Source organism: Argopecten irradians, chromosome 8 (assembly GCF_041381155.1).
Source record: "Argopecten irradians isolate NY chromosome 8, Ai_NY, whole genome shotgun sequence".
In the NCBI taxonomy this organism is placed as follows: domain Eukaryota; kingdom Metazoa; phylum Mollusca; class Bivalvia; order Pectinida; family Pectinidae; genus Argopecten; species Argopecten irradians.
The window spans coordinates 35,401,948-35,687,930 of NC_091141.1; the positions used below are offsets into that span (position 1 = coordinate 35,401,948).

Genomic DNA, 285,983 nt, shown 5'->3' on the forward strand with positions numbered 1-285,983 from the left:
CGTGCACCTTAACATACCGCAGTCATCCTGTCATATCCAATTAAGATCCCGCTGAGCTCTGTAAATACATAACTCTCCCCAAGTCTTTCTTTAACTACTTCTCCCCCAGATTGAGACATCCATATAATAAATAAGTATACGAGTTATTGCAATTCCGGGATGTTTTATGAGTGGACTATCAGATAAGCTTGATAAAATTGGAACTATTTTATGTGCGCGCAATAGGGTGTAAAACCAAAACGCCACGGTAGGTCGTCCATTTTCCTAAATTTACGGAACATTCCTTAGACATTTTGCTACTTAATACATGAAATTTGACCCCGAGAAATATGCATCTTGCTAAAATTAATCTAGATTAAATTTCCGAGATATGACTGATGTAGGCGTCTTGGTGGATGTCAAACGTTGACCAAGATAGACTATTTTTGCGAGATTTTCTTTTTCGTCTAATCATTTTTCAAAATCAGATCTTTAAGCGATCGTATTTACTTGATATATATCCAAGTCATATCTTATATCTTTTTACCAAATATAAAAAAATGAATTTTCCAAAAATTTTAATTTTACTACAATACTGACACTAATACATTACAGTAAAATTGGAATATATCGAAATATGTTAAAACGAATTTCAATGTTTAATGTATAAAAAAAGCTCGCCCTCGTCTTCTGCACTATACAATACTAGTAATATTATCTTGTATTTAACGAATTGGTTTAAACAAAATCGTTCCGTGGTAACTTCACCTCATTCTGTAGTAATATAAGATCTTCCGTCTTTGCATATTACAGAGTTAGCTTCCTTGCGGGTAGGTATCGATTGTTACGTCATTATTTTGTGAGCGCAATTCACGTCGTTTTCTCGGAAACGTATGACGTTACGCTCCCAAACGCATGACGTCACAATCAATACCTACCCGCAAGTGCAGATAACTTTGTAATATGCAAATTCGGAATAACGAACCGCTAGTGATATTTTCAGTAAAAATCTCTCAAATTTTTCATTCTTTCAATACCCTCTAGCTATGTGTCGTCGAAGTCGTAAAACAACTGAATTGAATAGAAGAAGAGAAAGTCCGTTGCAATTCGTTATAAACGAGTTTTACTGTACAACATAAGCAGTTACTGGTTTGATAAGTCTCTTGGCATTTTGCTGTATAAATAAAAGCCATGTAGAAATCAGAAGTCCACTTTATACAAGATATGAAGCCAGTTTCATCAAAGGTTAGGAAAGTTCCTTAACTTCACTTTTTTCGCTTAAAGATGCTCCATCGCCGACAGAGCAAAAACGATACTTATCATTTGAATAATAATTGGTATTTAATCGTGTATATACAGGGTGTCCCAAAAACATGTCCCAAGTTTGATGCTTTATAAAAATGTTTTGATTGGCGGAGGAATTTGATATATTTACCATTAGAAAGGTAGTGATCTGCTCTGTACAACGATTCATAACAACCCGGACAATTTTTTTTTTTAATCAAGAGAAAGTCATATTTCACTAATTTAACGATTTGTTCAGAAAATCAATAACTTTCAGTTGAAGAATTGGCGCAAGGTGTCCGCCTTTTTTCGATGACATGATGAATTCTGTCCCTGAAATTCCTCATCACCTCAAAATTCTGTAAATCTGCTTCCTGGAGGTGGAATGCATACCTGGATGACATTTTCATAATTTCATTTACTAAAGTAGGGGATTTTCTGACCGCATTGTAGAGTTCAATAACTTCAGCCTGAATCCTCATGGTGCTAGAAAGTCACCGAAATGTGACATCATCGATGATGTCATCATTTCTATTATGACGTCATCACACAAAATGATGTTGTTTTCCGTGCGTTTATACACAATTATCTTAAATTTGGATACTCCTGCTTTCCAAATCATTTTGAATTTTCAAAAATAAGTTTAGTATTGCAAAAGTTATTACCTGTCAAAGTTGGGACATGTTTTTTTTGGGACACCCTGTATATGTCTAATTTACACAAAAAATAATATAAGATAATTTATTTTGCTTTTAGTGATTACGCAATGAGTACTTCATACCATATAGGATATAGATGCAATTTATTATTTTTGATACTTTTATCTTGAAATAAAATAAGATGCTCAAACTTTTCAATGGTGGTAATGGTGTAAAGTAAATAACTTTTGTACTGAAGAAAAATGCTAATTCGACTGTTCTTGTTTTTGATAGAGAAAATTACTTTTTGTCAGCTGTGGGGCATCTTTAAAAATAATTAATTGCGTCCAGATAAAATTTCGTGGCACTATGTCCTATGAAAATATGGAATGGAGTATTGATTTCGCATTCACCAAAAGCAAAATTAACTATTTCATTTTTTTTTTTTATTTATTTATTTTTGTTAATTAGACATATACATAAACGATTAAACAACATTTATTGTTCAATTGGTGAGTATCGTTTATACTTTATCGTTGGTGGAGCATTTTTAAGTAATTAGCGAAAGTTAATGTTGTTGAAACTAGGCCAAGAGTACAAATGTAGACGAAGTTAGTAAATGTTAAAAAACCCAACTCATTCAATAAATGTCTTTGGTAATATGACATCTCTATTTGCCTATACTATTCATCTAGTACTCTCCTTTCTTTGTTTGTTACTCACATTTTCATCGCGCTTTCAACGCGATGCACTTCGCTAATAACGCATGCGATTCGTTTTTATATGTTTTCATAAAGCATTTAATGTCTTGGATATGAATATCCAACGATATAACGATAATAAGATAAGTGTCAAAATACAGTGTACTAAATAAATATTAAAAAAATCTTATCAGAACCATAATCACATATCGTAAACACCGAATAATTTGAGAAGTAAAATCCATGGCACAAAAACCTACTGTCTCCGATATGTTTTAATCTAATTCCCACCTCTACAAAACGTGCTTAACCACGGAATAAATTGAATGGTCAAATCCAAGTTTGTTCTCTATTATATTTAATTTCAATCACGAACTCGATTATGACCATTTAATTAACTGCCTGGTATGGCTGTAGTGTAGGAAACAAGTACAGGTTCGAATAATTATTTACTGTTATATATGTATATCGTCAAATTCAAACAGTTGTGTAATATGTACCAGGTTTCTGTTTTTCCGTCGACTTTGTCAATTTCCGTTTGCTTCGCAAATTTGGTTTGTGGATAGGCAACGAGAAACCAGAAATTTGCAGTATCCCTCAACTCATAACACAGTAATGGTGCCCCCTCGGCAAGCAAATAATAATATCAATAGGTAAATATTTTTAAATCAGTGTTTTATTACGTATTATTATGAACGAAATAATGATGAATGTGGAAATTTGATTATTCTCAATCATGATCTTTGATCAAGCAAAAGATTTTCGCTAGGTAGCACGAGGCTTGCCAACTGCTGAACAGCCAACATCTTTTTTGCGACGGTTGAAGCATTATTTCAATGAATATAATATTACTTAGTATGTTTCCGTTTTGATTTTGTTAGCAGAATGATAAATAGTGCTTAATTATCAGATTTCTACTATTCTATCCCTTGACAATACTACTAAGAAATATACATGTATTATACCAATAACCTGTCGCCGATGTCATTTTTCAATCGACTACTAGTTCTATTCCAACACATGTTGGATAAACAGGCGGAATATGTTATCATAAATTGTAATATTCTATACTATGGCATCCAATACATGACCTTTTTGTTCTAAAATCTATGAAAAAATGCTAAAATACCATTAAATTAATGGTGATGGAACTAAAATATATAAATGTATATTTCAAGATAACCGACAACCACGAGATTATGACGTTTCAAGGTCGATCATTAATTGACATGTCAAAGGCAACGTAGTATACACTATGGAAATAAATGGTTCTAAGTGTAAATATTTCCACAGTAAACTGGTTTAGACTACTCTCTCAGGTACGATCCGACAAAGCCTGGTTGACAATATGATAAATTTTATAGGACGCTAGGAACAAGAGCTCGAGGCTATGTTCTCCTTGATTTGGCGCGCGATTTATTACGTCACGTGCCGAGAGACCTGCAACTGACATCGGGATATATTGCAGCGCTTCTCTAGAAGGAAACAAATTGCCGTAATTTTGAAAAAGTTGGGGATTATTGCGTTAATCTTCCAATTAAACTGCTGGCTTGACGTACGCGTGGAGCTAGTAGCTCTATGATTGAACAGCGGTTCTCAGAGCAATCCAAGTAAGGTTCGATTTTATCTAATTATAAAAGTCACGTGCTAGGAAATTAACACGAAGGTTTGAAATTTGAAACTCATTCAACGATATTAAATTGGATGTCTGATATAAACTTAATAAATTTTGATAAAAAATATCTAATGTGTCATCGTTTTAAATGTTGGCTCCTACGTACAATGATAATGTGTTTTGGGTTTAGTTAATTATCTAACAGTCAAAGATTGGCAAGAACACGATGCACGCCAGATAAGGAATGAATTATCTCCCTTCTGCTTGTCACGATGTGCACCGTGTATGCTTCGAGTGCTTATACTTTATAAATAAGATTAATTTTCGGATTGAGTGAGCGAATGGGAAATTGGGGAAGCACATGACAGTGTTTCCTGTGGAGTTCTATAGTCGCGTAGCAGCTTACGACAACAGACTCCTACTGAGATACTATTAGCGTCGAACCTTACAGAGTAAACTGCGAGACTATTTGAGAGTTAATTCAACAAAATTTGCATTTCGTTCAGTATAAAATATTGAAAATTTTAATGGATATTTTTCGTTCCACTTCCCCACCGAAGATAGGATTGAAGGCTTCTCACCATGCAATGTCATTTGACAAACTGTTGTTTTCATGCAAGACCTAAAACGCACACCGAAGAAGGAAATATCGACATTTATAGTTCAAGACTGACATGTTTAGATGATACACGCTGAACGACGTACTGTGAAATCATTTATTTTCATTGGGCTCAATGTTCGTGGATTCTAACATTTTACAATTTCGTTAGCACTTAGGTAATAATCATCCTACAATGTATGAAAGCATAAACTTACATGACATTGGTATGGTATATATATTTTCGTGAGGATGTAAATTCGTTGATTTTGGTCAAAAAACGAAATCCACGAAAATTAAACCCCCACGAAAATTAATGATTTCACAGTATCAGAAATATGTACAGACCCAATCTCCCCTCATTACCGACTTTGTACAGAAACAGAAAACTTATTTGGTAAAATAGGGATATATTATGAAAGGCGCTATTTGTTTCTTACATTTTACGCGTTATTAAATATAATTAATAAGTAAAATATCAACAACAACGTGGTTCTGGCCAATTTCACAAACATTTCTTGAATTTAAAAATTCTAGATTTAAAGAAAGTATTACAAAAGTTAAGGAAAGTTACTTATCTTAAGATCCCCCTTAACTTCTTTAAGTTTAAGAATTTTTATATTGAGAAATGTTCGTTTAACTAGGGTCAGATCTTATAGAAGTGTCTTGAGTCCTTTATCTTAAGATTGTTTTTCCCTAAGTTTTATAATTTCAAAAACTTTAAGTTCGGGAATGTTTCGGGACCAGATCTCTTTTAAAAATGTCTTATGAACAATCCTTTCAAAGAGAAAACTTCAAAGAGTATTGGAACTATAAAGAAATGTCAACAGTTGTCCGTTTAGGACAGAATATATAAATTGAAGAAATTTTCAACATATTTGTTGATAAATGGCACTTGGTGAGATAGATATAGGATTATTTTAACCTTGTTGAATAACGAAAATCTCGATGTCTATATTTCAAATTCTATTTGGTCTATATAACACAAAATTGACCGAAGCAAAGGCTCTTAATTTTTACAGAATGTAAGGAGATTATTTTCAAAAGTATGGAATAACTTTATATTTACGTTAAGATATGTTTCCGCGATTAATGCAATAATGATTTTCGTTGGTTTTTTAAGAATAGAATCGCTGTGTTAATATAGGTTAAATTATTGATAATGGTCTAACTATAATTCAAAATGTTGAATTTGTTGAATCTCGGAGCATAATTGTTATTTCTGAAGAAAATACTCCTATGTGATATTTTCAAATGTACAAAATGTAGCGAAAATAAAAATAAAGAATAAAATACAACAATTAAATTGTTTATGATGAAATAGAGACCACAAATGAAAATGTAATACATCAAAAATATGTTTATCTTGAGTGTTTGTCAATGCGAACAAATTTATTACAAGATTATGTTAAAAAATAAGAGCTCTGATTTATACGATTAGATTTTCATATTTCAAATAACTGCAATTTATCCCAATTTCTAATGCATTTCCTTGTCTGTTTCCGTCATTGCCCTGCACTGGCTGATTCCCTATCGGTCCCCAGAAGCTCACCAAACCTAATTTGTCCGGATGTCAAACTTTTCCGATACTGTCCGTACATTAAATAACAAACAAAGATAAATATGTTTGATCATCAACTCGAATCATGCAATTTCATAACATTACGAACTTCTCTCGTTCTAGTTACTTTACGACCAGTATCAGATGTCTGCGATATTCATTTGGGATGTTATACCAACTCTAACCAGTCAACGTATCTTCCTGTATTTCGTTAAGGATGATATTAACATGGGTTCCAAATTCACTTTAGACATGTACTCGTGTAATTTTGGAAAGTTGAAGGGGTTGGTATATCATTATCAAACTTGATGGCATCCCAAGACACCGCAAGAACTGATGAGAACAACTCAACTACAGAAGAACAAAAGCGTTGCTTCTGTTGTCTTCAGTGGCATTTTCAATTAAGCTGTTAGAACATGACATCTTGGAACACTAGAGATTGAGGAACAAAGCCGAACTGTTGTAGATAGAAGTTTTTTTATTCTCATGGGAGATAGTTATCAGTGAAATGGATTCCAATTCATACTTTTCGGTTGTGCGATTTATGGAGCTAGTCAGAGTATATAAACAACAGATTTGATATTAAAAGACATTTTTACGACAAGAGTCATAAAATACAGAATGTTTTAAAAAGCCATCATAACGAGAAATACTCTACTGCCGCAATGGAAACAATTTCCATAATTTTATCCATTTAGCAGAAAAGGACGGTCGTAAAATGAACCAAATGCCATTTCTACATCGACATTTCTTTCACAAATCTTCTGCCATAAAATGTTAGCATGGATTATTATTAAGTGCCAAAATTTCCGAAAGGTTTGCACTAACTACCATCAGAAACTGTAAATATTGTCTTGATGTCACGTGTGCTTTTAGAGGCGTTAACGCGACGCGAGAAAGCTATAATTAAGCGATTACCAAGTTTGAAAAGTGCCCCGTTATAAACGGCTGCACATATTTGTACTCTTGAAATTATTATGATGGGGAACTTCAATAATCATAAAATTTTGAAATATTAATTATGGCATTAAAACACGGAATGAAGGAGTATGGTGTTCGCTGATGCCATGTATGAAAGCTTAATCCATATATTGTTCATCGGGAAAGTGCCACTATACCCAACCCTTGTACCAAACAACAACGTCTGTCTCTTGTGGGCGAGTGGGTTTACCGGACTTTAAAATGTACTTTAGACCAGAGCAGGCCTTTAAAGGGACAATTCACTCAGGATAATTCTTTCACATAACCAAGAAGCAAAATATGGCATAAATGTATTGTTCTACATTTCTTATGAAGCATGTAACATAAAATATTGAAAAATTCCACGTCATTGTTTAGTATTTTAATTGATACTGTTGTAATTATAAATCGTTGATCAATACGATTAAGCAGGTACAATAGTACGCTGTGCCCATATCCGAGCCAAAGTCATGCACGTTAAACAAATCAACTACATAACCACGGTGGAGGTGATTAAATGATTTTTTAGTCAAGACATTTCACCTAATAAGGTAAACACACTACTGTCAGGGCGATTTGAGCAGTTTTAAACAAAAGTAGCATTACTCTAAGAGCAAGGGACAGGGTTCGGCATACAAGATGTTCGACCACAACGGTAATGGCGGACAACGAGCGAGTTTGAACATTTCATACTCATTTTCACCACCATGGGCTTTTCTGGCATATCAAAGTAAAACCGACTGATCTGATTTCCATTAGAACTGGGGGTTTTCCGATATATGTATAAATTTCAATGTTCTCTTAGACTGAATTGTCCCTTTAAACAACACCAACAATGGGAAAAGGTTCATCCTTGATACTCCAGGGGTTTCTATCACTGAGGTAATATCCACCCCTGGACTATCTAGTAAAACTGGATGCAATTCAAGAGAAAAAACTCACCAATCACAGAGACTTCTTTCGAAGATTACAGAGATAGCATCACCCAACTTCAAGCCACACAGTCAACCACAGTGCACCGTTGAACAATTCCTTTGATGTCTATGAAAAGATCAAATAACCTGTATTTTCTATTGCACCTAGTTTTACTATGAGATAGACCCGAGGTGGATATAACATCAGTGATGGTAACCCTGAATATCGAGGATGGAAAAATGTGTGAAGAAAATTTAGATATGGCGGTTTGAGATTTTTTTTTAAATTTATTAAATGCAGTTTACAGTTACTTCTTTCTATGTCCTGTTATAGGTGAGAATGGAGAAGGCCTATAAGCCACTAACCTATACTACTAAGCTTCTCGTAACGGAAAGACACAGAGGTGGAGGGCCTGAAGTCTAGGATGAAGAAATGATGAAAGATTTTTTTTTTATTTCAGAATATTTTATTGTCAGATAATAAAGACAATGAGGATTTGGGCAGCAGGCAACATGCCTTTACACACCCTCTTACTCTTTCATAGAAAATAATGTAATTACTTTATCATGGAAAATAATGTAATTACTCTATCATGGAAAATAATGTAATTACTCTATCATGGAAAATAATGTAATTACTTTATCATGGAAAATAATGTAATTACTTTATCATGGAAAATAATGTAATTACTCTATCATGGAAAATAATGTCATAACTTTATCATAGAAAATAATGTAATTACTTTATCATGGAAAATAATGTATCATGGAAAATAATGTAATAACTTTATCATGGAAAATAATGTAATTACTTTATCATGGAAAATAATGTAATTACTCTATCATGGAAAATAATGTAATTACTCTATCATGGAAAATAATGTAATTAATTTATCATGGAAAATAATGTAATTACTTATCATGGAAAATAATGTAATTACTTATCATGAAAATAATGTAATTACTTATCATGGAAAATAATGTAATTACTCTATCATGGAAAATAATGTAATTACTCTATCATGGAAAATAATGTAATTACTTTATCATGGAAAATAATGTAATTACTCTATCATGGAAAATAATGTAATTACTCTATCATGGAAAATAATGTAATTACTCTATCATGGAAAATAATGTAATTACTCTATCATGGAAAATAATGTAATTACTCTATCATGGAAAATAATATGATATCTCTATATAGAAAGTAATGTAAATGAATGAAAGTGTTAAATATGCTCCACCGCCGACAGAGCATAAATGATAGTCATCATTTAAACAATGAGTGGTGTTTAATCGTGTAGGTATATGTCTAATTAACACAAAAATAATATAAAATAATTCACTTTACCTTTGGTGCATGCGCAATCAGTACTTCATTCTATATACGATATAGTGCCGCAGAATTTTTTCAGGATGCAATCAATTATTTTTTATATTTTTAACTTTAAGTTAAATTAGAAGCTCAAATTTTTCAACGGTGGTAATGGTGTAAAGTAAGTAACTTTTGTAACCGAAGAAAATACTAAATTGTTTGCTCCTTTTGTTAATAGTGAAAACATACTATTTGTCTGCGGTGGAGCATCTTTAAGTATCAACATAAAATAAACGTCCTATGGTGTCCGCGGTTTCCTAATGACCACAACAGCATCCTTTTTGTTTATAAACATTCTGAAAATCATAAACTTTATTGCACTATGGATTCTTGACACTTGATAAAACTAAATTACAATATAAATGTAACAGAAAAATAAAATACATTTTAGACCAAGAAGTGATATTTATATCTCCCCCGAAAAACTTTCCCTTGATACGCTTTTGAAGTGTACGACCTCAAGATCTTTTAGATAGTCGACCGTTTCATTACTCCATCTGGCGAGCGCTGCCGTGTACTTTAAGGGGGAATTAAGCAGTCGTCCTTTGGTCACCTTTCAAATAAAAAACCACTACAGAATACACGTAAAAACGGCGTTAAAATCAATAGATAATGGGGATGATGTTCAAATGTCGGGACTATCAGCGAGGATATCTAACTTAGAAGTAATGAAAAAAAACTACAGCAAATCCAGTAGGGAAAGGTCGGTACAAAAAATGCTCTTGTAGAATTTAAAACGCGACATTAACAATTTGGACTCCATTTACGGTTTTAACTCCAATGCCAAAGTTATCAGATAAGTTGTCAGACTTCAAATTCTCCGACAACTTGCACTTCACAAATCTGATGGTAATTTGGCACTATAAGTCGTACTGGAAATTTCAGTGACCTTTTTAGAAACAGGATATACCATCAAATGAAATCATTGGAAACTAAACTGCGTGTTTATACTGTAGACTTCGATTCGACTTTTTAGAAACAGGATATAAAATAAACCAGTAGACGTAATTAAAAAATTTGATTTTCCCCAGCCACTTATTGCTGAAATCAGCCATTTTCATGTTGTAAGCTAAAATTATTAATTACCTTAAATAATTTTTAAAAAAAATGTATTTCTTTTGGAAAGTTAAGTCATTATTGTCGGTTCAGATTTGATACACACACATCTTTAACCATTCATTTAGACGTGGTTGATGTGCTGCTTGTTTCGGAAGCTCTTTCGCTGCCTTTTTTTGGTAATAGTGATTGACACAGATGATGATGATGGTGGTGATGATGATGATGATGGTGATGATGATGATGATGATGATGATGATGATGATGATGATGATGATGATGATGATGGTGATGATGATGATGATGATGATGATGATGATGATGATGATGATGATGATGGTGATGATGATGATGATGATGATGATGATGATGATGATGATGATGATGATGATGATGATGGTGATGAACCCTCGCACGCTTTCATTTGAGTCATCGAAATTAATTATTTTGTATACCTTGTATAATTTGTTTTGCAATCGATGTAAAATAACAAAAAAATGTTTATATAATTTGATATGGTGGTAGTGGTGATAATGATTATGATGATGATGATTATGAGATGATGATGGTGAGGAAGAGGGAGACGGTGATGATGATTATTATGATTGTAATGGTAATGATGATGATGATGAGATGATGATGGTGAGGAGGAGGGTTAAGAGAGGAGGAGGGAGACGGTGATGATGATTATTATAATGAAAGTGATGATGACGACGATGATGGTGATGGTGATGGTCACAGAGAAGGGTGAGGATGATGATGAGAAGGAGGAACAGGCTTTGAAAATAAGATAAATATATCAATGTAAACAAATCTATCATTTTTCAAATATCTTTTTTCCAATCCAAACTACTGATAATTAATCATGTTTACTTTAGCAAAAATTTGATGATTTACTATACCACATTCCTGCATCCTATAGATAGTCAGTCTTTTACAAGGCATCTCCCATTTGTAATACAGCTCATGAGGATTTGATGATCTGATTGGTCAGATTGGCTGGCACGAAATTCTGTATCTTGACCTCAACTTCTTTACCATTTCCAATTTACCAACACTCTGTAATTTCCTATAAAGCCGCCAATTCTGTGGTGGAAAGCGGAAATGGTAACAAGAGAACATGGCATACGTCACATGACTTCCGGTAGAGATTGCCAGTCCGTGTCAAAGGTTAATTAATTGTTTCTATATCTAGAGTTGAGGAGGAAATTCGATTATTGAATTTTTTGTAAGAAAAGTAATAAACCTGATGGTATGTCAATTTCGTTTTTCATATTGAATCATCGTGCCTAAACGAAAACATCAAATTGAAATTACATGTCAAGTTCGAAGCCTCCCGTATTTCCGGTCGATTCTAATGAAACTGCCTGAAAGGATTGTTTGAGATATGCTGACGATTCTGTAAAGAGAAGGGGTCTACATTCATGTCAACAAAGAAATGGAATGTAGACGGTGATCTCGAAGGGAGGGGTACTGAGAAAAATAATACACAAGATTGATTCCGAACGGATAAAAAATGGCGACTCAGCCCAAATTGCTATACAGATCATTTCGTCGGCAACAGGCTTTGGACAAGACGGCCTTTCTCGGTCACGCAATCTCCAAATCAGTGTCTGGTATCACCTTATGACCAGAATCCTAAGGGAGCTAATTCGGCCCTTTCTCCTTTCCGCCATCGTCTTCCTACCCTTGTGGTACCCTATTTGTCAAATTCATTAGCCAGATAGTTTGAATTTCCGGTATAATCCGTCAGATTGACACATGCGAATGAGCGCGGTAAATCCTGCGGCTATGTCGTCTGCAAACGGCTGTCCTTTCATCTCGCATCATTCCATCATACTTCATCCATTTATAGGCGCAAATCCTTCAGATTGGGTGATTAAATTGGTTTTTGTGGGTGACGAGCCGAACGCCATCAACGTGGACGTAAATATAAAACGCTCCACGTTCAAAACGGATTTCAGAGATACCCAAGTCATCGCGAAGACTGTCAGCCGCTAACGAGGGGCTCAAGTTTACCTTCATTAAAAAGATAATATCGTGACAGTGAAGCCGCATCGCTGCGCCCCGAAATCAGTAAAAGTGTCTTTTAAATCTGAAGCAAAGAATATCGGAGGAAATTACATTTCTCTATAATCCTTCAGATACCCCGTAAATGACAATTGTGTTAATGAAAGCCCTATATGGCAAAATTATTTTACCAGACTTTCCTGTTCCATCATTTGTCAACGTCGAATGACTCTGCTTGGCTTCCGTGGATATCACAGTCGGTCCCATCCAAAGCTTGTAAACCTGTTACGGTATAGGATGTGTTAAAGACAGGTTGGGTACGTAGACAAGACAACAACACAGACATGGTAATCACTACATACGGTAGGCTAATTCAATCAGCTAATTATGTCAGTTAATACCAGTAGTACATGAGTCTCAAATTACTTTCCCTCCCATCGTAATAATACCCGGTCAGCAGATCTACGACTTCTTCTATTTATCATTTCCTTGACATGGAATTGAGATGTACAGACGAGACATAGGAGGCAATGAATTGGTTCCCTTTTCAAGAAAATATTACAAATAGTTATGATACAATGTACGCTTATATAAAGTTTCCTTTCCGAGAAATGCATTATGTAATCACAAAGAATTATATGCCTATCAATAATATCAAACCTCTTTTCCGAGAAATATTACAATGAATTAAATTCTGATTCAGAGATCTCCTTCCGCGAAATATCACAATGACCTGTTATTCAGCTATGTAAACCTCTCTTTCCGAGAAATATCGCAACAAGATACATGTATATGTTGGATGAATTTCTGTTTTCGCGAAATATCATGTCAAATTTCCGAGAAAATATCAAAAAAACGAATTAAATTCTTTTTACAATCATCAAGTTATCAGATATCTTGGCGATTTTTCCGGTGGATTTTTTTTCAGTGTCGTTTATCTTACCACATTATATGTATATGTATACCAAATTTGTAAATCTACAAATCATAATAGCACAGATGAATTCATACCTGTCTAACAAACTTCCGGATGGACTGGTGATCTTATATTTAGTTACCGAACACCGGAGCAAAGACGTCTGGAAACCCGAGTGTCCTCTTTACTTGATGACGTGGTATTATTGCAGCGATCGTAACTCCCCGTTAATTTGCCGATAATTTCAGGAGATCCAGACGCTAGTTATAAACGGATTTAGATTATATTTCATTTTGTTTTACGTTTTTTTAACATACAAAGTCAGTTAATGACTGGTTCTATAGAGCGTTAGAATTGTACTTGCTACCCCCATTAAAAGGCGACTAAATTGGGATCTTTTTGTTCTCTAACTTTCATCCTAATATATCCCTTCATACCGCATCACTTTTAGCTTCCTCTGTAAGGAAGGTTCTTAGTTCTCTCCCGTGGCCAAGTCACACATAAGTCTATAAAGGCTGTAGTGTCTGCTCCTGCTTAGCGTTCAGCAGTACTGGGACGACTGGTTCGCCCGTTGTCAGTATAATGTGATCGACTGGAATTTGCTGTTGGGCGTCCTGTGTGTCCTTGACGACATGTTTCAATAAAAAGGGCAAGATTCTCACAAATACAAGAAGACACAACACTAGTATACCGCAGTGTACCACTCTCTTGAGCGTTAAGCGGACTATTTGGTGAATTGGTTTTAGTACAGAACCCAGAGTCCTCACCATAGGGGCGAGCGCTCAACGCAATACCAAAAGTGTGGTAGTGTCAAGGGAGACGTTAGGAAGAAGGAATGAAGGGCTAGTGGTAGAAGTTAAGATTTCCTCAAACACTTTGCCACTCCATACATGATACAAATACAACGCTACATCAATAATATATACGACAAAGTGTCTCATAAAATTGTGTTACTTTTATAAATATTTCAACTTTTGACATAATCGGCTTTAAGGAGATATTTTGGAATAGGAAGCCATGCAGACAAAAGTTTAGTTGATAAAATTATTCCTCCGAATGTAGAAAGCAAATTTATTTGATTTAGATCAATTTTAATTAAGTTTAGGCTGCAAAGGGGACTGACTATACAATCCCATTGTTTTTCGTAGGTTTATGCTAACCTCGAAATAATACTTTTAGGGGTGTCGATGTCGATTATTTAATTAGTATTATTAACCAGTTTGCACTAAAGATCAGCAATAAAAACTATTCGGCCCCATCGTATTTTAATTCGGCCTTCTTACAACATAAATCTACACAACTATTGGTTAGGACTCTTGCATGCCGCCATTTTGCGGGCCAAGCCGACGTGACTAGTATCTCTGGACCAGCCTCGCACGTAATGCACGAGCTCTCACACAAATAAATACCAATAATGATACGGAAGAGCGGCCGTTCTGACAGGACAATCAATCCTTTACATCTTTGACATTAATCGCCAAAGTCTCCAAGACCGATGCCAAACCTTTCACACGTGGCCCGGACACCCTAGACAAACATGCAATTTTTTGCACGTTGCGTGCCAAGGATATCTCTGGATAAAGGGCTAAGACAATGCACTAGAAGCGCTAAATGGGTTCTGTTCTTAAAATGTCTCTAGTCCAAAAGCATTATCGTCGTTTAAAAAACACCTTTATAAGATAGTTATAGCATAAAACTGGATCCAGTGCTTTAAAACTTTAATTCTATTCCCCCGTGACGCCATCGCAGTTAAAACTAAAATCCCAACACTATATTTACATTTTCAGAAACGCACAAAAGAAACATAAATTGTACATTTATAATGTTTCACAGACAACTAGACGGGTGATTTGCGATAGAACCCCCTTCCCCCTCCTTCATTCTTTAACCTGCTCTCTCTTTCTGTGGTACTCTCGTCTGCTCAATACGATACTGCCATACTGATGTAAAAAATGAATAAAAAAGTGGACAAAAATCTTAACATTTTAAAACTTTAGAATCAATTTAAACTTCAAAACTAATGGATGTTTGACTAGTGGTGCGAGACATGTATGCATAAGCCTGACGTGTTGCCTAACTTGGCCACGCCTTCAACCATCCGTTTCAGACCTGGACGTTTTACTATCGTGGCTTTTATTCAATTTATCTGTCAAATAAATGACATTGTAAGCATGATTTTAAACAGCCTGCAGGAGATGTCATAGAATCCTTTTCGTGTGTTTTGCAATTACTGTAATAATTTGACTGGTGCGCCCCCACTATGAACGCGGTCGATGTCTGCTCGGCTTGACTTAAGATGTTTTCCTTCGCAGTCTTTCAGGCATCTTCCACCAACATCTTCCCAATATTTTTTCTCTATCTTTTCAATTAACCAAAAATAAAAGCTGCAAACGTTCACTCATGGAAACGATCATCCAAGTGAATGTCAGTACAGTTTACAATTACAATGAAATATTGAAGCAACCTCGGAAAAGTGATGTATTTAATTTTAGAAGTGAATTATTCCAGACTTTGGTTGAGCTCTACTGGGAACAAATGATCACCAGATCGAAATATCTAGCATTCTTGAAATTTGATAAGCGTTTCTCTAACGAGAGATTATGGAAGATGATCGCGTAAGCTGATTTGCTGTAATAACCCACTAACACGCCAGAAAAGTGAAAATTGGTGAAACGTTCGAAATTTGGAGTATCGTGAGTTGTTTTTAATCTAAGTTTACAGTTGAGATATATTTATATTATCTCAGTCAGCTCGTAGAATGACTACAGATGCTTTCAAAGCAACTGCAGTTACATTATTCTAACTTCAATTAGGAAACAGTGTCGTAAAACTAGGCAATTAAAATAGCTGAAATTCTATTAAAATTGAATATACCGTAATTCTTAAAAATGACTCCGTCTACTCTTATCGTGTAAGATATTATTCAAAGTCTTAATCGATTCAGTACATTTCTCCATGGAGTCATTTTTCCATAGTACTTAGTCCGACTTAGCACACGAGATATAAGCTGACAGAACAATGAGTTTAGAACAATATACATTTTTGTACATTTTAAAACTAAGGAAAACTTTACTTGGTCTACTAGTTAAAAAGCTAAGGCTTAAATTTCTTTATAAACACGGTACTCTGGTTCCAGTTTCAGTAACATTCCTTAACCTTCAGGAATTCCTTAATAACTGAATATTCTCCAAGGGATTACAGATTTTAAGGAAGGCTCATTTGCTTATTTTATTCTTAAGTTCTGTAATGATTTCCTATGGGAAATGTTAAGTTAAGAAATGCTCGTAAAACCGGGCCGTAATGCAGCGTGCTGACCTTATTGCGTTATTGCGTACCTAATCGACATTTGCAGGTAAAACCTAAAAGCACCTTTCACACCTCAAATCAACTTATAAAACAAAATTGTAATTCGTCTACCCTGATCAAACAAAGCATGGCATTTCCATTCCGTCTCCATTTGTATTGTACCATTAGCAGATACCATATCTATCCCCCGATACGCTTACTAGTTATACTGTAAATAATATGCAAAATAAGGTTTCAGACAACTGCTTGGCTTTTTGTTTTGACCGATTGTACATACTTTAGTGTCGAATAGACATTTATTCTCAAACTGAAAGTAACTTTTTGTGTCGAAAAAATATAATTTTCTCGTTTTAGTCAAAATTGTGAAAATATTGACCGACTATAACCGGCTATACGAAATTTTCTTTATTTTCTTTTTATGTTGTTTTCATGCTTAATTTAATATATTATAAAGACAAATGGGAATTTATGAAATAAAATTCAGTAGTATGGTTAAAATTAGGATGTAATTGTGTACTAGTATTTTAAACGTCAATTGAACAATAAAGTGAGTGCACTCGGTCAAACCAAGAGGTCAAGCAGTGGTCATAAACTTACATATTGGAAGTATTATCAGTAAAAAGGGGACTTTATTGGTATATGTTTCTATCTAAAGTTATGTAGAATATATAAAGGTTTTATTTAGTCTGGATTTTTACCTCAAGGTTATGATACATCATTGCATCTTCAATTTCTTGCATCAAAAACATATAGTTTTCAACACATTTATAAAGAAAAAAAACAGATCGTATAGTTACAACAGTTTAAACAACATATCACATAAATAAGTGTGTGTGTTTTATGGATTATTTTTTTATTTATTTATTTATTTATTTATTTACAAAAGAACTATGTGTGGTTTGTGCTCTTTTTTGAACCTTAAAGATAAAAAAAAAATCAAGTTCATTCATTCATTCATTTTATTCCGTAGGGCTTTCGAACCTATAGGTGAAACTTAACAATCATGTTATTTATCAATTGCAACGTACTCAAATCCATTAAGGGAGAGTGATTCAATCAAATATTGGAATTATTACATTGGTTCATAATAATTATTAATAATAATTCATGTAGTAAAATAAATATATTATGAATCAATGGCGAGACAAGTTGGACTGGATTCAAACTCAAATCTAATAAAATGTTAGATAATTAACAAGGACACTTTATATATTACATTTGTTATCTAAATATATATTACATTAGGCTTTTCAATTCATCCTTTTGCATGCTAAATATTGATTTTTACCCTTAGATTGGATAATTCTCCTTACATTTATTAAATATTAGGAAGCTGTATTAATTTGATACAACAGATGGTCTTTCTATAATAGTATTTTTTGTTGAGGTATTTTCAACCTTAAAAATCATTATAAAAAAGGGTCACATCAGAATAAAATGAAATTCGTCTTCTACATCTCTTAGGTTACTCACTTCAATACATCATATTCTATTTCTACGTTTAAATAAGTTTTTATGGTTTACATACCAACCTCAATATTTATGTTTTTGACATGATAATATAAATTTGGTTATTACATGTTTGTATTTGACCTCTTAGATTTACGTGATAAAATTGGACAAAATGATTGTTTATTCATGTGTTGGTATATATGAACCTTTTGGTGGAGGCAAGATTATTTTTGTAAGATGTTTTGCTTAGTGCCTATTCAACTTGGTCTATGTTTTATTATTTGAAAAGCAAACGTATGTCAGGAAATGAAGAGTGTCAAACCATATATACCGAGTCCTAATAATGCTAAATCACATTCTTTAATATTACTTATCCACTCGTCATTTTCGTTCACGCGATCATCGAAACAAGTTTTCACAATCAAGTTAATCCGTATTTCTGAGCTTTAACCAATATTCTTAAAAACTCTTAGTTTTCTAACTACATACATTGGTAAGCGACCTAGTTCACAATATACTAAATCATTACTTGTAGATTTTCTAACTTTTAGAATTCTCTTACAAAAATTCAAGTGTACCCTTTCTATATCTGGTGCTTTGTGTAGTCCCCAAATTTCGGCTGCATAACATAGAATACTACTTACCATGTGAATCAAAAAACTGAACAATATGTTTCAACATTCAAAACAATGATTTTTAAAGGAAGATGCTAATGCAAATAATGCCTTTTTACCTTGTTCTGCAAGATGTTTCTGTGTTTTTTGTAAATTTGCCGTTGTAATTAAAAAGCATACCTAAGTATTTGAACGTGTCAACAATTTCTACATTCATGTTGTCATATTTCCATGATTCATTACTTCGTAAGTGACCACCGTTTCTAAAAACAATAATTTTCGTTTTTTCGACATTAACCTCCAGGTTCCAGCGTATAGAATAATCTAATAATGAATTTAACATGCATTGCAAACCTTACTGGGACTATTGGCAAATAGGACCGTGTCGTCAGCATACATTAATAGGAACAAATTAAGCATTTGTAGTTCAATATTAGGACAATTATCATTAATAAAACTCATTTCAAAATCATTAACATACATTGAGTAAAGTACAGGTGACAATATTTCCCCTTGTAAGAGTCCGGTTCTGTTCGGAAGCATTGACTCAAATGGCCATCGAGTTTTACACAGGCTTTAACAATTTTCGTATAATGAAAATATGATTTTTAAAAAACTTTCCCCTAAATTCCATAATTAATCAGTTTTACTCCATAAACTTTCCTCTATCAATAAAATCGAATGCTTTTCGAAAATCTATATAAAACAACAATAAAGTCTTTCCTTATTTTTCTTAGTTTCTTATTAATTAAAGTTTGTAATACGAATATGGCGTCTAAAGTTGAAGACCCCCCCCCTTCTGAATCCATAAATTGTGCATCTGTTAAAATACTATTTTCTTTCTCCCATTTCATACATTCTATTACTTTCAAAAATAGTAGTAAATAATTTACCCGAAACAACTTACAATAGATATCCCTCGATAATTGTTTGTCTCGTTAACACATCCTTTCTTGAAAATCGGAACTATGCAAGTTATGTGATGACCAGGACTCGGGGAAAAAACCCAGATCTAAAATAGAATTGAACTATCTTTCCAAATATGGTAATAATATATCTATTTTCATGAATGAATATTTCATTCATTATTAAGTCTTCGCTACAACTTTTATTTAAACTTCAAATTATTAATAGCACTGATTATTCTTGGGCTGAGATATTGCAGTCAAGATTTTCGTACACAGGTTTCCATATCATCTTCAGGAAGGTCTGAGCATTCGCCATTGTTAGCATCCATTAGATTTTTTAAAATTGTAGATAAAAGTCGTCTATGTCGAGTGTAAGAGTTAAATTAACTCTGTTCGTTTTATTTTTCTTAATTAATTTGAAAAAACTGTCTCGGGTTTACTCTTTTTCAAAAGCTCCAACATATTTCCTTCATACCGTTTTATACTCCCGTTTTAGTTTATATTCTATTTTTTTATAATTACGCTTAGCAGTTAATAGTCTGAGGTGCGTTTCATCAGATTTGTCTTTATTAAAGCTTGACAAAGCTTTCCGGTATTCTTTATAAAGGTGTTTGCATTGAGGAGTAACCCATGGTTTGTCCTCTGTTGAATTAGAAAACTTTCTATCTACCGTATTACAGAACAGGGTTTTTTCTCTACACTCACAGAACGGTAAAGAACAATCATTGATTATGTGAACATAATGTTATTTACACATTCGTTCACCACATTTTGGTCTGTTAAAGTCAACATTAAGTTCTTCAATCTATCATCTCACTGCATTCATTTAATTTATCCTGAACTAAATGTATATTTTCTTCTTTCCATCTAACCGACATTGCATTGTCCTCTACTGTATTCGGCATTTGAATTTACATTGTCGGACATCTACAGCTTTTGTAGAAAACAGTCTGATTAAAATTTTTATACTAAAAGTAATGGGACAGTGATCAGAGAAAGTATTGAAATTACCGGAAATAAATTTGGTAATGTTTCTCCTTTTGGTATTATCAGTAATCAAATAATCAATGAGGACTATTTCGCCATTATTATTATAGAATGTAAAGTTACCTATAGCTTCATCTGAGGGTTGTCGTCCATTGACTATAACGTAATTCCCGATGATTTACTCATATATAGCATTTCTACGACCAAATGTTATTGACCACTTTATCCACTATTATTGCTGCTCACACTATCTGTTTCTTGCCCTGTAGTCAATTAAATTTATACTATCATATAAAGTATCATTTTCTATAAAAATCATTTCTCTCCCCAGTTCGAGCATTCATATCACCGACAACATATAACATTTCCGGTATCTTTATATTGCCCTATAGAATATTCTAAACACTGGAATAAAATCAAAATCGCAATGTTTCATAAAAAATGCTGTTTTCGGGGAGGTATATAACAAAATGCTAATAATATACTTTTGCGTTTAGAGTTACTAGATATATCAAAGGTTTGATCCATATGATGCTTTCATGTGTATGTTTTCGACAACCTTAAACATGGTTAAATAATGCTGTTTTGTAATATATTCACTATTCCACACTCCTCTACAAACTGATCTTGGAAAAGAAAAATAATCATAATTATCCAGTTTCAAAATATTCATTTGTTTTAATCCAACACTCAGAGAGGCTATACTATATATACTTAGAAATAATTTCACAAAACTCTTCACACGCAAGTTTGCTTCATCTAGTCCTCGACAAACATTCCATGTAAGTACCTGATAGTTCACTCTCCCCTTTGTCCTATTCTGGTGTTGTGGTTCGTAGTTATAACCACCATTGGATGTGCTGGAACGTTTATGCTTCCTCCTCTGTGAATTGGGCGGTTTCATATGTTGTAGCTTGACGTTCGCGTTCTAATGCCCGCGGATTCGCGTTCGTGAGTTCTCGCTTCGTGTCCCTGTGATCGCGATACGCGTCTTGGTGGGTCGGAGAGATAGTGGTAGTCGCTGTTGGACTATCGGCCTGGATCGACGGCCTGGGATGTCACTGCTGCGTGGGCACGATTACTTGCCTTGTATGTTCATCTCTTTTCTTAATATAGATGGTTGTAGATGTACCAAACTTGTCTCTTTTCCAGCCTGGTCTTCATCGCCTAACTGCTTGTGATGTTTTAGCACCGGGATACAAGCTGCCTTTCTTCTTCTGTACCTCGACCAACTGGCGGAAAATTGCTCTATGGAATTCCAAAAATAGATCCTTGAGCCTTGAAGGAGTTTCGCTTCTTAACTTGTTGCAGGTCTTGTTGGTATAAAGAAAATTCTCTGCCAAACAATTGGGCGATTTTTACCTCGAACACGTCGAGCCCGAATCTAATGGAAAACATTTCCAAACTTCATATCCTTTGGTCTATAACCTAGCTCTTGGAAAATGAAATCACGGAGTAGGGATTCCGTTTCTTCAATTCGCAGTTTTCCCTCCATGAACCTGTTAAGACTAAATTGTTTTGTTATGAACGGATCTACACTATTGTAAAATCGCACCACAGTATCGCGTAAGGTAGACCTATCTTCTCCCTCGCTTTTTTAACTTTACTGTTGCAGTTGTTCCACTAACAAATTTTTCAAGCTTTTCTATAGTCTGGGCTGTCTTGCTTACCGATAGAGCCCCTCTTATCGACATCAGTCGAGCCTTACTTGATTCGAATGATAAAACGACCCGTTCGAACTCTGTCTGTTTTCTTTTCTACAGCGGCAACTCTGGCTACTATTCATGATACTTTGGATGTTAAATTGTTCAGTTTATCGTCAAATTTTTTCTAATTTTCTCCAAAAAAAAAAACTTTTCGAGTATGAAAAGTTCTAATTTCCTGTTGATTTCAACAACGTCTTCATCCCACTGGGACACTTTTTTGTCTTTGGTGTTGAAGTTGGATATAGGATGTTCTTTCAGAATGACTACAATAAAAATGATTCCTTCAGGATGTATATTCTATGTAACACAAGTAGGATGGTTCTCTGACTCCAGTAGGACGATATCCTATGTAACACCAGTTGGGTGCTCCTCTGACGACAGTCGTATATTTCTTGGTCATCTGCCTCCTGTAGAAGTCTTTTGACAATCAGATGATTCTGTCAGTCCAATAGGTATCCTCGAACCCCAGACTAGCCATCAGACCCTAAGTTGTTGATAAGACTTTCTCAGCTTTACTATAATATCTCCCTAGATCTCGTATCTTTCAAGTCCACTTGATGATCCGTGTTCTCAAATCTTCTCTAAGCTATACTTTTGATAGCCATGATGATAGTGATTATCACAATATCAATTGTGATAATCACTTACCGCTGGTCTACATGGCCATCAAGCATAAAATCTTTCCTACAAATCACAGCATTTCAGCTGTCATAAAGACATATAGTATGCTTGGTTCCATACTGGGATCAAGGAGTTAGGCAATAGTACACCTCTGTCATTATCAATTCAAAATATTTATCCCTTGTCAAAGATATTTCCTTCCACTTCTCCATGACTCCACAGGGATTTGAAGGGTACAATGGAATATTGCGGTCATGACATTATGTTGACATGGATAACTGTTGTATTAAATACTTTACATTGACTGGTTATAGTTCATTCATCCCCGAAATTTCATTATAGACTGATCTAGTGTTTGATTTAGAAGAGTCTAATGTGCGTACAGGGGTGAACGAGTTAAAATCTGTTAAATAAAGGTGATGTGTACCTTTCACCCTGATGCTGGCCTAAAGTTACTATGGTAATGTCCAATCGCCATAAAATCAGTACCAACAAAATGAGGGTGATCTCCCCTGTGCTTAGTTTATAGGGGGCGCTAATTCTCTCGTTATCCAAACATTCAACATCAATCAGCTACAATGTTGGAGATAATTTAGCTGATTGGATTATTTGGGTCTTTCTGTGCCATAATTATCATGTTTAAATTGAGAGCTGTCACACATTAACAGTTAAAGTACATATTTGATATTTTAACTAAATCTTTAAGTGTTGTTTAAATACATGAGCAGCAATTGCAACCAGCAATTAAGATAAAAGACCTAATCATTAACCAAGTACCTGACTCAAAAATACATATTTTCTTCCTATTAGTGTCTATAATGCTCTCTAGTTCCATTGTAATCATGTTACCATCATTTTGTTACTGTATTTCTTGTTTTAATAGTCATGTTTCTCCCTTCTGATGTTAAAAGTACACTCTATACATTAACCATAGATTTGTCCATGGCAAGTCCTTTGTGTATTTGAAAACATTTATCCCAGATAATAGACATTGCTTTTTTATTTAGTTTATCTTGTGTATCCATTGAACAATTGTTTTTGTATTTCCCTTTGTGCATACAGTATTTAATGCATGTGAACATTATTTTTGCTCTTTGCTTACCCTTTTATTGATATATCAATAGTAAAATATTACACCTATTTTTATTTTTTTAGTTGAGATGTCCCTTTTGCAGTTATATATTTATGTGTATTGTTTTTAGATAAATCTTGAAATTTCTTTTCTTAGTTGCCATTATTGTTTCTTTTTGTGATCAGGATTTTTTTTGTGCTTTTATTTTCTTCCTATTGAATGTTGTGTTTTCTATCAGGCCATTATGTAAGTTTCTTTTTTTCATGGGATATATATATATGTTTTATTTTCTTCTTGGTTTGTCTTGTTTGGGGATTTGATTTTTCTCCTTTAGAGACTAATCAGATGGTGATTTCTATTTTTGGTATTGATGTTAGTCCATTCTAAGTGGTCAAAATGTCTAATTATGTTTTTTCATCTTAATTCACATTCCTCTCTGTACTCTGACTTGGTGTGTGTGATGTGAACATTTCATCTGTTTGTAAATGTCTGTCTTGCCTTGCTGCCACGATGATGACCGTACAGCCTTTGGCCTGTGATGTCACTGAAGGTCTCAATTTATCCATGTTTGATGAACAAAGGGACTGTTTAATGATGACAAAATAGAATTTGTTGTCAATTTAAAGTGAAACATATTAAAACATTTATAAAACTTGATCTGAAAACATGAGCAGGTCAGGCAATTCATCAGGCTCGTCGAAAAATGAAAAACCATTAATTGTTTTGTGAGTTGACAGTTTGATTAAAGGTACCGAGGCCTGACCAAGCTGATGCCAAGCGATTTCCCAATGGTCGAAGTGAAAATCAATTAACAACCAGTATTATTTAAGATGGCAGAATAATACACCTCACAAGTCCAAGGAAATGCTTCATGGCTAAGTGGTTCTTGATATTTCAAAGATATAACCAAAAACCCTCCACCCCTGGATCCAGAGTTCAGATCACATGTGAAACAGTTGCAAGGTACTGCGTGTTTGTCAATGGTTTTTCTCTGAGTACTCTGGCTTTCCTCTACCAATTATACCTTGCATGCACTTAAATTAGCCTGGTTGTTAACAGGATGTTAAACAATTTTAACCAAAAGCTGAAATTTCAAAAAATGGCTGCAGCTAATAATATGCAGACATTTTCAGACACAAACATTATTAGAAGGCATAAAACTAAATTGTATGTAGACATTTTAACAAATTCCAGAATTTAAACTAAGAAATGAAAATTTTAAAGCTAAAACGAATAGTCAGTTTAAATAGAGTTTCACCTACTTGGGGAGGAATTATAAACATTGGCCCTAAACCTACCACAGTGTAGCTACCAAACGCTTCAAAACGATGGCCCTAAATCTACCACAGTGTAGCTACCAAATGCTTCAAAACGATGGCCCTAAATCTACCACAGTGTAGCTACCAAACGCTTCAAAAAGATGGCCCTAAATCTACCACAGTGTAGCTACCAAATGCTTCAAAACGATGGCCCTAAATCTACCACAGTGTAGCTACCAAACGCTTCAAAAAGATGGCCCTAAATCTACCACAGTGTAGCTACCAAACGCTTCAAAACGATGGCCCTAAACCTACCACAGTGTAGCTACCAAACGCTTCAAAACGATGGCCCTAAACCTACCACAGTGTAGCTACCAAACGCTTCAAAACGATGGCCCTAAATCTACCACAGTGTAGCTAGCAAACGCTTCAAAACGATGGCCCTAAATCTACCACAGTGTAGCTACCAAACGCTTCAAAACGATGGCCGTAAACCTACCACAGTGTAGCTACCAAACGCTTCAAAACGATGGCCCTAAATCTACCACAGTGTAGCTACCAAACGCTTCAAAACGATGGCCCTAAACCTACCACAGTGTAGCTACCAAACGCTTCAAAACGATGGCCCTAAACCTACCACAGTGTAGCTACCAAACGCTTCAAAACGATGGCCGTAAATCTACCACAGTGTAGCTACCAAACGCTTCAAAACGATGGCCGTAAACCTACCACAGTGTAGCTACCAAACGCTTCAAAACGATGGCCCTAAATCTACCACAGTGTAGCTACCAAACGCTTCAAAACGATGGCCCTAAATCTACCACAGTGTAGCTACCAAACGCTTCAAAACGATGGCCCTAAATCTACTACACAGTGTAGCTACCAAACGCTTCAAAACGATGGCCCTAAACCTACCACAGTGTAGCTACCAAACGCTTCAAAACGATGGCCCTAAACCTACCCCAGTGTAGCTACCAAACGCTTCAAAACGATGGCCCTAAACCTACCACAGTGTAGCTACCAAACGCTTCAAAACGATGGCCCTAAATTTACCACAGTGTAGCTACCAAACGCTTCAAAACGATGGCCCTAAACCTACCACAGTGTAGCTACCAAACGCTTCAAAACGATGGCCCTAAATCTACCACAGTGTAGCTACCAAACGCTTCAAAACGATGGCCCTAAATCTACCATAGTGTTGTAGCCAAACAGTTCTGTTTCTATTCCTAGAGATATTAGTGGCTTGAAATACAGTATAGATAGCAAGAATGTTGTTAAGTCTGTCGGTTATAGACACCAACACTCTGGTGTGACGTCAGAATCATATTCTACAGAGAGTTGTAGGAGACGATAAATAATTACGTTAACAACAAATTATTGGTGCACATCCAGAAGTGATCTTTTTCTTCAGTTAAACAGGTGTTCAGCACAGTGTCACTTTAATGACATTAGCTATCAAGTTTGTCGACAGTAAAACCTGTCTTTAGAGACCACCTCTGTATAAAGACAACCTTCTTAATCAGACCACTTTCTTGGACCACTATATGGGTTATTCAACAAATTTGACCTGTGTTAAAAGACCACTTGGCTATATAGAGCATTTCTTCTTTGCCTCTAGGTGCTTATTATTATTAAAGGTTAATTTTGTTTAACGGTTAATTAACAGCCTGTGGTAAATAAAGTTTGGGCTTATCATTACCAAAGGTTAATTTTGTTTAACGGTTAATTAACAGCCTGTGGTAAATAAAGTTTGGGCTTATTATTATTAAAGGTTAATTTTGTTTAACGGTTAATTAACAGCCTGTGGTAAATAAAGTTTGGGATTATCATTATTAAAGGTTAATTTTGTTTAACGGTTAATTAACAGCCTGTGGTAAATAAAGTTTGGGCTTATCATTATTAAAGGTTAATTTTGTTTAACGGTTAATTAACAGCCTGCGGTAAATAAAGTTTGGGCTTATTATTATTAAAGGTTAATTTTGTTTAACGGTTAATTAACAGCCTGTGGTAAATAAAGTTTGGGATTATTATTATTAAAGGTTAATTTTGTTTAACGGTTAATTAACAGCCTGTGGTAAATAAAGTTTGGGCTTATCATTATTAAAGGTTAATTTTGTTTAACGGTTAATTAACAGCCTGTGGTAAATAAAGTTTGGGCTTATTATTATTAAAGGTTAATTTTGTTTAACGGTTAATTAAAAGCCTGTGGTAAATAAAGTTTGGGCTTATCATTATTAAAGGTTAATTTTGTTTAACGGTTAATTAACAGCGGTAATTAACAGCCTGTGGTAAATAAAGTTTGGGTTTATTATTATAAAGTTTGGTTATATATTGGTTAATTTTGTTTAACGGTTAATTAACAGCCTGTGGTAAATAAAGTTTGGGCTTATCATTATTAAAGGTTAATTTTGTTTAACGGTTAATTAACAGCCTGTGGTAAATAAAGTTTGGGCTTATTATTATTAAAGGTTAATTTTGTTTAACGGTTAATTAACAGCCTGTGGTAAATAAAGTTTGGGCTTATTATTATTAAAGGTTAATTTTGTTTAACGGTTAATTAACAGCCTGTGGTAAATAAAGTTTGGGCTTATCATTATTAAAGGTTAATTTTGTTTAACGGTTAATTAACAGCCTGTGGTAAATAAAGTTTGGGCTTATCATTATTAAAGGTTAATTTTGTTTAACGGTTAATTAACAGCCTGTGGTAAATAAAGTTTGGGCTTATTATTATTAAAGGTTAATTTTGTTTAACGGTTAATTAACAGCCTGTGGTAAATAAAGTTTGGGCTTATCATTATTAAAGGTTAATTTTGTTTAACGGTTAATTAACAGCCTGTGGTAAATAAAGTTTGGGTTTATTATTATTAAAGGTTAATTTTGTTTAACCGTTAATTAACAGCCAGGGTCATTTAATTTAAATAACATTTGTATGTATACCTAGATATAGAACATAAAGGAAATCCGGATCACCTCATTAAGCATTAACCACCAACCAATGGTCAGTCTCCCGCAACTGCCACACATGGTTCTCAAATGTTCAAGCCAGAGATGGAGGGGTAGTGGTTGGATATAGGAAAAGTCTCTAATCATTATGGTATTATAACTGTATCTCTGTACAAGTCTCTAATCACTATGGTATTTTAACTATATCTCTGTATAAATTATACCAAACAGGTTCTCTGAATTAGCACAAAGTAAAACTGTGAAGATAGTAAATAATATCCTGATTATAATGCCAAATAAGTAAGAGAGATGTACCATTTTAATTTCTGATAAATGAGTATGAAATGATAGAAATTAGATGAACACACACACAAAAAATAAAATATATATATATATATATCACAAATGTAAAATACCAAAATAGGTAAAATATGTAAATAAATTCTCAATCAATTAGAAATCTGCTATCAAAGAGTCAAAATGTGATTAACAAAAAATATTTCAATGTTAGAATTATTTTGAAATTTGAAATTAATTAATGACAATATGTTAATGATGAAAGATCAAAACAAAAAAGAGTGCCTATATCACATATAAGATAGAAGAAAACCAGAAGAAATTACCAAGCTGAAAACAAAAAATGTAAATATCACAGAAGCTATAAAGAAAAAAAAACTAAAATGACAAAGCTGTAACAAAAATAACAGTATATGTATCACACAGAAGATCATAAAAGAAAACCAAAAGAAATTACCGAGCTGAAACAAAAATATCTATAAAAAGCGAACAAAAAATACTCATCACAAGTGACCAGGACTATAAATAACAACAATGACCACATGCTACAATGTTTACCTTTTCTTCCTCTTATGTTTGTGAGAACCTCTCAGCTTTTTATAGTGTGAACTGAAACGAGGAGTTTGGTTTAGATATTAGTAATAAGGCAAACACAAGTTAGGAATGTAAGTTACTACACACATCCTCAATACTACAGGGTTTACTATCACTGTCGTTAGTAACATCCGTCTCATCCTCGATATTCCAGAGGTTACTATCACTGCTGTTATATCCATCACTACACTATGTCATAGTGAAACTGAAGGCTCTGTGTGACAACATTTTAGACTGGTAGTTTGGTCCTTTGATCAACATCTTTGTCTCTAGGTGCTTAGGTGTTCTCTGTAATTGTCAAAGAAAGCCTCCATACAGACCTGTCATTAGTCAGTTTTTTCTCTCTGAAATGCCTTCAGTTTCACTATGACATAGTCCACGGGTGAATATAACGGCAGTGATAGTAACTCCTAGAATATCAGGGATACAGCTAACAGTGATCTGCAGTAAGTCACCTTGTATGCTGTAAAAAAAATCATCATGCAGTGGTATTGTAAAGGCTGAATTTGTATAATAGCATATTAGTTATAATGTGGCTGCCTTAAAACCAGCATTTTAATATAGGGTCAAGCAAGTTATCCATTACCCCATGCAAAGTTAAACTACATTAAACTTAACTGAACTATTTATCTACTATAAATATTATAGTAATATATTCCACTTTTACAAAGTGCACATACATAAATGTAGATGACTACATGATTTCTTTTCCATTTTTAATTTAATGCAAGTTGTCTATAGTCACACTCAGATTATGGATCATTATCTTTTTTAAGGTGGATATTTTCATCTGTATTGCCAAACTGGCATCTATATTGCAAAGAAAAATAGTTCATATATCATGGTTAAAAGGTCAAGGCCAGATAATCATCTTATCTTAATTATAAGCCAAGGGCAGATAATCATTGAATATCAAAATTACAAACCAAGGGCAGATAATCATTGAATTTCTGAATTACAAACCAAGGGCAGATAATCATTGAATATCAAAATTACAAACCAAGGGCAGATAATCATTGAATATCAAAATTACAAACCAAGGGCAGATAATCATTGAATATCAAAATTACAAACCAAGGGCAGATAATCATTGAATATCAAAATTACAAACCAAGGGCAGATAATCATTTAATATCAAAATTACAAACCAAGGACAGATAATCATCTTATATCTAAATTACAAAACCAAGGGCAGATAATCATTTAATATCAAAATTTTTAGTCAAGGGCAGATAATTGTTCAAATTACGAGTCAAGGGCAGATAATAATTTAATATCAAATTACAAGTCAAGGGCAAATAATCATTGAATATCAAAATTACAAGTCAATATATTGTTCTTATTACTAGCCGAGGACAGATAAACATATTGTTTCTACAATCCTGTACATGTTTGATTGATTTATTCAAGGCAATTTATATATGCTCAATGTTATATTTTATGGAATCCTTGCAATTGTAAAGTAGGTTGTTGATTTAAAATCTTGTCATTATTCAGCAGGACTACTGGAAAAAATGATGATATGACACTTCCACTTTAACTGATACATTTCTTGAAGGGATTTATTAGTTGTTTTATTTTGAAATTTTGAATTAACAATTTTGCATAATTTGTTTCATTACTTTTTTAAAATTCTTTATTAAAGAAGCTAAATATTTATCTAAGTGTATTAAGCAGAGGTAAACTTTTAAAACTCAAGAAATGCATCTGTTTCTCAAATAACATTAATACCAACATATACCTGTACTTAATTTATAAATATAGTCATGACTCATGTTAAATACACTGAAAATGAAAGTAGAAATATGATGGGGTATATTGTCAGTAAGTTACAGGCTTACCTGTGGGTAGTCCTAGACATCAGGCCAAATGTTAGTAGTGAAAGGGATAGAAAATCTCATGCAATTATTTACATGTGTTATTAAAAAAAAATTCACCGTAATGGTAATATTTCTTTCACATAATTATACAGCAAGTATTGTTAAAAGCACTAAACACAGAAAATTTAAGATAATTTCTAAAATTAATTAAGAAAGAAAAGCATGAGAACATATTTTATTTTATTTTTTTTTATCATGGAGTCTAGGTACACATGATATTTACAACAAAATTACAATTATACTTTAAAAGTCCTCATGATATCATGGATCGGACAGACATCCAATTAGACAAAGATCAATTCAATAAAAGTCAAAAGCAGTTGAATTCATGCTATAATTCCATCCCACATCTTCACAACTTCACCAAATTCATTGCCAGGAAAACAAAATGTAGAAATCTCTGTTGACAGGAGATAATCAAGTCATCCCGCATATTCATTAAGTACAGCCACATTTTGGTCGCGACTACAAAATGTGAAGCTCTCTCCCCCGCAGTGCTATAAAACAAAGTATTGCAAATGCTATCAAGTATGTGATACTCCCGAAGGAATACTAAAGAAAATGTCAACTTTATTTTTTGGCACAAGATTCTGATGTGACATTAGATTGCATTGTGTTAAATGTTAACAGTTAACTTGCGGAGAGTTATTTTTTATTCCCAAATTCACCATAAATTATTGTGGATTGGTTTGCTGTGGCATTTATCAAATACTCACCATTGCCAATGCATGATAGGCCTATAATAACCAAGAGAACCATATTCTCATCATGTACTGATTAAAAAGTTCACATGTACTCCAATAGTGAGTCTTATATCATAATACACAAAAACTGATCAGTCGTTTTAAGTGGTTTGACCGCTCGCAGAGTAAGTTGTTTTATAGTTATTCCACTCTCAAACGAGTTGTCTTCATTTTACTTTCAAACTGAGTCAATATGTTTTATATAAATATACATTATACAAATGAGTAAATATCGTAAACTCACAAATGGAGTCAACATCTTAATTTTCCTCACAAATGTTGTATTTATTCTTGGTACACTAACACAAATTGTCTTGATTTTACTCTCAAAGTGAGTCAATGTATTCATATTAACAAATGAGTAAATATTTTATACTCACACATGGAGTCAATGTCTTAATTTTCCTCACACAATGGTGGCATTTATTCTTGTTACATTAAAACGAGTTCTCTTGATTTACTCTCAAAGTGAGTCGATGTATTTATATTTACAAATGAGTAAATATCTTATACTCACACATAGAGTCAAATAAATCAATGTTTTATATTTATAATTGAATATATTACACTCACACATTTGGTGTCTATAATTGAATATATTACACTCACACATTTGGTGTCTATAATTGAATATATTACACTCACACATTTGGTGTCTATAATTAATTTCACTCACAACGGAGTCAATTAGCTCTTGTCACATTCATATAGGAAGCCTGGATATCTAAAAATACTAAAAGAAAGTCATCTTGTATCCGGCTCTGAAAAAGTCACACTCTTGTTTTCTTAATCTTGCTTTCAAATAGAGTCAATGTCTTATCATGGGTACATATCTTAATATTGCTCACCTGCATAAGATTTTAGCCTTAGCTTCTTAATGGTTTTAAAATCTGCATTTCTTTAATTGATTGTCTAACCAATTAATTTTATTTTTGCATTAAAATATTTATTACAAAGCTAGATTCATTCGAAATATACATGTAATGGCAGTTTTCTATTAATGCAGCTTCAGTTGCCATTGCAATCATTCGAAATATACATAAAATTATTTAAGCAAATTGGAAAATTTGTACATTTTTGACCTATTTTTTTTCTCTACCTTTTTTTTCCCTTTTTGTTTTTCTATTTTTCTTTTGCACAGTAAGCATTGATGAAGTATCATTTCTGACCGGCTCAGGTCAGCAATTTTCAAATAATTGGCACTTAAATTGTCAGTTATTTTCTTCCTAGGTAAACAATACAAACCAATATGTGCCATAAAAAGTAAAAAAAAAAACAAAAAAAGAAAAAAAAACCTTTCAATAATGAATATCCAAATAAAAATAAAAGACAAAATAAATAGTTTCCTTCCAGTTCCAATTCCTAGATCTGTGACAGGAGTTATCTTGAGTGAATAGATCGTGACAGAAGACAATGGTATAGTAGACTATAGATTTCCCAAAGTTGTGACTGAGATGTAAATTTACATGTACATGCTTCCAATAACTGTCATATCCTCGCCCTCATTCCACGTTGTCAAGTGAACGTCACTGTAACTACACAGACACATGTGACATTTCTAGGCAGCAACGAACAGGTGTCACCTTGACTCCCATAAAAACACTTGACTTCATTCGACACCTGATTTACGACAACTGAAAAGGAGTTATGGGCACCCCGACCCCTGGGGATCTCCTCCAGATCGATACCACCATCAGATGTATTGTTCGCTGGTTAAATTGAGCAGAAGAGCACAGTTCACTTTGCTGTATTGGAGGGTTTCGCTAATATATCCTTCAGTTGTGTCACTGATGCTGAAACCTTTTGTGGTAGCCTAGTACATCACTGAAAATCAGGGGCCTCTACCACAGAATATATAACGGAGAAGATTCAGTATCATTAGACACATGATTTAAAGCCTCTGATTGTGCATCCATACCAGAATGGTGTACATTTATCCTTCCACAAAATAACAGTTGAAGTTTTTACAATAAAGTATTGGGACACATTGAGTATTATTTTTAGGGTGGTAGGGGGTGGGGTGAGTAAAGGCACAATGTCCTTATATGTGAAAATTAGTGAAAATCTTGGTGAAACATGCATATTGGGACACATGTACATATATCAGGTTGTCAGTATTCTGTCTTTGCATATTATAGAGTTATCTACCCTTGTGGGTACATATCTGTTGTCAATGATTTTGTGAGTTAAAGTTACAATGTTTTCACTGAAAAATATGACGTTACGATCACAAACACATGATGTCACAATCAATACCTACCAGCAAGGGTAGATAACTCTAATTTACAAATGCAGAATAATTGTATTCCGATAATATGAGATCATGCTAGGACTGTTACATTTTAGATTCAATTTTTTCAATCCTTTCATTGCATATTATAACCAGATCAATTTGTCAGGCATTATCATGATAATCTTGAAATATGAGGCAAATAAAAAACAGCCGATGAAATAATCAGGGATGATATCAATGAGGCATCTCACCATAACTCAAAGTTGAGACATCAAAGGGATAATTCACACAACTTCCAAACTTTCTAGAATATATAAAGGTTTTATTTAGTCTGATTTTTACTCAAGGTTATGATACATCATGCATCTACAATTTCTTGCATCAAAACATATAGTTTTCAACACATTTATAAAGAAAAAAACCCAGATCTATAGTTACAACCAGTTAAACACATATCACATAAATAAGTGTGTGTCTTTTATGGATTATTTTTATTTATTTATTTATTTATTTATTTACAAAAGAGCTATGTGTGGTTTGTCAAAAGAGCTATGTGTGGTTTGTGCTCTTTTTGACCCTTAAGATAAAAAAAAAAAATCAAGTTGTTGTATTTGTAATATTTGGTTCAGTGTTTTAGTTTTGCAGCTGTAATTGCCATGTTAACCATCAGTATTGTGCAAAAATATAGTGAATTTGATATGTTTGGGCTTTTTTTGTGAGAAACAATAGATCTATTAATAGAGCACAATCTTGAACAAACTTAATATTTACTGAGAATGCACTTTTAGGAGAAATATAAATTTGTTAAAGGATGCGCTCTATAATCTATATATATAAAACTGTCTGTTATTAGCATAATATATGCATATTCTCGGATGGTTACCATAGCAACTACAACTGCAATGATACACAACTATCATACTAGTTGTACCCAGGTTGTACTAGACATTTGAACTACAACAAGTTTTAAAATTTGATGGATTTATGGACAAAAAAGGCCCAAACCATACATAGTCCCCTATGAATTTTGGGGGCAACTAAAAAGGGCCCAAACCATACATAGTACTTTGTCCTGGCTTCCCCATACCTAATCAACAACACGTCGTAAGCGATTGTAAACAATAGACAGTAAGTAGACCCTCGAAAATCAGGACACATTGTAGAACAAAACAATCCTCCACGGAGAATCTGTTCTACAAGGTAAATATGGTCAGCAAAGGCATTATGTGACAGACTAAATTATGTCACACTAACCATCAAAACCAGAACTTATCCAATGTAGACTAATGGGGTCCTCCCACAGTTTCAAAAACTTTCCCTTGTAGGTTTTTGGACTAAAGTTGGTAATCAACCAAAGACTAACTTTGAGGAAGAATTCAAAACAAAATTTCATCAAAGCTCTTCTTTTTAGGACCCTCTTCACCTTCCCACAGATTCAGGTCAACCTAATTTACGTAAAACATGATTGCCCTCCCCCATAAGGTTTTAAAGCTTCTCGCCGTTTTGGTTATAATTTTACGTTAGGGACTCATAAGTGATGTTATGGTCCGCAGTGGCAGTGAGGTTAGTTAGCGACCGAAATGTGCTACCATCATAGAATCAATGGGAAACTTTGAACACCTCATAAGTCCAAAATCTGGTCCTTACTTCCAAATAAGTCAAAACAATGTTTGATAATTTTTCATACTTAAACTGAATGTTGACATTGAAATTGAATACAGTCAAACCAGACCACCCAAGGAAACACCAACAACAAACAACAAAAACAACACCAAAACAAATCAACAAAACTTGGCTGCTATAGACAAGTGCTTGTTACGCTTATGTCAAATTGTGTTGAAATTGGCTAATTGAGACCCACATAAGCAGTCTTTTTAAGTAAGCGGTCTGTATACAGAGGTGGTCTTTGATGCAGGTTTTAGAGACGACATGTCATATTTTAGTTGCATAAAGCCCAAAACTCCTGTTGGAAAATCAACTAATCGATTCAACGAACTGGCAACTTCTGCAAGTGAATCTCAAAATCGCAATCGTGTTGAGTAACATGAAATCTTAGTATGAGTATGCCTTGCCAAAATATATAGTGAGATGAAATTTAAAGACACGCTGAACGAGAAAAAAGTATGAATGTTTCTAATTGTCACCTGATCGTCACAAACGTCAATCTAGTAAAACGTGGATCGTCTTTTCTCCTTTTCCCTCACTAGGATGAAACAGGTATAGATGACACAACGATACCGTGATCATGTTCCATAACAATCCAAGGTCGAATTCCTCTGGGCGTTCAGACATATTAGATAGGCAAATGTCTTCTCCGTCTGTTTCTGACGAGAATCGGATTAATTACATAGTCAAATTTTTACTAAATTTAATTTGAATTTCTATAAATTGGTTTACCCCATTATTTTAATTTTATATGAATTCGACTATTACTTATTCAATCCCAGGACCAACCATAAAGCCATATGATTGGTCTGCGAGACCAGAAGCAGACGACAGTCAAATTGCCAATATTACGAATTGATTCCCGAAATTAATCCCTGACATATAAGCCATGCGGTATTAAATTCACTTGACATTTTGTACGGCGATAATAATGAGGTTTCGCGTGATCTCGTGAGTGCAGTATCCTCTCGTTTTTATCACAGTAATATTATCATTACGCTTGCTTCTTCATTTAAACAAAGGATTTTTCATTAGCGCCTGCTAGAACTTTAGCTTTTGAAAAGTGTGCGTCAAAATGGCGGCGTTTCTTTGTCTTTGTAAATCGTGATGGTGACTGATTGCTTTACAGGTATCATTCATGTCACGTTTTATGAAACTAGATCAACAAACAAACGTCATGCATGTGAAATGCACATATTTCTGAATGTGAATCGTTTTATTTTTCTTTCCATTTCAACAACTACATCAGGTAAAGCCTATACAAGCCATCTCCAAAAAAATCCGGTATGGAACAACTTGTCATATTTACATTTCTACTGCAACTCTATTAGATAAACTTACTAACCTCAGTTGACCTTGTTCTACACATAAATTGCCATTAACTTGTTTTGACGTCATTATCATTGTAACGTCCCAAATCCTGTTCAAGCGATCACGTCCTTAATGACGAAGTTTTTTTTTATCCATTATGTATGCAAAATCTCTAGAGATTGTACACTGTACATGTATTATGAAATGTTATCAATGTAAATATAAGCATTAAACTGCATTCCGTTGGCAATTACGGGAGTATGAATGTCAACTGAACAACAGCAAATTTGCCGTTGCCCAGTTGGCATCCATATTCTCCATAGTGCCGAATGAATACAGTGCGCTCTTCATGTTGAATTTGCCCTTGTCCAATTGACATTAACACTCATAATTGCCAACTGAATGGAGAAAAATGCTTGAATGAATTCATACAACATCACATATACATTCAAATGAAATAGTGTATCTCAATAACCTATACGACGCTGAAGGCCTTGGCTTATGCAAATCTATGAGTCGGTTTGATTTGTCTCGGCTGTTCGACCTAATCACTTAAAGTATAACCTCTGTAAACTGAAAATTGTCTAAAGAGGAAAGAGAATAATGTGGGTTGGTAGTTAAAAATCTCATCTGAAGGTGGCGATCATTTCTTTTGTATTAATCTACCCACCTTTCTGACTTGGTACTTGGGATAGGGTAGTTCACCTAAGCGAACCACCATATATGACAACCGGAAGCGGACCACCGCGTAATGGAGGGGCCGTCTTGATGATCACAGTATCCCCTTCATCTGTTTACCCTGACTATCCGTAGTCGCTTCAAAACCTCACAGGAATCAAAGTATAAAGACAGAAAATATAAAAGAAAAATACCGTCTAGTTTTAGTGATTTACTGAAATTCAAAAATTACTACCTGCGGTGTTACAGTGCGATAAACTTCCCATTTTAAAGGCGTTTCGCTTTGTTTAAAACAAATAAGATTTTAAGTTTTAATGATCCTGTTTTAGAAGGCGAGCGAGCAGATACAAATTACCAGGGCCGATTTATAGCAGCCAGATCGCCTTTTCTAATTACCCCGCTATCACATTATCCCCCTCATTATTCAATAATTTCTTCCGATGAAGTTAGATTGAGAATTAGAATCGCTAATTGTCTTAATCATCCTAATTGATTAAATAACTCAACGCCAAAATTGGCCGCCCCTTCTGTGCTCAGATTGCAATGCTTTCGAATTCTGCCTTATGCTGGTATTTTGTAGGACAAAAATCCCGAAAACTTTGACCTTTTTTTAAATTAAATTTGCACGCGGAAGCCTTTCCCATGCAGGCATACACATTTCAAACTTAATTCCCTAAAATCATGTCCCTATTGCCCCTAATTCCCAACATTTTCCTCGTTTTCAGAGCATTATGTTCTGTGGTGGGCGCCATTGTTCTTTGACAAAAGAGTCTTGCTCCGCCGAAACTGTTCTGTCAGAGCGGCTTCAAAGACTTCCTTAAGAACGGCTAAAGATGTCGTAATTCTTCGGTAGTTAAAATTCGTAAATTTCCAAGGTTACCCCCTTGGCAACACTTTTGCAATATTTCATTAACTTGAGAAATGTACGTTTGTTTCCCAGACGAAATCTTGCGGCTAATTTTGGAGTCCTATTCTGGATTAGGGCGCGCTGGGTGAAAAATTCTCTGGTTTCTGATACAAGGTTTCCGTCACACGATCTTTCATTTGTCTACTTAAACGAATTAAATTGAAAAATCATGGATGTATTTAGAATTTCGCGCTTTTAAAGAAATCCCTATTAAATTAATTGAAATTTTGAGGGTTTCTCTGCACGTGGCGTCTTAATCGAACATATTTATAGCCATGAATAATGAAACAACAAGATTAAATAATTAAATATATCAATCAAGATTTAAGGCCACTACCTTTACGAAACAGCTTTAACTTTTAAAATGGGAAATGTAAAACAAGATAGATTATTTTGTAGAGTCTAAAAATTATTAACTTACTGTTAATGCTACATTTATCATCACCTGTTTCTCAGATACTGTTTCTCATTTGTCATATTGTTTCTTCTTTCCTATATTTAATCCCATTTGATATAAATGTATAGCAAATACTTTAATTGTATTTCCCGTCCATGCATTGTAAATACATTAATCTAATTTAGTATTCTGTAAACCAGTTTTTTTTTTTTGCGTCCATCAAACTTCGCGATTTCCATTTCAAAACAGGTGTGCAAAATTAACATTAATTGATTATAGAAATGAATAAATGACTGGACATTTCTCTGAATATAAATCGTATAGATAGTAATTTGCGGACATAACTTTTGCGAATATACTTGAATCGAAAAATTCGCGAAATTTAATCGCACGCAAAAGAAAGTTGTTTTACAGCAATGTTGTAATATACAGCTTTTAAAACATGGAATTTGCCATGAGATAGATTAATCAATGGCATGGTCACTTTTCCATCCTATTTCTGCCAAGATGCGGTAACTCTCATTAGGTTGATCATACTGTCAAGTCGGTGCAAGTGCGGATAACACGTCAATGTGTTGTGTAATATATACAGTATCTGCACAGATGACATCATTGGTAAGCTAATGTTATCATGTGAAGATATGTCATAGCTTCTTCAGACAATATCATGATGTATTTCAACGCGTACTATGAACTTCCGGTTGCTTAAAAGAATATTAAACAGTTATTTCATTATTGTTGAAACCCTTTTCCGCTGATAGTGGATCAGATGAATGTATACGTTATTACTGACCCTCTTTACTTTGGACAATATTGACACAAATAAATATAATGCTGTGACTCCGATGCCTGGTTGATGGTTCCAATCCCTGATGGTTCTCGGGTAGAATGATGTCATTGTTTGTCATGGTCGGGCCAGGTTGAGGTATATATATTGCTGCATACAAATTGAAATACTTTTTGAGATTTGGTTTTAGAAGTTTGTTGTCATTTAAATAGTTCTAGTCATTTTAAGTTTTGACCTGCTAAAACAAAATGAGGATATGTAAAGTTGTAAACTTAGTAGCAATACAAAATCAATTTCACTGTAAAAGATTCATGTTCGTGCTGCTGTTTTTGCATGTAATGAGAAGACAAAATGCCATTGTTGAAATGTGATTGAGATCACTGCCCGCTTTATGGCTATTTTTTACTACAGTGTGGTATAAATATCATCATTTTTTTGTCAATACTGAAACTGGTAACGTTCATTTTTATTTTAAAGGTTTAAATCTATACATTACAAGTCTTTTTAGGAAAATTGTTCAGTGAAGGATATAAAATACCTTCTTGTGTCCTTAGTATGACCATTAAAATTCATGTCAAATGGAATTGTAACATGATTTCAGACCCGAGTACATTGACTCAGGTACTACGTAGTCAGAGTTGCTTCTACGGAGAGCAAGAATGAATATGAACTCTCTATAAAACGAATTTCTGGTTGGTACATTGACTCAGGTACTACATAGTCAGAGTTGCTTCTACGGAGAGCAAGAATGAATATGAACTCTCTATAAAACGAATTTCTGGTTGGTACATTGACTCAGGTACTACATAGTCAGAGTTGCTTCTACGGAGAGCAAGAATGAATATGAACTCTCTATAAAGCGAATTTCTGACGAGTACATTGACTCAGGTACTACATAGTCAGAGTTGCTTCTACGGAGAGTAAAAACGAATATGAACTCTCTATAAAACGAATTTCTGATGAGTACATTGACTCAGGTACTACATAGTCCGAGTTGCTTCTACGGAGAGCAAGAATGAATATGAACTCTTTATAAAGCGAATTTCTGATGAGTACATTGACTCAGGTACTACATAGTCAGAGTTGCTTCTACGGAGAGCAAGAATGAATATGAACTCTTCATAAAGCGAATTTCTGATGAGTACTTTGACTCAGGTACTACATAGTCAGAGTTTCTTCTACGGAGAGCAAGAATGAATATGAACTCTCTATAAAGTGAATTTCTGACGAGTACATTGACTCAGGTACAACATAGTCAGAGTTGCTTCTACGGAGAGCAAAAGCGAATATGAACTCTCTATAAAGTGAATTTCTGACGAGTACATTGACTCAGGTACTACATAGTCAGAGTTACTTCTACGGAGAGCAAAAACGAATATGAACCCTCTTAAACGAATTTCTGATGAGTACATTGACTCAGGTACCACATAGTCAGAGTTGCTTCTACGGAGAGCAAAAACGAATATGAACTCTCTATAAAGTGAATTTCTGATGAGTACATTGACTAAGGTACTACATAGTCAGAGTTGCTTCTACGGAGAGCAAAAACGAATATGAACTCTCTCTCTGATGTTCTTGGAACGAAATGACTTTCTCTATGTATTGAAAATATCTAGCTGGAATATTTCTTACTGGAATAGCCATGCTTTATTTACAAAATTGTAACCACGGTTGAAATAAAAAAAATATGTATTCAGCAATGAGTAATCAACGAATTTTAAATGTTTCAAGACCAACGTTGCAAAACGATTCAATTTTTTTAATTTGCAGAGTTAATTTTTTTTAAATAGTTGAATTTTCAACAACAGTACATATGAGGATAATGCTATCGTTTTCATAACAGTGGGGTAATGATATGGATGCACAGGTGTATGCATTAACCTTGTTCAAACTCATTATATATTATGTTACATTTTTCATTGCAATGTTTCACCAGATCGTTATCCTAGTCTGTCTCAAGCCCGTGTTGAAAACGTAGGATGCAAATTCAGTCTCCAGTAGATGTTATAAGCTTAATTTTGACATCCAACCAACCAAACCCAACGTGTGTGTAGTTCTGGTAAAACACTTGGTGATTTGATGAAAGTATTTGAGATAATTTTGGTTTGTTTTGATTAGTTTAACCTCGTATTATTAGTCAGGGTCATTAAAGGATTACCAGCTTTAGGTGGTAAAGTTGGTGTACCCGGGAAAAATCAACGACCTGCAGTCAGTACCTGGCAACAGCGTTCACCACACATGGTATTCGAAGATATCACCAAGAGATGGAGGACTAGTGGTATTATATCGAGACATATCTTAACCATTGACCATCTGATGATAATTTATGTGTCTCTACCCAAGCTAACATAAAACATTAAATGCACATAAATATGTATTTATTATGGCTTAATATAAATGCAAAATCGATTTTTGAAAGGTGATGCATTGATGAGCTTGTGCATTCACATTTATTACTATGTTAATTATATATAGAGAAATCAATTAGCAAATGTAATTCACTAGCAACATATTTGTGTAGGTAAAATAAGTTTCATCAGAAATGTATGTACATTTACTACATGAATTTAAAAGGTACGAGCTCGAGGATTATGAGTGAAGTTTAGAGACCCTTATGCCATTAAACAATAATAATTCAATAATAATATATAATAATACAATAATGTTATATAATAAGTATCTTTGGGTAATGATGCATTCATTCCCTTGTATCATTCAAGAAAACACAAACACAAAATGAGGTTTTTGTAAAATATTTATTCAACAGTTGAAAAGACTAGATGTTGTCACAAGCTCAAAATGTTTTATTTACAACTTAATATGTTATAATATTCAATTAAAATCTTTAATCTGTGACTAGTTTTCCAACATAAGAAAAAGTTTAAATACAATATATATTTCATATTATACCACAATTCATATTTTTAAAAAATCCTCAAAATCTTCTTTTTTCAAGATAATGAGGAAAAACAAGAATTAATTAAAACAAAAAAGAGAGAAAAAATGAATTCAAGAAATATAAGGACAGAAAATACCTGTAAATTGATTCCCATAAAATATGACACGAGAAATGTTGAAAAAATGAAACACTGTTCATTAAAGATCTGAAAAAATTGTGTTTAGCCAATGAAAAATGCTCTTACGAAATCATTTGGAATAATTTTCCTGCAAACTACAGCAATTTCCATTGGCTAAGCTGGTGACAGAAGTTGGGAGGTTAGTATGAATAATGATTCAGGGGTAACAAAAATGTTTGACTGTCAAAGAAAATTGGTAGAAATATGAGCACCGACAAGGAGAAAAACCTGACCATGTCATTTTCAGTAGATATTACATGTACTTATGGCCAAGATATTGGATGCAGATTAGAATTATATATCCATGCTTCGGTAGAGAATATATTATAAGGCAGCAAATTTCCTTATTCTGGAACATATATGCAGATTGTACATTAATTCCTTGGGTCTGATTCAGCGATTATTTTTTATGCACTTCAAAAGATGGGCTTTTTATGATCCAAAGAAAATATTTTGGTCAATTTTTTTTTTGAAATTCTTCTTTTTATTCCTAAATGAATTACCAGAAAAATGAAAAAAAAATTGATATAATTCTTCCAAAAATTGGCTGAATTTGTCTTTGTTTGTTACAATTATTGAGTTTCAGCTAGTTATGTTTATTTGAAAAGAACTAAGGTCAATTGATAGGCATTCACACACATAGTGTATTTACTAACAGTCAATTGATGCAATTTATTTTGATATTTACAAAGAAATTATTTATTAATTCAAATTAATAGTTTTGACATTTAAATTAGCAATGCAATTTGACCGCACACATAATTTAAACATTATAATGATATATCATCTACATAAACTTGAGTAATCTGTCATATTATGGAACACAAAATAATGAGTCTCCTAATTCTATCTTAACTCTTTCACCCCTGAAATTTCATAATGGACTGGTCTTGTCTTTGATTTAGGAAAGTCCAAATGTGTCTTCAAAGGTGAATGAGTTAAAATGACATGATGGCATAATAGACAGAGATCAGAATGCACGGGTTTCAGCACAGGGACCTGGCACTTTCTAACCAACAATACTGTAATATATAATATATAAATACTGTTGGTTAGAAATTACATTAAATTTGTGTCAGGTCCCTCTGGGTTTCAGTATAGTAATGAATTTTACTACAGATATTTTTATCAGAGTTAGGAATGCAAATAATAATATTTTTTTCTCTAAAAGAGTAACAAATAGTGAAGGGGTATAATAGAATTAGAAAACAAGAAACATTGAATTACATGTTTAAGGTATATATTCCTCATCCCGATCTCATATGATATTGTACAGTTGAAGTTTCTTACCTCAAACTTAAATTACTATAATTTTCACCATCTTATTTTCCTGTCGATTAAAGTTTGTGTATTTCAAAATTTGTGAAAATCAATAATTACAAAAACGCCTGTAATTGAAATCACAGGTACAGGTGTTGTATTATAGTAAAATGTGAGATGAAGTCGTTGTGAAAATGCAAATCTTACTCATAATGAAAACTTGTTAGGCTACACCTCCAAATGGAAATCTGCAGGTGCAAAGATGGAAAATTAATTATATTTATGGTGTTTAACCCATTGACCCTTGAAGACACATTTAGATTCATCTAGTTCAAAGAGTGGAATAGTCCATTTCAGAATTTCAGGGGTGAATGCATTAATATAAAGTACTCCAGTGTTCTCAATAAATACATTAAACACTTTTATTTAACTAGAATATGTAAATAATTAACTCAAAACATTAACCAAGATCTCCCTAACATTTAGTTACTGCAAACCAACTCTTTTTGTGGCTGTCATCATCTTAAGAATTGTTCTAAACATCTGTTTAAAATTTCAAGTATCTTCTGCTTTCTTATTTGTTCTTTCTGTATATGCCAAAAATTCTTGTAATAATTATTGTCATAGTTATTTCTTTTGATAATGATGTACATGCATCTTTATTTGCCTTTAAATTTGCAAAATTGTAAATTTTATTCTGAATTCACTTTGACCACAAAATATTCGAAATTAAATTGCACACAAAAATTAGTTGGTCTACAGTAACAAGTTTGAATATTTTCATCAAATAATCATTATAGGCATCAACTAGAAAAAAGAAAATTCAAAACAAATTCATCAATACTATAACCATGTCAAATTCATCAATTCATCATTATATATATTACATAAACTGTTAATTTTAACCCCATACTTTCATGCTAATAATTGTCTTCTTCTATTAAGTATATTTTTTCAACAACATATAGAGTTATTATCAATTTGAAAAAAAAATTCTGGAATAATATACTAGTCACTTTAGCCGTTTTTCTTTCTCAGAAAGATTCATTTTTGTGGGACAATGCTATGATCGTGAACATATGATCTGCAAAAAAGACTGAATCATTATATATAAGGTCTCAAAAATATAAAACTGCTTGAATTATATTTTTGTGGATTTCAGTTAAATTTATGAAAGTTTTGACCTCAATTTTCTAAAATAATTATTTGGAAATTCCAAATTTTTCATCTAGTCCTATTTTGTTTTTCATAATGTAACATAATTATGTTAAAACATTTGACTTAAAGATTTTTTTCGAGAAATCGGGGCCTAGTTTAAAGAAGTGTCACCCTTTTAATGGTATCCGATTGTTCAACTTGAAATAAATTGGCAAAATTTAATGACATCACAGAAACAGTATAAAATATAAATATATATAATTATATGTACATTACTTATCTTATGTTATCTATAACCTCCTTTTTCAAAAATTAATTAACTCACAATAACCACAGTTAAACTGTTGAAGGAAACACCAAGTATATATTCCGTCGGCAGAAACAATCATTACTATATATGATAGACATAAATATATACATATTTTAAATAATATAATTATGATGACCATAGTAAGTACCCCATCTATTAAAAACATATTTTCCTTTCTATAACAATGAAAAAATCCTTTTTGGAGGAAGAAGGGAAAGGGGGGCATACTGTGCTAATTATTGGAATACAATTCTACACTTACCATCTTTACATTTCTTTCAAATCCAATTATTCATTAAAGTAGAATTTTTTTTTGTATTTGATAACAACTTTATAAAATTGTCTTTTTACTACAGCATTACTAAAATTTGAAGAAATTTGAGTTACTAAATTTTGTGTGTTCAATTATTAAATACAGAAATCATTTTGGCAAGTCATATTCCTATTTTAGTATTCATTCTACCGTATTTGACCCAATAAGTGCCCCCATCCCTATAAACGCTCCTCCCCTTTTTTAGGCTTCAATTCACTGTCTTTGTTTTCTAACTGATTTCTTTACAAATTAATTTATGGCTTACATTGTAGAATAATTCTTTAAAAGATTAGTTAGTCTAAATATTTTTCCATAAAGCATCCCCTTATTTACTTCATTTTGTAAGCACCCTGTGTGTTTCTTGGGTCCAATACGGTAATCTACTTATCAATAAATGAAGAAAATTATTATATAACAAGAGGTCTATTGGCAAGATCTGTAAATAATTAAAAATAAATATAATTTAGATATCTCATAATCATTAATGATTACAAAATATTAAACATATTGTTTACATAATTTATGAAAAACTGCCTTTGAATTGAGTGTTCATACCCCTGAATAATTATTTCCTTGTGAGCTCAACATGAGATATTATAGACAATCAATCACAGTTGAGTTAGTTTTGATTGACATCCGAGCACAACATATTCAACAAGACAGAACTGGAAATAGTGCATTAAAAATAAGATAAAACAGATATCACATACACATGCGCACTCATACAAATGGTTGGAATGCTTCTCTCCTGGAACTCCTTTCCAAACGATGTGGATATGCTCCTTGGAAACCAGTCGTTTCCTTGGCAACAATATACCTTTTCTTCAATGGAATTTTAATGCATAGCAAGTTGTCACCCTTTTCTGTCTAAAAATGTAAAAACAGAAAAAATTGTTGCTACAGCAATGATAGCAAAGGTGATCCAAATATGGGTAAGGATGCAAATTTCCATGGCAACAAGTATAATATAAGTACAATTCATAAATTTGTTGTTGCCATGGAAACCAATCGTCACCATGGCATCATCACTCTTTGAAGCTTTTTCTCTGATGGTTTAATAAAATCCCAAAGAATTCCCGCAAAATGTTTCACTTTCAGATCAAGTTCCATCTTCCACATCGTATAACAACGCGAGTCTCCATGGCAAACCATGGCATCAACATAGTGTACCTGATAGAGGAATACTGTACATGGTCCATACCACAACAAAATAGAACCCTGTGGGGGGATGGTTTTCTACAGGGAACTGGGACTAGGGCTGCCATAACCGCTTGAGAGATCGTCACTGAGGCTTTGGGTCTGTCTCTTAATCTGGGACAAAGCACTGTAGTTATAAGACATATTTGCAAATAACATTCTTTCCTCATAGTCATATTCACACAGTATTTTGTTTTCACACAGGTAGAACTTATCTCCAACACAGAACCTGTTAACAGAAAAAAACAAAACAAAAAACAATTAAGCATAGATTACAATATTCTGTCTTTGCATATTACAGAGTTAGCTCCCTTGTGGGTAGGTATCAATTGTTACATTATTATTTTATATTTACATTTTCACTGCAGTCCAACTATGTAACCTTACCAAGCGCAGTTGGCAGTCATATAGACAATGAACTTCAAGCGCTTATTATGACGTCATTATCATTGTGATGTCACAATTTTCGTGCCAGCGATCATGGAAGACGGCTGTTCAAATGGCTGTTCCATCCATGACGATAATGAATGATTAATTCATTATATATGCAAAATTCCTTGGGATTTCATCATAAAATTGTAACCAAATGTAAATATAAGCATTGAACGTCTTTCAGTTGGCATTCATAACCAAACTGGACAGAGGCAAATTCAACATGAAGCGCTAGCTATGAATGCCAACTTAAAGACGTTCAATGCTTAAGTGAGCGCAATTCACATCGTTTTCTCCGAAAAGTATTACATTACACTTGTAATCACATATGACTTAACAATTGATACCTACCCGCAAGGGCAGATAACTCTGTTATATGCAAATACTGAAAATCAAAGATAAAGTTAATAAACATTACACGTAATTAGAGAAAAACATTACATCTTATTCAATGAAAATAAACTTTTAAAGGAGATTCTGAAATTGTATATTTCTCAAACTTAATCTTGTAATTGAATCCTCAACTCATGTATAATGTAAGCAATATCCCCTGAAATTTCATAATGCACTGGTCTAGTCTTTGATATAGACAAGCCTAAATATGACTTCAGGGGTGAATGAGTTATTGACAGATACGGAGGTGAATAAACCCCAGAGTACCTGGAGAAAAGCAGTCATTGTCCGACAACTTCCCAACATGGAATTTGAACTCGTTACACAGAGGTGGTAATATGTCAGGACATCTTTATTAAGAATTTGAGTCTAAACTCATAAGGATGCTACATATAAACTAGTTTCGATATTGACCTCCAGTGTGAGACTTATAACCGACAGTTTTTAGAGACTAATGATTATCCATTGTGAGACAGTATATGACGTGATTATTTATGACAATGTCCTACTGGACAAATGGTCACTCAGACACCTAAATGACCTCGTAGAGTCAAGCTCTTCAAGAAGCTTGTCTAAGACTCCGTAAGACATTAACGTTTTTCAAAGAGGTTTCAGGAGTATGGATCTGTAGGGTTGTGCTGACAGCTATGGTTTAGTAACAAGCATTATATACACACTGCCGCTAACAAGATTGTGAAGTTATGAAAACCTTAATTCCATAGACTGAAGACTGAGATGTGATTGAGTGGCTATGAACAAAAGCTAATGATATTCCACGCCGATGACGCCCCACGTTTTTGTTCCATAATTACATAACATTGTCCAGGGTCCAGTCTCTGGGGCCCACTTATCATCACCACAGACAATCGGCTCGTAAACAAGACACAATGGTCACTTGTAGAACAGGCATGAAATTACTTGGTTGTGTTTCCGCTACCAAACCGATTGACAAGTAATTTTCACGTCTCCTGCCCCAGAAATATATGTCTTCGTGATCTTCATGTGTCTACTAGGTCCTGACAGGCAACACATATATTTTGTACTCTAAAATGTGTTTAATTATCTATCAAATTTAGACCCATTACCAGGTAAGTAACGAACTAGCTAACAACAAAATATCTATCCACTGGATTCCGAGAATAATTTGGTATCTTTGTTTTAACTCATTAACCCCTGAAAATTCATAATGTACTTGTCTAGTCTTTGATTAAGAAGAGTCTAAATGTGTCTTCAGGGGTGAATGAGTTTAATGGCCTATTTTCATTGTCTCTTGCCTATAGATGTTTCCATTTCCTTAATGTTGACCTATTTTGAGCAATTGTGAAATTAAAAGTTAATTTAATTGTGATTCCAATTAGTGAACAGTTTTTTTTACATTTTTTTTATACCTATGTGCCCCTGTGATTATTTTACCTGTACCTCCTCCCCTTTATACCTGTTAATTCCACACCTGTGATTATTTTACCTGTACCTCCTCCCCTTTATACCTGTTAATTCCACACCTGTGATTATTTTACCTGTACCTCCTCCCCTTTATACCTGTTTATTCCACACCTGTGATTATTTTACCTGTACCTCCTCCCCTTTATACCTGTTTATTCCACACCTGTGATTATTTTACCTGTACCTCCTCCCCTTTATACCTGTTAATTCCACACCTGTGATTATTTTACCTATACCTCCTCCCCTTTATACCTTTTAATTCCACACCTGTGATTATTTTCCTTGTACCTGTGATTATTTTACCTGTACCTCCTCCCCTTTATACCTGTTTATTCCACACCTGTGATTATTTTACCTGTACCTCCTCCCCTTTATACCTGTGTTATTCCACACCTGTGATTATTTTACCTGTACCTCCTCCCCTTTATACCTGTTAATTCCACACCTGTGATTATTTTACCTGTACCTCCTCCCCTTTATACCTGTTAATTCCACACCTGTGATTATTTTACCTGTACCTCCTCCCCTTTATACCTGTTTATTCCACACCTGTGATTATTTTACCTGTACCTCCTCCCCTTTATACCTGTTTCATTCCACACCTGTGATTATTTTACCTGTACCTCCTCCACTTTATACCTGCATGTTCATTCCACACCTGTGATTATTTTACCTGTACCTCCTCCCCTTTATACCTGTTAATTCCACACCTGTGATTATTTTACCTGTACCTCCTCCCCTTATACCTGTTTATTCACACCTGTGATTATTTTACCTGTACCTCCTCCCCTTTATACCTGTTATTCCACACCTGTGATTATTTTACCTGTACCTCCTCCCCTTTATACCTGTTTATTCCACACCTGTGATTATTTTACCTGTACCTCCTCCCCTTTATACCTGTTTATTCCACACCTGTGATTATTTTACCTGTACCTCCTCCCCTTTATCACACCTGTGATTATATCTCCACATTCCACACCTGTGATTATTTTACCTGTACCTCCTCCCCTTTATACCTGTTATTCCACACCTGTGATTATTTTACCTGTACCTCCTCCCCTTTATACCTGTTTATTCCACACCTGTGATTATTTTACCTGTACCTCCTCCCCTTTATACCTGTTTATTCCACACCTGTGATTATTTTACCTGTACCTCCTCCCCTTTATACCTGTTTATTCCACACCTGTGATTATTTTACCTGTACCTCCTCCCCTTTATACCTGTTAATTCCACACCTGTGATTATTTTACCTGTACCTCCTCCCCTTTATACCTGTTTATTCCACACCTGTGATTATTTTACCTGTACCTCCTCCCCTTTATACCTGTTTATTCCACACCTGTGATTATTTTACCTGTACCTCCTCCCCTTTATACCTGTTTATTCCACACCTGTGATTATTTTACCTGTACCTCCTCCCCTTTATACCTGTTTATTCCACACCTGTGATTATTTTACCTGTACCTCCTCCCCTTTATACCTGTTTATTCCACACCTGTGATTATTTTACCTGTACCTCCTCCCCTTTATACCTGTTTATTCCACACCTGTGATTATTTTACCTGTACCTCCTCCCCTTTATACCTGTTTATTCCACACCTGTGATTATTTTACCTGTACCTCCTCCCCTTTATACCTGTTTATTCCACACCTGTGATTATTTTACCTGTACCTCCTCCCCCTTTATACCTGTTTATTCCACACCTGTGATTATTTTACCTGTACCTCCTCCCCTTTATACCTGTTTATTCCACACCTGTGATTATTTTACCTGTACCTCCTCCCCTTTATACCTGTTTATTCCACACCTGTGATTATTTTACCTGTACCTCCTCCCCTTTATACCTGTTTATTCCACACCTGTGATTATTTTACCTGTACCTCCTCCCCTTTATACCTGTTTATTCCACACCTGTGATTATTTTACCTGTACCTCCTCCTCCCCTTTATACCTGTTTTATTCCACACCTGTGATTATTTTACCTGTACCTCCTCCCCTTTATACCTGTTTATTCCCATTCCACCTGTGATTATTTTACCTACCTCCCTTTTATCCTCTTTATACCTGTTATTCCACACCTGTGATTATTTTACCTGTACCTCCTCCCCTTTATACCTGTTTAATTCCACACCTGTGATTATTTTACCTGTACCTCCTCCCCTTTATACCTGTTAATTCCACACCTGTGATTATTTTACCTGTACCTCCTCCCCTTTATACCTGTTTAATTCCACACCTGTGATTATTTTACCTGTACCTCCTCCCTTTATACCTGTTTATTCCACACCTGTGATTATTTTACCTGTACCTCCTCCCCTTTATACCTGTTTATTCCACACCTGTGATTATTTTACCTGTACCTCCTCCCCTTTATACCTGTTAATTCCACACCTGTGATTATTTTACCTGTACCTCCTCCCCTTTTATACCTGTTTAATTCCACACCTGTGATTATTTTACCTGTACCTCCTCCCCTTTATACCTGTTTATTCCACACCTGTGATTATTTTACCTGTACCTCCTCCCCTTTATACCTGTTAATTCCACACCTGTGATTATTTTACCTGTACCTCCTCCCCTTTATACCTGTTTATTCCACACCTGTGATTATTTTACCTGTACCTCCTCCCCTTTATACCTGTTTATTCCACACCTGTGATTATTTTACCTGTACCTCCTCCCCTTTATACCTGTTTAATTCCACACCTGTGATTATTTTACCTGTACCTCCTCCCCTTTATACCTGTTTATTCCACACCTGTGATTATTTTACCTGTACCTCCTCCCCTTTATACCTGTTTATTCCACACCTGTGATTATTTTACCTGTACCTCCTCCCCTTTATACCTGTTAATTCCACACACCTGTGATTATTTTACCTGTACCTCCTCCCCTTTATACCTGTTTATTCCACACCTGTGATTATTTTACCTGTACCTCCTCCCCTTTATACCTGTTTAATTCCACACCTGTGATTATTTTACCTGTACCTCCTCCCCTTTATACCTGTTTATTCCACACCTGTGATTATTTTACCTGTACCTCCTCCCCTTTATACCTGTTAATTCCACACCTGTGATTATTTTACCTGTACCTCCTCCCCTTTATACCTGTTTATTCCACACCTGTGATTATTTTACCTGTACCTCCTCCCCTTTATACCTGTTTATTCCACACCTGTGATTATTTTACCTGTACCTCCTCCCCTTTATACCTGTTAATTCCACACCTGTGATTATTTTACCTGTACCTCCTCCCCTTTATACCTGTTTATTCCACACCTGTGATTATTTTACCTGTACCTCCTCCCCTTTATACCTGTGTTATTCCACACCTGTGATTATTTTACCTGTACCTCCTCCCCTTTATACCTGTTATTCCACACCTGTGATTATTTTACCTGTACCTCCTCCCCTTTATACCTGTTTATTCCACACCTGTGATTATTTTACCTGTACCTCCTCCCCTTTATACCTGTTTATTCCACACCTGTGATTATTTTACCTGTACCTCCTCCCCTTTATACCTGTTTATTCCACACCTGTGATTATTTTACCTGTACCTCCTCCCCTTTATACCTGTTTATTCCACACCTGTGATTATTTTACCTGTACCTCCTCCCCTTTATACCTGTTTATTCCACACCTGTGATTATTTTACCTGTACCTCCTCCCCTTTATACCTGTTAATTCCACACCTGTGATTATTTTACCTGTACCTCCTCCCCTTTATACCTGTTTATTCCACACCTGTGATTATTTTACCTGTACCTCCTCCCCTTTATACCTGTTTATTCCACACCTGTGATTATTTTACCTGTACCTCCTCCCCTTTATACTGTTTATTCCACACCTGTGATTATTTTACCTGTACCTCCTCCCCTTTATACCTGTTTATTCCACACCTGTGATTATTTTACCTGTACCTCCTCCCCTTTATACCTGTTTAATTCCACACCTGTGATTATTTTACCTGTACCTCCTCCCCTTTATACCTGTTTATTCCACACCTGTGATTATTTTACCTGTACCTCCTCCCCTTTATACCTGTTTATTCCACACCTGTGATTATTTTACCTGTACCTCCTCCCCTTTATACCTGTTAATTCCACACCTGTGATTATTTTACCTGTACCTCCTCCCCTTTATACCTGTTAATTCCACACCTGTGATTATTTTACCTGTACCTCCTCCCCTTTATACCTGTTTATTCCACACCTGTGATTATTTTACCTGTACCTCCTCCCCTTTATACCTGTTATTCCACACCTGTGATTATTTTACCTGTACCTCCTCCCTCCCCTTTATACCTGTTAATTCCACACCTGTGATTATTTTACCTGTACCTCCTCCCCTTTATACCTGTTAATTCCACACCTGTGATTATTTTACCTGTACCTCCTCCCCTTTATACCTGTTTATTCCACACCTGTGATTATTTTACCTGTACCTCCTCCCCTTTATACCTGTTAATTCCACACCTGTGATTATTTTACCTGTACTTCCTCCCCTTTTTACCTTTTATTCCTCTTAATTCCACACCTGTGATTATTTTACCTGTACCTCCTCCCCTTTATACCTGTTTATTCCACACCTGTGATTATTTTACCTGTACCTCCTCCCCTTTATACCTGTTAATTCCACACCTGTGATTATTTTACCTGTACCTCCTCCCCTTTATACCTGTTTATTCCACCCCTGTGATTATTTTACCTGTACCTCCTCCCCTTTATACCTGTTTATTCCACACCTGTGATTATTTTACCTGTACCTCCTCCCCTTTATACCTGTTAATTCCACACCTGTGATTATTTTACCTGTACCTCCTCCCCTTTATACCTGTTTATTCCACACCTGTGATTATTTTACCTGTACCTCCTCCCCTTTATACCTGTTAATTCCACACCTGTGATTATTTTACCTGTACCTCCTCCCCTTTATACCTGTTAATTCCACACCTGTGATTATTTTACCTGTACCTCCTCCCCTTTATACCTGTTAATTCCACACCTGTGATTATTTTACCTGTACCTCCTCCCCTTTATACCTGTTAATTCCACACCTGTGATTATTTTACCTGTACCTCCTCCCCTTTATACCTGTTAATTCCACACCTGTGATTATTTTACCTGTACCTCCTCCCCTTTATACCTGTTAATTCCACACCTGTGATTATTTTACCTGTACCTCCTCCCCTTTATACCTGTTTATTCCACACCTGTGATTATTTTACCTGTACCTTCTCCCCTTTATACCTGTTTATTCCACACCTGTGATTATTTTACCTGTACCTCCTCCCCTTTATACCTGTTTATTCCACACCTGTGATTATTTTACCTGTACCTCCTCCCCTTTATACCTGTTAATTCCACACCTGTGATTATTTTACCTGTACCTCCTCCCCTTTATACCTGTTAATTCCACACCTGTGATTATTTTACCTGTACCTCCTCCCCTTTATACCTGTTAATTCCACACCTGTGATTATTTTACCTGTACCTCCTCCCCTTTATACCTGTTAATTCCACACCTGTGATTATTTTACCTGTACCTCCTCCCCTTTATACCTGTTAATTCCACACCTGTGATTATTTTACTGACCTCTCCCTTTACTGTTAATTCCACACCTGTGATTATTTTACCTGTACCTCCTCCCCTTTATACCTGTTAATTCCACACCTGTGATTATTTTACCTGTACCTCCTCCCCTTTATACCTGTTAATTCCACACCTGTGATTATTTTACCTGTACCTCCTCCCCTTTATACCTGTTAATTCCACACCTGTGATTATTTTACCTGTACCTCCTCCCCTTTATACCTGTTAATTCCACACCTGTGATTATTTTACCTGTACCTCCTCCCCTTTATACCTGTTTTATTCCACACCTGTGATTATTTTACCTGTACCTCCTCCCCTTTATACCTGTTAATTCCACACCTGTGATTATTTTACCTGTACCTCCTCCCCTTTATACCTGTTTATTCCACACCTGTGATTATTTTACCTGTACCTCCTCCCCTTTATACCTGTTTATTCCACACCTGTGATTATTTTACCTGTACCTCCTCCCCTTTATACCTGTTAATTCCACACCTGTGATTATTTTACCTGTACCTCCTCCCCTTTATACCTGTTTATTCCACACCTGTGATTATTTTACCTGTACCTTCCTCCCCTTTATACCTGTTAATTCCACACCTGTGATTATTTTACCTGTACCTCCTCCCCTTTATACCTGTTTATTCCACACCTGAGATATTTATTTTGTTTTTACCTGTGATTGCATTGTTGGCAAGCAAAGCATTCCAGGTGATAGACATTACTTTTAGCCCTCATCACCATCTCGAAGGCGGGGATCATTTTGGAACATGCTGAACAGTAGCCTGTGGTACCAAATAGTCTGAAAAACACAAAAGTTTCCATCGTTAATACAAGTTATAACTCAATATTCTTATTGTTTGTTATTTGAATAATATCAATCTTCCTCTAGTTTGTTGTTTGAATCATTTCAGTATCATTATACAACATTAACATGCCCAAGAGTAGTGTAGGGCTCAAACTGGGAGTGTTTAACCCATGATCATGGGCTCCGACTAGAATCAACCCATGATCCTGGGTTAAAACTAGAATCGACCAATGACTCTGGGCTCAATATAGAATCGGACCCTTGATCCTGGGTTCAAAATAGAATTGGCCCCATGATCCTGGGCTCAAAATAGATTCGGCCCATGACCCTGGGCTCAAACTAGAATCAGACCCGTGATTCTGAGCTCAGACTAGAATCAGCCATGATCCTTGGCTCAAAATAGAATAACACCAATGATCCTGGGCTCAAACTAGAATCGGCCCCATGACCCTCTCCAGGGCTCAAACTGGGATCAAACCTATGATCCTCATGGCTCAAAGTGGGATCAAACCCATGACCCTGGGGTAAAACTTTGATCAAACCCATGACCCCGGGCTCAAACTGGGATCAATTTTGTTTGTTTGTTTGATTATTTTAACGTCCTATTAACAGCCAGGGTCATGTAGGGACGGCCTCCCATGTATGCAGTGTGTAGTGTGTGTGAAGTGGGAGGTGCGAGTTTTGGGAGACAGCGGTATGTTTGTGTTGTGTGTTCTTGTATAGAAGAACTGTTGCCCTCTTTAAAGTGCTATATCACTGAAGTATGCTGCCGAAGACACCAAGCAACATACCCCGCCCGGTCAAATTATACTGACAAAGTGTGAACCAGTCGTCCTACTCCCTGTATGCTGAGCACTAAGCAGGAGCAGAAACTACCATTATTATAGACTTTGGTATATCTCGGCCAGGGGACAGCACCCAAAGCCTTCCTCAGAGTGGCGAACGCTCAACTCAGGGCCAAAAGTGAGGCAGTGCCAAGGGAGGCATCAGGAAAATTAAAGTCAATTAGGAAGAAGAGAAAAGATAAGATCCTAAATTTAGTCGCCTTTTACGATCATGCAATAGGGGCAGTCACTACAATTCTAGTGTCCTACCTGCAGGGCTAAACTGCAATCAAACCTATAACCCTGGACTAAAACTGGGATTGGACCAATGATCCTCATGGCTCCAACTGGGATCAAACCCATGACCTTGGGCTCAAACCCATGACCTTGGGCTCCAACTGGGATCAAATCCATGACCTTGGGCTCCAACTGGGATCAAACCCATGACCTTGGGCCCCAACTGGGATCAAACCCATGATCTTGGGCTCAAATTGGGATCAAAACTCATGACCTTGGGCTCCAATTGGGATCAGACCCATGACCCTGCAGGGCTCACAATTGGGATCAGACCCATGACCCTGCAGGGCTCACCGGTCCGACACTCTACTGACTAAAGTAAGGGAAATTCCCACTAGCAAATGAAGCTGTAAGTTTATCATACTTATACTTAGTCACATTAACGACTTTGTACCTGTGAGTTTATTATGGGTATTTACAATAAACACTAAAAGTATAAACATATACCAGGGAGTTTATTGTGCTGTACATTCATGCCCTTTTACATTTAATGTTTGCTTGATTTTAATTTATGCATTAAAACATATCATACACAGTTTTAACTCAAATACTAAAAACAAACACACTACTTAAACACATTTTCAACATTTACAGCATAATGCTATCATGGACATTAACAAACTGGTGTTTGTATAACTATATTTCACACGTTGATAACATTTTTGTTTAAATGTACAGAACTAATGCATTGTTTCCATGTAAGCTGCACTGTGGATGAGAGCTAATGTGGTGTTGTTGTGCGTGTTTAATCATTTAAGTTTGAAATCAGATCAGATAATTGGTAAGGATGTTTTCAGAAAGTGTACAGTGTGTTAGGGATATTACTACTTCCACAGGCAAACACTGGTACATATAACAGGGTACCGCATGTCACGAATTCACCATTAACAACAAGTAGAAACTTACAACAAATACCTTAGCCGCACACATTTAAGTTTTATAACGACCACTAATGGCATTTTTTGGACACAACATTGAACAAGAATACATAATGTGTTTTAATTCTTTCTTGAGAATGAGTGTCTCCTGAAGTTCCCATGAGAATGATTGCATTAAGACCTGCTAAAATGCCCCACAAGTTTCCGTCAAACCGAGCCGTCGTGTTAAATTCAACTTTACCTTTTAGCTCTGTTGATGGATTTTGCATTCTCTGTATATGTTTCAGTTAATTAGCTTGAATGATTTATTTATCGGCCATTTAAATCTCTAATGCACTTCTACAGCATCTTGGGTTACATTGTCAGTGTTTTACCAGACATTACTGGTCTTGTGGATTCTCAATGATTTTGGCTCAAGTCAGAAGAATATTTCCTATAAAAATTTTTTGAACTCAATCATTCACCCCTGCAGACAAATTTGAACTCGTCTAAATCAAAGATTACAACAGTTCATTACAAATTTTCAGGGGTGATCGAATGAGTTAATCCTTTCTTTAACCTTATTTTAAGCTAACCTTCATCCTTAAACATTAACTCTAAAACCAAAACTAATCTTAACCCTAACCTTTTCTAAACTAGGAACTACTCTCAAGACTTGACCCACATTACGATCTTGGCTGATCAGAAATAATGACTTGGTTCATTTGGTTGTAGCGCCCTATTGACAGCCAGGGTCATTTTGAACCTGCAAGGTTAAGAAGGTACATGAAAGTACCTGGAGTAAAACCACCAACCTATGCTCAGTACTTGGCAACTGCTCCACATCTTAACCACTCTGTTTCGATCAGCACCACCCCAAAAAATTTAATTAAAGGTAATTTTTCTTTTGTCCCCTGGGTGGAGTAACAGTTACATTCCAATTTAAAAAATATTTTTTTTCTAGAAACTTTTACTCTAGAACTTATTGAAATGCTTACCTGAGATAGTCCCTGCGACATAGTAGTAGGTTTGCCTTTGTGAAGAGAGTGGACCCCACCTCACCTAGTCGACAATCACAACACGAGCACTTTAGACAGTCCTCGTGCCAGAACTGTTCCAGAGCCTTCAGCATGAAGCGGTCCCCGATCTCCTTTTTACAGCCAGCACACTCCTGCTTGGCAGCCATGTTGGCTGGCTCTTGAGAAATCTGCATTGGTCCTGAAAAAACAACAAATGTACATAAATAGAATATTCCACACATGCAACATTGTCAAAGGGAAATCTAAATATTGTTCTATGAAAATCTGCAATTCTCTGTTGATCTGCATCTGAAACTTTTGTCAAGAGAACGGTAATTGTTAAAAGATCAAATGAAGAAGCTCTTTCCATGGACGAAAGCATGAAAAATAAACCTGAAAACCAACCACATTCTGGAGCTGTTGTGATTGTCGTCATCTTTTGAAGATCATATGAATATACCTGTACAGTGTAGTCCCTCTATATATATGGTCACTCTTATAAATAAAACATCTTTTTCTCAGGCATGGACGTTATTCAACAGTCAACTACCCCTTGTGATCAACCACCTCCATAACCTGACCAACAACTGCCAAAAATGAATATACCTCTACTTATATTGCAACTAAATTTTAGATACCTAAGCGTCAAAGACAAACCAGAGACTCATGTGGAATGATACATGCTGAGACAAAATCATCCATATAACTTTTTCAAAGAATCACCACCAGCCTGTATGGAGATGTAATTGGCTGTCATGCTAACACTAGGTGGTAATACCGTGTGTACGATGCAGCTTTAGGCGAATTAACGATATATATCGCCAGGTAAGATGGATAAGGTGTAACATTCAAATCCAGTAAAATGATTGACTGATAGCTGAATTATCTGGTCATTATCCATTAGTGTGTTTACAACAACAAAGCTTTTAATTAGCACTTAGAGGTATCAGATTTTCAGGACATCTTCTTATCTTAATTATTAAAACTGTTTTATACTGTTTTTGTGGTATAACTTGTATAAACCGGATGTCATCTAGCCCAAGTTATTTTGACAGATATATTGACATGGTTCAGATTATACCGGTTTATTTACACAAGGAGAAAGACAGGAAATGCCATGCAATCTAACCGTATAGCAGTTAAATTTTGAGGGTGGTTATTTTCGCTACACAAACATTTTTTTTTTAAACCGCCGATTTCGAAGCACCAGTGAAATATTAATAATTTCTGTAATGTACCTAAGAACAATAGAATTGTATAGATTCATGAATTGTAGGGATCAGAGAATTTAACCACTGTGAATAATTGTCCCTTAAAGGAAACTGCATAAAATATTGACCATCCTCTAAACAGTATGTCAGTATAAACAGGAATCCAGTTTAGACAAGGTCTGGTTTTGACAGGTAGGTTGTACTGTATTGTTTTCAAACATTTTATTCCCCTGAAGATTTCATTTTCTAAATGAAATATCAGTACAACTGAATGCTTGATCGGTAGTATTTTTTTTCAATTTTGCGTGGGCCTCATTTTGACACAAGACAGAACACATTTAGCGAAAGGAGAGGATGTCGAGCTCTTTATGATAGAGACAGGGGGAACACAGAATGTGTAAATTTTTAATAGGCAGGCAAGGATTAATGTCAGTTATAATTGATTAGTGAAAATATCACCATGAAACAATGTCATCCTTGTTGGACGCGATCCAACGTAATCGCAAGGATCTAAGTTCATCTATCAAATTCCTAAATCAGTCATTAATCATTTAATCGTTCATAACAGAAGTGAAAATATCGACATTGTCCCACTGTCAGCATCAGTAATGTAAAATTTGCCGTCGGCCATTCATTGGGACATCAGGTGAGTGGCCGTTCATTATTACGAGGGTTGTAACAGAAATGGTCGGATCACTGCAATTATAGCCAAATGTTTTCCTGTCAATGTCCACTGAAAAATATCTGAAAGTTTGATTCAAGCATCAAAGTAAAGCTTAACAAAAGTGACGATATTACACATTATGGAAAATAGTACCCTCCCAAAATATATATGTCAAATTAAAGCTAGATGGATCTTGAGATAGAGTTAATTCCCTTTAATAGATTTGTGAAGAATATCACTTTTTTCTAATCAACTGATGTTATGTGTTTCAGAAAAGGAGAAATTTTGTGAAATTATATATTCCCATCAATTGATACTCTAGAGATTTTACGTTTTATATCACAAATTGTTTTGTTTCCATCGCATAAAAATCTTGGTTTTTCTGATGATAAGTAACAAGTATATAAGGGGGTTTACATATATATAGGCCTATAAGCTGCCTCAAGATAATATCAATACAATGAAACCTGTATAATCTGATCACTGAATCTTCCGACCCCTGTCAAATCTGACAGTCATTGTGTTTTCCCATATAAAAACTGTAGTCAACAACAATATCCAACTTTTCTGAAAAACTGTCTAATCTGACCAAAATTGGCAATCTCCATGATGCCATATTATACAGGTTTCACTGTACTGATTAAGTGATCCAATATGAAGTGATACATGTGAATGTCACTGCTCTCAAGACTGATTGAGGCTAATCGCATGTGTAGTGTGTATCCCAGCGGGTGGGAGAGATAAATGACAGTGATGTTGATCATCTGTCTATAAAGTAAAGAGTGGGAGGGGGCAAATTCCTCTAATATAAACAACATTCTCATTAGCAGATCTTAATGTGATAGCCTAATGTAATATTTCTCACAATATACGTGTGATACACTTATGTATTATATCTTACAATAAATTTGATACTCTAAATTAATATTTCTCCCAATATTTACGAAGATCTCCCAAGATTTTAGCTGGTCAAACCCAGGTTTGTCAAATTTTGGCTGGTCAAACCCAGGTTTGCCAGATTTTGGCTGGTCAAACCCAGGTTTGCCAGATTTTGGCTGGTCAAACCCAGGTTTGCCGAGTGTCGAGATATTCCTATCCATTTGATAGAGTCATGTTTGATCCTTTTTCTCCCATACTTCACGAAACATTATTAAATGCAGTTTTTAGAAACAATTCTAAAGCGCCACCATCATAGGAACGTCGTAAAACGTCAAAATTAATGACGTCGTTGACAATAGTCGTCGCATGTATATATGGGGGTCACATCATTCTAGTGCGTATGAGCTTTCTTTTCCCTACCCAGGTAAAAGACAGAGTTATCTTCTCCGAACAACATGGAAGAAACACTTAAGTAATATTTCTTGCAATAATCCTGATACTCTAAATTAAATATTTTTCTAAATATTGTGTGTTTCACCATAATGTAATAGCTTAAATCCTGCAGATGCTGGGATGATATTTAATCTCTTTAACTGCAGTATCAAACAATTTTCTACTGGATGGCAAGAACTGATAACATTCATGTTTTTTCCCCCTCCCAACACCATGCAAAACTTCCTCTATTATAAATCTAACCATAAAATACTCCAACTGTCCTAATTGTTTTCTGTGTGTTTTTGTTAGTAGCAGGGTTACTCCGATAGCTATCAATACCATCTGTAGCCCAAGGCAGAGTCACACAATTATGACAATATGGAGTCTGGTTAAAATTCAAGATCTTGTGAAGATATACTAATAATTTAGACCTAATTCCATACTGAAATCTATAAATCAAGCATAGAGATTAGCATCTTTAATTAACACCGGGATAACACTATAATACAGAGTCATAAAGATTGATTTTCATTTCTAAAGGCGGGGAATTTTTTGTTTAGAACAGTATTATACAACTCTAGTAGAATTAACACCAGGATTGCTGTATTGTAACTGGATGATCTAAATTACTAATTTTATTGAAATTGTTTTAAATATATGGAAAAGATTGTCTTTGGGATGAGAGCATGAACGTTTTATAGTTTTTGGTGATATCTGTACAGGACCACTTCTAATTCTAATCATTATAACGTCTTTCTAATTAAATCAATCACAATTGCAGAATGTACTATTTTCCTGTTTTATAATGGAAGAGGAAAATTCGGAGATCATTTGGTTTTTTTTTTGAGTAACATCCTTTTAACAGCAAGTATCATTTCAGGATGTGCCAGGCTTACAAGTCCGGAGTACCCAGAGTAAAAAAAGTGGCCACGCAGTAGATGGCAACTGCACAACACATAGGATTTGAACTCAGAAGTGTCAAACTATTCACTCTGGCCCCAAGAAATTGAACTTATTTAACAGTTGGTCTTTATACAGAGGTGGTTGCAAAAGGCAGGTAATGGTAAAAAACAAGTTCTACAGATCACCTTTGATAGCACAGATGTTACAAAGCTTGGAGGGATCTTAGAGCAGGAGGAAACCAGAGTTCTCTGAGAAAACTCTTGTGATCTGTCAGGTGACCTCTGGCTTTTTCACCTGGATTCTCAGCACTAGAGAAAATTATTACTTTCTGTAATGATTTATCTATAATTATTAAACTTTTTTCTACATACAGGGAAACCTGTGTTCAAGTGACCACCTCTGTATAAAGACCACCTGCTTAATAAGACCACTTTCTTTTAGTCTATATTGGCTAATTTCAACACAATTTGACCTGTGTATAAAGATCACTTATCTAAAAAGACATTTCCCCCCTTTCGTTTTCTGGGTGGTCTTAATACACAGGATTGACTATACAGTATGTAAAACTTCATTGCAGGGCACCCAAAGACAGAGACAGTTCCATTCTTCTGAAAATAATTATATCTCGACGAAAATATATTAATTTTCTCTGTTCACCATCATATGATTATTAATTAAGAACAGTGTTATGTGGGTGTACCATCAGATAATTGTGGAGTATATGAGATTTCATTAACGCAGTGTATGTGCCAATGAACACAAAATTAACTAATATGTATTTTCATTAGCGAGACACGCTAAGACGCTACGTCACGGGGACAGCTATCTCAACACAGGTAATATAATATACTTGTAATATGGAGAAGCCAATTGGATATACTCGCAGTAAAAGGAAGCGTCGATAAGAAATCAGGCGGGTCACTTTTCAATATATAACCATATTTGCCATATATTTTCTCACTCAGCGGAGATTTGATTAAAGGTTGATTTAATTAACAACTTATATTAATTAAGCAGCAATATACAAGGGAAAAAGTAAAATTACAGATATTGAAGGCTGGAGACTGCCTGCAATAATGTCGTGTATGTCGTGTAATTATTAAATTTTTGAGAATCAAAATTTTGAGAATTATTAAATTTTTGAGAATCAAAATTTTGAGATTAAGTCGATGGCCTTGCAAAATCTCGAAAATATCATCTCACTGAAAATAACTGGCTAAACGGTATGGCAATCAAATCAGAGTAGTTGTTGCTCTTTGCCATAAATATGTTTTGTCACAGAGGTCTGAGAGACTACATGATTATAAAGGTTGACTTAATTAACAAACTAATTAACCATCAATTATATACAGTTAAGTAAACTGCAGACTCATAAGGCTAGTAATCAACTTCAACAGCAAATATAGCAAATCAGGGAAGTTCAAATTGCAATACATATAACTATATTTGCTGTATTAATTTTCTCACCGAATGGAGAATGTGATTAAAGATCGACTTAATTAACAATCAATTTAACCATAGGTTATACAAGTACTAAGACTTGCAAGGTTGGGGATACATCGCTTAATGAATCATTCATCCTTACTTATCAGTCTTGGATAACCTAATACATAGAAATACCAATAAGAAAGGTGTGTTCATGAATTCGTAAATGCAATTCTGTCAAGGATTATTATAATGAAGGCAAGATCAGTAATCTTTGTAAACCTACTAAGTATACATGTGGAAATCCTGAGTATTATTAATCAAGTTTGGTCGATACCGAGAAAGGCATTTCTCCAACGACATTCCAGATTCCGTACCGTTAATTAACGACCCATGTCCTGTGGCCCTGCGATTGTAATTAACTGTAATTACCGACATCAAAAATACAAGTATCTTTGACAATAGTAATCGAACTGTATAGTAATTATACAATCAAGTCGCCACAGGAACTCAGGTCAGAAAAATTCACGCTTTAATTAGAAATCAGATTTTCCTTCCACAGTTCACAACAACCTGTCCCATTCACCAAGACATTAAAACATAAGACTTGTGTGCTTTTTATCATACAAAGTAACATTTTTCATCCAGAATTCTCTCAGCCATTGTATCGCTGAACTCAAAATTTGACAATGCATAAACATGAACAAATGTTGACTTAAGCCAGAAACACCGATAATGCAGCTCATTTATTGTGTTGATATTAAATAATTGTCAACCGGATTATTTTCCTATAATTCTGCTTGATACCCTGACATGCTACCCTAACGATTGACATTGGTCTGATTAACTTGATCATTCATGCATCCCTGTAGACACATTTAAACTGTTCTAATTCAAAGGATGGAATTGTCCATTATGAATTTTCAGGGGTGACTAAGGGTTAATCTGTTGTTAGGGACTCTGTATAACTGAAGTTGCTGAAGCTGCAAACGCAATTAACACATGGAGATTTTCCACACCAACGATAATAATCTGATGGATGGCTTATGTTACAGTCCAATAGATTTCCACGAAGATAAAGTCGACTCACTTGAACGATGCAAGTCCGAGATGTATTCAAGACTCTGTCCTTAGCTTGATTCTTTCATTAATCATTCAAAATTACTAATGCGGTGAAAAAAGCCACAAATCACTTCAGAAAGATTTTAGGTAGAGCCAGAATGAAATTCACACGCATAATTCCAGCGGATCTTAATACAAGGTAATGAGAATAACTGAATGATTTTCGGAGTAATATAATGGGACAAATTCAAAAAATCACAATATACCAATCAGTCTGAAGCATGAAATATGGACATAACATTCTAAAAGTAGAAAGATGGATATAAAAGAAATGTGGTATTTAAAACCACATGAAATATCTGGGTTTGGAGTTACGCAGGAAAAAATACCATGCCACTGGATAAAAACTATAGGCTCCTTCATCCAAATCTGATAAATATCCACTTAAAATTTCCTTACCAGTCCCGTAAAACATGGAAAGCATTTTAAATTTTAGCTTCTGATTATTATCCCGTACGCCGGTAATCCGGTAATTGAGTAACTAACTTTCCCCCAACCCATACACTACCGAAGGCAGCTGTCTGTAATTGCCATACAGAACTTTAAAATGACACTACTGTATTTAAATCGGAGATGCCCTCCCTGTTTTTACGCCAAAACAAAATAGCAAATAGCTATGTCTTGTTGTAAGAGGGAGCGTCTTGTATATCTGAATCTGTCCTATTTTAAAACACAGGAATGTTTTATTAGTGTCGGTTGTCTATTTGTATTTCCTGAACTCAATGTAATACTTAATTTCCTCTATCCATGCTCCTCCCTTCACTTGTTAACTCACAACATCTCAGTTTAACGTCTATATCCATTTCCCTGCTTATCTGAATTTCTACTTCCACAAAACAGAATCTTGATAATCTGAATTTGTGTTCTTTTAAAATTTCTACTCTTAATACTAAAGGGCCTTGATCTTCTGAATTTCTAATCCAATAAAACATAACCTTGGTAACCTGAATTTCTCTCTCCATACAACCGAACCTTAAAAATCTGAATTTCTACTTCCAAAAGCAAAATGTTGATAAGATGAATTTCTATTTCCAGAAAACAGGACCTTGATCTTCTGAATTTCTCCTCCATACAACAGAACCTTGATAATCTGAATTTCTATTTCCATTTATCAGAACCTTAGTAATCTGTATTCCTGCTCTCATAAACAAAACCTTGGTAATCTGAATTTCTACTTCCAATTAAAACCTTGGTACATGTAATCAAATTTCTATTTCCACAAAACAGAACCTTTTATTTCAATACTAAAGAACCTTGATAATCTGAATTTCTAATCTCTTAATATAACAGAACCTTGATAATCTGAACTCTACTTTAGTAATAACATAATTAGGTAATATGACCTAATCAACCTTCACACAGTTTAATAAAGTCAAATTTAGAATTTCTTATTTCTAACAACCAGGGTACCCCAGCTTTCCTCCACCAGCAAACCTGGCACATCCTTAAATGACCCTGGTTGTTAATATGAAACTGGTCAGTAGTTTTTCTGTAAGTAACTCTGGCTTTAGTACAACCAGGGTACCCCAGCTTTCCTCCACCAGCAAACCTGGCACATCCTTAAATGACCCTGGTTGTTAATATGAAACTGGTCAGTAGTTTTTCTGTAAGTAACTCTGGCTTTCCTTCACCAACAAATCTGGCACATCCTTAAATGGCCCTGGTTGTTAATATGAAACTGGTCAGTAGTTTTTCTGTGAGTAACTCTGGCTTTCCTCCACCAACAAACCTGGCACATCCTTAAATGACCCTGGTTGTTAATATGAAACTGGTCAGTAGTTTTTCTGTGAGTAACTCTGGCTTTCCTATACCAACAAACCTGGCACATCCTTAAATGGCCCTGGTTGTTAATATGAAACTGGTCAGTAGTTTTTCTGTGAGTAACTCTGGCTTTCCTTCACCAAACAAACCTGGCACATCCTTAAATGACCCTGGTTGTTAATATGAAACTGGTCAGTAGTTTTTCTGTGAGTAACTCTGGCTTTCCTTCACAACAAACCTGGCAATCCTTAAATGAGCCTGGTTTTAATATGAACTGGTCAGTAGTTTTTCTGAGAGTAACTCTGGCTTTCCTTCACCAACAAACTGGCATTCCTTAAATGACCCTGGCTGTTAATAGGCGATAAACTAATAAAACCAGCCTTACCTTAAGACCAAACCTTACCTTACATACATGCAGGCAGTATTTCTATGCCAAAAATGGCTGAAGTTGAGACCCACAGATTCCTCCAGCTCTCCCAATGTTTTCTTACACCAGCACGTCGATATGAAGTTTTCAATGCATCAGATATTATATTGAGCCCTCCAAACAATACTTTCAATTTAAAAGCAGACAAGAAGGAACAAGCGAACCTAGCAGACGGCTAAGCCCAAGTGTAGTGGCAATCCGCACAGTTCAACCAATCAGTTCTACCTAGGTATGTAATTGCTTTCAGAATGAATCAATGTACAAAACAATCTTACAGCGGCATGCATGAAAAAAAAAACTGGAAACATTATAACAATGTGTAAATTAATCACATAGATTGGGAAAAATGGAAACAGCTCTCTCGTTCAATTAGGCATGGATAGAGAGCTATAGGTCCGATTACTGTGGCACTAAAATGTACCAAACTGAATCATGATCGTCAGAGGAAAACTAATTTCTTTTTCTTGAATTAGAGACAAACTTATCAAAACTATGTCAGGAAGGAAGGAAAAAATAGGAAAGGATGTAAGAATTAATTATTGTGAATTGGTTCGTAGCTGGAATATTGGAGAACGCACGGAACCTATGTTTGTCTGGTCTCTTCGGTACCATTAACATCCAGCACCGTTCAGGCATGAATCGGGGTGTCAGGTTAGAGAACGCCGACAATTAGATGCCTCGGTGCTCCTAAATTGTCTCTGTAATTTGTGTAATTGCATGTAAAACCCTCATCCGTCACACTCTTTGTTTTATGTGGGGAAAGTACAGACAAGCATAAATGCCAAGAAAATAACGAAGCTCTTCAACCCGTTTTGGTTTAATTGGTATTAACATCCTACTAACAGCCGGGTCATTTAAGGGGGTGACAGCTAGGTTCAGATGGGGGAACAAAGCTGAAGTACCTGGAGAAAAACCACCAACTAGCCGTCAGTAACTGGCAACTGTGCTACATGTGGATTTGAACTCATTATTCAGAGGCGGAGGGTTTGTGAATTATGTCAGGACATCTTAACCACTCAGTCACTCAGTGTTGCCCTCTTTTTCCATACTAAAATATTAATTTACAACAAAATTGTTTTTTCCTTAACATATCATGATTATATTCAATTTCATATTTAATATATTTTATTTTATATTTTATTTCTTGTACTCTAAACTTATAAACTTTAACAACTCTATATTTCATGATTTCCATTTCAAAATAAATTTACAAAGATTAACAGAGTAAATAATGTCTATTCGCAGTGATAAACTTTTTAGAAATAATTTGGAACTTGAAAGTAAATTGTATGTGAAAGAAAGTTGGTTTACAGTCGTTAGAATATTGAAAAAAATTAAGCTACAAAAGCTGCTTGATATAATGTAGCTATGATACTGACCTATCCATTATCTACTATAGACATCCATAAACATTGTATACCCTAAAGGTGAAAATTAATACGAATAGGTGTGTTTTTGTAATTACCAACCTATATATACACCTTAATATTTTTCCTGAATATATATTAAAAATGACAGAATACAGCAAGAGGATTAATTTTTCCCTTAGCCTTCTCGGAAAATCCAGCAAATTGCCACGCAAACCACGCTAATGGTGTTACGATGTCAAGCATTGGGTTTTAATGGAATACACATCATGTGATGGTAATTATTGACTGAATTAATCAGGTGCAAGGAATAATGCGTTCAAATTAGTCTAATGAGATTTCAGTAGAGACATGCTATCTCCGTATTTACACTGGTTAGCTATATTACATGACATAGAGTTATGTACCATGCAGAATCACAGGCTGTACAGAATCTTTTTAATTTAAAGTAATTTTAACTTTATGGGCGATTTTCTAATTTTTGAGAGACTTTTCAAGACCAACCTATGTTTTTAAAGCCTTTTCAAGACCAATCCTTGGTTGTAGAGCCTTTTCAAGACCAACCATTGTTTTAAAATTTGTTACTTTTTAAGCTGACTCTTGTTTTTAGGGCCTTTTCCAGACTTCAAACCATTGTTTTTAGTGACTTTTAAATAGTGATCAACTGTTGTTAGGGATTTGTCAAAATTATGAACCAACCCTTGTTTTCAGGGCCTTTTCAATACCATTCCCTATTTTTAGGGTCTTTTCAAGATTAACCGTTATTTTTAATGCCTTTTCAAGACTAACCATTGTTTTTAGGGCCTTTTCAAGACCAACCATTGTTTTTAGGGTTTTTTCAAGACTAACCATTGTTTTTAGGGCCTTTTCAAGACCAACCATTGTTTTTCGGGTTTTTTCAAGACTAACATTTGTTTTAGGGCTTTTTCTAGTCTAACCCTTGTTTTTAGGGCCTTTTCAACACTAATAATTGTTTTTAGGGCCTTTTCAAGACTAATCGTCATTTTTAGGGCCTTTTCAACAAACCAGTATACATCTATGCAAAGGGTTAATAAAGTTCTTATTAATTATGAGAAAACTTCTGGTCTTAAACAACAAAATGCAGCTTCAAATGTATTTAAAGCTTTATTTATTTATCAATATCACATTATTCAAGTAATGAACTCAAAGAGTAAGTTCTTAAAAAAGATTTGTTGGTCTTAAAATTTTTTCAACCCAATGACGAATATGAAACAAGTCACTTATAGTTAATTACACATTTGGTGATCACTCAAATTTTGTAACTTATACAATACAGTAAAAACACGAACTATGATTGCAAATGAAGAAGATTGAACACATATAAAATCAGAAATTCTTCTTACGGCTTTCATTTTGGGAACAAATTAAAATTGATTTATAACTATATTACTATTATGAATATATTGCTAATAGTTAAACTTAAAACTTAAATTAATTAAAATTTTGATTTTTGAACTCAATTAATCCAAACTTGTCGCCTTTTAATATTACTTTATGGAAATAAAGTGATTTTCTGTGGGGAAAAAAAAATTGATTTAATTTCAAAATAGTTACTCTAACTTAACTAGAATATTCAAATAATTTGAAGTTTAGCCACGAGCAGTTCCGCAGATTTTAGAATAACGAGATTTGATTGAATTTGTCAGCTACCTTATCTTATGTGTAATCACAGTTTTACTAATAGCATGATGTCATTATAGAACCTGGAATATTAACTCAAAGTTGTCGCCTGACACACTTGATCTTCCGACAATCCCAGATTAGACAAAATATAACGATATTAATTAAATCACGCTCGTTAGCTGATCAGCAGCTGATGAGCATAGATAGACCACAGGTGTGAAGCATTAGACCCAGTGGGTGTGAAATATGATGATAATTTATTTTGAAAAATATCATAGAAATTTAATGTTTCCCATCTATGTAATATACTTACAACATGTTATCGGCTTTGTCCAATAAATTTCATCTTTTGTGTTATCAATCTAATATGTCTTACAAAATTTCTTGATCAAATCTTTAAAAATGTCAGAGAATAAAAGACTTCTGTTTGGTATGAAATGAATCCTTCGTCATCCCACGACCTCCCCCACTCCTCCCCCACCCCCCTACTCCTTACAAGCATACAGATATTCATTTCACATCAAAAACAATTCTGAAAACTTCCTCTCAAAAACAGATGTTTAATTATCTAAAAGAAATCTAGTAAATGATATATGTCATACAGAACATTTCATTCAAATGCATATTTCTTGATTTGCACTTTGGTCAGATCAAAAGATTTTTTTTATTTGATGCAGTTTACAACTATCAATTACGGCCATAAAAATCTAAGTGATAAACAAACATTTCATTTTAAAAGTTTCAGCCATCAACTTACTTAATTATCAATTCTAATTTATCTTATTTTAGAACTCTATTTATAGTAACAGGAAATGTTTAATAAGCTAGATATCAGTGTTATGCTTTACAATTAAATATTAAAGTTTCTTTTGTTTTTAAAACTGCAACTGCTATTTTCATTTTCTGTCAGTATTTGATAAGATGAAAACATGCATATAAAATGTCTTACTAATAATTAAAATTAATTATAATTTGCATTTTTAATTAGGCGAGAAATGGTTTAGAAATTGAGATAAAAAATTAGAGAATGAGCAAAGCTACATCAAACTTAAGCTCTCACTTTTATTTACTACATTCACATCCATGTTAATTTTATCTCAAATCTCATCTTCAGTGACTTTCGCTTTTTTTTTCTAAACATTTCACACATAGGTCTAAGATGTCTTTTCACACATACATTTGCGAATTTTTATTCCAATGGCTGAAGGAGATAAGAGAAAGATCTTGAGCAGAGAGGAATTTGATGTAAGCTGAATATGTGAAACTTATGTAAATGTCTGACTGCCAAATAAATCTTACACCTCCATTAGTTTCCTAAAACATTAGCGTATACCCACAACTAGCAGACGTAAGAACCCTTCTAATTTGTATAAATGGCTTCCTGGCCATATATCACAACCTTTAGATGTACCTAACTGCGACGGAATCAAAATGAAATTTCCAACTGCTACAGACTAAGGGCTCTAGATGAGCAATAGTTTTAAGAATGATTTGCTTTTCTATTGAAAACTATCTCAGGTGTCACTTGACACCAATGCTAACTTACTAATTCTATCTGTATCAAAAAGAAAGATGTTTGGAGTGTATATGAGCAATATTTTTAAAGATGATTTGCCTTTTGATTGAAAGCAATTTCTCAGGTATCGCTATAGACACAATATTACTTGAGATCAAATTGTTATTTTATACTAAACGCGACTGTATCAAAAAAGATATTTCTAACTGTAGCAGTTGTAGGGCTGTAGATAAGCACTATTCTTAAGGATGATTTGCTTTTCAATTGAAGACAGCTTCTCTGGTTATCACTGAACATGCTGTTATTTAAACAGATTCGTTACTTTCCTAATTCAAACTGTATCAAAAAGAAATTTCCAAAATCTGCAATAAGGGGCTCTAGATGAGTAATACTTTTAAGAATGCTTTGATTTTCGATTGAAAATAGTTTCTCTGGTACATATCACTTACATTGACACAATGTTATTTGACACTGTATATCATTATCTCATCTAAAGTTATGGCAATGTGAGTTAATCTTAAGAAACTTTCAAATTTGCTGCGGGTTTTTTTTGTGTCGTAAATTAGGAGACATTTCATCATAGAGCAGGATATATCAGTATGTGTATACCATTAATGTTGCAGGCCTACCCTGCTTAATTGGGCAAGTTGATATCTTTCAATTAGGCCGAGAGTGTGTGTATCACCGCCCCGAACCATCTCTCTCAGGAAAACTAGCAATAATTGCTACATCATTTACACCCTACCAAATCCAATTACTACAATAAAGTCTCTGATTTACAAAATGTCTGTAAATAATTTGGTTTCAATCAAACCAATCCGACGGGGGTCTAAACGGGAGAGCGTGGTCATGACACGCAATTTATCATAGAGCTCTTTATAATAAATGTGGCCGTGTAGCACATGATTCTCAATTTTTTATTATCGAACCAATTACAATACGGACAGAGGCCCTTTCTGAACGAAGAAATGAAGCGCTACACCCATGTAAAACGTTTTCTATGTATCTGAGCCAATCAAGACCTAGTCTGGGAAAAATCCATAAATCATTACTCAACTGGGATGAAAAATATTACCTTCAAAATTCACAAACTAATCAACGTCTGCGAGGGTCTTGTAGGGGGAGAAATGACATAAATCATACCACGATAAGGCTAAAAAACTGAATTTTCTAAGGATGCAAAAATCTATATCTGTCACAATTAGTGAAGGATAAAGAAATCAGACTGTATCTATATCCTCATTTCATACGAGAAGGAGCCAGAGTTTAATGTCGGTTTAATTTAAAGAAAGATAAAAGGAAAGATAACGAGAGAAATTTATTATGAATTATTGGCTGATGACATGCAAACATAAAAATAACGGAAAAATCACCTTGTACATAAATCAAACTTTAGGACAGTGCGAGTGTTTAGTTTAATTGTAAAGGTGTTTTTACCATAAAGAGCCTTCATCTCAAAAGCAATACTATAACGTTGCTGACAGGAATACGTTTGGTGCTATGAGGACAAATGAATATATCATTAGAGAGGGACTGAGCTCAATCTGGATGATCAGAGGCCATATACAAAATACAGAGTACTCATGTGAATCAATATACATCTCTACCTCGACAGACAGTTTCGGGGATAATCACGTTTGCCAGGCGCAGACAGGTGATGCTGGGTTAATGAGAAGCTTGTAAGAGTCAACGTAATTAGGAAAACAAGCACCTTGTTAATACAGACTGACGGGATCATTTTTGACATGCACATCTGGTAGTGTCAGGGAAATATTAATGAGGCTTATTAAATTTTGTTCGACAGATTTAGGTGCGGTGCCTATGCTATTGCAGGATGTGCAAAGACCCATATGTCATCGTGGGCTTCATTACACGAGGAAAAAACAACGGGGAAAGAAACGAAGGCACTGATACACAGGTTCTAACAAAAGCAGGCCAACACAGCCATATAGTACATTTGGTTAATATTTTGAATAGAAATATTTCACCAAGGTTCATCCAAGTACAAAAGAAAAACCAAAATTTGTTTTGTGTTTGTTTTTTCTTCCCTAGGGAAACTTAGAATAGAAAGTAACGAGACCCAACACTCCTGATTTAGAATATTATGCATATCTTAGGAAACTTGTACTCATTTTAAAATAAAATAGATTATTTTTAAAAGTAAATTAATATGGTAACACCAGCTACAAGGTGATTCCTTAATTGACAAGAATATCCTCTTCCCATGAAAAATGTTTTCTTTTCAGTTACGTTGTGTTTCATTCAGCTTTCAATAAAGCGTTCTCAAATCTCACTCATAAAATCCATATGATTGTTACGAGACCTCGGCGGTGACAGTTTCCTGTGATATAGCGCTGTGTGCCGAGTGTCACTGCAATGTGATCGAGGCAAGCTCTTTCATCAAAAATTTTATCAAATTTTATCACGACAGAATAGGTGTGCTATGATACTGTACAGGCTAATTATTCATAAAATCTGCCATAAATCTCAACCCTGGCTTATGAAAAGAACAACATTCACAAAACAAAATGATTTATGTGTTTAAATAACATCGGACACTCTTTTGACAAAAAAATATATAAAAAAGTTGGGTTCATTCCAATAACACATAAAAATTAATCAAGAACAAAAAGATTTAGAAAAAATACTAAAATTGCAATTTTATATCATGACGAATTTCATTTTAAGTTCATAGACGTAAAATAGTTTTCCTTTATTTCTTTTAAAATGAAATACCTCCCTCCCTCCCTCAGCATCGCATAATGGCAAAGATGGCAAAAGAAAGTAAAAGTAAATTTTTACCTGTCGTCATTTAGTCGTGGTTCCTTCAGAGCAGACTGTAGCTGCTCATGTTAAAAACACTCCGTCGTTATTAACAACTCTTAAATTACTCAGCTCTTCTCACAAAATATAGTAAATAACCCAATAGGCTGGCGGGTCTGTTTTTACACTAATCACTTTCCATCTTTTGAAAAAATTACGAAAAACTCACAACTGTCATTTGTTTAGCCATAAAGACAGCGCTCTAAGACCTCGAAGCTGTTCACATGGTCACATGGAGCTTGTGCGTCTGGCACGGGTGACAACACGATATCGGTAAGGTCCTCAGTGTGAAATGACCTAATCACTTTGTCACGAAGAGGCTTAGCAGCAGTAGGGAAAATGATGTCGTGTAATTCGCTGGACACTCAGGGAGAGCATTGTCAGTGGTAAAGCAGTGGTGTCCGCGGTGGGTATAGGTCTGTGCTGGCTCACAGCTTCAGCTGCTATGATGAATCTAGCTAGTGTAGTACCGACCTGCTCAGCAGTAATACAAGAGAGCTGACAGGAGATCATCCCTATACTGCTACGTCTCAATAGCTCCGTGATTAGCCAGCAACCATTCTCCTCCGCTAGTTATAGATGAAAATTAATCCTTGATTCCATTCTCGGAAAAGGCGACTTCCAATTACATAAACATCATGATAATAATGTGACTGGGATAGCAGCGGCCATCATTCGGTATAATGAAGTTCTAGCCACATTTTGTAAGTGACAGCATCAAACTCATTACACATTTTTCATATTCTGATCCGTCCTGTATTAATAACGCACACACATGGTTGGTTGTGTAGTTAGAACTCCCTCTGTCCGATAATAATACTTCGCCCCAGACATCCCCGTTCTAGGCAATTGTTTGGGTCCGTAGATAAGATCAGCTAATCAACTTGCCAATTTAAGCACATGAGTCTTAATTGCTTATGAAAAATTATCCCTCCTTAAGTGTCTTGTGGGGTTAATGAACTGTAATTTGGCTATATAAACTTATTTCTTTATAATCTGGGGTGTATTGGCGGGTTCTGATAAGAAACAGGCCCTGCTGAGCTCACCAGCCTACCACTCTAGATAGGGAGAAAGAGATTGGAGTGGTATGCCAGCAAAAAATTACAAAGCACTTTTACTTTGTAATCAGATAAAATTGATTATAAAACCCTTATTTTGATTAAGTGTTATAATAGTTTCTTAACAAAAAAATTGATTATAAAACCCTTATTTTGATTAAGTGTTATAATAGTTTCTTAACAAAATCTAGATTAAAAATTATAATTTTTTGGATGTTAAATTGTATGATTTTTTTTCTCTTTGAAATTTGTTTAAATTGGATAAAGATTAAATATGGTATATAATACTATATAGCCTGAAACTTTTGCATGAACATTTTTTTTTTTTTTGGTTCTTTTTTTCTCCTCAATTTTGCGGAAAATTGATGTGGTTCATAAAATCTATTTATGAAATAATTAAATTATAGATAAATTTTGTGAAATCTTTCAGTCATATAATTATTTACAATGAAGTTCCGTTTTAATTATTCTTCCTGTTTTAAGTCAATGTCACCAAATTTTTGACCTGTCATATTACCACTATAGTCCTCCACCTCTGGGTCACAAGTTTGAATCCCATGTGGGGCAATTACAAGGTACAGAACACTGGTCAGTGGTTTTTTTCCAGGCACTCCGGTTTTCCTTCACCTATAAACCTGACACGCCCTTAGATGACCCTGGATGTTAATAGGACGTTTAATTAATCAATAAATGAATTAATAAATCGTTCTATAAATATTTTTAGGGTCATTAGTAAGACAATGATAAACTCAAAGATGTCTGACATTTCATCTCTCTAATTGACCTCTGGGTTGTATTGTTAAACATCCAATATGTTAGGTTTTTTCTGTGTACTGAGAGTAGATTGATGGTTTTCTCTCTGGGGACTTTGGTTTTCTCTAAAACCTGGCTAATTTTACGACACTGCTAGTCATAGCTGTTTCAGAAATCATGAGGAATGTCTTGTAAATGCACCTGACACATACTTATATACATATACAAGTACATATTTAAAAAAAAAATCTTATTTATACGTTTCAAGCTATTACCAGATTTATAAAAATGCCTATGTTTTGGCTTAAAACTTCACATTACAAGAATGTTTTTGGAACATTTACCACTTATATACAGCAAAAACAATTAGTGACTCTTGTCAAAATGTTTACCATGGCTTTTTTTTAGAACACATTCCAAAGTTTTATAACAAATGTTTGGTAGTTTAAAACACACAGCTGGTGAAAAGTTTAGTCCAAGAAAATTTGTGTTTTTTGAATAAAAGTCACAAGATCGGTATCGTAGCCGTGGTTACGATACAGTGGATGATTCGACGGCCATGACACCAACCTCAAGGCGGGCAACCAATCAAAACATAATCTCCTCCAAATATTTATCTTAAAAAGTCAAACAAATCTGTTGAGCTGCTCTGCCACTCACACACATACAGACTCGCCTTGTTGGGGAAGAATTTAAGGTCAACTACTCAAGAGTTGTAACATCGAATTTGACACACACTCGGCATTCATAGCCGGCATGTTTTGCATCTATCATAAACCACACACAAGTTTTATAACGTGAAAAAACCGAGGAAAAACCTTTGCAAACATAAAGAATGGGGATTATGTGTTTTGCAAACACTTTTCTTAGTCTTTGATCTTTGTATGAGTAAGATATTTGGTAACAAACACCCTCTGTAATCCAACAAAACAAATAAGAAGCATTAAAATAATTTCTACATTTTTCTAAAATAATAGATACTTTTATTTCAATTATGAAGAGACTTGCTGAATTATTTTTTCATTTAAAATTACTTCGATATTGATAAGTTGATAAAGACGTTTTTTTAATTATCGAGAAATTTACTGAATTATTCTTTATGTAAAATGTTATCGCTCATTTCTACATTTTTTATACTTATATAAAGACAGTTTTTTTCAATTATAAAGAGAGTTGAAGAATTTTTTTAATGTAAGATTAATGACTTCTACACTTTTAAAGTTATTAAAGACGTTTTCAAATTATTAAGAGACTCGCTAAATTATTCTTCATGTAAAATCTTTTCTGCACTTTAATAGTTAATTAAAACTGTTTTTTAATCATCAAGCGATTTGCTTAATGATTCTTTATGTAAAATCATTTTTCTTTAATTATCAAGGATTTTTTAAAATTATCAAGCGACTTTCTGAATTATTCTTTGTGTGAAATAAAGTGTTTGAAATATGACACCGCAGAGATTGAAGTGTCACAATGTTTATAAATTGAAGATGAGATAAATTGCTATTTTATCTTGTCGTCTTGGTGCTCCTGTGGACGATACAGAAACTCACCAACACCTTGGTGTTTGAGCTAACGCTTCGATATCAAACCTCATCACCCATTATTCACTGTATCTGAACATATGACATTATCAATTTTTGTAAATTGGCCATAATTTATTACTTTTAATGGATAACACTTGAATCAGCAGTGACGTTAATGCGCATGATTAATTTTCACTTCAAAATACCAAACACCTTCTTTCCAAATTAATCTTGGAGAAAATCTCTAATTTCATGGGATATTAATATGATAATACTTATAACTATTAATAATGCATTAATTATCCAAATTGACAGCTAAGCGATTAATCTAGATAACAATTTCTATTGAACCGTGAATCTCTTATTTACCTAAAACAAATGACTCAAACAATTCATGAAAAGTATAATTATAACCATTGAATTTTGAATAATATTAAATAAGAATGTAAATATTTCCCAAAAAATGTCTAGAAGGTTTAAAAAATTAACTGAAAATAACGTAGACAAAGCTAAGGTGATTATCTAACTTAACTCTGCATTCACACATTTGAATTCCTCTATTTCAAAGGCTAGAAGAGGTCTTTGTGAATTTTCAGAGGTCGATGATTTAAATGTAAGTGATAAATCATAAAAGATTTAATGTTATTTTTTTTTTATCTCATGGGTTTTGTCGAATCTACCAAAATATAGCTATCAAGAAAAAGTAAAAAAATGAACAAAGTTAATGAAAACGGTAAGAAATTAAACATTAAAGTAAAAGCTTACGCTAAAAATGGACAAAATAAAAGTACAAATCATGATTGGACCAATCGTCAACATCCATCTATAAATAAGTGGACCTGCAAACGATACAGAAAAGGCCTGCTAGTATTTCCAATTCACATTAGCTATCAGCCTAGCTAATTCTCTATCAGTAATTGGCAATTGTCTCGGCTTTTGCTCTTTTGTCTTCATTTACGTAGCGAGCTCGGGCAAAGGTCTGGGTCTGATCCATGTTTGTAAGAAACCTTGTTTGGTTTGAGATATGGAGGGGTCGTGCCCGTCTCACTGGCCCAGGTACTTATAGAATCAAGCTACCAGGACACGAGCGTAAATAAATGACACCATCATGTATTTTTGTCCAAATTTTCTGTAAATGAGACCATCGTGTCTTTTTGTCCAAATTTCCTGTCGTTAAGTACACGTGTTTACAGACCGAGATCAAAAAGGTCAGAAAACACATCGACGAAAGTGTAAAGAAAACAAATGTATATTTCAATATAACATATCCCCAGAATATAATAAATCTCCAATACAAACTCCAAACGAAATATGAACCAAATCATTTCATCTCGAACAGAAAAAAAAAGGCTTTTGAAGACATTGTTTTATTTCCCTGGCCACCAAGTTCATAAAACAATATCTTAGAATATATCACAGAATCAAACCCTGGTCACCGAGATTGAAGACAAAAAGTGATATCATCGTTCCATTTATGCATGCATGACGCAGTAACCTTGTGGTTATAAGAACAACACATACTACCAAAGGTCACCCGGCCACCTTTGGGTTGTAAGTTTGAAACCAATGTGGGGCTATTGGTAGGTAATGATCGCATGTTGGTGTTTTTTCTCCAGGAACTCAGACTTTTCTCCACCTTCTTATTAAACCTGTCACGTCCTTAAATGACCTTGGATGTGAATAGGATGTTAAAACAAACCAAACCTGTCTATAATGACCACCCAAGGGACAGACAAACAATGGTCATTATAATCAGGTGGTCGTGATACACAGGTTGAATTATGTTATAAATACATTTGGGACTTGATCTAGAAAAGTGGTCTTATTAAGCAGGTGGTCTTTATACAAAGATGGTCACTAAAACATGTTTTACTGTACAGTATGTGACTGTACTGACAACACATTTTAGATGTACCGTATCATATGTACAGTACATTTTAGACAATAGTTCATTAAAGACTGTGTACAGTACATTTTAGACAATAGTTCATTAAAGATGACATTTTAGATGTACCGTATAATGTGTACAGTACATTTTAACCGTAACATGTGTTACATTTAAATGTACCGTAACATGTGTGTACATGTGTACAGTACATTTTGTACCATATACATAAAAGATGTACCGTACAACAGTACATTTAGTGTGTACAGTACATTTTAGATGTACCGTACATGTGTACAGTACATTTAGATTACCATTTCAGTCGACAGTACATTTTAGATATGTACCTTCAGTGTATAAAAGTACTGTACAGTACATTTTAGATGTACATATACATTTCAGTACATTTATAGATGTACGGACCGTATCATGTGTACAGTACATTTCAGTCGACAGTACATTAAAAGATGTACATGACAGTACATTTTAGATGTACCCGGTACCGTATCATGTGTACAGTACATTTCAGTCGACAGTACATAAAAGACTGTACTGACAGTACATTTTAGATGTACCGTATCATGTGTACAGTACATTTCAGTCGACAGTACATAAAAGACTGTACTGACAGTACATTTTAGATGTACCGTATACATTGTTAGATGTCGTACAGTACATTAAAGACTGTACTGACAGTACATTTTGATTACAGTACATTTCAGTCGACAAGTACATAAAAGACTGTACTGACAGTACATTTTAGATGTACCGGCCGTGTATCATGTGTACAGTACATTTTCAGTCGACAAGTACATAAAAGACTGTACTGACAGTACATTTTAGATGTACGGCCGTATCATGTGTACAGTACATTTCATGTACGACAGTACATAAAGATGTACATGTGTGACTGTACATTTTAGATGTACGGTTATCATGTGTACAGTACATTTCAGTGTCGAATTTTAACAGTACATAAAAGACTGTACTGACAGTAAATTACATACAAGTACTTTTTAGATGTACCATATCAATGTGTACAGTACATTTTAGATGACATACATACATGTACAGTACAAATCATAAGTGTACCATGTACTGACAGTACATTTTAGATGTACGTATCATGTGTACAGTACATTCAGTCGACAGTACATAAAAGACTGTACTGACAGTACATTTTAGATGTACCGGCCGTATCATGTGTACAGTACATTTCAGTCGACAGTACATAAAAGACTGTACTGACAGTACATTTTAGATGTACCGGCCGTATCATGTGTACAGTACATTTCAGTCGACAGTACATAAAAGACTGTACTGACAGTACATTTTAGATGTACCCGGCCGTATCATGTGTAACAGTACATACTAAAAGACTGTACAGACAGTACATTTAGATGTACCGTATCATGTGTACAGTACAGTACATTTCAGTTGACAGTACATTTAGTACAGTTTTAGATGTACATTTTAGATGTACCGAACATTGTACCATATATGACAGTACATTTTAGATGTTACGGCCGTGTACAGTACATTTCAGTCGACAGTACATAAAAGACTGTACTGACAGTACATTTTAGATGTACCGGCCGTACATGTGTACAGTACATTTCAGTCGACAGTACATAAAAGACTGTACTGACAGTACATTTTTAGATGTACCGGTCGTATCAGTGTACAGTACATTTTCAACAGTACATAAAAGATGTACTGACAGTACATTTTAGATGTACCATATCAAGTGTACATTTAATGATGTACATACAGTGTACAGTACATTTTAGATGTACCATATTGTACAGTACATTTTAGATGTACCAATGTCATCAGTGTACAGTACATTTTAGACAATAGTACATCTAAGACAGTTTAGCCAGTACACACTAAGACGTACAGTACAGTCCGCCTGACTGAAGCCAACAGTGTCCTGACTGGGACTTGGCTGTAGTAACCAGTAAAGTCCTAACCCAATAAGTCCGGAGCAGGGGAGCTTGATATATTGATAGGACTGATGGATCTTTAGGGATATTGGACGCGAAGTCAAGTGAATCAGGCAAAATGAAGAGTCTCCATTAGTATAATTTTCCTGTTATAAGAAATTGCTCCCCAGGTAAATTCCAAGCAAATACTGTGCTATAATCAAATTATGATCGAACCACTAACAAATATTGTGTCTTATAAGTTGTGACAGTTATAAGGCTGACGTTACGCAGAACTGATGTCGGCCCCATAATGAGCAAGTAATGATGTCGCTGGCTGTGAACGATGCGATATAGGGCTGCCCAGGGTAGAGGCTGTGTCATCAATGGAAAAGTGTTAGAAAAATATAGCCCTAAAAAAGACAAAGGCTTCAGAGTTAATTATTCAGGCATTCTCTTTTTACCCGACTAAATGTCTATTTGAAGCTTCTAAAATAGTTTAATTTCTCCGGGTCACATATTTCACTGGGAATAGAAACAAGACAGACTTGTAAGGATAAAGTACTCCGGTGCCCTCCACCTCTGGGTCGCCTGAGTTCGAAACCAATATGGGGCAGTTGCCAAACACTGGATATAGGTTGGTGGTTTTTCTGTAGTACTCCGACTTTCCTCCACTTCCTTAACCATGAACTTCCTTAAATGACCCTGGCAGTTAACAGGAGGTCAAACCATTTTTTAACGAACCAAACTCTTAATAATGTCAAGTCATTATTAACATGGAATAGCAGAAAAAACATGAAGATGAGGAAAAACATGTTTGACAGAAAAGCTATTTAACACTTTTTGTGTGTAGAAATAAGTTGAATCATACTCCGTCATTACAAGTTTTGAACCCTTTAAACCCTTTCTTTACCCTCATTTTTCCCATGAACCCTCCAAATCTGTCTTTCAGACTTCCTATCCTACTTTTGCCCTAATTTTCAGCCCTGAAATAATTCCCCTTTTCTTCACATTCATTTCTTATTTTTACCTCCTCCCTTATCTCTGATCCATCATCACCCCCTTGTGGCTGAAACCAACATTTAACCCGTAACCCTAGATGTACCCTTAGGTACAAAGCAATCAATTTCAAAATCAATTAACTGTTTATTATTTGTGACAATTCCTTGTACAATTTTTTTTCCATTTCGTTCTACAATTTCAAATGGCGAATGTGTTGTTACGATTTCTCTACCCTAAGAAGCACTATTATAAATGTACGAGGTATCATATCAATTAGCTAAGATGATGAATATCATACTACAGCATCTCAATTAGGTTGCGTTTGTTCATTGGGCCAAACACCTGCCTCTGCGCCTTGTACCTGTACTTTCTCATGCCGAGGTGCAAATTGAAAATGGGGAAAAGTGCTTCATACTGAATCACCAACTGTCATCAAATTATGATAGCAATATATCTAAATAATTGTCCATCACATCTGCAGATGGAACTCCAGGTAACAAATCGCAATCATGGCAGGAACAAAACAGTTAGGGCTGAAAAACGATAAAAACGCACAGAGGAAATCAATTTCTAATTATGAACTAAAACAGCACTGGACATAAAACAGTATATCAGGTTCTGGCCTACTTATTCACTGGTTAAATATCTTATCTTAGTATTCAGCTGTACACAACATAACATAACCTCTGTATTATAGACACCTGTGTATAAGGACCTCTGTATTATAGACAGCTGTGTATAAGGACATAATTATAAAGTTTATCTTAGAATTCAGCTGTACAAGTACGACCTAGCCTCTGTATAATAGACAGCTGTGTATAAGGACATAGTTTAACCTCTCTAATAAATTCACCTCTTTATATGTAAATATTTGTAATAAAGTTACCTGTGTATAAGGACACATATTATAAAGCTACTTGTCTCAAAAGGAAAATATAAACCTCTGTAATGAAACCACCTGTCTAAATGACATAACTAAACCTCTGTAGAACAGCCACCTGTACAGAAGGACATAATTCAGCCTCTATAAAACCACCTGTCTATAGTGACATATAAAAACTTCTGTAATAAAGACAACTGCCTATAAGGACATAACTTAACCTTTGTATATTACCCCTCTGTTAAACTCAGTATTATAGCCATCTGTCTATAAAGTTAGGAAGGCAATTTACTGTTTTAGCTGCCTCTGATTAGCTTAGGATGTGTGAACAGGCGTCTGACGGAGTAGTGTGGGACGCTTCTTTACTGGAGTATCAATATCGCCCCCTCCTTATGTATTCCCCTTAACACATCCGCGCCTGCTAATCAAACACACCTGTCCGGTTTCCACACCTGAGAAACAGGGGTGGACTGTACTTAAGGGCTTCTTGCAGAATATCCTTATGTTAAACACCCCTGAAATTTCACAATGGACTGTTCTAGTCCTTGATTTAGAAGAGTCTAAATGTGTCTCCAGGGGTGAATAGCATGAGTCGATGTAGCATTTAAACAGGTAAAACAATTAAACATTAAACATTTTATACAGAAGAACACCTGGACAATTTTCACCTGTAATGATAATGCTAATTAAAGACAGGTACCGTTCTTCAACAGGTGAACTACCTGATAGTTTATCACAACTGTCATAATTCATTATCATTTGAGATAAATTAGCAGGTGCTTTTCCACAACAATAAAGGTTAACAACTTATGAAAATTCATCCTTTAAACCATATATTAGCACTAAATATAGTTTAATTCTAATTTTGTATCAGCAAAATCAATATCTTTTTTTTACACAAGGAAAAAACTGCGATCAATAAAAAATTGTCAATAATTCTGCTTTTCTACCTTACAGTTACTGTAACAACAAAAAAACAAAGAACAATTTTCTTGTACTTTTATCAGGATCAAATCTCGGTGTAAAATCACTTTGAACAGGTTTAAACGGCTCTGTAATGATTAACACAATCAATTAACTGGTATAATGGTAGGCTACAACAATGTTAAAATATGTACAGTTTAAAACATTCAATCTGAAAATATTTAAGTTAGTTGTGTAACTTAATTTCTTTCATCATCAGGAGAGTGATATATATATATATATATATGCTTGTTTAAATCACAATCACTAAATTTGACCTTGATACAAGGTCACCCATTTAATGGCCATGACAAGATTATCTGTCTGTAGTAAATATAAATGGTGGTATCATAAGAGTTAATAAAAAGATCACAATTAAGGCCAAAAAAATATTCCAGCCAATTTGATGCAGCTGTGACGTTGAATGCAGGTCAAGGTCATATTTTTGAACAAACTTGGTAACTCTTTAGTAAAATATGCTATACAACCTAATATCAAGTCTCTGTACTTATCAACAAGCTACTGAAAAGAGATTCCAATCAAATTAATTCGTGTGACCTTGAAAGCATGTCTAGGACATTTATTTGAACAAAACACTTGGTAACCCTTTAGCAAAGCATATCAAATATCTGTGCTTTTACTCTTAAAGATGCTCCACCGCTGACAAATGATATTTTTTCACCATCAAAAACACGAGCAGATGATTTAGTATTTTTCTTCAGTTACAAAAGTTACTTACTTTACACCATTACCACCATTGAAAAGTTTGAGCTTCTAATTTTACTTCAAGTTAAAGTTACAAAAAATAATTAATTGCATCCCGAAAAAATTCCGTGGCACTATATCCTATATGAAATTAAGTACTGATTGCGCATTCACTAAGGCCAAATAATTAATTTTATATTATTTTTGTGTTAATTAAACATATATATACACAATTAAACACCAATTTTTGTTCAAGAGATTAATATCATTTATGCTCTGTCGGCGGTGGAGCATCTTTAAGCTACATATTGAAAATATTAAGTGTTAAGATTCCAACCAAATTGGTCCTTGTGACCTTGAAGTCAAGGACATTAATTGAAGAAACTAAAATGCCTATTATCCCAGCATGCTACCGGTACAATATTGGGTTTATAATAGTTTTTGGGAAGAAGTCATTAAAAGTGAAAAGTCGATGGACAGCACAACTCGGTAAAGATATAAACTCATTAATTGCCCTTTGGTCAGGTGAGCTAAAAATGAGAAAAATGAAAGCACTTTACCTGAAAAGACAGCAGAATGTTAAGTTCCTGAATCAGACCATAGACACAAGACAGATCAAGTACAATACAGTATGAAGTATGGGTGAAGATCGTGTAGATATTCCCTGATCCCTCCCAGTCATTCATCAGTAAAGTGTTTGTTTGCAATACTGGGATCTATAGTATATAAAACCACAATGTCTTAATTTACCAAACAAACCCCAGAACCATCCCCGCTTTGTATACATTACTGGGCTTTTGGCAACCATGATGCTGGCTACGGTTGGTCTACAAGTTTCAGATAAGACGGCTTTGTCATTCATTAAACTCAATTACAATCACCGACATGTATCAACACTTGTATAGTGGTAATGTCCCCGACATGTGTATAAATACTGGCAAAACGCTAATGTAAAATCCTAATTCTGGATACAAACCAGAGATCCCCTCCCGTCCCAATGGCCACTTCCTGTGGCACTCACTCCTTCAGACGTCTGCCAAACCGAATTCTCTGCCGCTAAATCATCAGCAGCATGGCAGGTCGAGAAAATTTACACACCTGCAAACTTGGTGATGTTTTCAATAACAAGACAATTTGCCATTAAGTGATTTAAAATGCTTGTGTACATAAGCTTTGTGATATCAGGGAGGACGGGTTATCTCTGGTGTGAGTATAGTCGGATGCAGAGTTGTGTCTTTGTGACCATTACAGTTATTGATGTAAATGGCTTGTAGGTCCGTCTGTTTGACCACTGGACATTTCTAACCTCTTAAAGAAAAATCGGCCTTACGGAAATCTTATGAAATTTACCATAAACAAGAATAGGAAAATGAAACTGATCTGTTATAAGGCCATGATGAAACATCAACAAAGAGTCAATTTAAGTGTCATTGTAAGACACTGAATTAGTTTTCATTGAAATATATCGCTGGAAATATATCGATCTATGACGTAATTATTAATAGCTTATATTGCTTACAATTTTAAAATGTTCAATCATTCAAAGATTTGTAGTATTTCAGAAGTATACCATATCTACTGCTAAAAACAAAGTCATGAAACAAATCGTACCTGATTCAAAACCAGTTTGGATAGAATTGAAGCCGTAGTCCTTCAAACACTTTTATAAACCATATAAATATAGTATAAAAAGACGTCTCCCTAATTTTATAAATGAAATCTCCTTTCTGTCAGACAGGTCTTGTATTTTTATATCTGTAAGTCATTTAACACAAGTAAAGACTTTTCAAGGAAAAAATGAATAGAAAAAGAAATCTTACAAGACACTTTTATAAATAGTATCCATAATTCGGTTTTATTTGATCTTAATAACAGCCAGGGTCAATTAAGGACATGCCAGGTTCAGAAGGTGGAGGAAAGCAGGAGTACCTGGAGAAAAATCATCGACCACCAGTCTCACTTTACTTGGCAACAGCCCCACATGGGATTTGAATTCGCAACCAAGAGGTGGAAGTCTTGTAGTAATAAGTTGGAATATATCAATCACTTGGCAACTGCAGTCGTCGGACCCCACAAGAATGAAGCTCAAAATGGCAGCTTATGGCGTAATGACAGCAAATATCATAGTGAATTATGTGGACTCGGAATGTATAGCTCATCATGGAAATAAAATAAACGGATTCAATTATGACAAGTGGAAACAAGAGGCCCAGAGGGCCTGTATCGCTCACCTGGTTTTTTGTTAGTAATTATCACAAGACTCTGACAATTAGAAAAATAAGCAAAATTGACTCCCAAAGTTTAATTTTGAATCACAACCATACAATGATGCTATTGATACCATACAAATATGCTATCCAATACATAGGTTCAGAGACAAAGTAATTTATATGAAAATAGTAGCCTAATTGACCTTTTGACCTCGCATCTATTGCCGTCTAAGGCCCCGGGGGTCAGCCCTATCATATGTACAAATTTCAAATCCCAACCCTATAAGGATGCTACCATTGCACTATAAGTGCTCTTCCATTCTTAGTTGCAGAGAAGAAGTCGTTTATATGGAAATAGCTAAATTGACCCTTTTGACCCCACCCTTCAGGCCCCCGGGGGGTCAGCCCCATCATTTGCAAAATTTTGAATCCAAACCCTATAAGGATGTAACCATTGCATTATGAGCGTAATCCCATGTTAAGTTGCAGAGAAAAAGTCATATTATATATGGAAATTGACCACTTTTGACCCCGCCCCTCAGGCCCCCGGGGGGTCAGCCCTATCATTTGCACAATTTTGAATCCCCACACTATAAGGATACTACCATTGTATTATGGGTGCTATACCGTGCTTAGTTTCAGAGAAGAAGTCGTTTAAATGGAAATAGCCAAATTGGCCACTTTCGACCCCGCCCCTCAGGCCCCCTGGGGGTCAGCCCCATCATTTGCACAATTTTGAATCCCCACCCTATAAAGATGCTACCATTGCATTATGGGTGCTATACCATGCTTAGTTTCAGAGAAGAAGTCGTTTATATGGAAATAGCCAAATTGGACCCTTTTGACCCCGCCCCTCAGGCCCCCCAGGGGTCAGCTACATCATTTGTACAATTTTGAATCCCCAACCTATAAAGATGCTACCATTGCATTATGAGTGCTATCTCATGCTTAGTTTCAGAGAAGAAGTCGTTTATATGGAATTAGCCAAATTGACCCCATTTGACCCCGCCCCTCAGGCCCCCGGGGGGTCAGCCCCATCATTTGCAAAATTTTGAATCCCCACCCTATAAGGATGCTACCATTGCATTATGGGTGCTATCCCATGCTTGGTTTCAGAGAAGAAGTTGTTTATATGGAAATAGCCAAATTGACCCCTTTTGACCCCGCCCCTCAGGCCCCCGGGGGGTCAGCCACATCATTTGTACAATTTTAAATCCCCACCCTATAACGATACTACCATTGCATTATGAGTGCTATCTCATGCTTAGTTTCAGAGAAGAAGTCGTTTATATGGAAATAGCCAAATTGACCCCTTTTGACCCCGCCCCTCAGGCCCCCGGGGGGTCAGCCCCATCATTTGTACAATTTTGAATCCCCACCCTATAAGGATGCTACCATTGCATTATGGGTGCTATCCCATGCTTGGTTTCAGAGAAGAAGTCGTTTATATGGAAATAGCCAAATTGACCCCTTTTGGCCCCGCCCCTCAGGCCCCCGGGGGGTCAGCCCCATCATTTGTACAATTTTGAATCCCCACCCTATAAGGATGCTACCATTGCATTATGGGTGCTATCCCATGCTTGGTTTCAGAGAAGAAGTCGTTTATATGGAAATAGCCAAAATTGACCCCTTTTGGCCCCGCCCCTCAGGCCCCTGGGGGGTCAGCCCCATCATTTGTACAATTTTCAGTTAGTAGCCCATAAGGATGCTACCAGTCAAATTTTGTTGAAATCCGACCAGCGGTTATGGAGAAGAAGTCGATTGTTGACGGACGGACGGACGGACGGACGGACGACGGACGACGGACGACGGACGACGGACGACGGACGACGGACGCCGGACGCCACGGTATGGCATAAGCTCACCTTGGTCCTTCTGACAAGTGGAAAAAACCATTAAACTCATTTTATCACCTTTTAGTATAAGCTGAAACACAAATTAGATTTGCAGGATTTTTTTTCAATTTCAATTTCCTGAATTTGCACCACTGCTTTGTCTACAAAACAATACAACCAATTTATTTATGTGATTTTAACCAGCTTCTCCATTAGGCCGAGATTCCATCAGCTCAATATGAAATTAGATATGCATTATAGACAATACAACTTCAAAACAGCCATATTTAAGTGCTATATAATTTCATAAAGAATTTTTTCAAAAGTCAAATAATTTTACACTCTTCTCAAGGAAAATTACAAAATCTATTGGTACAAACGTTCTCAGGAGTTCCGACGGTGTAAGTACATTACGCAAGATCGTGAAATGATTTTGGACATAAAAATTGGACCGTCTGCTAGTGAAATTGAGATTCTTCACTCACATACCTATATGTATACGGCCATATCAATGTATAGGTATTATACATATATCATCCAAATTAACAGGACCGGCTCCTACTGGCTAGACAATGGGAACATTTCATAAGGAAACCGTACAAAAACTTCCCTCTACTCAACTGATACACATCAAGGCATCAGGAAATTAAAATAGAAATATTGTTTAAATTGACATCCATTTTGATTCTGGACCCTATCAAATATTGGCCTACAAATGAAACCAATAAAAATGACTGAGACATAAAAAGCTGTCAGACATTCACAAGTTTCTTGTCCTCTTGTTGGAATCCATGGTTTTTTTCATAATATTTTTTTTTATAATGGCTAATTCCTCTTTTTTGCCAATGACCCTGACATATTCCATTAATTGATCTGCAAAAAGTTTTTTGGTCATGAAATTACCATTTTCAACACAAATGCAACCTTTTTAAAAAGTCCATGCACCTGGTTAGAAAAATAACCTTTTTTTTCCTAGCCCCAAGGGTGGTCTTTATAGACAGGTTTTGGTGGTCTTTATAGACAGGTTTGACTTCACAAATTACACTTACCTTTACGGATTTCAATCAGTTGCTGTTGAAGATAAAGGTACGTTGAGGGTCTTAAACTTTACAACAACACTTCATATGATTACTTCAACGGAAATACAATGGAACGTCAGAATTAAAGACTTGGCCAATCATGGAACAGCTTTCAAAAACTGGCAGCCAATCAAATTATTTCTCTTACAATATATTGTGAAGGAAACTTGTGTCAAAGTCTTCACATCTGTCATTTCTGTATCTCTTTATTCAAACATCAATTATCACTTATCTTAATATAGATATACAGTATACGTACAATGTCGGCCGAACGATACATGTATATGTAAAACATTTCAACATGTCACATATAGTTACACTATATGCACAATTTAACAACTGTCCATTTCAATTTGGCTTTGACCGAATAAAAATAAATGTATATCTGTCGAAAAAAATGAGAAATTCACACCTAGAAATATTTCCTAAATCCTCTAGGACTTCTCTCCATTAACTATACAAAAATAGCAAGTGTTTTTAACGTGCAAGTTTTGAATAATATGCTGGCTTTAAAAGCAATCCTCCATTTGAATGAAGAAAGTCTGTCCAATTTAATTCAATACACCTTGACAATGAGCCCTTGCCAAGTGTTTGAGTTTGGATCTACGGTTTGTAGATACCTTTTTAAATGCAGGACAACATTATTAGATGGTGGTTTTCCCTGCTGATTCCACGAAAAGTCAAACAGCTCTATCTAAATTTTCTCAGCTAATGGTTAAATGACTACCCTTGTCAATATAGCTTAACGCATTTTCGTTGTAATTGAGAGCTGCTTTTGAAGTTATTCAAAGTCTGCGGCTTAAGCATCCGACCTATCCTAATTCTTAACCCGCCTCAACAGTTAGAGAGAATTTCTCCGTCGGAGTCGCTATCACAGAAATCCATAGGAATTAATCTTTTTACCTGTTTTAATGCTAATATGTAATAGATTTTTGGGTCAACATGCCAGGCTGCAGAGAGACAGGAGTGCAAAAACATTTATTGTTAAAAGGTTTTCCTCATTTACCGGACCGCTTTATGGCTGTACACCGGTACTTAGTCCATCAACATAATTTTCCTAAAAATGTTAGCAGCTACTACAGTTGCAAATTTCAGCCAATTTCCATTTAACGATTTTACACCCTTAAAACAATTTTGTGATCGTTTTATACCCAACATCCATTCTCCATCACGGGCCACAGTCAATGTGGATGAAAAACTGATCAGCGCATTAACAGAGCATTATGGGAGATAATAGTGTACACTTGTGTTGAATTAGCTTGATTGCTTAACACGATCAATCAGAAAATAGATTTCCCTTTAAATTTTTTCGCTTTCAAAAATTTCTGTATGCCTTCGCTACCACTGCCAAAGCTTGATAATGGATTAAATGTAAAAATCTCATCTGAAGCATTAGTACTCCACACGCTGCAAACAAGAAAACCGTGCGTTCATGTGGCAAATGTACCTTTGTCCCCAACGGAGAACCAAAACGAGAGGTATAGATTCGACTTCCCTCAACTAACTAAGCGTTGCCTTTGATGTAGAAGCTAATGGTTCTTAATTTGAACTATGCTAAGGAAGCAGAAAGCTCCGGGAAATGGGGAAAATAAAGCACTCGAATTAAAAATACGAATGTGGTCTGTAACTGGAAAATTGTCATTGGTCATTTGAATGCAATCATTGGCAGGCAACGAAACCGTGATTCTAATCTCGAGCAGGCTATAGTCACTTTATACCATTAACCGATACCCGATATGCACGTGTTTGAAAACAACAGAAAATAGAGTTTTAATTTAAGGGGACAAAGAATTTAGTTAATTAAAAATATGTTGTTCTTTCTTTAAATGTGTCCCTGCAGGAGATTGCAGGAATGGTTTAGAAAAGCACTTTGAGGGCAAACATCACACATGAACAGACTGTTTCCTTTTAACTCAATCTAAATGTTTTAAGAAGAAAATGGTAATTTCAATTTGGATTGCAATTACCGAATGAGGAAGAGAGAGACAGAAAAGCTATTCTTTTAAGTCATTACCTTTCCAAGCCAGCCACTACACAAAACGCATTAAGTAACAAGTCTTTGAAATTGGCCCGGAAGAAAATGGAATCTTTGACACATATATCATACACAATGACATGTGTCTAGTTTCAAAACCATTGTTTTAAAACAACAGGAAATTAGAAACTGTTCAATTCGTCCCGAGGAAAACAATTTTATTATTGAGTTCTCCGGTGAGCGGTGGAGTGAACATTGACCAATAGTCTTTAGGGCTTTCATCTCCTGCCTGGCACATCACAACAATCATCTTAGCCCATACGTCTCTTGTTAATTTAAACTTCAAATTAGCAGACTAAGACAATATGTGTGACAAGGCGATTTTTTCTACCTCCCTTGGGAAGAGCTCTGCAGTGTAGAGGTGGACAAGTTATTTCCCTTAGGCGTGTGATTGATGATGATTTGTTGTAAGTAATTTTTCCTCTTTTTCATCCATTTCACCGCAAGGACTCTGCTTTGCTATATAACGTTACGACGGCCGTCACAAATCTTCAGATGACAAATGCATAGATAATTGTTGAGAAGCTCTTGAGCTCCATTTTCTTTCTGTACAGACACTCATCCAAATTTCTTTCGGCTGTGTAGAGGGAAATCTCAGTAATGTATGGGTAATCATTTTTCCCTTTAAGGAACACATCGTGTAAGCATTACAGTCACTTAAAGTTGCATAAACCACAATTTATGATCTGACGAATTTTATCAACTTAACACAACCGAATTATGATTGGTCGCAGAATTTTCTCTTAGGATCAATTACTCAACTATTTAAATTTCTTCCACCATGAAAATACAGGGTAATTTTTATGAAGTTAAGATTAAAAATATGAGAAGAATATTAAAACTACTTTATTTATGTTACATATGTAGGGATCACATAGAACTTAAAAATAATTTTCAAAAACACTTTACACTTTATTCAGATGATTTAAATTGTGTAAATGATTAATATAAACTCAGACAGTGAACCTAGCTAAACCTAGGCCATCTAAAAGAACAGGTATGGTTTAACAACTGATCTGAAGTGGTCTTTACAAAGAGGTTTCTGAGCTGGTCTTTAAAGACAGGTTTCTGAGGTGGTCTTTAAAGACAGGTTTCTGAGGTGGTCTTTATAGATAAGTTTTTTAGGTGGACTTTAAATACAGGTTTCTTAGGTGGTACTTTTAGATAGGTTTAAAAGGTGTTTTTACAGATAGGTTTCTGAGGTGGTCTTTACAGACAGGTTTCTGAGATGGTGTTTATGGACAGGTTTTTCAGATATTCTTTATAAACAGATTTTTGAGGTAGTCTTTAAAGACAGGTTTCTGAGGTGGTCTTGCCAGAAAGTTTTCTGAGATGGTGTTTATGGACAGGTTTTTCAGGTGTTCTTTATAAACAGATTTTTGAGGTGGTCTTTACAGACAGGTTTCTGAGGTGGTGTTTATAGACAGGTTTTTTGAAATGGTCTTTAAATACAAGTCTCTCAGGTGGTCTTTATAGATAGATTTTTGAAGTGGTCTTTATAGACAGGTTTTTTTTGGATGGTCTTTTTAGACGGGTATCTGAGGTGGTCTTTAAAGAATGGTTTTTGTGTGGCTTTTATAGATTTCATAGGTTTTTGAGATGGTCTTTACAGACAGATTCCTGATCATGAGGCGGCCTTTATCAACAGGTTTTTATGAAGCCTAAAGCTATCCATTTTTGTGGTGGTTTTTAAAGACAGGATTTTGATGTGGTCTTTTTCGACAGATTTTTGTTATGGTTTTGACAAACAGGTTTCTTGAATCATGTTTGTTAACAGGTTTAAGTGGGTCTTAACAGTTTTTCTTAGTTTCAAAGTTTTTGAAGTCTTATTTAAACAAAATTTTGAAGTGTAATTTTGACAGGTTTTTGAAGTGGCCACCGGTCCTTTGCTTTTTCTTTAATTTCACATACCACATTCACTATGATTTTAGGCTGTCTTCATAGGTAGGATTCAACAGCTTTTGGAGATGACTTTTACAGACAAATCCTTGATATGACCTATGTAAAGAGGTCTCTTGAAAACTGACAAGTTGAGTGGCTCTTTCATAACAGACATACAATTATCATACTTTTCGGTAGCTCTGTAAAGTTCAGATTTAAAGTGCTCATCCCTGCAGAAGAAAGTGAAAATTGAAATTTGCCCTTTATAAAGCGGATTTGACGTAAAATTCTGCATGTTTGTACCTACATGTATATGTTCGTCTAAAATAGGAGGGTCTTTATGTAGATAATCCTAGACAAACAATGAGAAAAAAAAACCATATGTGGCCAAACTTAAACACAAGTGAACACTTTTATAGTTCCGCCTAAAGGGCCAAGCCGAATCTCAAACTGAATTAAAAAGAAACAAAGTGCCAGTTTTTCTTCCCATATTACATTTATGCCTGATCAGCTTGACAGCTAGTGTAAGTTTTGATGCGACAGGCTTGTACATGCACCCACTGTGTATTTATCATATTCATGGTACGCTGCCCACATAAATCAAACCTGTTTATAACGACCACCAAATTAACAGATCGAGGCAAGGTAGTCCCTGTAGCCAAGTGGTCTTAATACACAGGTCGAACTATGTTAAAAATGGGCATTTGGGATACAGGAAAGTGGTCTTGATAAACAGGTGGTCTAATATAATACAATGACAATTTGCCTTGTCATAAGAACAGGTCAATGGTGGCACAGTGGTTAAGGTGTCTGACTTTCTACCACTAGTCCTCTACCTCTGGGTCACAGTAGCTGAGTGGTTAAGGTGTGTGATATTCTATCACTAGTCCTCCACCTCTGCCTTGTGGTGGCTGAGTGGTTAAGGTGTCTGATATTCTATCACTAGCCCTCCACCTCTGCCTTGTGGTGGCTGAGTGGTTAAGGTGTCTGATATTCTATCAATAGCCCTCCACCTCTGCCTTGTGGTGGCTGAGTGGTTAAGGTGTGTGATATTCTATCACTAGCCCTCCACCTCTGGGCCCTAGTGGCTGAGTGGTTAAGGTGTCTGACATATTACCACTAGCTCTCCACCACTGGGTTGTGGCGGATGAGTTGTTAAGGTGTCTGACATTCTACCACAAGGTCTTAACGTTTGGTTTGTTGTGGCTGAGTAGTTAGGGTGTCTGACATTCTACCACAAGGTCTCAACGTTTGGTTTGTTGTGGCTGAGTAGTTAGGGTGTCTGACATTCTACCACAAGGTCTCAACGTTTGGTTTGTTGTGGCTGAGTAGTTAGGGTGTCTGACATTCTACCACCAGGTCTCAACGTTGTTGTTGTTGAGTGTTGTGGACTCTGTCTAACGTTTGGTTTGTTGTGGCTGAGTAGTTAGGGTGTCTGACATTCTACCACAAGGTCTCAACGTTTGGTTGTTTTGTAGTTGGGTGTTGTCTCCTGAGTAGTTAGGGTGTCTGACATTCTACCACAGGTCTCACCTGAGTAGTTAGGGTGTCTGTCATTCTACCACAGGTTTGGTTTGTTGTGGCTGAGTAGTTAGGGTGTCTGACATTCTACCACCAGGTCTAACGTTTGGTTTTGTGGTGAGTAGTGGCTGAGTATTAACATTCTACACAGGTTTGGTTTGTTGTGGCTGAGTAGTTAGGGTGTCTGACATTCTACCACAGGTCTAACGTTTGGTTTGTTGTGGCTGAGTAGTTAGGGTGTCTGACATTCTACACAGTCTCAACGTTTGGTTTGTTGTGGCTGAGTAGTTAGGGTGTCTGACATTCTACCACAAGGTCTTAACGTTTGGTTTGTTGTGGCTGAGTAGTATTTTTTAGGGGTTTGTTGTGGCTGAGTAGTTAGGGTGTCTGACATTCTACCACAGGTCTAACGTTTGGTTTGTTGTGGCTGAGTAGTTAGGGTGTCTGACATTCTACCACAAGGTCTCAACGTTTGGTTTGTTGTGGCTGAGTAGTTAGGGTGTCTGACATTCTACCACAAGGTCTAACGTTTGGTTTTGTTGTGGCTGAGTAGTTAGGGTGTCTGACATTCTACCACCAGGTCTCAACGTTTGGTTTGTTGTGGCTGAGTTGTTAGGGTGTCTGACATTCTACCACAGGTCTTAACGTTTGGTTTGTTGTGGCTGAGTAGTTAGGGTGTCTGACATTCTACCACAGGTCCAACGTTTGGTTTGTTGTGGCTGAGTAGTTAGGGTGTCTGACATTCTACCACAGGTCTCAACGTTTGGTTTGTTGTGGCTGAGTAGTTAGGGTGTCTGACATTCTACCACAAGGTCTCAACGTTTGGTTTGTTGTGGCTGAGTAGTTAGGGTGTCTGACATTCTACCACCAGGTCTCAACGTTTGGTTTGTTGTGGCTGAGTAGTTAGGGTGTCTGACATTCTACCACAAGGTCTCAACGTTTGGTTTGTTGTGGCTGAGTAGTTAGGGTGTCTGACATTCTACCACCAGGTCTCAACGTTTGGTTTGTTGTGGCTGAGTAGTTAGGGTGTCTGACATTCTACCACAAGGTCTCAACGTTTGGTTTGTTGTGGCTGAGTAGTTAGGGTGTCTGACATTCTACCACCAGGTCTCAACGTTTGGTTTGTTGTGGCTGAGTAGTTAGGGTGTCTGACATTCTACCACCAGGTCTCAACGTTTGGTTTGTTGTGGCTGAGTAGTTAGGGTGTCTGACATTCTACCACAAGGTCTTAACATTTGGTTTGTTGTGGCTGAGTAGTTAGGGTGTCTGACATTCTACCACAAGGTCCTAACGTTTGGTTTGTTGTGGCTGAGTAGTTAGGGTGTCTGACATTCTACCACAAGGTCTTAACGTTTGGTTTGTTGTGGCTGAGTAGTTAGGGTGTCTGACATTCTACCACCAGGTCTTAACGTTTGGTTTGTTGTGGCTGAGTAGTTAGGGTGTCTGACATTCTACCACAAGGTCTCAACGTTTGGTTTGTTGTGGCTGAGTAGTTAGGGTGTCTGACATTCTACCACAAGGTCTCAACGTTTGGTTTGTTGTGGCTGAGTAGTTAGGGTGTCTGACATTCTACCACCAGGTCTTAACGTTTGGTTTGTTGTGGCTGAGTAGTTAGGGTGTCTGACATTCTACCACCAGGTCTCAACGTTTGGTTTGTTGTGGCTGAGTAGTTAGGGTGTCTGACATTCTACCACAAGGTCTCAACGTTTGGTTTGTTGTGGCTGAGTAGTTAGGGTGTCTGACATTCTACCACAAGGTCTCAACGTTTGGTTTGTTGTGGCTGAGTAGTTAGGGTGTCTGACATTCTACCACAAGGTCTCAACGTTTGGTTTGTTGTGGCTGAGTAGTTAGGGTGTCTGACATTCTACTACTAACCCTCCACCTATCAGTCATTAAAAATGGGGGTGGTTAAGGCGTTCTCTGGGTCATGAGCTTGAATCCCATGTGAAGCAAGTGACATGCATTGACTGTAGGTTGATTGGTAGTTTTGGTACAAAAACCTAGAACATCCGTAAAAGACCGTGGCTGTTTAATAAAGTATTTAAACATAAACAAACTAACAAACAAAGTCATAAGACCTACAAGGCTTTAGGTCCTAAACTTTATGAAAATTAGTTTAGCACCATGCAGCACTATAACTTGTCTTAATAAATAAAATTTAACTTTCACAATAAGGTTCCGATTAACTGAAGAAACTATTTTGAGTATTTTGACCCTAAAAATAAACTAAACATGTACTTATAAATTCATGAAGACTAAAACCTGCAATCTCCATATTCAGGAAATGTTTTTAGAGATATTCTGGATCTGTGCTGAATTGTTTTTTTTTTTTCAAGGTTGGTTAACCCTTACTCAACATTCTTACAGGAACTAATGGAATCGGTCTAAATGGACACAGACAGCATAGTAACAAGCTCTAAGAGCTAGATAGGATCTCCAGTAAAATTTGTCATCGGTTAAAAGAGGAATTTCAAATGTTTTTAACATGCCATGAGTAACAAATTTATACTTTTAAAAGATTCGCTGAGAGAACTCCAGCCAGGTTTATGTGCTGAAATGACAGTTAAAGCTAAATTCATGTTATGCATTCCCTCTCTCCATTTTACATTAAGCCATTTCACTTGCGATGTTTACTCACTGATTCTGAACTTTTATAAACAGGTGTGAAAGCGCAGACAGATACTTACCGATTACATGGACTAAGTTTCCTTTTTTTGCTCGGGGTATGTGTATTGGATTTCAGCTGTTTGAGTGATTTTTATCAGGTTATGTATTTTTTCCACTGTAATTGATATTTTCACATGGAAAAACCTATTTGCAAAGTAAATGTGACATTGTGGATTTGCAGAAACTCTGGAATGAAAGAAATGAGCCATACAACTTGACAGCATCGGTCTGCGCAAAAAGCCTGTAATGTCAAATTATAAAGTCATACTTTAAGGGAACAAACATGTTTTTGTAATGGCACTGAGAAGATAGCATCTGTATAATTCTCGAATAAAACTGTTTTTAGATGGGATAGAAGATAAAGGCAGTACAATTTGCCACCGTTCGGGAGACATGTGACCATGCCCAGGGAGTCATAAGAGTCGACCTCATGTACGGCACTATAGCAAAAGATCACCCAAAAAAATCTGATGGAGCCGAAATATTGGTAGGCAAACTTCAAAATGCACTTAATGCCTTAAAATATAAAATTCACCAAAAATAGGAAAATTCTCATGACAGGAATTCAGTAGCTTGATGCAAAAAGTCTTGAATTTTACAATCGTTTTAAGAGTTTTGAAGTTTTCTATGTAGATCCAAAAGGTATTTTAACATTGAGAGTATTTTAAGTTTTCTGGTAGAGAAATTAAATGTTACACAGTGAAAGAAAGGATGAGGGATGCTTGTAAATTTTCACATACAAAGGAGCCTTTCTACTGTTTTAATTTTCTTCTCCATCCATGCAATGTTATCAGCAAATTAATTAAATAACTACAATAGTATATTATTCTAGGGCATTGTTGGCCAAGCTCAGGTAATATGGCACCATATTCCCACTAGCCATCCATCTTCTGATTGTAAGTTTGAAACCTTTGAGTGTATTTCTGCAGGGTGGCATATACTGGGCATTATTATTTTTTTCTGATTACTCCTACTTTCCTCCATTTCCTAAACAGATTTTGATTTCCTTTAATGAACCTGATTGTTGATTGAACAAATTGAAAAATAAACCGAAACCCGAATATGATAATTCAAACTCCCCCAACCCCTCAAGCTTGATATCTTGTACTACAGTAAAACCTACCCCAGATTATCGGGATACAGAATACATCAGTTTCAGATAAGACAGGATGTCAGATACTGTGAGTTTTACTACCCAGTAATTGTGCAAATTACTAATACCTACTAAATTTCATGAAATAATGTGAATTAAACCTGTCTATAAAGACCACCCAGGGGACAAAGAAACAATTTGTATTTATAGCCATTAAGTGGTCTTTATATATACAGGTCATATTGTGTTGAAATTGACCATTTGGTGCCCTGAGAAAGTGGTCTTATTAAGCATGTAGTCATTATACAAAGGTCAAATTGTGCCGAAATTGACCATTTCAAAGTGCCCTGAGAAAGTGGTCTTATTAAGCAGGTGGTCTTTATACAGAGGTGGTCTCTAATGCAGTACTTAATAAACAGATATATACATGTAGAGCTGTCCACCATTTTTCCCACACTCCTATATATATATATATATATAACCACCATAATTTAAATACTTAATGATAATGCAAAGAAAAAATAAACAGTTTTCAAATCACCAGCATCTTTTCACTTTCACTGTCAACACAACTGTCAAATACATTCCGTATTCTTGGGAAAAGAGTTTCTTATCTTTCACAAGCATTTTACCGAGCAAGATCAACATGTGATCAAAAGTATGTTTGCATTCTATGGCAATGTAAGGGTATCTTAATTGGGACCTAAGAGAGTACAATCTATTGTGTTTTTCGAAACAAGAGGGTCATAGAATTACACCATCGAACTGTTTGGTAAAAACGAACAGAGTACGAACGGGAAGAGGAAGGTGAGGGTAGTTATTAGATAGAAACACATCTAATGTGTTACAATACTTAATTACCAACACCTCATACAAATAATGTGTGCTATGCTATATATCACTTATCACCGTAACCTGTTAAAGTTAAAGTACGATAGGAGAGATGACATCATTTATCTTTCTCTGTGCTTTATAGATTATAATTAAGTTAACCCATCATGCAGGGTCTGAAAATTACACAATAACAAATTTGAGTACTGAACCCGATTTCTCGAAAACAAAAAGCACCGACTTCGTCAAAACTTAATTTTCATTCATTATATAACATAAGATAAAGTCCATTTAAACTTAAGTTTGTTTCGAGAAATCCGGGCAAGAGTTGTTTGTGATCAGAAAATTATAACGACCATGAACATTTACTCAGACTTGTACATTTCTCATCTTTCCAATATTACTTTACTTTCAAAAATTTGTAACTACATCTATTTATGTATATAAATATATGAATGCAACAAAAGACTAAAGAATGGTTTGTTAGCCTTGTTTAGATCTTCAATACCCCAAAATTGAATAATATTCGCTTTGTTCACTTTTTATATTACACCCTATAAATAGGCAAGATGAAGAAAATCCATAGTACCCAGAGGAAAACCACTGACCTACCATCAGTGCCTGTCAACTGCCTCACCGAGTGGCTGGTGGTCTGGGGTCATTACGTTTGAATCATTCAATCCATCAATCAATTTCTGCTCAGACACACTCCGTGTGTAAACATGAGGGCACAATGAAATACATTTAAAGATAACACAATTATTAATATAAATTACTTAATTTACACTTTTACCACTAGGCCACCACAACCCATTGTTTAACAACAGAAACAGACATCAAGCCTATCACCTGTCCTTACCCTACCTATCTAACCTCGTTTACTTACCTGTGTGGGATTACCTATGTATACAGGTGTGAGCTGTACCGGAGGTAAATCAGCAGTATCTCTTCGAACATCATCAGCCGCTGACAAATAGATTGTCATAGATACCACATAAGATGGAGATTACAAATTTTTTTCCTCTGTAAACAATAGATGATTAGCCATTTTCTTGTTACATCTACCTTTATAACGCAACAAAAGAAAATAATACTATATACTGGTTCTGTGCCAATCTGCATTAAAAATAGATAATACAATGCCGATTAACTCCCGAAATTCACTCAAGAATCTTGTTTAATTACGTGCACGGTCACGAAGCTATGGCGAGGTAACACACCTCTAGGCCCGACTTTCTAAATTTTTAAATTCAAATCACATTCAACAACATAGATTTGAGCATCTGACAATGCTGTTACAAGCTTCTGTGTGACCTTGAGTGAAGAAGTCGTCGGCTAGACATCACAGTCTTCCACACCCTATCCACATCTGACAGAATTTATTATGTGATGGAGATCGCAAATTCACCTTAAAATCACTGCATCTCATTGTGATATGGCTGTGTCTGAAACTATTTAATAAACACACCCAACGTAGGGGGCAATATTGATGAGGAGCCAGGAATTAATTTCATATCAAAAACAGCCTGACATCTCCTTGATGTCTTAGAGATACAAATCTTTCTAATTTATCGTTCAAAGAGCACCAATGCTGATAGATATAGATTCCTTTTCATTTCCTGACCCTGGGGATTATGGAGAAAATAGGAATTCAAAACTTAAGATGACCAACTCAATTAAAGCGGGCCCTTTGGGACTTTTCCATGAGGTGGCCACCTGATTTTGTTTCTTATTTATATCCCAAATCTTCGTGGTATACAGTTCTGCAAAAATTCCGGATATAAGTAGACCTTAAGTCCCTAATTAGATTAATATTTTAGTATCTTAAATCTCAAGATTGGAAATAAAAACACTCATGAAAATAATCCAGATTAAAAAAAAACAATTTCCATCTTCGGACAGGCTTTGCTAAGTGTATATGATAGAGCAGAATTAGCTATGCCCCCAATTTTCCTAAATTAAGGGTCTTATACAAAAGGAAATGTGAGAGAATAACACTTAAATGCAATAAATATATCATTATTATTTTTAAAAAACATCTCTGGTACTTTTTATGTGATGACTTAAACATTAATGTTTTATCTGATCTTAAACATAGACCATAAATTGGGAATTTCTTAAAAATATTTTCACTAGAAATGTTATTTCGGCCCAGATTCCCTTGCAAGAAATTCCCTGGTGTGTGTTGAAAATCGAGATGATATTTAATGATAATTTAATTGTTAGCTGTATATATACTGAATGATCAGTTTGTTTCTTTTAACAAAATATCTTACAAAATGACAAAAGGCAGTTTCTAATTTATGGCAACTGGTGTAGGACCTTGACCATGCATTTTTGTACCCAAGAACAGGAATTCATATGTAATTTTACACTTTGCAAATAAAGGAATGAAATTTTATCAAAATTTGCTTCAAATGTGTAAATTCTTCACACCATGGCAGCGAAATCTGCCTTACAAACACCTCTGCATAAAGACCACCTGCTCAATAAGACCACTTTTCTAGGGTTCCAAATGATCAATTCTAACCTGTGTATAAAGACCACCTGGCTATAAAGACCATTTTCTATTTGTCCGTTGGTTGGTCTTTACAGACAGGTTTGATTGTCCATTGGGTGGTCTTTATAGACAGGTTTGACTGGCCTTTTAATGGTCTTTAACGAAAGGTTTGTCTGTCTCTTGGGTGGCCTTTATAGACAGGTTTTTCTGTCCCTTGGGTTGTCTCTAACGAAAGGTTTGTCTGTCCCTTGGGTGGTCTTTATAGACAGGTTTGTCTGTCCCTTGGGTGGTCTTTATAGACAGGTTTGTCTGTCCTTGGGTGGTCTTTATAGAAATGTTTATCTGCCCCTTGGGTGGTCTTTATAGACAGGTTTGTCTGTCCCTTGGTTGGTCTTTATTGACAGGTTTGTCTGTCCCTTGGGTGGTCTTTATAGACAGGGTTGTCTGTCCCTTGGGTGGTCTTTATAGACAGGGTTGTCTGTTCCTTGGGTTGTCTTTATAGACAGGTTTGACTGTCCCTTGGGTGGTCTTTATAGACAGGTTTGACTGTCCCTTGGGTGGTCTTTATAGACAGGTTTGTCTGTCCCTTGGGTGGTCTTTATAGACAGGTTTGACTGGCCCTTTGATGGTCTTTATAGACAGGTTTGACTGTCCTTGGGTGGTCTTTATTGACAGGTTTGGCTGTCCCTTGGGTTGTCTTTATAGACAGGTTTATCTGTCCCTTGGGTGGTCTTTATAGAAAGATTTGACTGTCCCTTGGATGGTCTTTATAGACAGGTTTGACTGTCCCTTGGGTGGTCTTTATAGACAGGTTTGTCTGTCCCTTGGGTGGTCTTTATAGACAGGTTTGACTGTCCCTTGGGTGGTCTTTATAGACAGGTTTGACTGTCCCTTGGGTGGTCTTTATAGACAGGTTTGACTGTCCCTTTGGTTGTCTTTATAGACAGGTTTGTCTGTCCCTTGGGTGGTCTTTATAGACAGGTTTGACTGTCCCTTGAGTTGTCTTTACAGACAGGTAATTGACTGTATTTAAATCACAAATACACAAATTGAAAAATATATTTCTTTCTGAATTTGATAGGAATGGCGAAAAAGAAAATTTAACATAATTGACATATTTGTTTTTATATGATCCCTATCTGCTCTACAATACTGTCCTCAATACCGTGACAATGCCTTAAGTTTGTATCTTCCCATCACACATCTGGTGATTCCAATAACATGAAAACCTACTGTGCTTTTCAGATAAAACATTGAAAATACATTAGTTTGTATCAAAATCATAACTCCCTTAATCAATATATGTGTAGGTTAGATTGACAAATGGCAAGGAAACTCTAGAAAGAGATCTTCAACATGCTGTAGATTACTTAAAATACCCTCCATCTTGTCTCGTGTCGCATTTTGCCTACAACAGCTCATCCACTCATGACTCAATCAAATATCATTTGTAAGCTTACAGAAATATATTTCTTAATCTTTGTTACCCCACTATTCTCTTATAAAAGAAATTGAATTCTTTTCCCTGAAGACTATTCTAACTAAGCATAGTTACAGAAAGACTGTGTTGTGGACAATTAGCTTGACAGCATGGCAAAGACTGGGAACTTAAATGTGCCAGTGACGATAACAAGTTACACTTACCGTGAACAATATGAGAGATTCCTAATAGTGGAATGATACGAGATCCCCTGGGAAATAGCATATAATGCCTTAATACCATTTTAAGTTTGTATACACTATTATATTAAAAAATACATCAACACTTGGATCTTTTTCACTGTTTTGTGTCTGTTGAATAAATATAATGACAGTCACTTTTGTTAAAAGAAAAAAAATACAGATATTCTATGGGGGACCTTATATACAGAGGGACCTTATATACAGGTATTCTGTGAGGGACCTTATGTACAGGTATTCTATGGGGGACCTTATATACAGGTATTCTATGGGGACCTTATATACAGGTATTCTATGGGTGCCTTATATACAGGTATTCTATGGGGGACCTTATATACAGGTATTCTATGTGAACCTTATAAACAGGTATTCTATGTGAACCTTATATACAGGTATTCTATGGGGGCCTTATATACAGGTATTCTGTGAGGGACCTTATGTACAAGTATTCTATGGGGGACCTCATATACAGGTATTCTAAGGGGGACCTTATATACAGGTATTCTATGGGGGCCTTATATACAAGTATTCTATGGGGCCTTATATACAGGTATTCTATGGGGGCCTTATATACAGGTATTCTATGGGGGACCTTATATACAGGTATTCTATGGGGGCCTTATATACAAGTATTCTATGGGGGCCTTATATACAGGTATTCTATGGGGGCCTTATATACAAGTATTCTATGGGGGACCTTATATACAGGTATTCTATGGGGGCCTTATATACAAGTATTCTATGGGGGGACCTTATATACAGGTATTCTATGGGGGCCTTATATACAAGTATTCTATGGGGCCTTATATACAGGTATTCTATGGGAGAACCTTATATACAGGTATTCTATGGGGACCTTATATACAGGTATTCTATGGGAGAACCTTATAAACAGGTATTCTATGGGGACCTTATATACAGGTATTCTATGGGGGCCTTATATACAAGTATTCTATGGGGGACCTTATATACAGGTATTCTATGAGGACCTGATATACAGATATTCTATGGGGGACCTTATATACAGAAGGACCTTATAAACAGGTATTCTGTGAGGGACCTTTTGTACAGGTATCCTATGGGGGACCATATATACAGGTATTCAATGGGGGACCTTATATACAGGTATTCTATGGGGACCTTATATACAGGTATTCTATGGGGGCCTTATATACAAGTATTCTATGGGGGACCTTATATACAGGTATTCTATGGGGACCTGATATACAGATATTCTATGGGGGACCTTATATACAGAGGGACCTTATAAACAGGTATTCTGTGAGGGACCTTTTGTACAGGTATCCTATGGGGAAACCATATATACAGGTATTCAATGGGGGGGCCTTATATACAGGTATTCTATCGGGGACCTTATACATACAGGTATTCTATGGGAGAACCTTATATACAGGTATTCTATAGGGGACCTTATATACAGGTATTCTATGGGAGAACCTTATATACAGGCATTCTATGGACCTTATATACAGGTATTCTATGGGGGCCTTATAAATAGGTATTCTATGGGGACTATATATACAGGTATTCTATGGGGGACCTTATATACAGGTATTCTATGGGATGACCTTGTATACAGGTATTCTATAGGAGAACCTTATATACAGGTTTTACAACCTGGTGAGGAGAATTCAATTTTATATTAGGAACTGAAATGTACATGCTCTAGGATAAACTATCACCAGGACCAACACATATGGCTGATATAGACAGTTTTTCTAATTACACAAGTTTTAATTTCTATAAATCAAGAAGTAAACATCACACAATTACACTGGTATATATATAGGATCCGGATTAGACAAGAATCAATTTTGATATGTTATACTGTAATATTTTTTATAGATCATAATCTTTGTATTTTTATATGACAGTAACAGAAATTATCCATCATTTTTTCTACATTATCAATTAAATTAACCTAATTATAAAGGCCTATTGTACAAAATAGTCCTATTATACAGCACTCTTATCTTTATGAAGACTTACCCTTGATTTTCCTCAGACAGCCATCTAAGATACAGCCAGAGATCTGAACTTATGGAAGAGATAGCCTGTCGACTTCTGTCACACAAATTCAATATGATACAGCTTTATATCACCAGGCAAATTTCCTTGTAACAAGCCAATGCCGTAAATAACAAGTCCGGAATTCAAAGTGGTGGTCCTTCGAGATTCTTGTCTCAGGCTGGTTATCTCCCCTTATTTGATAAGTTGGCACATTTCCTTTCAGTGATCAAATAATTCCGGGCTACAGTTTGTTCGGTAGCGTGTAATCTAAATGTTACATAAGAAATATCATTACGTGCACACACACCTCTCCCACAAAAAACTTGAACCAAATCCTTTTAAATAATACAATAATCTCTGGTCACTGTGGTCTCGTGGAGATAAGATAAAAAGAAACTACCGCGTATTCGTGCTGTGTACAGTGTATGTATCATCTAAAACTCTCTCAGCTTCAATGGCCAAAATGGATGTAGTCGGCAGTAATGTCCGTCCAACATCACAAAGAAGTGTGGATCTCTGGAAATGAAAATCTCTCAGCCGGTGACCCTTAAATGATGGAGAGTCGGAATGAAAATTACTCTACACCAAGAGCTATGAATTTAATCAAGATATTTCATTTAGTCCATTTCTCCTATATAATCATGTGTCAGCCCCGCTCTGCCCAAGTCCATTAGTTTTCAAACCTATCTTCCTCTTTTAGCGGAGCTGTCTAAAGCCTTAGCCAGTTGATCATCCCCATCTAGTGTTCTCAGTGACTTTCATATTGAAATTGAAATAAACACTGGAGTGGTCTGGATCTGGCGTTCATCTGGTACCAGGGAAACTGAATCCGGATGTCCAAATCCATTTGGCTCCATTAATATCCAGCTCTGAACCAGGTTTGCCTGTGCAATAAATCCATTCTACCAGTGATACAAGCTAAGTTCTGACTGCATTTTTCCATTAAGCCATGTCATATTTCAAGACAGCTTGCAGGGTGTTACCCCTGGGGAAAAATTAGCTAATAACTTTTGTGTTTATAATTCGCCCCACCAAACACTATATGAATTCACTCTACCACTCTGCCAATTAGCTCCGACTTACTTATTCAATTACAGCCCTTGCTGGGATAAAATTGAGACTAAACTAGACAAGTGAATGCACAGAAGTGAATGGGTAAAGAGGGGACATGTAGAATTGGACCACTTGTGTGGGGTTATTATGGGTTGATGTAGATGAAATTACAAGCAGTTAATTTTGTAGGAGAAAGCTGACATCAACACTCTTTGATTGACAGGCTTCTACTACCATGCATTTAGTGGCCATTAAAGGATATGATCGGGACTTTAAGTGGAATACAATACTGCCTACTCCACAGGCCTAATCAGACTGATTTTTGGGTCTAGGCTAGATTTAGGTCTTTAGGCCATTAGGCCTAAAGACTATCAATGGTTTGACTGAGATTTTAGGGTCTAAGCCAAAACCTCAAGACCATATCAATGGTTTGACTGAGATTTTAGGGTCTAGGCCAAAACCTCAAGACCATATCAACTTTTTGACCGAGATTATTGGGTCTAGGCTATTAGACCTACAGGACAAGGCCTCAGGACTATAAATGGTTTGATGAAGATTTTAGGGTAGCTATTAGGCCGATAGGCCAAAGCCTTTAGAATATCAATGGCTTGACTAAGATTTTAGGGTCTAGGCTATTAGGCCTATAGGCCGAGGTCTTAAGATTATCAATGGCTTGACTAAGATTTTAGGGTCTAGGCTATTAGGCCTATAGGTCGAGGCCTTAAGATTATCAATGGCTTGACTAAGATTTTAGGGTCTAGGCTATTAGGCCTATAGGTCGAGGCCTTAAGATTATCAATGGTTTGACTGAGATTATAGGGTCTAGGCTATTAGGCCTATCGGCCGAGGTCTTAAGATTATCAACTCCCTGTCTGAGAATTCAGGGACATTTGTTTATTTATAATCAATTTAAAAATAACAGCCAGTATTATTTTTAAGGATATGCCAGCTATAGACCTAGAAGGTGGAGAAAAACCAGAGTAACTGGAGAAAAACTATCAACTTTCAGTCAGCATATGGCAAGATAGAGGGCTTGTGATAATATATTGGGACATCTTATGACCAACATGCTATCAGATCACATCCGATCTGGGAATCGAACCCTGACCTCCTCAATGAAAGCCAAGTTTCCATTGTATCACCCAGCCACCTGAGACTTGAATTATGCAGGAATAAGCCTCTGAGGACTTAAAATACTATTGGTTTAACTGGGGATAGCAATAACCTTTAAAATGTTAATCTGGGAATCGAACCCTGACCTAGCTTGTTAATGAAACCCAAGTTTCCATTGTATCACCCAGCCACCTGAGACTTGAATTATGCAGGAATAAACCTCTGAGGACTTAAAATACTATTGGTTTAACTGGGGATAGCAATAACCTCTAAAATGTTAATTATATTTTTTTATTATTTAAGAGTTATTATTTTAAGATTCAATTCATGAATGATTTCAAATTGTTTTTTCTACATAGGAACTGGAGCCATCAATTACTACATATGAGTGACCTCCAGAAACACATAATCCTATTATCCATAAACATTTCTCCCTGGCCTCCATCAAGGAGACTGCTTATCCAACGCGGTAAATATTTCATTAAGGTTATCTTGATCCGTAAGCTCAAAGCTCATAACTGTATTAACAGCCGATAATATAACAATATGTCAAGAAATAAAAGCCAATAGTCTGTACCAGTCAGATAACCGAGAATCTCTCTTTTTTCTCTCCAATAATTGTAATGTATCATAATGATCGTTCGTGAGATATCTAGTCATTCTGCATGCTGTCAATTTCACCCATTGTTTGTATTTTCAGTGTTATATATTATTAGATCAAATGTCAGAATTATAGGTACAAATAAGACTTTTACAAAAAAACAGAAGCTAGCAATGTCTGTAAGACAAGACAAAAATATTTCCGTCCTGGAAAGAATGAAACAGCTAAAGGTAACAGGGTAATATATTACAGCATTACATTCCTCCCCCTCCCTTTTCCTACACACATATTTCATTTGGAGGACAACAGCAGCACCCCAACCCAACCCACCTAGGCCTACCTCCACCCGAAATATTTCTTTAAGAGGGCAATAGCCACCGTATCCTATCCCACCTGACCTATAAATTTATCACTAAAGAATAAAACTAGAACTGTCGCCAGAGTGGACGACTAATACTGGGTAACCAACACACACATATATGGGGGGTATAATAATTTGGATATTGACTGATATCTATTTTGTAGTCTGAATGTGTGAAATATGTAGAGTTGAATTTCTGTTTTTTTTCCAATCATATGTTATACATTAACACAGTTACACATTCAGAATTCTAGTTATTTTCTTTTGAAGAAAATACTTTGTCACTGTACAAGACATGGCTCTAAGGACGAGTTGAGACAAGCTTTCTGGAGTAAGCCTATCAAAGACTTACCTAAAAACCAACTACACAGGTTGCTTATTATTTTTCCATCTATATCTTTAATGGAAGATAACAAATCATTCTTACCTCCCAACCTTAATCTAGATGGGATATATATAGGATCCACAACAAAAACCTTTTGTTTGTGTTATAGAAAATCAACAATATGTTGACTGGCTGTATCTTGTAATTCTAAAACAGTAATTGTTTGTTATGGAAAATAAACTTAATTTCTTTTTTTGGATGTGTATAATCGAAATTAAGGCTGTCATTTAATTGTTTTAATTAATTATGTCGACCAGATAGCTAGCATTCTACAGTCACCATATATGGTAGGATTGTATTTGAAACTTTGACGGATGCATCGTTTTGACAAATACTTCCGGAGGAAGTACTGGATTAGAAAATTGAAAATCAACGGTAATTTGAAACACATCTCTCCAACAAAAACCTTTTGTTTGTGTTATAGAAAATCAACAATATGTTGACTGGCTGTATCTTGTAATTCTAAAACAGTAATTGTTTGTTATGGAAAATAAACTTAATTTCTTTTTTTGGATGTGTATAATCGAAATTAAGGCTGTCATTTAATTGTTTTAATTAATTATGTCGACCAGATAGCTAGCATTCTACAGTCACCATATATGGTAGGATTGTATTTGAAACTTTGACGGATGCATCGTTTTGACAAATACTTCCGGAGGAAGTACTGGATTAGAAAATTGAAAATACGGTAATTTGAAACACATCTCCCTATAGTGTACATGTGGTCTTGCTTCATTTTAGCAATGGCAGCTTAAAATGAACAGCGGCATCAAATTACATATGTTCAATTCAATTAACCATTTTACATAATTGGGTTTCTAAAATGGCACCAGACTCATCCCCTTCCCCTACAAATTTTTATTTCATATTCACAGGGAAGATTCACACAATAGTCAACTCAGGAGGGAAATTGGGCAAGAAGCTTGTGGCCACATGTCAAAGTCTGGGTACAGGATAAATTAAACTGGTAACATTGTCAAACCTGTCTATAAAGATCGCCAAAGGGATAAAGAAGAAATGGTCTTTATAGGCAGGTGGTCTTTACACACAGATCAAATTGTGTTGAACCTGGCCATTAAGGTACCTAGCTAAGAAAGTGGTCTTATTAAGCAGGTGGTATTTATACAGAGGTGGTCGCTAATGCAGGTTTAACTGTATATGATCATACACATGAAGCAATTCAATCTAAAATAACATATTTAGTAGATAATAAATATTATGACTTTGTCATGATGTTACGCATATAGGAAATAATCATTCAAAATAATCCACGAAGCGTCATGAGATGCTTTGCCTATATTACAAACTTCACCATTCCATTTTTATTTCATATTATACCAGTATAAAGGCATATGAAAATATACTGTGCTTCAAAACCGATGTCAAAAAGAATTAGTTGAGAAATACTGTATCTTTAGCATAACAGTATCTACAATAGTTGATTTCACTAGCGCCTAGCAACACATGTCCCATATAACATGGTAAAATACCAGATATTCAATTCTCTTTCCGACGTGTTTTTCGGCCAAGCCATAAAAATTTGAGTTGTAAACGGTAGCTCTGCCAAATTTTTTCCTAATGAAACAGCTAGCACTGTCCTTATAATCATTAACTATGTAATTTTTTGGGCACTTCTAGCAAGTATATTAAATGTATACAACAAATTAATCAAATTTGGTTGAGGATGTCTTCATCATAAAAAAAATATCAAAAGAAATATTTGTATGAAATACGTAAACGATTGTGTATGTTCATTAAGAATGTATTCACTTAATTTTCTTTGCAATGAAACCCGACCAATCTTTCCAGACATATACAAAAGTCTGTGCCAAATACATACAACCCCATATCATATCAAAATGTCAATTATCTATAATGTTTTATCTCTGTGGCCAAACATCTTTGTATTGACTATATTCATCATGTCACATACTACATGTACCACCAACTATAGGCGAGGGATTATAAGGTACCTGAAAGTGTAGGATTTCAGATCTTGACATGGGACAGTTACAAGGTACAGATTGTAGGTTGGTGATTTTTTTTGGGTACTCCAGCTCTCCTCCACCACCAAAACTAATACTTTAAATAGCTATTAATTGGACATGAACGGAACATACTAAATGTAGACTGAAAATTACACAAAAAAATCTAGATTACTGGCGTTATAAACTCCACATAAACTGAATATTAATCCTACTCAACAGCAGGTCCTTAACTCATTCACCCATGAAAACACATTTAGACTCTTCTAAATCAAAGACTAGACTAGTCCATTACAGAAATTTAGGGGTAAATCAGTTAAGTTACAGAGTATGATAATCCCTCAAAAGATGGAACATTATCCATTATCCTGTGAAAGATTCTAAAACTCACTGGCAAAATCATATGCAAAAATGGTAATCAAGAGGCCTAATTGGTCTGATTCCTCATTAATGTCTATCTAGGCTTCTTGGCCTAGATAAAATGGCTAAAGAATTTAATTCTATGCATATGACCTTAGATACGTGGGACCTTAAGTTTATCAAACTTACTGTCCAAGCATACAAAATATCAGAGCTCTGAATCCGTTAAGACCTGCATGATATCTGCTCAAGACTTCAGTGTATTTTATTTCTTTGACCTTGAAAGAAAGTCAAGGTCATTCATAACCGATAATCAAAAGTAACCTAAGCAACCTACAGGTCAAATATCAAATCAATTAAGTATCATTCTTACTAAGACTTGATTTCAAAGCTGATTTCAACCTTTTTTTACTCCTATGACCTTTGAGAAATGTCAAGGTCATTTTTTCTTTTTAAAAAAGACCTTGACCTCGTTTAGCACATTAAAGGTAAAATGTCAAGAGCTCAAAATAATAATGATAGATAATGATGAATCTGAAAGTTTTTTTAACGAATGTCTTTTAAGACCTTTTTACGAAATATATGTTACTGATATTTTTCAAATCCTGATTGATGATCTGATATATTTTGTGCTGTCATTTTTATAGCAAAGTGGTTTTCAAATACAAGTTTTATATTTCCTTTTTTGTTTTTGGTTTTCTTTTTTCTTCCTCTTACTTTGAAGGATTTACAATACTATAATCTTGATAAATGTTAAAGTTGTTCAGAATATTTCATTTATCATGACACTGGCCTGATTCCATCAAACAAAATCTAAAAATTTCAGTTTTGTAAGCCTCAGATATCAAATTTACGGCATGCTCAGATTCGGACATAAGAAAGAATGGAAAAACCATTAGATAGACATGGAATGGTTATATACCAAATGGACCAAACGCTTTGGTAATGTTTTAGATATCAAACGTGTAAGCGATTCCGCGAGATAGTAAATTATATGGTCAATCTCCAAAGTAGGCAGGCAGCGGACAACTCGTTTATCCAATGAATTTTCTAAAATTGATCTTGCCAGTTTGTGCCATACTTCATTCTTTCAAGTGAATGTATATCTTCCAAAAAAAAACAATTTCCTGAAATTGCACGGAGTCCATCAGCAAGCAGATGTAAGGGAATTGAGTGATTTTTGCGTTTGGAGAAAATGGACCTTTTAAGTGAATGTACATTCTGAAAAAACAATTTCCTGAAATGGTGTGGGTTGGACAAGTGAATTTTTAGAAATTGAGTCGATTTTTTTCCCCGTTTTCGTCTTTTAGCCTCGGTTTTTGTGATTATAAGTATACAGACAAGTGTGGACGGAGCGGTCCGATGTGGACATGCTGTGTATGTGATTGTCTGGTAAAAATCGTATCTTCAGTGATTAACTATGAGAGCGGGAGATGACACACATTAAATTATTATGGATCTCTCTGCCTATCTTTGTGCCAGATGATTTATGACACTTTACAGTTTTTCTTGTGAAAGCATTCAGAAGACATTAGCTCTTCCCCATTTACTTTGACATGAGAAAACCATTTATTTAGTCGGCCCAGTCTTTAGGTTGATCACACCATCCACATCGTACTAAAACATCAACAAGCCTCCGAAGAAACAAGAAACTTTCACTAGAGCCGAAACCACTTTCCTAACTAGCTACCACTAATTTGAACAATGGGACTCGCACAGACTTCAGGATAATTGAGTTTGATTTTTCTTGTCTGTTTTATTGTTTCCGCTTGAGCTGCCAGAAAATCAAATCTATGGAATTTTCTTGATGTCATTCGCTCCTATTATTCAAAATTAATTTCCAGTTGGGTTATACCAGGAAAAGGGGTTGTCTAGTTCTTCAAAATAACCAATTAGACTCATTATTGTAACAGTATGGTCGAGAAAAAAAGGCGTAAATGTTTACGTCGTGGGTGAGAGATTCGCTTTACCCATCACTACCGCCGCCCATAATTCATTGCTACGTGTTACACAATGACGATCAACAAGGTATGACATCAAAGTCAGGCAAGCAAAAAAAAAGACAAGTTCAAAGGTCATCAACTAATAAAACTTCCCCCAGCTGTCAGTCATTACAGATATTCAAAACTGGTCAGCTTCACCGCCTCAAAAACAAAACATGATAATTAATCCTAACGAATAATCTTTATCTAATTTTCATTAATTAAGAGGTTTGGGTATTTTCATCTAAAGGTATAAAAACGATAAAACATCAGAAAAATTTACAACCTATTCTTTAAAAGCTAATTCAAAACTTGTTTATTTTTTGTCAAGCTGACAACGCTTTGAGAAATTATGTTAGCTTCAGCTGTTGGTGCACTGCAAGGGGACATCTTCAATATAAATGACATAAATCACATAAAAAATGTCAAATTCATAATTCGTAAATTACCGAAATGTCAATTTCCTAGTTTTTGATACAGAAGCTAATTAGCTACATCAGTCAGTATCAACAGTGTGATTAAGGCTAATAAAAATGTATCTAATTAAAAAATATTGGAACAAAAGGACATATTGTTAGAACATTCGTCCGTTATAATGTAACATTTGTTCAGTTTTGGTTTTGATTTTCACAGCTGTATTTTTTGGAAATGCTAATATTTTTTTATATCAATTTTTATCAAATGGATTCATTTATCAAATTCTTGATTATTAACAAAATGTTTAATATTAACTTATTCACCCCTGAAATTTCATAATGGACTGGTCTAGTGTTTGATTTAGAAGAGTCTAAATGTGTCTTAAGGGGTGATTAAGTTAAAGTCGAAAGGAAAATTGTGATAATTTGTTCCCTTTCAATTTCAATTAAATGAATGTTTAGTATTATAGACTTTGATACTTAACTCATTGAAAGATTGATGAGTGTTTTGTATTTGTTTTACTTTAAAGTCCCAAAAGTCATCATATATGGCATGTCAAACGTCAATATATCTTCAAATCTATCAAAATGTTAGATGTTCCTATGTTAACTCATTTAAAAAATATATTAAACAATTTACAAAGAATATGACACATGTACCAATATCTAAAGTTGAAGTCCTCAATATCAAAGGAAACTTTCATTTATTAATGAAAATATAAAAATTATTATTAAACACATTTTATGAGTCACAAACAACTGGAAAGGCAAACTGAACCAAGCAACTTTATGTATAAGGTTCTTGATATGCATATCTTAGGCACTAAGAGAAAACATTGTCAAAACATATATATTTTATTATTTAATAGAGAAATGAATAATGAAGACGATCAATTGAAAAAAATCTAAACTTTAAAAAAACATCAAGTCAATCAGAATGGTCATTCCCCTACCCACATATGTGGCGTAAAGACCTTCAACTATCGTTTCTTGAAAACTAACATACAATTTTAAATGTTGCTGGCCAAATTGGCAATTCTTAGTTTTGTTAAGGATGTTAGGTGAAACATTTCTATAATGTGGTGAGATTTTATAGATTTTCTGTAAACCAGCAGATCGACAAAACAACAAGGTTGTACATGACCGCAAGCAAACTTTAGGTCAACAGACGTAATATGTATCGATATCACGTCACCTGTCAATAGTTCAGCAGATTCGTGTTTATTTGTTATCTTTCCCTCTAATTGATGATTTTTACGGCACTTAAAATACCTGACAATATCATACCTGAATTTAATCGTACTTTCATAGTTTTAGCTGATACCTGATATATACCAAGGTGATAATTAAATTGATTAGCTGACCATCTCTTCAAGGGGCAGACAACTCCAACACCGTCATTAGGTCTGTTCTGAAGGTTAAAAAATTAATGTCAGCAGATTAAGTTTCTTAATACTTGCACTGATGGCTTTTATATAATGCTTGAGATAATATCCTAGACAATCATGGGAAATATTCTGAAATCAACAATTTATTTTGATGAGATTTTTATGACAAGTCATGCTCATATATGTCAGATCACATGATGAAAATACATCAGGAAATGTCTAAAATCAGAAAAATATTGCCATTTTACATTTTTTTTTTTTTAATTTATTAGTATTTATTTATTTCATTGATATTATCATTATTGATATAAACAAATAATTCTGAATAAGTTTACAGTTTCATTGAACTAAAAATGTCTGATATTGATGCCTCAACCTCCATTTTATCAAAGAGGAATGGGATAGGATAGGATGGGATGGGAGCAGATAAAAAAAGAAGGGGGGGGGGGGGTAGGGTAGGGGGGTATGGGCAGGGGGCAGGGGCGGAAGGAGGAGGAATGGAGAATTAAAAACGAAAATAGGAAATTAAATTAATTGATGAGTTCAAATGAACGAAATTCTTACAACCGTACTTAAGAAGTATGTTACCACAATTTTCAAACCATACAGATGCCAAATCTTTCCTTTTGACATATAAACTCAAGTTAATAAATAATAGAATTAAAATGAAAGTTTAAAATTAGAGAATTGCTAATAATCTTTAAAACACAAAAGAAATCCCTTCATTTTCAGAAATGACTCTTGTCTAATTTTGCTGTTTGGATTTAGAAAAATGTTGATCCTGCTGATGAAATTACAGTGCGATTCAATTAATTAATTTTCAACAGTTTTAAGGATTAATGAAATCCAATTCATTAGTATCACTTCTTAATACCAAGATAATTTGTTTTTCTCGCTCAATTTTTAATTTTCATTGAGGAAAAAAAAATCAGATCAAAGTTTCCATACGAAGAGAAACTGGACTGGCCTTTATACAAATACAATGTACGTTGCTAAATTTTTAAAATTTTCGAATTACCAATTAATAATTTTTTCGTTCTCCCACGGAGGATCATAATTATCATGCATTCTTAATCAAAAGTAGTCAATGTCCTGGGAGTCGTTTCGGTAGCCAATCAGATTGGACTAATTAATTTCCTTTGATCCAATGATGATACCGTGTTATCATTATTAACATTAAACTATGAACAGATCCTCGGAAAGCCTAGCAATCAGTTTTTATAACTTTTCTTTCATTCTGATCTGGAGACAATATCTCGAAAGAAATATAAATCATCGCCGAACACAAGCATATCACTTATATAACAGCTCTTTATTTTAGTTTTCGAAATGTGTAAACTTTTCAAACTATTGTTAAATGTATCTTTGTTTAGAATCTATAAAATATCTTTCATCTTGCCACAAAAAGTCAATAAAGCATTTTTCTGAACAATAACTTTGTGAACGGTAATTTTCCACCGTTGTGAACCCCTAAAGATAACACTACAAACCGAATCACACAATGAAACTTTTTTATGACCCAGAAGTTATTTTAATTAAATCTGTATTTCATTCTACAGGTGAATTTTATTTTCGAATATTTTCACCATAAAGAGAAGACCTGGAGGCGATGCATTTAATGGGGCCATAAGTCAATGATACATGGGAAGGGTCGGAAGTTTTAAGGTGACTATTTACGGGGATAAAAGGGAGCTAGCGGAAGACTCAGCATATGGTGGATATAGTGAGCTCTACGATAACGCCGTATAAAGTATCAAGTCTCCGCAGTGATAGCCTTATACACAGGTAATATTTGGCCAATAACTATATTATCAATTTGCTAACAAGGCGGTAAAAATCGTGGGTATGTCTGCTCACATTCACACTTGAGTAAGCAGATAACATCGTGTGGCTGATAACTGTGAAATGGGACGAAAATCCTCACTCAACTTCCCACCGTGATTTCATTTAAACGGCCGCGGAACTTACGAATCACATGGGTGACGGCTTTGATACCACTCATAAAGGTGCGAAAATTAATTAGTTGGCAAAAAACCCTGAAGAAAATCAAAGGATATACTGCTTCATAACTAAGATAGAACAAGTTAACTGTTGTCAGCTTTCAAATATGTCATGATTGACAGGCTTTGCCGGCCACAGAGTGACGTTTATGGCAGGTGAACGCATCCAGGTATGAAATTTTCATAAGCAATTATATAATTAATGGTTGAGATAGTGTAATTGGTGTTGAATTAATTATGATGGAGTTAATAATTAGACAGGGTCTCCGCATTGACAAGATACAGGTGATTCTGTGTAATGTTTTCACTTCTGCTGCAGTTCCTGATAATTACAATAGCAAATTGCAGGTGTAAATTAAATTCTCTGTTGAATTTCTCATCATGAAATCTGAAATTTTGGACATCAATGAAATATGCAATATTGGGCAATTTTGGTTTCTTTTGAAAATAAAAACTTGTATCATTTTTCATTTGTGAGTGTGATTGATTTCATTTTATTTATTTATTTTTTTTTGGAGGGGGAGCGGAGGAAGAAGGTGGAGGAAGAGTTGTTTAAGGATCAATATTATGTAGTCATACATGGCAACTATATAACTATATTACATAATTTCAAAAAAATAAGTTTAAAGTGAAAAAGTATGACTATTAGAGATATTAAAGAAAATATATTCAATGAAAGATTTTAGCTGACTATGAAAACAACATATCCCTGATGAACATTTTTTTTTTCGTCATTTTTCTTCTGTCTATTATTTTAACATTCTTCACGGATTCTTCCTGAGCAAACATTAACAACATGATCACTGAAGCAGTATGTAATTCTGTAAATCTCTAGAGGAGTAAGAAGCAGTCATCCTCGGTTGAGATGCTGGAGAACGGAGCCATATCTTCCCCTATATAAGCTATACAACTGTCATTAACTGTTGGGAAAGTCACCAATCATTTTTTACAGTAGATAAAGCCACAACCGCTAGTATTTGGAATTCTGTCATCAGACTCAATAACTGACTTCTAGCCCAGCAGATCACTGAACTTGCATTAACTCAGTATTTATAAAATAATATATATCAGGATAAAAGGTTATGAGGTCAGAAAGGAAAGGTCAGATTCAAACACCTTGAAAATTTTTGAATTTTAGTCCAGATCACTGAACATACACTAGCTCAGAATTTATCAAATAATATAGGTCAAGGTCAAAGGTCATGAGGTCATATAGGATGGGTCCGCAGATTCAAACATTTAGAAATGTTAAGAAATCAGTAAAATAATGAAGGATCAATCCAGGGAGATAGAGAACTGAGGTCATTTTCATACAGGTCAAGAGGTCAGTAAATAGAGGTCAAAGCAAAAGAGGTCAAATCTAGATTCAAGTGTAATAGTCAAAAATCTAACAGTGAAATGAAAGAATGTTCTCACTTTATAGATAAGTCACAGATATAAAGTCATTTTCCAAATGTTATTTTAAAGGTCATTGGTAGAGGTCATTTACAGAGGTCATGGGATCTAGGTTAAGGTCAAATCATTGAGGTCAAATAACAGGTTACTTAAAAAGATCAAAGCAGTGGAGATTCAAAGTTTCTTTTTAATTAATCTAACTAATTTAAATGTACCGGTACATTATCATTATATGTCTGGAATTAAGAAATCTAGCATTTCAGTGGAATGACTTAAATTCAACCCATTTCAATGATTCAAACTTAGTTGACTGAAATAACTGATAGATCAATAATAGTGAATCAGTCTTCATTTATTTTCAGTATACTCAAAAATTGTGTCGGAGTCACAATGAATGCTATAAGGGGCAATAACTCTTGTTATTCCTTCAAAACATAATGTCTATATATGACGGTAAATCACTTTGAAATATAGCAGTAAGGGTAATCAAAGAGTTTATTAATCTAATTTATAAATGTTTCATCTCTGTTAATGTTCATTTCGTCATTAAAAATGACTTTGGTTCTCACAATTATCCATTAAATCACAAATATTTATCACCAAAGACTGGTTAGACCTGTATGAAATTTTCCTATGATACATATATAACCATCACTTTTACACCTGTTAATTACTATACCAGGTGAGAACACCTGTGGTTCCATGCTGAAGCAGACTCCGGATGCATTCAACAGCTTTCCACAGTTTCTGAAGCAAACATCTGCTGATCTATGTTATATAAATATAAATATTTTGTTACAAAGCTATAAACATCATTCTGCTTTCCATTTAAAAATGCAATTATACATTCATAACAATATTAACATTAACTTAACATATGAACCTAATGTTACTAGAAACACATGTATATACTTGTATATGTTTCTACAGACATCACTGCCATTATATTCCTAAATCCTACATCAAAAACACTATTCATATATATAAATACTGACATCTGTCTCTTTTCACGAACAGCATCTTTTCACAAACACGATCTAGCAGAAATGAAGCCAATGTATTTGTTTATTTATAATGATCCTGGGTTTATGTTGATAAATCTGTTTCCATTCCTGTTAAATAAATGTTTCGCTGCTCACGCTGAAACACTTAATTGTTCCAAACTAAATTTCATATTGGTTTATCTAAATCATCTGATAACTGATTTTTTTTCCTGCTTCAACTAAAATTGCAAAAATTCCTCCCCAATGATAAGTTGAGGTCATGCTAATTAGGAGTTAAATACTTTCATTATTTATTACTTAGATGAATATATTCAAAATTGTATTTTTTTGGTATATAAAATATCAATTAAATAGGAAATACCTATAAATAGTTGTTCAGAATCATTATTATTGAATAGTAGTAATCAAAATCAACTGAGAGCATACATTATCCAATCTTGTTGTAACATAACAGAGAAAACCAAAACGCAAATTATCAGTGATAGAGATAGAGTGTGAATGAGAATTTGATCAGAGGTTACGAAATATCTATCAGATAATCATGTACCTAGAAATCTAGAAATCATTTGTGTGAAACAGACATCCATATTTCCTCATAAAAAACTTAAATAATTACAATGTGTCACAGGCACATATGTATCAACTAAAAATTTCATCCATTGAAAAATTACAGACAATGATAAAGCGCCTTAAATATCTGACAACTAACCTTCTTTCTTGGTAATGGTGTCATCCATGTTGTAATTGGTATTGTTGTCCCGGAGCTAACTTTGATCGGTAATGCCGTTCTGATTACGCAAGCGACGACCCTAACACAATGACAACACTAGTCTTCAGCGTTGATGTTTATCAACAGTATAGCATAACAGTCAAATCCAATTCTCGGTTTGAAATAAGTCCTATGGTTGTTACTGAATGATTCTTTAATGCTATTGTCCCATCATTTAAAACCAACCTGTTACTATACAGCCAATCGCCTTCTGTATAATTTTTCTACAGTTTGAACGATTCACTTCCAGAGTCCTGCAGCCATTCGAGTGCAAACAGCACACGATGTAACCTGGTGTCTTCTCTGAGGCGCTGTCTTTACGTCCCTAATGGTACAGCATGTTTATCGTTATCCCTATTTTGCTATCGAGTGTGAGGTCTATGGGAATTCTGGGTCCCGTAAATGGTGGCCGTCCGTCCGCCGAAACCAAATACATATATATGTAACAATCCATTAGCATCCCAAATATAAAATGGCCAGATTGTGAAAGTTTTTGGGTAATTAAAATGGTCTATCTCTATGAAATTGTCGATGATAGATCGCCACCAAATCACACTCTCCAGAGATGTCGAGAATTCCTCGGAGAATTCTGTGACAACATAGAAGTGATAGAAGCAATTTTAGGCCAGGCACTGGTCTACCGGGATGTGTGGGACATTATTCATACAAAAGAGCAACGATGGTAATTGCTTCCTCAATGAAAATTGGGCTCGTAGCGGTGTGCTGACGGATAAATTCCAAGCAATTTACAAGAGAATTGAGTTTGTGCTTTATGAGAAAACAGGAGGCCTTAGGAAGTGACACATTTTAATTTATTTCCCTTGCCCCTATAACTCTTCAGTATGCATAGTTTTGTCGACTCAATACTTGTATTCACCATCGCGGGTGACATGCAACCGTCCAGTGTGACAACGACACACACCAACGGACGTAAATGAAGACAAATAATGGACAGATCAAGTCGCCACGGTCTCTCTTATTTCATATGAGTTTGAGATTAAAATCTCAACATCTTTGATGTAAAGACTCTGTCACAATGACCAAGCTAATGAAATTGTAATGAAATTACTCTAATTTTCATTAGCATTGGAACACGACTATAATCACGAAAACTTGGAAAGTCGACGGGAAATTACGCCAGCATGCATTTCATATACATCTCTGCATGGTACTTTAATTGTATAGTCACTTTTCATCACAAGTCTAATTTTATTCAAACAATTACTTGATTATCAGTTTGCCAAAATAGATATGGGATGGTTTTAACAAGAATTTTTCTTGTTTCATTTAAGCATTCTAAAAATGTTTCTGAGTTATTATGTTTCTGATTAGATTACCATAAATTCAGAAATTTGTTTAAAATTCCACCAACTGGTTGTAATAAGATATCAGTAATTAAAATGAAAGTGACATGATTTAAAAAACTACTATCTGCCTATATAGACTGTATCTCATTGATAAACACAAGCCTTAGAGATCAGCCCTAAAAAATGACTACCGGTATTTGTATGATGTATACTTTTGATTTGATTAGTTTAATTAACGGTCTGGGTCATTTAAGGACGTGCCAGGTCTGTTGGTGGAGGAAAGCCGGAGTACCCGGAGAAAAACCACTGACCAGCGGTCGGTACCTGGCAGTATGGTGTATACAGACTTAATTTCCCTTAATATCATATACAGTAAAACCTGCCTTATCAGACACCTCTGTATAAAGATTGTTTACTTAATTAGACAACTTTAAAGTCCCAAATGAGCATATTCAAAAGGGTACAATTTAACCAGTGTAAAAATACCTCTCATCTATTATTTAAGACCTTTCTTAAATTTCTTTGTCGCATGAATTTATTTTCATGAAGTTACATGGTTCGATCTAACCCAATGCTTGAAACTATTTTTGTGGTAATTCATTCTTGCAATTCCTACTTGAATATAAGTTGGTTACCATCTATTACGTCAGTATAAAATTCACTTGAGTTTAGTAAATAGCACAAGTAACACTTTGGTTCAATTTCTTTAACATCCTATTAACAGTCAAGATCATTCAAGGATGTATCAGGGATAGGAGGTGGAGGAAAGCCGGAGTACCTAGTGAAAATCCACAGCCCTACGGTTAGTACCTGGCAATAGCTCAACATTGGTTTCAACCTTTGAACTCTTAAATGGCTCATTACCCAACAAGGTACAGGGCTTGTGGTAATATGCAGGATATCTAAACCACTCACCCACCACTCCCATCCCTCTCTCCCTCCCCCCCCCCCCTCTAACAATGGAAACAGAGTCCAAGTGGCTAGATAAGAATAGAGATGGCTTTGTGCACATCTTGGGTACGTCTACCAGTATTACAGAAACTTATTACAGAAATTGATGGAGGAAAATTAATATTTCAGTGTAATAGAAACATGCTAGATTAGAAGGTTACAGAGTTCTCGAGGAGTTGGGCGTAATCAATGGCTACCGCTTCATTATATCCAGCGTGCCGTATATATGATATGGAGCAAGAAAGTTACCCTGAAATGACTTTCGGAAGGTCCATAATAAGATTTTAATTATTGATCATGTGGTTATACCCAACAAACAAAGTCCATCATAGACTGACCAGGCAATCGGGGCGAGGGAAGATCGGCCGCAATAGTTCAACTAAGTCTATAATTATGGGGATAGGGTTATACCTTATATAACTTTACACAAAGGCAATTTGATCATCGGTTCAGTATCCTGTCCGATTGTGACCATATAAAGGAGGCAATCAACTACGAAGACCTTGATGCCATACATAGTACAATGTCAGCCTCTCTTCCCTCTAGCCGCTTAACCTTGAACTCTGCTTTGTATATCTGCAGACTGTTCCGATATCATTCTGTACACCTGAATTTTAAATCTGAAATCCTGTGCTTCCCTTATCTCAATATTTGTTCTGTTCACCTGAATTTTAAATCTGAAATCCTGTGCTTCCCTTATCTCAATATTTGTTCTGTTCACCTGAATTTTAAATCTGAAATCCTGTGCTTCCCTTATCTCAATATTTGTTCTGTTCACCTGAATTTTAAATCTGAAATCCTGTGCTTCTCTGATCTCAATATTTGTTCTGTTCACCTGAATTTTAAATCTGAAATCCTGTGCTTCCCTTATCTCAATATTTGTTCTGTTCACCTGAATTTTAAATCTGAAATCCTGTGCTTCTCTGATCTCAATATTTGTTCTTTTCACCTGAATTTTAAATCTGAAATCCTGTGCTTCCCTTATCTCAATATTTGTTCTGTTCACCTGAATTTTAAATCTGAAATCCTGTGCTTCCCTTATCTCAATATTTGTTCTGTATACCTGAATTTTAAATCTGAAATCATGTATTTAAAGAAAAAATTCAAGAATATGTACAAATTTTAAAATTTAAACCTTCTGAAAAGTAGCATGTCTTGTCCATTACTGTAAATTTCCAGACAGAGATTTTTAAAATAAATTTTCTCTTCATTTAATCAGTATAAAATTATTATTCCCTTTATTTCATCTGCAGAAAATCTTTCAAGTTTCCTTTCACTTCATGCAGTGTTAAAATATCTAAGAATTTTCATTGCACCGTTGGTATTTCTTATAATAAATGCAGTAGAGAAATATATAAACTTTCTTTTTAACTGTGATTTTAGTGACAACCCACCTGCATGCAATTCACTTTCAATCATAATGAAAGGCTCGTAAAATATTACAACAGCACATGTGATGCACAAATAAAGTTGGTGATTTTCGTCTTTGAGAATTGATGGAAATTTCCCAACAAGTTAGCACTCAATCATAATTAAAATCATTTAAAAGTTTAGGTGACAAATTGTCATAGCACATGGTTAGAGGAAATATAGAATAATTGAAGCCTCTGTCAGTCGTTCGTCGATGGAAGTACAGAGATTAATATGTTTTTAATCGAGCCTGTTGGTGCAACAACAATTTGATTCTCTTTTCATCCTAGAATTAAATGTTCTCTCTCTCTCAAAGTTAATGTTTCTAACTTTACATCTCATCAAATAGAGATATTAAAGTCTTTCAATAACCCTTGTCCCCCACACATTGTGAGACACCTATATATATACAACAGACATGATATATGGGTTTTCATTTACAACATATAAACATCCAGGTTTTTTAAGGACGTGCCAGGTTTTGAGGCGGAGGAATTCAGAGAACCCAGAGAAAAGCCATCAACCTATGGTCAGTATATATAGTAGTATTCAAACTGGAAACTCCAAAGTGAAGGGCTAGGTCGAGGGCTATAGTGGTATATTATATAGAGTAACTTCTATAAAGTAGATGTCACCATACCAGCATATTTAGTCGGTTTACCCAGGTTTCTAAATTACACATGTTTTGTCACAAGAACAGCACTACAGTGCTAATGTTGTATTTTGTTCTGATAGGCGATGTCAAATAAAATTTCTTGAATCTTGAAGGTTTTAATTGCTATAAGAAGGAAAATGTCATATAATTATGTGGGAATACGCAGAGATCCTGATTAGGTAAGAGCTAGTTTTGACACAGAGATCCGAATCAGACAAGAGCTGGTTTTGTCATGTTGTACTGTATATGTTAAAGCAACTGAAGCACTTGGTCACAGCGGCCCAAAACAAAACATGAAGTCCTAGTATATATGATTCTATATAACAATTCAACTACCCTTCTCATATGCGTGAAAAATATATATTACACAGTCTGGAAAATAATACAACAAATTGAACAAAATAATCACAACATCGTCTCCCTCAGTCTATGTTATATTCCTTCTCGTGACAAGTCAGACCCTCTCTCTCTGCCAATAAACAATAAACTCTGGTCGCTTTGTTATTTTTTTCGACGTGAGCTGCAGTCAGATGTTGTGTTCTCAAATATAAGTAATGATGTACACAATGAGAGAATTACCCAGAAGGATCTTTTTTGTATATTGTATACTATACATAACGAGATACAAAACAATGGTCATTTTGTTGTATGCAAATAACCGGGATAGTTTCAGTCAGAAGGCCTTTATTTCCTGGTGTGCCAGAACTAATGGGAAACATACAATGGCCATTTTGTTTCATGCAAATAACAGACAAAAATAAAAAGTTGTCTGTATTTTTTGCAGTGTATGTATATATCCGACCATGTCTAGGCCCAACTTGGATCAGTCAAATTTACACCCAATTCAATAAACGCCATAAAAGTCAAGTCTGATGAGGGCCAGCGTTTGAAAAAGGCATGCAGCAAGATATTCCTCCGGTCCTACAGTGGAAACGGACTCGAACAATACTAATTGTACCTCTGAGATCTAAATCATCTGTCTGTAGAACGGTGAACAATCACCGTTCCTCTCACGCTCTCAATTACCATGTGATTTGGCAACTTGCTGGAACAATAGACGACCAGCGTTTACCGCTGATATCCTTCATAGAAATAAATGAGAACTTAAAGCCGACGACAAATGTATTGACATACTCCTTAGATGGCTGGGTATTTAAATGCAACAATTTATTGCTGCTCGTCATCTATCAAAACTGACTGTTGTAACAGTTGTCGAGGAGAGAAAGAGAAAGTAACGAATCAGATGATCTCTATCAAACAAATTTCTCGATTTCGATCAGTCTCTCAAATTGCTCTCATCTGTAGCTGGCATCTCGTAAATTAGCTCTGGACGGTAAGTGAATAAAAGTCATTCAAAATTTATGTTTGTAACGAAGTGATTCTGGTTTATACCATTGATGGCTTTTCACTCCATCATCATTTCCTGCTCTGAGAGATGTATAATAGAAAAAAACCCGGCCTGTAAACTACCATGGGAAGCAACTGTAAAATTGAAGTGAAATATTTTGTGGTTACGAATGTGCAATGATACGGAAGTTTTTGAAGAATAGGAGCTGTCATGCCCACCCTGGCCCTTCGCGTATTGATCAAACATGAAAAACGACATTAGTTATGCTGCTAATGACTTTCCCGACAATCACCAATACCCGAATACTTGTAAATCACACAACACAAGCATCATACATCTCAATCCATGCTTAGATGATTAACTAATTTATAGAAATCTGTTCCAACTGACAAATTAACTTTGAATAAACAAAATTAATAAGTTCTGTCCACTGGCGGGCCATACTCTGTACACAGAGCCTACAAGTGGCGTTATTGGCCATGCTATTGGTCGTGCCATTGTCGGTATGGGAAGACACTGTCAGGTCTGTTGACCGAGTAAATACACAATCAATTACGACGAGATCGTGAAGATTTCCTTTAATCATGACTGGTTATCCTACCAGAGTGACATTCATCAGCTAAGTAACCAGGCAACGAAAGGGAGGTAACCAAAACTGTTTTTCTGCATGGCCACTGTAATCTCGGTTTTTCATGGCTATATTGATATTTCATTTCAAAATATTTTATAGTTTGATGTTACGAAAACAAGAATATGACAGCAAGCCAATCAAAAAGTTCTCTCTCCCTAATGGTATGTTTGTATCCAATATTTGCTATCACCTTCTTTTTCTTATCAATCCCTGTTTTTTTAGAAAAGAAAATTAAAATCAGGCTGAATTTTCAACGCTAATTTCAACTGCTCTTTTATAGCTTTTCCTTTAATTGACAGGGCTGAACAGATTTCATTCTTTTGAAACATTTGACCTATTCTGATTCAGCAACCGCTGAAGGATTTTAATATAAGATTGATTAATATAATAAAAGAGTTCAAGATATCAAGTGACAAAATCAATTGATGATAAAGAAACTTTTTTTTCCATTAAACAGACTCTCCCTTACCTATGTCATACAAACTTATAATATACAAAATATATAAAGTATGTGTAATTTATCGATACAAAACTGATGAATCTTTAAACAAAGATAAAACAAACAAAGTTATGGTTAGGCATCACCTTAAAAGTTTTTTTTTTACTATGACCTCAACCCTTTTAGTAATGACATTATTTTATATATAGACACTATGACCTTGGAGCAACATAATTAACAGCGTCTTAAGTACTTGACACTTTCCTGGAGTTTACTAAAATAACAAATATTAATGAGCTTTCTAAGATAGTTGGGGATCAATAAAGAAGAAAAATGAAATGCCCTCTGCTTCCCCATCTCAGGGGTATAATCAGCTCAGTAGAGTATAATGAACTTAGCTTAGGGGCACCAGTAATTAGTATACCCTAAGGAACCTTTTATTCTCAGACTTTCATAATTGTAGATTCTTTATCTAACTTTGAAGTTCCAACAAGACGTTAAATAAGGGAGTACCCAGTAATGGAAGCATGTTCCGGATGTTATATGTTAAAATTACACATTTGAACGATATGTCCATGAATTCATTAACTCTATCATGGGTCAGTTGCCAAGTATTGATCTTGGGTTGGTGGTTTATTTCCAGACACTCAGGATTTTATTCCTTTTCACCTGCTAGCTGACGCACCACCCTTGCATTAACCCATTAACCCCTAAAATTTCATAATGAACTGATCTAGTCTTTGATTAAGAAGAGTCTAAATATGTCATCAGGGATGAATGAGTGAATGACCTAATGATGAGTATATGTGGAGTTTACCCCAGTAATCTAGGTTTTTTTGTGTTATTTTCAGTCTACATTTAGTATGTTCCATTCGTTGAGTGATTGGCCGGTGTTGTATCCATAGCCACAGTAACTCAGACGACCAAAGGACATCAAGTTGACATCTACTTAAGCACGGCCAATACCTCCTTCCAGGGATTACTTATCTGAGAACCTTGAACAAAAATCTTATAACGCTATCATTACCCTCAGTCAGTCACCAACACTGCTTGTGCAAATTGTCAATTCAAACATGTTGGTAAAAATGGTCGCCCGGAACACTAACAAGAAAAGTAAAATGAGATGAGGCTACAGAATCCATCTTAGCCATGAAAGAAGCCAATTTGGGGAAAGTGTTTGTCGATGGTCTAAAGAAGTCAAGGCGCTTCTGATGAGAGTTTGATCTCCAATTAGGGCAGCTCTTTTGTGGCGAGATTTCAATTGGAAACTTTTATAATTGGGTATCATTAATAGGGATTGTTATTGACAAAGCGATTCTGATTGATTGTTTTCAAATAGAAATCTGTCAATTGTTTGGCGGGACGTGATTAGGGAGAGCCGTGCCGACCCTTATCCCAGCCCTCATCACTCCATTAACCGGGGCCGATCATTAGCTCCATATCTAGGATTTATCTGCTGAATGTATCGGTCCAAAGAATAATGAATTCTGTTACCTCTGATCCATGAACATCTAAACAAATATATAACTTTGTGAGCCTCGGCTAATTTCGAGGTGGCCGGTCCAATCTGTTGTGGCGGAGCCTCGACCCGGCTTGGCATGAGGAAGAGCACATTGTGAAGATTACGATACACTAATCAATGTACGCATTCTTCTCACCTAATTACCAGATTATACCACAGGGAGAAAACAATCCCAAATGTTAACAAATAATTAACTATCTTGAATGTGGTTTTTTTTTCAACATCTCCCTACCCCCCACCCCCCAACACCCATTCAAAATTCTCATTCAAACAACACCAAATATTTATATAAAAAAAAAAAAATCCATGAGACCAGACATGGTGTTACTATTCAGAGTGATATTTATTGCGGGGATGATATTTTCGCGATTTCGCATTATTATGGTTGCAAAAAAAAAAAATGGGTGTTTGGTAACCGTTTAAAGTTTAAGATCTAGACCAGAGTTATGAGGTTTGATAGGAAGTGTTCTTAGTTCCAACCTTAGAAAGTGATAAATACAGGCTAGGACAAACCACAGACACATCCTTGCTGATTGAAAACTTTCTGGAGACGGCAGAAGGAGACAAAAAAAGCCTTTATCAATTAACGAGTGTACTCAGTAAGACCGAGCTACTCACCGCCTAATGATGCCGAAATAAGCTGATAATTACAGCGCAAAATGACTTTCTCAAGCCTCCGCCAGTAAATCTTAGAAAATTACAATAGAATTGTTGGGATCCCTCTAAAGAAATTAAGATTTATTCTATGTAGACCCTAGTAACACTGACAGACCGGGTGATAAAAAGCTCTACTCAATCCCCTGATAAAGCATGTATGCCATAACGAGCTAGCAAATATTTCCTTCGACTTGTCTCAGGCCACTTGAGAAAATTTTTGAATGCATTCAAGAATTTTATAAAAGAAATTCTCTGATTTTTCCTTCCTTGAGAACTATAATGTTTTAAACTCCTATTATTCCATCATCGTCTTGTTAAAGCCACTTGAAAATTTTTGAATGCAATCAAGAAAATATTTTCTTTTTCGTGGCTTGATTTATAGTGTGTTATTAAGCTCATCACAAACGAAGCGAATGAAAATAACTCATGAAATGAAATTGATTTACTGGAGACGGAAAATGTCAAGATTAAATATGAAGATTGTTCAAAATGATAGATCATGATTTTTTTTAGCCTTCAATAGCTTATTTTGATTCCTTTGTTAAAAATATTACCAGATGAAATCAAAATCCAAAATTTTCAATTTACTATTTGACAACAAGATGTAATCATGCAGCCCCTATGTGTAAGCAAAATTAATCCCTTCTAAAACACTAGTATTATGTTTCAAGGTTAAAGTTTTTGAATTGAACTTATTTCTGCTTACAGATCTGGTGAAAAAACATGAATTAATTTAGCTTCAGTAAAATAATATGGGCCTACAAATAATTACAACGACAATTTTTGTAATTGCTGTTTGTCAATTTTCCTGATGTATCTGTTGTCGCACAGAATGTTTATTACAGTAGTATACACATCAATACCATATTAAGACAAAGATTCAGAGATCGAAACACACATAACTTGCCAACTTTTCAACTTCAACTGAGAACTAGCTGTCTCCAGAGCGGACGACTAATAACCCCTGCGGCACAAATTTAGTAATAACTCCATTTATAGTTAGCATAGGGGAACCCCTATATAGTTTACTCAACTCCCTATTATGTCAGGGTTCTGTGCACCAAATTTTGTCAAAATCTGTGAAGTAGTTTATGAGGAGTTCATCGGACAAAGTTTTGTCTATATAGACAGATGAACGGACGGGCGGACAGACAGACCACCCGATTCCAGTAATCCCCCCCCCCCCTTAACTTCATTGCAGGGGTGGGGGGGGGGGGTGTATGAATAACTTGGGTTCTGTCATGACACACCTTAGTCTATAAGAATGTTATAGTTTCTGGTGGGGTATGTGTGATGTTCGGTAGGTTTAATATTTTTGGTGGTAAGCTTCAGTGAGATAGGACTATAAAAAGGGCTAGAGTTTCCAATATTGCAATGAGACACAACACAAATATACTGCAGACTCCCAAAACATGCAAACATTCACACTCACAACTTACAGAGGGGTCTAGCCTCTGCGGGGAGGTGTCCTTAAATGACCTGAGTGTTTATGGGACACATATGTAAACAAAATATATCCTACAAATTAAAGATCTCAGTGATGACATTAAAATTAATCCTTGACCTCCTCTTTATCTTGAATTTGTTAATAATGCTGAGGGTGAGGATAATATGTTGGAAAACCTTAACAACTTGACCACAATCATCGACCATCATTTGAAAAAAAGTCTCCAACAAAATTTTCTTGTTTTATGTCGGTTAGTGACTAGATTGGCTAACCCACTATCAATGACAACAAAAACCATATATATGATTATATATACACAGTGACTAATTCGGCTAAAAATGGCTCAATGGGGATAACTAAGCCATCTAAATCTAGACTAGAAGGTTTTGAATCAGTGTGTATTCAAAGTTGTCATTGGAGGATGCAAGAATTACGATATGTCAAGAAACGAAACATCTACAGAGAAAATTGACATATAACTAATGAATAGCAATATAAAAGCTGTCAAATACGAGGCATCGCAAACAAGAAGATATGTTTTCATGGAAATTTCGTAAAAAGCCTCATGCATCACCTCGGTCTCATACTTCATGAATATTTGAAGAGCCCATACATACAGCAATTATTGTTTAAATCTTGAATATATAATACAACTTTTTTTGATTAACAGGAAGGCAATATGTATATACACCCATTTTTATACACCCACAATTTTACAGAAAACACATACCAAAAGATCATGTACATATTGTATAGTTGTTACCGTATTCGACCCTATAACCGCCTGTGTCCCTATAAGCGCCACTCCCCCTTTTTGAGGCCTCGATTTCAATTGCCAAGGCATAAAAAAAGACCAAAATTAAAACTACACAAAATTGTATAGATCTGCAATAATTTTGTCTTATTAGCACCTATTCATTATTTCAATTTTCTAAATGCCTTTGGGGCTTATTGGGTCGAATACGGTAAATTTTGCAGGTGTAAAATTTCCAAATTTACTGTTAGGAACTTTTTAATGGGGGCTTATTTTCGCGAATCACGTTTATAGCTCTTTGAAATTGTCATTCAAAAAGCAGGCTCTGATATATGTAAAACCAAGAATTTCATAAATATCGCGAGATATTCATTTAAGCGATATTGGATGAATTCGTAAGTTTAAAAATTTTACAAACCCTGCAAATATTACCATTTTACAGTACATATACTTGAATTTTCTCTTTTGTAACAGGATGGAATTCACAGGGTTCATACCATAGTGGCCAGAGACCCCCAAAATATTGGCAGGCACACCAAGGGTGTATAGGCTAGTGTTCCAGTAGACTACCAAAAACCAATAGCTCCTAATTCTATCATTTGGTTTGGTTTGCATAGTTTTATGTCTTACTAACAGCCAGGGCCATATAAACCTGTGCCAGGTTTAACGGTGGCAGAAAACCAGAGTACCCGACGAAAAACCATCGACTGACGGTCAGGACATGGCAATTATGCTCAACATGGAATTCAAACTCGCAACTCAGAGGTGGAGGGCTTTTGGTAATACGTCGGAACATCTTAATTATTCCGACACCGTGGCCCCTCATTCTATCATAAATCTATTTATAATGAATACAATACGTTCTCTTAAAGTAAATGAATGCCTATTGAATATCAAAACATTAATGAAATTACCAAATCAACATAATAATTAAAGAATGATGTTATCTGTATTAATTTCCTGACACCACCACAAGACATATCATAAAGAAATACAAGCCATGCTTTCTATACAAATTCTGATCATCCTAATGCTAGAATTTTATCATAAAATTTCATCTAATTTTCCATCATTGCAATATGCGATATAAAACTTCTGGTCAGGGTTAATACGAAAATTGTTAGAAATCCCAGCGTAAATTGCTTTCATCGAGGATATTTGAATGAAATCGACCAGAAGAATGGAAATTGACCACATAAAACTTTTATTAACCATACCATAGATGAGAAACCAATACCCATCGCATTTGATCAGGAGGCATATTTAGGATGTGTTGGGAGCGCGTTAGAGAGATGTGCATGACTGCAGCAATATAGTGCATGTCTGCACTTATCGGTAGAACTACAACGTGGGGGCTTGATGATGGAACAGAACTAATGAAGCCTTCTCGCAAAATAATTATCATCAATTGTCGTAGAATTGACCTTTCCTGGTGCAATCTCCTTTGTTTTCTGGGTCCCTGCCTGTCCCCCTATCCCCTTTCATTCCATCCCATTCTTGCATTCATCTAATACCTGATTAGAGTAAAATTCATGCAGCCGCCGTACTGTGAGCCTGAATCGCTTGGCTGTGATGTATGTTTTGCCATCAAGGCCTACCGATCATCAGGTAATTCACCGGCAATAATGTGGGAAAATTGGCAGTTTGTGAACTAATGATGCAGATTTCATTTCCAGCTGTCACTTTTATGCTCCTTCGCTGACTTATTTAAGAAGTCAGTGGCAATCAAATGGCTTGTATTCCAACTTCTAATAAGAAGTCGTGCTCTGACAGCACACGCTTTTTGCCACGGATCCGAGTGATAGGTACCCAATTCACAAATGGTCCCTTATAGCTCATACATTTAAATTGTATTATTTTCCAGGGAGTGAACAATTTAGCATATTACAACCATCACCATATTTCAGCTGTCAGTCGTCTAGAGATTTATCCGTACGGGATGGTCAGCCGTGGTCGTATTACACTATAGGTTTGATAGGACTACAGCGAGAGGAAAAAAAACACCCTAGAAAATGATGAGATTTCAGCTCGCAATATTCCCCAAATACCCTGCTTTTAAATTTGACAATCATCTCTAATTCTGAACAGAAATTGCAATTCTCTTTTCTTCAATTGCTTTCATCATTTCTGTCAAAACCCTTCAGATTTTGTCAATCGTCGAGTGATTTATTCGTAATTTGCGGTTGTCCGCGGACAGAACATGCTGCCTCTGATATGACGACGGCAGATTCAGCTCTCGAGACTAGACACCTAGATAGAATAGTGTCTGACAGATGACCAGCCTGCTTTATTAATATTTCATCTTTTCGACGATCAATAGCAATATTTTGGAATTTGACGATTCTAAGACAATGACTACAAGATGGTATGATGGTTCCATCTAAGTGTAAAGATTTCAATGTGAATTGTTTTAATAATTCTGCAACAGAAGCTATCTCCAGATGTACATCAAGAAAGGCAATTACAGAAAATATATTCTGTTTTTCAATATAACAGAGTTATCTCCCTTGCTAGTTAGTAGGTATCAATTATGACATCATTACTTAATGATCCAAAATGATGTCATTTTATCTGAAAAATATTATTATACACTTATGACGTAACAATCAACACCGACCCACAAGGGGGGATAACTTCATTTCCCAGGACATTGAAGTGGTCACGAAAATTTCAAATGCAAAATAATAAATAACAGAAATTTTTTTAAGAAAAATTCATAAAAAATAAATTTTCTTCTTTTAAAACAAATTCACAGAATTTCAGCCCGCGCAAATAAATAGCGATACGGTTATCGTGATGTTTTATATTGATAAAAATTGCCATGTCCTAAAACTGGACTAAATAGTAAGGTCAACAGAGCAAGGATAGGAATCGGTGTGGACGACCACTGCCGACCTCGCACTATAAACACGTCATGTGATTTAAGACTTACACAAAGTGATCCCCATCAACTACCTATGTAATCTAGGCTGGGATCTCGGTCCGCGGTTTTCAGGGATTCTTACCAGGATAATATGATGATGATTAAGATGGTCCGTAATTACATTTCTTTCAAAGGCTTCTTTTGAAAAATTAATCACCGATGTGTCTAACAGATTCGGTAGGTTAGAGTACACGGACATTTTCTGATGGAATAATCCGGTGATTTTAAATCATCATCTGATGGAGGGGGTTACAGATTTAAGCCTCCGATGACCATTTTACTTCCGGTAAAAGCAATATGGCAGATGTACAAGTGCAGACATTCATTTCAGATTTTTTAGAAATAATAAAACATGGATCACCACCGGCTAAGTGGGATCAAGCGATATTTAAGGCTGTCACCAATATACATGTACGTCTGCAGATTGCGGCTACACCAGAACACATTCATCGTTTTTAAAATCATTTATATTTCACTTTCCCAAAAGCATTTGATAAGACCAGAGGTTTGTTAGTCTTTCGATTATTAAAATTTTAGATTGCGGAAAATTAATACATAAATTAATACATAAAGATATATATTATATGATATTTTACAAAACTGTTGATACAACAATGTATTTTCTACAGAATTTCTTAACATGTTCATGAGAAACAGTCAGGTCAGTGCTAATGTGGTTCTTCTAACAATATAACCTTAACCATGGTAACCCAATAACAACCTGAAGATTCTCAAAAACTCATTCACCCCTGTAGGCAGATTTTGACTCTTCTAATTCCATGGCTGGAGCAGTCCATTATGAAATTTCAGGGGTGAATGAGTTAAATATAAGATAAGATAATCCTGGGAATCTTTCTTTTTTTTCCTGGAGGGATCAACCAACTAAATAAAAAAAAAAGACCTTCGAAATGGTCCCTGTGTATACAAGATTGAGGCCAGGATAGAATTTTAACCCGGCCGTTGATTGGCTGGCTAATTATGAATTTCAAAAGTAAAAATGTTTTCTGACTGGTAACTATTCCTAGATAACCATGATATAAATTTGGAAATTCATATTGAGATTTAGGTTCAAAATATCAACTTTGATAATGAATAGGTAAAAGCATTAGGATTTCAGGACTTTTTAGTGCAAAATACGCCTGATTTCAATAAAGCTACCCTGGTTGGAGTTTGAGCAGAAGGACCCAAACTTTTTTTTCTATTTAGTGTTATATGAGAACCTAGACTTTAATTATAGATCACAATAGCTAACTAATATTCCTTTGTTTTAATAATACAGTACAAAACTTTAACAAAGTTTAACACTGTGGTCTATGTAAAATTATTTAGTTGGTTGCTCTCTGGAGGATACTAATATTCAAATATTTCAAGTAATCCAACCAACAAGTTATTATTATACAAAGTATACAATAAAAGATTCTAATGAATGTCCTCTTTCCCCTTTCTCTCCCCTTTTTCTCTCACATCCTCTATCCCATCCTTTCCTATTGTGTGTGTGTCAATATTTTGTTGGTAACTGTATAGATATACCAGGTATATGTTTGTTTGTTTCATAGGCTGTATAGTATGCAATCCTCATTAAATAAATAAAGAATTAAACCAAAATATAAAAAATGGTCACAAAAATTATTAATCACAATAAAATCGAAATCATATTTACCTGTAAGCATGTAATAGTGTGTAATCCTTTTATCCCATTGTTACATTATGAAAGCAAAATATTCCCAAAGATTTCAGAAAATCCATTTTATAAATCCAGACACAACATTACGACCACCGTAAATATCACCAGGACATAACTAAACCACACTCTGTATGTATCCCTATAATGTGGATTAATCATAAAAACTAAATCTTTACAGGAAACTCGAGGAAACTGTCGAGTACCACTTCATAATCATGTCCTTGTGAGCTGATTATGTATAATGTTGAAGTAGATTTATACTACGGTACAACTTATCAACATTTCCTTCTGATGTACTGTCGACTTAATTGAAAAGTTGACTCATATTTAACAACGATATGTCAATTGGAAACTTGTAATGACATTGTCAACTGGTAGTACATTAGCCATACGTCAATTCAAATGTCATGTCAAGTCATATTACAAAGCAAAATGAATTGTTATTTCTTTTAAGTAATGTTTGCCATAATTTAAGTATGCAAACATGTTACTATGACCATCTGCGTAAGACAAAATAAACAAAAGAAAATTTGTTTTACTAAGAAAAACCACAATTCTTTATCTAAACAGTGGCAATCCTACAGAATATTTCTTACCTTAAAAGTCAAATTTATATTATAACATTGACAAAATAACTTATATAACAATGACATGTCAACTAATATAACTGTGACATGTCAACTCATATAATAACAGTGACATGTCAATACATATCACAAAAGGTGACATGTCAACTCATATCACAACAGTGACATATCAACCAATGTAACAACAGTGACATGTCAACCTGTATCACAATAGTGACATGTCAACTCATATCACAACAGTCACATGTCAACCCATATCACAACAGTCACATGTCAACTAATATCACAACATTGACATGTCAACTCATATCATAACAGTCACATGACAACTCATATCATAACATTGACATGTCAACTCATATAACAACAGTGACATGTCAACTCATATCACAACAGTGACATGTCAACTCATATCACAACAGTGACATGTCAACTCATATCAAAACAGTGACATGTCAACTAATATCACAACAGTGACATGTCAACTCATATCACAATAGTATCATGTCAACCCATATCACAACATTGACATGTCAACTCATAGTACAACAGTGACATGTCAACTCATATCACAAGTCACATGTCAAACCATGTAACAAGTCACATGTCAACCCATATCCCGACAGTCACATGTCAACTCATATCACAACAGTGACATGTCAACTCATATCACAACAGTCACATGTCAACTCATATCACAATAGTGACATGTCAACCCATATCACAACATTGACATGTCAACTCATAGTACAACAGTGACATGTCAACACATGTCAACTCATAGTACAACAGTGACATGTCAACTCATATCACAACAGTGACATGTCAACTCATATCACAACAGTGACATGTCAACTCATATCACAACAGTGACATGTCAACTCATATCACAACAGTGACATGTCAACTCATATCACAACAGTGACATGTCAACTCATATCACAACAGTCACATGTCAACTCATATCACAACAGTGACATGTCAACTCATATCACAACAGTGACATGTCAACTCATATCACAACAGTGACATGTCAACTCATATCACAACAGTGACATGTCAACTCATATCACAATAGTCACATGTCAACTCATATCACAACAGTCACATGTCAATTCATATCACAACAGACACATGTCAATTCATATCACAACAGACACATGTCAACTCATATCACAACAGTGACATGTCAACTCATATCACAACAGTGAAATGTCAACCCATATCACAACAGTCATATGTCAACCCATATCACGACAGTGACATGTCAACTCATATCACAACAGTCACATGTCAACTCATATCACAACAGTGATATGTCAACTCATATCACAACAGTCACATGTCAACTCACATCACAACAGTCACATATCAACTCATATCACAACAGTGACATGTCAACTCATATCACAACAGTGACATGTCAACTCATATCACAACAGTCACATGTCAACTTATATCACAACAGTCACATGTCAACTTATATCACAACAGTGACATGTCAACTCATATCGCAACACTCACATGTCAACTCATGTCACAACAGTCACATATCAACTCATATCACAACAGTGACATGTCAACTCATATCGCAACACTCACATGTCAACTCATGTCACAACAGTCACATATCAACTCATATCACAACAGTGACATGTCAACTCATATCACAACAGTGACATGTCAACTCATATCCCAACAGTCACATGTCAACTCATATCACAACAGTCACATGTCAACTCATATCACAACAGTCACATGTCAACTCATATCACAACAGTCACATATCAACTCATATCACAACAGTCACATGTCAATTCATATCACAACAGTCATATGTCAACCCATATCACGACAGTGACATGTCAACTCATATCGCAACACTCACATGTCAACTCATGTCACAACAGTCACATATCAACTCATATCACAACAGTGACATGTCAACTCATATCGCAACACTCACATGTCAACTCATGTCACAACAGTCACATGTCAACACTCATATCACAACAGTGACAAATCAACCAATGTAACAACAGTCACATATCAACCCGTATCACAACAGTGACATGTCAACTCATATCACAACAGTGACAAATCAACCAATGTAACAACAGTCACATATCAACCCGTATCACAACAGTGACATGTCATCTCATATCACAACAGTGACATATCAACCCATATCACAACAGTGACATGTCAACTCATATCACAATAGTCACATGTCAACTCATATCACAACAGTGACATGTCAACCCATATCACAACAGTGACATGTCAACTCATATTACAACTGTGATATATCAACCCATATCACAATAGTCACATGTCAACCCATATCACAACAGTGACATATTGTCAACTCATATTACAACAGTGACATATCAACCAATGTAACAACAGTCACATGTCAACTCACATCACAACAGTGACATGTCAACTCATATCACATCAGTCACATGTCAACTCATATCACAACAGTGACATGTCAACTCATATCACAACAGTGACATGTCAACTCATATCATAACATTTACATGTCAACCCATATCACAACAGTCACATGTCAACCCATGTAACAACAGTCACATGTCAACTCATATCACAACAGTGACATGTCAACTCATATCACAACAGTCACATGACAACTCATATCACAACAGTGACATGTCAACTCATATCACAACAGTCACATGTCAACTCATATCACAACAGTCACATATCAACTCATATCACAACAGTCAGATGTCAACCCATGTAACAACAGTCACATGTCAACCCATATCACAACAGTCACATGTCAACCCATGTAACAACAGTCACATGTCAACTCACATCACAACAGTGACATGTCAACTCATATCACATCAGTCACATGTCAACTCATATCACAACAGTGACATGTCAACTCATATCACAACAGTCACATGTCAACTCATATCATAACATTTACATGTCAACCCATATCACAACAGTCACATGTCAACCCATGGAACAACAGTCACATGTCAACCCATATAAAAACAGTCACATGTCAACTCATATCACAACAGTCACATGTCAACTCATATCACAACAGTGACATGTCAACTCATATCACAACAGTCACATGTCAACTCATATCACAACAGTCACATATCAACTCATATCACAACAGTCACATGTCAACCCATGTAACAACAGTCACATGTCAACCCATATCACAACAGTCACATGTCAACCCATGTAACAACAGTCACATGTCAACCCATATCACAACAGTCACATGTCAACTCATATCACACCAGTGACAAGTCAACTCATATAACAACATTGACATATCCACTCATATCACAACAGTCGTATGTCAACCCATATCACAACAGTGACATGTCAACCCATATCACAACAGTGACATGTCAACCCATATCACAACAGTCATATGTCAACCCATATCACAACAGCCACATGTCAACTCATGTCACAACAGTCACATGTCAACCCATATCACAACAGTCACATGTCAACTCATATAACAACATTGACATGTCAATTCATATCACAACAGTCATATGTCAACCCATATCACAACAGTCACATGTCAACTCATGTCACAACAGTCACATGTCAACCCATATCACAACAGTCACATGTCAATTCATATCACAACAGACACATGTCAACCCATATCACAACAGTGACATGTCAACCCATATCACAACAGTCATATGTCAACCCATATCACAACAGTCACATGTCAACTCATGTCACAACAGTCACATGTCAACCCATATCACAACAGTCACATGTCAACTCATATAACAACATTGACATGTCAATTCATATCACAACAGACACATGTCAACCCATACCACACCAGTGACAAGTCAACTCATATAACAACATTGACATGTCCACTCATATCACAACAGTCATATGTCAACCCATATCACAACAGTGACATATCAACCCATATCACAACAGTCACATGTCAACTCATATCACAACAGTGACATGTCAACCCATATCACAACAGTCACATGTCAACTCATATCACAACAGTCACATGTCAACTCATATCACAACAGTGACATGTCAACCCATATCCCAACAGTGACATATCAACTCATATCACAATAGTGACATGTCACTATCACAACAGTGACATGTCAACTAATATCACAACAGTCACATGTCAACCCATATCACAACAGTGACATGTCAACCCATATCACAACAGTCACATTTCAACTCATATCACAATAGTGACATGTCAATATCACATCAGTGACATGTCAACTAATATCACAACAGTCATATGTCAACCCATATCACAACAGTGACATGTCAACCCATAAAAATCACAACAGTGACATATCAACTCATATGACAACAGTGACATGTCAACTCATATCACAATAGTGACATGTCAATATCACAACAGTGACATGTCAACTAATATCACAACAGTCATATGTCAACCGATATCACAACAGTGACACGTCAACCCATATCACAACAGTCACATGTCAACTCATATCACAACAGTCACATGTCAACTCATATCACAACAGTCACATGTCAACCCATATCACAACAGTGACATATCAACTCATATCACAACAGTGACATGTCAACTCATATCACAATAGTGACATGTCAATATCACAACAGTGACATGTCAACTAATATCACAACAGTGACATATCAACTAATATCACAACAGTCACATGTCAACCCATATCACAACAGTCACATGTCAACTCATATCACAATAGTGACATATCAAATCATATCACAACAGTCACATGTCAACTCATACTTTTAAAGTGTAGTTGTGAAAAAGAAGGGCTGGTCATGACAAATGCTCTCTTTATACTTCTAAATAATTTGCGAGTCAACTTTTGACACTAGCATTAAAATCAATACCTATAGTTGTTAAATTACATACTTGTTCAGTCTTGATTATATATATCGGATAATTTAAATACTGATGGAGTTGCTTTTACATAACTGATGAAATATTTGGGGTGGAATATAAGCCATTTACTTGATATAAGGCAAGTAACTCTTGTTCAAAATTAATTTATATCAAGCACCATCAAAACAAGTGAAGGCTATAAAAAGGGGGTATATCTATTTATGGAGGGGGGGGGGAAGGGGGGTGCATATCTATACATCTACTTTATACAACTACTACATAGGATCTTATGATAAGCATGCATTTTATATTTTGATAAAAAAAGTCTCACATATTTTTTCATTTTTTGGAAACCTTGATGGACTAAAATTGAAACTGTGGGACTATCTTTATAAATACTTTTTGAATGAAAACACATTTAAAACAGGTTTTTTTTATCACAAAACTACAAAAACCTACATTATAATTAATCTAAAGTCAAAATAAGCTGCACAAATCCAACAGGAGCCAACCATTTTGTTACATCTGTCCTCAAATCCTGACATCCTGTCTTAACATATATCATATATATATCGTTTGTTATTTGTCCTTTTTCTTTTATCAATTAATTAAAACTATGAAAACCACATAAGGATGAATGCTTATTACATAGATTTCTTTTCTCTAACTGTCATAATGATTTCCGTATAAACAAATTGTAAAATTATAATTCAAGTGAACAGACATAATATTGTTAAAAGAAATACAGTACCAGCTTCAAACGATATATATAAATGTGTTGTAAAGATAAGATATGAACACAATTAAAAATTTACGAAGCTTACCTGTATTATTACCTGTATTTATCAATTTGACTTTCATTCTTATTAGATTTCTTTTGTAATGCCAATAACTGATAAACATACAAAAAAAATATATGAAAACAGAAAGTTGAATTTTAGCGACAATTATTGTTTTACAAATTATGAGTATGTATTAGAATGATGTTAAATTTTAGATTTAAGAATCACAACCTTCAGCTGAAAGATTATGATTTAATTCTAAAAAATCCAACTATAACCCTACTACATCTGTATATTGTCAGTTTTATCAGCATAATAATATAATTGGCATTATAGTGCAGTTTTATCTAGGTCTGTAATTTAATTCTAAAACACTGCACTAATTACAGGTAAGCATGGAACTCCTATCTGATTCAGTGCTAAATATAGTAATTACCCTCATTACATATTACAAATTTAATTCTTAATTATATATATAATCAATAAATCAACTAAATTGGGATAATTCATTCTAATGTTTATTTCAAATTATTTTAATGATTTTCTATTTAAAATTTAATTTTTCCAAGCTTTGAAATATTTTCTTTGATTTTTAAAACTGACATTAATAAAACAGTACTTGGTATGTATTACAGACCATTTCACTCCTTATAAATATTACCTTGGACAGTTACTAACAAAATCTCATTGGATCAGAAATGAGAACATTGTGTGGAAAAAATCATAATTAAGTTTAAAGTAATAATGTATGTCCATATATGCCTAGAAAACAATCTCTTTCATGTAAAATAAAATCAAGAGTAAGTCCTACAGATGACCTTTTTTATACAAATTTTGGAATCATTACAATTATATAAATCAGGGAAATTCTAACACAAATTCATAACTTCAACATTGCACAACATTTCTGCAAATTACTGAGGGAGTGAGGTATCAAATGTTGGGATAGAGATAGAGAAAAATTTCTATTAGAAACCAAAATCGAACGTATCTAATGGGTAAATTCCACTTAATGGCATATGTATGTACCTATGCTTCATATCCATATGGTAGATGACATTCATCATGTTCAATACATCACCTAAAAAACGCCTGTCCTTCAAGCATTATACAAATGTACAAAAATGTGATGTATGATGTGTCGCAATATCACTTTGAAAATTACAATAAAGAATCTGTTTGCTATACCCGCCTCCCAATAAAACAAAAGCTAAAATATGATTGGTGACAAAGTTATATAATTACCTACATCATGCTTTTTATCCACTTTATGTAATAATAATATCAAAATCTGACACTTAATAAACAAAATTATTTCCTTATTTGATGTTCAGCTTTCATAAAATTGATATTCTTTTATTTTTGTTAGATATCTTTTAATTAGGTTATAACTAATCAAAAGTTAATCAAACTAATTAGTATAATCTTTTTTTGGCTTCAAAATGAAAATAATAATGTGTTATATGATAAATGAAAATTTCTTCTTATTTTGTTAACATCATTGGACAATGCACTCCAGTATTTAGATGATGAAAAGCTCAAAATTCAGCAACAGAAATGGCTTTTACTTTCCGTCTGCAACATTAAAACTGGACTTCATCCACAAAACTCAGACTCTGATAAAACATCAAATTCCATGCAGAATTTTAGTGGAACATTTGGATCACTAAATCGGTCTACATAGGATAAATTTCTTTGCTCAATATTTTTAAAATAGCTTTTAAAAATTGTCTGAAAGGGATGAAGTGCAGACACCAAATGGGCGAAAAAGTCTGAGTTTTTAACAACTGCTTTTTAAAAGGTTTGGACTCGCCGCTGTTTTCCCTGTAGCGGAATCACTCAGCCTATATACCCGACAAGGTGTCAGAAAATTGAAAAAGGACAAATTGTTTTTTGCCATGGCTAAACAGGGTTTCGGAGACGGACTCCTGAGAGTTAAGAGTGAGGTACTTACGGGAATCTCCGGAAGCCTGTTCCGATGTTTGGCTTTCCGTCATAGCTTGTGACAATGGATCGGACACCGGAGCAACTGGAAAACAATAGGGATTTTGTCAGTCTGTGGAATGTATCCAACAAATCAATTTTTATACGATTGTCTCCCACTTAATGAACGTAAAAAACACCTTTTTTCAGTAAAATAACGGAAATGAGAATCCAGGAAGTATTCAGACACACAAACGTTTCATACAGCTGTGATGAAACACTTCCTCACACTTGTTTTTTTGGGAAGTAGTTTAACAACTTACAGTATTTTTGCCGTGCTACTGTAGTAGAGTTTGCCAATTAAAAGGTAATACAACCGACACCAGTTATAAAATCCTGTACATTAACTGACCCTTGCTATTCCACTGTAACAGGCAGTGTAAAAATGTAAAATGAAAGTAGCTCCGCTGTAGCTCAGGCCTGGTGAAGCTGTCCGCTCCAGTCGTGGGATGGTTAAGGCTACAGGTAATTGATCCAACCCCGAACCATTGTTCATGGGCTCAATAAAAACACAATCTTTTACCAATAAGACACTGTTACTCCTACAGCCATACCGGTCCATCAATGGAATATTTGTTATCGCTGCAGATTACACGCACAGTTATTGATATTTCTATCATACTTAGAGAAAAAATATGTGGAAATATCAATAAGAATTGTAGAAGAATCAGAATAATTAGGTCATTTTAACATAGGTAATGTTTCTATGTTTTCAAACTAAACCTGGCTTTCTGATTAGCCAATATTTTTCTTTCATACTTTTATGGCAAAACAAATTGAGAAGAACTTTATTATGATGCCACAATAGAGACACTGACATGGCTAATTATTGATTGGGGAATAAAAAAACAACATTCTCTTGACAAATCAATGAAATCATACATTAAAATGTATTTGATATTGTAAAATAGTCCAAAAATTCATCAAGTTCTGTATTTTAAATTTTATGAGGGCATGAAAAAACTTATCCCTTATTTAATTTCATTACAAAATAGAATTTTGTCAAAGGTGTATGAATTTTTTATTAGGGAACAAAGAAAAGATTTCCCCTAAAACCAGTACAGGTGACTTAAATTTTATATATATATATATTATATATTTTTATGAAGATGAGTGTGGGTGACATATTTGAATACAAATGGGACCATTGATTACTGAAATAATTATTTTTCTTCAGCATTTTGAAGATTAATGGTGAGGGATTTAGTCAAACTTCAGCCTGATTCAAGGACATTTACAGGATTTTCAAGGACATTGACTATTTACAAAGAAATTGAATTGTGTAACACCTCATACTCCTCATACCTCACAGGTGGTAATTGATTCCAAAGTTTTTTCATTTATTTTCTTCTCAGGTTTAAATCTTTGAATTGGAAAAAAAGATTTATTGGCCTATGAACAGTCATTTTAACTACAATATAAAAAAAATCAAACAGTTTCATAGCAAACAAAAAACTTCAGAATTCAATTTTTTGAAAGATTAATTAATAAACTCAAGAATTTTGCAAACTGCAATACTGACATTCAAGACATTTGTGCATGAAATGGAACTTGTTATGCTGAAATCCAAGACTTTTTAAGGTTGGGTAGAACTTTCTGTTACGAAATCAAAAACTTTTTTGGGCTTAAGTGAACATTTTTCTACTGAAATCCATGAATTTTTATGCATGGAGTGGAGCTTTCCATACCAAAATACGAGAATTTTTATGCCTGGATTGGAACTTTCTACATTGAAATCCACGACTTTAAAGGCTGGCATGGAGCATTCATTGAAACAGCGGTTATGATTTCTACTATACCATGACATATGGGTTTTTTTTTTAATTGAATTGTTTTATTTGTCAAATGTATACAACATAAATATTTTGTGTCGGGATGACACATAATGTTGACAGACTGATAAACATCCATTTATAAGAGAACAAGTGTATTGTATCAAATTTTTATAACATTTCATATCTCAGTAGTTTCACTGCAACACAGCATGTAGTCATGTCATGTCCAGAAAATTTTCCATTTCAATCATTTCTATTACATCAGTTGAACTCTAGAAGAAGTTTAAACTGTTCTAACATGGCTGAAGCTAGAGAAAATAAAGGACAGAAGCACGGACGGGTGGAAAAACAAACGGACAGAAGCAAAGGCAGACAGATAGATAGACAGAAGTACAGACAGGAGGAAAGACAGAGAGAAGTGTAGACAAACACACAGACAGAAGCAAGGAAGGGTGGAAAGACAGAATGAAGTGCAGACAGACAGACAGAAGTTAGGATAGGAGGAAAGACAGACAGAAGAGACAAACACACAGAAAGAAGCACGGATGGGAGGAAAGACAGACAGAAGTGCACACAGACAGACAGACAGACAGAAGCATGGATGGGAGGAAAGACAGACTGAAGTGCAGACAGACAGACAGACAGAAGTTAGGATGAGAGGAAAGACAGACAGAAGTATAGACAAACACTCAGACAGAAGCATGGATGGGAGGAAAGACAGACAGAAGTGCAGATAGACAGACAGACAGAAGCACGGATGGGAGGAAAGACAGACAGAAGTGCAGACAGACAGACAGACAGAAGCACAGACCGGAGGAAAGACAGACTGAAATGCAGACAGACAGACAGACAGACAGAAGCACGGATGGGAGGAAAGACAGACAGAAGTGCAGACAGACAGACAGACAGAAGCACAGACCGGAGGAAAGACAGACTGAAATGCAGACAGACAGACAGACAGACAGAAGTTAGGATAGAAGGAAAGACAGACAGAAGAGACAAACACACAGAAAGAAGCACGGATGGGAGGAAAGACAGACAGAAGTGCACACAGACAGACAGACAGACAGAAGCATGGATGGGAGGAAAGACAGACTGAAGTGCAGACAGACAGACAGACAGAAGTTAGGATGAGAGGAAAGACAGACAGAAGTATAGACAAACACTCAGACAGAAGCATGGATGGAAGGAAAGACAGACAGAAGTGCAGATAGACAGACAGACAGAAGCACGGATGGGAGGAAAGACAGACAGAAGTGCAGACAGACAGACAGACAGAAGCACAGACCGGAGGAAAGACAGACTGAAATGCAGACAGACAGACAGACAGACAGAAGTTAGGATGGGAGGAAAGACAGACAGAAGTGTAGACAAACACTCAGACAGAAGCATGGATGGGAGGAAAGACAGACAGAAGTGCAGACAGACAGACAGATATATATAAGTTACATTGTATACTACAAGGCACTTGCATCTCTAATGTGACATCATTATTAAAATACCAAGAATCTCAAGATATTCAACCGTCTTACAGAGGGAATCTCCAAGCTGACTGAAAACTTGCTACAGAGGCCCCCGGGGGTACCGGTGAGCTGACGACTCGTTATTATCGCAGAGAGGATGGCAGCCATGTGACTTCATTAACACGACCAGCCAATCATTTCTCAATTCCAAATTTTTTTATCATTTTTTGTCTTTTCTTTCACGAAAGTTCATCACCACGATCACCACGAGGATGGATAGCCATTCATTTAAGGCTGTTTAAATGCACCAAGCTATAGTTGTCGTTTCTAAAGACTCTGTTTAAAACAAAATCTTTTTTATCTTAGGACATCTGACTCATCCAAAGAGAATTGTGATGTCATAACGTCCATTTTACTGATTTTAAATAAAATCTCAAATTGTCCTCATTTCACAAAAGCATCATATCGACTTGATTATATTGATTGTCCAATCAAAATGGAGATATGTTATGACACTTAAAAAATCAACATTTCTAATTCAGGTATATAGGACTATAAGCTAGGATAGTTCTATTACATGCATTCCTATGATGACATTTGAAAAAAATAATAATTTATAACCCATATAAAACATATAACTACATTTGTGACAATGTAATTCTGTCATAAATAATGTCACGTAAACTGAGCAGAGAAAATTGTTTATTATTACATGGACCCCAAACCTAACAATAAAGTGTCGCATACAGGTCAAAACTCCGCAAGCTTTACGAAACAAAAAGCTAGCAAATAAATACAACATTCATTGAATTTGCTAAAATGAAACAAAGGTTTATTACGGTTATTCAACATGTTATCATAAATTTTAGCAAATTTTTTCACAAAAGATGGATTATTAAGGAAGAAATTTTGTGATATGAAAGTATGATTTTTTCAGTTGTAAGCTAACAATGCTGACTGTCTGCGGGTAGAGATCTGGTTACTGGTGACAGACCTGTCAGTTTCAGCACCATAAATTGGACCAATCAGGTGTCATAGTTTACAATACTATTACAGTATCAAAGTTCAGGTAGTGACGCCCCAGCTCAGAAATTAAACGACAGGACGATAGCGCTGGCCTTTTAAGGAATAGCATTTTACATTTCACACTCAAAAACATCAAAATAATGCAGTAGAATGGAATGGAACATCACAGGATAGCACAACAAAGAGGGAAAGTGTCTGTAAAGACCACCCAAGGGACAAAGGAAATGTGGTCTTTATAGCCAGGTGGTCTTAATACACAGGCTACCATTGTGTTAAAATGTTTCGGGTATATGGGATCCTAAGAAAGTGGCGTTATTTAGCAGGTGTTACTGATATAGAGATATCTTCAAACTAGTCATTCTGGACTCTAAGAAAGTGGTCTTATTAAGCAGATGGTCTATATACAGAGGTGGTCACTAAGGCAGGATTTATAAGGTATTCATCTCTATACCTGTCAATCTTTGGAACTATTGTCTGTTTATGTTGTTGCCCTGCAAACATCCTGGGATCTTTTAGGGAAATAAAATTGCTGTAGAAGCTGGGAGCTACGTTGTTGCACATAACGTAAACGATTATTTTCAGAGAAGAAGTCGTATATATGGAAATAGCCAAATTGGCCCCTTTTGACCCCGCCCCTCAGGCCCCCGGGGGGTCAGCCCCATCATTTGCACAATTTGGAATACCCACCCTATAAGGATGCTACCATTGCATTATGGGTGCTATACCATGCTTAGTTGCAGAGAAGAAGTCATTTTTATGGAAAAAGCCAAATTGACCCCTTTTGACCCCGCCCCTCAAGCCCCCGAGGGGGTCAGCCCTATCATTTGCACAATTTTGAATCCCCACACTATAAGGATGCTACCATTGCATTATGGGTGCTATACCCTGCTTAGTTTCAGAGAAGAAGTCGTTTATATGGAAATAGCCAAATTGGCCCCTTTTGACCCCGCCCCTCAGGCCCCCGGGAGGTCATCCCCATCATTTGTACAATTTTGAATCCCCACCCTATAAGGATGCTACCATTGCATTATGGGTGCTATCCCATGTTTAGTTTCAGAGAAGAAGTCATTTATATGGAAATAGCCAAATTGACCCCTTTTGACCCCGCCCCTCAGGCCCCCGGGGGGTCAGCCCCATCATTTGTACAATTTTGAATCCCCACCCTATAACGATACTACCATTGCATTATGAGTGCTATCTCTTGCTTAGTTTCAGAGAAGAAGTCGTTTTTATTGAAATAGCCAAATTGACCCCATTTAACCCCGCCCCTCAGGCCCCCGGGGGGTTAGCCCCATCATTTGTACAATTTTCAGTTAGTAGCCCATAAGGATGCTACCAGTCAAATTTTGTTGAAATCCGACCAGCGGTTATGGAGAAGAAGTCGATTGTTGACGGACGCCGGACGCCGGACGCTGCGGTATCCCATAAGCTCACCTCGGTCCTTCGGACCAGGTGAGCTAATAAAACCCATCACATATGTAAAATATCTTGAGTAATTCAAGCAAAATAATTTCCTTGGAAAGGCAAAACAGGACAGGCAGGCTAATTTCTCAGCTAGACATACACAGATTCTTGAAATAAATAAAATCACATACTTCAAATACTTGAAATCTTCCTTTTTGTTTTTAGTTTGATTTATTGCATAGAGATTAATTACTTTATTAATCTTACTGCCATAGAAGGACAAAACCAAAACAGCACAGACAGGCCCATTTCTCAGTTAGAAACATGAACACATCTTGGGGAAAGTTGGATCCTTTCTTAATGTTTTCCTATGAATAGTATGCAATGGTGTTAGTTATCACATTCAATGGTACGTGGTTTAATTTTTATCTTGATTTCACATGATGATATCTATATACTTATATCTGACAAATATATTTAAACAGCAAATACCAGGACTAACGACAGATATCACAGATGTACAATGACATAATGACGATTTATGTACAAAATAAAGACGTTCAAAATTAAACTAAAATGTAGCTTGGCATTTTATTCTGATCAGATAACGAATCGTCATAGACAACTATGTTAATTGATGTGTAAATAAAACTTAATGGAAACATTCAGCGGAATTTCGGCGATATTGTTGTGACATTTTGATAAGAAATAGAAAGCCTAATTATATGTCACAATATGTCATATGTTGATATCATTGCATATGATCAGCAGTGACCCTCACAATTGACAGTGACAAACGACAAACCGCAAAACATTACAAACCACATTCAGATGATGAAATTTAGAAAGGACTGTATTTGGTTTGTGCCGTTTTTTGGCTCTCAATTTACTCAAATCTTTCCAAATATTCAATAACATTTTCCAAACTGTTGTTCCTAGTGATAAAATTATTTGATTTTAAAACTCTGATAAATTCTTGAATAGATGTGTATTATTGTAGCTGTAACTGCTATGGTACCCAGCCTATAAACATGAATTATGCAAAATACAAACATTTTGTCAATACTGGCTGTGTTTTTGATCTAAATCGTATTTTTATCTAAGAATCATATCCCTGAACAAACTCTATATCTCTTCAAAAGATGTATCTTAAGAGCCCGCGTATTCTCAGGAAATATAAATTTTGTTAAAGATTGCACTCTATTGCTTGTAATCAAAACAAAATTATCAAAATAAAGAGGCCCAAAGGGCCTTAATTAACAGTCATCTGACAATCATTTGGTGATTTTTTAAAACACGCTCATCTTGGGAAATGTATATTTCTTTTAAAAATGATGACATCAAGATGAGTTATTTCTGTACCAGAATATTAAAGTTAATCTTTCAAAAAAGCAGAAATACTTTGAAGTTGTTAGTTTCTAATGAATAAACATGTATTTCACCAATACAAGTTTGAAAGTAGTGGTAAATATCCAACATGCTCAAGACCTAATATCTGAATAATCATGGAATTTAAAATATGAAAAGTTGCTTGAAGGTATTCATCTCTTTGATGTTTGTGACCTTGAATGAAGACCAAGGTCATTCTTTTGAATAAACTTATTAGCACTTTTCATCCCAGTTGCTACATGTCCAATATCAGGTGTCTAAGGTGTCTTAGTCACTGACACAAAATTTTTGAAAGATTTTAGCCATTATTCACCCCTGTGACCTTGAATTAAGGTCAAGGTCATTAATTTGAACAAACTTGGTAGCCATCATTCAAGCATGTTACAGGTTGGATATCGGATCTCTAGGTCTTTTAGTCATTGACACAAAGTTTTTGAAAGATTATAGCGGTAATTGACCCTGTGACCTTGAATGAAGGTCAAGGTCATTCATTTGAACAAACTTGGTAGCCATCGTTCCAGCATGCTACTGGTCCTTATCGGATCTCCAGGTCTTTTAGTCATTGACACAAAGTTTTTGAACGATTTTAGTGTATTTGACCCCTGTTATCTTGAATGAAGGTTAAGGTCATTTATTTTAATAAACTTAGTAGTGTTTTATCCCAGCATGTTACAGGCCAAATATCAGTACCCTGGGCCAATCAGTAATATGTTTGAATCATAAGTTTATGGACAGTGCACGATGACAGAAAATAAAGCACAGTGTCTAAGCATCCTGACCCTTCATGTCAGATGACCCAATTTTATGGTTATTGATTTGATTTCACAATTTTTTTGCCATGCATTGTGACACAATTCAGGGATTTGGAGATACCAAAACAATGTGGGTTAATTATGATTTACGATCAATTAGTCCCGCCTTCCCATGATTGTGACATTATATTTTAATACATTATCTTTGTGACATCTGCAATGACCAGGTTTGATGAATAAACAGTAACTTTACAATTTGTATTATGTATGCTACAACGTTTTCTCTGTTTTCAAATAGGTACATGTGCATGTGCGGGCCCGAGATGGAACTACATACTGCCTGGTTAAATATCGAGGGGACACTCTAACCATTGAGCCATCACTTCTCCTTGCAGCACCCGCAAAGAAGGGAAAGTCAAGATATGAAAAGTAATGAAATCGTTAATAACACATGGCAATTCATAACTAAGCCTTGTATAGAGTAGATATCAGAACATTCTAACTATTAAGCCCAGTGTTCTCCCTAAAGGATTTTTTCCTGCTGGTCCTAATTAGGACCGGCTGACCATAAAAGTTACTCGCCCTGACTGAAAGTTACTGGTAATTCACAAAATTACAACTTATCCTTGTAGGTTATAGAATTACTAGTAAAGTAATAGTTTTACTAACAAAATATATCCGCATATCCAGATTAGTATCGTAGGCTCTCAACGAAGTTGACTGGAAACCAGAATATTACGAAAATGTGTTTCGTACAGTTTGATCTTTGACCTTTCTTCAATTCTACTGTCATTTTGTTTTGTACATATCTTAAATTCTACTGTCATTTTTGTTATGTATATATCTTCAATTCTACTGTCATTTTTGTTTTGTATAAATCTTCTATCCGGACGAAAAAATGCTAGTCAAAGGACTCAGAAAGCTACATGGTAAAAATTGTCTACGCGACCATTAAATTGTCGGTCACAGGCAGACGAACAGGCATTAATTTCAAACACTGATTGAGCCATCATGACTCCTTGAAGAACCAGCAAAGAGGGGAAAGTCAAAATACGAAAAAATTAATAAGGCATAGCGATTCATAGCTTGTATAAGCCTTATATGGAGTTGTATAAGATTATGAGATGACAGTAGTATAGAAACAGCAGGTGTACTCACCTCATCTGCCCCAAATGTTGTGGTATTGCTCTCACAAAATTTTCGAACACTTATTGAACAATATAGCCGCTCTGCAAGCATAAATTATACGTGCTTCTTTCCAATTCAGTTTTAATCAATCTGGAATACATCGGAGAATGCTAGTATAAAATAATACAGCACCTGAAATTTTCAAACTTGCATTTCACTACACCTATGGGAGTGAACCGACAGTAAAAAGTGAAGGTTTTAACGCCGTATGGAGACAATCCACAGTCAAATACTGCTAGTCTGAACACCCTTTATTACATTGAAACCTTAACCGGATAATTTTATCTTCTGATGCCAGAAAATTTATAGATTTTACAGCCTCTTGATGAAAAACGCAAATATTCTACTTGTACAGTAGGAAATGTGATTATACATCCATTTTATCGTATCAAGTACCAGATGGAGGAATTTTATATATCTGAAGTTCAATTGGTAGAAAAACAAAACCAACAAAGACGGTTGTAAAGACCAAACCGAGAGGACAAAATGCCAGGAACAGCGAAAGTCTAGCAAAAGTATATAAAAATCAAACAATAAAACGAAGAGAAGGTATCAAACATAAAAGCAAGAAAGCAGCAGACAACAAAAAGAAAACAGAAAAGGTGGAAAAAAGAACCGATGAGAAAAAGCAACAACAAAAAATTAACAGAGAAAAATAGAAAATAGAAGAAGAAAACAATAAAATAGCTACAAGTAGCAAAAACAATCGCAGACAATATACGAAAAAACAAAACCCAAACAGAAAAAGACAAATTAGGCAAAAAATTAATGAATCTGGATTTAATGTAATTATCGGTTTGGGAGGCTGTGGTATATCAGTTTTGTATCTCTTTGTCATTGAGGTAATCAAGACCTTTTTATAGTGCTATCATACTGAAGTATACCGCCAAAGACTTCGAACAGCACACCCCACCCTGTCACATTACACTAACAATGGAAAAACCAGTACTCCAAGACTGAATTAGATTTTTTTAACTTGCACTAGACATCACTAGACATCAGGTGACCTATTCTGATATAGCACATCGGCTGATCAGGTAAATCCATGGACAAATTGGGATTACAATCAGCTCACAACTTCAGATCACTTCTACAGTTGTACGGCTATATACCCTCAGATGCTGATTCCAGAAGCAGGGCCAATTAAATTGCCAATTATAAGTAGGACTTGACAGAGGGGGTAGTGTGTGACAGGTGTCCCAAAGGCTCCCCACCTCTCAGGGCGATATCATTTGTAGGCAATTACCACCGACTTTCTCTCTGGCCTTGTGCCTTACAAGGAACCGGCCTCAACTAGGTCTGTCTTAACACTAAGATGTATCAGGTTATACGTCTGCTCAAGGTTTCAAACCGTACTGGCTCATCATCATCTCGCATTAGAACTTTTTACTGTATATTGGTTAAATTTTGTGGTTGGCTGATTTTCTTCAATTTATTCATGTTTCCAGTGAAATTTGATTGCCAAACAAATCATATCACTTATACAAATCTCCTTCAATGGCCTGGACAAAAGCGAGCGAGAGGTCTTAAAGTGGGAGGAAATCAGAGTACCCAGAGAAAACCCACGTGATGGGGCAGGTGACCCCTGACTTTTCAACTTCTGTCTCAGGAATCGAACCCCCGGCCAGTTAGAAGTAAGGTGTTTTAACCACTACACCACCCAACCACCCATTGGAACAATATAATCCCTATTCAGATCATCTTTTCAACAAAAAAACGGTTCAGAATAATTTGCATTATTTTAAAGACAGAAGTTCTTTTAGATACAAGTTCACTGTATTCAGACAGTGGAGCATAGGATGAAAATTTCTGTAATTTTACGTCTTTGGCGAATAAGACACTTAATCCAGATTCCTCTGAATGACGCTCGTGGGGCCTTGTACTGGATCGTCATTATGACTGCCTTCAGGTTTTTATATCCATGACCTTACAGTTCAACAAAAGAAACTGGTGAAGATACTTCAGATTTTTTTAAATGTCAAAATATTAGTCTGTTTTTAACAATTTAAAGCTTGTTTAGAGAGCATGTTCTTACAGTGCATGTAAAGCCAAACAGGGAGGAAAATGTCTCAAAAATGAGCAAAACTTTAAATCAGGACGATATGAATGTATGCTTTTTTTTAAATGGGGATCTCATAGCCATTAGTGATTAGGATGTTCTGATATCTTACCACAAGCCTTGCTCCTCTGGAACATGAGTTTAAATCACATATGGGGCAGTTGTCAGTTACTATCAGACAAATGATCGGTGGTTTTTTCTCTGGGTACTCTTGTTTCCTCCACCTCCAAAATCCAGCATGTCCTCAAAATGACCCTGGTTGTTTCAGAATGTTTAACCAGCCAAACCATCTTTGAAATGGAAATATTTTGGCTGTCACATCTTTGAAATGGAAATATTTTGGCTGTCACAAACAGAGTATAGGAATGGTCATTTGGTAATGATAGGCGGCAAACTGTCCGACCCTATCAGTAGACGCCAGACAACGTTTGGTCAGCTTGACCACAAACACAATTAAAAACACTTTATTGACTTCTGTGGTCATTTGGAATTAGCTTCATCAGAAATATTTCTCTGTAAATTGATGACAACATATCCTTATTATCAGTTGTTCTGACCAAAGGGCTTCATAATATTATACCCTAGCTTTCATGCTGATTTCAAGGACTACCAAGTTCTTTAATATATTAATATGAATGACCTTGACTTTCAATTAAGGTCACATCAGTCAAAATAAGATGATTTTTTTAAAATAATTTCTACTTAAGTTTTTGAAGGTCTAGAGACCTGAAATTATGCCTCCTGTAGGATGCTGGATTGAAGGAGTACCAAGTTTGTTGATATGAATAAACTTGACCTTCATTTTATGCCAAGGGGATCAAATAAGCTTAAAATCTAAAATTACTTTCTAAGTTCAAAACAGGCCAATTATTTGGCATGTAGCATGCTGAAATAAACTACTACCATATTTGCTTATAGGAATGACCTTAAGCTTCATTCAAGGTCCCTGGCATATAGGCTAAAAACTTAAAATAACTTTTCTCAAGCTTTATTAGAAGGCCTATAGAAATTAATTTTGGGCTTGTAGCATTGTGGGTTAAGTTGACACAGCTTGATAATTAAAGACTAAGAAAAATCAAGTTCATTTGTAAAGCTATTTGTAAGAGTGGTTTGAAATTATTCAGAATTAATCCATTTTATAGTTGAAAGGAAATAGCCTTTCAGTTGAAAAATCATTGAAAAGCCAGTCAAATTGTCCTCGACAAATTCTAGTTACACTTAATGATAATAATAACTCATAATCTGGAAAATGCATTACTATAGATATATACACAGACAAAATGATCACACCACAAAAAGTTTGAGAAATCTGGCTGATCTGAAAAATCCACACAGAAAAATAGCCACAATGACAGTAAATGTAGACTAGTATGTGATAATAAAATTTAGATACTAAGTTAAGAATTGTTTTCGCAAGACGTTTGATGAGAGAAGTGCTGGGTTCGTAATCTACGGGGCGTGGTACTAGAACGGTGCACTGCTCAACAGGGGAACTGTTGCCCCTACTCTCTCCCTCGTAATTACATCAATAACAATGTACCACCATCATACTTCTTTCTACGCCTTCTCTTAACAAGCTCATTTACAGAAATCTTACCCTCCCAACTATCTCTATCCTTCCTTCTCCACCTACAAGTACAACCACTTAATGAGGTTTCTCATGCAATAAACACACCTAATTAGTTTATTCTTCAAGAATGAAAAGCTAGAGATGTTGCACACAGTTGGTATTTATCTTTAAACAAAGACAGGCCCATATCATTTGCGGTATATAATATAACAATTAGAATAATGAAGAAGACGGGGCGATGTGTATTGGAGCTATCACTTCTGACACCAGTTGTTGATGAGGGAGCTCTTCCTTCATCATAAATGTAATTATATTCCATAGTCCCTTAAAGTACACCCAGGCATAAGTGATTACACATATTGACTTATAACAAGGTTGATATTTAAGTTTATTAACCCTACAACAGGAAGAAATTATTGAATAATTTATTTCATATTTTTCTTCTTTTTTTTGGAGGAGGAGGGTGTGGTCATCTTATATTTTCTTTCTTTCTTGTCAATCATAAATTATCGATATATTTCTCAAAGTACAGCCAGGCACAAGTGATTACACATATTGACTTATAATGAGATGGATATTCAAGTTTATTAACCCTAAAACAGCAAGAAATTATTTAGAGATTTATTAAAAAATTTTTTTTTTTGCTTTTTTTTTTCTTGGGGGTGGGGGGGGGGGGAGTTATCTTATCATGTCTTTCTTTCTCGTACATCATAGATTTAATGTATTTGTCAAAGTACAAACAGATACAAGTCATTACTGTGTGATTATGTGTATATAGGCTTATAACAAGGTGAATATTTAAGATTATTAACCATAAAGCAGCGAATAAATATCTTCTTTTTTTCAATTCTTCCTGAGATTATGTGTTTCCAGCTCCCTAATAAATAACATGTTATTTCCCCTGTATTTGTTTTTCATTTTTCCTTGAATCAAAATATTTGTTGCTGATAAAACCATTTCTTGTCAGTACTGCAATTAAGTGATTTTTTTTATACTTAAAACATACATTGAAATATCAATTTGAAATCACAAAATGAACAGAAACGGTTGGCTATACTGTAATAGTACCAAAAAAAAATTAATCTAAAGGAACACTAAAAGCCTTTAAGATGAGATTCAGAATTATCATTCCCGAGAAATTACATGGTAAAATAAGCCAATATATGTTGAAATAATATTTCACTAGTTTAGCAGTCATTACACAAATTGATTCAATACAAAATCTGGATCACTTAAGATAAAGCAATGTGCTGTAAAGAATGTTTACACATTTTTCAACCAGTTGGGTATTCATTAAAAGTATTAAACATTCCATGTATACAATATTCAATAACCATCAGCAGTATAATTGACTTTGCTTTGTGTGTGTTTCCCCCGATAAAGCCTAGACGTACGTGGATCTTACTTGAGCTCGCTCCTGCAGCACAGCAAATAAAAACTAATGTTGATTGAGAACTATTTGTGTCTTGTACAAGAACTACACAAACGGTATGATAGATTAGCGAATCAGAGATTTTAATTGGAACCAATACACGGAATAATAAGGTAGGCTTACTACCGGCTGTGTAAGATACCGGTACGTGGTGGGGGACCATGTGACTCTAAGGGTGGCACACCAACTTCAAATGACGGATTACTCGCTCCCAAGTTTAAAGTCACAATGGCCACAACAGGGGAGGACGGGTTTTCCTCTTCAATATCAATCGGGACATCTTTACAAATGAAGATTTCTTGTGTTGCCTTTCTTTCTCCAGCTCAGACTGGGGAGAGACGACCAGGGGGTAGATTAGGATAGATGGATACAGGCTGATATTATTCAACCACCACTGACCAGCGCCATTGGATCAGCCGTGATAAATTTGCCGAATGTGACAAGAAGACGAATGTGTTGACATGGGTAACTCATTTGGCAGCATCTCGATGACGACTGAATTCTACCTCCTTACATGTAATATAGATCCCACAGCACCCTATTCACACATACCAACAAAGAAAAATTACGTTTCCGCTGAATTTATTTATGCAGTGTAAGCATTCCCATTTCTGGAGTAATTAATCCAGCGTGACGGATGAAAATTGATTTTATATACATATCAATTTTAAATCAACTTATTTTCACGGTTGACTGAATTTCCTATTTTTATGCCTAACTACTTATTTGCTGTGATTTAATTCGTGAGTTTAAAGTAATATGGGTCTAGTTTATACATTCTTGGCCCTTTTTCATGGCGATGAATTTTCAAAATTTCTGCTTGACCGCACACGAAATAGGTAGGTTTACATGGCAAAATATTCTAAATCTGAAGATGAAAATGTTTTAAACAAAAGGCATATAAGGCCTGTATTGTTCATTCAACAATATTCATATAGTTTCAGTAATTCATTCCTACTTTTATTCAAAACTAAGGTAAGAAAAACATTTTTTATTCTGAGCTTAAGAATAAGAAAGCTTTCGGTTTTTTCTAGATCTAAATGGGTAAAAAATTCAACTTTCATTCAAAGCTATGATGAGTAAGAAAGCCTAATTGGAAAAGGAACTTAAATACAAAATTTAAACTTGTTTTCCAATCCTAACCATCTACAAATTACAAAAATATTGTTTAAACTGAAGTCCAATTTTATTCAGATTTAAACATGGATGAAAAAGAAATCCTACTATGTAGTTATTGTCTAACTTTGATAAGAATTGCGATAGAAATATCTGATATAGTTTAAATATGTCAAAATAAAATGGATTTCTACGGGACGGAAATGTGCTCATAAACAAACGACAGTTAAACAGAGGATTATGTTAAACATGCTATTTCAGGTGATCCATCATCTTTAATATCCATAAACAACCACCATAACGCTCAGTTATGATACAGCGACTGTCTCCTGAAATGACACAAGAATTTTCTCCAAGATCGGTCATCTGTCATTTTCTATCGCATGATAACTATCTCTCTTCCATTTTGTCCAAGATATTTTTTTCCTTTCTTTTTTCATTTTTTGTTTTGTTTTTGTCTCTCTATTGTTTAAAGCCTTTCTCTTAAGCATGTTGCTATGGAAATACTTTATCTTCATTTTGGTTGATTTGATTCTTTGTGGAACTTTTCATGGTAAACATTTTTTTTTTCTTTAAAAATAAAAAAGTAAACATATTTCTGAGTAATTCTGTCACCGTTATGCCATTATTTATTCATTGCCTGATTTGTTTAGTTGATTATGTGTGCATTGTCCGATCTGATTGGATGATTATGTGTGCATTATCCAATTTGATTGGTTGATATGTGTGCAGTGTCTGATCTGATTGGTTGATTAAAAAATATGACAATCTTAAGCTTCCTTTAGCTTCTTAATTTGTTTATGAATCCAAATGTGACCACTACTGCCTATAAGTTGTCCACTACCGATATCTCTACAATTTTTAGACACTATAATCATATTATGGCACAGTTGCTAGTTCTGGGGCGTAGGCTTTTCTCTGGGTACTCAGGCTTTCCTACATCCGCCAAACCAGTAGCAGGTTTGGTATGTTATTAAGCCAAAACAGCACAGAACAAACCAAACCAAACAATGGCTACAATACAATTCTCATTTTCATTTTTCTTATTGTAAACAAATTATAGAGGAAATTATTTCAGTAATTTTATATGAATGTGCTAATATATACATATTGTACATGTAACAGGAGAGGAGAAAACGTATCGACCAGACCAGGATTTGAACCCAGGACCTACAAACACTAGCTGGATATGCTCTATCTATTGAACTTAAACTGGTCACAGATGATTGACCCAATCCAATCCTGCTACAGAGATAACATGTTAGTACACAACTCCATTAATAGGGGACATTTCAGAAACCTACTGTATTTGACCCAATAAGCGCCTCTATAAGTGCCCCTCTCTTTTTTGAGGCCTTAATTTAAAGACCAAAACAATTTTAAAGACCAAAACTGTATAGGTTTGCAATAGTTTTGTATTATTAGGCATTTTTTAATTTTTTAAAAATTTTTAATGGCGCTTATTGGGTCGAATACGGTATATAGTTTACTCAATTCCCCTTTATGTCAGGGTACCGTACCAAATTTTATCAATATCTGTCAAGTAGTTTAATTAGGAGGATTTCGCCACACAATGATGTGTCAACAGACAGACAGACAGACAGAGACATGTTTAGAATAATAGACAGACAGACGAACATGTTTAGAATAATAGATATTTTTATCATTAACAATCATATGGGACAGATACGTATAATACTATATATAAACTCACTCCATTTTGCTGAATTCAGATATTTTTTCCAAAACCTAAAACTTTAGGATGGCAGCTTTTGGTCGGCAAAAGTTCTCTTTTTCTAAACCAAAAATTTCATGTTTAATATGTAAATTATAACTTTTTTCATCAAACACATTTTGTTGTGACAAAAACAATTAGCTTGACCAAACATATTATATTAAGATTGGAAGATTCTTCCACAAAAAGTGTTGTCAAATAGAGAAAGCTTAGCCAGCTATAGATCAAGTTACCCTCAACATCGAAATAGCCTTACCTTACGCTGTCAAATTGCTTGACTTTTCAGAGACACGTACATAGCAGTATTAGTATTCCTTATAAGCCAACAATTTGAGTGCCAGAGCAGCCAATATTGTTTCAAGTAAAATATTCAAACTAAATTTCTTTAATTAATAATACTACATTTGAATAATGGATTGCAAAATGGCATCTGACAGAGATGGGAGGAGAAATTACAGATGATCGCAAGGGAACTGTAGGTTTAAAACTAATTGTTCAACCGGAATGGCTTCTGCAATAAAAACAAACGCTTTAATTCAACTTTAACAAGCACCAAGGTAATTACATGCATGCAATTTTCAGCCTAAGTTCATTTCACTTGAAATACCGGTATCTATTTTAGACTCTCTGCGTTGACATACAATGCTTTGCTATGATGAAAAACGCTTTGAAAAAACATTCTACTTTTGAGTGGCAGGGTCTCTGATCCCCATCAATGCGAGGCTCACCTGCCGCATGCCATAACGAAATTGTCATTTTATTCGCAGAAGGTTTACGCGAAGGTCAGATTATGCCATTTCACATACAATGAGTTTAAACTTTTCCAACTTAAACAATTATAGCAGGGTTGGTTGCAGAATTAACCGATAGATAATTTAATCAGTAGGCCCTCCCTAAAGAGCCACTAAAACCGTTTTTGTAGCTTCGTTATGATTACTCTTTTACAATTAAGTAAAGGAAAATGCTTTTTCGCTATAAAATAGCGCGAAGGTCAGGTCATAGAACAATACTCTCCTTAAATAAGCGACAAATTTTCACAAGCTCTCGTTTTTTAATACCGGCGTAATTTGATTACATAAACTTTCATTTATATATATATAATAAACATTTCCATGGGATTAATTCATATCCAACTGCGGTAATTAAAATAAAGGAAAGCATTTCTGTAAGAAACACGTGGCAGTAGGTAAGAAAGAAAAACAATTACAGATAATTGGTTTCTGAAGCTGCTCAATAAATTGACTTTCGAATAACATCCGTAAAGAACAATGAGAGTTACTTTGTGAAAATTTAAAAACAAAGGGAAATAATTTTATTTTTTTATTTTTATGCTGCTAAGAACATAATGATAAAGAAAAGTGTCAAGAGAACATCAGGGGAAAGTTTAAAGGATATCTTTTTAAAAAAAAAAGGGAAATAACGATATCTTTTTAAAAAAAAAAGGGAAATAACTATTTTTTTTTTTAAATGGTACGCTGCTTAGAACATAATGATAAAGAAAAGCCACACGAGGACATCAAGACCTTTACAAAATTTTTATCATGAGAATATATGTGTAGAGTTTTTGCTGGGTGTTTCCTATTTAGTGGGGCTCTCCTCAGATAAAATGGGGTCCCTCTGTATTATCAATTGGAATCGGCTTGCAGCAAAAAAAAGTGGGTTCATGCTCTTTTCATTTTCCTTGCTAGCTTAAAAATGATACATCGCTGATGAATGGTAATTTTTCTCTATCAAAAACAGGAACAGACAAATTACTATTTTTCTTCTGTTACAAAAGTAACTCACCATTACCACCAATGTAAAATTTGAGCTTCCTATTTCACTTCAACATAAAGATATAAAAAATAATTACAGTAATTGCATCCCGAAAAAATTCCATGGCACAATGAAATAAGGAACTGATTGTGCATGCATTAAAAGCAAAACAAATTATTTTATATGTATTTTTGTTAATTAGACACTTTTATGCACAATTAGTAACATCAATTATTGTTCAAATGATGAGTATCGTTTATGCTATGTCGGCGGTGAATCATCTTAAAAATGAGAAAGTGTAAGAACAAACATTGATGTGAATAAGATCCGTATAGTTTTATTTTAAGAATTTCTAACTGAAAGTAGGAAATTTTAGAAATTTTTCAAACATTAAAGGATCAAATAATTATCAATCAATACCTATATATCAGTCTAAATATCTATTGGTTCACATAAAGATAGAAATGTGATAAAATGATATAAAAGCTAGTATATTAATACTCAGAAATAAAAGGCCAAAATGAATTCAGAAGAAAAATAAAACATTATTTATATGGAATATATATTCGGCCACTATAGGGCCTTCTTCAGTCCAAAATAACACTACACCTAAAGACAAAGATGGGCTCCCTTGTTATTTGCGATAAATTTTCTTTTTTCCGTAACACATTTTAATTTTAGTATTTTTCCTGAGGATCATATCAGTTTTGTATAAAGCTTTGAATATCAAATTTAAAAAAAAAAGTGCCTTGAACCCCATATACTGTCTCTTCCCAAAATCTTTGCACCAAATTAAATTTTAACCACCTCTTCAAAATACCTTCAATCCTACAAATAATTTTAAAACATTTCCTGCCCTCCCCCTAGCCCCACTACTGGATCATACATAGAATGACATTTCAGACAGATTTTTACATGTTAATATGAATTTGAATGAATGAATCATCGAGGTTTGACTGTAATTGCATCCCGAAAAAATTCCATGGCACAATGAAATAAGGAACTGATTGTGCATGCATTAAAAGCAAAACAAATTATTTTATATGTATTTTTGTTAATTAGACACTTTTATGCACAATTAGTAACATCAATTATTGTTCAAATGATGAGTATCGTTTATGCTATGTCGGCGGTGAATCATCTTAAAAATGAGAAAGTGTAAGAACAAACATTGATGTGAATAAGATCCGTATAGTTTTATTTTAAGAATTTCTAACTGAAAGTAGGAAATTTTAAAATTTTTCAAACATTAAAGGATCAAATAATTATCAATCAATACCTATATATCAGTCTAAATATCTATTGGTTCACATAAAGATAGAAATGTGATAAAATGATATAAAAGCTAGTATTTTAATACTCAGAAATAAAAGGCCAAAATGAATTCAGAAGAAAAATAAAACATTATTTATATGGAATATATATTCGGCCACTATAGGGCCTTCTTCAGTCCAAAATAACACTACACCTAAAGACAAAGATGGGCTCCCTTGTTATTTGCGATAAATTTTCTTTTTTCCGTAACACATTTTAATTTTAGTATTTTTCCTGAGGATCATATCAGTTTTGAATAAAGCTTTGAATATCAAATTTTTAAAAAAAAGTGCCTTGAACCCCATAAACTGTCTCTCCCCAAAAACTTTGCACCAAATTTAACCACCTCTTCAAAATACCTTCAATCCTACAAATAATTTTAAAACATTTCCTGCCCTCCCCCTAGCCCCACTACTGGATCATACATAGAATGACATTTCAGACAGATTTTTACATGTTAATATGAATTTGAATTGGCGCAATATGTGCAAAAATTAAAATATAAGTACAATTACATGGTATATCTTTCCTGCAGGTAGGGCGTTAGAATTGTACCTGCTGCCCCTATTGCATGATTGTAAAATGCGACTAAATTTAGGATCTTATCTTTTCTCTTCTTCCTAACTGACTTTATCTTTCCTAATGCCTCCCTTGGCACCGCCTCACTTTTGGCCTTGAGTTAAGCGTTCGCCCCTGTGAGGAAGGCTCTGGGTTCTGTCCCCTGGCCGAGACACACCTAAGTCTATAAAAGTGGTAGTTTCTGCTCCTGCTTAGCTTTCAGCATACAGGGAGTGGAACGACTGGTTTGCCCGTTGTCAGTATAATGTGACCGGGTGGGGTGTGTTGCTTGGTGTCTTCGGCGGCATGCTTCAGTGATATAGCACTATAAAAGGGCAACAGTTCCACTATACAAGAAGACACAACACGAACATACCGCAGTCTCCCAGTACACTCACCACGCACAACATACACGCACAACACACCGCATACATGGGAGGCCGTCCTTACATGACCATAGCTGTTAATAGGACGTTAATAAATCAAACAAACAAACAAACAAATTTCATCCTTCCCTCTCCGCACTCCCCTTATAACTTTCCGATCAACATCAACCCCAGCCACTCCCCACTCCCTTCAGGTACCTTAGGCTACCATTAATATGTATAACTAGGATGTATACCCAAACCTCAAAACACAATAACGTTCCTATCATGGCAAGTGACACTCGCTGTTCTGTACAAACGTGTACATCGCCGTGGCGACATGATTGGTATGCGCGGCCATTTCTCCACCAGGTCTGCCTGCTAGGTGGCGCTTATACACACAACTGACAAACAAGTCCCATTAGGGAACCTGGCAGTAATTACCACTCAATAATTTGATATAGAAATGGCTGAATTAATGTTTTCCCATCACCGGCCTCTTTATACAACACTTAAATAGAGATGTCTATTCCTATCCTGCACGTAACGGTTGCGGAAAATATGCAAATGGTCAACGTGTCCGATCGGTCTGTTTGGTACATAATCGTTTTCTATTCACATAAAAAATTGAGAAACTCCGGTAAGAATATAAATCGAGACTGTACTTTATTCCTTTTGCGTTACCAGAATTGTGCTGACAAATACACAAAGCCGTATATTTTCATCGTAATGAATTTGTCAAACCCACCGGGGCTAAACCCCTTGGGTCCCCTACAGTAAAGTAAGATGTATTGGATATAGTAGCCCCACCGTTGGTTCCTTCACATAATGGACCATACATATTAACAAACATTCATAAGGTCAATCATCAATATACGACCTCTCCATTTGTAGGAGCAGGGCTTCATCAACATAAACTTAAAGTTCACATCCTACCCTCCAAATTCCAACTGGTTATGAACTTATGATCATATGAAAAGAAAATTCTAAAATGATTTTTGAACATGGGGTTTTCAAGATCCCTAAATGACGTGGGTTGAAGTACAATTTACCCTTGATTAGTCCCACCATTTGATGATTAAGACGTCATCATTTGGCGTGATTTTATATGACATCATAAGACTAGAAGGTAGGACTAATTAACAGTAAATTGTACTTTATCTTCATCGTTTTGCGATCTCAAAATCCCCGTATTGGTGGCCATCTTGTATTTCAGATCATTCAATAATATAAAAACACTTGGTCAGAATCATCCATGTATCATATACTATACAGTTTCAGTTCAATACCACAAGTGTGACTGCATAAAGAGGAATTTTGAAATAGAAACTATCAGGTTACATCAGATGATCATAATCTGTAAACTTAAAGATTTATGTGCCGTAATTTTCAAACTGACCAATCGAGAAGAGCCTTTCATTTGTTATTCACCACCAAAAGTTACCAACATTTAGAGAATTATAATACTTAAAATGCATAGATTTATTTTAACACAGATAAATGAAGGCTAGAAATGAATTTTAACAGTATGTAGTATACTTCAAAAATTATTATTAAGGTCAGAATATAAAGTCAAGTTGTGGTTTTCAATTTCATTGTACATTCTTACAGTGTTATTAGTAATCATAAAGTGGCTTTTGCAAATACGTTTTCATCTAAATATACATAAAGCATAAAAGTACAAAAACACTGTACAAGTTGTAACTAATGTATGTAAGGCATCATACATTTTTGTCTATATCTGTAAATGATTTTCCCAGTTTAATTCATTAAAACTAATGCTTTTGAGAAGATAAATAACGAAAAAATAACATGTCAAAATTTTTGCTTCGTAAATATAACTTTCAATATAGATTTACAAATAGAGTAGATTGGCATATATAATGTTTGTCAGTTAGGATACTGTTATGGGACATTTCGTTATGATGTATGGATTGATGTATGTTTACTTAGGTTTAGTCGAATGACAGCGAATTTGAAGTCAGTAGGTTTTTATCTCAATCTTTGTTTAGTCGACGGTATATCAACATATCTGTAAACTATAACAACACTAAATGTGGAACAGACATAACGGCAATTCCATATTCTATGTTACGATAAAAGAATTTCAGTGTAAATTATTTAACGACCAAGAATGTAAATAATGTCTATCGCAATCAACATCAACAGGACTGTCAAAAACATTTTAGTAGAAATCATTAATGTTTGAAAATGACAGATTTTTTTTATATTTCCATGACGGTCCGATAAAAAAGTTTTAAACTTTTTATGCCATAAGTGTGAAAAAAAATCAACATAAAATGCCAAAAATTCTGTCCGTGAAAGAGACGTTAGTTTTGCCTTAAATGGTTAAGTGACAATGTGACGAAAAACAGGCCATGAACAGAAGCATTTGTTTCATTTTAATGTTCCGATCAATGAAGTCAGCGGCAACAGTTTTTAGAAGAAAAAAAGTTTTGTCGATTAACCCTTCTCTGAAAGTCCATAAATTGGCTCGTGTTTAATTTGGTTATGAACGAAACATTGGATCAATTAATTCACCCCAAGTAGAAAAACATTATCTTCGATGAATCTTTATTAAGTTTGACTGGAATTACAAACTAGCTACAAATAATTCTCTAATTTTTTTAAAGGTTTTAACCAATACACACATCTTTTGGAAAATATCTCCAGCTTAAAGTTTACCAGTAATATATCTGACCAAGGAAATTTTGAAGAAATTAACAGTTCTTACATTTCATATGACTTCAATTTGAAAGTGATGCCAGCATACTTATCTGTTACATCTTGTCAGAATTTTTATAATTGTCTTTGTTTTGGATCATATACTGGCTCATATACTGACAAATGAATGGTTAATTAGTTTTAAGTGACCTATTAGCAGCCATTAAGAGTCAATTATGTGCATGCCAGGTTTATAGGTGAATGAAATCCAGAGTACCAGAAGAAAAACCACTGAGCAGCCATCAGTAACTGGCAATAACACCACATGGGATCACAACTCAAAGGTGGAGGGATTGTGGTAATATGTCAAGACATCTTAACCACTTGGCCTCTGCCTCCACACGAAATCAACAGAAGTCCCAACAGCTTTGCATACCAACACCATAGGAAGAATGTGGGTACAATGAAAATTCCATTCAGGACTATATTTGTGATATAACGAGCAGATCTGTCTACTGAATATTTATAATAAACAAGAGGCCCAAAGGGCCTTAACGGTCATCTGACTACCTTGGCAATAGTTAAATTAATTATATATGGTGTCACTTTGTCAGGACCATGTCAGGATCATTTTCAATTTCTTTCAACAAATTTTATTTCAAACAAGAGGCCCAAGGGCCTTAACATATAGGAAATTAATTAGATATAGTGTCATTGTAGCCATCTTCGATTTTGGATTGACCCAAAAAATAACAACACTTTGTCGCGAACATGTCGGGATCATTTCATGCAAGTTTCAGCCAAATCGCATCAGTAGAACTTGAGAAGTTCAAAATGTGTGTTTCAAGATGGCGGCTGCAGCGGCCATCTTGGATTTCGGATCGACCTAAAAAATAACACTTTGTCGGGACCATGTCAGGATTATTTCATGCAAGTTTCAGCCAAATCGCACCGGTAGAACTTGAGAAGAAGTTCAAAATGTGTTTTCAAGATAGCGGCTGTGGCGGCCATCTTGGATTTTGGATCGACCCGAAAAATAACAACACTTTGTCGGGACCATGTCAGGATCATTTCATGCAAGTTTCAGCCAAATCGCACCGGTAGAACTTGAGAAGAAGTTCAAAATGTGTTTTCAAGATGGCGGCTGTGGCAGCCATCTTGGATTTCGGATCGACCCAAAAAATAGCAACACTTTGTCGGGACCATGTCAGGATCATTTCATGCAAGTTTCAGCCAAATCGCACCGGTAGAACTTGAGAAGAAGTTCAAAGTGTGTTTTCAAGATAGCGGCTGTGGCGGCCATCTTGGATTTCGGATCGACCCGAAAAATAACAACACTTTGTCGGGACCATGTCAGGATCATTTCATGCAAGTTTCAGCCAAATCGCACCGGTAGAACTTGAGAAGAAGTTCAAAATGTGTTTTCAAGATGGCGGTTGTGGCGGCCATCTTGGATTTCGGATCGACCCGAAAAATAAGAACACTTTGTCGGGACCATGTCAGGATCATTTCAGCCAAATCGCACTGGTAGAACTTAAGAAGAAGTTCAAAATGTGTTTTCAAGATGGCGGCTGTGGCGGCCATCTTGGATTTCGGATCGACCCGAAAAATAACAACACTTTGTCGGGACCATGTCAGGATCATTTCATGCATGTCAGGATCATTTCATGCAAGTTTCAGCCAAATCGCACCGGTAGAACTTGAGAAGAAGTTCAAAATGTGTTTTCAAGATGGCGGCTGTGGCGGCCATCTTGGATTTCGAATCAACCTGAAAAATAACAACACTTTGTCGGGACCATGTCAGGATCATTTCATGCAAGTTTCAGCCAAATCGCACTGGTAGAACTTGAGAAGAAGTTCAAAATGTGTTTTCAAGATGGCGGCTGTGGCTGCCATCTTGGATTTCGGATCGGCCCGAAAAAATAACAACACTTTGTCGGGACCATGTCAGGATCATTTCATGCAAGTTTCAGCCAAATCGCACCGGTAGAACTTGAGAAGAAGTTCAAAATGTGTTTTCAAGATGGCGGCTGTGACGGCCATCTTGGATTTCGGATCGACCCAAAAAATAACAACACTTTGTCGGGACCATGTCAGGATCATTTCATGCAAGTTTCAGCCAAATCGCACCGGTAGAACTTAAGAAGAAGTTCAAAATGTGTTTTCAAGATGGCGGCTGTGGCGGCCATCTTGGATTTCGGATCGACCCGAAAAATAACAACACTTTGTCGGGACCATGTCAGGATCATTTCATGTAAGTTTCAGCTAAATGGCACTGGTAGAACTTGAGAAGAAGTTGAAAATGTGAAAAGTTAACGCACGGCGGACGGCGCACGGCGGACGGCGGACGGCGGACGGCGGACGACGACGGACGAAACATGATGACTATAGGTCATCCTGACCCTTCGGGTCAGATGAATATTTATAATAAAAAAAAATTAAACACATTCATGATCATTTTCAAGGTGGTGGCCATTTTGAATTTCAGAGTGACTAGAAAAATCACATGGTCGAAAACCATCACAGCATCAGTATAAGCAAGTTTTAGCTCAATCCCACAGGTGGGCTTTGGGATTGTAGAAGTTTGAAATAAATCTTTTCATTTACATGATAAATTACCCTCCAATATAGCTCCATGAACTATTTGGATATTTTTAGTATCATGATATATGTTTGACATTTTAAAATTTCTCCATTATTGTTTTTTCATTAAAATATCTCTCTATCCTTATTTGTTTCCGTATCTCAAATCAGTTCAATCATTTCAGTTACAAATGGAAGAATTTGACCTGAACAAGAGTATTCACTACATTTAGTCTGACCAATCATTTTGTACTTTGTAAAGCAGTCTATCTCGGGTAAAATGACATATACTTAAGTCCTTGGCGTCATCCGTCTTCCTCCTGTTCCTTGAGTACTCAAAATTACTTCTGCTATTATATTTATTAATTTTTTTTCTCTGTTTCGCGTGCAGTCTTAGATCGGACAAAATATCGGACATGTTGCCTCTGTTGACAGACAGGCCTGTCATCGTAGGAAAGATAACCGTGTCGGTCGATCGCTGTTTATGACTGGTGTAAGTGTCCGAGAGACGAGTGCGTACACATGACGGGACAACATCGTTTAATCTCCCTCCATTCTCATGGTTTATGCATGATCCGGTCCTTATTAACGAGATTTACCTCCCCTGTGCGAACACGTCCTGTACCCCGAGAGTGACAGAACTCTAACGTCTAATCATAAACGCCAGATCAACTCGTGGAAAAGAAAATACATATGTCATCTCAAATTTTTCATGGCTATGCAGAAATTTGATAATATTCTTTCATCGCTGAGGATTAGATTTAAAATCTCAGCTATTATTCATAAAGACGGAAATAGCATTGAATTAGGCCAGGTATGGATCCATGGGGATTCCGGTCCTGTCCTTCTGCATTAGTACATGACACTATCGACAGACCAGCATTGTCTTTAAGTACGTTTTCATTTTATTTTGTATGATTTCTTTAGTGATTTATAGCAGTTTCTTTAATTGTGGTGCGTATCAACTCAAGTCCTCTGTCTCCATGGTGGTGCTGTTTCGATAGCAAAATATGGGAATTGCTGTTGTCAACTTAAAACATCCTTCAATTTCCGCAGCTTTGAAACAAACAAGGTATAAACATGCAATGTAACGATGTTGTTTAACTTTATATAGAAACAGTCTGACAACAGATTCACATTTGTTTGATTCAAAGTTGTAATAACATCTAGGGTCTTTAAGGATGTGCTAGATATAGGTGGTGGAAGAAAGTCAGAGTATCATACGAAAAAACACCGACCTAAAGTCAGTACATGATAACTGTCCCATTTGGAATTCAAACTGTGACACAGAGGTGGTGGGAAGCTTAAAAATTTTGGTTATAGGTCTAAACAAATTATCCACACCATATTTTTCATGAATGATATTTTTATGAGATAGTTAAGAGTTTGAAATATACACCATGTACAGTGACCTAATTTTGGAATATGATGCACCTTAAGGTGAACCCATGACTATAGTGTAGGAGATAAGATATGGAAAGTTTTGGTCTGATGTTAGATATAGGTCAAAACTCAGCTCAGTGACCTACTTTACTATGTTACTCATAACTCTCTGTTGTGAATCTGTGATGACCAAATAATTATAAGCGTATTATAAGCATTGTAAATGAACAGAAGACCTGACAAGTTGATTGAGATATAGACAATGTGGAAGTATAAATAAAGACTAAAGTTACTGCAAAAGCGGAATTATTTTGCGGTGTGAAAATATTTTGCTTTCGTTAAATCATTAATTCTCTGCAAGTGCAATTTTTGACATGTGAATAAAGATGATCGAGTAGTGCAAAAATTTTAACACTATGAACAATTTGAAAGCAAATTTAGCAAAATTATCCACAAGAAAAATATTCATGTAAAAAGTATGTATCGTTTGCTAATACAAAGCAAATGAAAGATAATTTGGTTCCCCGTTTTTCTTTCATCAAAATTTCAATTTTATGTTATTGCCTAGGACCTCGAATGCTAAGTAATAAATCAAACACTTTGATTTAGTGAAGTTTGACAAATTATTTGTTATGACATAAGAGACAATTTGCTATGACACGAGGGACAGTGTCCAATGGCGACACAACCCACATGAGAAGTCTGCTGTGCCGCCATGACAAAGATGATGTATGTTATAATGGCCTTTATGTCTCTCATCCTCCATTGCACGTGACATATCCGTATGACCTTGAAGTGATTTGTGTGACCTTGGGAGTGATTTTTACGACCTTGATGTGATAAGTATAAGAAATAACTCGTTACTGGCCAGCGTGTCTCTCAGCGGGCCATCCATCTTTCTGGAGACAAAGATTTCACTGAAATAACCAACGTGTGACATATTAAGGCGGATATAAATTTGTGAGTGTTTATTTTCACGATTTTGATGGAGTAAATGTGAAAAAATTATGAGAATATTTTATCCCCAAGATAAATATGTCTGTTAACTTTATATAACAAAATATAAGGGGGGGGGAGGATTTTGCGCTAAAAAATAGTTAAAGTTTAGTGAAAATAATCTCCAGTATTAGCCATAAATCAATCTGCAAAAGAAATCAATAAAGAAACCTTCACAGTTTTCATATTTTCAGTTTGCATTTAATATGATGTAGAAGGGGTCCTGAAAGGTGGAGTGCGCTTATCGGGATATGGGTGTGCTTATAAGGTCAAAGAGGGTATACAAGTACAGAGAAGGTTAATTCAAAGTTCATTATCAGATGGCCTTTGGGAACGTTGACCTTTGGATATGTTGACCTTTGGGGGACGGAAATCCATCAGATATATCACCGAATCAATCACCTTGTTTATAAACCCGCAACTTTGACCGATCATCAATTGTTGCGATGGCAGATGGCGCCACCAATACCTACCTCCCATTAACCTTTAAAAATACTGCATTACATTTTCTTAGTGGACTCTATATATACCAAATTAACCTTTGAAAAAAATCCAGAAATAAAATTTTCTGCTGCGCCTTGTCTGTTGTTTTTTTACACAGAGCAATAGCTTCAGAGGCAATACAAGGTTACGAACACCAAGTTTTATTAGAGTGTTTCCAGAAAGTTCAACTGGAGAAAGTCAATACTTAATAGATAAAAAACATGAAAGATTAATAGATTACTGAAGAAAAAAAACAGTTCAAAATTGTCGTCCATAAGTTGTGTCAAATATCTCTTTAAAGATTGGTTCTAAAATAAGTAAATTTTCATTCTCTGGAACAATATCTCATTTTCTAGAAATGTTATTCTTAATTAATTTAAATTATTCACTTTTAAATAATTCCCGAATTTGTCGAGTTACTCAAAGACGTACAGTGAAACCTTATCTTATGACCATCTCAAAATTACAGGACTACTGGACCAAATAAAAATTACGACCATCTTGCTGTTACCTCCACTTTATTTCAGTACTGATATTTTCTCTCTATGTTTTTGTTCTGGTCATTTCAGTATCACAACAATCCTGCTATTCCAACCAATTTTAAATTATAGTAAAAAAGCAGACTTACAAATGATGATGTTTATACAACTTCAACTCCTCCAGAGGGGAGGGGTGCGCTTGTAGGGAGAGAGGTGCAAATTACGGCGAATACACCATATGTTTGTATAAGTCGTTTTCGTATTACGACCACCCTGCTATTCCCTATTATGACCACTTTTTGATTCCAATAAAAAGCAGACTTACAAGTGATGACGTTTACAACTTCAACTCCTCCACAAGAAGAGAGAGAGATGCAAATTACTGCGAATACGCCATATCTTTATTTTAGTCGTTTCCGTGTAATACGACCACCCTGTTATTCCATATTATGACCACTTTTCGATTACAATAAAAAGTAGACTTACAAGTGATGATGTTTGAGTCTTCAGGGATCTCTATCAGCCCTTGTATCTCATCTTGTCCATCTACAAAATAAAATCAGAATGTCGCCTGTACAATCGGTAATCTTAATTAGTTGAGCATTCATCCTTGTAAAATTAAAGCTCTTGTATTACGTATATCAGTTTGTAAAAGTGGCAGAACTTTCTCCCTTACAAGAAAATTAAATTTCTGTATCTTTTTTAGTTTCCTTCTTTAAACCAATCACATTTTATGCAAATTTAATATCCAATAAAATTATTGGTCCCTTATTTTGAACCAATCAAATTTGTTTATGAATTTTCCGATGAAATAAACAATAAATCACATCCTATCTAAGAATAATTCTTAAAATTGGGAGAACCTTAGATAAATATCTGGCCAGAAAAAATAGCATTTATAATTTGTAATAATTTTCAAGTGATGACAGAATTCTTGCTGTCAGTGATTAGTAAGACTAATTCAGTCAACAAAATTACAATGTATTTTCGCAGAGAAGATGTTTTTGCAATATCACAGCAACTTGCTGTGCTTGTGAATAATTTATTCATAAATGTTGAGAAATTGTTGAAACATATATACACTAATAGCAAGATTGCGACCATTTCGAACCACTATAATTTCATATTCTGTATTTTATTTAAAAATCGCTAAATTTTTTACCTACATCAACAATTAGTTATACAGTAATTCCACTTGCCTATAAAAAAATACCCGCAGCTCCAAGATAAGAAAAAAGCTAATGTTTTATTACCAATAAAAGTTTCACATTCAAAACGATTTTCGGTGTTGGAGAGTTTGTGGTTGCCATAACTACAAGCCACAAACATATTTCTCTATGACACTATGGTGTTTGTGATTAGAAAAATTGATGAAGTAATTTATTCTTTCCCTGCTCTGAAATTGAAGCATTGCAGAGGAAATTAACTTGGCATGCTAAAACAGTATTCCCTAATACGGAACAAGACCTAAGTCCAATAATGGGACAAAATCTACAAGGTCGATTAAAAAAAATGGACACGTCTACACAAAGATACTCATCAAATATTTCTGCTTCTTTTCATTCTATAATTTTTCCTACAGCAACAGCTTTGGGTCTTGCAAATGAACAGAAATGGAACATTTTAACTTACTGAAATATATATATATTTGCGACTGAAACAAAACATTATATATAATCTGGATCCAACAGACCAGAGTTAAAATCTAGACACATTAAAATCTGACCTAGTAAAACCCATTATTTTTTATTATAGTTGCCTATAATGGCTTCGTGTCAACAGTCTGTGACCTTTTGGCCTCAGACAGGAGAAAGGTCATGAATCACAAACTAATTTGGCCTCCAGTCTCAGATACACAACTTAATTAAAGTGCACTTTTATCTTCAGTTTTTACATTTCTGTTTCAGACGTTCACTCGTTTGTACTAGGAAAGGTATATGTTCCAAGGACGTTGAGTAGTCACTGCCTCCTATTGGTCAACAGAGAACGTACAAAGCAGCAAAAGAACAAATGGATTGAAGAGCAATGGTAGCGCGAGGTGTCCTGACACATTACCACATGCCCTCCACCTCTGGGTTGCGAGTTTGAATCCCATGTGGGGCAATGGCCAGGACCCAGTATCATGAAAATTCCTTAAAAAGGAATCACGTAGCTTAAAATTCTCCATAGGAAAGCATTACAGATTTTAAGGAAGGCTCCTTAACTTAAGATTGTTTCCTTAACTACTACAATGCTTTCCTTTGGGGAATTTTAAGTTAATGGATTCCTTAAATTTAAGGAGTGTTCGCGAGATTGGGTCCAGGTACTGACTGCCGTAGGGTCTCATAATTAGTTATAAAGAAGTCCTTTTAATAATTCAGAATATCAGACACCACTGAACTTGAATAATCAAACTTTCAAAAACTTCTTTTTATCAAAATTGTTTCAATTATGATGTAAATGCTGAAACAGTTATAATATTTATCTGAACTTGCCAGATACTGTAAGCCAACTTAATTTCACATTTCATCTTTAAAAACTTTCCCAAGGAATTTACCAGTAAATTTGCAATTTAGATACTTATATAGTTAATGTGTTTCTAATGTACCAACAAGTACTTTAATTTTCGCAATTGCTATCTGCCGGTGAAATACGCGAAATTTACTCCCATGTTGGTTTACAGTATACAAATCTCTACTGATGCTTCAGTCTCACAAATCATCAATCACAGGGAGACAACTCTGTATGTGCTATCTTCTCTCTGATCAATATTACCAGAGAATTACCTTAATTGGGCAGAATGGATTTTCTGGCTAGTTTCAATTTACAGATGTGAATTCCATGCTATAATTTACAACGACCAGCCCTTATTTGGCCAATACAGTCTAAGTTACAAGCGAAATGGATTCCAACGTCTCGGGTTTCTATGACCGCCGTCCCTTGGCCTCGTAAGATCCGTTGTCTGTTAACAAGAGGTAAATCAGCAGACCTACAGCCAGGTCAGTAAATATCGTAAAGGCAATCAGAGTGTTTGTTACCCATAGACTGGAATATAGACCACGTTAAGTGCTTGATGAGACAGATTCGCAGGGCTATCAACGAAGACAGCGTCGAGGATGGAGAGAGCGAGAAATGGAAGCACACACTCCCTTAGACATGTATACGCTAGCAGTCTGATTAACTATTACATGAAATTGGCCACGGAAACAACCTTTTTTGTTCTATTACCAGATCTTGACCCTTGTAGGGAAATGGAGACGTCCATATTGGCGCGATCAATAAAACACATCTGTGTAATGTGATGGTTGGGAGTTAATTCTGACCTTACTCTGTTTGTATGTTGTAAGAGAATTGAATGAAGAAATGGTGATTACTATTCTGTAATATTTGATTTGATTAGTTTAACGTCCTAATAATAGACACGCTGGATCATTTAAGGATGTGCCAGGCTTGTTGGTGGAGGAAAGCCGAAGTACTAGGAGAAAGATCACCAACCAGTGGTCTGTACCTGGCAACTGCCCCACATGAGCTCAGTTCAAAAATGCAATTGGCACAACTATAGCTCATTTAGGAAGCTACACATGAAATTTCAGAAAGTTTCCTTCAACACTTGATAGGAAAATGAATACAAACTAAACTATAAGATTTGTTGCCATTGTATAACAGCTTCTTCACCTGTTGTGCATGTGTTGCCCAGAAAGAACTTACATGTATAAGTACATGTATCAGCACTTACTGATATTGTGATTACACTAATTTTAAAATCAAAGATTGACCATTGTCAGCAATAAAGTACTATTGAAATCTAATTACTATCCTTTTACTTTCTAATTAGATAAAGATAATTATATATATATATAATTCTTTTACAGACAATTTCGGAATTTTTATCAGTCAAAAGTAAATCTTATCTCTTTTTTTTTTAAGTAAAAAATACAAAAAAACAAATACGAAAAATAACAAACCTGATGGAAATGAATTAATCTTTTTTCAACATAATCTTTTATATGGACGTGACTACTCAGTGATTAGGATTCTGGAATAAGGCAAGATTTTCTTGATGGTAACAGTATAACTATGCTTTACTGCTATCAATACATTTCTAAAGTGCAAACTAACATAGCAACATTATAACAATGGACTCACCGGGAATTTTTTTTAAAAGTAAAATGCCCTGATATCAGACAAAGGAATAAAGACAATAACCATTTATCGCCACGTTATGAGGGCTCCAGAAACAATAGGCAATTTAAAGCAAGAAGAAAGAGACAAGGCCACGCTGGATCATTTAAGGATGTGCCAGGCTTGTTGGTGGAGGAAAGCCGAAGTACTAGGAGAAAGATCACCAACCAGTGGTCTGTACCTGGCAACTGCCCCACATGAGCTCAGTTCAAAAATGCAATTGGCACAACTATAGCTCATTTAGGAAGCTACACATGAAATTTCAGAAAGTTTCCTTCAACACTTGATAGGAAAATGAATACAAACTAAACTATAAGATTTGTTGCCATTGTATAACAGCTTCTTCACCTGTTGTGCATGTGTTGCCCAGAAAGAACTTACATGTATAAGTACATGTATCAGCACTTACTGATATTGTGATTACACTAATTTTAAAATCAAAGATTGACCATTGTCAGCAATAAAGTACTATTGAAATCTAATTACTATCCTTTTACTTTCTAATTAGATAAAGATAATTATATATATATATATAATTCTTTTACAGACAATTTCGGAATTTTTATCAGTCAAAAGTAAATCTTATCTCTTTTTTTTTTAAGTAAAAAATACAAAAAAACAAATACGAAAAATAACAAACCTGATGGAAATGAATTAATCTTTTTTCAACATAATCTTTTATATGGACATTGACTACTCAGTGATTAGGATTCTGGAATAAGGCAAGATTTTCTTGATACAGTATAACTATGCTTTACTGCTATCAATACATTTCTAAAGTGCAAACTAACATAGCAACATTATAACAATGGACTCACCGGGAATTTTTTTTAAAAGTAAAATGCCCTGATATCAGACAAAGAAATAAAGACAATACCATTTATCGCCACGTTATGAGGGCTCCAGAAACAATAGGCAATTTAAAGCAAGAAGAAAGAGACAAACCTGCCATTTTAGTGCTATTTGACCAGGCTCAAACGATCTTACAAGATATAAATGAATTTCACCTTTCTCAATGTAAGCTGGCATTCTCCCCCTGAGGCTGCGGCGAACCAAGAGGGCGATATGTGACAGGGAGCACATCGTCGTAAGTAGAAACGTGGGACAGTGTATAGGTCGTTGTCGATACTAGAAGACTTTAAGGAGCTAATTCTCTGGGAAAAAATTTGATTTAGATTTCAAAACTGCATCATTGAGACCGCGACAATTGGTGATGTACGACGTGTGTGTCTCTTCTCGTCAACTCTACGACTCCGCTCCATCTTCATTAAGTAATCGTCAGCGGTGAGGAATTACAAATCAATACCGGAATTATACACATAATGCGAAAATAAGCGTTGTTAATGAAGTAAATTATTGCTGCCGCTATGACTATACCTGGAACATTTAAACTATTACAAAGCCCCAGTGTAACGAGAAGAAGGGGAAAAAAGTTGAACAATGTTTAAACAGTGGCATTATTCTCACAACCATGAGTTCATAACAAATCCACGAATTTTGCTGTATTGCTTCTCAGCTCTCTTGCTTCAGCGTTTTTTCAGCAGGTTTAAAACGGCTGAACCAAGGTACAAAGAGCTGAGGAAACTTAATGACAGAAAACACCGAACTCCATCAGAATTTTAATGTGACGCTGTTGCATCGGATAAATTGTAGAATGTGAGCACAAGGATCTGACAACCTTTACAACCAGGAACCTGTCTAATCTGACCTTTTAACAGACTACATACTCTCCTATCCAGCATATTCTATATCTCTAATGTGCTGTAGCTAAAACTCTGTCCAATTTGACATCTTGTAATACTGTCTATTTCACAGGGGTTTTAATTTCCCTCAATTTGTCGATTCATCAAAATTTGGGACATTTAATATCTAACATATCAATTTATCAAAATCATGGTTTTAAATGCAGAGCCTGATGTGTGATAGACGTTTTTAAAAGGCTACAAATAGGATTCCTGAAAATAGGCCACTACGACAAAGTTTCAAGCAGTGAATTGCATACTTACTAGATCCTTGTTCTGTCTGATATCCTGTTCTATCTGACATCAAATAACACTTAAATCCTGCCATTTCTGACACCCTCCCCTATGTGACAACCTGCTTAAATGGCATCCTGTTCTATCTGACATCAAATAACACTTAAATCCTGCCATTTCTGACACCCTCCCCTATGTGACAACCTGCTTAAATGGCATCCTGTTCTATCTGACATCAAATAACACTTAAATCCTGCCATTTCTGACACCCTCCCCTATGTGACAACCTGCTTAAATGGCATCCTGTTCTATCTGACATCAAATAACACTTACATCCTGCCCTTTCTGACACCCTCCCCTATGTGACAACCTGCTTAAATGGCATCCTGTTCTATCTGACATCAAATAGCACTGACATCCTATCATTTCTGACACCCTTTCCTGTATGACAACCTGTCCAATATGACATCCTGTATCACTTACATATTCCAGTTTATTGACATTCTCTTTAATACTCTGTATGGCTGTTATTCTTGGCTGTTAATGGGACATTAAACTGATAAAACCTAAAACCTGTTATTCTTTCTGTTTGTGATATAACTCAGATCAAACAAAATCCCCAACCTCATCTGAGTATCTCGATGATACGGGGTCAATGAGAGGGATTTTTTGAAATAAATACCTGTGGATTGAAGGGATAAATTATGTATGTTGTTAACCTATATGTGTGCGACCTTGACCTATAAAGGGACTACGATGGCCAAGTGGTTAAGATGTCCCCACATATTACCACAAGCCCTCCACCTCAAGAATTACATTAAAGCTCAAATTCACATTCAGTTCAACTACTAGGTATGCAGAGACAGATACATATCTTAGATCAGATTAGATACTGTGATGTTAAAAATCTCAATGTCTGGCTTACGATACATATAGACATTAGAACAGAAAACGTTTCCTTTGTTATCAAAGCTACAATATAGCATTAGGTGCTAAAGTGGTTTTTAATATCTTTCTGACATTTACACGAACAGACAAACTTTAATTGTCTGTTCTCATGGGATCATTATGCCTACATTCGACAAACATTTGAAAGTTTAAAATGCGTATGGACTCAGTAATTATCTCTTTACTACGTTAAGAATCTATTTCGCACTTTTTGATCTCTTGTAATTTAAAAAGATAACTGTATTTGAAATGCCTTTCAAAAATATGTTCCAAGTTAGCCGTCACCTGGATAGAGCACACACGTTACATATAATGTAATTCATCTAGGTCGGTATCTCGTCTTGTATCGCATCAATAAAGTAACGACACGAACACCTGTCTGAGAGATCCGCGGTCGTCGTTGTTAAATCACGAAGGAAAGTCTGCCATTTTACACCACAGACAGTAGGTGTTCCAAAAATGGCAATCATCTTCCGAAAAAATCAGAAAATTTGAATTCCGCGTGGAAACATTAAAAATTTCCAGGACCGAGATTTTAATTGTTAAAGAAAGTTTTATGAAGAAAAACATCAATGTGTTTCTCGTAATGTCGGGGTATTTGTTCAATTTGACTTTTAACAAAAATCTGTTTGTTCTATTATATTAAGGATAAAATAAATATTCAAAGTGAATATATTTACAGACTTTTTATAAGTGAATTTTTATTACTGCTTTTATTTAGTATATAAACCACGGTATTCAAAAGATTATAAGAATTCTCTAGTCAATTTTCGTAAGAGTATCTGATACCTCTAATGAAATCAATGCTTTTTTGTTCTTGCCAAGATTCTTTTGATTTTTCATCACACATTTATGATTTTTTTTTTTTTTTTTAATTTTTAAATGGAAATTGATAAAGTTGTTGATTTTGATATCAAAGATTATTCAATCTTCACAATACATGTAATCCAAAAGTACAAAAGAGTTAGTTGTGAATTCATGGTTTTTTTTCTCATTTTTATTCGCTTGTTTGCTTGGCTCATATATCTTAAACTCTAGTTATACAATTAATGGATTTCTATATATAAACTCCAAATCCCCCCCATCTCTGTCAGACAAGATGAATAGAAGTAAAGCAGTATAGAAAGTTTCGGACTTCAGACAGATATGGTGGTCATCTTTCTTGTTGAAATAAAAATAGAGAAAGACATTCATCATTCAACAGCATAATAAACTTGCAAACTGTTAACCAATTTTCTTTCATCAGCAATTTACTTTCATGAATTTCACTATTCATGTAAATTCATGAAAGTTTATCTCCACATCAAATCAGCATGTACTTCGTTTACATTGATAGGGATTTTTATTTTTTATTTGGAATTTGTAAATGTTGATCTTTGTGAATTAACTTGTTTTGAAATTAATAAAATTGCAAAATTTAGTATCCACAAAATAAGGTTGCTTCACATTACATATTGATATCTGAAGTATTTTCTTTGTCTTGTGTAAAACATTTGCGATTTAGATGCAATATATAGTTACCATACCTACTGCATGTCAATATGAAAATTTGGGAAAACTTACGGTATTATAACTAAATGCACAAATGCTGTTCGATCACAAATGACTTTTCCAAGGCATTAAGATTTTAGTGTTAACACAATTTCTTAAGTGAAATATGGACAAAAAAAGACCAAGTTTAATTTGCCAACGTCTCACCCCTTTTACACATCATAACTTAAAAATTTAAACTAGTATTATTTAAAAGCAGTAAGTGAATTAGTATACAGACACAGTTAAATTTCCACATACACCATATTTGTACAAATTGCAAAGAAGATCATGTTCGGACATCGTAAGATAATGACTGACACGCCGTCGGATCTCAAATCTCCAGTAAAACACCTAAAACTGCCATCTTAATTTTCTGTAATTTCTTGGTTCTTTAACACAGGGAAATAACCTCCGAGCACGAGTGCATTTTTTTATTCCCAGTTTAACTCCCTAGAAATGCTTTTAATAGTTTACCTTAACTAGCAGAAAATTAAAGTATGCTATAAGGACCAGGTTTTACAACCAAAATAATTTTAATTCTGTCGTTTGCAGGATATAATTGTCACCATTTACAAGAACTTTGGGACTTTAATTCAATTTTATTGAAATCCAGAGGAATTAAAAAATACAAAACAAGTGATCCGTAATGTAATAAATGTTTTTAAAGCATTACGGCCCGGCATTACACATTGAGCTATGATCTGATAAAATTTGAATAAACGCAGGAACAGTTGCTAACACAATTAGTTTTAAAATATCTCAATTCCCAAGACCCGATAGTAATTATAACCACGGGAAACTACGCAAAATTTGTGTTTCCACAGTAATTAATTTACCTTATTTTTTTTAACTCTGAAAGTTAGTTGATAATCCAACTATCGAAAATTAGCTTCCGAGGTGCAATTCCGTTATGTATTCAAATCAGCCAAACTAATTTAATTTACAATGACATCAATTTCACGTATTCTTCGGAAGAATGGAAAAATTATCAAAGACAATAAAGCAGTATAATCAGCAAGAGATTTGTTACACAACAATGTACAAATTTAAATAGAACAATTCAATTTTAAATCTCAATGTGAAATTTACAACATTTTGATTAATTCGGTAATGAGTTTCAGCAATATAGCTTCATTTAATTGATTACTGATGACACTAAACTTAAAATTGAATTATTCCTTGAAAATGTTGCCAAAGTAATAAAAGAAAACGGTTATCAATTCTTAAAATTTTCCATGATTAACTTAAAACTGATTCAAATGAAAAACTGTGAGAAAAATTTTAATTAGAATTTTAACTTTATTTTCTAAACTTTCAACTAATTCAGGAATAAAATGGAATGAGAAAATGTAAAATGGAATTAAAATGAATATCAAAGAAAGTTAATTTTAATTTGAAAACCGACACATACTTTGATCTATAGTCAAGGAGCATAATTAATCGTCATTGTCATTGTTTTTCTACATATCTTATGTATTTTCACATTTTTTCCCTTGTATCAACATGCCTTTGTTTTCCAAGTTGATTGAATGAAAATGTATCCACAGATTGCACACTATCTATCGTTTAATTTGTCAAAAAAACAATATTTTATGACAATATAATAGAAAGGTCACAAAAAAGAGTGGGAGGGGGTATAAATGTGTAACAGGGTGAAAGTAGAATGCCACTATCCGAGATCCAACACATGACCCCGAACTTACTGGTCCGCTGCTCCAAACTGACTGAGTTAAAAGGAAATTCCCCCTACCCAAAGCTATTCGGCAATCGTATCACTATGTACAATCAAAACCTGCTACAAAAGTAACAGATACCCCCGTTAGCCTTATATGTTCGATGAATGGCTATTATCACCCTTTTTAGTGACCTGCCTACAATATTGTCTTAAAAGGTGAAATTTCTACAGTGATAATCAAATGATAAATGTTTACTTAGATCAAACACATGTACACACAATCTCCTGGTCAACCTACACCTCCCTACTACAATCACTCTTCCATCTACCTCTAGGCTACTCTACATTTGTCTGTCCGTAAAATTCTCGTGTGTATCATTGACTATCATCATAAAACAAAAACATCAAACAGTTCATGACCCTGAGACAAAGTTTATAACAATATATCACTTTAAAGCCCCATCGCCCCCAACACAAATCTGTTCAGTAACAAATATAGATTATCAATACAAACACTTGACTTAATATGAAAGATTACTAATATAGTCAAACCTGTCTATAAAGACCACTCAAGGGATAGAGGGAAAATGGTCTTTACAGCCAGGTGGTCTTTATACACAGGTTGAAATGTGTTGAAATTGGTCAATTGGGACCCTAAAAATGTGGTCTTATTACGCAGGTGGTCTTTATACAAAGGTAGTCACAAAGACAGGTTTTCCTGTAATTCACAAAGCTCTTGATAAAGTTAATATTTCTAGGCAATTGTTACAACGGTCAATCTTGTTCCTTAATAAAGTTGTATAAAACGTATATATGTGCCATAACTGGGCGAAAATTTTGAAAAAGTTTTCTTTAAAGTGATCTATTGAAAACCATAAGGTTTGATAAATTAAGCTGTGAAAAGCATTTAAAGACAAAAAATGTATGCCTTATGAACATTAATTACATAACAACACAGAATTTTTGCAGACAAAAATATCAATTAGAACTTAAACTGAGTCCTTTTCTCTTATCAAAGCATCAAGACATTTTAAATCTGCATAAGATATCATATAAATCGTCTTGTATCACAGTAATTAATCTTTATCTTTTACATAATCTTTTTTTATTATCTAATAGCATTTATTTCAACATATGATAAAACTTTCACTATCATTAATCAAACTAAACTATGATACCGGAAATGCCAGGAACATATTTGAGTATTTACGACTGTGCTTTATAGACAACTGTGCTTTCTTTGATCCTTTTAACACATTCCTACTGACATTCATGCAAGAAATCCGACAACTGAGTGTCACCTAGAGGGAGACAACTCTTACAAAATCCTGGGCTAGTATGACAGCACCATTCCAACTCTCAGCAGTCCTTGGTATGAGGGATAAGTAAAGTCATGATTTAGTGCGCTAATATGTCCGTTATTTTCTTACCAAAGTGACGAGGGTTTAACAGTCTGCTGCACTTTGAAAGGAAAACTGACAGACACGGGAGAGAAAAAATTCAAACTTGCCAAATATGAATGAGCCCTCGAGGGAACATCAAGAGAAATGAGCTGTGTTATACCAGTTGCGAAAGCATGGCTGGATGAAATACACTCCATTAGAAATAACACCCGATTTTGATTTGTATCTCGGCCCCCCACATAAACCACTATGAGTGTAAGTCGTGGTACGTCTGCTGTTTCGGACAATCTTAACACCTTTCATCTCCGCTGACGATCCGTCTTCGTAAATCTTAAGTCATTTTCCTGTTTAAAATGTTTTAAGTAAATGTGTTTTTCGACAATACCTTTTATGGTCTGAGTAACCGTATACATATATCTAGATGTGGGAGAGGAGAAGTTGTGAAGGGCTTTTAGAGTCAACTTTGTTTTGAAATGCATCAAAATGTACGTGTAATAGCCATTTGATGGACAGGCACCAGCCTTATGGCTGAAACCTTTCCTATGATATGAACAAACCTCAACTTTTTAAAACAATTGAAATTGTTACTTGTCTGAGCAGCAAAACCTACAAGGACAAAAAAATAATACCTGAATTACAGTACCGTACACAAAACTTGGATAATAATTGAAAAAGATTGATGGTTGTTATTTGTCTAAGATTAATTATTGATCAAATTTACTCTGTAAAATCTCATTTCTTCTTTGATAAAACACTGCTAAACCCAGATAAGTACTTTCGGTCACATGTTTTATATAAAAACTCCTGCCTTCTTTCACAATGTGATAGATATCAGTGAATAAACTTACCATTTGTCACTCTCAAAATGAGATACAGCAGACAAGTACATCTTCTCAAGAATTTCAATACTATTTAACAACATTATGTTATGATCATGTCATTGAATATTAAACGCAACTATATTAGATGAGGTGAGAGAAATTCAAATTTGAACAATTTAATTCTGTCATTAACCGACAATTAAAGATGCTCCACACAAATGGTAAATTTTAACTATCAAAAACAGGAGCAGACGATTTAGTATTTTTCTCAGTATAAAAGTTACTTACTATACACCATTACCACCATTAACAGTTTGTGAGCTTCTAATTTTAGTTTAAAAACATGAAATATAATTAATTGCATCCCGAAAAAAATCCGTGTTACTATATCCTATATGGAATGAAGTATTGATTGCGCATGCACCAAAGGCGAAATAAATTATTCTATATTATTGTTTGTGTTAATTAGACATATATATACACGATTAAACACCAATTATTGTTCAAATGATGAATATCATTTATGCTCTGTCGGCGGTGGAGCATCTTTAAAGTTTCTTTAATTGCAATTTATGCCAAGTCACGTACCATACCTATTTACTTCCAGAATTTTTTTTACTTCTGAATTACAGGTATCTAAATCAAGGTTAATTTAAAACAGGACTGAGTATGAATACAAAATTGATGACTTCAATCTAGTATTAATATCCCATTATAAAACATTTAAAGATGCTCCAACGCCAACACTGAGCATAAACGATACCCAACATTTGAACAATAACTGATATATAATTGTGTTTATATGTGTCAAATTAACACAAAAATACATTTAAATCAATTTATTTTGCTTTTGGTGCATTTACAATCAGCACAGTGCCATGAAATTTTTTCGGGATGCAATAAATTATTTTTAATATTTTTATATCTAATTAGAATAAGAAGCTTAAACTTTTCAATGGTGGTAATGGTGTAAAGTAAGAAACTTTTGTAACTGAAGAATAAATTTTAATTCCTTTGCTCCTGTTTTTGATAAAGAAAAAATACCATTCGTTACAGGTGGAGCATCTTTAAATCATGGATTTTTACTTAAAATATGGTTATGATGTTACTGATTATAATCCAGTGGCAAACCATTTTGAAAGTGACAGATATTACTGCATAACAAAAAGGCCTATAACTTTATAGATGACAGGCCTATAACTTTATAGATGACAGATATATAATTTTTAGATGACACACATACAACTTTATAGATGACACACCAATAACTTTATAGATGACACACCTATAACTTTATAGATGACACACCTATGTCTTTATAGATTTGATTTGATTTGATTTGTTTATTTTTACGTCCTATTAACAGCCAGGGTCATATTTATAGATGACACACCTATAATTTTATAGATGACACACCTATAACTTTATAGATGACACACCTATAACTTTATAGATGACACACTATAACTTTATAATGACACACCTATTTTATAGATGACACACCTATAACTTTATAGATGACACACCTATAACTTTATAGATGACACACCTATAACTTTATAGATGACACACCTATAACTTTATAGATGACACACCTATAACTTTATAGATGACACACCTATAACTTTATAGATGACACACCTATAACTTTATAGATGACACACCTATAACTTTATAGATGACACACCTATAACTTTATAGATGACACACCTATAACTTTATAGATGACACAACTTATAACTTTATAGATGACACACCTATAACTTTATAGATGACACACCTATAACTTTATAGATGACACACCTATAACTTTATAGATGACACACCTTATAACTTTATAGATGACACACTATATTTATACTTATAGTACCACTATAACTTTATAGATGACACACCTATAACTTTATAGATGACACACCTATAACTTTATAGATGACACACCTATAACTTTATAGATGACACACCTATATAACTTTATAGATGACACACCTATAACTTTATAGATGACACACCTATAACTTTATAGATGACACACCTATAACTTTATAGATGACACACCTATAACTTTATAGATGACACACCTATAACTTTATAGATGACACACCTATAACTTTATAGATGACACACCTATAACTTTATAGATGACACACCTATAACTTTATAGATGACACACCTATAACTTTATAGATGACACACCTATAACTTTATAGATGACACACCTATAACTTTATAGATGACACACCTATAACTTTATAGATGACACACCTATAACTTTATAGATGACACTATAACTTTATAACTTTATAGATGACACACCTATAACTTTATAGATGACACACCTATAACTTTATAGATGACACACCTATAACTTTATAGATGACACACCTATAACTTTTATAGATGAACACACCTATAACTTTATAGATGACACACCTATAACTTTATAGATGACACACCTATAACTTTATAGATGACACACCTATAACTTTATAGATGACACACCTATAACTTTATAGATGACACACCTATAACTTTATAGATGACACACCTATAACTTTATAGATGACACACCTATAACTTTATAGATGACACACCTATAACTTTATAGATGACACACCTATAACTTTATAGATGACACACCTATAACTTTATAGATGACACACCTATAACTTTATAGATAACACACCTATAACTTTATAGATGACACACCTATAACTTTATAGATGACACACCTATAACTTTATAGATGACACACCTATAACTTTATAGATGACACACCTATAACTTTATAGATGACACACCTATAACTTTATAGATGACACACCTATAACTTTATAGATGACACACCTATAACTTTATAGATGACACACCTATAACTTTATAGATGACACACCTATAACTTTATAGATGACACACCTATAACTTTATAGATGACACACCTATAACTTTATAGATGACACACCTATAACTTTATAGATGACACACCTATAATCTTTATAGATGACACACCTATAACTTTATAGATGACACACCTATAACTTTATAGATGACACACCTATAACTTTATAGATGACACACCTATAACTTTATAGATGACACACCTATAACTTTATAGATGACACACCTATAACTTTATAGATGACACACCTATAACTTTATAGATGACACACCTATAACTTTAAGATGACACACCTATAACTTTATAGATGACACACCTATAACTTTATAGATGACACACCTATAACTTTATAGATGACACACCTATAACTTTATAGATGACACACCTATAACTTTATAGATGACACACCTATAACTTAACTTTTATAGATGACACACCTATAACTTTATAGATGACACACCTATAACTTTATAGATGACACACCTATAACTTTATAGATGACACACTTTATAGATAACACACCTATAACTTTATAGATGACACACCTATAACTTTATAGATGACACACCTATAACTTTATAGATGACACACCTATAACTTTATAGATGACACACCTATAACTAGATGACACACTTACTTTATAGATGACACACCTATAACTTTATAGATGAACACACCTATAACTTTATAGATGACACACCTATAACTTTATAGATGACACACCTAAAACTTTATAGATGACACACCTATAACTTTATAGATGACACACCTATAACTTTATAGATGACACACCTATAACTTTATAGATGAGAACCTGACTTTACACATACTATAACTTTTATTGACACACCTATAATTTACACACCTATAACTTTATAGATGAACACAGGCCTATAACTTTATAGATGACACACCTATAACTTTATAGATGACACACCTATAACTTTATAGATGACACACCTATAACTTTATAGATGACACACCTATAACTTTATAGATGACACACCTATAACTTTATAGATGACACACCTATAACTTTATAGATGACACACCTATAACTTTATAGATGACACACCTATAACTTTATAGATGACAGATACATGACCCACCTATAACTTTATAGATGACACACTATAACTTTATAAACAGGCCTATAACTTTATAGATGACAGGCCTATAACTTTTAGATATACCATAACTTTATAGATGACACACCTATAACTTTATAGATGACACACCTATAACTTTATAGATGACACACACCTATTAACTTTATAGATGACACACCTATAACTTTATAGATGGCACACTTAATAACTTTATAGATGACACACCTATAACTTTATAGATGACACACCTATAACTTTATAGATGACACACCTATAACTTTATAGATGACCTATAACTTTATAAATGACACACCTATAACTTTTATAGATGACACTACTCTATAACTTTATAGATGACACACACTATAACTTTATAGATGACACTTACCTATAACTTTATAGATGACACACCTATAACTTTATAGATGACACACCTATAAACTTTATAGATGACAAGCTTATAACTTATAAAGATGACACACCTATAACTTATAGATGGACACACCTATAACTTTATTCATGACACACCTATAACTTTATAGATGACAACACCTATAACTTTATAGATGACACACACCTATAACTTATAGATGGACACACCTATAACTTTATAGACTTTAAGAGACCTATAAGATAGATGACACCCACCTATAACTTTATAGATGACAGGCCTATAACTTTTAAGATGACACATACCTATAACTTTATAGATGACACACCTATAACTTTATAGATGACACACCTATAACTTTATAGATGACACACCTATAACTTTATAGATTACAACTATAACTTTATAGATGACACACCTATAACTTTATAGATGACACACCTATAAACTTTATAGATGACACACCTATAACTTATAGATGACACACCTATAACTTTATAGATGACACACCTATAACTTTATAGATGACTCACCTATAACTTTATAGATGACACACCTATAACTTTATAGATGACACACCTATAACTTTATAGATGACACACCTATAACTTTATAGATGACACACCTATAACTTTATAGATGACACACCTATAACTTTATAGATGACACACCTATAACTTTATAGATGACACACCTATAACTATTAAATATAGATGACACACCTATAACTTTATAGATGACACACCTATAACTTTATAGATGACACAACTATATACTTTTATAGATGACACACCTATAACTTTATAGATGACACACCTATAACTTTATAGATGACACACCTATAACTTTTATAGATGACACACCTTTAACTTTTATAGATGACACACCTATAACTTTATAGATGACACACCTATAACTTTATAGATGACACACTATAACTTTATAGATGACACACCTATAACTTTATAGATAACACACCTATAACTTTATAGATGACACACCTATAACTTTATAGATGACACACCTATAACTTTATAGATGACACACCTATAACTTTATAGATGACACACCTATAACTTTATAGATGACACACCTATAACTTTATAGATGACACACCTATAACTTTATAGATGACACACCTATAACTTTATAGATGACATACCTATAACTTTATAGATGACACACCTATAACTTTATAGATGACACACCTAGAACTTTATCCTATAACTTTACTTTATAGATGACACACCTATAACTTTATAGATGACACACCTATAACTTTATAGATGACACACCTATAACTTTATAGATGACACACACCTTTATAACTTTATAGATGACACACCTATAACTTTATAGATGACACACCTATAACTTTATAGATGACACACCTATAACTTTATAGATGACACACCTATAACTTTATAGATGACACACCTATAACTTTATAGATGACACACCTATAACTTTATAGATGACACACCTATAACTTTATAGATGACACACCTATAACTTTATAGATGACACACCTATAACTTTATAGATGACACACCTATAACTTTATAGATGACACACCTATAACTTTATAGATGACACACCTATAACTTTATAGATGACACACCTATAACTTTATAGATGACACACCTATAACTTTATAGATGACAGGCCTATAACTTTATAGATGACATACCTATAACTTTATAGATGACACACCTATAACTTTATAGATGACACACCTATAACTTTATAGATGACACACCTATAACTTTATAGATGACACACCTATAACTTTATAGATGACACACCTATAACTTTATAGATGACACACCTATAACTTTATAGATGACACACCTATAACTTTATAGATGACACACCTATAACTTTATAGATGACACACCTATAACTTTATAGATGGACACACCTATAACTTTATAGATGACACACCTATAACTTTATAGATGACACACCTATAACTTTATAGATGACACACCTATAACTTTATAGATGACACACCCTATAACTTTATAGATGACACACCTATAACTTTATAGATGACACACCTATAACTTTATAGATGACACACCTATAACTTTATAGATGACACACCTATAACTTTATAGATGACACACCTATAACTTTATAGATGACACACCTATAACTTTATAGATGACACACCTATAACTTTATAGATGACACACCTATAACTTTATAGATGACACACCTATAACTTTATAGATGACACACCTATAACTTTATAGATGACACACCTATAACTTTATAGATGACACACCTATAACTTTATAGATGACACACCTATAACTTTATAGATGACACACCTATAACTTTATAGATGACACACCTATAACTTTATAGATGACACACCTATAACTTTATAGATGACACACCTCTATAACTTTATAGATGACACCTATAACTTTATAGATGACACACCTATAACTTTATAGATGACACACACCTATAACTTTATAGATGACACACCTATAACTTTATAGATGACACACCTATAACTTATAGATGCACACCTATACTTTATAGATGACACACCTATAACTTTATAGATGACACACCTATAACTTTTTAGATGACACACCTATAAACTTTATAGATGACACACCTATAACTTTATAGATGACACACCTATAACTTTATAGATGACACACCTATAACTTTATAGATGACACACCTATAACTTTATAGATGACACACCTATAACTTTATAGATGACACACCTATAACTTTATAGATGACACACCTATAACTTTATAGATGACACACCTATAACTTTATAGATGACACACCTATAACTTTATAGATGACACACCTATAACTTTATAGGTGAAGACCTATAACTTTATGAATGACACACCTATAATTTTATAGATGACACACCTATAACTTTATAGATGACACACCTATAACTTTATAGATGACACACCTATAACTTTATAGATGACACACCTATAACTTTATAGATGACACACCTATAACTTTATAGATGACACACCTATAACTTTATAGATGACACACCTATAACTTTATAGATGACACACCTATAACTTTATAGATGACACACCTATAACTTTATAGATGACACACCTATAACTTTATAGATGACACACCTATAACTTTATAGATGACACACCTATAACTTTATAGATGACACACCTATAACTTTATAGATGACACACCAATAACTTTATAGATGACACACCTATAACTTTATTACAGATGACACACCTATAACTTTATAGATGACACACCTATAACTTTATAGATGACACACCTATAACTTTATAGATGACAGGCCTATAACTTTATAGATGACACACCTATAACTTTATAGATGACACACCTATAACTTTATAGATGACACACCTATAACTTTATAGATGACACACCTATAACTTTATAGATGACACACCTATAACTTTATAGATGACACACCTATAACTTTATAGATGACACACCTATAACTTTATAGATGACACACCTATAACTTTATAGATGACACACCTATAACTTTATAGATGACACACCTATAACTTTATAGATGACAGACCTATATTTTTATAGATGACACACCTATAACTTTATAGATGACACACCTATAACTTTATAGATGACACACCTATAACTTTATAGATGACACACCTATAACTTTATAGATGACACACCTATAACTTTATAGATGACACACCTATAACTTTATAGATGACACACACCTATAACTTTATAGATGACACACCTATAACTTTATAGATGACACACCTATAACTTTATAGATGACACACCTATAACTTTATAGATGACACACCTATAACTTTATAGATGACACACCTATAACTTTATAGATGACACACCTATAACTTTATAGATGACACACCTATTACTTTATAGATGACACACCTATAACTTTATAGATGACACACCTATAACTTTATAGATGACACACCTATAACTTTATAGATGACACACCTATAACTTTATAGATGACACACCTATAACTTTATAGATGACACACCTATAACTTTATAGATGACACACCTATAACTTTATAGATGACACACCTATAACTTTATAGATGACACACCTATAACTTTATAGATGACACACCTATAACTTTATAGATGACACACCTATAACTTTAATTATAGATGACACACCTATAACTTTATAGATGACACACCTATAACTTTATAGATGACACACCTATAACTTTAATGAATTTAATGACACACCTATAACTTTATAGATGACACACCTATAACTTTATAGATGACACACCTATAACTTTATAGATGACACACCTATAACTTTATAGATGACACACCTATAACTTTATAGATGACACACCTATAACTTTATAGATGACACACCTATAACTTTATAGATGACACACCTATAACTTTATAGATGACACACCTATAACTTTATAGATGACACACCTATATCTTTATAGATGACACACCTATATCTTTATAGATGACACACCTATTACTTTATAGATGACACACCTATAACTTTATAGATGACACACCTATAACTTTATAGATGACACACCTATAACTTTATAGATGACACACCTATAACTTTATAGATGACACACCTATAACTTTATAGATGACACACCTATAACTTTATAGATGACACACCTATAACTTTATAGATGACACACCTATAACTTTATAGATGACACACCTATAACTTTATAGATGACACACCTATAACTTTATAGATGACACACCTTTAACTTTATAGATGACACACCTATAACTTTATAAATGACACACCTATAACTTTATAGATGACACACTTATAACTTTATAAATGATGGGCCTATGAAAGCCTATAGGCTGATGAAAGATTTTATTCACAATATTAAGACTGACAAGTTTAGGACCTTTAAGCGAAAACCTTTATGGAATATTGCATTTAAAACATATTATCGGAATCTCACCTTAAATTTAGCACACCACTATAAAAATGAAGAAAGTTAAAAACAAGTCTTTCATCTTAACATTAAATCTAAATCATATATATGTCTGCTATTTCAAGTCATCCACTCTCATGATGTGAGTATTGATTACTCAAATAAAATATATGCATTGATTCCTTATCTATTGTCTGAAATCAATAATACAATCAATCAATTACACACAGAATGTGATGCATGGAAAATTATTCACCAAGACTCTAAAGGCCTTATAAATATAAAAAAGTAGAACATTTAAATTTTTCCCGCTAAAACACACATTCCAAAGCAGTAAACATTGTTCTGGTCAAATTTTAAGAAGCAATGCAAGTTAATTAATTATCAGTCTAAAAATATTGATTGAAAGTACTGTGGTGGCTGAGTGGTTAAGATGTCCCTATATATTACCACAAATCCTGTAGTCCACCTCTGTGTTGAAGGTTAAAATCCCATGTGAGCCAGTTGCCAACTGACTGTAGGTCAGTGGTTTCTCTCTGAGTACTCCGGCCTTCCTCCACCTCCTTAGGTACATCCTTAAATGACCCTGGCTGTTTATAGGATGTTAAACTAACAAAAATAATCAAGTGCAAGTTAATTAATTATTGGTCAAAAACATCAATGAAAAGTGTTGCGATGGCCGAGTGGTTAAGATGTTATGATAATACTACAAGCCCTAGACCACATCTGGGTCGAGAGTTTCAATCGCATGTGGGGCAGTTGCCAGATACTGATCACAGGTCAGTGGTTTTCCTCCGGGTACTCCGGCTTCATTCTATCTAACTCCTAAATCTAAATGTCCTTAAATGACCCCGACTGTTGCTAGAACATTAAACCAATCAAGTGAAAGTTAATTACTTAACATTCTAAAACATTATTTGATAAAATTGAATAAATTCTCATCAATAATTAATTATTTTAATTCTAATTACCATTAATTACCTGTATCCATTGTATGCACCAGACCCAGAAAACTTGATCCTTGTTCTGTTTTATTCTGCGTCATATAGAAGAAATTCACAAGTGACACTTGTTATAAATAATTCACATTACTTATAGATTCCGCTCAAAAGAATAGACTGAATTTAATCCGTTTTTCACCAAAAGTATTTCTGCCATAGGTCACAACTGTTAATCAGACTTCAAACCAATACATGTATACCATTAATCCAATATGTAGTGCACCTTTATATCATCAAACAGACAAATCTTCAAGATTGAAAACTCCAACGCAATGACGCTGTAATAATTGGATCAGAGATATTGTATATTTTATCAAAGTATCAAGCATCCGTTAGACTCTATAGACGTGCGAGACAATTAAGAAGTATCAAGATTTGTTACACTTTTAAGATTTCTCCGTGTTTATCACATGTGTCATTTATCATGTCCATGTGATCAAATGTCATTAGGATGATGGAATCTTCCTCATCTTTTATAATCTGATTTCTCAAATATCATCGAACACACCATTCCATCTTGCCACCCGGTCTGGCATTCCATATTGGTCAAATTTTCATAAGGCTCCAGGTGATCGACAACCATATACAGAATTCTATTAATTTCCTTCCACCAGAAATAAATTTGAAAAAAAAAAGATATAATCTTCAGGTGATGAATAAGTTGCTGTACTCTTAAAATCTACTCATCACAATGGATATATCAATGTTAATTACAGGTGAGCGAAAACAATAACCACTTCCTATAGAATACAGGTAGTGTTAGATGTTATACCCATCAGTATCTGTATATATATAAATAAACAGCACACAGGTAAACAGACACACCTGTAGACCCTTACTAACGAGATTACCATCACGTTTACAGGTATACAGATATTCCCTTTGGGGTATAGCACCAGTCCGTATGACCCTAATCACTCAACTCCAGCTTGAACTGACAGCTTCAGATTTTGAACATACATCTCTTCTATATATATATATATATTACTGCATATAAATATAATATAGCTACTTTTGACAGGTTTCTATATAGGGTTAATTTATAACAATGAAAACTGCATATAGAAAAACAGCTCAAATGACACAGCTTTTTTTCAATCACAATAAATAACTCCTTTCAAGCTCCTGCATACACTCCCCTAAAATGGCAAAATATCGTCGGCATTGACCATAAAGGGACATAATATGGTTTTAATAGCCAAATGGTCTTTATACACAGGTAAAATTATGTTGAAATTGACCCTAAGAAAGAGGTCTTATCAAGCCGATGGTCTTTATACAGAGGTGGTCACTTAATATATTAATTGGACAATAAACTAATAATAAAACCGAAAACAATTCCAAAGGCAGGTTTCAGTAAATCAACATATTTTGACACCATTAAAAATACTCTGATTTTTTACTACAGAAATGTTCAATTGTGCCCAATTTCAAAATTCTTGATATATATAAATGATCCTGATATTTTGCATTAAAATAAAGGTGATCGCCATTTGATGATATTTACCGTAGAGATAGATGGTCCAGGGTTTATTAATCGCAGATCATTCCAAATGGAGACTTTTCCCTCCCACCAACCACCATCAAAGCCTTCAGTTTCTTGATTCATTACTCAGAGACAAAAACAGGGAAGACAAAAGAAACGCATAACATGGATTTGATCAAGCATGACCATATCTCACCCTTCTGCAAGTCGCGCCTGGTCGAACTCTAGGTACAAATTTATGTTGTGTGTAATGATCGTATCTGATGGAGAATGATAGAAACCGCTACAAACCATTAAATCTATTTTTCAGACATTGTTTTAAAATGTGAGGACATTTTCAAACGAAAATAAACAAAAACATAAACAAATTAAATTACGGCTTAGTCACACCTGGGAAAAGTCTCTGTACAAATTGATGTAGAGCGTAACGATCGTCTATGATGGAGAATGATAGAAACTTAACTACATGCCATTAAATTTATTTTCAGGTGTTGTTTACAAAATGTTATCAAAGATATGTCTGACAGAACTTGGTTAAAATTTATTTAGTACTTTATGACTAGTAGTAATTTAAGGCGAAAATGAAGAGATGATGGATGACAGACAATGAGGGATGACCAATGCTGTATCTCTGAGAAAAATCAGATCAATTTTCATCAACATTTGAGTGAAGAAATAAGCAAAAGTTTGAACTTCACACATGTGTTTGAAACAAAAAAAAGGTTCATCTACATGTATAAGTAGAAAAACAATTTAATCTCATTATAATAAAAATATCAAAAGAACTTTTAATATCAATTTCTGAAGTCAAAGAAGAGTTGGAACTTTAATATAGTAACTATACTACAGATCAGGATATCTTGCACCTGACTTTCTTTGAATCTATCAGTTTTTGGTAAATGAACTCTTCTTGGTATGGTTTTCTTAATTGAACATCGAAATATATATATAATTAACAGCCAGGGTCATTAATGAACTCTAATTGTTCATAAGCCTAGTCAGTGATTTTTCTGAGGGAACTCAGGCTTTCTAATCAGAACCTGACCCGACCTTCAATGACCCTATAACTACTAATGGCCTCTTAAATACAAACGAACCGCTATATACATCAATCATAAAATTCAAACTATTAGCACATCTAAAGATACAAATCTGTGAATGTTTAAAACAAATGATGTAAAAACTACCTCTCTTAAACAACTAAATAGATAGCGATCAATCCGACGAATGATGTCTACTTGTCTATTCCTAACAGCCTGACTGAGTCCAGGAATTCAGTTTGTATCCCCTGGGGTATCAAACCTTAGCCAGGTAAAAGTTATCTATTCCATCAACACCAATATATCACCTGAACCAAGACAAATCAAGAGTATTGTTTTGATGATAAATTTGGTGGGGAGAAAATTTCTTCTTTCAATTAATACTTGTATTCACAGGTAATCTAATTAAAACCAGGTCCTGGTTGTTCTAATTTCCAACAATGATCAGCTTCATCACATGATTAGCAAAATTTTTCATTTTTGATTTGCCACAAAACCTCAGTTATAGTCAGGAATAAAGTACTTCAGAAGTAAGAGAAATACTGTCAAGTTAGCTTTAAAAGAAATGATTTTATCTTGATTTGAACAACTGGGTCTTCGATATGCTTATGCTACGTAAACGTATTGAAGTTCCTGTTTGAATAAGATTTTTCGAAAAATAATAAGAGTGCTATTCAAGTTATCTTACTTGTCATTATTTCCATTTTAATCGCGAACATATAAGTTCACGGATATTAACTTGAACACGGTTACAGGGATATTTAATCCCGCAAGAATAAAAGCAACTATATTTTTGAAAATGTACACCACTCCCAGCCACCCCATCCCCAACCCTCTATTTCATAAAAAATGATAGTTAAATTTGTTACAGTGTTACCTGACAATTAAATTTTTTACAGACTCTTAAACCCCAAATTCAAAATTATTATGAAATAAAATATTATTGTAAGCTTTGCTTATGTCCAGATGGAACAGCATGGGAAAGATTCTAAGATAATCAAACTGGCTCAAATATAGTTATATATATAACTTAAAGATGCTCCACCGCTGACAAATAGTATTTTTCACTATCAAATACAAGAGCAGACGATTTAGTATTTTTCTTCGGGTAGAAAAGTTACTTACTTTACATCATTACCACCATTAAAAAGTTTGAGCTTCTAATTTTACTTCAAGTTAAAACTATGAAAAATAATTGATTGCATCCTGATAAAATTCTGTGGCACTATATCCTATCAGGAAATAAGTACTCAGATTGCGCAATCACCAAAGGCAAAATAAATTATTTCATACTATTTTTGTGTTAATTAGACATATATATACACGATTAAACACCAATTATGCACTGTCGGCAGTGGAGCATCTTTAAAAATGAACATAATTAGAACTAAAATTCTAGATTTTCATTAACAATCAATACAAAACATGTTATCTGGTCAATAAGTTACACCATTACAGAGATTGACAGACAGTCTATTGCTCTGCCCTCTGGTGGCAGTCTGGCGAACTAGGCAACAGAGGTGTGACCTATCTGTCATAGTGTCGCCCCAGGATAAATGTAACATGTTGCTAAACGACTGAACAGATCAAATGTTAAGTTTAATCTAATCTTTAGGGAAGGGTACTAAGATTTTAAGTTCCAACAAAAATTAGACAGAAAAAGGGATGGACGGACTGAGGGATAGACAGGCAGACTTAGGGATGGACAGACAGACTGAGGGATGGACAGACAGACTGAGGGATATACAGGCAGACTGAGGGATGGACAGGGTGAGGGATAGACAGACTGAGGGATATAGACAGGCAGACTGAGGGATGGACAGGCAGACTGAGGGATAGACGGACTGAGGGATAGAGACAGACTGAGGAATGGACAGACAGACTGAGGGATGGACAGGCAGACTGAGGGATAGACGGACTGAGGGATAGAGACAGACTGAGGAATGGAAAGACAGACTGAGGGATGGACAGGCAGACTGAGGAATAGACGGACTGAGGGATGGACAGACAGACAGTGAAGGATGGACAGACAGACTGAGGAATGGACAGACAGAATGAGGGATGGATAGACAAACTGAGGGATGGACAGACAGACTGAGGGATGGACAGGTAGACTGAGGGTTGGACAGACAGACAGACCCAGGGTTGGACATACAGAGTGAGGGATGGACAGACTGAGTGAGGGATAGACAGGCAAATTAAGGGATGGACAGACAGACTGAGGGATGGACAGACAGACTCAGGGTTGGACAGACAGAGTGAGGGATGGACAGACTGAGTGAGGGATAGACAGGCAAACTGAGGGATATACAGGCAGACTGAGGGATGGACAGACAGAGTTAGGAATGGGTAAACAGGCTAAGGGATGGACAGACAGACTTAGGGATGAACAGAGAGACTGAAGGATGGACAGACAAGCTGAGGATAGAGAGAGGGACTGATGGATAGACAGACTCAGAGATGGACAGACTGAGGGAGAAACAAGCAGATTGAAGGTTGGACAGACAGGCTGAGGAATGGACAGACAGGTTAAGGATAGACAGATAGACTGATAGATAGACAGACTCAGAGATTGACAGACTGAGGAAGAGACAGACAGAGTACTAGACAGACAGATTCAGGGATGGGCAGACAGACTTAGGGATAAACAGACAGATGCAGGGATGGGTAACAGACTCAGGGATAGCCAGACAGACTGAGGGATGGACAAACATACTGAAGGATGGACAGATAGACTGAGGATAGATAGACAGACTGAAGGTTTGACAGATAGACTGAGGGGGAGACACACAGACTGGAGGTTGGACAGACAGAGACTGAGGGATGGACAGACAGAGACTGAGGGATGGACATACAGACTGAGAGAGACAGACAGACAGACAGAGGATAGACAGACAGACTAATGAACAGACACACAGACTCAAAGAGTGACAGACATTCAAGGATGGACAGACAGACTGAAGGATGGTCAGACATGTACATTGAGGAATGGACAGACAGACTCGAGGATAGATAGATGGACGGATGGATATTGAATCACAGACGAAAAACGATTTATGAAACCCTATATGAAATCTGGACAGGTTTGGATGTGATTGGATTGGTTACACTTGTAATATCAAGATCTAGATCTGAACCTTTGACCTCCTAATATTTGTCTGATGATCTACCAATTGAGATAAATACCTATCCTGGTACATGATCGACCAAGTCCAGTACCGCCACACTTATCTCTCACACAAGAGACCTTTATTCCACCACCATGGGTATTTTGTTGGGGGCTAATGTTTAACAGGAGTGGCCAGACCTGGGCTCCAACCCAGGACTTCGGAACACTAGCCAGCCAGGCTACGGTCACAGAAGACAACCAAGTTCAGATGCGCTCATATACACACCTGCTTTATCGCCAAGCTCACCTCCACAATTCATGACAGAGACATAACAAATATAGTGAACTTCATGAACAGTTCTAGACTTCAGATTTAATTTATTCTATTGAATGTTATGTCAAACAGTAGTCTGTTGGGAGGGAGTATTAATGTTGTTTTTTTTACATGTATTATTATTATTTTGAATGTTAAACCAACTTTAAAGGATGGATTTATGTGATTTCAATTTTAACAGCAGTCATATTGACCAAGCACCTTTCCAATAGGTAGACAGGTGCCCATGATCATAACAAGTACCATAAATCAAGCCTGGTTTTATTTTTAATCATTTTATCAATGATTTATAATGCTTGCACTTTAGCTCCTGAAAGTATCTTTTCATATCCTGATGTGTCATCGCAGTCTTAACCTAAATCATAATTCTTGATTGACTGTTTCAAATTATCGTTGGCGACCTTGAAATTCCTGTAACTGTTACTACACAACCTACATCATCAATATTTTCAATAAGAAGATACATTAAATCAAATTTATTCATGACTTTAATTGTTCTGTGATATACATCAGTGGTCTCAACTAATATTGGATGTTTTAAGTGAACTTCAAATTTAAACAAACAAAAAATGATGACAAGGTCAAGGTCAATGTCAGGCTTAATATTAATGAGTAATTTGTTGAGCTGTTTGTAAATTCCGACAAAATAAGCAATAAATTTTATGTTGGAACAGAACTACAACATAGTTCCTGGGATATTTCTTTCTGTATGACATACTGCTTACATACAAGTATTTAGCAGGGATTATATTTACAAAAATGTTTTGAAAGTCACTAATTTTATACAAAATTTGTTCTCCTTCCCCCATATGTGTTTCTATGGAAACTCGATTAAAATCCATGCAGTACTTTATGAGTAGTAGTGAATTAAGGGGAAATGATGTGACAGACAACAAACAGACGATGGACATACAGTGAGTGACAAATGCTGCACCATGACACATGCTTATAAGCCCTTCTGGCCAGGTGAACAACTAGAAATAACTGAAGGACATAACTCTCCCTTCATATGAAATCCAAATGGGATTTATCTTAATAAGGCTATGGGTACCATATCTCAATGGGAAAATTAAGACACAGCATTATGCATTAGGAACAGATTGGACATCGGCAAAACTATAAATGTTCCTCCTCTCCATTAAAGTTACATTGATCAAGGTCAAGGATATTGTTGAGCCTGGACATGATATCCTTTATCATTTTAACACAGGGCACATGCAAAGTTAAATTTAAGATTAAAAAGTAAAGTGTCAAGATTTCTTTGGATCGAGGTACAGCAAAGTGCTGTCGTAGGACTTAATTATGCATCTTTCGAAGTTACCAAGGGTCTTTCCATAAATGTAGTCCAAATCGAGTCAAGGCTATTACCTAACATGTAACAATATCCACCATGCCCATTTCACATCATGCTTCACGCTCCGCTGGGAATACATCAATTTACTAACGCAGCACACGACTGCTTCTAACGGATGCGCCGAGCGGTAATAAACATTGGGCGGATGTCAAACCTTCCTTCCAAGATTTACAAAAGAGTTTCCATCGTCTGAAATTGATGTAAATGTTTCATTTTCCATGCATGGAATATATACTGCTACAGATCATGATGAGATTCCATCGGATTACAAATCATAAGATTGTCCTGATCCTTTGATCCCCTTTTGTTTCAAATGTGGAGATTGAAAGACTAGAAATTTATAGAAGACGGGAAATCCAGCCCGCAGATCGAATTAAACGAAAGGTAACATTCTTGTTGCTTGGACTAGAAATGCATAAGGTATGTACCTACAGGGACTATGCTTGTCAGTCTTGTGTATAAGAAAAAATCTAACGACAAAATAACTTAGCTTGATTATCTCCCCTGAGAATGCTCTTCAATTTAAATTTTTATTGCTTTTGGTTGCTAGGGAGCGGGAACCTGGAGGAATTTTGATGACATTTCTATTTGTGTAATTGACTGTACTTAAGTGTAGAGAAAATAACACATATTTACAATCTGTTTAATTCTACAGGTTTAAAGTTGTTTATTGACGGAGTTTATGCCAAAAACCGACGACGGTGACGTATTGTGAAATTTTTCCTCGGCTGGGATACTAAAGTACAAACATATTGACATGTATCATTTAAAAGATCTGTACAATTATATAACACAACTTTTTCTTGCCAGACAATATAAAATCCGTAAGTTCTAGATATGGTTTGGTATAACAGGTTTAACACATATACATCCCATTAACAGCCTGAGTCATTGAAGATGTGCAAGGTTTAATAGTGGAGGAAAGTGGCCATTATTTTTCAATTATTTAATTATTACAAAGAATTCTTTGCTTTTTGAGCAAAAGAAAAAAAAATAATTACATAGCCTGCGAAAAGTTCTGTTACACTAGAAATATTATGAACAATATTATACACATGAGTATCATGAAAACAGCATCATGCCTGTGTTGGTTTTATAATCAAATAATCCATGTATTATTTATTAAGTAAATTCCCATTAGTGAAAAATAAATCAATAATTTCATACTTTACAAATATATTGAATTCAAAACAAAATTCAATGCATGTAACAACATGTTGAGGGCAGTGTATTAAGTTCAACCAGGCCATCAAAGTTAACGATTAGGTGGTCAACTGCGGCTTATATGAAGGCAATAATATAAAGTGACCATATTATCACTGCAAAGTGTACCAGGTAAAACAAACTGCAATATACTTCAAACAACCAAGGTTAAATTTAAAGAATCTTACAGGGGTCTATTAAGTGGACAGGGACATCTCAGCCCAAGTGAAAGAGTTTGGCTGGTTAGCATGAGGCTTACCTAGTGTTAACAGCTCACATCTTTCACAAAGGTTGAGCTATTCTTTTCTCTCATACCTACACGTGTAATACTGGCTGTTCTAGGGCAATACACCCATGTCGCCTGAAGCTGTATTGCATGGCTATCCATGCAATAAAACCTCTTGACGTCACAATGCAACAAAATTACTATTTCCTCGGTACAATTTTAACTTCTTTTTTTTCTCAGAAAACCATGCTGTATTTACATTTAAAGATACAGACAATATTCTACCCTCGGAATCACAAAATAATGCAAAACCCTCGGCAAGCCTCGGGTTTTGCAACATTTTGTGATCCTGAGGGTAGAATATCCCCATATGTCATATCCATTTATGAAAGAATTTTATATTCTCTTATCCTAGACATAGATATCCACAATTTTACCAGTGTAAGATTTCTCTATCTGACCCTAGAGTAAAGACAAGCTACATGAGATCATTGCACAAGCTCACATAGGGTAAGAGAAAAAGAATCATCCCCTCTTTGGGGTGAGACAGGAGATCTCAACCCTCAGGATAAGATTCTGAAGCTGTCAAACACTCGATCGACAGAGCCTTGTGTTTGATAACTGAAGAATTTTACCCTATAGATTGAGAATCTCCGGCAATCTTGTCTCACTCGAAAGGGGGTGAAAGATTCTACTAGTCTAACTGACAGACCCAAGTTTGATTTTTTTTCTTCTATACCATAACGAAAATTGGTAAAAATTAAGTTCTTCAGAAACATTTTTATAGCACTATCATCACATAGATGTCACAATGCATCAAAATTAATGACGTTGTCGAAAATGAACATTGTAATGCTGATGTCACATCATTGTCTAGTACATGTAAGCGATAGCTGTCTTTTTCCTACACCAGTAAAATAGAGAATTAATCTTAATTTTCCCTAGTAACCGCTGGATAACCCTGTCAAGTGTGATAGAAAAATAAATATTAAACACAGTATTAGATAACACCTCTCAGTTAATATTCATCTTATCCAAATCTGTAGCCCCTGTCAACATATCTTTACAGTTAAAAAGTCTGATCAAGCTATATTTCTTATTCAAGTTTTATTTAAAGTCCCACTACCTTTTGGAAACCATTTCCAATTTTTTAAATGGAAGGTAAAACGATATCAATACTTGTGTAGAGTCGCAAAAGTTAATAGTTTACCAGTAATAATACACTTATTAACCTTCAGAACAAACTGATTAAAATAAATTAAATGTTAATTTTCATAACGCTAGTCATCTTATGTCTCCCACTGTTACCACACACTAGTAGGTTTACGTAATGGCAGAATAAACAACGAACAGAAACATGACCAAGTCCATTTTGCTAAAGATATTTACACCATAGTGAGTTTTATTTGTTATATATTTACAGTACAAGTTTACAGACAATTTTCGTGATTCTAAACGATCGATAAGCATTACCCCTACTTCAATAGAGATCGATCGTATCAGAAACATGTTTCTGATCGTATACACAGACGGTTACGTGGGTGCATGGGCCTAACTTTTGGGTGCGGCTTATCTAACGGTGCGTCTTATACGTGTACAAAACCTGAAAAAATCGTAAAAAAGGCCTCTGCGGCTTATACACAGGTGCGGTTTATTGTCCGGAAAATACGGTATCTTAAACATGGCACGATAGTTGACAATCATTGTTCCAGATGGGAAAACAACAAAATGAATCTTCACTGTAAAATAGATTACACAGGAAATCTTGCATTGATTTGGAGTTGTAACATCATCTTAGGCCATCAATATATATTTCCTTATGGTATTATTAATTTTAAGAATTTTTGTTTTGGAAAGGAAGTGGGCCTTTAAATCAAATCCCTATTGAATTGCATTAAGAGTAATTAATCCTAGAGATTAAAGCACGGGTAAATCTTTAAAATACCCTCTGGTCTTAAATAGGGTGTTAGACCTTAACCACATTACATCATAGATACTTAAGTGATTGTAAAGTTGACAATAGGTATACATTAATACCATTAAATCCATGAAATAATCATAAGAATTTGTACTAATTAACCTCAAAATACACAATCAAAATCATTATTCTGGGATTTTTTAATTAATATTTAATCTATAAATGTTTTTAAGAATTACGATTTGTATTTCAAACAAGAGGCCCAGAGGGCCTGTATCGCTCACCTGGTTTTTTGTTAGTAATTATCACAAGACTCTGACAATTAGAAAAATAAGCAAAATTGACTCCCAAAGTTTAATTTTGAATCACAACCATACAATGATGCTATTGATACCATACAAATATGCTATCCAATACATAGGTTCAGAGACAAAGTAATTTATATGAAAATAGTAGCCTAATTGACCTTTTGACCTCGCATCTATTGCCGTCTAAGGCCCCGGGGGTCAGCCCTATCATTTGTACAATTTCAAATCCCAACCCTATAAGGATGCTACCATTGCATTATAAGTGCTCTTCCATTCCTAGTTGCAGAGAAGAAGTCGTTTATATGGAAATAGCTAAATTGACCCCTTTTGACCCCACCCTTCAGGCCCCCAGGGAGTCAGCCCCATCATTTGCAAAATTTTGAATCCAAACCCTATTAGGATGTAACCATTGCATTATGAGCGAGAAAAAGTCATTTATATATATGGAAATTGACCACTTTTGACCCCGCCCCTCAGGCCCCCGGGGGGTCAGCCCTATCATTTGCACAATTTTGAATCCCCACCCTGTAAGGATACTACCATTGTATTATGGGTGCTATACCGTGCTTAGTTTCAGAGAAGAAGTCGTTTATATGGAAATAGCCAAATTGGCCACTTTTGACCCCGCCCCTCAGGCCCCCTGGGGGTCAGCCCCATCATTTGCACAATTTTGAATCCCCACCCTATAAAGATGCTACCATTGCATTATGGGTGCTATACCATGCTTAGTTTCAGAGAAGAAGTCGTTTATATGGAAATAGCCAAATTGGCCCCTTTTGACCCCGCCCCTCAGGCCCCCGGGGGGTCAGCCCCATCATTTGTACAATTTTGTATCCCCACCCTGTAAGGATGCTACCATTGCATTATGGGTGCTATCCCATGCTTGGTTTCAGAGAAGAAGTCGTTTATATGGAAATAGCCAAATTGACCCCTTTTGACCCCGCCCCTCAGGCCCCCCGGGGGTCAGCCACATCATTTGTACAATTTTGAATCCCCACCCTATAAAGATACTACCATTGCATTATGAGTGCTATCTCATGCTTAGTTTCAGAGAAGAAGTCGTTTATATGGAAATAGCCAAATTGACCTCATTTGACCCCGCCCCTCAGGCCCCCGGGGGGTCAGCCCTATCATTTGTACAATTTTGAATCCCCACCCTATAAGGATGCTACCATTGCATTATGGGTGCTATACCATGCTTGGTTTCAGAGAAGAAGTCGTTTATATGAAAATAGCCAAATTGACCCCTTTTGACCCCGCCCCTCAGGCCCCCCGGGGGTCAGCCACATCATTTGTACAATTTTGAATCCCCACCCTATAAAGATACTACCATTGCATTATGAGTGCTATCTCATGCTTAGTTTCAGAGAAGAAGTCGTTTATATGGAAATAGCCAAATTGACCCCATTTGACCCCGCCCCTCAGGCCCCCGGGGGGTCAGCCCCATCATTTGTACAATTTTGAATCCCCACCCTATAAGGATGCTACCATTGCATTATGGGTGCTATACCATGCTTGGTTTCAGAGAAGAAGTCGTTTATATGAAAAGAGCCAAATTGACCCCTTTTGACCCCGCCCCTCAGGCCCCCGGGGGGTCAGCCACATCATTTGTACAATTTTGAATCCCCACCCTATAAAGATGCTACCATTGCATTATGAGTGCTATCTCATGCTTAGTTTCAGAGAAGAAGTCGTTTATATGGAAATAGCCAAATTGACCCCATTTGACCCCGCCCCTCAGGCCCCCGGGGGGTCAGCCCCATCATTTGTACAATTTTGAATCCCCACCCTATAAGGATGCTACCATTGCATTATGGGTGCTATCCCATGCTTGGTTTCAGAGAAGAAGTCGTTTATATGGAAATAGCCAAATTGACCCCTTTTGGCCCAGCCCCTCAGGCCCCTGAGGGGTCAGCCCCATCATTTGTACAATTTTCAGTTAGTAGCCCATAAGGATGCTACCAGTCAAATTTTGTTGAAATCCGACCAGTGGTTATGGAGAAGAAGTCGATTGTTGACGGACGGACGGACGGACGGACGACGGACGACGGACGACGGACGACGGACGACGGACGACGGACGCCGGACGCCACGGTATGGCATAAGCTCACCTTGGTCCTTCGGACCAGGTGAGCTAAAAATTAATATTTCACATGTAATTAGAATTTTTTTTTATTAACCTATAATCTATAAATGGTTTTAAGGATTATAATTTGTATTTCACAAATTAATTTTTCTTCAAGCTATTTGATTACTGAGTATTAATTTTTCTTCAAGCTATTTGATTACTGAGTATTTTTGTCCCCAATTTTCATTTTCATGGAATTTAAAACTCTATTGAATTAATATCCAAACAAAAATGTTCTCTGAGCAAAATTCCCCATATCGCTTATCATATAAATCCTCTTTATTTCATCAGAAACAGAACTAACTTCAATTAAAGTCAAACTTTTATATTCATTTCAGTAATACTTTACCATATAACCTAGTCATAAACATGGCACAAAGGACTAAGAAAAACTCCTCTTCATGGCTATAAGTTATCTTGATACACTTGTCAAATTAATGGTATGTTGTTATTGGCCATTTGAGACCCCACGAAAGTGGTCTTATTTATACAAAGATGGTCACAATAGCAGGTTTTATTGTACATACAGTACTTATTATGGTTTTCAGATATCAACTTTTACAACTGATGAAGTTATAACAGTGACCCCTTTCTATTTGGTGCAGGTTTTCTTCAGTGTTGCCCATTTTCATAAAGGAATCTATGAACCTGTGAGTGTATGGTTACTTGTAAAGATGGCAAGAATACCCTTAAAGCATGCAATTAAATGATATTTTGAAATATGCTCCATGCAGAAAATTCAGAATTTTTTCAAGGAAAGTACTTTTGGTTTTTTTTTTTAGCTTTTTGGGTTTTTTTTTTACTTAATAGAGCATTTTCTCAATTTTCAAAATACCGGGTATGTGCTTCTGTTTTTTAGCAATTATGTTTCTTAGAAAATAGAGCTAAGTACATTTTAGGTAAAAAAAAACAACTTGCAAGTCTGTAGTCTTATGTTTGTTTTCCCAGTCCCTAAATTGCAAAGCAATGACCCAGATGTGTTTGAAATGCTATCCTCAATGTTCTTTTTCACATCAGCAAGAAAAATATCGAAACTTTGAAAATGTAGATTTATCTAAAAAATAAGAGACATGAAAGGAAAAGTGCTAAGATTATCCGATTCCGACTATGCTGTCCCCTTTTAACGATTAGCATCATTGGGAAACAGTCCTGCAGTAAGGTCGTGCTGCCATTAGGACTATAACGACTTATTGTTCTTACCCGTCCGCGTTGGCACTGAGTCAAATTCTTTAACAGGAAGGGCGTCCATGGTACAACTCTCCATTTTTCTCAATTTTTTCCCGTTCAAGATTTACTGACGGTAATGAATCCCAAATCCGTAACGGAAATCAAGGAGTGAAATATCTGTCCCTCGGCCCTGACTAGCTACAACAACACACAACTAGCATGCACTCTTAACCATTTTTATTATGATCCTTCTGGATGTGATATACACCTCAGTAAAGGGCCCAGGTATGTATCCACTCTATAACAATGGGTTATAAGGCTCCGAAAAGCCCCGGTACTCAAGCCAAGTCGCTCAACGTAAACACAATTACACCTATTATTACGACTTGATAGAAATATTAGCTTTAGCTGGGGTTCGCTCCCGCTTATCCCCTCTAAGACAGATCAATGGTCGTTAAACAAGTTTTAAGCACTTTACCGGTGCCCGAGCTCGCTGTAACAGCTGATAGGGCTACACACACAAAAAATCTCCTCTCGTAATATATAACTCTGTATGGATTTTCATTAAGCTTTATTTAAATTTAAATCAATTGATTAAAGAATTACACATGCTGTGATTTTCTGATCTCCAAACTTTTTAAATTCAATGTTTTATAACTTAAAAGTATTATTCGGTCGACAGAGCATCCTTTTAAACATTTGGTGCAGACTGTAAGTTTTATATTTGTAACATTAAGTTTTTAAAAGTTTTAAATCAATATCATTTAAATACATCTCTACTTGTACTGAAGAAAAGTACAGGAAATAGTGATTATATTTCTTTTATGGCATTCCCTCACATGGAAATATGATTCATAAAATAGTTGGCAAAGAAAATATTATAACTCCATTTCATATCTTTATAAAGTCATAAACATGCCACACCTTAGAATGGCACCTTAACAAAAGCCTGGATTGATAATGAAATTAACATTTTATCACACAAACAAAGTCAAACCTGCCTAAGTGACCATCTTTGTATAAAGACCACCTGCTTAATAAGGCCCTTTATCAGCTAGGGTCCCATATGGTCAATTGCAACACTAGCTGACCTGTGTATAAAGACCACCTGCCTAAAAAGACATTTATTCTTGGTCTATATAGGTTTGACATTACAGGTTTGACTGTACAAAGTAATCCAGATGTTTATCAGTAATATTTTCCCACTAGTATAACATAACCTGGCCTCGCAGGTGGAATTTCCATTGGCTATGCCACAGACAGAAGGTCCATTAATAATCATGATGATGGCATTATATAAGCAATGAGATCACATCAGGGGAAAAATTGCACGGTATCACAATATGAGGACAGTGTGACAAAATGGTGCTGCCTATATTTGAATTTTTGCAACACATTTTTATCTTAAATGTTTTTGAAATCTAGGTTTTTGTAAATGAATATGTGATAAAAAGTATCTCAAATTTGTGTTTATTTAATATTGACTTTCATAAGCTTCATCACATATAAGTTTTGATTTTTGCTCAACAAGGATAACAAAAGACTTGTTTTACAAAATCTTTCACTGTTCTGTATATCTACCAGTAATTCCCTTTTACTAAACCAGACTAAAGCTATTCCCTCTTTGCATACTACAGAGTTAGCTCCCTTGCGGGTAGGTATCTAATATTACGGCATTATTTTGTGAGCGCAATTCACATCGTTTTCTCCGAAAAGTATGACGTTTTGCTCTCAAATACACGACATCACAATGAATACCTACCCGCAAGGGCAGATAACTCTGTAATATGCAAATACAGAATAAGTAACGGGTGACCACCAGTCAGTACCTGGCAACTGCCCCATAAGGGATTTGAATTGGCGACCCAGAGGTGGACAGCCTATGGTGATATGTTGAGGCTTCTTAATCATTCAGCCACAGTGGCCCCTCCCTCATTGAAGTAGCAATAGTAAATATCTTGACCTGCAAAAGTGTACTTCTGGACAATTCATTTTTTAGACTCTACAAAATTATTGATCTTGTTTTACATTCCCATTTTAAAAATTAAAAGCCGTTTCGGAAAGGTAGTGGGCCTTTTATTCATTATAATTCAATTATATTTTGAATCTGCTCCTTCTTAAGCATACTTGCACATTATAAATGACAACAAAACTATGGAAAGTCATATATGACATTAATTATTATAATTGTACATTATATGATACAAGTTTATTATACTTGACTTGAAACTCTGTGATACAAATTGAAGATCGGTGTGTACATTCAGAACTCCTCCAATTATTACGTTTGTATAGCAAAACGCCGGTGGTAATTTTGGAAAATTTCTGGTCGCTGAATGCAGATTTCGGCATCCACAGGGAAGGAAAATTGTGGTCACTGATCGCTTAAAAGAACTGGTCGTTAAATAGAGTTAAAATATAGAGGAAAAACACTTGAGGGGAATTGAAATGGTCCCTTACAGCAGGGGGTCACTTAATACAGATGATTGCATGAACAGATTGGACTGTATAATTTTATATATGTCATCATGGGTTCAAATACCCAAAACATTATTTTTTCATAAATAACACTAACGCTGTAGATCAAATTTTGATCGTCAAACATTAGTTACACAATAAGTTCACGTGTGATATTCAGGAAAGTACAAGTTTTGTCATCACATCAAATTCATTTAATTATGTCAATAAAATGTTCATGTTTTCTGGTGAAAATGTACTCTTGTGAGAGAAAATAAACTATATAGAGCAACAACTAATTGAAATGATACTATCACATTTTTTTTCCGTTTTATAATAAATTATGCTTCTGATTATATAAACGATATGAGGAGACATCCTTATGAGGTTTCAATCTGAACGTTATCGCTACCTTAGTAGTACATGATGTTGAGATTGTGCGAACTCATCTAACTGCCATCGAGACACCAAAATACCACACATACCTCTATCACAAATTAATTCAAAAGAAATAAATGACAACAGTATTGATTTTTTTTCCCAGTGAATTTGAAATCAATAAAAATTTGTTAATTGATATTAATAGGATGTGGATACTGCACCTGATAAAAACTACTTCAGTGAAAATTGTTACCTTGTAGAATTAATTAATTAAAATCTTGATTGTTTTAAAACTACCGTATTTTTCCTAATAAGGGCGCCGGACGCAGGTAATTGACCAAGGGGGGGGGGGGGGGGGGGGGGCGCCGTTATTTGAGACCATTTTTAGATGAGTTTTTTTCCGAAACAGATTATAATCATCTTGCTTTTAGTTTCGTATTTTTCTGAAACTTACTATAACCAACTTACGTTTTGAAGTCAAGTAAGTATTGAAATAACATAATTATGAAGAAATGTATGCACCAGAAGTATTTATCATTGATTAAATGTGTCTATTTCACGGAATTTTGGCATTTCATGCTAGCCTGTTTGTTTACCATGCGTGTTTTCGATCGCTACTTTTGTTTTGTGACAGATCGGAAATACTGACAAAAGCACACATTGAAACGCTTAGAAATGATAGCATTCCTGTTATTTAGGAACCTTTGTCATTATTACGTATACAGTAAGTATTCATAAAACTTGTATAAACATCGCTAAAATGTTGTTCTTCATCCACACACGTGTGTGGGACATTCAAATGACAACATTTTGATTTGAACATGGTGAACATCGCTGTTTCTATGTGTAAACACTTGACAACGATGTCCAATGCAATAAATTTAGTTCTTACACAGAATGATCGGATATATGTTAAGCATCAAACTGATGTGAAACAGTATTTTATTAGCATCTGCAAAGACAAATTGTCACAATCTGACACAAAAATTGTATGAAATTAGTAGATTTTTTTCGGCAAAAACCGTGGGGGCGCCCTTATTAGAGGAGGCGCTCTTAATAGGAAAAATACGGTATTTAGGTAATCAAAACGATAATCTGAAATTTTTATACAAAAGATATACAGCTTTTCAGTGGAATCTACAATTATTCTTTAACAGATATATACAACTTTTTGATGAAAACAATTTAATTTATTTCAAAAAAAACTTAAGTATTGTGTTTATTCTGTAAATGCATATTACATAGTAATATGCCCAAATAACTTAATTTACTGATTAAATTGATAATTATAAAGTGTTTAGATCAGCAGAATATTAAATAACTAAATACAGCAATCTTTTCTGTCTGAAAGAAACCATTGGACACCTTTCTTTTTAAATTCTTTCAGATATAATTTCTCAATAAAAACGAAAATTACTATAGAAACTGGCGGTAGCTTGAAGCAGTCAGCTAATCCTTGATTTATGCTTATTTAAGAGTTCACAAATCTTCAAGGTAGGGCCATTATAAACTGTTTGGCCATTAAAACACAAGATGTGCACCGCTGTAGTAAAACATACTATAGAACTACATCTGTTGTCACAAATTAATCATTATATTGGCGCTAAATTTCGTTTAATTTACAGCTAATGACAAATTGAACAGGGACATAAAATATGTTTAGGGGACAAAGTTTTGTGATTTTATAGCTGTGAAGGGCTCAGTCAACATTATAAACACAGCTCCTTCCGATAGGAGGACGGGTAATATAATCCCCCCCCCCCCCCACCTCCCCAAGTAACATCACCTTGAATTACAAATTTATCTCTTAAATACCAGCTGGTATCACCTATTGGGAAGGCAGACACAGTAAATTTCTTTCAGCTTGCAATATTCTCGGTAAAATGCAATATTTCAGAGCATTATCAATAATGGTAAACATTCTTCAGTTTTTGATGGTCAATAATGTAGTAAATGTCCATACATTGTGAAGGTCAACATTGCAGAAAACATCCTTAAGTTTGTGATCTAGTAAATGTCCTTGAATTTGTGAAGGTCAATATTGAAGTAAATGTCCTCAAGATTGTGAAATGCAATGCTGTCCTTAATTTTGTGGAGGTCAATATTGTAGTAAATATCCTTGAGTTTCGGAAGGTCAATGTGGTAGTAAACGTCCTTCAGTTTGTGAAGGTCATTATTGTAGTAAACATCCTTGAGTTTGTGAAGGTCAATACTGTAGTAAATGTCATTAAGTTTGTGAAGGTCAATATTGTAGTAAATGTCCTTGAGATTGTGAAGGTCAATAATGTTGTAAATGTCATTATGTTTGTGAAGATCAATACTGTAGTAAATGTTATTAAGTTTGTGAAGGTTAATATTGTAGTAAATGTCCTTGAGTTTGTGAAGGTGAATATTGTAGTAAGCATCCTTGAGTTTGTGTAGGTCAATGTTGTAGTAAATATCCTTGAGTTTGTGAAAGTCAATGTTAAAGTAAATGTCTTTGAGTTTATCAAGGTCAATAATGTAATACATGTCCTAAAGTTTGTAATGGTCAATTTTGCAGTAAAATCTGTTAAATGTATGAAAATTAAAACAAGAGGCCCATGGGCCTTAACGGTCATCTGAGTACCTTGGCAATAATCATATTGGAAATTAATTAGATATAGTGTCATGGTTGCCATTTTCGATTGGGGATCAACCAGAGATGTAACGACACTTTGTTGGGACCATGTCAGGCTCCTTTCATGCAAGTTTCAGCCGAATCGAACCGGTAGAACTTGAGAAGAAGTTCAAAATGTGTTTTCAAGATGGCAGCTGTGGCGGCCATCTTGGATTTCGGATCAACCCGAAAAATAAGAACACTTTGTCGGGACCATGTCAGGATCATTTCATGCAAGTTTCAGCCAAATCGCACCGGTAGAACTTGAGAAGAAGTTCAAAATGTGTTTTCAAGATGGTGGCTTTGGCGGCCATCTTGGATTTCGGATCAACCCGAAAAATAACAACACTTTGTCGGGACCATGTCAGGATCATTTCATGCAAGTTTCAGCCAAATCGCACTGGTAGAACTTGAGAAGAAGTTCAAAATGTGTTTTCAAGATGGCGGCTGTGGCAGCCATCTTGGATTTCGGATCGACCTGAAAAATGAGAACACTTTGTCGGGACCATGTCAGGATCATTTCATGCAAGTTTCAGCCAAATCGCACTGGTAGAACTTGAGAAGAAGTTCAAAATGTGTTTTCAAGATGGCGGCTGTGGCGGCCATCTTGGATTTCGGATCGACCCGAAAAATAACAACACTTTGTCAGGACCATGTCAGGATCATTTCATGCAAGTCTCAGCCAAATCGCACCGGTAGAACTTGAGAAGAAGTTCAAAATGTGTTTTCAAGATGGCGGCTGTGGCGGCCATCTTGGATTTCGGATCGACCCGAAAAATAACAACACTTTGTCAGGACCATGTCAGGATCATTTCATGCAAGTTTCAGCCAAATCGCACTGGTAGAACTTGAGAAGAAGTTCAAAATGTGAAAAGTTTACGGACGGCGGACAGCGCACGGCGGACGGCGCACGGCGCACGACGACGGACGAACCTTCGGGTCAGATGACCTAAAAATTGAATCCATAATAAAAACATTCTTATCGGGTTTTTTCTCAATATCAGATTATCATTAAAGTGACAACCCTTAACAATGCAACCAAATTATTTGTCACCATGGTCCAAAAATAAATTTTCATTTGATGCAAGATATAAATTAGAATTTGATTTCCACAGAATGTTTTAATATTTGTGAACTATTTCATTTCACAAATAATTATCTGACACAACCCATTTCAAAGGTGATGTCAATCAAATCTGAATAATTTCAATTTCAAAATTAAGATGTATTTGAAAATAATAATAGTAATTAAAATTGATGAGTAGCTTTTATGACCTCATCACCTATTTATCATCACCATAGCATCTAAATTTGTAATCCTCGGTAATCTCATCACCATGGCAACTATATATTGAGATCTTCAATAATTCTAAAAATCTCAAATTCTCATCCCCATGACGACTAGATATTGAAATCCTCAATAATTCTATAAATCTAAAATCCTCATCACCATGGCAACTAAATCTTGAGATCCTCAATAAACCTGATAATCTTTAATTTCTCATAAACATTCGATGTCTGAAATTCTCATCCCTTGCAGGCTATTTCAGTAGCCTGGCCTCAGGATCGTGAAACAATCAAGTCCAAAACTGTCTTACGTTTAGCCTTAGTCAATCAATGATTATGTTACAAAAAGTTATGTCATTTCTGATTGGCTAAGTCAAACTGAAGTCTAAGACTGTTTCATGATCCTGGTGTTACTTTCTAGGAGATGATCTCAACATCTCTTTGTGCAGGATGAACTCTCTGTTGTGACAAGAGTTATTAAAGAAATGGGTTTCCGGACGACAAGACAAATCACAGACATTTCTGTAAGTATCTCACGTAATAGTGTTCAAGTCCTACAGCAACATGATTATGTCATGAAGGTCAAGAGGTCATCTGATTCATAGTTCTGAAAAGAATATCTTCTATGATAAGACAAACAGATTTAGCTTACTGAATAGTTATTAAATTTCCTGTGTGCAAAGTTCGCAATTCACCAGTTGGAACTTTTTCTCGGGTGCTTATTTTCGTGAATAACATCTATAGCCTTTGAAATCATCATTCACACCACAGGCTCCGATATGTAAAACATTATTGTGATAAATTTCAGGAGAGATATTGATTTTTCGAGAATTTGGATTAATCCATGAATTTACCATATATTAGGAATTATACAACAATGACTGTTTCCATTTGCTTATTATTAATAATTACTGGCTAGAAATTTAGGTTATGTGATTCATACCAAATTTCCAGTTTAGACTGATATGCATTACAAAGGATACTCCAACAGTCCAGTTGAAGACCAAAATTATATACAATGTATTGATAAAAAATGATAATCAGGTTTTCTTGGTTTTGAGATTTTGCTATTTTGTAAATAGGAAGTATAATATGTCATGATTCTGACATTTTTTTTTAAAATAGATAATATCCTAACATTATTGGTATTAAGATAAAAAATACATAATCATTAATAATCAAAGTACTGAAAGTACTGAAGGAGGCGTAGCTCAGATTCTAGACAGGGTAATGATATATTGAAATATTAAAGATATATCATAAAAGAGGTAATAGTACATGTTCAGGTTATTTTCAATCAATATGGATTGAAATAACAGATTGAAAATTCTGTGCTTTCGCAGAATGACTGTTGTTTATTATGGAATAATGTGGATCAAATATTTGCAAATTGGTTAAATCATGGAAATGTTAAATCTTATAAAGTTGTTAAAAACAAATGCTCCAAAGATCTTGAAAATATTGTATGCGAAATAAATATGAACAATGAATAATGATATATAGAATAAAAATGATGCAAGACTAATATATATTCCTTTTGAAAGTTTGTGTTGGTTTTTACATGTTTTGAAATTTCAATCATGGTTTGAACTTTCTACCATCTGGGCAAAGTGTATGAAAGTGGTAGTTATGCTCCTGCTGAGCTCAGCATATACTGGCAGTAGAACGACTGGCTGACCCATTGTCAGTTTAATGTGACCAGGTGTGTTGGGATGCTTGGGTGTCTTCAGCGGCATGTTCCAGTGATATCATAATACATGTAGCACAATGAAAGGACAAGAGTTCCACTATACAAGAAGACCCAACAAATACAGCGCAGTCTGTGCATGCTACACACAACATACATTGGAGGCCGTCCATGCCATTAATGAACCCAACAATCAAATATTGCCAAATCCAGTGTCAATCTGTCAATGTTAACAACAGTGTAAGGTGAAGTTGAAATCAATGTCCAATTTCCTCTCAAGGGATATTCCATTAAAACATCTAACCCAACTCAGGATATTATAAACATTGATACCCCTGATTTCAATTTCAGAAGTTAATACTGGATTGGAATATTACATTTTGTTGCAATGAAAGTACTAGTTAAAGGAATTGTGCAGTCAAAAAATTATAATTTCAGTTATGCTGGAAATGGCTTTATTAGCACGTGTAGAAACCTCTCCGTGCCTCGCGCGACCGGAATAACCTGTAAACCGTCGATATCGAGGTCCAAACTTCTGACCGCCCGATTATGCATATGTTCTAGCTCTAAACCGTGTGACATCATAATAGTCCGTGGCTTATAGCTGTACTATAACTGATGTGCTATCACTTACATCGACGGTCACAGGAAAAGCCGATCAACGATTTTTTATGATTACTTTTGAGTGAAGTTAATCATACAATAACTTTGGCTCGAATGTAAATAACTAAAAGAGTGAAATTCGATGTTTCAAATACTCTAATTTATGCTCTAATAACAGGTATCTTCGTGTAATTATGAAAGATCAAAGTGCCAAGGCCACTCATAGATGCTGTGATTGAAGGATCCAAACCAAATAAAGAAATTGGTTTTTCATCTAAATATTGAATTTAGTATACCTAAGTGTGCAGTGTTGAATTTCGGAATTTAACAAAATATATTTACAGTATACCGTATTTATTTCATGATATTTAAAGTTTTTCAAGATTAATAAGTTGAATAACTCATTTTCCTGTAATAAATTTTATATCTAAATTATTTCTGAAATAACAATTTCGACACCAACGAAACCGTTAAGAATCTGAGTATCATTTTTTATTATTCTTTTTTAATTACTAAATTATCAATTTCATCAATGTCTCTTCAAAGACAAAAAATAATAAGTAAACATATCCGTATCTTAATATCCACTTAACATTGAAGAATATTTTCGGAAAAATATAACATTAGAAATATTACCATTTCCGGACATGTTTTGGTTTCCTTTTTAGAAAACTTACATGGGTTGCTTTGAATCATGGCCAGATACTTTTGCCGAATAAAAGGTACATTATTTCATTACGTATATCATTCGGTTTTCTTTTAAATTCACAAGATCGCAAGCCGTTAACATCAAGAAAACTTCATGTAATGTACCGGACTTAAGCAAATCTTCGTAAGCCTAACAGTTACTGGTTGGCGAGATATTAGATCTATCGTGCAGAACATTATACCGTGAGTTGTGCTTTGCCGACTTTTGACTCATGATGAAACATGGCCATATACTTTTGCCAAGTAAAAGGTACATTATTTGTTTACTTATAACACTCAAATTTCTTTTGAATTCATTAGAGCGCTAACATCAAAAAAAACTTCATACAATACATCGAACTTTAGCAAGTCTTCATAAGGCTACCGTACATTACACGGCAATATAAGTTTATTTGTCACTTTAAAATGCTCGTACAAATATAGATCTATATCATCATTACATTTTGTGAGTTTATGTCGATAAATTTTTTACCTTTCCCCTTTCAGTATAACGCAGTTGTCGATAAACAAAAGACACAACTCCCAGTGACAGACACATACTCAAAACTATTAACTTTTACTGCGCAATAATACTGTGTATCATCGGATATAGTTCGTCAATGCAACCAACACAAAAAACTTTATAAGCGTTAGAAGAACTTTCTTTTGTAGTAACCTTCCGAACATTTGATTACAGTAATCGATCATTAGCATGAATTACGTAAAATTTAAATAAACATACACAATTCATAATCCACCGAAAGTCTGCCGCGGAGGAAGACAGCGAAGAAAGCGTTGTTCGTGATTTTCGGGAGACTACTATTTCGGAGTAATACCAATATCATAGAGTCCCAACGGAACAATTAAAACACTCCATCCATGGTATATATGTATGTACAAATTCAATGACTGTGGTTTTGAATATTGGGGTTTTATTTTTCATACCATCAAGTATTAAGTGAAATGAACAAAACAACTTTTAATTTTCATCGCGGAGTGGTTTCATTGTTCTGATGTGCACAGGCTCGCCGAGCGTACCTAAGAATGCTGTTTCACAGCATCAAAAATCCACACAGAAATAAAAGTTTCGATTTTTTTTTGTCGAGGAGTTCAGCAACGAATAAGCTTTAATTACATAATATTTTCCTGTAGTCTGTATCTTTGATACATTGTGAATTACAAAGTTTGTGACTGTAAAATGAAATTTTATGAAACAATTTCAGAAATCCTTTATTAAAGTTTTGACGTACATACCAGAAACATATATATATATATATATTTATACGGTGTATATGTTTCTGTACATACACACCGATGATTGATCATTACCAACATTGTATTGTGTGTTGCTAACCGAATAAATTGAGATACATTTATTACAATACCGTAAAACGTTTCAACATGTGGTAGAAAGAATTTATTTTTGATATTATAAAAGATCTAAATATTGAGATATTAGCAAAACAAACTATTTTTTCAGACTGTGCGGTCGCTTTCAATTTTTAATCGATATACGAGTAGATACCCCTATATAGATATATAATTAGCCATGTCTTTGGTTTGATGGTTATGTAATACCTGGGCCAGGATGTTGTTTACCTGTACCAAACGCCATTCATCGAACTCACCTGTAAGTACCTGGCCGCGGGCAATTTGCTATTCGGTGGACTATGTCGAGTATTTGCTATTGTCTTACTGTCAATCAGGTTAGGACATCCGTTAATTGGATTGTGACTTGAATTATGGAAATCCCGTACATCTATGCTCTAGGTTTTTTTATTGTCACCTCCATTTTTAAAATGAAGATGAAAAAGCAAATGGAAATAAAATATCCCTGATAATACATGTACCTAGGAATATATATTACATATATATATGTCGTACACAGGTAAAACAATAATGGAAGTTGACTTATTCAGAAACAAAAACGGTTCTAAGAACTATTTCAACTAAAGATTTAACCTTAAAAATTATTCCAGTCTAGTACTGTAATTACGGAATCGTGGAATATAGCAATCACCCGTAATTTCTAAGGTTTTAGGAAAAATTCTAAGCATGTATTTTCATAGCTGCAATATTGTAGCTCAAAAGACTTTTTGACAGAAAATGGTGTCGTCTTTAGAAAGGTATAGTAGGCCGGGTACGTATATTCGTTCTAGTATTTTCACTGTTTCGAATCTACATGTATAGTCATACAAGAAGGGTTACAGCATTACCACACTAAATATACTTATATAAATATCACCAAGTATAATTTTGAAAAGGTACATTTCATATCTATTTATGATGCCTGTATACAAGTAATTTTATTTTTTCATTTGAACACTATGTGTGGTTACTTTTTGGATTATACGATAAATGTTCATATATCATACTATTAAATCTCGGTATGATATACAAAAGGATCGACAATAGATATATTATTTTAAGGATTTAGTATAATTTTGAAATTATGATTTTAAATCTACACTTATACTGTAATTTAGAAACACATATCAGAAATATCATTGATGTATTTCTGCTTTTTAGTAAACGTTATGGATAAAGTTTCAAAGGCAATAATATAGATATACATATTATTTTCGGTATAAGTTCGGTATTGTCACTTCAATATCACTTAACTAATAACCGTCCACATTTTACTTTTACTCAAAAACTGTGACGTATTTGCATCGTTATGGTAGAAATTTGAAATAAAAAACAATAATAAGTAATAAGATAGTGTTACATTATACTGGTTTTTTTTATTACACAGAAATTTATATAATATGCTATCTAAATCTCAGTCCAGACTGATCCGAACATCATTTTGATATCGCTATCAAATTGGACAGATTATCTAATCTAAAGTTAGATATATGCTTGTTTGAATGTTTGAAATGGTGTAAATGGAATGTTTTGAAACTGAAAATATCTACATCAGTATCTCATTATCTCTGAACCGTAGTCGACACTACCCGTAAATCACGACCAAAACCAACCGATAGCGCTAAAAGCTAGGCGATTCGTTGGGTGGGACTTAATTTTTCATTCATCCAAAGCAATATCCTGACGTATTATCAAAACAATATTTTGGCTGCACAAATCCTTTAATATCTTAACGGAATATCCCTTTGTATAGAATATACAACATCTGCAAATAAACAAGATATTGTTAAAACAAGAAAAAAAAATATATTTCATCTTACATAAAAAAATATTTTTTGTCTTACATAAAAAAAAACATTTTTCGTCCCACTTAAAAAAAAATATTTTTCACCATACATAAAAAATATTTCTTGTCTTACACAAACTGTTTTACTTGAGCACGTAAACGTTTTACGTGCTCACGTAATAAGTTTTACGTGAGCACGTAAAAGAAAAAAATATTTTTCACCCTATATAAAATCTTTTTTTTTGGGGTCCTACATTAAAAAAAATATTTTTCGTGTCACTTCTGTGCCGCCGTACTTTTATGTTTATTTTTGAGAAATGTTTTGTTAATAATGTTGCTTCAGAATGAATCAAATTATACAATGATGCTATCATTTCCAAATATTATTCGACATGAGGACTTCAAAAATTAATTAAAACGTTTACATGTCAGAAAATGGGCGATTTTCTCTGTCGGAAATACTCAAAATATTGCCGATTTTTTATAACTTAAACACAATATATGCGCAAATTACCTGAAATATCGTAAACAAACTAATCAATATTTGTATCGTGGCTCCATCAATATATTTGCTCTGTAAAACACTGTTATTGCTGCTTTGTCCGTGCCGATTCACCGTCCGTACACCGCTTCTTTCACTTTCTATCGTTCCGAGTAATGTGTTTATTGTAGGATGTTAGTACATTATTTGCCGTTGAAAAATGCACGAAAATGATCTGATCAACTGTAAATGAAACATATTAAAGGATTATTGAAGTTTTGACAGCAAGTTTTTAACAAAATTATCAACACTCACGGCTGTAAACTCGCCAGCCATTCCAGGACCAACACGGCGTCAGGTATACATTTGTACGTAATGGCGATAGTACGGGACCTCGCCGTTTTTCATGTACGTCAGATTTTCGTTCGGTCAAATTGAATAAAAAATCGTCAAAATCATTGTCAGATTATATCCTTTTAGGACTGTGATATTTAAATATCATGACATCGTACTTATAATTACAAATATATACCGTAATATCAACAGCAGAAGCCATGATGGCGTCCCCGGTAACATGAGTGAAGCAGTGAACACGTGTGTGATTTAACACTCTGCATTGGAGTGCGTCGGCAGAGTTTGTAACAGTTGTCTCCCTTTGTACGGACTGTTCTTGTTGACATGTTCGTTAGTTTGGGGAATTCTAGTTCATTTTTATAAAATATTAGTGGATAGGCCTATCAATATTCGATTAAATACACGTAATTGAAAAGGCATTTATTGTCAGTTGAATTATTTTTACTTACAAACAAGTTTATATGCAATTACTGTTAGATTCGCGGTTTGCAAGTTAGTCTGCCGTAGGTTAGTAAGGCTAACAGATCTAGATGCAGCGCACTCACTAGTATAAGTACCGATATTGAGACACACTTTCGGTGAGAATAACTAATAACTAATTGTAACATTGAAAATAAGTCTAAAGTAATTAAGTGGGAAATTATAATGTGACTGAAACATGTATAATACACAACGTACGTTGCAATACACAGTGTAAAGTTATCTCCCGTAGTTCCGGAAACTGTCGATAGGATTACCAAGGTATAGTGTTCCGGTGCTAATTGAAAACCAGAGTGATTACATGATGGCAGGCTGCGCCTCCATAAAAATGGTAATTTGTGTTTCGTTTTAAATCAAACTTGTATTAGCGTATACTTTTAGCAGACACTGTAATGGGATCCTCAATGTAAATTACTATATGACAGTGCTCTATATAATGGGCATCTCTTCAATGTAGACAACGGACCCCAATTTTGTCTGTCATCTATTAAAGTAGACTTCTGAAACACTGTCACCTGTGTGTTAATAAAAGCATAAAAGGATAAGCTCTGACACAGAAGTACAAGAATAGTTTGATTTTTATCAAAAAAAAGTTCATACAGTACAGTCTGATAAAAACCACTCACCGAGACTTGAGATTGCAGGCTGGAGAACTGGAAAGCTTCAAGATGTCAGTTAACCTTGTTGAAGATGGCAGAGATTTCGTGGCCGGACCAGACTCCCTAGCCCTGCGGAATTGCAGGAAAGGAAACAGACAGGGAAGGTCTGAATTCTCTAATGGCTGATGATGGAGAAAAGCAGTCGCATACGATCGCGCAAGCATCATCATTATCTGAAAGAAAAGCATTGGGTAATTAGGACTTCACCACTGAGCATTTTCACCTAACTACCGATTGCCATTAATTCGTTCATTTCAGGAGAGAAAATTGAAAGTTTAGTCTGCGTAGTTTTGTAAGAGGAACATGTAATGAGTGAGTAATACTGATTCAGAGTGTGGTCTCCATCACAATATCGACACGACCAGAATGTCCTACTCTACCTCCCTGTCACACACACTGGACTGTCACATCTGTTTTTGTCCCCAATTTGAATCTCAGAGGACGACAGGTTCTCATTTACGAATAAACTTGGATATCGTTCTAACAGATAACGACAAATAAATATGTCTGCGCTACATCGCTTTTCGTCTGATTTAACTTAATGGCCTCGCAAAAAGCGGAACCTTGAGGTAAAAGGGTTTTTACAAGATACACCGCTTCCCCATCAGACAATTACTGCATTTGTGTATGTGAATCTTAAAAGCTTGAGGAGACGCTGACTTAACGTACAAAAAAGGCTAAGAGGATAACTATCGAGTCCTTATTTGAAAGGAAAGACCACTTAATCTATTTTAAGGGAATAATCACCAGCTAATGCGTGAGCAGTCACCAACGAGATAAAGCATTGGTAAAGCAGCACCGTTAACGGCACAAGAAAAGACAATAACTATCCCAAATGCTACGCAAGCTTATACTTCATATTTGTTATCGATACATTTATACACACCCCATGTCATCACAACTAACAGGAACCTGAGAGCATTAAGGAAGAACATCGTTTCTGCTGATGTACTTTCACAACTCTACCTTCTATTGCTAAAGCTATCCCACACTAAGACCTTTTACCATTGTTCATATTAAATCAAAACACTCCCATAAAATCCTATCAATTTAGTGCTTGCCATTATGTGATATCCTTTTCAAATTCCTTAAGGAAAGATTTTACTTTCTCATGCTTTATCAAAACTATTTCTACAGTTTTATTACATTTTAATTATTATTAAAATCAGTTTGGTCCATATACCGTTAGTTAATTGATTTTATCAGCAACTTATATACTAGAGAGCCAGATATTAATGCGAGTCAAAGATTTTTAATTTAAAATGAGATAACTAAAGTCCCATTATGTTTTCGTAATGTATTTAATCGAAAAAATAACCAAATTTCATCAAATGATAGAGTTGATATCCTTCTGGCAATATTTCTTAATTAAAAATGTCATTGTTAATCAGGATTGTAGGAATGATGAGGGATTCCGTTGTTACGCTCTGTTGGTGCCACAGTTCACACTTGGGTAAACATCACATATAAGAACCACTTTGTATAACCTTTGACCCAAGGTTACGTTTGTAAACTGATAGATATTAATAGACGACGCTAATGCATTGTCATCTTATTTTCGTCGTTTTTATAAATGAGTCTCTTTCATTATTAATTAAAATCCTTAGTACTTAAAATATTTAAATCCTTTAAAAACTTTTATCAGAGATTGGTCATATGAAAATAGTTAGGGAGTTAACCATGGAAAGTTAATTACCTGGGAATAAGTGAGTATTAAGCGAACAAACAGTTTTGCACAAGACCATACATTGTACTCTAGACGGGTAAGAGCGAAGCGGGTACACGCGCTCGATTAAAGGCAACTGAGGGGTATTCTTGACTTAGTAATACTTTGCTCTTTTGTAGTTTTGGCGTACAAGTGCGTGTTTAAAGTCGTCTGAATGGAGTATACAGTTTTACTGAAGTATTGTGTTTTTATTTTGGAAAAAAAAAAAGTTTGATAAGGATGAACATTATAAAACATTGAATAAATCTAAACATATATTCTAAATTTCCCCATGGCGTTGCCGGGATTTATCTGGTGATCATCCGGGTACGTACAGGCACATAGGCTATTATCAGACATACACATTTGCGTGTTCCATTTATATTTATTTTTTATTATGCATTTTTGTCGAAACTGTACATATTTGATCAAAATTAAGTAAAGATCAATTCATAAGGATCATTGATGTTTAGTTTGTAGATCATTCACAAAAACATAATGGGACTTCACATGTTCATAATCTGACTTTCAGGGTAAATATGATTAAAAAAAAATTAACCAGCTATACCATAATTAACTTCATGTCTAATGATTGTATAATTGCAGTCTCCGAGTCACCAAGTGAATTCATTATGTCCTGAATCATTACCATATAGCCGGTTAAATTTTCGGGAATCATTTTTCAATGTTCGGGGTTTGATCTAAAAACAAGAAAATCATATGTTAACGATTTTAAATTTTTGCGATATGGATTTTAAAGGTAGATATCCTTCAACCATTTCTCATTAACTTTGCGGATCAAATTTACGTGATCATAGACTTTAGATTTTAGTTTATATAGAAAGAAAGAAGAAAGAAACTTTTCTGCATTTCAGATGCAATGATCCTAATTTTACAAGGATACCATTCCTTCCTTATGTGATGAAATTTTTAAAAGAAGTTTTTATGATTTCTTATTCTTCTTATTTTCTCAAATACTGGAGATAAGATTTAAATAGAAAGAAGAAATTTAAGAAATAGAAGAAAAAGAAAGAAAGAAAGAAAGAAAGAAAAGAAAGAAAAAGAAAGAAAGAAAGTAATTGAAGAAATAGAAGAGAAAGAAAGACAGAAAGAAAGAAAGAAAGAAAAAAGAAAGAAAGAAACTGAAGAAATAGAAGAGAAGAAAGAAAGAAATAAAAGAGAAAAAAAAGAAAGAAAGAAAGAAAGAAAGAAAGAAGATGTATTGATTATTGCATGGTTACCGGTACATATATATGTTCAGACACCATCCCTACCTTATGCATTGTTCAGGTGATGAAATTTACAATGATTTCATGTTTCTTATTAAACTTTGTGAACCTTCAGGGAAAAAAAACATGAATGTGTGCCATTATTGTGTGGTATAACCAAATTTCAATATATGCTGCATTGGTTTCCATATATGTATTTCTAATGACTGTTTAAAGGGAAACAACTACTACATTCTCTGTACACTCTTCATTGTTATCTTTTGTTGGTTTCTTGCTCATTTCCATTTTCATAGAAAAAATTCCTATCAAGAGATATTTGATTTATACTATGCCCAGTTTCATGAATAACCCTTATATAACCAAAGGCAATTCTAAACTTGATTAAAATAAAATTCCTCATACAGGAAAGTATTACAGAGGTTAAAAGTTGTTCCTTAAATAGATTTTTCATTAATTGTAGTGGGGAAGGTTAAGATGTTGCAACATTACCACATTTCCTCCATCTCTGGATCGAAAAATTTGAATCCCATGTGGTGTGGAACAGGTGCCAGGTATGTATCCTTGCCAGAGATCAATCTAGCTCTGATTTATTACCGTTTATGGGTAAATTTCCCTTCAAGGAATGAATTCCCCTTTGGCCTAAAAGTCCCCCTGAAGATTTAAAAATTCACCATTTGAAGCTAAAAAATAAGCGGTTTTTTGTAACACAATTACCCTTGTGACTTAATTTTTAGACCTTTGTTTGCAAATTTCTTCATATTTATCATACAGCTACTGCATATTTTATGATAAACTAAAAATTTTCATCATTGAGCTTAAAATATTGCTTTACTAAATCTAAAGATAAAATTAGTGGTTTTACAGTACTTTTTCGTAAAAAGGAATATAATTTTGGACCAAAATAAGAAGATTCAAATTCCCCTATATTTCGCCAAACTTTTCCCCTATTTTGAAAAAGGGTAGGTTCCCCCAAAACCTAGATTGATCCCTGCTTGCATATAGGCAGGTAGGTTTTCTCTGAGTACTCATATCTTTCTCCACCACATAAACCTGACACATCCTTAAATGCAGACTTTGGTTGTTAATAAGACATAAAAACGATCAAACAAACTATAATTTATAAAAAACAAGAGGCCCAGAGGGCCTGTATCGCTCACCTGGTTTGTAATGCCAAGTAATATTCTGGATACAGGTTCATTGTTTATTTTCTGAAGAAATTTGAATATTTACCTCTAATTCCCCTATTGGGCCCCACCATTCCTGCCCCCTGGGGGTCAGAGCCAAAATTTATACAAGCTCTGTTCCCCTTCCCCCAAGGATGTTTGTGGCCAAATTTGGTTATAATCCATGCAGAACTCTATGACTAGTAGCGATTTATAGGATTTACCTTTATTTCCCCTATATTGGGCCCCGCCCCTCCTGCCCCCAGGGGGTCAGAGCCAAAATTTATACAAGTTCTGTTCCCCTTCTCCCAAGGATGTTTGTGGTCAAATTTGGTTACAATCCATGCAGAACTCTATGACTAGTAGTGATTTATAGGATTTACCTTTATTTCCCCTATTGGGCTCCGCCCCTCCTGCCCCCAGGGGCTCAGAGCCAAAATTTATACAAGTTCTGTTCACCTTCTCCTAAGGATGTTTGTGGCCGAATTTGGTCACAATCCATGCAGAACTCTAGGACAAGTAGTGATTTATAGGATTTACCTTTATTTCCCCTATTGGGCCCCGCCCCTCCTGCCCCCGGGGGCTCAGAGCCAAAATTTATACAAGTTCTGTTTCCCTTCCCCAAGGATGTTTGTGGCCAAATTTGGTTACAATCCATGCAGAACTCTATGACTAGTAGCGATTTATAGGATTTACCTTTATTTCCCCTATTGGGCCCCGCCCCTCCTGCCCCCGGGGGGTCAGAGCCAAATTTTATACAAGTTCTGTTCCCCTACCCCAAAGAATGTTTGTGGCCAAATTTGGTTACAATCCATGAAGAACTCTATGACTAGTAGCGATTTATAGGATTTACCTTTATTTCCCCTATTGGGCCCCGCCCCTCCTGCCCCCAGGGGGTCAGAGCCAAAATTTATACAAGTTCTGTTCCCCTTCTCCTAAGGATGTTTGTGGCCAAATTTGGTCACAATCCATGAAGAACTCTAGGACAAGTAGCGATTTATAGGATTTACCTTTATTTCCCCTATTGGGCCCCGCCCCTCCTGCCCCCAGGGGGTCAGAGCCAAAATTTATACAAGTTCTGTTCCCCTTCTCCTAAGGATGTTTGTGGCCAAATTTGGTCACAATCCATGAAGAACTCTAGGACAAGTAGCGATTTATAGGATTTACCTTTATTTCCCCTATTAGGCCCCGCCCCTCCTGCCCCCCGGGGCTCAGAGCCAAAATTTATACAAGTTCTGTTCCCCTTCCCCCAAGGATGCTTGTGGCCAAATTTGGTTACAATCCATGCAGAACTCTATGACAAGTAGCGATTTATAGGATTTACCTTTATTTCCCCTATTGGGCCCCGCCCCTCCTGCCCCCAGGGGCTCAGAGCCAAAATTTATACAAGTTCTGTTCACCTTCTCCTAAGGATGTTTGTGGCCGAATTTGGTCACAATCCATGCAGAACTCTAGGACAAGTAGTGATTTATAGGATTTACCTTTATTTCCCCTATTGGGCCCCGCCCCTCCTGCCCCCGGGGGGTCAGAGCCAAAATTTATACAAGTTCTGTTTCCCTTCCCCAAGGATGCTTGTGGCCAAATTTGGTTACAATCCATGCAGAACTCTATGACTAGTAGTGATTTATAGGATTTACCTTTATTTCCCCTATTGGGCCCCGCCCCTCCTGCCCCCGGGGGGTCAGAGCCAAATTTTATACAAGTTCTGTTCCCCTACCCCAAAGAATGTTTGTGGCCAAATTTGGTTACAATCCTTGAAGAACTCTCTATGACTAGTAGCGATTTATAGGACTTACCTTTATTTCCCCTATTGGGCCCCGCCCCCCTCCTGCCCCCAGGGGGTCAGAGCCAAAATTTATACAAGTTCTGTTCCCCTTCTCCTAAGGATGTTTGTGGCCAAATTTGGTCACAATCCATGAAGATCTAGGACAAGTAGCGATTTATAGGATTTACCTTTATTTCCCCTATTGGGCCCCGCCCCTCCTGCCCCCAGGGGGTCAGAGCCAAAATTTATACAAGTTCTGTTCCCCTTCTCCTAAGGATGTTTGTGGCCAAATTTGGTCACAATCCATGAAGAACTCTAGGACAAGTAGCGATTTATAGGATTTACCTTTATTTCCCCTATTAGGCCCCGCCCCTCCTGCCCCCCGGGGCTCAGAGCCAAAATTTATACAAGTTCTGTTCCCCTTCCCCCAAGGATGCTTGTGGCCAAATTTGGTTACAATCCATGCAGAACTCTATGACTAGTAGCGATTTATAGGATTTACCTTTATTTCCCCTATTGGGCCCCGCCCCTCCTGCCCCCAGGGGCTCAGAGCCAAAATTTATACAAGTTCTGTTCCCCTTCCCCCAAGGATGTTTGTGGCCAAATTTGGTCACAATCCATGCAGAACTCTATGACTAGTAGCGATTTAAAGGAAATGTTGACGGACAGACAGACGGACGGACGGACGGACGGACGACGGACGACGGACGCCGCGCCATGGCATAAGCTCACCGGCCCTTCGGGCCAGGTGAGCTAAAAAATCCTAAATAGAATTTTTGTTCTAATTTTCTTTCCTTAAAGAGCAAAGTCAACCTCTTTTCTGTCTGCATTTTTCTGCTGTAAAGGAGAATGGATTTCAACAGTTTTCCTCTTGAGTACTCACCCCCCTTATCTTTTCTCCACCACATAAACCTGACACATCCTTTAATGAGGACCTTGAGTTGTTACTAAGACATAAAAAACGATCAAAGAAACATATAATTTATGAGAGAAAAACTAAAAGAGTTGCCTCGAGGGGAATGGATGTCAACCATGTTATCGCTCACTTGTGTTGTAACTGCAAGTATATATTCTGTGGATACATTTTTTCATTTGTTTATTTTCTGAATTGAAATTTAGAGGGGAATTTACCTCTAATTTCCCCTAATTGGGCCCCTACCATTTGGATTGCCCCCTGGGGGGTGTGTCAGAGACCAAAATTCCTATTACAAGTGCTCTGTTCCTCCTCCCTGCGCAAAGGATGTTTCGTGGTCCAAATTTTTGGTTTGTTAATCCATGTCAACAGTGAACTCTGTGATGACAAGTAGGATGTTATAGGAGTTCACCCTTTATTTCCGCATATTGGGGCCCCTCCTGCCCCCATGTCAGAGCAAAAGTTTATACAATGGATGTCTGTTCCCCAAGTTCTCCCAGAGGTTTTGTGGTCAAAATTTTGTTACAATCCATGCATGGATCAAAAATCTAGTTGTAGTGGGATTTATAGGGGGAATGGATTCACCTTTTTCCTTTATTTCCTATTGGGGGGAATGGATGTCAACAATCCTGCCGCAGGGGCCTCTCCAAGCATGCCAAAAATGTATAACATTGTTGCTCGTTCACCTTTGTCTCCTACAGATGTTTTCTGCCGAATTTTGGGTTACAGAATCCATGCATGAACCTCTCAGGAGTGATGTGTTGCGAGATTTATAGGAATTTAACCTTTATTTCTCCCTGATTTGGGCCCGACGCCCCTCCTGCCCCCGGGGGCGGTCAGTGCCCTCAAATATTTTGTAACAAGTTGCCTGATAGGTCCCTACCACAAAGAATGCTTTGTGGGCCAAATTTGGATACCCACCTCCCATCCTTGAAGAAACTCTATGACTTTAGTAGCGATTTATAGGACTTACCTTATTTTCCCCTATTGGGCCCCGCCCCTCCTGCCCCCAGGGGGTCAGATGCCCAAATTTTATACAAGTTTCTGTTCACCCTTCTACTCAAGATTGTTTGTGGCCAAATTTGGTTCACAATTCCATCGATAGAATCTATAGGACAAGTAGCGGATTTATAGGAAGGATTACCTTTATTTACCCTATTGGGGCCCCGCCCCCCCTCCTGCACCCCAAGGGGGTCAGAGCCTCAAAAATTTATACTAAGTTCCTGTTCCCCTTCTCCTAAGGAGGTTTGTGGCCTTAATTTGGTCACAATCCATGAAGAACTTAGGACAAAGTAGCAGATTTATAGGAATTTACCTTTTATTTCCCCTATTAGGCCCCGCCCCTCCTGTTCCAGAGGGGGAATGGATGTCAACAATTTTTTATTGTAGAGGGGAATGGATGGAATTTCCAGTTGGAATGATGTCAACATTTTTCCAGTTGTAGAGGGGAATGGATGTCAACATTTTTAGTTGTAGAGAGGAATGGATCAGTCAACAATTCCAGTTGTAGAGGGGAATGGATGTCAGCAATTCCATTTTGTAGAGGGGAATGGATGTCAACAATTCCAGTTGTAGAGGGGAATGGATGTCAACATTTTTTGTTGTAGAGGGGAATGGATGTCAACAATTCGTTTGTAGAGGGGAATGGATGTCAACATTTTTATGTTGTAGAGAGAAATAGATGTCAACATTTTTTATTGTAGAGAGGAATGGATGTCAACATTTTTATGTTGTTGAGAGGAATGGATGTCAACATTTTTATGTTGTTGAGGGGAATGGATGTCAACATTTTTTTTTTGTAGAGAGGAATGGAATGTCAACAATTCCAGTTGTAGAGGGGAATGGATGTCAACATTTCAGTTGTAGAGGGGAATGGATGTCAACATTTTTTATTGTAGAGGGGAATGGATGTCAACATTTTTTGTAGAGGGGAATGGATGTCAACAATTTTTTTGTAGAGGGAATGGATGTCAACATTTTTATTGTAGAGGGAATGGATGTCAACATTTTTGTTGTAGAGGGAATGGATGTCAACATTTTTTGTTGTAGAGGGGAATGGATGTCAACATTTTTTATTGTAGAGGGAAATGGATGTCAACATTTTTCTGTAGAGGGGGAATGGATGTCAACATTTTTAATTGTAGAGGGAAATGGATGTCAACATTTTTCTGTCGTAGAGGGGGAATGGATGTCAAAAATTTTCTGTTGTAGAGGGAAATGGGATGTCAACATTCTGTCGTAGAGGGAATGGATGTCAACATTTTTTTGTAGAAGGGAATGGATGTCAACATTTTTTAATTGTAGAGGGAAATGGATGTCAACATTTTTCTGTTGTAGAGGGGAATGGATGTCAACATTTTTAATATGTAGAGGGGAATGGATGTCAACATTTTTCTGTCGTAAGGAATGGATTCAACATTTTTATTGTAGAGGAATGGATGTCAACATTTTTATGTGTAGAGGGGAATGGATGTCAACATTTTTTATTGTAGAGGGGAATGGATGTCAACATTTTTTGTTGTAGAGGGGAATGGATGTCAACATTTTCTGTTGTAGAGGGAATGGATGTCAGGAATGGATTTTCAGTTGTAGAGGGAATGGATGTCAACATTTTTTAGTTGTAGAGGGAATGGATGTCAACATTTTTAGTTGTAGAGGGAATGGATGTCAACAATTCAGTTGTAGAAGGAATGGATGTCAGCAATTCCGTTGTAGAGGGGAATGGATGTCAACAATTCCAGTTGTAGAGGGGAATGGATGTCAGCAATTCCTTTGTAGAGGGGAATGGATGTCAGCAATTCCAGTTGTAGAGGGGAATGGATGTCAGCAATTCCAGTTGTAGAGGGGAATGGATGTCAGCAATTCCAGTTGTAGAGGGGAATGGATGTCAGCAATTCCAGTTGTAGAGGGGAATGGATGTCAACAATTCCAGTTGTAGAGGGGAATGGATGTCAGCAATTCCAGTTGTAGAGGGGAATGGATGTCAGCAATTCCAGTTGTAGAGGGGAATGGATGTCAACATTTTTAGTTGTAGAGGGGAATGGATGTCAGCAATTCCAGTTGTAGAGGGGAATGGATGTCAGCAATTCCAGTTGTAGAGGGGAATGGATGTCAGCAATTCCAGTTGTAGAGGGGAATGGATGTCAAATTCCAGTTGTAGAGGGGAATGGATGTCAGCAATTCCAGTTGTAGAGGGGAATGGATGTCACAATTCCAGTTGTAGAGGGGAATGGATGTCAACATTTCCAGTTGTAGAGGGGAATGGATGTCAACAATTCCAGTTGTTAGAGGGGAATGGATATCAACATTTTCCGTTGTAGAGGGAATGGATGTCAACAATTCAGTTGTAGAGGGAATGGATGTCAACATTTTCTGTTGTAGAGGGAATGGATGTCAAACATTAAGGGAATGTGTTCATTCGTGTAAGGAATGGATTCAACATTTTTATTGTAGGGGAATGGTGTCAACATTTTTTTGTAGAGGAATGGATGTCAACATTTTTTATTGTGATGGAATGGATGTCAACATTTTCTGTAGAGGGGAATGGATGTCAACAATTTTCCTGTTGTAGAGGGGAATGGATGTCAACATTCGTTGTAGAAGGAGAATGGATGATTTCAGTTTCTGGGTAAAAAGGAAATGTCAACATTTTTTTGCTGTGGGAATGGATGTATTGGAATGGATGTCAACATTTTATCGCTGATTGGAATGGATGTCAACATTCCAGTTGTAGAGGGGAATGGATGTCAGCAATTCCAGTTGTAGAGGGGAATGGATGTCAGCAATTCCAGTTGTAGAGGGGAATGGATGTCAGCAATTCCAGTTGTAGAGGGGAATGGATGTCAGCAATTCCAGTTGTAGAGGGGAATGGATGTCAACAATTCCAGTTGTAGAGGGGAATGGATGTCAGCAATTCCAGTTGTAGAGGGGAATGGATGTCAACAATTCCAGTTGTAGAGGGGAATGGATGTCAACATTTTTCTGTTGTAGAGGGGGAATGGATGTCAAAAATAGAGAGGAATGGATGTCAACATTTTTATGTTGTTGAGAGGAATGGATGTCAACATTTTTATGTTGTAGAGGGGATTTTGAGGGAATGGATGTCATTTTTTTTGGATTCAACATTTTTTATGCTGATTGGAATGGATGTCAACATTTTTCCTGTAGTAGAGGGGAATGGACATCAACATTTTTCTGTCGTAGAGGGGGAATGGATGTCAAAAAAATTTTATTGTAGAGGGGAATGGACGTCAACATTTTTATGTTGTAGAGAGAAATAGATGTCAACATTTTTTATTGTAGAGAGGAATGGATGTCAACATTTTTATGTTGTTGAGGGGAATGGATGTCAACATTTTTTTTTTGTAGAGAGGAATGGATTCCAACAATTCCAGTTTTAGAGGGGAATGGATGTCAACATTTTTTTTGTAGAGGGGAATGGTTGTCAACATTTTTTATTGTAGAAGAAATGGTGTAAACATTTTTCTGTTGTAGAGGGGAATGGTTGTCAAATTTTTTAATTGTAGAGGAAAATTGGTAGCAACATTTTTCTGTCGTAGAGGGGAATGGATATCAACATTTTTAATTGTAGAGGGAAATGGGTGTAAACATTTTTCTTTTGTAGAGAGGAATGGATGTCAACAATTCCAGTTGTAGAGGGGAATGGATGTCAACATTTTTCTGTTGTAGAGGGGAATGGATATCAACATTTTTAATTGTAGAGGGAAATGGGTGTAAACATTTTTCTGTCGTAGAGGGGAATGGATATCAACATTTTTAATTGTAGAGGGAAATGGGTGTCAACATTTTTCTGTCGTAGAGGGGAATGGATATCAACATTTTTAATTGTAGAGGGAAATGGGTGTCAACATTTTTCTGTCGTAGAGAGGAATGGATATCAACATTTTTCTGTTGTAGAAGGGCATGGATGTCAACATTAAAGGAGAATGGATTTCAACAGTTTTCCTGAGGTAAAAAGGAATGGATGTCAACATTTTTTATTGCTGTGGGGAATGGATGTCAACATTTTTATCGCTGATTGGAATGGATGTCAACATTTTTATCGCTGATTGGATTGTCAACATTTTTATCGCTGATTGGAATGGATGTCAACATTTTTCCTGTTGTAGAGGGGAATGGATGTCAGCAATTCCAGTTGTAGAGGGGAATGGATGTCAGCAATTCCAGTTGTAGAGGGGAATGGATGTCAGCAATTCCAGTTGTAGAGGGGAATGGATGTCAGCAATTCCAGTTGTAGAGGGGAATGGATGTCAGCAATTCCAGTTGTAGAGGGGAATGGATGTCAGCAATTCCAGTTGTAGAGGGGAATGGATGTCAGCAATTCCAGTTGTAGAGGGGAATGGATGTCAGCAATTCCAGTTGTAGAGGGGAATGGATGTCAGCAATTCCAGTTGTAGAGGGGAATGGATGTCAGCAATTCCAGTTGTAGAGGGGAATGGATGTCAGCAATTCCAGTTGTAGAGGGGAATGGATGTCAGCAATTCCAGTTGTAGAGGGGAATGGATGTCAGCAATTCCAGTTGTAGAGGGGAATGGATGTCAGCAATTCCAGTTGTAGAGGGGAATGGATGTCAGCAATTCCAGTTGTAGAGGGGAATGGATGTCAGCAATTCCAGTTGTAGAGGGGAATGGATGTCAACAATTCCAGTTGTAGAGGGGAATGGATGTCAGCAATTCCAGTTGTAGAGGGGAATGGATGTCAACAATTCCAGTTGTAGAGGGGAATGGATGTCAGCAATTCCAGTTGTAGAGGGGAATGGATGTCAGCAATTCCAGTTGTAGAGGGGAATGGATGTCAGCAATTCCAGTTGTAGAGGGGAATGGATGTCAACATTTTTTATTATAGAGAGGAATGGATGTCAACATTTTTCTGTTGTAGATTGGAATAGATGTCAACATTTTCATTGTAGAGAGGAATGGATGTCAACATTTTTCTGTTGTAGAGGGGAATGGATGTCAAAAATTTTTATTTTAGAGGGGAATGGATGTCAACATTTTTATGTTGTAGAGAGAAATGGATGTCAACATTTTTTATTGCAGAGAGGAATGGATGTCAACATTTTTATGTTGTTGAGGGGAATGGATGTCAATTTTTTTTTTGTAGAGGGGAATGGATGTCAACACATTTTTTATTGTAGAAGGAAATGGGTGTAAACATTTTTCTGTCGTAGAGGGGAATGGATATCAAATTTTTAATTGTAGAGGGAAATGGGTGTAAACATTTTTTTTTAGAGGGAAATGGGTGTAAACATTTTTCTGTCGTAGAGAAGAATGGGTGTCAACATTTTTCTGTCGTAGAGAGGAATGGATATCAACATTTTTCTGTTGTAGAGGGGAATGGATGTCAACATTTTTATGTTGTAGATTGGAATGGATGTCAACAATTCCAGTTGTAGAGGGGAATGGATGTCAACATTTTTCTGTTGTAGAGGGGAATGGATGTCAACATTTTTCTGTTGTCAACATTTTTCTGTTGTAGAGGGGAATTGATGTCAACATTTTTTTCTAAATTGGAGTGGATATCAACATTTAAGCTTTTGTAGCCTAGTGGGGAATGGATGGCAACGTTAACGTCGTTATTCCTGATGTTCACGGTCCGTCACCGTCAATCGTCTGCAAACGTTTTGCGGGTTGCAGACGTAGAAATAGAAGGGATAAAATGGCCAGAAAGAAACAAAATAAAAATAAAAATTTCTTCACAACAAATGACAAAGAATACTCACTAGGGTTAATTTGTTAAACAGATGAATGTGAACAGCAAAATAGCGTGGTTTTGTTGACATTTTTTCCGGAATCATCAAGCGTCTGCTTTACCGAGACTATCTGTCCGACAGGTGGCGCTTACAGTTTCCGGTTAGTTTTAAACGTAAGGCGGCTACTACCTGCACAACATCTGCGGTAACAGTGTTATATTTACATGAAATATCTCAAATTTGTTTGATTATGTAGATCTCGTTACGTTCTATATACCATAATTTTATGCGTGTAACAATTTTACTTACTCCGGTCAGCTTCGTCCAGCTGCGGCAGGCTATTCAGTAAAATAATTCTTGCTAGCTCAGACTCAAATAACATGTCAGGATCACGGAGTGCAGTAATCCTAGTGGTTCTGTAAATGTTGACGATATATCCATGTCTATAGCAAGATCGTTAGAAATTTCGGAACATGGGTGCAGTAGTTCTGTTGACTCTAGATCTGCATTTGACGTGTTATAAGCAGGTCTGGTTTGTTTACTTTTATCCACTATATGTGTAGTAAGATTTGGCTATATCAGGTTGGGGACCATCCCGTATATGCAGAATAGTCCTGCATTTGAGTAATAGTCCTGTATTTGAGGGATAAATTTGTTACTCAAATGCAGGATTATATGAAATGAAAATGGATAAAGTTGTTTTAAAAATTTGTATCAAAAAAGGGCGTCATCATTTTCAGATACCCATATAACTAATTATTTTCAGATACCCATATAACTAATTGAAAACTTTATGTATTCGTTTATGAACTATTGAATTCTATTATCTCACTTTGTAATAAAGTGACAATTTAGGTGCTCTCCATAGACTACAGTGTATAAGCCATCAGGGAAATTTAGTGCAAATGTCATGGTTGATTGACTTTTACCTGTGTTCTATTTTTAGCCCCATAGTAAGCAATAGAGGTGATTTTGTTTGTGACTTTTACAAACTTTTAGATGATGAAATTTGTTTCCATTTGAGTAATAATGTGGAAAGTTGTATTAGTGATGATGCCATATAAAAATTATGATGCCCTTTTTTGATGACAATATTTAAATCAACTTTATCACTTTTCATTTCATAGAATCCTGCATTTGCGTAACAAAATTATCCCTCAAATACAGGACTAATACTCAAATGCAGGACTATCCTGCATATACGGGATGGTCCCCAACCTGTATATAGCCAGATTTAGCGGTGCTACCGAACCTGATAAGGTTAGACAGATCCGGTAGCAACGCTAAATCTGGTTATATACATGTAGCTAAACCTGACTACATGTATAGTGGACAAACAGGTGAAGTCTGGTCACATTTTTCTCGTGCAGTGTGAAAGCATGGATGACGAAACATGTAAGTCAGTGCTATGGATAATGTTTGCCTGCTACTTGCTGTTTTTCAGGCGACTTTTTTTAAATATTCCATCATTGCATAAAAGCAGCAATTATTTGGTATCCATCATCACCATTCCCCGATAAGAAAAACTGTAGCAAGTCAATCCAATATATATGGCGTTGTTATGTTGTCTGTAGATAAGCATCCATCTGGTGAAGATTCAGGCCACAGGTGCACTTGGAGCATGCAGATCCTGTGCAAAATTGACCATGTGCAAAAAGTGCTTAGTCAGCTCATAAACAACAAGATAGGTGCCGTGGCGCATTTCAAATGGAAAACTTGGATTTCACATCTTTTTCATCAGAACATGAGGATGAATGGAAATTATCTTAGGTGACAAAAATATTAAAAAGATATTAAATATAGCTATATAGACAGATTTAGCGGTGCTACCAGACCTGTTAGATTTACATGTGACACAAATATCACCCAGGGACAAATCATCAAAGGCAGATCTAGAGTCAAGTGGGCAAATAATTGCCAATTGGTGGATACTAACGATAGATAATGTTTATATTATATATATACAGTATTAGTTTAAATAAATGGTGTCATTGTAGATTTGTTAATTTTGTTTTTATTTTTCAGATGGCTTCTCATTAGACATGATGTCTTATTAAATCTTGTTTCACTATTTGGATTTTCACCAGGAGACCAGTACAAAATGTTGTCGACACGTAGTAGATTTAAGGGTTAGTATTGACTTTCAGAGTTATTTCTCTAGAAGTAAAATTTATATAATTATGTGTGCCAGTGTGTATTGATATCTACTAATCTTAAATTTGGACAAGAATTTTGTGATGTCGTACATAGTCACCGGAAGGTTTGACTAAACATTGGTAAATCGTACTTTACCCACAGCAATTTGGGGTTTTGAAACTCCCATAGTGATAATCATAAAACAAATCTTACACAGTGTTGATAAAAACTAATAGTGATGTGTTATGTTGCAGTTTTGAACGAAATCGCTGAAGAAGAGAATGCCTCATTTAACTCGGGCAATGCAGAAGGGGATAAATTGATGCAGGCTGCTGCCAAGCGAGAAAGACGACGCCAGAAAATAACAATAGAGTTGTTTGAGTCGGAAAAGACCTACCTTTCTCATCTTGAATTAGTAAACAAAGTAATCTCATTTTTTTTACTCTAAACTTTGTAAATGATTTTGTAGTTCAATCACCATTTACTTTGACATATATATGGTTTTGACTTTAATAGTGTATGTACGAATTTATGAAGTTAGCAAGATTTGGCTCATGATTTACTATAGTTCAAACTCAAGCCCTTTTATATCAAACTATTGGTTAGAGTATTATATATGTAATGGTAATAGTGTCTCACTTCTTGAAATGTTTCAAATTGTAGCATTTTGATTTCCCACTGATTCACTTTGTAGTTTATAGATTTCCCACTGAGTCACATTGCTGTATATATATTTCCCACTGGTTCACATTGTAGTATTTTGATGTTCACATTGTAGCATTTTGATATTCACATTGTAGCATTCTGATATTCACATTGTAGCATTTTGACTTCCCACTGAGATTCAACTGCCTGATCCCTGAGAATGTGCATATGAAGATATTTAGTAATACAGAACAGATTATGGAGGTAAACAAGACCCTTTTAGAGTACATGGAGGAGATGACAGTCGGAGAAGCATTTCGCTATCTCGGACCATTCCTAAAATTGTACTCATCCTACGCTAACAATCATCAAACGGCACTCTCCACACTACAGGTTCGTAGGTTTCTTATGTTCCTTACATATCTGTTGATTCGTGTTTGCTCAATTCATAAATGTAAATTATTGTCAAGACAAAATTAATTGAAATTGTATTATAAAAGTTAATGAATGTTAGATATGGGGTGATTTTCCAGTTATATCATTCACTGATACAAGGTCAAGTGGAGGTCAATATTGCTACTATGACCTCACATTGCCCAAACGTAGAGTCCCACAGGATGATGTCCTAAAACCTTTACTCTTCTTTTGATAAGCATATATTTGCATATTAATAATGTAAAGCATTTGGTTTTATTGGTCTTAATTACACCTCTTGATTATTATTGTGAATCCCGCTGATTTTCTTAATCCTCAAATTTGTTTTACTGTTATCAACCTCAACATGAGTACCGGTAATTTCACATTGACACATTAGGTCGTATTTAAGCCATAATGGCAATATGTCTAAAGCGACATTATTCCCTTTGCCATGTAAATTATGAACTTGAATTTTCCAGGAATGGATGCAGAAGAGTCCCGACTTTGCACAGTTTATACATACACAGGAGGACAAGCCGGAGGTGAAGGGATTGAAAATTAATGCTTTATTGATAACACCAGTGCAGAGAGTACCAAGGTAAACTGGCTTCCGTATACCATCAGCAAGTGTCCATCCTCGATATTCCAGGGGTTTCTATCACTGTCGTCATATCCATCCCTGGATTATGCCTTAGCGAAACTGAAGTCTCTGTGCGACAACAGATGAAACCTGTAGTTTGGTCCTATGATGTACATCAAAATAGTCAAATTACACTGTATGGTTTTGAATTTTGGGTTCACTCTGTAAATCTTCAAAGGAAGTGTCTGTAGGCCTGTAATTGGTCGGTTTATTTCTCCTGAAATGCATTAAGTTTTGCTATAACAGTGATAGTATCCCCTGGAATATCGAGGATGGCAAGCGTCGTGATAAACAAGTTATGGCCAGTATACATGTATAATCATAAATAAAGTTTATATGTTTATTTGACTCTCATAATTTTAGAACTGATATAAGAGTCATGTGTACCGACTCTTTAAGATTTTAATCCTGCTAGATGCTCTTGATAATTATGACATTATAATGAACTTATGACGTTGCTGGATTGTCTGTAGGTGAAAACGTCACTTCTAATAATTCTAATAAGTCTTCGACTTGATTTGAAGATTGAAGTTTATCCTTGTAGATATAAACTGCTGCTAGAAGATCTTATGGAACATACCAGTCCTGATCATCATGATTATGAACATTTACAAGGTAATGGCAACAAATTCTTTAAATATTTTCAATTTCAAGTCTCCAAAATATATCACTAATCAATGCAATGTACAGTAAAACCTGTCTTAGTGACCACTTTGTATAATGACCACCTGCTTATTTTAGATGTTCCAATGCCGACGAATAGTATTTTTTCGCTATCAAAAACAGAAACAGACAAATTACCAGTTTTCTTCAGTTACAAAAGTTACTTACTTCACACTATTATCACCATTGAAAAGTTTGAGTTTCTTATATGAATTTGAGATAAAATATTTAAAAAAAATAATTGCATCTCGAAAAAATTCCTTCCCACTATGCCCTATATGGAATTAAGTACTGATTGTGCATGCACCAAAAGCAAAATAATTATTTTATATGCAATTTTGTGCTAATTAGACACATATATACACTGTATGCGATTATACATTAGTTGTTATTCAAATAATGGGTATCGTTTATTCTCTGTCATAGATGGAGCATTTTTAAGACCACCTTTTTAGGGTCCTAAATGGCCTTTTATAATTTGATCTATGTATAACATAAAGACCACTTGGCTCTAGAGACCACTTTTCCCTTGGGTAGTCTTTATATCAAAGACAGGTTAGACTGTAGTTATTCCCTGTTATTATAAATTAACTTTTTGTATTATGAAGATATAATCAAAAATTAGAATGCTTCACAATATATGAGAGAGTACTCTCTGATTTTTGCTACATTACATATGCAAAATTAATCATGATAATGTTTCAGTTTAGAAAGGTAATTTTGCTGCTTGAAGTTTTATCTAGAACGTCTATTTCTGATGCTATAGTTTCAATTTAGTAAAGTAATTTTGCCACTTGGAGTTTTGTTTAATACCCTTGTATATTTACAGAAGCGACCAAACAGGTTACAGATATAGCTGCACACATCAACGACCATATCAAACAACATGACAATTTTCAGAAGATGTTAGCGATACAGAAAAGTTTCGACAGTTCTGCCCCCAAAATACTGGCCCCAGGCCGAGAGTTCATCAAGGAAGGACCTCTTAAAAAGGTATATACTACTACATACCAAAATAAGATTTAACAAGTGTATTGCTTATTCAAAAACAATTACAGACTAAAAGACTCTGACATGAATCTCTCAAAAGGACAGGGACATCTCAACCAGATTGCGTAAGATTTTGGCTAGTTAATATGAGGCTTGCCGAGTGCTGACTAGATAAAATCTCGCACAAGAGTTGAGATATCCCTGTCCATTTGGCAGACTCATGTTTGATTATTTTCTTCCCATACTTGATTGAAGCGAAATTGATAAGATTTCAGTTGCTTAGAGTCATGTTTTCATTATGCTATCATCACATGAACATCATTATCTGTCAAAATTGATATATCATTGACAATCTATGCTGCGGTTATGCTGCATGTATTTGTGACATCGCTAAATTACTAAGTGTGAGTTAGCTCGCTTTTCTCTATCCTGGTAAAAAAAACAATGTTTTCTTTTCCCTAGCATCCATGAGAAATATAGAAGAAATGAAATGTTGAACTCTTTATTGTTTACTGTTGCTTTGTTCCTTTAATAATGATTTCCCAAGTTCTTGCTCACACTTTTAACATACTCAAATTTTCACTTAAATACTAAGTTTGTGTAATGATGACCTTATTTTAGTAGAAATAGTGTATAGGTAAAATTCAAATTCATGTCATTCATTGATTTTCTTATCATTACTGAGGAAATATTCCAGAGGAAATATGCCTTTATACCAGGTTATAAACAAAGTCAAGAACTGTCATTAGTTACATTTCGTTATTACAGGTATCCAGAAGGGGAGGTAAGCCACTTGATATTGATATTGACAAGTAACATTTCATTATTGCAGGTATCCAGAAGGGGAGGTAAGCCACTTGATAGGATGTTCTTTCTCTTCTCTGATATGTTGATATACGGAAAACCAAAGTTCCTTGACAGTGGAAACAAATCATACTCGTGTTGTTGTGTGCTGCCACTCAAACACTGTGAGATAGAACGTGTGTTGGGAACAGTCAAGAAAACAGGCACCGATACTGGAGGCATGATGTTTAAGGTACGATATACATTCTGTCTATCGATCTGAACAAAAAACAAGATACAAGATAAAGTTTGCCATGTGTTAAAACTAGCTGGTCCTCTTGTATAAACTTCTTGAGGACCGTGATTTCCAGTAGAGTAAAACGTGATAGTACACTTATTACAGATATTGTCATTTATAAAAACCTTGACAGGGAATGAAAATTATTTGTAATAATCATGAATTTGTTGTAAGCGTGTTTGTTATAAACATGTTTTATTGTATTCTCCATAGACAATACATTGCTTAAAGTGAATAGTCGGGCAAAGAAAATCAGTCAAATTGCGTTCATTGGCCTTCCAAAAGTTCTCACATATTAATAGGACAGTCAAGTTCTGCTTAGTTTCCCATTTCTGACCATTAAAGTAAAGAAAAGTTGAAAGCGTTGAAAGCATTGAAAGCGAGGCTGCGTGGAAATGTAACCACAGACCTAGTGAGCCGGGAGGACGTTTTAGAATTCCCATACTTTAAATTAATTTCTTCGTACGCAGACAGATTTTGACAAGAGATTTTATTTTCTATTTCATAAGAAATAATACTGGATACATTCACACCATTTTTACCAACTTTAGCCATCCTTGCCCGACTGTTCACTTTAATATTTTCACACAGAAATTGACATAAAAATCCAAACAAAGGAAATGTCTTCTTTTCATTTCTTTTGTAAAAATCAGAGTTCTCTTTTATCAAAAACCTCAAAGTTGAGGAAATTATCAAGCAATGTATTATTTATTGCTGATACAAGCCTTAAGGAACTTTTTGTAATAGCACCAATCGGTGAACTTATTAATATCCACTGATTTCACTTGTTTTGTGTGTAGGTGAGCTGTAAAGATGAGAATTTACTGTTGTACACGTCGGACCAGGAGGAAGCCAAATCCTGGATCACTACTCTGGAGACCCACATAAAGTTAGTACCGTAATGTAATCTTCTAATTACAGAAAGTGATTGTCTCCCCTGTTTTGTGTAGAGGCAAGTCATTATCTCTATTGTGAATTATTCTGAATTTGCATTTAATAGAGTTATCTGCCCTAGTGTGGAGGTTTTGTTAACAACGTTGTGTTTGCGAGCCCAATGTGATGCCGTACTTACAGTGTGAACAAGGTGGGTTTTGCTCTGAACATGATATCACAATGGATACCTACATGTAGGGGAGGTAACTCTGTATGCAAAGATGGATTTTTTATAACTCCTATTATATTACATTCACCTATATTTCAATAATCATCACCATGGAAACATGATGGAAGCTCTTGATTGGTTAAAATTTAGATATTGTACATTCAGCAGAAAATTGTTATGCATGGTTTGGTGGATGACAAGAAAAAAGACACATATTTGTGTAAATCTTGTGTGAAGTAGAGTAAATCTTCCTGTATTAATATATCCTCATTTTCATGACAACAGAAAACTGAGCAGTAACCGTTCGACCCTGAGGAAACCAAGCAGTACAAAGGCTCCGATGAGGGGCAAGTCACTCTTCAAACATCGTCAGAAGGAACGCAAAGTGGACAATCAGGTACAAATAAGTTTTATACTGTCCCAGTTCATGCACATTTTTTCTACCATTTTAAAACTCAGCACATCAACAAATCTTAAACACTGTTGATTGTCTGACAAGGTTATTGAAGTGATCTTTTCCCTTAAACAACTTCTGCTCAATTACCAACTGATCCATAGACTGGAATATCAGGCCTTTCAGGGAAGGGCTCCCAAGTTTATTCAAATAAAAAAAATTGACTTCATTTAAGGTTGCATGGGATCGAAAACACTAAATGATAAAACACAATTTCTTGTCAACAACTAACTTGCCTATGGGCCTGTAGCATGCTGTTATAAAAGATAAACAGATTTTTTCAAATGAATGACTTGATTGCAATCTAATGCCTACATTTGTTTTAACCAGGAGCATTATATTTCGAAGTTTAACCGTAGCCTGCTTAAAGATGTTCACAATTCAAAAAAGTATGGACAGATGTATATTCATCAGGGTTGGGGTAATTAAAAATGTAATTGTAATTAATTGCAATTAATTACATTTTTTCAAGTAATTGAAAGTAATTTGTAATTAAGAAATATTTCAATTACATGTAATTGTAATTGTAATTCATTACATTCTAAAAATGTGTAATTAACAATTACATTTCAATTACTTTTCAATTACATAATACATATTTACTAATGTCTAATACCAAGATTAATTAATGACATATATTTGGCTATATAGAAATTTAAACAGGTAACACATGTGAGGCAGTGACCATAGTATACACTACACTTGTACCTCTTTTTACCTGTAGTTTACCCCTCAGGCACTATACAGGTGTGAGGTGTGAACACATAGCCTGTGATTACAACTCACAAAGGTCTTGCTTATATAACATCTGTTGATCACTAATTAGCATATCTAATGAAGGCAAAAGTATAGATGATAGCTCATATTAGTCTTCACCGCCCCCTGCCAAGAAAATTAAAACAGAAGTCTTTTTCAGTTTTCTTCCCATTACACCCCCACGAAAGAGACACAACTCAGGTCTTAAATTCAATGCTTTAATGAGAGATGTTGTGACCCATTAAAGTTCTGGAAAGATAATCCTTGCTGATATCCAAATTCGTCTATTTTAGCTAGCAAGCATTTTATAGCTATACCAGCCACTTCTGCTCCAGTAGAGAGATTGTTTAGTGCTGCTGCCAAAGTATTCCTATCACACATAATCAGACTGTCTGATGATAATTTTCAAGCTGATGATGATAAAATGCAATTCAAAAACATGAATACCTGGTACCTAAAGTTGACACATTTGCCAATGTTACTGCTAGGTCCAATAAAAATGTACATGTAAAACTAATACACCCTACCAGTACTCAATTGTAACTTGCGGTTTATGTGAAGTGAACATGTGTTCTGTCAGAATTTACTGATATTGACTTATATATCTGTATCAATGCTAAATTGTATGACGTTATCAAAAATAAACATATTAGGAAAATGTAATGTGTAATTGTAATTAATTACTTTTTGAATGTAATTGTAATTGTAATTAATTACATTTACAAAACTGAGTAATTGTAATTGTAATTGTAATTGACTTTAGAACAAGTAATTGTAATTGTAATTAATTACATTGCAATGTAATTGACCCCAACCCTGATATTCATATAACAGGAAACCTTTTCAAAGTATCTGGAATCTTCGATATTGTGTTTGTTTATCTGACTCGATTTGATTTATTTATATTGCAGCAAAAACTAAAATTACATCAAAAAGAACCAAAGACACATCAAAAGGAAAACAAGACAAAAACAATACGTTTCAGTGGCTCTCCAATAAAGAATGGACTATCTCCCCTGAGGAACCAGAGTCTTCCATATAGTATTTTATTTTGCTGAATTTCATAAATTTATTGTACTCGGCAATCTAAGTGAGGCTACTATGGCCTCAGACCACAATTACATTCACTATATGTACCAAAGAGAGAGAAAAAATGAAAATTAAATATATTTGAAATTTAGGGGAAAAAAAGTGATTTAAATAAAATTGAATTTAGGTATTAATTCTGAAGCTTAGTTGAGTAAGAAAGTGTCCAACAACATGCTTGTTTTCGAGATATTCTCACCTACATGTCACAAATACACAAACCTATAATATGATAGGGAAATCCGGAACCCGAAGAAAATCACTACTCAAGCCTCATAACACAATGTGTCCTACCGCACAATAAAGCTCCAAAAATGGGTTAAAACTAAATTATCCCGGTAGTACAGATATTAAAATAAAAACATATGTATAAAGTATACACATAACTGCAATAGCTAAAGCCAGAACAAAAGTTTTGTAATATCCCTAAAAATTAATAATGCACTACATTCGTCTACAACGACCGGGAAGTATTCTTGTTATCTGGGGGTCATTTCACACAGGGATATGAGAATTGGTTACAATTCATATCAATTCGCGCCTAGACGTTTTCGGGGTCTAGATAAAAAAAAAATCGGTAAAATCGTATAAATAATGGTACTATACACGAATAGTAAAATGGTCACTCTGATGGGTAATTGATATAAACTGTAACTAATTCTCAAATGCCAATGATATTAGTGTCCACATATATAATATATGAAGTACTAGCTAACGGTAACTGACCAGCACCGATCTCTGTAAACTCTGTATTTCCTGAACGACAAAGTCATGATACATCATTATATTAGGTGTCATAGCTGTAAACACACATTGTAAAACGTGCAACACAAATTATTTCATGCAAGCGCCGAATAGGACGTAAATTCAAAACACAACTCGATTCTCAATAGCAACATATTTTAATGAATTCTCTTAAATGCATATCAATGATCAATATTGACCATGTCATAAAATGGAAAATATCATCGAAATAACGCTATCGGAACTTATCTTGTAAACAACACAGAAAACAACACAGTCCAGTACCAAGACATTCTTCTCTACATGGCGATCACTCGGTAGCGACGTCAAATAGTTCAGAATGAAGTACGGAAAGTTGAAGATGAGAGACGAAAGCAGAGCGGAACGAACAGGTTGCAAGGATGGAATCGCCACCTCTGTCCCATCCTCTTGCATTCTTCTCCTCGGCAAGTGCAATGAATCTGAAATGAATATTTCAATCTTAGAACAACGTATATCAAGTAATGTAATGACGTTCATTTATTCCGCCATCTGCTTCAGCATGAAAATGAAATGTTTAAACAACCTTTACATTAGTCTAATAAGCACGGGTGCCCTGGGGGTAGGGTACTAATATAAGAGTTCCAAAGAAGGAGATTCACTTTAATAATGGGGAAAATACGTGTATCTCTATTTGTAATAACTGTAAATTTACAAACCTAGTAAGGCAGTGGGTACCAGGCGTTGATTTGACGCTGAACACAAAGCGGGAACAGAGCCAAATGTTCCTCCTCGAAATAGTCGCGGTACTTCCTTGCCCAATATAATTCATCGCGGGGGAGCTCCTTTGTCAAGTCTACTGACAGCTCAATCCCTTGGCTGAACATCTTCATAGCATGGGCACGCTTTTCGAAATCCACTACATTCCACACACGTGGTTCGAAGCGCTTCCATGAAGCTCGCTTTGCTTGGCATGGATCAGTGCCACAGAAGCGGCAGAGTGAGCGACCTGTGAAAATGATAACGTATGATTGAAAACATGTCATGGGATTTATTAACTAGTATCTGCAGTTAAAATATAATAGAGAAAGCGAATCTTTCCTTTTTTGTACGATGACCGAACGCTGTAGAGAAAAATGATGAGGAATATGAATACTACTTACGAGCTCTCCATTCCCTGAACATGGAACGGACTGTTCTCCATCTTTGCTTGGTGCGCTTTCCAATCAGTGGTGCATAGACATATGCGTAAACAATCATCAGAGAAACAATTCCACGTAGCATGGTATAAAACACCTCATTTCCGATCGTCTGAAATAAATAAAACGATTATTGAATATAGCTCCAGAGTTGCATACTATGCTAATATTTCGACTGTTGCACGATCGAAGCATATATGCGCGTGTGACTACAGATCATATCTTCATTGAACAATACGTCGAGGTTAAACTTCATTTTGATTAAATACTATACTCACCAACAGCAGATAGCCATGCGTTGGACAGGCTTTCGGAAAGTCTCTGGCGGTGAGATAATTTAAGATTATTTTTGTATATCCTGGTTCGGGCTCCACGCTGCACAAAAAAAGCAAAAGTATTTAAGTAAATAGAATGGCACAATAAAGAATACAATGAATAATTCGAAGTACACATTCGAGATGAACATGGCTTAGTAATGTGACAAAACAAAACCATAGAAAATGCACAAACTTACCATGTAATGCCTCGATAAGCGACAGGGCCTTGCTGCACGACGCAAATGATTACCAAGAAAATCAAGAAAAGTTTGATATCCATTTTGGTAATCCAAGTATTACAATAACAAGGAGCTACTCGCGGAGAGACTCATCATCTCCGCCATGGCCTAATTGCTAAGCAGCTAAGCAACACACATTTGACGTCACAACTAGTCTTTCGTCATCACCACTATGACGTCATACTATTGTAGAGAAGCAACCATGTGCATTCGCTGGTCAATATGGGGCAAATTCTGTATCACGACCGCGAAATAAAGTTGTGTAAATTTATTAAGGACGATGTCAGCATTGTATCGATACCTGTAGTCTATGTACATATATATCCTTAAGTGGCGTAAATAATCAAGCGAAAACTATCTGTTGTATAGTGCATGTACACGTCTAGAATTGGGAGATTCTTCTGTAAAGTAGCAACGTTTACACATCTGTTACTGTTATTTGAGGTTGTATTGAATATTTTTGTATAGAAATAAACACCGTTGTTGATGTTGACGGTGGCAGATCATGTCTTATTCTAACATAATGAAGTGAAATAGTTATCAATTATGGACATTATTGAGGTTCCACCTGGGCCGTATAACACCATATAGGCCGAATCAAACTTCTTTCGTTTTTTATATTAGATATGGAGTTTCTTTAACAAATGTCAAAATGATTATCTGATGTACATGTTAATTACAAGAAATCGGTGTGGCTATAGGACGTCACCCTGGAGAACACTCAGTTATATATAATAATTTGCATATTTCTGCATGTAAGTACTAAGGTCACCACAGATATATTTTTAATCTACCATCTATCATCACCGTCAACCAATTAGGAAAAAAAACTGACAAAATTAACCATTTTATTAATAAGGATCGTTCTGGCAGACTTTTTCCATTAGTTAATAAAAAAAAGTTAGTTACTATTCCTGCCAAGCGCTCAGAATAAAGGGAGAGTGACGACCCGGCGGGGTGTAATTATTCAGTGTCTCTGGTGGTTTGTTTCAGTTAAACGACACTATAAAACCGGCAAACGTTCCATTATTACAAAGATCCGCAATGCGAACATACTGCAGTCTTCCATATAGTATTTTATTTTGCTGAATTTCATAAATTTATTGTACTCGGCAACCTAAGTGAGGCTACTATGGCCTCAGACCACAATTACATTCACTATATGTACCAAAGAGAGAAAAAATGAAAATTAAATATATTTGAAATTTGGAAAAAAAAGTGATTTAAATGAAATTGAATTAAGGTATTAATTCTGAAGCGCAGTTGAGTAAGAAAGTGTCCAACAACATGCTTGTTTTCGAGATATTCTCACCTACATGTCACAAATACACAAACCTATAATATGATAGGGAAATCCGGAACCCGAAGGAAAATCACTACTCAAGCCTCATAACACAACGTGTCCTACCGCACAATAAAGCTCCAAAAAATGGGTTAAAACTAAATTATCCCGGTAGTACAGATATTAAAATAAAAAAAATATGTATAAAGTATACACATAACTGCAATAGCTAAAGCCAGAACAAAAGTTTTGTAATATCCCTAAAAATTAATAATGCACTACATTCGTCTACAACGACCGGGAAGTATTCTTGTTATCTGGGGGTCATTTCACACAGGGATATGAGAATCAGTTACAATTCATATCAATTCGCGCCTAGACGTTTTCGGGGTCTAGATAAAAAAAAATCGGTAAAATCGTATAAATAATGGTACTATACACGAATAGTAAAATGGTCACTCTGATGGGTAATTGATATAAACTGTAACTAATTCTCAAATGCCAATGATATTAGTGTCCACATATATATAATATATGAAGTACTATCTAACGGTAACTGACCAGCACCGATCTCTGTAAACTCCGTATTTCCTGAACGACAAAGTCATGATACATCATTATATTAGGTGTCATAGCTGTAAACACACATTGTAAAACGTGCAACACAAATTATACCATGCAAGCGCCGAATAGGACGTAAATTCAAAACACAACTCGATTCTCAATAGCAACATATTTTAATGAATTCTCTTAAATGCATAACAATGATCAATATTGACCATGTCATAAAATGGAAAATATCATCGAAATAACGCTATCGGAACTTATCTTGTAAACAACACAGAAAACAACACAGTCCAGTACCAAGACATTCTTCTCTACATGGCGATCACTCGGTAGCGACGTCAAATAGTTCAGAATGAAGTACGGAAAGTTGAAGATGAGAGACGAAAGCAGAGCGGAACGAACAGGTTGCAAGGATGGAATCGCCACCTCTGTCCCATCCTCTTGCATTCTTCTCCTCGGCAAGTGCAATGAATCTGAAATGAATATTTCAATCTTAGAACAACGTATATCAAGTAATGTAATGACGTTCATTTATTCCGCCATCTGCTTTAGCATGAAAATGAAATGTTTAAACAACCTTTACATTAGTCTAATAAGCACGGGTGCCCTGGGGGTAGGGTACTAATATAAGAGTTCCAAAGAAGGAGATTCACTTTAATAATGGGGAAAATACGTGTATCTCTATTTGTAATAACTGTAAATTTACAAACCTAGTAAGGCAGTGGTACCAGGCGTTGATTTGACGCTGAACACAAAGCGGGAACAGAGCCAAATGTTCCTCCTCGAAATAGTCGCGGTACTTCCTTGCCCAATATAATTCATCGCGGGGGAGCTCCTTTGTCAAGTCTACTGACAGCTCAATCCCTTGGCTGAACATCTTCATAGCATGGGCACGCTTTTCGAAATCCACTACATTCCACACACGTGGTTCGAAGCGCTTCCATGAAGCTCGCTTTGCTTGGCATGGATCAGTGCCACAGAAGCGGCAGAGTGAGCGACCTGTGAAAATGATAACGTATGATTGAAACATGTCATGGGATTTATTAACTAGTATCTGCAGTTAAAATATAATAGAGAAAGCGAATCTTTCCTTTTTTGTACGATGACCGAACGCTGTAGAGAAAAATGATGAGGAATATGAATACTACTTACGAGCTCTCCATTCCCTGAACATGGAACGGACTGTTCTCCATCTTTGCTTGGTGCGCTTTCCAATCAGTGGTGCATAGACATATGCGTAAACAATCATCAGAGAAACAATTCCACGTAGCATGGTATAAAACACCTCATTTCCGATCGTCTGAAATAAATAAAACGATTATTGAATATAGCTCCAGAGTTGCATACTATGCTAATATTTCGACTGTTGCACGATCGAAGCATATATGCGCGTGTGACTACAGATCATATCTTCATTGAACAATACGTCGAGGTTAAACTTCATTTTGATTAAATACTATACTCACCAACAGCAGATAGCCATGCGTTGGACAGGCTTTCGGAAAGTCTCTGGCGGTGAGATAATTTAAGATTATTTTTGTATATCCTGGTTCGGGCTCCACGCTGCACAAAAAAAGCAAAAGTATTTAAGTAAATAGAATGGCACAATAAAGAATACAATGAATAATTCGAAGTACACATTCGAGATGAACATGGCTTAGTAATGTGACAAAACAAAACCATAGAAAATGCACAAACTTACCATGTAATGCCTCGATAAAGCGACAGGGCCTTGCTGCACGACGCAAATGATTACCAAGAAAATCAAGAAAAGTTTGATATCCATTTTGGTAATCCAAGTATTACAATAACAAGGAGCTACTCGCGGAGAGACTCATCATCTCCGCCATGGCCTAATTGCTAAGCAGCTAAGCAACACACATTTGACGTCACAACTAGTCTTTCGTCATCACCACTATGACGTCATACTATTGTAGAGAAGCAACCATGTGCATTCGCTGGTCAATATGGGGCAAATTCTGTATCACGACCGCGAAATAAAGTTGTGTAAATTTATTAAGGACGATGTCAGCATTGTATCGATACCTGTAGTCTATGTACATATATATCCTTAAGTGGCGTAAATAATCAAGCGAAAACTATCTGTTGTATAGTGCATGTACACGTCTAGAATTGGGAGATTCTTCTGTAAAGTAGCAACGTTTACATCTGTTACTGTTATTTGAGGTTGTATTGAATATTTTTGTATAGAAATAAACACCGTTGTTGATGTTGACGGTGGCAGATCATGTCTTATTCTAACATAATGAAGTGAAATAGTTATCAATTATGGACATTTATTGAGGTTCCACCTGGGCCGTATAACACCATATAGGCCGAATCAAACTTCTTTCGTTTTTTATATTAGATATGGAGTTTCTTTAACAAATGTCAAAATGATTATCTGATGTACATGTTAATTACAAGAAATCGGTGTGGCTATAGGACGTCACCCTGGAGAACACTCAGTTATATATAATATTTGCATATTTCTGCATGTAAGTACTAAGGTCACCACAGATATATTTTTAATCTACCATCTATCATCACCGTCAACCAATTAGGAAAAAAACTGACAAAATTAACCATTTTATTAATAAGGATCGTTCTGGCAGACTTTTTCCATTAGTTAATAAAAAAAAGTTAGTTACTATTCCTGCCAAGCGCTCAGAATAAAGGGAGAGTGACGACCCGGCGGGGTGTAATTATTCAGTGTCTCTGGTGGTTTGTTTCAGTTAAACGACACTATAAAACCGGCAAACGTTCCATTATTACAAAGATCCGCAATGCGAACATACTGCAGTCTTCCATATAGTATTTTATTTTGCTGAATTTCATAAATTTATTGTACTCGGCAACCTAAGTGAGGCTACTATGGCCTCAGACCACAATTACATTCACTATATGTACCAAAGAGAGAAAAAATGAAAATTAAATATATTTGAAATTTGGAAAAAAAAAAGTGATTTAAATGAAATTGAATTAAGGTATTAATTCTGAAGCGCAGTTGAGTAAGAAAGTGTCCAACAACATGCTTGTTTTCGAGATATTCTCACCTACATGTCACAAATACACAAACCTATAATATGATAGGGAAATCCGGAACCCGAAGGAAAATCACTACTCAAGCCTCATAACACAACGTGTCCTACCGCACAATAAAGCTCCAAAAAATGGGTTAAAACTAAATTATCCCGGTAGTACAGATATTAAAATAAAAAAAATATGTATAAAGTATACACATAACTGCAATAGCTAAAGCCAGAACAAAAGTTTTGTAATATCCCTAAAAATTAATAATGCACTACATTCGTCTACAACGACCGGGAAGTATTCTTGTTGTCTGGGGGTCATTTCACACAGGGATATGAGAATCAGTTACAATTCATATCAATTCGCGCCTAGACGTTTTCGGGGTCTAGATAAAAAAAAAATCGGTAAAATCGTATAAATAATGGTACTATACACGAATAGTAAAATGGTCACTCTGATGGGTAATTGATATAAACTGTAACTAATTCTCAAATGCCAATGATATTAGTGTCCACATATATAATATATGAAGTACTATCTTACGGTAACTGACCAGCACCGATCTCTGTAAACTCCGTATTTCCTGAACGACAAAGTCATGATACATCATTATATTAGGTGTCATAGCTGTAAACACACATTGTAAAACGTGCAACACAAATTATACCATGCAAGCGCCGAATAGGACGTAAATTCAAAACACAACTCGATTCTCAATAGCAACATATTTTAATGAATTCTCTTAAATGCATAACAATGATCAATATTGACCATGTCATAAAATGGAAAATATCATCGAAATAACGCTATCGGAACTTATCTTGTAAACAACACAGAAAACAACACAGTCCAGTACCAAGACATTCTTCTCTACATGGCGATCACTCGGTAGCGACGTCAAATAGTTCAGAATGAAGTACGGAAAGTTGAAGATGAGAGACGAAAGCAGAGCGGAACGAACAGGTTGCAAGGATGGAATCGCCACCTCTGTCCCATCCTCTTGCATTCTTCTCCTCGGCAAGTGCAATGAATCTGAAATGAATATTTCAATCTTAGAACAACGTATATCAAGTAATGTAATGACGTTCATTTATTCCGCCATCTGCTTTAGCATGAAAATGAAATGTTTAAACAACCTTTACATTAGTCTAATAAGCACGGGTGCCCTGGGGGTAGGGTACTAATATAAGAGTTCCAAAGAAGGAGATTCACTTTAATAATGGGGAAAATACGTGTATCTCTATTTGTAATAACTGTAAATTTACAAACCTAGTAAGGCAGTGGGTACCAGGCGTTGATTTGACGCTGAACACAAAGCGGGAACAGAGCCAAATGTTCCTCCTCGAAATAGTCGCGGTACTTCCTTGCCCAATATAATTCATCGCGGGGGAGCTCCTTTGTCAAGTCTACTGACAGCTCAATCCCTTGGCTGAACATCTTCATAGCATGGGCACGCTTTTCGAAATCCACTACATTCCACACACGTGGTTCGAAGCGCTTCCATGAAGCTCGCTTTGCTTGGCATGGATCAGTGCCACAGAAGCGGCAGAGTGAGCGACCTGTGAAAATGATAACGTATGATTGAAACATGTCATGGGATTTATTAACTAGTATCTGCAGTTAAAATATAATAGAGAAAGCGAATCTTTCCTTTTTTGTACGATGACCGAACGCTGTAGAGAAAAATGATGAGGAATATGAATACTACTTACGAGCTCTCCATTCCCTGAACATGGAACGGACTGTTCTCCATCTTTGCTTGGTGCGCTTTCCAATCAGTGGTGCATAGACATATGCGTAAACAATCATCAGAGAAACAATTCCACGTAGCATGGTATAAAACACCTCATTTCCGATCGTCTGAAATAAATAAAACGATTATTGAATATAGCTCCAGAGTTGCATACTATGCTAATATTTCGACTGTTGCACGATCGAAGCATATATGCGCGTGTGACTACAGATCATATCTTCATTGAACAATACGTCGAGGTTAAACTTCATTTTGATTAAATACTATACTCACCAACAGCAGATAGCCATGCGTTGGACAGGCTTTCGGAAAGTCTCTGGCGGTGAGATAATTTAAGATTATTTTTGTATATCCTGGTTCGGGCTCCACGCTGCACAAAAAAAGCAAAAGTATTTAAGTAAATAGAATGGCACAATAAAGAATACAATGAATAATTCGAAGTACACATTCGAGATGAACATGGCTTAGTAATGTGACAAAACAAAACCATAGAAAATGCACAAACTTACCCATGTAATGCCTCGATAAGCGACAGGGCCTTGCTGCACGACGCAAATGATTACCAAGAAAATCAAGAAAAGTTTGATATCCATTTTGGTAATCCAAGTATTACAATAACAAGGAGCTACTCGCGGAGAGACTCATCATCTCCGCCATGGCCTAATTGCTAAGCAGCTAAGCAACACACATTTGACGTCACAACTAGTCTTTCGTCATCACCACTATGACGTCATACTATTGTAGAGAAGCAACCATGTGCATTCGCTGGTCAATATGGGGCAAATTCTGTATCACGACCGCGAAATAAAGTTGTGTAAATTTATTAAGGACGATGTCAGCATTGTATCGATACCTGTAGTCTATGTACATATATATCCTTAAGTGGCGTAAATAATCAAGCGAAAACTATCTGTTGTATAGTGCATGTACACGTCTAGAATTGGGAGATTCTTCTGTAAAGTAGCAACGTTTACACCTGTTACTGTTATTTGAGGTTGTATTGAATATTTTTGTATAGAAATAAACACCGTTGTTGATGTTGACGGTGGCAGATCATGTCTTATTCTAACATAATGAAGTGAAATAGTTATCAATTATGGACATTTATTGAGGTTCCACCTGGGCCGTATAACACCATATAGGCCGAATCAAACTTCTTTCGTTTTTATATTAGATATGGAGTTTCTTTAACAAATGTCAAAATGATTATCTGATGTACATGTTAATTACAAGAAATCGGTGTGGCTATAGGACGTCACCCTGGAGAACACTCAGTTATATATAATATTTGCATATTTCTGCATGTAAGTACTAAGGTCACCACAGATATATTTTTAATCTACCATCTATCATCACCGTCAACCAATTAGGAAAAAAACTGACAAAATTAACCATTTTATTAATAAGGATCGTTCTGGCAGACTTTTTCCATTAGTTAATAAAAAAAAAGTTAGTTACTATTCCTGCCAAGCGCTCAGAATAAAGGGAGAGTGACGACCCGGCGGGGTGTAATTATTCAGTGTCTCTGGTGGTTTGTTTCAGTTAAACGACACTATAAAACCGGCAAACGTTCCATTATTACAAAGATCCGCAATGCGAACATACTGCAGTCTTCCATATAGTATTTTATTTTGCTGAATTTCATAAATTTATTGTACTCGGCAACCTAAGTGAGGCTACTATGGCCTCAGACCACAATTACATTCACTATATGTACCAAAGAGAGAAAAAATGAAAATTAAATATATTTGAAATTTGGAAAAAAAAGTGATTTAAATGAAATTGAATTAAGGTATTAATTCTGAAGCGCAGTTGAGTAAGAAAGTGTCCAACAACATGCTTGTTTTCGAGATATTCTCACCTACATGTCACAAATACACAAACCTATAATATGATAGGGAAATCCGGAACCCGAAGGAAAATCACTACTCAAGCCTCATAACACAACGTGTCCTACCGCACAATAAAGCTCCAAAAAATGGGTTAAAACTAAATTATCCCGGTAGTACAGATATTAAAATAAAAAAATATGTATAAAGTATACACATAACTGCAATAGCTAAAGCCAGAACAAAAGTTTTGTAATATCCCTAAAAATTAATAATGCACTACATTCGTCTACAACGACCGGGAAGTATTCTTGTTGTCTGGGGGTCATTTCACACAGGGATATGAGAATCAGTTACAATTCATATCAATTCGCGCCTAGACGTTTTCGGGGTCTAGATAAAAAAAAAATCGGTAAAATCGTATAAATAATGGTACTATACACGAATAGTAAAATGGTCACTCTGATGGGTAATTGATATAAACTGTAACTAATTCTCAAATGCCAATGATATTAGTGTCCACATATATAATATATGAAGTACTATCTTACGGTAACTGACCAGCACCGATCTCTGTAAACTCCGTATTTCCTGAACGACAAAGTCATGATACATCATTATATTAGGTGTCATAGCTGTAAACACACATTGTAAAACGTGCAACACAAATTATACCATGCAAGCGCCGAATAGGACGTAAATTCAAAACACAACTCGATTCTCAATAGCAACATATTTTAATGAATTCTCTTAAATGCATAACAATGATCAATATTGACCATGTCATAAAATGGAAAATATCATCGAAATAACGCTATCGGAACTTATCTTGTAAACAACACAGAAAACAACACAGTCCAGTACCAAGACATTCTTCTCTACATGGCGATCACTCGGTAGCGACGTCAAATAGTTCAGAATGAAGTACGGAAAGTTGAAGATGAGAGACGAAAGCAGAGCGGAACGAACAGGTTGCAAGGATGGAATCGCCACCTCTGTCCCATCCTCTTGCATTCTTCTCCTCGGCAAGTGCAATGAATCTGAAATGAATATTTCAATCTTAGAACAACGTATATCAAGTAATGTAATGACGTTCATTTATTCCGCCATCTGCTTTAGCATGAAAATGAAATGTTTAAACAACCTTTACATTAGTCTAATAAGCACGGGTGCCCTGGGGGTAGGGTACTAATATAAGAGTTCCAAAGAAGGAGATTCACTTTAATAATGGGGAAAATACGTGTATCTCTATTTGTAATAACTGTAAATTTACAAACCTAGTAAGGCAGTGGGTACCAGGCGTTGATTTGACGCTGAACACAAAGCGGGAACAGAGCCAAATGTTCCTCCTCGAAATAGTCGCGGTACTTCCTTGCCCAATATAATTCATCGCGGGGGAGCTCCTTTGTCAAGTCTACTGACAGCTCAATCCCTTGGCTGAACATCTTCATAGCATGGGCACGCTTTTCGAAATCCACTACATTCCACACACGTGGTTCGAAGCGCTTCCATGAAGCTCGCTTTGCTTGGCATGGATCAGTGCCACAGAAGCGGCAGAGTGAGCGACCTGTGAAAATGATAACGTATGATTGAAACATGTCATGGGATTTATTAACTAGTATCTGCAGTTAAAATATAATAGAGAAAGCGAATCTTTCCTTTTTTGTACGATGACCGAACGCTGTAGAGAAAAATGATGAGGAATATGAATACTACTTACGAGCTCTCCATTCCCTGAACATGGAACGGACTGTTCTCCATCTTTGCTTGGTGCGCTTTCCAATCAGTGGTGCATAGACATATGCGTAAACAATCATCAGAGAAACAATTCCACGTAGCATGGTATAAAACACCTCATTTCCGATCGTCTGAAATAAATAAAACGATTATTGAATATAGCTCCAGAGTTGCATACTATGCTAATATTTCGACTGTTGCACGATCGAAGCATATATGCGCGTGTGACTACAGATCATATCTTCATTGAACAATACGTCGAGGTTAAACTTCATTTTGATTAAATACTATACTCACCAACAGCAGATAGCCATGCGTTGGACAGGCTTTCGGAAAGTCTCTGGCGGTGAGATAATTTAAGATTATTTTTGTATATCCTGGTTCGGGCTCCACGCTGCACAAAAAAAAGCAAAAGTATTTAAGTAAATAGAATGGCACAATAAAGAATACAATGAATAATTCGAAGTACACATTCGAGATGAACATGGCTTAGTAATGTGACAAAACAAAACCATAGAAAATGCACAAACTTACCATGTAATGCCTCGATAAGCGACAGGGCCTTGCTGCACGACGCAAATGATTACCAAGAAAATCAAGAAAAGTTTGATATCCATTTTGGTAATCCAAGTATTACAATAACAAGGAGCTACTCGCGGAGAGACTCATCATCTCCGCCATGGCCTAATTGCTAAGCAGCTAAGCAACACACATTTGACGTCACAACTAGTCTTTCGTCATCACCACTATGACGTCATACTATTGTAGAGAAGCAACCATGTGCATTCGCTGGTCAATATGGGGCAAATTCTGTATCACGACCGCGAAATAAAGTTGTGTAAATTTATTAAGGACGATGTCAGCATTGTATCGATACCTGTAGTCTATGTACATATATATCCTTAAGTGGCGTAAATAATCAAGCGAAAACTATCTGTTGTATAGTGCATGTACACGTCTAGAATTGGGAGATTCTTCTGTAAAGTAGCAACGTTTACATCTGTTACTGTTATTTGAGGTTGTATTGAATATTTTTGTATAGAAATAAACACCGTTGTTGATGTTGACGGTGGCAGATCATGTCTTATTCTAACATAATGAAGTGAAATAGTTATCAATTATGGACATTTATTGAGGTTCCACCTGGGCCGTATAACACCATATAGGCCGAATCAAACTTCTTTCGTTTTTATATTAGATATGGAGTTTCTTTAACAAATGTCAAAATGATTATCTGATGTACATGTTAATTACAAGAAATCGGTGTGGCTATAGGACGTCACCCTGGAGAACACTCAGTTATATATAATATTTGCATATTTCTGCATGTAAGTACTAAGGTCACCACAGATATATTTTTAATCTACCATCTATCATCACCGTCAACCAATTAGGAAAAAAAACTGACAAAATTAACCATTTTATTAATAAGGATCGTTCTGGCAGACTTTTTCCATTAGTTAATAAAAAAAAGTTAGTTACTATTCCTGCCAAGCGCTCAGAATAAAGGGAGAGTGACGACCCGGCGGGGTGTAATTATTCAGTGTCTCTGGTGGTTTGTTTCAGTTAAACGACACTATAAAACCGGCAAACGTTCCATTATTACAAAGATCCGCAATGCGAACATACTGCAGTCTTCCATATAGTATTTTATTTTGCTGAATTTCATAAATTTATTGTACTCGGCAACCTAAGTGAGGCTACTATGGCCTCAGACCACAATTACATTCACTATATGTACCAAAGAGAGAAAAAATGAAAATTAAATATATTTGAAATTTGGAAAAAAAAAGTGATTTAAATGAAATTGAATTAAGGTATTAATTCTGAAGCGCAGTTGAGTAAGAAAGTGTCCAACAACATGCTTGTTTTCGAGATATTCTCACCTACATGTCACAAATACACAAACCTATAATATGATAGGGAAATCCGGAACCCGAAGGAAAATCACTACTCAAGCCTCATAACACAACGTGTCCTACCGCACAATAAAGCTCCAAAAAATGGGTTAAAACTAAATTATCCCGGTAGTACAGATATTAAAATAAAAAAATATGTATAAAGTATACACATAACTGCAATAGCTAAAGCCAGAACAAAAGTTTTGTAATATCCCTAAAAATTAATAATGCACTACATTCGTCTACAACGACCGGGAAGTATTCTTGTTGTCTGGGGGTCATTTCACACAGGGATATGAGAATCAGTTACAATTCATATCAATTCGCGCCTAGACGTTTTCGGGGTCTAGATAAAAAAAAAATCGGTAAAATCGTATAAATAATGGTACTATACACGAATAGTAAAATGGTCACTCTGATGGGTAATTGATATAAACTGTAACTAATTCTCAAATGCCAATGATATTAGTGTCCACATATATAATATATGAAGTACTATCTTACGGTAACTGACCAGCACCGATCTCTGTAAACTCCGTATTTCCTGAACGACAAAGTCATGATACATCATTATATTAGGTGTCATAGCTGTAAACACACATTGTAAAACGTGCAACACAAATTATACCATGCAAGCGCCGAATAGGACGTAAATTCAAAACACAACTCGATTCTCAATAGCAACATATTTTAATGAATTCTCTTAAATGCATAACAATGATCAATATTGACCATGTCATAAAATGGAAAATATCATCGAAATAACGCTATCGGAACTTATCTTGTAAACAACACCGATCTGAAAACAACACAGTCCAGTACCAAGACATTCTTCTCTACATGGCGATCACTCGGTAGCGACGTCAAATAGTTCAGAATGAAGTACGGAAAGTTGAAGATGAGAGACGAAAGCAGAGCGGAACGAACAGGTTGCAAGGATGGAATCGCCACCTCTGTCCCATCCTCTTGCATTCTTCTCCTCGGCAAGTGCAATGAATCTGAAATGAATATTTCAATCTTAGAACAACGTATATCAAGTAATGTAATGACGTTCATTTATTCCGCCATCTGCTTTAGCATGAAAATGAAATGTTTAAACAACCTTTACATTAGTCTAATAAGCACGGGTGCCCTGGGGGTAGGGTACTAATATAAGAGTTCCAAAGAAGGAGATTCACTTTAATAATGGGGAAAATACGTGTATCTCTATTTGTAATAACTGTAAATTTACAAACCTAGTAAGGCAGTGGGTACCAGGCGTTGATTTGACGCTGAACACAAAGCGGGAACAGAGCCAAATGTTCCTCCTCGAAATAGTCGCGGTACTTCCTTGCCCAAATAATTCATCGCGGGGGAGCTCCTTTGTCAAGTCTACTGACAGCTCAATCCCTTGGCTGAACATCTTCATAGCATGGGCACGCTTTTCGAAATCCACTACATTCCACACACGTGGTTCGAAGCGCTTCCATGAAGCTCGCTTTGCTTGGCATGGATCAGTGCCACAGAAGCGGCAGAGTGAGCGACCTGTGAAAATGATAACGTATGATTGAAACATGTCATGGGATTTATTAACTAGTATCTGCAGTTAAAATATAATAGAGAAAGCGAATCTTTCCTTTTTTGTACGATGACCGAACGCTGTAGAGAAAAATGATGAGGAATATGAATACTACTTACGAGCTCTCCATTCCCTGAACATGGAACGGACTGTTCTCCATCTTTGCTTGGTGCGCTTTCCAATCAGTGGTGCATAGACATATGCGTAAACAATCATCAGAGAGAAACAATTCCACGTAGCATGGTATAAAACACCTCATTTCCGATCGTCTGAAATAAATAAAACGATTATTGAATATAGCTCCAGAGTTGCATACTATGCTAATATTTCGACTGTTGCACGATCGAAGCATATATGCGCGTGTGACTACAGATCATATCTTCATTGAACAATACGTCGAGGTTAAACTTCATTTTGATTAAATACTATACTCACCAACAGCAGATAGCCATGCGTTGGACAGGCTTTCGGAAAGTCTCTGGCGGTGAGATAATTTAAGATTATTTTTGTTTATCCTGGTTCGGGCTCCACGCTGCACAAAAAAAGCAAAAGTATTTAAGTAAATAGAATGGCACAATAAAGAATACAATGAATAATTCGAAGTACACATTCGAGATGAACATGGCTTAGTAATGTGACAAAACAAAACCATAGAAAATGCACAAACTTACCATGTAATGCCTCGATAAGCGACAGGGCCTTGCTGCACGACGCAAATGATTACCAAGAAAATCAAGAAAAGTTTGATATCCATTTTGGTAATCCAAGTATTACAATAACAAGGAGCTACTCGCGGAGAGACTCATCATCTCCGCCATGGCCTAATTGCTAAGCAGCTAAGCAACACACATTTGACGTCACAACTAGTCTTTCGTCATCACCACTATGACGTCATACTATTGTAGAGAAGCAACCATGTGCATTCGCTGGTCAATATGGGGCAAATTCTGTATCACGACCGCGAAATAAAGTTGTGTAAATTTATTAAGGACGATGTCAGCATTGTATCGATACCTGTAGTCTATGTACATATATATCCTTAAGTGGCGTAAATAATCAAGCGAAAACTATCTGTTGTATAGTGCATGTACACGTCTAGAATTGGGAGATTCTTCTGTAAAGTAGCAACGTTTACATCTGTTACTGTTATTTGAGGTTGTATTGAATATTTTTGTATAGAAATAAACACCGTTGTTGATGTTGACGGTGGCAGATCATGTCTTATTCTAACATAATGAAGTGAAATAGTTATCAATTATGGACATTTATTGAGGTTCCACCTGGGCCGTATAACACCATATAGGCCGAATCAAACTTCTTTCGTTTTTATATTAGATATGGAGTTTCTTTAACAAATGTCAAAATGATTATCTGATGTACATGTTAATTACAAGAAATCGGTGTGGCTATAGGACGTCACCCTGGAGAACACTCAGTTATATATAATATTTGCATATTTCTGCATGTAAGTACTAAGGTCACCACAGATATATTTTTAATCTACCATCTATCATCACCGTCAACCAATTAGGAAAAAAACTGACAAAATTAACCATTTTATTAATAAGGATCGTTCTGGCAGACTTTTTCCATTAGTTAATAATAAAAAAAAGTTAGTTACTATTCCTGCCAAGCGCTCAGAATAAAGGGAGAGTGACGACCCGGCGGGGTGTAATTATTCAGTGTCTCTGGTGGTTTGTTTCAGTTAAACGACACTATAAAACCGGCAAACGTTCCATTATTACAAAGATCCGCAATGCGAACATACTGCAGTCTTCCATATAGTATTTTATTTTGCTGAATTTCATAAATTTATTGTACTCGGCAACCTAAGTGAGGCTACTATGGCCTCAGACCACAATTACATTCACTATATGTACCAAAGAGAGAAAAAATGAAAATTAAATATATTTGAAATTTGGAAAAAAAAAGTGATTTAAATGAAATTGAATTAAGGTATTAATTCTGAAGCGCAGTTGAGTAAGAAAGTGTCCAACAACATGCTTGTTTTCGAGATATTCTCACCTACATGTCACAAATACACAAACCTATAATATGATAGGGAAATCCGGAACCCGAAGGAAAATCACTACTCAAGCCTCATAACACAACGTGTCCTACCGCACAATAAAGCTCCAAAAAATGGGTTAAAACTAAATTATCCCGGTAGTACAGATATTAAAATAAAAAAAATATGTATAAAGTATACACATAACTGCAATAGCTAAAGCCAGAACAAAAGTTTTGTAATATCCCTAAAAATTAATAATGCACTACATTCGTCTACAACGACCGGGAAGTATTCTTGTTGTCTGGGGGTCATTTCACACAGGGATATGAGAATCAGTTACAATTCATATCAATTCGCGCCTAGACGTTTTCGGGGTCTAGATAAAAAAAAAAATCGGTAAAATCGTATAAATAATGGTACTATACACGAATAGTAAAATGGTCACTCTGATGGGTAATTGATATAAACTGTAACTAATTCTCAAATGCCAATGATATTAGTGTCCACATATATAATATATGAAGTACTATCTTACGGTAACTGACCAGCACCGATCTCTGTAAACTCCGTATTTCCTGAACGACAAAGTCATGATACATCATTATATTAGGTGTCATAGCTGTAAACACACATTGTAAAACGTGCAACACAAATTATACCATGCAAGCGCCGAATAGGACGTAAATTCAAAACACAACTCGATTCTCAATAGCAACATATTTTAATGAATTCTCTTAAATGCATAACAATGATCAATATTGACCATGTCATAAAATGGAAAATATCATCGAAATAACGCTATCGGAACTTATCTTGTAAACAACACAGAAAACAACACAGTCCAGTACCAAGACATTCTTCTCTACATGGCGATCACTCGGTAGCGACGTCAAATAGTTCAGAATGAAGTACGGAAAGTTGAAGATGAGAGACGAAAGCAGAGCGGAACGAACAGGTTGCAAGGATGGAATCGCCACCTCTGTCCCATCCTCTTGCATTCTTCTCCTCGGCAAGTGCAATGAATCTGAAATGAATATTTCAATCTTAGAACAACGTATATCAAGTAATGTAATGACGTTCATTTATTCCGCCATCTGCTTTAGCATGAAAATGAAATGTTTAAACAACCTTTACATTAGTCTAATAAGCACGGGTGTCCTGGGGGTAGGGTACTAATATAAGAGTTCCAAAGAAGGAGATTCACTTTAATAATGGGGAAAATACGTGTATCTCTATTTGTAATAACTGTAAATTTACAAACCTAGTAAGGCAGTGGGTACCAGGCGTTGATTTGACGCTGAACACAAAGCGGGAACAGAGCCAAATGTTCCTCCTCGAAATAGTCGCGGTACTTCCTTGCCCAATATAATTCATCGCGGGGGAGCTCCTTTGTCAAGTCTACTGACAGCTCAATCCCTTGGCTGAACATCTTCATAGCATGGGCACGCTTTTCGAAATCCACTACATTCCACACACGTGGTTCGAAGCGCTTCCATGAAGCTCGCTTTGCTTGGCATGGATCAGTGCCACAGAAGCGGCAGAGTGAGCGACCTGTGAAAATGATAACGTATGATTGAAACATGTCATGGGATTTATTAACTAGTATCTGCAGTTAAAATATAATAGAGAAAGCGAATCTTTCCTTTTTTGTACGATGACCGAACGCTGTAGAGAAAAATGATGAGGAATATGAATACTACTTACGAGCTCTCCATTCCCTGAACATGGAACGGACTGTTCTCCATCTTTGCTTGGTGCGCTTTCCAATCAGTGGTGCATAGACATATGCGTAAACAATCATCAGAGAAACAATTCCACGTAGCATGGTATAAAACACCTCATTTCCGATCGTCTGAAATAAATAAAACGATTATTGAATATAGCTCCAGAGTTGCATACTATGCTAATATTTCGACTGTTGCACGATCGAAGCATATATGCGCGTGTGACTACAGATCATATCTTCATTGAACAATACGTCGAGGTTAAACTTCATTTTGATTAAATACTATACTCACCAACAGCAGATAGCCATGCGTTGGACAGGCTTTCGGAAAGTCTCTGGCGGTGAGATAATTTAAGATTATTTTTGTATATCCTGGTTCGGGCTCCACGCTGCACAAAAAAAGCAAAAGTATTTAAGTAAATAGAATGGCACAATAAAGAATACAATGAATAATTCGAAGTACACATTCGAGATGAACATGGCTTAGTAATGTGACAAAACAAAACCATAGAAAATGCACAAACTTACCATGTAATGCCTCGATAAGCGACAGGGCCTTGCTGCACGACGCAAATGATTACCAAGAAAATCAAGAAAAGTTTGATATCCATTTTGGTAATCCAAGTATTACAATAACAAGGAGCTACTCGCGGAGAGACTCATCATCTCCGCCATGGCCTAATTGCTAAGCAGCTAAGCAACACACATTTGACGTCACAACTAGTCTTTCGTCATCACCACTATGACGTCATACTATTGTAGAGAAGCAACCATGTGCATTCGCTGGTAATATGGGGCAAATTCTGTATCACGACCGCGAAATAAAGTTGTGTAAATTTATTAAGGACGATGTCAGCATTGTATCGATACCTGTAGTCTATGTACATATATATCCTTAAGTGGCGTAAATAATCAAGCGAAAACTATCTGTTGTATAGTGCATGTACACGTCTAGAATTGGGAGATTCTTCTGTAAAGTAGCAACGTTTACATCTGTTACTGTTATTTGAGGTTGTATTGAATATTTTTGTATAGAAATAAACACCGTTGTTGATGTTGACGGTGGCAGATCATGTCTTATTCTAACATAATGAAGTGAAATAGTTATCAATTATGGACATTTATTGAGGTTCCACCTGGGCCGTATAACACCATATAGGCCGAATCAAACTTCTTTCGTTTTTATATTAGATATGGAGTTTCTTTAACAAATGTCAAAATGATTATCTGATGTACATGTTAATTACAAGAAATCGGTGTGGCTATAGGACGTCACCCTGGAGAACACTCAGTTATATATAATATTTGCATATTTCTGCATGTAAGTACTAAGGTCACCACAGATATATTTTTAATCTACCATCTATCATCACCGTCAACCAATTAGGAAAAAAACTGACAAAATTAACCATTTTATTAATAAGGATCGTTCTGGCAGACTTTTTCCATTAGTTAATAAAAAAAAGTTAGTTACTATTCCTGCCAAGCGCTCAGAATAAAGGGAGAGTGACGACCCGGCGGGGTGTAATTATTCAGTGTCTCTGGTGGTTTGTTTCAGTTAAACGACACTATAAAACCGGCAAACGTTCCATTATTACAAAGATCCGCAATGCGAACATACTGCAGTCTTCCATATAGTATTTTATTTTGCTGAATTTCATAAATTTATTGTACTCGGCAACCTAAGTGAGGCTACTATGGCCTCAGACCACAATTACATTCACTATATGTACCAAAGAGAGAAAAAATGAAAATTAAATATATTTGAAATTTGGAAAAAAAAAGTGATTTAAATGAAATTGAATTAAGGTATTAATTCTGAAGCGCAGTTGAGTAAGAAAGTGTCCAACAACATGCTTGTTTTCGAGATATTCTCACCTACATGTCACAAATACACAAACCTATAATATGATAGGGAAATCCGGAACCCGAAGGAAAATCACTACTCAAGCCTCATAACACAACGTGTCCTACCGCACAATAAAGCTCCAAAAAATGGGTTAAAACTAAATTATCCCGGTAGTACAGATATTAAAATAAAAAAATATGTATAAAGTATACACATAACTGCAATAGCTAAAGCCAGAACAAAAGTTTTGTAATATCCCTAAAAATTAATAATGCACTACATTCGTCTACAACGACCGGGAAGTATTCTTGTTGTCTGGGGGTCATTTCACACAGGGATATGAGAATCAGTTACAATTCATATCAATTCGCGCCTAGACGTTTTCGGGGTCTAGATAAAAAAAAATCGGTAAAATCGTATAAATAATGGTACTATACACGAATAGTAAAATGGTCACTCTGATGGGTAATTGATATAAACTGTAACTAATTCTCAAATGCCAATGATATTAGTGTCCACATATATAATATATGAAGTACTATCTTACGGTAACTGACCAGCACCGATCTCTGTAAACTCCGTATTTCCTGAACGACAAAGTCATGATACATCATTATATTAGGTGTCATAGCTGTAAACACACATTGTAAAACGTGCAACACAAATTATACCATGCAAGCGCCGAATAGGACGTAAATTCAAAACACAACTCGATTCTCAATAGCAACATATTTTAATGAATTCTCTTAAATGCATAACAATGATCAATATTGACCATGTCATAAAATGGAAAATATCATCGAAATAACGCTATCGGAACTTATCTTGTAAACAACACAGAAAACAACACAGTCCAGTACCAAGACATTCTTCTCTACATGGCGATCACTCGGTAGCGACGTCAAATAGTTCAGAATGAAGTACGGAAAGTTGAAGATGAGAGACGAAAGCAGAGCGGAACGAACAGGTTGCAAGGATGGAATCGCCACCTCTGTCCCATCCTCTTGCATTCTTCTCCTCGGCAAGTGCAATGAATCTGAAATGAATATTTCAATCTTAGAACAACGTATATCAAGTAATGTAATGACGTTCATTTATTCCGCCATCTGCTTTAGCATGAAAATGAAATGTTTAAACAACCTTTACATTAGTCTAATAAGCACGGGTGCCCTGGGGGTAGGGTACTAATATAAGAGTTCCAAAGAAGGAGATTCACTTTAATAATGGGGAAAATACGTGTATCTCTATTTGTAATAACTGTAAATTTACAAACCTAGTAAGGCAGTGGGTACCAGGCGTTGATTTGACGCTGAACACAAAGCGGGAACAGAGCCAAATGTTCCTCCTCGAAATAGTCGCGGTACTTCCTTGCCCAATATAATTCATCGCGGGGGAGCTCCTTTGTCAAGTCTACTGACAGCTCAATCCCTTGGCTGAACATCTTCATAGCATGGGCACGCTTTTCGAAATCCACTACATTCCACACACGTGGTTCGAAGCGCTTCCATGAAGCTCGCTTTGCTTGGCATGGATCAGTGCCACAGAAGCGGCAGAGTGAGCGACCTGTGAAAATGATAACGTATGATTGAAACATGTCATGGGATTTATTAACTAGTATCTGCAGTTAAAATATAATAGAGAAAGCGAATCTTTCCTTTTTTGTACGATGACCGAACGCTGTAGAGAAAAATGATGAGGAATATGAATACTACTTACGAGCTCTCCATTCCCTGAACATGGAACGGACTGTTCTCCATCTTTGCTTGGTGCGCTTTCCAATCAGTGGTGCATAGACATATGCGTAAACAATCATCAGAGAAACAATTACACGTAGCATGGTATAAAAAACACCTCATTTCCGATCGTCTGAAATAAATAAAACGATTATTGAATATAGCTCCAGAGTTGCATACTATGCTAATATTTCGACTGTTGCACGATCGAAGCATATATGCGCGTGTGACTACAGATCATATCTTCATTGAACAATACGTCGAGGTTAAACTTCATTTTGATTAAATACTGTACTCACCAACAGCAGATAGCCATGCGTTGGACAGGCTTTCGGAAAGTCTCTGGCGGTGAGATAATTTAAGATTATTTTTGTATATCCTGGTTCGGGCTCCACGCTGCACAAAAAAGCAAAAGTATTTAAGTAAATAGAATGGCACAATAAAGAATACAATGAATAATTCGAAGTACACATTCGAGATGAACATGGCTTAGTAATGTGACAAAACAAAACCATAGAAAATGCACAAACTTACCATGTAATGCCTCGATAAGCGACAGGGCCTTGCTGCACGACGCAAATGATTACCAAGAAAATCAAGAAAAGTTTGATATCCATTTTGGTAATCCAAGTATTACAATAACAAGGAGCTACTCGCGGAGAGACTCATCATCTCCGCCATGGCCTAATTGCTAAGCAGCTAAGCAACACACATTTGACGTCACAACTAGTCTTTCGTCATCACCACTATGACGTCATACTATTGTAGAGAAGCAACCATGTGCATTCGCTGGTCAATATGGGGCAAATTCTGTATCACGACCGCGAAATAAAGTTGTGTAAATTTATTAAGGACGATGTCAGCATTGTATCGATACCTGTAGTCTATGTACATATATATCCTTAAGTGGCGTAAATAATCAAGCGAAAACTATCTGTTGTATAGTGCATGTACACGTCTAGAATTGGGAGATTCTTCTGTAAAGTAGCAACGTTTACATCTGTTACTGTTATTTGAGGTTGTATTGAATATTTTTGTATAGAAATAAACACCGTTGTTGATGTTGACGGTGGCAGATCATGTCTTATTCTAACATAATGAAGTGAAATAGTTATCAATTATGGACATTTATTGAGGTTCCACCTGGGCCGTATAACACCATATAGGCCGAATCAAACTTCTTTCGTTTTTATATTAGATATGGAGTTTCTTTAACAAATGTCAAAATGATTATCTGATGTACATGTTAATTACAAGAAATCGGTGTGGCTATAGGACGTCACCCTGGAGAACACTCAGTTATATATAATATTTGCATATTTCTGCATGTAAGTACTAAGGTCACCACAGATATATTTTTAATCTACCATCTATCATCACCGTCAACCAATTAGGAAAAAAAACTGACAAAATTAACCATTTTATTAATAAGGATCGTTCTGGCAGACTTTTTCCATTAGTTAATAAAAAAAAGTTAGTTACTATTCCTGCCAAGCGCTCAGAATAAAGGGAGAGTGACGACCCGGCGGGGTGTAATTATTCAGTGTCTCTGGTGGTTTGTTTCAGTTAAACGACACTATAAAACCGGCAAACGTTCCATTATTACAAAGATCCGCAATGCGAACATACTGCAGTCTTCCATATAGTATTTTATTTTGCTGAATTTCATAAATTTATTGTACTCGGCAACCTAAGTGAGGCTACTATGGCCTCAGACCACAATTACATTCACTATATGTACCAAAGAGAGAAAAAATGAAAATTAAATATATTTGAAATTTGGAAAAAAAAGTGATTTAAATGAAATTGAATTAAGGTATTAATTCTGAAGCGCAGTTGAGTAAGAAAGTGTCCAACAACATGCTTGTTTTCGAGATATTCTCACCTACATGTCACAAATACACAAACCTATAATATGATAGGGAAATCCGGAACCCGAAGGAAAATCACTACTCAAGCCTCATAACACAACGTGTCCTACCGCACAATAAAGCTCCAAAAAATGGGTTAAAACTAAATTATCCCGGTAGTACAGATATTAAAATAAAAAAATATGTATAAAGTATACACATAACTGCAATAGCTAAAGCCAGAACAAAAGTTTTGTAATATCCCTAAAAATTAATAATGCACTACATTCGTCTACAACGACCGGGAAGTATTCTTGTTGTCTGGGGGTCATTTCACACAGGGATATGAGAATCAGTTACAATTCATATCAATTCGCGCCTAGACGTTTTCGGGGTCTAGATAAAAAAAAAATCGGTAAAATCGTATAAATAATGGTACTATACACGAATAGTAAAATGGTCACTCTGATGGGTAATTGATATAAACTGTAACTAATTCTCAAATGCCAATGATATTAGTGTCCACATATATAATATATGAAGTACTATCTTACGGTAACTGACCAGCACCGATCTCTGTAAACTCCGTATTTCCTGAACGACAAAGTCATGATACATCATTATATTAGGTGTCATAGCTGTAAACACACATTGTAAAACGTGCAACACAAATTATACCATGCAAGCGCCGAATAGGACGTAAATTCAAAACACAACTCGATTCTCAATAGCAACATATTTTAATGAATTCTCTTAAATGCATAACAATGATCAATATTGACCATGTCATAAAATGGAAAATATCATCGAAATAACGCTATCGGAACTTATCTTGTAAACAACACAGAAAACAACACAGTCCAGTACCAAGACATTCTTCTCTACATGGCGATCACTCGGTAGCGACGTCAAATAGTTCAGAATGAAGTACGGAAAGTTGAAGATGAGAGACGAAAGCAGAGCGGAACGAACAGGTTGCAAGGATGGAATCGCCACCTCTGTCCCATCCTCTTGCATTCTTCTCCTCGGCAAGTGCAATGAATCTGAAATGAATATTTCAATCTTAGAACAACGTATATCAAGTAATGTAATGACGTTCATTTATTCCGCCCATCTGCTTTAGCATGAAAATGAAATGTTTAAACAACCTTTACATTAGTCTAATAAGCACGGGTGCCCTGGGGGTAGGGTACTAATATAAGAGTTCCAAAGAAGGAGATTCACTTTAATAATGGGGAAAATACGTGTATCTCTATTTGTAATAACTGTAAATTTACAAACCTAGTAAGGCAGTGGGTACCAGGCGTTGATTTGACGCTGAACACAAAGCGGGAACAGAGCCAAATGTTCCTCCTCGAAATAGTCGCGGTACTTCCTTGCCCAATATAATTCATCGCGGGGGAGCTCCTTTGTCAAGTCTACTGACAGCTCAATCCCTTGGCTGAACATCTTCATAGCATGGGCACGCTTTTCGAAATCCACTACATTCCACACACGTGGTTCGAAGCGCTTCCATGAAGCTCGCTTTGCTTGGCATGGATCAGTGCCACAGAAGCGGCAGAGTGAGCGACCTGTGAAAATGATAACGTATGATTGAAACATGTCATGGGATTTATTAACTAGTATCTGCAGTTAAAATATAATAGAGAAAGCGAATCTTTCCTTTTTTGTACGATGACCGAACGCTGTAGAGAAAAATGATGAGGAATATGAATACTACTTACGAGCTCTCCATTCCCTGAACATGGAACGGACTGTTCTCCATCTTTGCTTGGTGCGCTTTCCAATCAGTGGTGCATAGACATATGCGTAAACAATCATCAGAGAAACAATTCCACGTAGCATGGTATAAAACACCTCATTTCCGATCGTCTGAAATAAATAAAACGATTATTGAATATAGCTCCAGAGTTGCATACTATGCTAATATTTCGACTGTTGCACGATCGAAGCATATATGCGCGTGTGACTACAGATCATATCTTCATTGAACAATACGTCGAGGTTAAACTTCATTTTGATTAAATACTATACTCACCAACAGCAGATAGCCATGCGTTGGACAGGCTTTCGGAAAGTCTCTGGCGGTGAGATAATTTAAGATTATTTTTGTATATCCTGGTTCGGGCTCCACGCTGCACAAAAAAAGCAAAAGTATTTAAGTAAATAGAATGGCACAATAAAGAATACAATGAATAATTCGAAGTACACATTCGAGATGAACATGGCTTAGTAATGTGACAAAACAAAACCATAGAAAATGCACAAACTTACCATGTAATGCCTCGATAAGCGACAGGGCCTTGCTGCACGACGCAAATGATTACCAAGAAAATCAAGAAAAGTTTGATATCCATTTTGGTAATCCAAGTATTACAATAACAAGGAGCTACTCGCGGAGAGACTCATCATCTCCGCCATGGCCTAATTGCTAAGCAGCTAAGCAACACACATTTGACGTCACAACTAGTCTTTCGTCATCACCACTATGACGTCATACTATTGTAGAGAAGCAACCATGTGCATTCGCTGGTCAATATGGGGCAAATTCTGTATCACGACCGCGAAATAAAGTTGTGTAAATTTATTAAGGACGATGTCAGCATTGTATCGATACCTGTAGTCTATGTACATATATATCCTTAAGTGGCGTAAATAATCAAGCGAAAACTATCTGTTGTATAGTGCATGTACACGTCTAGAATTGGGAGATTCTTCTGTAAAGTAGCAACGTTTACATCTGTTACTGTTATTTGAGGTTGTATTGAATATTTTTGTATAGAAATAAACACCGTTGTTGATGTTGACGGTGGCAGATCATGTCTTATTCTAACATAATGAAGTGAAATAGTTATCAATTATGGACATTTATTGAGGTTCCACCTGGGCCGTATAACACCATATAGGCCGAATCAAACTTCTTTCGTTTTTATATTAGATATGGAGTTTCTTTAACAAATGTCAAAATGATTATCTGATGTACATGTTAATTACAAGAAATCGGTGTGGCTATAGGACGTCACCCTGGAGAACACTCAGTTATATATAATATTTGCATATTTCTGCATGTAAGTACTAAGGTCACCACAGATATATTTTTAATCTACCATCTATCATCACCGTCAACCAATTAGGAAAAAAACTGACAAAATTAACCATTTTATTAATAAGGATCGTTCTGGCAGACTTTTTCCATTAGTTAATAAAAAAAAGTTAGTTACTATTCCTGCCAAGCGCTCAGAATAAAGGGAGAGTGACGACCCGGCGGGGTGTAATTATTCAGTGTCTCTGGTGGTTTGTTTCAGTTAAACGACACTATAAAACCGGCAAACGTTCCATTATTACAAAGATCCGCAATGCGAACATACTGCAGTCTTCCATATAGTATTTTATTTTGCTGAATTTCATAAATTTATTGTACTCGGCAACCTAAGTGAGGCTACTATGGCCTCAGACCACAATTACATTCACTATATGTACCAAAGAGAGAAAAAATGAAAATTAAATATATTTGAAATTTGGAAAAAAAAAGTGATTTAAATGAAATTGAATTAAGGTATTAATTCTGAAGCGCAGTTGAGTAAGAAAGTGTCCAACAACATGCTTGTTTTCGAGATATTCTCACCTACATGTCACAAATACACAAACCTATAATATGATAGGGAAATCCGGAACCCGAAGGAAAATCACTACTCAAGCCTCATAACACAACGTGTCCTACCGCACAATAAAGCTCCAAAAAATGGGTTAAAACTAAATTATCCCGGTAGTACAGATATTAAAATAAAAAAATATGTATAAAGTATACACATAACTGCAATAGCTAAAGCCAGAACAAAAGTTTTGTAATATCCCTAAAAATTAATAATGCACTACATTCGTCTACAACGACCGGGAAGTATTCTTGTTGTCTGGGGGTCATTTCACACAGGGATATGAGAATCAGTTACAATTCATATCAATTCGCGCCTAGACGTTTTCGGGGTCTAGATAAAAAAAAAATCGGTAAAATCGTATAAATAATGGTACTATACACGAATAGTAAAATGGTCACTCTGATGGGTAATTGATATAAACTGTAACTAATTCTCAAATGCCAATGATATTAGTGTCCACATATATAATATATGAAGTACTATCTTACGGTAACTGACCAGCACCGATCTCTGTAAACTCCGTATTTCCTGAACGACAAAGTCATGATACATCATTATATTAGGTGTCATAGCTGTAAACACACATTGTAAAACGTGCAACACAAATTATACCATGCAAGCGCCGAATAGGACGTAAATTCAAAACACAACTCGATTCTCAATAGCAACATATTTTAATGAATTCTCTTAAATGCATAACAATGATCAATATTGACCATGTCATAAAATGGAAAATATCATCGAAATAACGCTATCGGAACTTATCTTGTAAACAACACAGAAAACAACACAGTCCAGTACCAAGACATTCTTCTCTACATGGCGATCACTCGGTAGCGACGTCAAATAGTTCAGAATGAAGTACGGAAAGTTGAAGATGAGAGACGAAAGCAGAGCGGAACGAACAGGTTGCAAGGATGGAATCGCCACCTCTGTCCCATCCTCTTGCATTCTTCTCCTCGGCAAGTGCAATGAATCTGAAATGAATATTTCAATCTTAGAACAACGTATATCAAGTAATGTAATGACGTTCATTTATTCCGCCATCTGCTTCAGCATGTATAGAAATAAACACCGTTGTTGATGTTGACGGTGGCAGATTATGTCTTATTCTAACATAATGAAGTGAAATAGTTATCAATTATGGACATTTATTGAGGTTCCACCTGGGCCGTATAACACCATATAGGCCGAATCAAACTTCTTTCGTTTTTATATTAGATATGGAGTTTCTTTAACAAATGTCAAAATGATTATCTGATGTACATGTTAATTACAAGAAATCGGTGTGGCTATAGGACGTCACCCTGGAGAACACGTAGGTATATGTAATATTTGCATATTTCTGCATGTAAGTACTAAGGCCACCACAGCTATATCTTGAATCTACTATCTATCATCACCGTCAACCCCAATTAGGAAAAAAATGACAAAATTAACCATTTTATTAACAAGGTTCGTTCTGGCAGACTTTTCCGTAAGTCTATAAAAAGTTAGTTTCTGTTCCTGCTTAGCGCTCAGAATAACGGAAGTGGCGACCCGGTGAGGTGTAATTCAGTTAATTAGCACCATAAAACGGCAAACATTCCAGTGTTATAAAGATCCACAATGCGAACATACTGCAGTCTCCCAAATAGCTCACATTTCACATTTTTCTCCATATTACGATCGTATTTATATTGTATATAAAAAGTCACAGTTTTCTCAAACTAGACCGTCTTCTGATATTAAAATGTTTAATAATTTTACACTATATCATGTAATGCCACGGTGTTTTTGTTACTTATGTCTTGTACATCATGCCCATTTCTTTGTAGGAGATATTTATGTCCGTGTATCAATAAAAAATATTGATGTTTATGTGCTCTTTCTCATTTTACCGTAATAACGTTATATAATAAACACTCAGGCGCGTAGAGCTCTACCATAGTCTCCCGTACTCCCGTGCATCCATTTCATTTTCATCTTGTAGTCTGTAAAACTGGTCGGATAAAATTGATGTACAAAATCTATAAGAAATAATTTTTTACCTGCATCGCAAATTCGTTATATATCAAATAAAAGGCAGTCATAATTTAAAGAACAAATTGAATGACCAGCTAAAAGTTATTCGCCGACCGCCAAAATGTCTCCAAAGGATGGTTACATGGTGTATAATTCCCCGCTAATTCATTTCCGCACTTCAATGTCAAAATACTATTACATATCATGCGTTAGTGTGGCATTCTATTGTTGTTAATCCATCTGTAGTGTATAGAAATAACTACATGTATGTAGTAATCAACTACAGTACATGCAACTGTTACAGCAACATTTGGTATTGGATTTTTTTTCACGTCATCATTACATATAGGCTTAATGTATGATAAACATGTTACGTGTGTTAATTATAACCAATGTCAAGAAATGGAATTGTAATGATCCAAAATTATACAAGGCCCAGTTTCATGAACATTCCTTAAATTAAGGAATCCCTTAACTTAAAATCCCCCATAGGAATGCATTACAGATTTTAAGGAAGGCTCCTTAACTAGATTTTTCCTTAAAGATGCTCCACCGCCGACAGAGCATAAATGACATTCATCATTTGAACAATAATTGGTGTTCAATCGTAAATATATATGTCTAATTAACACAAAAACTATAATAAAATAATTTAATTTGCCTTCGGTGCATGCGCAATCAGTATTTCATTCCATATAGGGTATAGTGACACGGAATTTTTTCGGGATGCAATTAATTATTTCTTTATATTTTTAACTTAAAGTAAAAGTAGAAGCTCAAACTTTTCAATGGTGGTAATGGTGTAAAATAAGTAACTTTTTTAACTGAAGAAAAATGCTAAATCGTTTGCTCCTGTTTTTGATTGTGAAAAAATACCATTTGTCAGCGGTGGAGCATCTTTAACTTTTGTAATGCTTTCCTATGGAGAATTTTAAGTTAAGGGATTCCTTAAATTTAAGGAATGTTCATGAAACTGGGCCCAGATTACATTTTAAATAAGAAAGAAGTAATTTCGCTCTCTGAAAATCATGAATTCGCTTGAGAAAGGATTAATAATATTCATATATATGATAATTTACATAGTGTAGCAGGGGTGGGGGTTACCCGGGTACAGCAAGGAATACGATATGGTACCGACTATATAATTGAAAAATGATGGACATAGGCTGACAGCCTCTATGTCCATATCATAAGACATATTGCACGGATTATATGTTGTGAATGATAAAGTACATTTGAGCCCCCCCCCCAAAAAAAAAAAAAAAAAAAAAATCTGTAATCATACATGTTCAGATGTCCGTTAGATGGTTTTCCAGTCTTCCGTGGTTTCTGCTGTGGTAAACCGTTCCACAGAGTGTAGATACGCTGCTTTTCAACTGTGTATCCATTAATGTGTATGATTCGTACATGTATTTCGTCGATACTTTTTTCTCTTGAAACAGTTTATGATACAGGCAATCGAGGTTTTGAGTTAGCTCTCCATACATCATATATAAATATGAGAACAAGAAAATATTATCTTAATCATGGACCTGTTTAATCCATTGTCGCCGCTATCGGTGATGCTGTCGGTGGCGATAACTACAAGGGTTAGTAGTAGTAATCACTAGTATCACAAGAGTACACAGGTATAATGGAAAAAAATGTACTGAAGCGTATCCGCCAAATAAAACAAATCGGTTATCCCGAATGATTTTCCTATATGAGCCTAATACGCTTCCGTAGGAAATCAGAGTTACCGGGTTTACCTTCACTAGATAGATATGTAAGATAAGTTTATTTCTGGTTCAGGACTTATATGTAAAGTCCTCTATACCAGACTCATACAAAATATAGAGTTTACAGTTAATACATTTTTATCCGGTAATAATAATAAATTAATGATGTATAAAGGCTTTGTAGTTGTATAAGAGTTCTTGTTCATTCCAATGTTTGTCTAACGCATTTTTGAAGAAGTTTATATTTGGCGCCATCACTACATTCTCTGGTAGATCGTTCCATATCTTAGTAGCTCTTAGTGAAAAAAAGTTTCTCCTAATCTCATAGTTAGATCTTGTATGGCATAGCTTCCTCCTATGCCCCTGCTGCTCTCGCGGTCCGTTGCATCTTTCCATAGAGATAAAATGTTACAACATTCGGAGTCATATACTCCATCTAAAATTTTGAAGAGTTCTATCATGTCTCCTCGTATTCTTCTATATGCCAATGTTGGTAATTTCAGTTTCTCCAGCCTTTGACTGTATGCTAGATGTGACATTCCTGGTAGACATTTTGTCGCTCTTCTTTGAACACTTTCTATCATTTCTATATGCTTCTGTAGGTAAGGCGCCCATACGGGGCAAGCATAGTCCAAATGAGACCGAACTAAGCAATATACAGCGGAATAAATGATTTGATGTCTAAAAACTGAAAAGTTCTTCTCAAAAGTCCAAACATGGAATTGGCTTTTTTTACTTTCTCTGATATATGGCTGTCGAAGCTTAACGTGGAATCTACAACTACTCCTATATCTTTTTCTTGGTCTATATGTTGCAGTGTTTTTCCATTGAGCTGGTATTGTATAATTTCCTCACATTGGTTTCTTGTTCTCTGTTTGTGTATCCTCATGTGTTTGCATTTATCTGGGTGCATTTTTAGAAGCCACGTTTCACTCCATTTCGACATTGTATCTAAATCACTTTGCAGATCTAAAGCATCATCTTTGCCACGGATAGCCTTGAATATTTTAGTATCATCCGCAAATAAGTATACGTCTGACTGCACTATGTCTGGAAGATCATTAACAAATATCACAAATGATAAGGGTCCAAGAACCGATCCTTGTGGAATTCCTGATGTAACGCTTGTCCATTCGGAATTTTTGCCATTTACTGTTACCATTTGATGTCTTCCTTTCAAAAAAGATGAAATCCAAGTTTTTATCTGCTGGTTGAAATTATATGAGTTTAATTTATTCAGTAAAACGGTTGTGCGGAACTGTATCAAAAGCTTTCTGATAATCCATGTATATACAATCGACTACGTCACCTTTATCTAAAGCAGTTGTCCATTTATCCAGAACCTCTAAAAGTTGTAATGTTGTTGATCTTCCTGATAAGAAACCGTATTGTTTGTTGGAGAAGTACTTGTTTTTCCTCATAAATGTTACTATATGATCCCTTATTAGAGTTTCTAGTGTTTTACAAACAACTGACGTGAGACTTTCACTGAGAAATTTTAAAACGAAAAAAAAAATCCCAAATTTACTTTGTAAGACCAATCCAAGTTAATTTATGATTTTTTAAAAGACTTACTTCAAGGTGTTCTATTGAAATAGTTAAAAGTTAATTTTGGACAGAGATGCAAACATATATGTATAAAAAATATTAATATTTGGAAAGACCGATTTTAGTTGCTATAAGTGCTGAAGTTTAATTTTTGTGGTTTGTTTGTTTCTTTCATCTTTTTAGATGATGCTTAATGAGTCATAGAGAACGTGTTATGGTGAGAGTTAAAAGGGAGCGAGAAGAAAGGATAAATGACTAGAAAAAATGCAGTCGTTTAGTCGTATACTAGGCTACACATTAAAATTATTTTCTGAATACACATTCAATACTAAAAGCAGCGACAGGGATCCCGATTTTCAATATTTATTTGTATTTTATTCTGTCTCATTGTAAAATATATCAAAAGCTGAGTGGTAGATATTTGATCCGGTGTCCAGGATTGTTTTCAAGAACGAGTTCCGGGACAAGTTGCTTTGGAGGGGATAAATAATAATAATAGTTTTTTCAGGATTGTTTTATAGAACGAGTTCCGGGACAAGTTGCTTTGGAGGGGATAAATAATAATAATAGTCTTTATTTCCTCCAAACTGAAGATTACATTATCTTTTTATAATAGTATTTATATAAATAAAGACATAAAATGCAAAAGTAAATTATGAGTAAATGAAAACAAATTTTGCAAAACAATTTGCAATCGTTATTGAACATGTAGTTACAATTATTGAATAAGATTATAGTTAATGACATTCAAATACTTGATGAATAAACAACTCTGTTAGTAATATACAATCACAATCT

The 285,983-nt window shown here is 35.3% G+C and overlaps 4 protein-coding genes and 1 pseudogene across 5 annotated transcripts; 1 reads left to right on the forward strand and 4 right to left on the reverse strand.

Annotated features, from left to right (window-relative positions):
- Positions 1-42,707: 42,707 nt before the first annotated feature.
- LOC138330227 (LIM domain only protein 3-like) lies at positions 42,708-212,739 on the reverse strand. Of its 2 annotated transcripts, none has more exons than XM_069277692.1 (6): positions 212,661-212,739; positions 175,973-176,032; positions 145,969-146,043; positions 58,945-59,164; positions 55,837-55,962; positions 42,708-47,514 (listed from the first exon to the last, which is right to left on the reverse strand). In XM_069277692.1, the coding sequence occupies exons 1-6, from the start codon at positions 212,722-212,724 to the stop codon at positions 47,325-47,327; spliced, it is 735 nt and encodes a 244-aa protein (XP_069133793.1). In that variant the 5' UTR covers positions 212,725-212,739; the 3' UTR covers positions 42,708-47,324. The 2 variants fall into 2 exon arrangements, with proteins under 2 accessions (XP_069133793.1, XP_069133792.1); XM_069277691.1 differs by lacking the exon at positions 212,661-212,739 and adding an exon at positions 198,335-199,026.
- Positions 212,740-241,136: 28,397 nt separating this feature from the next.
- Positions 241,137-250,924, forward strand: LOC138329860 (rho guanine nucleotide exchange factor 39-like). The gene is made up of 11 exons (XM_069277150.1): positions 241,137-241,187; positions 243,008-243,111; positions 243,373-243,542; positions 243,941-244,156; positions 244,660-244,778; positions 245,365-245,435; positions 246,313-246,476; positions 247,306-247,509; positions 248,355-248,443; positions 248,942-249,053; positions 250,778-250,924. Exons 2-11 carry the CDS (start codon positions 243,084-243,086, stop codon positions 250,922-250,924), a joined length of 1,320 nt encoding a protein of 439 aa, XP_069133251.1. The 5' UTR covers positions 241,137-241,187; positions 243,008-243,083.
- A 1,470-nt stretch (positions 250,925-252,394) lies between these two features.
- LOC138328939 (uncharacterized) lies at positions 252,395-253,524 on the reverse strand. Its single transcript, XM_069275648.1, has 4 exons — positions 253,389-253,524; positions 253,153-253,249; positions 252,839-252,986; positions 252,395-252,684 (listed from the first exon to the last, which is right to left on the reverse strand). The coding sequence occupies exons 1-4, from the start codon at positions 253,469-253,471 to the stop codon at positions 252,395-252,397; spliced, it is 618 nt and encodes a 205-aa protein (XP_069131749.1). The 5' UTR covers positions 253,472-253,524.
- Positions 253,525-263,171: 9,647 nt separating this feature from the next.
- Positions 263,172-264,301, reverse strand: LOC138328940 (uncharacterized). Its single transcript, XM_069275649.1, has 4 exons — positions 264,166-264,301; positions 263,929-264,025; positions 263,615-263,762; positions 263,172-263,461 (listed from the first exon to the last, which is right to left on the reverse strand). Exons 1-4 carry the CDS (start codon positions 264,246-264,248, stop codon positions 263,172-263,174), a joined length of 618 nt encoding a protein of 205 aa, XP_069131750.1. The 5' UTR covers positions 264,249-264,301.
- A 9,648-nt stretch (positions 264,302-273,949) lies between these two features.
- On the reverse strand, positions 273,950-275,079 carry LOC138329032 (uncharacterized; annotated as a pseudogene).
- Between the last annotated feature and the right edge of the window lie 10,904 nt (positions 275,080-285,983).

Excerpts from the sequence above, each read along its gene's own strand:
- LOC138330227 (XM_069277692.1), bottom strand. The coding sequence starts at position 212,724 with ATGGAGAGTTGTACCATGGACGCCCTTCCTGTTAAAGAATTTGACTCA. Across the intron at positions 59,165-145,968 it reads ACAGGCTTCCGGAGATTCCC|GACCAATGCAGATTTCTCAA; the intron begins GTAAGTACCTCA and ends TTGTTTTTTCAG. Across the intron at positions 47,515-55,836 it reads TGCCAACAATGCAATCACAG|GTTCTGTGTTGGAGATAAGT; the intron begins GTAAAAACAAAA and ends TTCTGTTAACAG.
- LOC138329860 (XM_069277150.1), top strand. The coding sequence starts at position 243,084 with ATGTTGTCGACACGTAGTAGATTTAAGG. Across the intron at positions 246,477-247,305 it reads AGGAAGGACCTCTTAAAAAG|GTATCCAGAAGGGGAGGTAA; the intron begins GTATATACTACT and ends TCATTATTGCAG. Across the intron at positions 247,510-248,354 it reads CTGGAGGCATGATGTTTAAG|GTGAGCTGTAAAGATGAGAA; the intron begins GTACGATATACA and ends TTTTGTGTGTAG.
- LOC138328939 (XM_069275648.1), bottom strand. The coding sequence starts at position 253,471 with ATGGATATCAAACTTTTCTTGATTTTCTTGGTAATCATTTGCGTCGTG. Across the intron at positions 252,987-253,152 it reads CGCATGGCTATCTGCTGTTG|ACGATCGGAAATGAGGTGTT; the intron begins GTGAGTATAGTA and ends TATTTATTTCAG. Across the intron at positions 252,685-252,838 it reads GTTCAGGGAATGGAGAGCTC|GTCGCTCACTCTGCCGCTTC; the intron begins GTAAGTAGTATT and ends TCATTTTCACAG.
- LOC138328940 (XM_069275649.1), bottom strand. The coding sequence starts at position 264,248 with ATGGATATCAAACTTTTCTTGATTTTCTTGGTAATCATTTGCGTCGTG. Across the intron at positions 264,026-264,165 it reads GCTTATCGAGGCATTACATG|CGTGGAGCCCGAACCAGGAT; the intron begins GTAAGTTTGTGC and ends TTTTTTGTGCAG. Across the intron at positions 263,462-263,614 it reads GTTCAGGGAATGGAGAGCTC|GTCGCTCACTCTGCCGCTTC; the intron begins GTAAGTAGTATT and ends TCATTTTCACAG.